This window comes from Octopus sinensis, linkage group LG14 (genome assembly GCF_006345805.1).
Source record: "Octopus sinensis linkage group LG14, ASM634580v1, whole genome shotgun sequence".
In the NCBI taxonomy this organism is placed as follows: Eukaryota; Metazoa; Mollusca; class Cephalopoda; order Octopoda; family Octopodidae; genus Octopus; species Octopus sinensis.
Window position 1 is genome coordinate 25231739 of NC_043010.1, and position 214659 is coordinate 25446397.

Genomic DNA, 214659 nt, shown 5'->3' on the forward strand with positions numbered 1-214659 from the left:
ATTATCATTATTGTTTTTACGTATTTTGTATTCTTATTCGTGTAACATCATCCTTGTTTTGTATACATTCGAGGCTTTCTTCCAAGGAATCAAATCGCTTGGCTTAGATTTTCCTTTGGGGCTGGCCAGGTCGGAGCAATCTCAAGATTAATCAGCCGAAATTGCGAGGATGATCCGGTTCTTGACTGAAGATCGAAGGCTTCGAATGTCCTGTCCGTGTTTTTTGTATCGTCTTCTAAATGTTTTACATTTATCTTTTAGACTCAAACATCAATATATATATATATATATATATAATATATATATATATATAGATATATATATATATTATATATATATATTATATATATTATATATATATATATAATATATATATATATATAGATATATATATATATTATATATATATATAATATGCATAACCATTTTAGACTCAAACATAAAGCCAATTGTATGTCCTTATCTAGCAAGATTTGGGAACTGAAGGAAAGCAGGATCGAATTTAGCCTTAAATGGGATATAATATGCAAAGCACAGCCTTATAGAGATAGTCGATACAGGTGTGAACTGTGATTTATGGAAACATATGAAATTTTTAAGTATAGGGACAAGTACAACCTGATTGATAATAGATTAGACCTAAGGGTATCATGTATGCATAGCATCACTCGTACATTTAAGTATTTTCAAAATTAGCAATTATAGGTGCCATCCTTGAACTTTGATGGTAGAAATTCATTTTTTGGTGTCATATCCATTGTAAACTTACCCTCTAGTTTTATATATAATAAAATCATGGGATATTGAGTTATATGGTGAATTGAATTGCATTGCATATATTAGGGTAGAGGTAGCCTCCTCTTATTTATCATAGACCTCCAGGCAATAACGGACGAATTCAAGACAGGATGCCCCTGGGAGCTCCTCTTTGCCGATGACCTTGCTCTAATTGCTGAGTCACTATCAGAATTAGAGGAGAAGTTTCAAGTATGGAAACAAGGATTAGAATTGAAGGGCCTTAGAGTAAACCTAGCTAAAACCAAAGTCCTAATAAGTAGGAAGGCAGGCAAACCATAAATCCCTTCAGGTAGATGGCCCTGCTCGATCTGTAGAAAAGGCATAGGTAGAAACTCTATACCCAGTGTCAGCTATGGACACATAAGAGGTGCAGCAATATCAAAGAAGGCTAACTGGGAGGATAGTTTTTGTATGTGGCAGATGCTTGGGAGCAATAAATAACACTGAAAATGTGCAGAGAACAACTTCCGCCACATTCCAGGGAAAAAAACTAGAAGTAGTTGATAGTGTTATGGGGCTCAATTCAGGGACAGTGCTTGCGACCGAATTTTGTGAATAAATCCTTTGTCCTGTCAGATTCAGGTGGATTGATGAGTTCTGGGGAGACCTTCGACCCTTTTCAGGTAAAAGAAAGTTCAAGGAAACACCCCTTAAAAAGCAGGAGATATGAATCTGTTGGACAGTTGAGGACAGAGCGAGTTAGTAACAGGTTGTTTCTGCTGTGACAGTGAACGTGAAAGAGGAAGACAGGCAGAGAAGATTAAAGAACTGAGAGAGATTGCGGCGAGAGGGCATGGCGATTACGGTAGTAGTTTTCTGAAATTGTTGCAGACAGGAAAGAACGTTCAGTAAAGTTTTGTTTGTGTTTTGGTTGTTGTATTTTGATGTGCTGAACTAAAAAGAGAATTGATGTGAAAAAAGAAGGAAAGAGGAAAAAGAAAGAACAGTGCTAAAGGGAAAAAGAAATTAGATTATAAAGAACATTGTGAATTGTGTTACAGAGTTGTTGATGCGTGTTGAAAAAGAAAGAGAAAGACTTTAATGTGATTTGAACATTGAACTGTATCGTTAATGTGAACATTATTTGTTTTGATTCGACGTGAACTGTTTAATTGCTTTGATTTGTTGTTTTCTTGTTTTCTTGCATTTTCTTTGATTTCTTTGATGTTGTAATAATTGTATAAACTGTTGTTAAATGTAAGCCAAATTGCCTTCCGCCGTGTCTCTCTGTATCTCTTCCTCCGGTTGTTGTTGTTGTTATTTCTGGTCGCCGGCTGCCAAGTTCGCTGTCGCCTTTCCCCCACCAAATTCTCTCTCTCCCTGGGTCTGTGGCGAGTTCGCCAATCGATAAGGCCGGTAAATTGTCGTCGCTCGACTTGGTAGGGTCCCAGGTTTTCCGAAGAGTTTGAACGACGGCAGGTGGTTAGTAACAATAGCTTCCATTACCTAGGTGACCAAGTCAGTAGCAGGGGAGGGTGCACTGAAAGTGTAGCTGCTAGAATAAGAATAGCCTGGGCTAAGTTGAGAGAGCTCTTACCTCTGCTGGTAACAAAGGACCTCGCGCTCATAGTAAAAGGTAGACTGTACAACACATGTGTATGAACAGCCATGCTACATGGCAGTGAAACATGGGCCGTGACTGCTGAGGACATGCGTTAGCTCACAAGGAATGAAGCCAGCATGCTCCGATGGATGTGTAATGTCAGTGTGCATACTCAACAGTGTTAGTGCCTTGAGTGAAAGATTGAACAGATGTGGTGTGCAAGAGAGACGACTGCGCTGGCATAGTCATGTGGCGAGAATGGATGTGGATAGCCCTGTGAAAAAGTGCCACACACTAGCAGTTGAGGAAACTTGTGGAAGAGGTAGACCCAAGAAGACCTGGGATGAGGTGGTGAAGCGTGACCTTCGAACATTGGGCCTCACTGAGGCAATGACTAGTGACCAGGACCTCTGGAAATATGCTGTGCTTGAGAAGACTCAGCAAGCGCAAGTGAGACCATAACCTTGTGGCCTATGCCAGGGGTGTAACCAGCCCACTTATGCATACCTTTCCTTCATTGGACACTAAACTCTACTTGCGAAGACCTGTTGAGGCAAGTGAAATCAAAATCGAAATCAAATTCGATGACTGGCTAGTGGAGCGCTAAGAGCACCATAAGAGTGAGATCGTTGCCAGAGCAACAAGCTGGCCTCCATGCCAATGGCACATTAAAAACACCATTCAAGCGTGATCGTTACCTGCGTCACCTTACTAGCACTTGTGCTGGTAGCACGTGAAAAAAAAAACATTCAAGCGAGGTTGTTGCCAGTACCACTGGACTGGCTCCTGTGCAGGTGGCACATAAAAAGCACCATTTGAGCATGGACATTGCCAGTACTGCCTGACTAGCCCTCACGCCGGTGGCATGTAAAAGCACCCACTACACTCTCGAAGTGGTTGGCGTTAGGAAGGGCACCCAGCTGTAGAAACTCTGCCAGATCAGATTAGAGTCTGGTGCAGCCATCTGGTTCGCCAGACCTCAGTCAAATCGTCCAACCCATGCTAGCATGGAAAGCAGATGTTAAACAATGATGATGATGTTATGGTATGTGGTGTGCTATATGTAATTACTATTCAACGAAAACTCCTGCCTAGCTAGTCTGACTTCATCATATTTTTTGTGATTAAACTATTTGTTCCTTTCTATGATCGTATTATGTATATTTGTAATGGCTTTTATGTAAGTAAGTCTCCTCATTATTTACTCCCTAGAAACTATAAAATCATACATATAACAGTACCTGTAACATTGCAACTTATAAAATTTCTTTGGTCTGAATATCTCTAACTGCCCTCACTAAGCCCATACCTACTACCTTCTCTTTTCAGGTTACCTTTATCTCTTTCCTACCTCAAATTTTAATACCTTGTCTCTTTAAATGTAGGTTATATATATTTCTTATAATTTTCTATATATTCTTATTATTTTGTTTTCTCATTTTGATATCCTTACCTTAAATAGAGATTTTCAGCTATTTAGGTCTATGCAAGATGGTTATACTATATTCATATAGATGTATAAATATTTGTATATATGTATATATGCATATATGTGCATAACCTATTAACCTCTTATCCCTTATAAATTGTTATCTTTCTTGTTTGTAAATAGATACTTTTTAGTTGAAGTATATGTGAGATGGTTATACTTTATCCATATAAACGTATAAATATTTGTGTATGTGTACATGTGTGCACATAGATAAATATGTGTGTGTATCTGTACACATCATTATTTTTTCTGAGTCTTGGCTTATAGTTAATACATAGATACGAGGGATGTTCAATAAGTAATGCCTCTGACCCACTTGCAGTTGTTTGATCTAGCTGAAATTTTGCATGTACAATCATTTATATCTCTATAGAGTAAGTGGCAAATTACAGCTCTGAATTAATTGCGGTTTCTGATTTACAGGTGTTTGAACCGAATCAAGTGTGAAATGGAGCCTGTTGAGTGTCGAGCAGTGATCCAGTTTTTGTATTTGAAAGGATGCACACCACGGGAGACTTTTGATGAAATGAAAGTAACTTATGGTGATGATGCCCCATCATATGACCTTGTAAAACGCTGGCATCGTGAATTCAAACATGGTCGGAACTCTGTGGAAACAGCTCCCAGATCTGGTCGCCCCTTCTGCCATTGATGAGGCATCTGTCCGTCAAGTTGAGGCTGCCATTTTGGAAGATCGATGCATAATTATTCGCCAAATAGCCCATGAGGTCAAGATTAGTACCGGGTCTGTGGAAACTATCATTCATGACCATTTGCATATGCAAAAGGTGTCTGCCAGATGGATTCCCAAGTTGCTCATGCCTTTCCAGAAGCAAGAACGCGTCGAGTGCTCAAGGGTGAATTTGGAGATGTGCCAAGAAGATGAGTCAAAATTTTTCAAAAGACTGATTACACAGGATGAAACCTGGGTCCATCACGATGATCCAGAGACCAAAGCCCAGTCAATGCAGTGGAAGCACCGTGACTCACCCCCTCCAAAGAAGGCAAGGGTGCAGCCCTCCGCTGGCAAGGTCATGCTCACAGTCTTCTGGGACCAGGACGGAGTAGTGATGACAGATTTCCTGGCAAAGGGTACCACAATTGCAGGAGCCTATTATGCTTCACTTTTGAGGAAATTAAGAGAAGCTATCAAAATCAAGAGGCGGGGCAAGATCAGCAAAGGCATCCTCCTCCTGCAGGACAACGCTCCGGTCCACAACTCGCTTGTCGCCAGATCAGGAGCACAGGCGTATGGCTATGAACTCCTCCCCATCCCCCCTACTTTCCTGACCTTGCACCCTCTGATTTTCACCTCTTCCCAATCATGAAGTTGTTTTTGAAAGGAAAGCGTTTCCCAGATGATGCAGCCTTGATTTCTGAAGTCACGTTGAGGCTGGAGGACCAAGCTGTGTTCTTCTACAAAAACGGTCTCCAGAGCCGCATCAAACGATGGGAGAAATGCGTAACTCTGGGTGGTTCCTATGTAGAAAAAGACTAATAACTGTGCCAAGTTTCATTGCTCTACTGCTATATGAAGTGGGTCAGGGGCATTACTTATTGAACGCCCCTCGTAGCATGTTTATCTTTCCAGTATTCCATAAGTAAATGCCCTGAGCAGTCTTTATAGAAACCACCTAATAAGTAAATAATTAATTAAGTACATGAATGAATATTAAACTGATTCTATGTAATCTTTCCTTTTTAATGTTGAAAATTGATATATACACACATTTTGCCTATTTTGGTTATGATATCACTTTTGATAATCTTAAATTTTATCTCTGTACAACATAACAATATTGTTTATAAACAATCACCCATAGTACCACATAATAAAATTTTCTCTGCATTAATATCATAGGTTTTATTAGCGTCCTGCCCCTTTAACTGGTAATTAACATCTTCCCCTACCCAGCCTCCTTTATAAATAGTTACTTTATACCCAATTTACTACTCCTAATATCTTGACAATATTTATGACCTATCAACTCACTCTTGCCTTTCATTCCAAACAGACAGAGGTCTAGTCTTCTTCCATCTTCTTGCTCTGTTAAAGTATTTGAGAAAAATTATATTAATGTGTCCAACTGATTAAAATTCTATTTATTTGTGCAGCTGATGATAGCCCTGCATTTAAAATGATGTAATGATTGCATTGTTCAATTAAATGGAGCCACTTAAAATGGTCATACTGTATCACTTCTCAATATCCTGTTGCTTATTTTGATTGTATATATATATATATATAGGGAGAATTCACAAAAAAACAAAAGATGAAGACAAGTAGTGTAGACAACAAACAGATATATTAGTTTAACGCTCAGGAAATGAAAAAGTCTTTAACGTTTTGAGCCTACGCTATTCCACAGAAAGAAACAAGGAGAGAAAATAAAGAATGTGTAGTGGCTAGTGATCTCTCATGGCAAATGCCAGACAGAGGGGTCACACAGGAGAGCTAGGAAGAAGGGGAAATAATAAAGTAGTGGTGACCCCAAAATGAAGGTGTGTGTGCATGTGTATAAGAGTATGTATGTGTGTGTGGAAGAGGGCTAGTGACCTTGACATGTGTGTATGTGTAGTGCTAGTGTGTGTGGTGGTGGTGTTGTGTGGTATGGTGGTTATGGTGTAGTGTGTGATGGTGTTGGGAGGTAGGGAAAGCAAGGGTGAGGAGAGAGGTGGGTATGTCGGTAGGCTGAGGGTGGGGTATGTGCAAGTGGGTGTAAAGGATGGGGTGGGGTGGGGTTACGAGGGAGGGGTGAGAATGAAGGGGGAAGGGAGAAGGTGGGTAAGAGAAGAGAGAAGGAGAGTAGGAGTGAAGAGAAGAAATAGGAGTCAGAGCAAGAGAGGAGAGGTGGGTGGGAGGAAGTACGTGTGAGGCGGAAAGAGGAGAGGGGAGGAGGTTAGATGAAGAGTGGAGGAGAGTTGAGCCCATGTGGCACAAAGGAGCGAAGAGAGAAGATTAATCCCTGTTCACAGCGCAAACAGGAGTCCGGATACAAGGACAATCTGAACACAGACAGGTATTGCAAGGAGTGACCGGTAGAGTGGTAATATTGCGAGATCGGGTGTCATTGCCGAGTCGGATGTCTCAAAGCTGTTCCGCGAACCAGTCATCCAAGCAGTGTCCTGTTTGCCTGATGTATAGAGACGGGCAGAGAGAGAGAGAGCAGGAGATGCAGTAGATGACATTGGTAGAAGTGCCGGTGAAGGAGTTGGTGATGTGATATGGTCGATGATGGGTGCTAGTGAGGAGGGTGGTGTTGGAGAGGTAAGGGCAAGTGCGGCAGGAGCAGGGGAAGAAGCTGGGTTGGGAGGTTGGGTTAGGGAAGAAGCTGTAGACCAAGAGGTCTCATAGGTTGTGGGCTTGTTTGAAGGAGGGGAGCGGTCGGTTAGGGAATATGTGCAAAGAGGAGGGGTCAGACTGGAGTCGTCGGAAGGCTTGGAGAATGGTGCATTGGAGAGGTAGGGTGGTGGGGTGGTATTCATATATATATATATATATATATACATGAGTTGAATTGAATTGAACCAGTTTCAGTGCATGAGCTGTGGCCATGCTGGGGCACTGCCATATGGTTTTGGTATATAACTTTTACGTCACTAATTCATTTTGGAACTTGACATTTGGTACATAAGGGAGTTTGATGCCACTGCCCTCATTTGCACTTCCTGCTGTGAAGTTGGTTCATCTGGGACTCTTGAAAGTATGAGATCTAGTTTCGTTTTGAAGATACCTGGTTTCACTCCATGCAGGTATCTCAAGTCCTTCAGGAGGATATTGAAGAGCTGTTGCAGTATCTTGTCCTATATCTTGATGGCAAAGTTGGAATCTTTGGCACTATGCAGTGGTGCCTTGTTCTAGCATTAGTGTAACTCACAATGCCAAAGTTTGGAACAAGTCCCTCCAGGATCTTCCAGATGCATATTACAGTATATCTTTCCCACCTGCACTCCATGGAATAGAGTCTCAATTTCTTGAGTCTTTCCCAGTGGCTTATATGCTGCATAGAGGCCAGCTTCTTCGTGTATCTTTGTTGGATTGCCTCAAGTTCTGCAATTAATTTTACACTGGCTGGTGACCATAGCTGGGAGCAATAGTCAAAGTGGGTTAGGATAAATGCCCTCCAGAAGATTTAAAAGTTCTAAGAATCCAGTCAGCTGTTTGCATTTCATTGCCATCTTAGCAACATGTACATAGAAGGATGCATCATTACTCATGTAAAGTCTCACACTGACTGTGTCTCTGGAATTGCAATCCTTCCAGGTCCAGTGTATTTTATTGGTATTGCATTTAGTTTTGCATGCTGATAGCATAGGGCTTGAAACTTTTCAGCATTAAACTGCATGTTATTCTTCTTAGCCCACTTGTGTGTTTCATCTAACTCACATTGCAGGTGCACAGCATCTTCATGATTTTAGATAGATTGCTGGGAATCCATCAGAGCCAGTAACTGAGTTTGGGTTCATCTCATTTATAACCCTTAATTACATCGTCTGCTATGATATATATATATATATATATATATATATATATTAATATTTTGTATGCATCCTTCAAAGAAAAATGTTAAACTTAGTTCTATAAGCTCATAATGACCTTAAAGAAGTTCTGCCCCATATAGTTAAAAATAGTACCTTTCTTAGCATTTAATCAAATGCTTAGAATTGCATATCAACTAGGGGCTAGAACTGAAACATATATGTAGATTTTTTTCACAGCTCCCATTTTCGTTTTTTCACACTTTCCATTTTTTTTAGCTCTACAACTTATAATTTATTTGTATTGCTGTTTTTAAAAAATTTCAACATCTTTATATCATACAAATAAATTATTCATACATCCATTTTCTCTCTTTCAGTATGTGTGTGTGTGTATATATATATATATTGTCATTTAACATCCGTTTTCCATGCTGGCATGGGTTGGATGGTTTGACTGAGGACTGGTGAGCCAGAAGGCTGCACCAGGCTCAATCTGATCTGGCAAAGTTTCTACAGCTGGATGCCCTTCCTAATGCCAACCATCCAAGAGTGCAATGAGTGCTTTTACATGCCATCAGCACGAGGGTCAATTAGGTGGTTCTGGCAATGACCACACTCAAAAGGTGTATTTTACGTGCTACCTGCACGGGAGCCAGTCTGGCAGCACTGGTAATGACCACACTTGAATCTTGTTTTTCACATGCCACTGGGACTTGTACCGATAAGGCGATGCTGGCAACAATCACACTCGAATGGTGCTTGTTATGTGCCACCGACATGTGAGCCAATCCGTGGCCCTGGCAATGATCACGCTCAGATGTGCTTTTAACATTCATGAGTGCCAATCAGGCAGTACTGTCATCAGCCATGTCAGTGATTTTGATTTGATTTCACTTGCCTCAATAGGTCTTCGCAAGCAAAGTTTATTGTCAAACGAATGAGGGGTTTTCATAAGTGGGCTGGTTACATCCACTGGCATAGGCCACATGCTATGATCTCACTTGGCTTATCAGGTCTCTCAAGCACAGCATATCTCCATATATATATATATATATATCATCATCATTTCACATCTATCTTCCATGCATGTACGCATATATACGTATATGATGATAATGATATACATATAATCTTTGAATTACAAGATTATATAATGTTTCTATAGCTGTTATGTATTTGTGATACCAATTTGATGAAATGTCTGTATGTGTTGAAATAATAAATATCATATGTTTCTGTATTATTATGTATATATATATATATATATATATATATATATATATATATATACACACACACACACACACATACATATATCATCATCATCATCATCTTTTAACATCCAGCTTCCATGCTGGCATGGTGCAAAGCAAGGTGGAAAAAATAGTACTTGAAAACATATGGTAGAATAAAAATATTGTTCGATTAAAAACCCAAAACTCTTCACAAACTATTACTCAGAGTCTCCTGTAACCATTTATCAGACATTTTAAATAATAAAAATTTCTTTATTAGTCTGTATTATCACACAACTGTCTGCTAAAGAGTTACATGAAACTCTGAGTAACAGTTTTTTTCAGCTCTAATAAAATAACATACATACGTATGTACAGACAGATAGATTTATATTCTTAATTTGAGTATATTAGTATGTTGATGCTCATAAACATACGACTGCATATGAACAATTACTTTGGGAATATAAGTGATTGAAATATTTTTGGCATGGTTGATATATATATATATATATGTGTGTGTGGTGTTATGATATATATATTTTTGTTTACTCATAAACATCTTTATTCTAATTTATCAGAATTGTGATAACAAGCTGGAAGTGGAGTTGGAGTGGCCTTTCCATATCTTTCTTTATTTCTGTGTCTTTATATCTTACAATTCAATGTGCACATGCAATGGACAGAATCACCTTTTGCCTGCTTTGTCTCTCTTAAATAATCTACTGGACATTGGTGAGAGTGTTACATCTCTGTAATTAGACCTGTGCTTCTGAAACATATGACTTCAGTGTCACTGAATCTTGTATACTTTTCTATCCTCAAAAACTCAAAGTTGAACAGAAGTAGACAACTTTCTTGGGACAACTTGACCTGTAATATAATTCTATCCTGTAAAATTCTTACAAAACCAATTGAAACAATTTTAACATATTCCAATAGTATTGTTGGAAATAAAGTTATTTTTCTTCACTAATAAACTACCATACTCCTCTGGAACTTACTATTATTTCTGTTTTGTCAATATTTTACAGATTTCTTTCTTCTTGTCTTCCTTCTTTTTCAGTTTTTATTTCAAATTCTCCTTCTGTGCTTCATTCTTTTAGTGGATGTGAGTGGGATTGATATAAGACTGTGTTGCACTTACACTTTCTTTACTGCCTTATACATAGACACATATACTCTCACTCTCTCTCTAATCTATCTATCTATCTATCTATCTATCTATCTATCTATCTATCTATCTATCTATCTATCTATCTATCTATCTATCACACACACACAATAAAATTATAGCCATCACTTACAAGCAGTATGACTTAGGAGCATGTATCATACCTTTACTAATTGTTTTAAGTGCCTATGCAATTATGAGCAACCATAAAAATCTCTCAGCTTTCCCTCCCTTGATCTGGCTGAACATCCAGGATGTAACAGCATGAAGGAGAGAGGGCTGCACCCCTAATCTGCTGGTACTCGTTTTCAGCAGAGTAAACTGGAGATACTTGAAATGAAGCACTTTTCTCAAGAACACAACACACAACTAGTTCCAGGAACTGAACTCACAAATTTGTGATCATGAACCCAGTACCCAAACCAAGTTAGAATACTGGGCTAAGCAAATAATTTTTTATTCTGATGTTTGTGTGTGTGAAGGTATGTGGCCTAATTATTAAGATGTTTGGCTCACAATCATAGTGTTTTCATTAATAAACTGTGGCATTCAATTGGGACTTACTACTCAGTTGGCTCTACAAAAGCAAACGAGTTTTTCTGTTTGTCAGTGCCTGAGCTTAAACCATCTCATCTGAAATAAGTATGCAAATCTCAAAATTTCACTTTTATTCTCTGATCAAGAATGCAGTATTGAATCATATAAGATATCCCTTTAACATTTTTTAGTTGTTGTTGTTGTTTTGAAGCATCTATGGAAAATGTCACAAAGTTTGCCTCAGTCAGACCTTTAACAAACTCATATTAGAGTGACTTTTTAGTTATAGAATGGCAACATAGCACATTGTGAAAATAACCATTATATCCAACACAACTTGAGTGGCCCTCATTTGGCACTTTACAGCATTGTATTGTACATCATGATTTTCAAAGACGATCTTATACAGAATGGGACAATACAGGACAAACAAAAGACAAAAAATGTTATATGAGTTCGAATGAGTTACATGTTAAAAATTTACTTAAAAAATATTTTATATAACGATTAAATTTTCCTTTATATAGAACTTTTTTAAAAAATAAAACGAAAACAAAGAAAGAAAAACGAACAAAAAGATTAAGAGATCGAACCCGGCAGCCTATAAAGCCCAGCAACGATCTTTTCCTTTCATCACTCATCACATCCTTCCATCGTTTCTCGTATTCTCTCGGTGGCAGGGTCTTCCTCTCCAACCCCATCTTGCTCTTCAGATGGTATCTGAAGTAAGACAGCAAACTGGGGCCAGAGATGAAGGACCCTTTCACCGAACCTTCCATTCTCGTTCTCCAAACACACTCTTTCAGTACTACAACCGTACAATAAAAACATATCATCTTTATTATAGATTCAGCTGACAGTTGTACTCGTCCTAGATGTGACAGCACGTGTTCGACGTAACTTATCAAGCTAGATAGCTCACGATATTGTACAATAGCATGCTGGACAGTTTCCTTGTCCACCCCGCATCTTGGACACGTTGGTGACACTGATACTCCATGTCTGGATAACTTATCTCGATCAGGTAAAGCGTTCCTATAACACTGCCATGTCCGGGATTTTTGGAAGTTATCCAAATATCCTGGCCTGAAAGTTTTTTTAAACAGGTTGGCGAGTTGGTTCTCATCGAACCCCAGAGCCCCTCCTAGGATGTCATCGTTTTTTCCTCTACCAGCCCTCTATAGAACACCGAGGTGGTATTCCTGCTGCTGGCTTTGTGCCTGCCTTGTGGATCAGCCAGAGTGCCTGATGGCACTCCTTCTGTCATGAAGTCAGGTTTCATCTTTTAATGAGACCGGGTTTAAATCTCTCCAAGGAGGCCGGTCGCAGCAGAAACTTCTCTGCCAGTGGACTCCACACCCTATCACCCTCCAGGTGGCACTAGAGATGTCTCAGCCTCAACGAATGTCTGCGCATCTTCAGCCAAGGCATCCCCAATCCACCCTTTAACAGTTCCTGGCAGCAAATGGAGCGCTTCACAAATGGCTTTCCTCCCTTCCACAAAAAGCGGAAGAGGATTCGTTCCAACTTGTTTAGCCACAAATCGGGGCAAGGCACCACGGACAGGCGGTAGGTGATTACAGATGCTATAAACACCTGCACCACCTCCGCTCTGCCCTTCAAGGACTATGGCCTCCACCTTGTTCACTACCTCACTCCAATTCTTCTCCGCCTGGGAGCCCGGACCAAACCAAACCAAACTCCGAGCAACTTAACAGGACCATCTATCTAGTGTCTGACGACACTGGACGATTTTGGCTTGTTCCTCCAGGTGCCGAGGCGCAAACCAATGGACTTGTCCTTGTTAACTTTTGCCCCTGCCACTGCTTTGTATCTTTAGAGAGCACCTTCTCTATGAGATAGTTGTGCTTCATTAGACACAATGAGTGACGTCATCCGCAGAGGCAGAAACAGACCTACCGCATCCGATTTCATTTGGGTTGCCTCATAACTTCTCCAACCTCCATAGTAATGGCTCAAGAGCCAAAACGAACAGAAGCGGAGACAAGGGACACCCATGACGAACAGAACGCTTGATCGAAAACGGCTCTGTTAGGTAGCTGTTTATCTGGACTGTGGATTTGATGCCGCTGTACATAGCGGAGATCCACCCGCGAAAGCCAGGGCCCAGCCCAGCCGCTTCAAGGACCGCCCCCAGGTACCGATAGTCTACCCTATTGAATGCTTTACTTTGGTCTAAATGGACCAATGCCCCTCCTTTGCCGGCTAATTTCCCAACCCTATCTAAGGTGTAGCATAGAAGGTGGAGATTATCCTGAATCGACCTGCCTGGGATTGCACATGTCTGTGCCTTCTCGACAAGTTTCTTCACGACAACCGTCAACCTTTTGGCTAGCACCTTGGCCAAAATCTTTAACTCTACATTAAGTAGAGTTATGGGCCTATAATTACTGATACCATCCCCCTTGCTCGGGTCTTTCTGGACCTGTGTCACAACTTCCCGGCTCACAGCACTGGGAATCCTCCCGTTCTGTTGCCAGTTTGCATAGACACCCGCCAGTATCTCCGCGAACAAGTTCGGCATACAACGATAAAACTCATAGGGCAGACCATCCATTCCCGGCGCTCTTGGCCAACACCTCTCTTACCTCCTTGGGAGTGATCGGTCTTTCACAGCATTCAGCCTCACGTGTTGAAAGTCGCGGTCCACTGGCTAGGAAGTCCCTTAAGGGCTCCCCATGCTCAAGCGGACCACTCGCCCCAAACAACTGAGCAAAATGCTGGTGAAAGACTCTGAATCTCCTCCTGTCCATAGATCTTGCGTCCCCGTTTGTCCGTTAAAGACTTTATAGAGGACTTTTTACCTCTCTGACTCTCCACACGACGTGCCCATCCAGCAACATTAATACCTTTTTGCTTCCCTGTGCGTAGCTTGGCTCTGACTCTGCAGCCTTCATGCTTGGCGTTGAGGTAGCAGTACAAGACCGTTCTCGCTGCCAACACTCTAGATGCAGAGCCAGATTCCATTGCCTCGTCTAAGTTCTTCACTAAATCACCCTCTATTCTAGTCCTATCTAAACTTAGCTGCTTGCTAAATCTAATGGACTCTGAACAAATGGCTCTTTTGAGGGCGTTCCACCATCTATTGTTAATTATGGTGCCACATAATGCCCTCTGAACTAACTCCTTAATCCGGGTACGGAAAGCTTCACAAGTCAAAATAGACTTGTTCATTTTCCAGTACCCAGGTCTATGTCTATGACATTTATCTACATGTACCTCACACGTCACAAGTTTGTGATCCGTGTAAGGCACAATACAAAATCGTGGACAACTAACACTATTCTTATCTCCTTCCTTAATAAATACCCTATCTAGGTACGATCTGTGTGAGCCATCGTTGTTACTCCACGTCCACTGTGGAATGTTCGGCTCATCCAGTCGGTAACGGTCTACTAGATTATAGCTCTCTAGTAGACCCTTGAGGCAAGAATTCCCTTTTCTATCAGTTGAGCCCACACTATCGACCCACGCTTCGAGGATTGTGTTGAAGTCCCCTAACAGAACTAACGTTTTAGACATCACTAGAAAGTGCTCAAGGTTCCAGTAAAAACCAGACTGCCTACACTTCCCATGACAGATACCAACCTGAAGGACTGTTTACTCACATGAGTCACATCTAGTACAACCAGCCTGCCTTCTTGGTCCAGAAGGACAGTACTTATCTGTAAATCCAAGTTCTTCCTGATAAGGACTGCCACGCCTGCACCTACTCCTCGGCTAGGAGAAATAAATTTCTCGTAACCATCCAGAAGAGGCGAGAACGCTTGAGGTCCATTCATCTTGGACTCGGTTACAATAACAACATCTATTCTATGTGTCATGAGGTCGTTCAGAAAACAAGCTTGTTTCCATCTCAACCCCATTCCACGTACATTCAAACAACCTAACTTAATCATTGAAGAAAAGAAAATGATTTACTTACTTTTAAAAATTTTATATGGCTATTAGCCCTGATTAAATGAATTACTTTTTCGTTTTTATCATTGAACGATATTATTTTGTCTGTTTTTTAACACAGTGGGGTGGGGGTTGTTAAAAAGCTGACCTACAAATGTAGTGTTAGCTGGGAGGGATTGGGGAATTTTTTGCTGTTGTTCTTGCATGTTTGCGGTTTTTCTTTTTGTTTGGGGAGGGGAGTCCGGGGTGCTTTCTTTTTTACACTTGTATGTCACAGTTGTAAATTCCATTTGGTCGCTTTCCTTTTGTTTTTTCTTTTCTTCTTCTTCTTTCTGTTCTTCATTATGTTTTTCATTTTGTTTTTTTTCCTCTTTTTGTTTTTCATTTTGCTTTTTTTTGTCATTGTCATTTTCTTTTGTTATATTACCGCACTTCTGTCTCACTGCATTTTGGGGAGGGACTTCAACTGTTGTTTTTTTTTCTGAAACCTCTGGGCTTACATCCCTCTACCGACACATGAATTGTATGTCCCTCCCCTACGGAGATCCTATCAGGCAAACTTTCGAGGGTTTGGTTGTCCCCTTGGACAGCCATCTCTAAACTCTGGCCCCTCCAGTTCGTAGCCTCCTTCATTCTCATGTTTAGTATAGCTAACTTTGCCTCCATGTCGTATTCGGCTGCCGTTGCTGCCCACATTACATCATACCCGGCTGGTATGTCTTCTACTGATATTTTTGCTGTTCGCCGGCCTAAGTATGTCGGTAGCAACATAATTTCCTCATTTTTCAAGGTCTGGGTGGTGATCTCTTTTGCTACGTTAGCCGACTCGAAATGTGCTTCCACTGTAGCACTTCGTTAAAGACTTTGTATACAACCGTTCTTTCACGAATTGCCTACACCATTTCCGGTGGTGGTACTAACTTTGTTTCCTCTCCATTTTTTCACTATCAAATTCCTGAACTTGAAGAGCTTGTCCATCGCTACTTCCAGTTCAATTACATTGCCTCCTATGGCTGCCGAAAAACTTGGTTTATCCTTTTCATTTCCTTTATTGCTGTTGTTGTTGCTTGTTCCCATCTCGGGAAAATCTTTTCTCGATGCAAGGTCGCACTCCATGGTAATCCAAAAAAGCACCTTGTCACAAATGACAAGAAATAATTTTTACAAATGCAGAAATTTTCGGCCCCGTAGGGCAAAAATTACTGTATGTCTCAAGACAACAGTTCAAATGACACAAATAACACAAACAGAGACGAACTCACGATAACAAATAAGCAGCAATTGAAATATATGCAAAATGAAAATAAAGCAACCGTGCCAGGTTACTTGATATAGGAATTCTTGCAGGTAGTTCTGGACTGTTAACCTTAGTGAAGTAGTCACAAACAGAGAAATTGGGCGAATATTGTGTACGTATCGTTGAAATCGACCGTAGTGATGGCAACGGTTAATATGATGGTGACAGAGGAGAACGGTCCTAAGTTGCTGCATGTTAGCTGTTGCTGGAACTGGAACTGGTTGAGTCGCTCTGTGGTCAGAGGTTAGTCCTTAGAGTGACTAGAACCTAAGACGAAAAATAGTGATTTGCTGGCACCTTTTATAACCTGCTAGAGGCTCCAGAAGAAAATCCAAAAGACTGTGTCACGTGGTCTTATTGGAAGGTTCTGATTGGTTTGTTCACACGTTGCGCGAAATAAGTCAAGAGAAAGACTATGCCAATGCCAACCAATCAGAGCAGTGGACACAGCAGGGTCCAAATAGCGGCCAAAAGTTAACTTATCTGCTATGACATTATTTCTAATATATCTCTCAGTGAGGATATCACTGAGCCATGCTACATACTCAAACTTTTAAGAATGAAGCTACTACACCTGATTCCAGTGTTTTGTTGCACAGAAGCAGACATACATACACTTTTTAAAGTTAGTTCAAATATCAGTATGACTGAGTTTTGAAAGTGATAATGCACCAGCTACCAGTGCATTACTGTATTTCCAAAAAATCATGGGAAATCCTTGTTCAGCGTGAATATCTTTAATTACTGGTTTTTTAAAGATTCATTCTTTGGTGCATAAAAACCGGGAAAATTTCTTCAAACATTTCAGAACTTTAAAGAAACTCATTATCCAGAATTAGAATTAGCAAGTAAACAACTATTGACTCATTCCTCAAGCCAATTCGTCCCAACCATTCTGCAGATGTTGATGATACTGTGGATATTGATGACACACCAACCGTTGATTTAATCTCTCTTCAGTCACCTGAGATTTGTATGAGTGTGAGACAAGGTACTAGTGTAGCATCATAGCTCTAACAATACAAAATGACAAGTTATACTCCCTGCCATCACCTCTATCACAAAATACTCATCTGTCGTTTACAATGGGTAACAATACTCTTTGATTTTTATACATTTAATGTTAAATAATTTTATAAAATATATTTTTTTAATTTAATATATCTGTACGGTATTTACAGTATTTCCTGTAATTTTGTTACTGTTTCTCATGTTAAAAACACACTGTATGGTTCCAATATTGTATATGTACACAATATTAACCTCTATCGTCGGTTTACTGGTACAGTCGCCTTAACTTCACATTCTTCTTTTCACCTTATAACGGGAAGTTCAGTTTATGTAGTGAAGCTGCAATGAGACTATTGCTTTGTTGACATATAGTGACCTCCCTTAGAAACCACAGGACAACTTGAATGACATGTACAGACCGACAAACGGACATACAAAGAGAAAATGCAAGATTAAAATAGAAGACAAATGTAATGTGTGATAGAGATGTGTGTGTATTTACATAGTTTATGTCTATGTAACATAACACGTGTATACTTTCTCAGCGTCTTATTAGGAATTTTCTGAGTAGCTTTTGTCGTTAACTGCCAGTAATGTGCAAGTTCTAACGACTAAGTTTCCAGCTCTTTACAGGTGGAAAGAAAGACTTGTAATTGTCATCTTTATCCACTTACTTAACTTAGCCACCCACTCTATCTCCATAGAAGTTTATATATTCTTTTGGTGGATTTTTCTGTACCCCATAATGTCAGCAAGTAGGTCGAGATTATATTTTTGTTTTGTTGCTTGTTTATCTTTAATAAGTAGTTCTCTCAGAAGAGAAAGTCAAACCACTGTGATGGTTTACGCTGGTAATTTAGTTCATTTTACAACGTGCATCTTTTCAGAAAAGATCCTCCAAGGTATTTTTTGATCGAACCAATGAAAGAGCCTCTATGGCATCACTAGAAATATCACCTCAATTTCCTAATTATCACCCTCTGAGTCTTAAAAAAAGGTAGAGGAAGTAAACATTCCGTTATCTTTATTTTTTTATCGAAGCACATTCGTTAATGGGTAATCTTGCCGAACGCGTTCGTAATTAGAACGTCCTTGACCTCCGGTACTAATCGAAAGTAACCTAACACATTAATCAAAACTGATACAATGGAAATAACACGTTATAATAGTAATAATCCTTTCTACTATAGGTATAAGGCCTGAAATTTGTGGAGAGGGGGCTAATCATTACATCGATCAGTACTCAACTGGTACTTATTTTATTAACTTGGAAAGTCGACCGCGGCAGTATTTGAACTCTGAACCTCTGAACATAGGAGAACAGAAGAAACGTCACTAAGCATTTTACCTGGCACGATAACAATTCTGCCTGCTCACAGTCCATCAGGTCATAACAGAAGGGTGTAAGGCTGGTTGCCTTTGAGATCTGCTATATGCTGATGATCTCATTAGCTGATTCTATAAAAGAATTGAAAATGAAATTCTATATGTGGAAGCAAAGCCCAGAATTAAAAGGCTTCAAAGTTTAAATTAGCAAAGACGAAAGTTTTAGTAAGTTAGAAAGCAGACAAATTTGTATCCATATAGAAAATGGCCTTGTTCAATATGAAGGAAAAAAGTAAGCAGAAATTCTATACACTGTAGTTAATGTAAACTGTGGACACAAGAGGTGCAGTGGTATCACAGAGAGATTAACAAAGAAAATATACTTTGTATGTGGCAGATGCACAGGAGCAATAAAATTTAAGAGTACAAAGGAAATATATTTTCTCAAATGCCCAGAAAGATTCCTAGACTAGAAGCAGTAACACAAAAAAGTACCCATTACACTTTGTAAACTGGTATCAGCTGTAAAAATGATTCCAAAGCAGAATACAATCCTCCAAACAATCAGATCTTGTCAAATTTCCAACCAGTGCCAACATGGAAGATGCACAATAAAAGATATTGATGATGATCTTCAAATCACACCCTGCTGTCTTTTTTAAAAATGAGTCATTGGATAATGTAGCCTAAGTACACTGATTGATAAAAGATAGAATGATTAGATTGGAGTGATTCTGATTTTAGGTCTGTTCAATCAGAAGCTAAACAACAACAAACTTATTCTCACTAGCTCTATACTTATCAGATAATTATTTTCTTCCTTTGTAGGGTTTTTTGAAGTGTTTTCGGTGTCTATATTTCTTGATCCTTCATACACAGCTTCTGTGGTAGATGGAATATATAGAAGAGTGTGTATTTCTATGGTGCTAAGCACATTTGTTGGCATCCTTTTGTCTCAGGAGACAATGGTAGTTGCACATAAAATAATCCAATAACGAGATTGCCAAAGTGTGTGGCAGCCAACATAGTCTTCCATTTTTTATTGGTTGACATTACTCCTTTTCAAAGTTGACTTCAGTTGATCTTTGAGCTGCTCTTTGGTTCTCCAGTCATGAGTTGACCATGATGTAGTTGATCATAAGGGATTTTCAAGGGAAGACACGAGCTAGATATAAACATTACATATCTGCAAGGGGGTACCCAAAAGTAACCAGAAATGTTCTGTGAGACAAGCCCATTGTAGTTCAGGCTTCCACCACTTGAAGCCACTTGGTGTGATCCTCAGGCATCAGTCTGCCAACCAGTGGCATCATGTGAAGTCGTACTGTCATATTGTGCATCTTTGTTTTGCAGTGCCTCTTCCCTGTTCATCAATTTTTGCAATGGCTGAAACAAAGGAACAGCATGAATTCTGTTTTCTGCTAGGCAAAACAGCAGCTGAAACAGTTGTCATACTTCAAACAGCTTACAAGGATGTGACCATGAGTGAAAAACAAGTTTACAAGTGGTTTTCATGCTTTAGGAATGGTCACTTGTTGCTTGAAGACCAACCTTGTTCATCTCCTGAATGAATGAATGAAAACATCACGAAAATTCATGATGAACTTGTTGATATGACTGGTGTGTTCTGCAGCTCCTGCCAATGAATTTTGAGTGAGGAATTGCAAATGTAAAGAGTTGCAGCAAAATTTGTGCCTTGCTTGTTCAAGGAAGATCAAAAGCAGTCATGACTGAATGTGTGTCGTGAACTGAAAGAACAGTTTGAAAATTGATCTGGACCTTTATTCAAAGGTCATCACTAATGATAAAAGTGATATGGCTGTGACCCGGAAATGAAACAGCAATCAAGTCAATGGAAGCATTTAATGTTACCATATCCCAAGAAAGCATGTCAAGTAAAGTCCAATGTCAAGCCGATGATGATTTGTTTCATCAATGTGAAAGGAATTGTTCACACAGAATTTGTTCCTCCTGGTCAAACTGTTAACCAGACATTTTACTTGACAATTCTGAAGCATTTGCAAAATGCGGTAAGACGAAAATGTCCTGAACTGTGGCAAAGTGGAGAGTCGTGGTTTCATCTGCACATGCTGCCTTGAGTGTGAGACAGTTTTTGGTCAAAAATGGCATGACCTGCTTATCCACCCTCTCTATTCACCTGATCTTGCTCCCTGTGACATTTTTTGTTCCCCCGAACGAAAAATGTCCTTAAAGGAAAACGTTTTGCAGGTATGGAAGAGGTGAAGAAAATATGACAGAGGTATTAAAAAGCATCATTTTGCAAGTGTTCCAGAACTGCTTTGAACAGTGGAAAACATGTCTAGACTTATGCATTGCTTCATATGGAGAATACTTTCAAGGCAATAAAAGGGTAAACATGTAAAACTAAGTGAATAAAATAATATTGCAAAATTCCAGTTTCTTTTGGGTATCCCTTCATAAACACTACAGAAATTGGTGTCCTGCCAAAAGCCTTCACCAGGTGGAAGATTGCTAGCTATGGTAGATAATTCTTAACCAAAAATTTCCATAGGGAGAGGTATCATTGGTATTGCCTTGTTCTGTCACAAAATTGAACTGCATCATCAAAGCTAATTCTCTTCTTGATTATGCAATAACTCCTGTTACTTTCATAGACTGTTCAATCAATTTGATGCCTCTAGAGTTGCTTCTTTTTAAAACATTTTCTTCGCTCTTGTTGCAGTTGATAATGATACTGCTTTGTTGGTCATTAGAAATGACATCTTTTACTACTTGACTGACTGTAAGACTGACTGTGTCGCTATTTCATTGGATATTTTCAACATCTTAATGATGGTCCCTGATGACCCAGCACTTTCCATGTTTTTATATACTTAATCACTCTTGTTATCTCTCAATTGTTGTCAACCTCCCTAGCAAGTTCTTCTGTTGAGTTTTCTTGAGGAAGTCCCTCTCTTTTCTATGCATTCTCTTTATTCAGCAACCTCACATAGTTGTATTTCTATGCCTTTTTCTCCTTTGCATCAATGAGTATATATATATGCATCTTATCTTAAATACAGCTTTACTTTTTTGTTTAGGTTATTTGCAAATGCAAATGTGGATATCGTTACTATAGTCATCATTTCTTTTATCATCATCATAATCATCATTAAGATATGCTTATTTGTCTGATCACTGTATGTGCATGGTTTGGGTGTGTATGTAGATGTGTGTATATCAGAATATATGTGTTTGAGTATACGTGTGCAAGAATATGTTCACACAAATACACACATATATATATAACTTCTCTGGTTATATGTGTGTATTAGTAGATAATTTTGTGTGAGGTCTGTAATTTAGTGAGGATGGATACATGAAAATATTACATGCTGGTCTATATATATAGGAGTAAATATGGGTGCATGTAAGGATAAGCATGTATACACAAACGAATATGTGTGTATGTGCATGTGTGTGTGAATGCACAAGCAAATGAGTGCATGAAAAAAATGTGTATACATGAGGGAATGTTGGTTCATAACTGGTCTGTATCTTGAATTTGTGTGAACACATATATGTGTGTGAACATATTTAATCCACCCCACTGTACTTCTTGAAAACAGAACTGATACATTAATTAATATAGTCCTAGATGTCTGTAAGAAATAGGAAGATTATGGTTAGAATTGTTTTGATAATAGCTCAACTCAATTATCTTTGACTTATGATTAAACATTAACATGTCTTCTTTTTCCTTCATTTTCACATTTTTTTCTATAAGTTGGTTCTTTTTTAACACATGACTCAAATGCTTATATCTCTTCAAATTACATAATTAAATTTCTATCATCTATTTATCAAGTACAACCTCATCCCTGTCTTTTCTACAGATGAGCTACAAAATTGTGTACAAAACCGAAATCTTTCGGAACTTCAGAATCTGATTATTTCTAGGTAAAGAACAAAGTTTTATTTATTTATTGTTTCCACTTTCATTGTTATTACTTTATTGCATAAAGGAAGTGTATGGGATGATTAAAGCAGAAATGCCTTTGATGATGTGGCTAAAGAACACCAACAGCTCCTGAGAATGAAAAAGTCAGGTATCTGGGTTGATGGTAAAAGGTGGTCAGGTAAATTTGAAGTAATTCTTGTGCAGCTCAACTACAAACTCTGCAATTTGAGGTATGATTGTTGTACTGTCATTGTTCTGTATGGTGGTATCTGGATTACAATAATCTTTTCTGAGTGTATTATTTTGTTCATATTATAAGGGAAGCCTTCTATTGTACATACAATTTATTACAGTGGATATAACTTGTTACAGCTACATTGATTTATCACCTAGCAGAGAATGTAAGTAAAATCATTGTTAAATGTTATCCTGCAATTTTGTTAATAATGAAATGAATTCATAATTTTCTTACATTAATGGATCTGAGCAGATGAATGGGCTGTTATACCAGTTTATTAACCCAAAAAACATGTCTGTTGATGAAGCAGATGCACTAGCTGATTGGTCTAAATTGTGATGTTGTAGCCAGGTTTGTTGATACCAGCCTGTCTCATGATAGATGGTTCTTGACAAAAGCAAACTATCAATTTTTGGATCAATATTTGAGCTATTTAGTCATTCTTGTTATTATACCATACGTATACGGCAGTGAAACATGGGCTGTAACTGCTGAGGATATGTGTAAGCTCGCACGGAATGTACCAGTATGATCCGATGGATGTGTAATATCAGTGTGCATACTCAACAGAGTGTAAGTACCTTGAGAGAAAAGTTGGAACTAAGAAGCATTAGATGTGGTGTGCAAGAGAGACGACTGCGTTGGTATGGTCATGTGGTGAGAATGGATGAGGATAGCTGCGTGAAAAAGTGCCTCACCCTAGCCGTTGAGGGAACTTGTGGAAGAGATAGACCCAGGAAGACCTGGGATGAAATGGTGAAGCATGACCTTCGAACATTAGGCCTCACCAAGGAAATGACTAGTGACCGAGACCTTTGGAAATATGCTGTGATCGAGAAGACCCGGCAAGCCAGATGAAACCATAACCCGTGGCCTATGCCAGGAGCATAACCAGCCCACTTATGCGTAGCTTTTCCTTCTTTGGTCACTAAGCTTTGCTTGTGAAGACCTGTTATGGCAAGTGAAATCAAAATCATTTCGATGACTGGCATCTGTGCTAGCGGGGTGCAAAGAGCACCATACGAGTGTGATCGTTGACAGAGAGGCTATTCGAGTATGATCGTTACCAGCGTCGCCTTACTGGCACTTATGCCTGTGCTAGTAGGGTGCCAAGAACACCATCCGATTGTGATCGTTGCCAGAGCAGCCAACTGGCTTCCGTACCCATGGCATGTAAAAGGGCACCATTCGAGCATGATCATTGCTTCACTGGCACCTCTGTCGGTGGCATGTGTAAAAGATTCAAGCAAGGTCATTGCCAGTACCGCCTGACTGGCCCCCGTGCAGGTGGCACGTAAAAAGCACCCACTACACTTTCAGAGTGGTTGGCGTTAGGAAGGGCATCCAGCTGTAGAAACTCTGCCAGATCAAGACTGGAGCCTGGTGCAGCCATCTGGTTGCCAGCATGGAAAACGGACGTTAAACGATGATGATAATGATGATACTAACAAGAGATATTTGTTACAACCAAACTTCCTACCTATTGTCTTTAATATTTGAGACCACATTTTGTTTTTAAGTTCTGAAATCTTATAATTCTTGTAAAATTGACAAAATGCCTTGTCTAGAATGCATGAGAAGTGGGCAGAAGTTTATTACTTTTCCTTTTAACACTGTGAACCTTGAATTAAACACCAGCCTTTAAGAATCATTCTAAGGGGCAATTGGGGAAATATATTTCTATGACTCAAGTTAAAAATCATTGATTCTTTGTAAATGAATGATAAGGATTATGAGGATGTTGAACAGTGATGGTGATGAAGCATCTAACTATTTTCCTGTCAAAACATGGGAAAAATCTTTTGGGTGGAAGCTGTTACCACCCTTCCTGAGCATGCATGAAAATTTCACACCAATAAGCTGTGTCAGTTCCTGGCTGTTGTGCATAGAGTACAGACATGTAATGCTCATTTGTCAGATTTTTGTCTTCACACAAGATGACCAAATGCATTGAGCAGAGATATTGCATCATGTTTTGCCGAAGGCTTGGTGATATTCAAACTCAAACCATCCAGAAGATTCAGCAGGCCTTTGGTAATGATGCTATGGGCAAAATGAAGATCAAGGAGTAGTACAACTGCTTCAAACATGGCCACATCTCAGTGGAGAGTAATGTATGCTCAGGCAGGCCATCCACGAGCTGAAATGAGGAGCTGATTGAGAAGATTTGGCAAATAGTCATTGAAGACCATTGTGTAACAATCCAGTTGGTCACAAAATGGGAATAAGCACAGGATCAGTGCATTCCATTTTAATGAAGGATCTGTGCATGTGGAGAGTATTGGCAAAATTTGTCCCCAAAGTCCTAGCAGAGTAGCAGAAGCAACTCCACATCCTGGAAATCGTTCAGGACATGCTGGACTGTGAAAACCATGACCCAGACTTCATGAAGACCATCATCACTGGTGATGAAACATGTGTTTATGATTTCTGTTCAATGCATTTGATCAACTTGTAGGAATACAAAAATTCAATGAGTTCACACTACATGTCTGTACTCTAGGCATAAAAGCTGGGAACTGATACAACCTATGGGTGTTAAAATTTTCACACATGCATAGAAAGGGTGGCATTACCCTTCCACCCAAAGGATTTTGCTGGTGCAGCATTAGTTTTAGCAGGAAAAAATAAAGCTAGATACTTTTTGAACATACCTCATATAATGATGATCATCATAATGTAGGCAATAATGAATAATGACAATGATAGTGATGATTTAAAAAAAGAGCAATGAAGAATGATGATAATAAATAATAACAATTATCAATCATGAAGTTGTTGGTTATGTACTATAACAATTTTCCATAATGTGTTACAGAAAGGTCTCAGTTGATATACCACTTGATCAAGGTCTAACTGCATTAATGATTGCAACAAAACGGAGTGATATTGAGTAAGTACTCTCTCTCTCTATATATATATATATATGTACACACACACAGTTTTATGATGTGAAGTGATATAACAAAATAGATAAGATACAAAACTACCAGCTCTTAATTTTTTTAGTTTAAACCCACTTCAGAAATTTCTCTCAGTTTACCTAGATGTCAGAAGTAGGAACCAGATCATACACAAATGTTACTAATACCTAAGATAGACTGATGTCATGAAACCAAAAATAAATAGTAGAATTTAAAAGATACTGTAAGCCTTTGAAACATTTACACTTGATAATTATAAAGTTTTGTGGTGTATATAAAATCTTTTGATAATGGATAATGCTTTGTGGTTATGGTGTGTATAATGCATTGCGATTATAGTTAAATGTATACAATGTTATATTTTGTCTATATAAAGTATTTTAGTTATTGCATATTTGCCATTATGAAGTGTAAATATCCTGTAATTATGATGTGTATAATTGCCTTGCAAGTATGGTGTGTATAAGGTATTATGATAAATGTGAATGTGTGGAACATATAATGTATTTATAGTATGTGAAAGGTTTTGTTGTTAAAGGATGCATTTCCTGTCACTAACAGGTAAAGATTAGTGACAATAAATGTATTCAGTTATAAATAGTGCCTTAAGCCTTCATCCAATTCATGTCAGCTTGGAAAAAAAAGACAGAAAACTGATGATGACAACAACAATGGTAATGTAACAATGATGATAGTACAGATGGTATACATGTGTGTGTGTGTGTTTGTGTAATATTGTGGTTATGGTGAATATAATGTATGGTTTATGTTAGGTATTTTAGCTATGGTGTGTATAATAACATCTCATGGCTATGAATGTATAAGTATTGTGGTTATGATGTGTATAATGTTATGTTGTTTTGGTCTGTATAAAGTCTTTTAGTTACAGTGTATGTAAGGTTTTGTGGTTTTGATCTGTGAAATTTATTTTTTTATGAACTGCTTTGGTGTATATGAAGTTGATGAATAAGATGAGGTCATGTAAGGTATATAACAATATCTTAACATGTTAATTCTTATCATAGATATAACTTATATTATGTTGTATATGTGTGTGTGTGTGAGAGCGAGTATGTTTGTGTGTAAATATGTGATTTTTATTAAGTATTAGTACTTTTATTAAGTATTATACACATTCTTATAGTATGTATAAAAATTATATTGTTAATTTTATCTGCTGGTATCCATAAATTCATGTGATGTATTTAAAGTCTGGTGACATGCATAAAATATATACAGTCTTTGTATAATGATTAATGATACACATAATCTTACAATGAATATAAGGTTTTATATTGCATAAAGTTGACTGATAGTTCATAAAATTTTTATAGAGTATTAACTTGAATTTGCCATGTAATTCAGATCTTATTCAATTTGTCATATAGATGAAAACTAGCCTTAAGGAAATCTGGATCGAGTTTTAACAGAATAAATCTTAACATCAGATTTGACAATGAGTGCTCCAGTTGTTCAATTTTTGGAACTATGTCCTTACTGAAAAGATGCAACTATCTGAGTATTTCACAAATGTACTTCAACGAAATTCTGAATCAGTGTGACACTGTAAACAAGACTGGCGCTTTGAGTTTTAGATATAAACTATCCAATGAGTTACCACATGATTTTCCATCTATTCAATTTTATTCACAAGGCTTGAGTTGGCTTGATGCTATAGCAGAAAATACTTTGACCTGAACCTAAGACTTCATGATTACAAAACAAACTTTTGGGCCAGTTAGTCATATATGAGTAGTTATCAAGATGGCACAAAAAAACCTGTTTACTTTTTAAAAAAATTGATTTTAGTTGATGAATACTGTTGCTAGCCATCTTAGAATTTCTTTTTATGGAGAAGAATGGTGGATGACAATAAGTAGAGCAACAAATTAAATACCTGGGTGGCCAGATGGCCAGCTAAAATACTCCATGGCATTCCTCCAATTTTACATTCTGATTTCAAGTGCCCCTGAGGTTGACTTTGCCTTTCTTCCTCTTGCGGTCAATAACGAAACTACCAGTTGAGCACTGGGTTCAATGTAATTGACTAGACCCTCCCCTCAAAGTTGCTGGCTTTGTGCAAAAAATTAAAAAGAATTATTTATTTATGTCCCTTGGTATTGTATTGAAATCCTATTTCAAGACGGATGCCTTTATCATTCATCTGTCCAAGGTAAATATAATTTGTAGTTATTAGAAATTAATATTTAGTCAGATAAAGTAGAGCAGTGCCCATAACCCTTGCTAGTCCTCCTTGACTATGATCTAGAATGTTTGTATGCAATAAATTTAGTCCTATATATATTTGTGAGCAGTACTATAATGTAGAGCATAGCTGAATTTTGTAGAGCCTTAGTATCATAAAGACTGTTCCACTAGCCCTGGTACTTAACAGGTACATATTTTATCTACCCTGGAATACTTGAAAAATGGAATACAGTCTTGCAAGCTTGAACGGAGAGTATAAAAGAATTTCTCTAAATGTAGTACGTATTATTTAATCAGCATCATGTAACGAGTTTGTAATTCACTGTCCTTTGGTATTTTTTTTATGTTGCTACAGCAACTATACATATCTTGAAATATTTCCCTACATATTTCAGGATTATGGAATTACTGTTGTCCTTGAATGCATCTGTCACTGTTAAAGATGAGTCAGGAAAAACAGCGTGAGTATTTAAAATCTAGTTTTATTTATTCAACAATAACAAGGGAAGAAGGACAATGATTGGATGACTGCATTTTGTGTCTTGACTTATTAATAGCTAGCTATTTTCTTTCACTAGATTTTTTCATCTCTGTGGTAAAATGCTAAATCAGAATAAGGCAATATTATTTTCCAAAGGTACAAGGTAGAATAACATAAAACATTTGTTTTCCATGACTCTGTATGTGTGTGTGCGTTTTCATATCACTTATATATATATATATATATATCATCATCATCATCGTTTAATATAAGATTCCAATACGTTGCGAGTAAAATTCAACAGTATCTAAAAATTTTACTTGCAAGGTATTGGAAAGATTTTACTCACAAGGTATTGGAATCTTATATGTATACCATTCTGCCTAAATAATGAATCTACAAATGCAATATCCTTGCAATTCTCACATCTATTTTCATTACTCCACTTCACTCTCTATTTTATATCATATCTAAATTAACTATTGCTTAACCATTTACTCACACCATCTCCGATGAAGGGATATAATAAATATCCTGGAAACAGCTGTAAGACCTTCTATTTATAAATGTTCTAAAATCTTCACAGCCTTGGTTTTTTATCTCTTTCTGAAAAAAAAATATATATATATATATACATACACACACTGGAATATTTTTAAGTACTATAACAGAAACTAATACTTGACTAAAATTTTGTAAAAAAAATTAAACTTGAATTAAAATTTAAAATTAAATGAAATTCAAGTGATTCTATCACTTAGAAAAATTATTTTAAAACTGAAATTCAAACTTAGGGTAAAATTTATTGTGTTTTAAAAAAATCAAATGGAAATGTGAATTTCAAATTGAAATGAAAAAGAGTTTTCATTTTAAATTTTGAATCTTCCTTCTACTCCGTCTTACCCTCTCAGTACAGTTTTCTTTTTAAATATCTCAGCTTTATTAATTTAAAATTATAAATAAAAAATGATAAAAATTTATATGCTAAATAATTTTTTTCCCTATTTTTTTCCCTATTCAGTTTAATGCATGCTTGCATCTGTGACAATCTTCAAGCTGCAAAGGTCCTGCATAGAAATGGTGCACCTTTTGAAGATTTTGATTTCGGTGGATCTAGTCCACTACATCATGCTGTTGACAGTGGCAGCTGCGAGATCATATCGTGGATGATAAGGGTTGGAGCAGATGTGGACATTCGAGACAAAAATGCTGCTTGGACTCCACTGATGCGATGTGGTAAGTTCTAAGTGTAGTTTGATTCCTTTTATTCTTTTCAAAGTATTGTAAAACATGTGAGGATAGGTTGTTCATGTGTGTGCAAGTGAGAGTATACACATGTGCATAACAGTAGAATTTAAGAATTACAGGATTACACCTACTTCATTCAGAATTGCAGAATTACATCTACTTCATTCCATTAGACATTTGTATGCTCATCAAGAACTGTGGTGTATGATCATCAAACGATGCACAAACAAATGTAAAGATGGCCATCTTTGTATTCATTAGAGAATCATAAATAAAACAAGTTCAAAGCTGCTATTACTATCTAGAAAAATTTCTATATTTGATATAACCACAATTGCTTCTATAAATATGGTAATGTTTAGTTGCAGAAACAGAAATTCATGCTAGTAATAATATGTTAAACACATATTTCCCAATATCTTCTATCATCATCTTGATCATTATAGAAGAAAAAAATGAATGTGTAAATAATAATAAGGGTTTTATATTTTGGCACAAGGTCAGCAATTTAAGGGAGGAGGTAAGTCAATACCAACCCCCAAGGTTCAAGTGATACTTGTTTTATAGACCCCAAAAGAATGATAGGTAAAGTCAACCTAAGTGGCATTTGAACTCAGGACAGAAGAAATACTGCTAAGCATTTTGTCCAGCAGGCTAATGATTCTGATAGTCTGCTGCCTTATAAATAATAATAATAATAATAATAATAATGACACTAATATGGTGCTTATTGTAAACAGTGCTCAGTGCACTACGACTCATCAGAAAAGGTTAAATAAGAAGATGGAAAGACAGCAATGGAAGCTAGAAAGACATACAGAGACCATAGAATAAAACAGAAAAAGATAGAAAAGTGAACAGTAAATAGGTGTACAAGGTGCATTCAAAAATTATCTACCTTTTTTTTCCTGCCAAAACTAATGTTGCATGGGCAAAATCCTTTGGGGAGGAGATGACACTACCCTTCCTGCACAAATATGAAAATTTTTGTGCTGGTAGACCATATTGGTCCCTGGCTATTATGCCTGGAGTACAGACATGTAGTGTGCACTCATCAGATTTTGATTTTCACACAAGATGATCAAACACGTCGAGCAGAGACCGTAAACTCATGTCACCTCACCAGTGATGACAGTCTTCATGAAATCTGGGTCATGGTTTGCACAGTCCAACATGTCCTCAGCGATTTCCATGTGGAGTTGCTTCTGTTGCTCCACAGTATCTTGGGAATGAATTACAGCCTACCAGTGTAAAAATTTTCTTGCATCCACAGGAAGGATAGTGTCACCTCCCACCCAAATTATTTGGCTCATGCTACTTTAGTTTTAGCAGGAAAAAATAAAGTGGGATACTTTTTGAATGCATATCATATTGAACTATTGATATTAGAATGCCTAAATCCACTTCATTTCAGTGGTACACTTTATGTATGTATTTGTTTATTAATTAGGGAATGAGGTTCAGAACTCTTGGACATTATAAACCCACTCAGATTAGTGAGGTTGATGTGGTTAATGTTACTTTGAACTTCTGTTGATTTAAGAATCCTTATAAAGTGAACTTCTGCTATCCTGTGGCCAACAAAATTGGAATATCTCACAAAAATATTGATTTTATAAATTGCAAACAGTATTTCTTTCATTGAAAAACTAAAAATACATCAATAGCATTTCTTTATTTCAATGTTTAGCAATTTTATGATGTAAATCTCTGTCGATCATATAGACTATGTTCAATTTAGGTTTGTACTCCATATTTTCACATTTTTCTTAGTTTTAGATAATGGCTTTTATGAATCTCATGTTTTCAAGTGTGAAGTATAATGGAATTTTGGCATCTACACCTCACTATATATACATTAGGCTATATTATATAAGATTCAAGAGTGTAAATTTGGTTGACACAAGAATTCTTTAAGCTATATACTGAACTGCAAAATAAATGCAATTTTATATGGTAAATTCTGAAAATTTATTTCAGGGATGTAAGTGTAAATATTCCAAGACATGGTTTAAGGCAGAGATCCAAATTGCAGGTAACCTTTCAACTTTCCCTGAAACAAGACACCAAAACACATGTGCATCTCGTGGAGGTTATGGGTGTAAAAATCAACTTAAACCGCATTCCTGGTATTCGTAATTTGGACACATCAGGATTGTCAGCAGCACAGAGGGAACAAGCTATCAGCTGATTACAAGCAGGGCTGCATGCTCTGGTTGTTGTGAAAAGCTTACAATGTCCATGTCAGCACCATCTATTGCCTGCAACAGCGATACAACAACAACAACAGCACTGCAGACTGTGCCCCCAGGTGACCATGTTCAGGCAGGACCGCTTCATCCACCTGCAACAACTCCGTGATCACTTCAGACTGGCCAGCGTGACAGTTCACAAGACCATTATCACTGGACAGAGGCCCATCAGCGATGACATGGTACGACATTGACTGGCCACCAACAACCTGCGTTGCTGTCATCCTGCTCGAAGGCCTGCCCTCACCACTCACCACTGTCAGGTATGACTACAGTGGGCTACATAGCACCGACATTGGTGGCATCAACAATGGAGGTCAATAGTCTTCTCTGATGAGAGCCAGTACTGCATTTCCACCGTGAATAGCAGAGTGAGGGTGTGGCGTAGGAGGGGTGAACACTACAGAGATGCATGTCATGGGGAGAGACACGTGGGGTGGCCAAAGCATCATGGTTTGGGGTGCTGTAGGCCTGAATCAGAGAATTGGGCTCCTTGTGTTCCAAATTGTTGGTGCAGGCAGAGGGAGTGGCATCACAGCACAGTGCTACATTGACCAGATCCTAACACCTCTCATCATGCCCTTCTTTGCACATCACCATAGCTACGTGTTCCAGGAGGACAATGCTCCTTCCCACACAGCCAGGGTCATCATGGACTTCCTGCATCAGCACATCAGCCCAGGTTTGAACCCAATTGAACACCTAAGGGATGAAATCAAGAGACGGCTGAACCAGGTTGTCACAAGGCCGATAACTCATGTGTAACTGTAGGCAGCTTTCCTCAGGGTATGGGCACAGGCTTTTGTGAACCACCTCATGCACTCCATGTACCGACGGTGTATGTCCATTTTGAACACACAGGGAACATGGTATTGAATACGTCACGCCCTACAATCTCGATGTACTGGATCCACCCACTACCAGAACACATGACAACGACCCATAGACTGTGGTCAAAGTACATCCAAGAATTTGACTTTATCAGATTTATCAAAATTTATCCCTGACATAATGAAATTAAAACATATTTCAGTTACACGTCTCGCATTTCTTTTGCAGTTCAGTGTAGATATAAAATCTCTACTTAATAAATTGTCAAGCAAACAAAGGAAATAATGATAATTATCACACTCAACTAACTGAATTATTGTGTGTGATTGTGTGAATTAGGGAAGAAAACATCAACACATCAATTGAAAAGTAAAACCTAAATGTGTGGAACCTGTAGTTTTTGAGTTTGCACATGATATTTTAGTATACTGTGATGTCCTCTCTAGTTGTCCACAAATCTACCATTTATTATTATTAGTGTTATTTTTAGAATGGATGATATATGGTAGAATTGATAGAGTACTAGATAAAAATGCCTTACAACAATTTGTTATGTGTCTTTATATTCTGAGTTTAAATCCCACCAAGAATTATTCTGATTTTCATCCTTTCATGAATCAGAAAGCAATCAAGTACTAAAGATAAACTGATCAACAATGACCAACCCAACCCCATTGTCTGCTTTTGATAAAAATCATTTAATCAATGTAGCAATAGACTAATATGTTCTCATATCCCGTCATGCACTGATTTCAGATAGCAATGGGGCAAGCTTTGGCTTTTATCCATTTGGGATTAGAAAGATAAATCAGTCAAATCTGGGTTCAATTTCAACTATACATCTCAAAATGTGGACATGTGCCAATGTTAGATATTATTATTATTGCACAGGTTGGCAGAACCATTCAAGCATTAAACAAAAATCCTTAAAATATTTGTTCAGGTCTTTATATTCTATGTTTAAACCCTGACAGGGACAACTATTCCTTTCATTCTTTCAGGGCTGATAAAATAAAATACTTGTCAATAGCTGGATCGATATAATATGATTAACCTCTCTTCCAGTTTCTGTTCTTTTACCTAAATTAGAAATTATTATTGTTGTTGTTGTTGTTATTTACATTATTGTTGCTTTGTTTTATACAAGCTGTTCTAGGTTTTGCTCAGAGACCTCAAGTAATACCAAGTTGGATGTTTCATTATGGATGTCATTTATTATTAGCAATGACTTGTATATGTGAAAGAGACCAAGAACTAAGATTCTGTTAAATTTGTAATATTTCAGTTAGAGTTTTAAGAGAATCAAATTTCTGGTTTGTACCTATATTAACATCAGTTGTAGTTAGGTTGATTTAATAATTTAACCTCTTACCTCAAATCTCAGGCCTTTTGCATATATAGAATGTTAAAGCAATGAATTGACAGGAGCAGTATATACTACAAACTAAATACATTTTAATATTTCTTGACTTCTGTGTTCCAACCTCACTGAAGATTTAAAGTTTTTACTGAAACATTCCACTAGCATTCCTAATTTTTCAAGAGTGAATGTATTCTATTTCTATTGGACCACTAGTATTTTTGCCCCGGGTAATTTTTCCAAGAAAGGACTTACAGCACATCATTGTATGTGTAGCAGCAGCACCATTCCAAATTCAGGAGTTGTATTCCATTATGAATCTTACTTGTGCTTTGCAGAGAATCAGCAGCTTATCAGAACAAGTATTTTCTGGAACTGAAGAGCAAGTCTTGACTTTAAAATGCAGTTGTAACTATGTTATCTGTTGACAAGAAAGTTCATCAGAGGTTATGAGGCTTTGTATTTGTGGCAACTTTAAGGATTTTAATTACCTGTTGTACAAGACTTGAGAGGGTGACATATAAAATTGTATGCTAGAGATGTGCAGTGATTGTGTCTTAGTGTTGTTGAAAGAGACAAAATTTTTATATCCCTATTGAAATATTTGCACCCACGAACATCTTTTAGTAGGAAAACTGAATACATTAACTGAGTTTCTATTAAGGAATTCATACGTATGGATTGACATGATGTATTCAGTGTTCTGTGTTTTCTTTTTTTTTTTCTCAGCTTCTCTTTCTGGTAACAAATCAGTTGCTAAGACATTGATCTTCGATGGAGCTAATATTGATCTCAGAGACAATGATGGAAAAACCTGTTTAATAATTGCAGTCATGAATGATCATGAACAATTAGTAGAACTTCTCTTGGAGAGCAACGTCAACGTCACAATATTAAATAAGGTTAGCGGATTCCTGTCTCCTCTATTATTCATTGTAGATCATCATCACTGACATTGTTGATCAATTTTACTAGTCAGACAAAGTGAACCAAGAATTTTTATGTGCATTGTTTAAGGTTTAGCAAGGGAAAGTGATGTGGCTATGGCCCTGGTAATATTATAATCTGGTTTCAAACAAGTCGTGATTAAGAGCACCAAGAAATACAAAAACACGGGTTAAAATTGACAGCCAAACTGGTACGATATGAATAATACTGTTAGTAAAAATACATTGGTTCCTCGTGCAGTTTGTACATGATGATGTGCACAGGAAAAGAACAAAGTACGTTAAAGTCTTCTGCTGACAATTCTCTCTTCTCTGAGAGTAGCTTAGAGGAAATTCTTTATTTATAGTGGTAGGGTGACTCAAAACACACAATGCTTTTCTGGTCTGGCAAGTAGTCTAAATGGATAACTTAAAGCATCCAATCGGCACAAATGGGTTTGGTCATGTGACCACTTGCATAAAACAAGTGTAGAAGCTGTTATGAGCCTATTTAAGCTTAAGAAAACCAAATTGTGAATATATACTTGCTACAAAGGGTAAACAAAATGGCTGTTGTAATTTTCAATTAAACTTGTGATCACCAGGATCAGCCCATACTGTTATGATAATAATAGTGATTATGGTTTCCAAGATAGGCACAAGGAGAGTAATAATTTCATTCAACTTCCTTATATGGTAAATAGTTTTCTTCCCCTTTTTTTTTAATGAATAAAAATAATAAAGTCAATCCTGGAAAGAATTGAACTTGAAACCTAAAAGAACATAGCTAAATACTACAAGCCATTTCGTCAGGTATTCTGCCACTCATTGTCTCACTAATAATTAATGCTAGTTCAAACCAGTAAAAAAATAAGTTATTATTAATAGTTTTGTAAAATAGTGTTGTGTTATGAACTGAGTGTATTAGTTTTGATGCCTTCATAGATTTAGTCATGCTCCTTTACTTTCTTATCTCAAATCCCATCAAGGTCAAGTTTGTTTTTATTTTGATAAAAAAAAGTACTAATCAAGTATTGGAGTTGATATAATTGATTGTGCTTTCACTCCTGAAATGTGTGGCCTTATGCTTATATTAGAAATTGTTATTGTGATTGAAGACAGGAGAGGGTGTAAGGGAAGAAATGAATAAACATTTTTCAGTATTTGGTTTTGTCTCTCAATTCTAGACCTCATGGCATTAACTTTCCCAATGATCCTTTGGGTCTTAAAATATATACCAAAATTAAACTGGAACCTAGTGGCTCTATGTTCAATAAAATAAATATATTGGGGTTGATCCAGTTGATACATTCTCCTATCCCCTACCAAAAATAGCTTTGTTACTTAGAAATTAATATCAATGTATGAACAACCATTTACACTGGCTTCATTTTTTTCTTTTTCTCTTTCTATCCTTTTCAGAGTGGTCGAACAGCATATGAAATAGCAGTTGCCCTTAAAAAAACTGTGAGTAGATTTATTGTTCAAGTTAACTTTTGAAAGCAGTATGGTTTATCAGTTTCCTCTTCCTCCTTATTCTTCTTCCCTTTTTCTTTCTTCTTCTGGTTTTAGGTCAGCCCTGATTCAGTATCAAATTTTGAGAGAATAACTGTGTGATCTGTAGATGGAAAATGTTTTGGATGTGTGTTAACTGTTTTCATCATTTAACCTGCATTCCAACCATGATTATACCATCTTTTTCTCAGGAACCATATGAACAAAATAAAATAAAAACGGTATCCATTAATATAACCGTCTTTCTAAAGTCAGAAATGACTGGAATATTCATCTGTAACCACAATGTCTATTACTCAGTGTATCTAGGATTCTATTGTCCAATTATTCATTTTTAAGATTTGAATTGATCCCTAATTTCAGCCATTCCATAGATATTGTTTAACCATAGTCAGCCTGAAACAGCAGGTCCATGGTGAAAAGTATTTTGGTTATAAACCATCCTTTTTTTTTTGTGTTGTAGACTACTATTAGTTTCCTCTAATTATGGTTTATATTATAAGGTTATAAGTTTATTTTTTTGTTGAAGCCATTTTTCTTTTCATTTGTCAGGCAATAATAAAGATCTTGGATAAATATATTAAAAGTAGAAAGAATAATATTCCTAAGGAGGAGACCAGAAATGTTAGTGTTACATAACTTATGGAATTTAGGTATGTGTCTCTTTGCATCTTCTCAGATGTTTACAGTTTATTTTCTTCTTTATATCATCATGACATGCACACACATGCTCCTACATGCACATATATTAAGCAGCTACTTGTTATAGTTAAGCGCAAACTAGAAGTGGCTTTAGTGCGATGCTGATGTACGAAAAGTACCTCCTCCCCACACCATAGAAGAACCAGGAGGAGGAAGATAATCTGGTTTAACCCATCATTCAGCATGAATGTACTTGCTAATAAAACCAAGAACTTACTAACTATTGTAGGACAATATATTTCCTACTGGTAAACAGATGCAACACTCTTGAACATCATCAATAACTTGATAACTTTAACCTTGATCACTCACCAAAACTACTAAAAACATTGACCCAGACAGCCAACTTGTAACTTGAGAAATTCCAATACTACCCACTCAGAGGATAATGTTTTTCCAAAACAGATAATTGAAAGGAATCATACAGTGCTCACATTGAAAACATTCAAAATCTGTTATTACCAGCATTTATGCATTAAAATCAAGAGATATGAAAATTCCATATCCTTGTTCTAATTTATCTGGAAACTTAAGGACCATGAATTGGAATGTATTTCATTAACACAGAGTATCTTTAACAAAACCTCTCCATGCTTCAGTGGATTCTCAAACTGAAGATTGTGCTTATCTGAAATCTTCCTGATATTAAAACAACCAACAATGTAACTTAAATGGAGATCAGAAATATTATCTCACTGTGGCCACCAGAAAAAATTCCCCCTGGATAGCTCCCTACTGATTCAAACTCATCATGGTCAACAAGCTCGAGTCAGTAGGAAGGAATGAGTAAGCATGCAAGCAGGCATGCATAAAAAATTTCATGTATATTTGACAAATATATAAATCAATGTAATATACAAGTATATTTACATTTCAGTTTTGGAAGGAGCACTATAATTTTTGCAGAAAATATCTCATAGACTGGCAAAGTTGTTGTTCAGATTGAAATTGTTTGATTGTTGCATACAAATAAAGTGTGAGTAAAAAGTAAGTTCCAGGAAGTTGTAATTCTATGGACAAAAGTTAGTTTGTACAAAATTTTGTTGATGTACAAGATGGAGAAGAGAACTGTGAAAATATAATCTGTGTGAGTTTGGGTAGTTCACAGAAGTGTGGTGATGATAAACAAAATAAAGGAGAGATAAAGCATGTCAATATTTTAGTGGTTGTTGCGACAAATGACTTTTGGGGGCTACATATTCTAGATTGTTTGCATGCATAGCAAGACTTTAAGAATATATTTATTCATTATTTGATAATAGAGTATAAGTTATCAGCTTACCAATTTCAAACCAACTATATTATATCATTGTGTTTATTCTATGTATATTATCTATTACTTCAGATCACCTAATTATCAAACATAATGTAGCAATAATATTCGCCATAGACAGGCCATCTATTAAGGAAGACAAAAGGAGTCCCCGCAAAAGCTCTTTTAGCTTAACAGATACATAAGTTGTATGTTTGTTTGAGTGTAGTGTGTGTAAAAATGTGTATCCATGTTCATGAATGCATTTAGATATATACATTTACAAATGAATACCTACATAGGTGCTTGGAAAGAGACATATATATCTATACTATGTGCTATATGGAAAATTGATATATACTATGTATGTTTTTGTATGTGGTTTTGTGTATTCTGGGGTGAGCAATTACCTTGAGTTATGTCCCTTTAGGCAAAAATTAAGGTAGAACTTAATCATTGGTAAATAGAAATTGATAAGTACCAGACAAAGTGGTGCCCCAGCATTGCCACAGTCTACTGAATGAAACCAGTGAAATAATAAAAGAATAAAAAAAAAGTTGGGAGGATTCGAATCTCAAGTTATTATTTGGGAGTGGGGTGTCTATCAATATTAGAAAAAATATTAAAATTACTTTTTTGTTTAAATATTTTTTTAAAAATATTTATTAGCAACAGAGACAATATTAATACCAAGAGGTAATATTTATATCTACTTAAATGAGGATGTTCTATTAGAACAAACCATATTGCAGTAGTTACCATGAGAGAAACTCCCATATTGGCTTTGATGCAAAATATTTATTAGTGGTATAAACAAGAGTGCATTTTGCACCAGAATCCAATATGAGAGTTTCTCCACAGTGTAGTTTGTTCTAACAGAACATCTGCATTTACATTGGGATAAATATTACCTTTTGTTATAATTACTCCCACTGTCACTAATGAATATCTTTTAACAAGCTCACTGGCCAATCACAACACCAGTACCTGTTCTGGCACTGTTATTCTATATATTGCTGGTAGGGAGATGAATTGCTGCGATCTCTAGTGGTCAAGTGTCCATCATTGACAAGACCAAGGAAGGTCGAAATCTGGTAGTCTCATCCCTGGAGGTGGCAAGGATTTATCTCCCCACTAGCAATATAAACAAGAGTGCATTTTGCATATCAAGCCAAGATGAGAATTTCTCTCATGGTAACTACTGCAGCATATTTTGTTCTAACAGAACATCCTTATTTAAGTGGAGATAAATATTACTTCTAAATATATTTTGTTAATTCGTAAACCTCTATATTTATCAGAATTGTAATGCTAACTAATTCCAGAATCTGGACATGCATTGGGAAAAGACCTTCAGATAATTCTCTGTCTCCATGATGTCATCATACCTTGCAATTCAATGTGCTGATACAATGAAAAGAATCAGGCTTTTATCTGCTTGCCTGAAGTCATAAAACAATTTATGTTGTAAGACTATTTTTATCTTCTAGGATTTCAACAAAACAAATGAAAACAATTCTGACATTCCAGAAGAATCGTTACAATAAAGTTACTTCCTTCACTCATCAACTGCCATTTTGAACTGGACATTATTGTTGTTGCTGTGATGTCTTAATCTTCTACATTTTTTTCATTTCATTTGTTTCAGTTTTATACCTTCTTTTTCTTCTTCTGTGGTAATTTTTATTTGAGGGTTGGGGAGAGACAAGAGCTTGTGACATTAGTACATAAGCTCTTTTATTATTTCTCCTTCATGTATATAAATAGATACATATGTATGTATATGTGTGTGTGTGTGTATACACAGCTAAGTAAGATATGGGTAAAAACCTTGTAGAATGCTATGCAAAGCTTGTCCATAGTTATTGGCTACCTGATGTCATCATACAGAGGAAATGCTCCTGCTACTGGATAAACATCAGCAATTCCAAAATAATCCTTAGAGTTTATATATAAAACAAAAAAGATGTAAAAATGTATCAAAATAATTGTAGTGATTTTAGATAAAGAATGTTATTAGTTCTATTTTCTATCATTGTGGTAAGTAGCTTGCTTACCAACCACATGGTTTGGATTCAGTCCCATTGCATGGCACTTTGGGCAAGTGTCTTCTACTATAGCCTCGGGCCGACCAAAGCCTTGTGAGTGGATTTGGTAGACGGAAACTGAAAGAAGCCTGTCGTATATATATGTGTGTGTGTCTGTGTTTGTCCTCCCAACATCGCTTGACAACCAATGCTGGTGTGTTCATGTCCCCGTAACTTAGCGGTTCGGCAAAAGAAACCGATAGAATAAGTACTAGGCTTACAAAGAATAAGTCCTGGGGTCGATTTGCTCGACTAAAGGCGGTGCTCCAGCATGGCCACAGTCAAATGACTGAAACAAGTTTAAAGAGTAAAAGAGTACATATATATATATATATATATATATATTATATATATATATATATATATATATATATATATATAATATATATATATATATATATATATATATATATATATATATTTATATATATATATATATATCTATCGGGGTCAATAAATTGAGTACCAGTTTCGCATTGGGGTCGATGTAATCGACTTTATCCCTTTGTCTGTCCTTGTTTGTCCTCTCTATGTTTAGCCCCTTGTGGGTAGTAAAGATATATATATATAGAGAGAGAAAGAGAGAGTATGTGTATGTATATAATAAAGAGGTGGTAAAAGTGTGTCATAAACTCTTGTCTCTTCCCCATGCCACCCAAAAGAATACCACATGAAAAGAAAGGTAGAAGATTGAATAATACCTATGTCAATAAGAGACAAGGCACAAAGAAAAGGTTTCCTATATATGTATATGTGCACATGTGTATATACATATTCATACATTTGTTTATAAATATACATTGTGTGTGTGTGTGTGTGTGTGTGTGTGTGTCAATAAGAAATACCAGAAACATAATTGGTATTTTGAAGCTTTATAATGTTCACTCATTTCCATAAGCCACTGGATCATATTGGTATTTCAACAAAAAATTACAGTATGTTGTTCATTGCATGCCGTTATACATTCTAATCATACATTTTATGCAGAAGGTGGTACACCAGAATAAGGGTGATAGAAGAGGATGAGGATGTAAGGGGGGGGGGCACACATGTACATACATTCATAGATGCCTACATGCATGCACATGTGCTTACACAAAGAATAGAGGAAATTGGAGAAAGTGAGGCAGAAAATCCTGGGGTTTTAATTATAGTAACTACCAGCAGTTAATGTATATTTAACAAATATATATTTAAAAAATTAATATATATGCATATTTACATTTTAATTTTGGGTGAGAGGGTAGTGATTATAAACTTTTGTCCATAATGTCCCAATTTCCCTTATCCTCCCTTAACAACATTGTCATTCCCTGACAAACAACTGGAAATGCTCTGTCTCCTGCCTGTTTGATAGCATCTACCTGAACAGTAGTGAACAAGTCTGGCACATTAGCATAAAGATCCTAGAGTAGACTGTTCAAACCTGACCAGTTTTCCTTCCCACAATCAGGCAGTACCTCCAACATTTCAGCTGCCATTATCAATTTTCTGTAACATTCCACTTCTGGCAATAATTGAGATGGGCACTGAAGTTCACTGTCTCCATTCCACTGCTTCCCACAAATAGTCAGGAAAAGTGTCTCTGAAAAACTACTCAGATCTACCTGGAATTCAATTGCATGCTCTCATTGTGGTCTATCAAAGACAAGATTATGACTTTGTTGCACACTGCATTTCCACCTCAATACTTTGAATGTTTTTTTTCTTTTCATTTTAAGTCTAAGAGTATGGATTCAAACAATGCAATATTTATGTCTCATGTCAAAGAAATGGTCAGTACACATTCTTGATGCTTGTATTTCATATATGATGACTCTACAAATAACTTTTTCCAGTTCACTTCCACCCAGTTCCTTCTCCAATTGTTCTCTAGAACAAATAAATTCTACAACAAATAAATTCTATACCAGTGGTTCCCAGCCTGTGGTCCGCAAAGATAGTACTGGGGGTCTGTCAGCATGTTAAGCTGCCAGACCTTTCAATACCATGGGGTCCATGGGAAAACTCATTTAAATAAAAGGGGTCCTTGGTAGTGAAAAGGTTGGGAACCACTGTTCTATACTAATTTTTTCCTTTCATGGAACACTTCCAATTGTTTATAATTACCTCTATCAATTGTTACTGAATTAATTCACTAATATGGTCTCTGTATGCAAAGAACATGCTCACCTTTCTGTTGCTGGGTACCTGTCTTTATAATCTGTCATTATACCAATCATGGAATTTTGTTTGAGTCACCAATCAACATGAATTGTAGATATCAGAACACAGAGATGGACAAAATGCTGCTAAATATTTTGTCTGGCATGTTAATGATTTAGTGGAGCTGTACAACAGTCACCTCACCACAAAAATCGAGCTTTTGGAAATTTTTTTTTCTCAGTGGATTCCTAGGTTTTCCATGACGGAGATTCCGAATATGCAAAAAATCATGTTTTCAAAATTTTAAATCCTGCCCCCATTTTTTTAATTTTTAACTTTTTTCGAAATTTTTTTTCAGTCTATGTGGAAAAATACAGAAATTAATAATATGGCAAACAAAAAATTAATTAATTTCAAATTTTATATAAAAAAACTCCAAATTTGATCCACACACCCCTTGCCACTCAACAAAAAAGGGTGTGCATGTGCAACAATCTCTACAGCTCACTGAAAATGAATGGTTGAAACAAGTGAAACAAAATGTTTTACATACCCGTTGTATATGTTGGTCTTGTTTTTTTCGCTTTAAAGGTAAACGATTCTCATAGAAGCAAACACAATATAAAATAATTCTGCAAAAAATCAGGTTTTCAAAATTTTAAATCCCCCCCACCACTGGTTTCAGTCATTTATTTTCAGTGAGCTGTAGAGATTGTTGCATACATGCACCCTTTTTTGCTGGGTGGCGAGGAGTGTGTGGATCAAATTTGGAGTTTTTCATATAAAATTTGAAATTAGTTAATTTCTTGGTTGCAATACTGTTAATCTCCGTATTTTTCTACATAGATTGAAAAAAAAAGTTAAAAATTAAAAAATTGGAGGTGGGGGGATTCATTTAAAATTTTGAAAACATGATTTTTTGCATATTCGGAATAACCATCATCGAAAACCTAGGAATCCACTAAGAAAAAAATTTTTCTGAAAGCTTGGTTTTTGTGGGGGGAGGGAGGAGGGGTGACAGTCGTACAGCTCCACCAATGATTCTTCTAGCTCCTTGCCCTCAAATCATTCATTAATATTAATGAGTGAGATGTTCTTATGAAAGTTTGCTGCTGTCTGAAATAACTTGACTGCCTGACCCTTGTTGAGGCATAAACAACCAGAAGACTCAGAATAACAGCTTTAACTGCTGCACACATCTAGGATTCCATACTATCTAATTTCTGAAAGATCAGCTATACCTGGAGTTCCCAAATCCTTCCAGAACAATCATTTATTTATGTGAGGTGTAAACCTTATAGTCATTTAAGTATTTTCTTGCATACAAGTTGAATTTTTCAGATCAAAATTTACAACCCCCCAAAAATAAGTTGACATATACATTAAAATAACTTTGAAGGACTAAAGATTCCTTGTGATATGCTGTGGGATTTAGAAAGAGAATGCTGGTGTTTGAATGTTTACACCACAAACTATACCAGTTTGTATGCCATAAAATGTGATATATGTTTATTTTTAGTGCTGGGGTATTTATAAATAGCCCAGGTCCATTTTTATAGTTCTATATACTCCAAGTATTGTCCTCAGCAGGAGTTTCTCATTTGGTCACTTTTAGGAGGAGTTGGTTCCTCTCACCTTCCTATTTGCTTTATTTTTGTTTGTAATATTATGAATTCTATCATTGCTATGATGTTCTCGTGAACAGCAGTGAAGTTGAGAAGTGTTTGTCCAAGTTCTTGCTATTGCAGCTGTTGTTCTTACTTTTTCATCTTGCAGATCAGTCACACTCCCACCATTCTCCAGGTGACTTTAGACCTACAAAGTTTTCAGGTTTGGAGGATCTTTCTCTTTTTTCAGTCTGATTCTTCAGATTCCGTTTCATGGATAGATGAGGTATCTGAGAAAGGCAGATATGTCAGCAAGAGTTTTATTGTTTGTGTTGTTTAGGAGAGGGCACCTTTCACAGCCTTTGTACATGGTACAAGTGTTTGTCTTGAGCAATTTATTTAGCTGTTTAACCAATTTATTTTGCTTTTTTTTTTTGAGCATTTTAATTTTGTGGCTGTTGATGTCGATTTTGTTATTGTTATTTTTTTTATTGATTTTATTAGGGAAGTTTTGTAGTTGTTACATGACAAGGGAACTGAAAATGCATAAGTTGGTTAGTGACACTGCAATGAAATCCCTCTGCCTTTCTGTCTTTTATTATTATCATGTTTTGTATGTCTCCATTTGGAATTAGAATGAAATTTCTACAAAGTTTTACATGTAAGAACTTCCATCTCCAGGTATTTTTCATGTAAGGAAGATTGAGGATTATTTCCCCAGTTCCTCTATAACTTCCACCAAAATTACTGATTTAAATTTGATGGTACATTATGAATATTCACTTTAGTAGATCAACAAAACATTTTGATAAGAATTAAAAATACTACTCAGGTACACAGGAATTAGAGTGTTTTTCCTATCTCTTCCTAACTTCAGAATAAACTTCCATTAGCAGGTGAAATTTTGAAACAGCTATCACAACCTCACAGGGAAGGAAAAGAAAGAACACAGAATGATGTTCAGGGAGCAAAAATGTAAAGCAAAAAACTTTTTCCAGAATTATAATCTCCATTATAGAAAAGAAAGGAATAGTAAAAAAAGAAACAAAAAAAATTATGGAAACACACTGTTTGTCTTTTGTGGCACCACTTCCATTCTTCAGGTACTATTCACTGCAACAAAAAAAATGGTTTTATCCTCGTCCACATCATTTTTTTATCACACAACTGCGGGTGATTGTTCTGGGATACCAAATGCACCACCTCACTCTCCTGGTACTTTTCTACTCACAATGGAAAATGGCTTTTGCATCCTTGTCATCTTTCTATTCAAACAATTGTAGGTGAATTCACTTCTCAGTCAGCTATTAATTCGACATGTCTGTTGATGTTGCTGTCGCTATTTCGGAGTCACTGTTATTATTACTACACTCTTCTTATTGACGAAGTTGTAGTTATTTAGTTTCATTAGCCTTGCTGACATTGTCATTCCTTTTTACTATTTGTGTTAACGCTATTATTTTTCTTCTTGGTTCTTTAGTTTCTGTTGTGGCCATTGTTGTTGGTGATAAGAGAGATTTTTGTTGCATTTCATACCAGCACTTCTCTCAGTCTCACTATTGTACTGCGCCATATCTGCATGCGTTGTCCAGTGTCTATGGAAGGAGAAAAGCAATTCACTGAGGCAGACGACAGATTTTGCCTAACAGCTACCATGCTTGTCATAGCTGCCTCCCACTGCACCTCCTTCTTCAAAGGTCAAAGGTCAATTAGTTTTAGGCACCGGTGACAAAAATGTATAAATAAAAAGAGGCATACGAGTATTATATAAATTTTTTGATTGAAAAATTGAGTATATTTTGTACATACGAATATACCAGCCTGTGGGCAAGAGTTTCCCCACTTTTGGTTTAAGCATAGATTTAAAAAATTTCTTCCCCTAACACTTTTTTATATTATGTATTAAAGAAGAAAAAACAATCTTCGGATTCCCATCAAAGATTGAGAATCTACCAAAAATTGAATTTTCTCCATTTTTCTTTTCTTTTTTTTTTTTTAAGCAAACTTTTATTTTACAACTATTCCATGAAAATTGAGATTTGAATTTAATAATTACATATATAACACGTATGTGTATGATACAATTATATTACAAAATCATTTATATTACAAATCCAAAATCGGAGAAAATACAGACATGAACGAAGAAAATGCTGTTTTTAAAAAAAGTATAGAATCTCAACTAGATGCTTAATAAATGGAAAAAAAAAAAACCTTTCAATGAGTGCAAATAACAATTAGTGAAAAAGAAAATAACAGCATCCTCATTCCTTCAAATTAAAAATTTATGATGTTATCTTAATCGCTCATGCTTGAATAGACAAACTCAAACGTACATTATTTGCACTAGACGAATATTTGTACTCATCTTGTTTGTTGTTTCGGCTGATACACCCTCCAGCCTTCATCAAGTGTCTAGGGCAAATTTCAAAGCTGGCTTCTCATTCCCAAGGTATTTTTCAATATTATTGTTGTTGTTGTTGTTGTTATTATGCAGATCATAATAATAACATAAAAAAATACCTGCATCTTTTCGGTTTGAACAGCAGTTTTGGGATCTTTTCGGTTCGAACGGCAGTTTTTAACATAATTTCTAGGTAACTAAAAAATTTTAAACTTCGTATGCTGGTAGAATGTATTTATAAAACATCTTTTTCTCTTGGCTTTATTGAGAAAATTCTATAGTTTTTTGTTGTTTTTTTTCTTCAATTTCTAAAATTTCAACCAATCACTGACGTCTATTGAGGTAAAAAAAACATTCTGTGCCGTATGAATATGTCCCTCGTTTAAGAAACAGATTGGGTTTATTTACATTTGTGAAGAAAAAAAAGATACCCTTCCCCCACCCTTAGCCCTAACTCTAACCCTAACCCTAAAAGAGATTGAAATGCAATAGATCGATACTAGGGTCATAATTATGGGTGACAATTTCATATGACACCGCTAGAAAACTGCCGTTCAAACCGAAAAGATCCTAAAATATATTACATTTGTTTCAGTTAAGTTTTGAAATAATGAGGAATTTAGTAAAATAACTTTGTCATTATGAAGCTGGCGTTTGGAGCATTTTTTTTTTCCTTTGAAAAAAACTTGCAGATGCAAGTGCTGCCAGTTGAAAGCTTTGCATACCAGATGCTAGCAAGTATAAAGGGTCACCAGGAGAGAATGCGCACCGTTTGGGGGGCCTTCCTCTCAACAGCAACATTGTGCAATCCCCCCCCCCCCAACAACAACAACATCACCTCCCTGAAATGAGGCTCGCTGGCTAGACTAACTGGTTATTAGGTATCGCTCAATATTCTAGCCATTTTCATCGTCTCTTTTGAACCAAATCCAGTGGCTTGCCTTCTCCACTGTACTCGAGATATCACTTGTGGTGGTATTTGTCAAGTTCATTTCCGTATTGGTCATTGGATTTGATTGATTCTTGACCAAGCATGGGTTCTAACATCTACCAATGTGAATCAGTAGATGTTACAAAACATTACAGAGGCGAGTATTGTAAATCCGTAGCCTCCGCCAGTCTTTCCTGGTGTCAATAGTATTTCCCATTATCAGCTTGTCTTTCCGAGCAGTCCTCTTATCTTTTCTAGATGCCTTACCGTCTTTTTTGGTATGTCAATGGATACCACCATAAGTTCTTGGATCTTTGCAAACAACTTGCTGGCGTTTGGAGCATAAATTAACATGAAGCTTTAATGGAAGATTTTAATTTAGTTCACTTTAAAATAGGAACTTTTTGTCACAGAACAAAGCCTTTTAACCATACAACCATACATATACATGCATACACACACGCACACACACATGTATGCATGCACGCACGCACACACACAACATAACTTGATTGGCGCTCTCAGCGCTATACTATATAGAGAAACGAATTTGGTGAACTATTAAGAGAGATGTAAGCACAAACGAAGGTGATAAACATCGCAAAATGACTGAACAGTTAGAAGTCATGCTGTCAGGCACTTAGATCAGGGCTTGGGGGACTTTTTAACCAGTTACCCCAAAATATATTATTTACTCCAACGTCACCCTCTTGATTTGAAAAGAAGAAAATCATTGATGCTTCGAATTCAAAAGGTTTATTGAAACTATTTATATGGAGAATACAATTATAAATATAAAAAAGTATAGACATGCGATAAAATAAATTATGAAACAAAAGGATTTTTCTTGAAACTTTCTCACTTCAGGTTTTGGAGAAATGATTCCTTTTTGTTACAATTACAACAAAATTGGGACATTTTGATGCCAGAGCAATTTGGATGATTACTCTGCTTTGTTTTTTGTTGCATTTATCTAAATGCGAACGAGAGAAGGTATCGACGTGCGGAGTACTTTTACCCGGAACATGCTTAGTAATGAATTTGTACTGTGATTGGATCAAACCCCACCTAGTTATTTCTGTCGGAATAAGGAACACGTTGTATTATATAATTTTACTTAAGTCTAAGAATTTCATTTTTACCCCACTTGGAGTAATTTACCGTTTGCCGATCCCTCCGACTTAGATAATTAACATGTGTCATTAAAAATGTGAAAGTAAAGTGCACTCGACCTGATGAGTTACGCAGGAAAATGTTTGCTAAATTAAAATCCTAGATTATGCGCGAAATACTTTGGCTCATTATAATTGTGGTGTCGGTGGAGAGGACGACAGATAAGGGAGGGCGGAAGCAGGGCGCATGCGCAGGAGGAAGCGGAAGCGGTGAAGCAGCACGCACGTGTGGGATCAACGAAGCGGGCAGTTCGAGCTGAGACAACGAAGCGACTAGACGCATTGACTTTGCTGAGAGAGATCTGATCTTCGCTGAGGTAAGGCCCATTGTATTTCCTTCTCTTTTTCTGTTGTCCTCTTCATCCGTCACACTACAAGCTATTTTGGCATATAAATAAAAACAAAAACAAAAAAAACGAATGATGCGTGCCCGTATTTCGCACGAAATTATAAAACCGTTTTGCGGCGACACGGATGTAATCGCTTGGCTGAAGAAAGTGAAGTTGGTGGCGAAGCTCCATGGTATAAGTGACCTGGCGAGCTTCATGCCGCTGTACTTGGATGGTCCAGCGTTGGCGCTGTATTTAGAGATGGAGGAGACAGACTAACTCAGCGCAGAGAAAGTGGAAATCCGGTTGATGGAGTCCTTTGCGGAGGGAATGTTTGAGGCATATGGTCGCTTGGGTAGAACAAGATGGACTGGGCAACAGGTGGATGTGTTTGCCAATCAACTTAGGAGATTGGCTAAACTGGTGGGTTACGAGGGAGAGTCGCTGGACCGGACGGTTAGGTTGGTGTTCGTGACTGGCTTTCTTGACAACATGTCGGTCGAGCTACAGCAGCTTCCGAATGTGCATTCGATGCCGTTGGCGGACATCATATCTTGGGCACGCGTATTAGTTTTGTGCAGCAAGACGACGTCGGTAGCAGCGACTGCAACATTGAAAAGTGGCCGAGCTAGGAGCAGCAGAGAGGGGCCAAAGAAAGAACATATGCGACCGTTCAAAGGACAGTGTTTCCGGTGCCAAGGTCCAAACATGGTGCGTGACTGTGTCACCCAAGCCTGAGGTGATTTGCTACCGGTGTCGAGAACCGGGGCATATAGCCAGCGAATGTCTGCGGGGAAACAGACTGCGGGAGACTACTGCGCCGGTAGTTGTCCCTTCGGACCAGTAGAGGCGCGTTTATCGTTGCTACCTGTGGTCGACATTCTGGTGGAGGGGAAGATGTCGCGAGCCCTTGTGGACACGGGCTGTACGACAACCCTGATAACTACAGAAGTGGCAGAGACGTGGAGTGGAGAAAGCAGTGTTAGAGCTGTCGATGGAAGAGAAGTACACTGTGAAGGGGTTACAGATGCATGGATTGTAGTGCAGGGACTACAGCTGACGCTGCGAGCGATTGTGGTTGGTCACTTGGTGGACGAGATCGACGTGGTGATGGGGATGGATGCAATCACCTGCTTGGGAGGTGTCACCGTTAACGAGGCTGGTGTAACATTTGGGTTAGCGGGGAAACCATGCACCGGCGACAACCGTGAGGAAAGGCATGCTGCGCACACCATTGAAGACCAGGATTTTCGGGCTGTCTTTGATGGCAAGAGGTGGACAGTGGAGTGGCACTGGAAGGGAGAGCCCCCGATGTTAAAGAATAAAGTGGGCTGCTATCAGCATACTCTAAAAGGAGAAGCCAGAAGTGAGTTCGAAGGGAGGTGGAGCAGTGGATTAAGGAGGGCCTATTGATCCCTTGGGAAAAAGAAGAGAGCAGAGTCCTGCCACTGATGGCGGTGATACAGCCCACAAAGCATAAGGTCAGGCCAGTGCTTGACTTCCGAGAGCTGAATGACCACGTATCATGTCATACAGGCGGTGAGGCCACGGATGTCTGCGGAGACACCTTGTGAGAGTGGAGGCAGATGACAGGGTCTCCACGATTGTTGATTTGAAGTTGGCATACCTATAGGTGCATGTGGCTGAGAAATTGTGGAAGTACCAGCTCGTCAGGTATAAGGGCTGGACGTACTGTCTGACCAGGTTGGGGTTCGGGCTGAATTCAGCGCCAAAGATTATGGCAACAATTCTCAAGGCCATCCTGGGAAAGGTGGACAGAGTAAAAAGGGCCACCAATTCGTACATTGATGACATTCTGGTGGATGAAACCGTAATACCAGCAATGGAGGTCATAGGCCACCTGAAGAGTTTTGGACTGATCGCCAAGCCACCAGAGGCAATGGAGGGAGGTGCTGCACCGGGCCTCACGCTATGGAGAGACAAGGCCGGTGCATTGGTGTTCTGGCGAGGGAATGAGGTCCCTGAACTGGGCGCTAGCATGAGTAGACAGGAACTGTTCTCTGCGTGTGGGAAGCTGGTGGATTGCAGGTTGGCTCCGGACAGCATGTAGCTTTATCAAGAGACGAGCCGAAGGAGTGAAGTGGAATGATAGAGTGGGGGAGAAGACGATCGACATGATGCAGGAAGTCTTGGTCAGAGTAGGAGCAGAGGACCCAGTGAGGGGCAGCTGGTATGTTCCCAAATCAAAGAGCGGGATTGTATGGTGTGACGCCAGTAGCATCGCAACAGGGGTTGTCTTAGAAGTGGGAGGTGTCATGGTGGAAGATGCGGCCTGGCTCAGGAAGATGGATGACTGCAATCATATCAACGTGGCGGAGTTGGATGCCGTGCTGAAGGGGGTGAACCTAGCTTTGAAGTGGGGGTTGCACACCATAGAAATCAGGACTGATTCGGCCACTGTACTTGGTTGGGTGACAGCAGTCATCACCGATGAGCGGAGGGTGCGGACCAAAGGGGCTGCAGAGATGCTGGTAAAGCGTCGATTAGGAATACTGCGTGAACTAACCACTGAGTTCAATCTGAAGCTGAGTGTGATCTTTGTGCCTTCCGAGAAGAACAGGGCAGACGTCCTGACCAGGGTAAAGCGAGCCTGGTTGCAGGTGCCAGAGGATGTGAAGCAGGATGTAGCTGCAGTATGCCATCTGAGTGACTCGGAGTTGCGGAGACTGCACACCATGCATCACATGGGTGTGGACAGGACATTGTTCCTAGCCAGAAAAGTTGACTCCGATGTAACAAGACAGAGCGTGCAGAGAGTGGTTAGCAGTTGTGACAGGTGCCAGTCCATCGACCCTGCTCCGGGCGTACATGAAGCGGGAAGTATTCCAGTGGACCAGGACTGGAAACAACTGGCGGTGGACATAACACACTACCGGCAGGGGACATACCTCTCAATGGTTGACTGCGGACCGGGGCGGTTGGCCATATGGAGAGAGATGAAGACGGGGACAGCAGAAGAAATTGTGAAAGTATTGAATGAGATATTCCTGGAACGAGGCCTCATGGATGAACTGCTTCTGGATAATGGCACTGCATTTCGCTCGGATGTGCTGAAAGAAATGCTTGATGGGTGGAAGGTCAACTGCTTCTTCAGGGCGGCATACCGGCCAAGTGGAAATGGGGTGGTGGAAAGGCATCATCATACCATCAAGGCCATGGCAGAGAGGGGTCACATTTCACCAATCGAGGCTATATTTTGGTACAATATGTCGCCCAGATCAGGACAGGCTGAGGAGTCGGTGCCACACAGGGCAATATTCAGGTATGAGTGGAGGCATCTGTGTACTGCATCAATGCGACCCGGGGCAGAGGAAGAGCACGCCTTCGTGCAGGTTGGGGAAGAAGTTTGGGTAAAACCCCCAAACGCACGGTGTACATCACAATGGGGAAAGGGGACAATAACCTCTGTAAATTCAAAGAATAACATCTCGGTCGATGGTATGCCACGCCACGTTTTGGATATACAGAGAATTGTCCATGCCTCAGAGGATGGGACCAGCAGCAGTGGGCAAGATGAAAACAACACAGGATGATGAGGCCAGCAGCAACATGCCAGGAACCAGTCCTAGGGTCGCACTGCGACCACAGAGGGAACGGCACCCTCCTCCCTGGTTGGCTGATTATGAAACCAGTTAAGGTGTGAGTTCGGGAGCGGGGAGCGAGTGAGAAAGCCGGTTCAGTGATCTGTAGATCAGGGGGGCATGTGGTGTCGGTGGAGAGGACGACAGAAAAGGGAGGGCGGAAGTAGGGCTTGCACTACAATAATGCAATGGATATTAACAGGGATGTTAGTTTAGGTTATATATCGAGTTGAAAACCATTCTTTAAATTTTGTTGATCCAGTCATGAAAGCATCCATACATAGACTATCGAAGGATAGTAGGCTCCGCTCCAAGAAGAAACTAAGGTGACAATGCAGAACAAATGATGCTTTATTATGTAAAAGTATGGATCCGGAAATGAAAATTCCCCCCAAAAAAAAATATTGGAATGGGTGTAAAACAATGGGTAGGAAACGAATATGAAAAAAAAACGCAATGGGAGGGTGGGAAGTGGACTTCGGAAAATTCACAACATCCGAACTTTTCCCTCCAATGAAATTTTATAGAAATATTTTTCAAGCGTCATACATTACTATTATAAAGAAATTTGTCGAAAAAATCTTTTCCAAGGGGGTGGGGTAAGGACTTCGGAAAATTCACAAAATACCTTTGAAATGGCATACATTAAGACTATAAAGTAATTTGTGGGGAAAATCTTGAGGTGGGTAGAGGACTTTCAGAAAATTCCCAAGATCTGAATTTTTCCTCGTTATATTCCAAAATCACATTCAACTTTCTACAGATACTACTACACTACGCAGTTTTTATTTCTATCCACTTTCAATAATTTTTAATGTTTTGGCTTCCTCGCCACAGTCTTCCATCTTCTCATGAATCTGTCTCGTGACAGGTACCTTTTCTCTAGCCTGATCTTATTACTGAGGTGGTAACTAAAAAAGTTAATCAACCCCTGGCCTGATATAAAGGTACCCGACACTACACCTCTCACACATTTCTTTCAGTATGGCTACTACGCAGAAAAAGCAAGCCTTCCTTTCCCTGTTAAGGGAAGGAGGCGGCACAATCTCGATGATAGATTCGGTTGATAGCTGTACTCTTTCCATCGATGACAACAGTTGCTCTGCGAAAACTATCAGTCCCATTAATTCCGGACACTCCACAAATGCGTGCAAAACGGTTTCCCTGTCCTGCCCACACCTCGGACATGGCGAGACGGCACTTCTGTGCCTTGACAGTTTATCACAAACAGGTAACGCCGCACGGAAGCACTGCCAAGCCAGAGATTTCTGGTAATTGTCCAGATACCCCGGCCCAAAAGTTCTCCGGAACAGGTTGATTAACTGATTTTCATCGTAGCCCAGGGTCTCCCCCAAGGCGTCTTCGGACTTAACCTCCTCTAATCCACAATAGAAATCCGTGGTGGAACTCTTGTTGCCGGCATTGCCAGCCCGAAAGAGTAGCTGAAGTGCCTGGCGGCACTCCAGTCCTCCAGCCTAGGTCTCCGCTTGATCCAATTACCAATGTCCGTTAAGGACGTTAATTGCGGAAGGTAGAACCGAACATGTGGTGACCATACCTGCTCTCCATCCAGGTAAAGCCAGAGGTACCTCAACCTTAACGCGAATTTTCGCATCCTCAGCCAAGGCATCCCTAGCCCACTCTTTAGTGGTTCCTGGCAGCAGACAGAGAGCTTCACGAGTGGCTTTCCTCCCTTCCACAAAAAGTGGAAAAGGATTCTCTCCAACTTGTTCAGCCACAAATCGGGGCAAGGCACCACGGTCAGACAGTAGGTGATAATCGATACTGTAAACATCAGCACCACCCCCGCTTTTCCTAGCAAGGATAACGCCTGCCCAGACCAGGTCTGGGTTAGAGCAGTCACCTTACTGGCCACCGCACTCCAATTTTTCTCTATCTGGAGATCTGGCCTGAACCAGACTCCAAGCAGCTTAACATGACCTTCTGTCCAACGCCCCACGACGTTATTGGACAGCATCGGCTTGCCCCTCCAGGTGCCAAGCTGCAAACCAATTGACTTGTCCTTGTTAACCTTTGCTCCTGCCACCGCCTCGTAACTTTTGATAGCCTCTTCCACCACTGGAAGCTGGCCCGCATCAGCCACGATGATGATGTCATCTGCATACACCGTAGCTCCTCTTCCACACCATAGATCATGCGGTGTGCCCCCTAGTGCCTCCAACTTCCGCAATAACGGCTCGAGAGCCAGTACATACAAAAGCGGGGACAGGGGACACCCCTGATGCACTAAGCGTTCGATCCTGAATGGCTTCAAAAGGAAACCATTTACTTTTACGACAGACTCAATGTCGCTGTACAACGCAGCAATCCAACCGCCTTAGACTGGTCGAAATGTACCAGTGCCCCCCCCCCTGCACCAGAAAGCTTCCCCACCCTCTCTAATTCTGGCCTTATCTAGTCTTAGCTGACTCAAAACGAATGGCTCTCTTCAGGGTGAACCACTATCGGTTATTAACCACCGCACCGGTTAACGCCCTCTGTACTAATTCCTCAATCCGGCTACGGTATGCTTCGCAAGTCAAAATAGACTTGTTCAGCTTCCAGTAGCCAGATCCTCTCTTAACTGTACTATCTATGTCCAGTCTACACTTAACTATTCTATGGTCAGTGTATGCTACTTGGACAAGCTGTGGACAGCTAAAACTAGACTTATTTCCAGTTCTTATCACTATCCTATCTAAATAGGACTTGAACCTTCCATCACCACTCATCCAGGTCTACTCTGGGACGTTCGGATGGTCAAGTCTGTAACGATCTGCCAGCTGAAACCGCTTGAGTAGATCCACGAAATGTGAGTTTACTTTCCTATAGATCGAACCAATGCTATCGATGCGCGCATCAACAATAGCGTTACAGTCACCTAACACCACTAATGTCTTCGACGTCACGAGAAAGTTCTCTAGGCGCCGATAAAAATCAGTTTGAAATCCCGATCAACCTGAAGGCCTTACTGCTGTATGTCACATCAAGGACGACCAGCCCACCTTCTGAGTCTACATAGACTGTACTTGTCTGCAGAGCCAAGCCTTTTCGAACGAGTACTACTACACCCCCTCGCCCTCCGGTCCGGCTAGGAGACATGATTTTCTCATAGTCATTCAGGAGGGGCGAGAAGGCTTGTAGACTGTCCAGCGTGATCTCTGTAGCAACCATCACATGCATATCGTGTGATCTGAGGTCGTCGAGGAAACAAGCTTGCTTCCACTTCGAGCTCAGACCACGCACATTCAAACACCCATGGTTAAGTGCAGTCATTTAAAACAAAAGAAAAGCAAGGGTTCTACTTACTCTTTGTTTTTTTTTCTTTTATTGGTGATGCTGGGGCTGACCCCACCACATGTGGGGCAGTCCTTTCCTCATGCTCATTCAAAATCTCCCTCAAATACCGCAGAAGGTCCAGGATGTTCGTGATGGTTCTCGGATGCCTACCCTTCATTTCTTTATACAGTTTTTCCGATATCTACGCACATCTCTCTTCCGTGCCTTCAGGCTGCTGCAACAGCTCTGCGGTGTGGTGCTTTTTTAAAATGTCCGTAATATATTTATCCCTGGTATCAAACTTTACCAGGGTTTTTGTTTCGTCTTTGTTCTTTTTTATTTTTTCTTCTGGGACAGTGGAGCGGTATCTTTTTTTCTCTGCGGTGTGCTGTTTTTCTTCTTTTTTCTTTGTGGGGGATATGGATGGGGAAGGTGCAAGTGTTCGCTTTTTTCTAGGTGTCTTGAACTCCCCCTCGGTCACGTCCATGGTGTCCTCCAGAGGAGTTGCTACTTCAGAGGGGGTGGGTGTATTTGTTTCTGTCGGGACCGATGTGTGCATGGCCTAGGGTTTTTGAGTGTTTTGTTTGGGAGCGGGTGTCACAGATGGTGGGGTGGGAGTATTTGTTTCTGTGGGGGCTAATTTGTGCGCGGGTTTGAGGTCTTGTTCTGTAGTTGAAGGGCCTGATGTCTGCGCACTTATTTTCTTTTTTTTTTCCATATTTCTCAGTCTACACGAATGTGGCCTTTTTTGCCACATTCAAAACACGTAGGCTTTTTGCCCTCTACTTGAATCTTGAGGGCAATATCTTCCCCCAAGAGTACTCTTTCTGGCAACATCTCGATGTTGACGTGACATCAAGCAGCTGAAAAAAAGACGTCCGTCTACGACAAGTGTAAGCAAGCTACTTACCACACAACCACTCTTACATTTTCATTACATTTTTCACCCTTATAAATTAAAAATGTTCAGAATCGTTAAAGAGAGAATGTCTTGTAGTATTTGTTCCATTTATTTACACTCCAAATTCAAATCCTGCCAAGATCAATTTGCCTTTCATCACTACCGGAGTAGATAAAAATAAATAGATAAATGAATAAAGTACTAGCCGAACAGGATCTTTTCTTTTTGATGGACGGAATGTTCTAGTTAACTAAAAAATTTGAAACTTCGTATACTGGTAGAATGTGTCAAAAGAAAACATTATTGTAAACAAAATTGAAAACAAAATTGTAATTCATAACTTTAACGTAGTTTAATTCTTCGAATTTTAACCAATGAAATCCCAGCATTTGAGCATAAATCATTTGCTGCGTTATCGATATTGATAAACAATCATAGCAGATGCACGACACACACACACACTCTGTCACTCTCTCTCTCTCTCAAACACATGCATATACATTTGCACAAGCACATAGTAATTAATATATAAGCGTACACACACATACAAACGGAGATATACATACACACACATACGCACACAAGCATACATACATGTTCGTGAGTTGCCCCTTGCCGCAACAAATTTGCACAAAAGGTAAATAAACCAAATGGGGACCGATGTGTGCATGGCCTAGGGTTTTTGAGTGTTTTGTTTGGGAGCGGGTGTCACAGATGGTGGGGTGGGAGTATTTGTTTCTGTGGGGGCTAATTTGTGCGCGGGTTTGAGGTCTTGTTCTGTAGTTGAAGGGCCTGATGTCTGCGCACTTATTTTCTTTTTTTTTTCCATATTTCTCAGTCTACACGAAAAACTCGTAAAACAGCAACAATTTCATATAGTAGCAATGAAACTTCTTGCCGACATTTTACTCCGTCGCTGTGCTGACGCGTCAGAACCAGTGTTGCCATATGTTGCGACGTTGTCATACACACAAGATGATTGTTTAACCTTTTTATATATACTATAAAATAAAACTCGTAAACCCGGGGTCTGGTAAAGTAGATCCTCGTAAAGTGAGGTATTGCTGTATATTAATTTTCGAAGTTGTAGAAGTAATATAAAGAAGGCCATGAAAGTTGGTTATGGAGGCAGCAGGTTGCCTCAAGGTGGTTATGGTCAAAAGATGTGGCCCCTGAAAAGTGTTATGCTTCTTGGAGTAATGGTTAAGGGGACACAAGTTGAGGTTTGCTCAACCTCGGCTGGGTCGCCTGGCTGAGGGTGTCTAATTGTTGAAAGACTCGAGATACCCCATGACCCCAGGAAACATCACAATAATGCATAGAAAAATTATACCGTTCTGATTCCTAATTAAGGCACAAGTCCAGCAGTTTTAGGAGAAGGGTTTAGTCGATTCGATCGATCCCAGTGCTCGGCGGATCTGGCGGATCTTGTCCATCAAAAAGAAAAGATCCGATATTCGAGTTCTTTATTAATATACTATTTCTAGCATATGCACAAGACCTGAAATTTTGGAGGCAGCTTGCCGATTATATCAACATAGTAGTTGACTGGTTGGTACTTAATTTTATTGGTCTCCGAAAGGGTAAAAGCAAAGCTGACTTCGGTACGATTTAAAATCAGAACGCAAAGAACTGTAACAAATACATTTTTTCCGACACTAACGAATTTACAGTTCTATATTTAGAGGAATTATGTACATTATTTACATTTGACGGATATTTGTCCTCATCTTGTTTGTTGTTAACACAACTTTTGGATCTTTTCCTTTTGAACGGCACATGTCAACACAATTTCTAGTTAACTAAACACTTTTAAACTTCGTATACTGGTAGAATGTGTTTATAAAACATCATTTTTTCTTGGCTTTATTGAGAAAATTCTATATGTTATAAGATATTTCCACTTTAATTTCAAGCATTTCGGCAATTTTAAAAAGGAAAAGATCCCAACTTTTCGGCTGATATACCCTCCAGCCTTCATGAGGTGTCTTAGGGAAATTTCGAACTTGGGTTCTCATTCCTAAGGTATTTGGACCTTTTCGGTCTCAACGGCACTTTTTTCTAGCGGTGACATATGAAATTGTCACCCATAATTATGACCCTAGTATCGATCTATTGCATTTTAATCTCTTTTTTTGGAGTAGGGGTGTGGGAAGGGTATCTTTTTTTCTTCACAAATGTAAATAAACCTAATCTGTTTCTTAAACGAGGGACATATTCATACGGCACAGAATGTTTTTTACCTCAATAGACGTCAGTGATTGGTTAAAATTGCAGAAATTGAAGAAAAAAACAATAGAATTTTCTCAATAAAGCCAAGAGAAAAAGATGTTTTATAAACACATTCTAGATACTACTAGCGAAGACTGGACCCGGTTCGCGCCCACGCGCAATCGCATGTCCGCGCTAGCTAGTCGTAAGTAGTCGATCCTACAACGACTTGTGCGTATGCAAATGAGTTGAAGACAACCAATGGTTCTAATTAATGATCAACACAAGGGGGGTGGGGGTTTAGTGTCCAGTCTTCGCTAGTAGTACCGAAACAAAATATCCTTAAGATGATAAGGAATGGAAAGTTGATATCGATTGATGGATTTGATAAGTTGAAGATATTTTAGTAACAGTTCATTACACGTGTGTATCCGTGTGTAAGAATGTCTAAGCGAGAGAGGACAGCATATTACAGCATTCCATGAAGGGTTTTGTTTTTTGGGGTTTGTTTTGATGTTTTCTTGTTTGTTTATTTACACTGAACCTGCCACCCCCCTTGTGTTGATCATTAATTAGACCCATTGGTTGTCTTCAACTCATTTGAATACGCACAAGTCGTTGTAGGATCGACTACTTACGACTAGCTAGCGCGGAACGCGACTGTGCGTGGGCGCGCACCGGGTCCAGTCTTCGCTAGTAGTACCCACTTTCTACCAGTATACCAAGATTAACATTTTTTAGTTACCTAGAAATTATGTTAAAAACTGCCGTTCAAACCGAAAAGAAACATGTTAACAAAAGGAAACGTAATACATCAAAATGTATGTTGTGTGTGTATGTATGTGTGTGCGAGTGAGAGAAACAGAGAGAAATGTGCATATTTTTACACACATGTGTGTATCAGTGAGTAAGTATGTGTGTGTAATAAAGCACGTGCGTGTTTTCTCAATTCAAAACAGCGTCTGGTTTAGGATTTTCTGAGTTGATTTTCGTCAACTGTCAGTAGGTGAGAGTGGCGGGTTTTCTTAAAGTCCCCGACCCTACAGGGTGGGGAAAAAGTGATTGTCATCTTCATCACTTCCTCAACTACCATAAGAGTTTATATACTCTGATGGTGATTTCTTACTGTATCCTGTAATGTCAGCAGGTAAGTCGTCTGTGTATGTATGAATGTGTGTGTATTTAGATTCTTTATATTTAATTAGTAGTTCTCTCAAAAGAGAAAATTGTGTAATATGTTTATAATTATTTAGGTTTATTTTCCATTTTTGTGAACGAGGCTGTTATAAAAATAGCAGCAAAATCTCCTTCAAATCGCATCTAATTGTCTTGAAAGGAGGAGGGACATTGTGTAATGCCGTCATGGATAAACTCTTGTAAAACGACGAATATTCACGATTGGATGCTTTTACTCTTTACTATTAGGACACTTTACCATTAGGACATTTGACAGAGAAATCTAAGCGATAAAGCGTTAATGGAACCCCTGGACGTAAAAATCAGGGAAATTAAACCAAAAATTAAATGCACCAAATTTCGTTTACATCAAATAATACAACGTAACAGAAAAAAACATTAATATATCTCTTTATCTTCTCCTTTTTGAACTTCACTATCACCTTATTTTCTTGAATCAGTGTAAAAACTTCTACATAGTTCCTCAACCTGCCTGTTATAGCTGCCAAATCTCACCTTTGATCATAAATCTAAGGTGCAAATCTAGAAATTAAAACAACGTATTTCTTTGGTTTACATAGACACTTGAGGGCATGCCATTTTTCCTCCTGATCTTCAAACACTACCATCATAAACAAGCTGAGTGATCCAGCATGACCATAACTAATTAGCTGAAAAGAAAATTATACAGTATTTTTCAGAAAATACTGCCGCATATTTTCAAAGATTAGGGTAGAGTCGTGTGTAATCGACCCTCGTACATCAGTGCTCCTAACCCAACGTCAGTAAATTAGGTACTTGTGCACCAGTGACATCAACACAAAGTTTATAGTGTCGTTCCATTGTCAGATCATTCTTTAAAAGGCAGCAAGTAGCAGAATTGTTAAAGTGTCAGAAAATACCTTCCAGTATTTCTTCCAGCTTTTCTACATTCTGAGCTGAAGTCTCGCCCAGGTCAACTTTTGCCTTTCATCTTTTTGGTGGCTGGGGTCAATAAAATAAAGTACCAATCAAGTAATGTAGTTGACTGTATTGACTGACTTTCTTAAATTTTCTGGCCTTGTACCTAAATTAGAAACGATATTAGTACAAATTCTGAAGATGCTGACTTTGTCATTTAACCCTTTAGAATTGATAAAACATGTGTCAAGTGAGAAAGATCCATGCTCTAATTTGAATATTTCTTACAACAAGCATTCACGCTGGGTCTCTTGTCTAAGAATAATTTCCACTTATGAGTCTTAGAGGTTCTGAAAACATGGGCATTGTTCTTTCTCTTCTGACCAATACTCCAAAAAACAAAAATGCAATTATCCATACCTTTTTCCTACTAAATAGTGGGACTTCTCTGATAATATAAGAAATCCTAACAACTTTTTTTGTTTTTGTTAATTTCTATTTTTTCTTGTCAGGGAAAACTGAAATCTCAGAGGTCGAAGTGATTGATAAAAGCCATTCTACTGTGCATCTTGACTGGTCTTCTTCTCTACTCCAATACAACTACAGCATTCTAAATTACACTGACAGGGTCTACGCAATCTTACAGCAAACAGTAGGGAGCTGCGAAGATGAGACTAAATGGAATGATGTATATATGTATGTACGCCTACGTCATAATTTGCCTAGTAAAGAAAATAACTATCAAGATTTCATTTCTCTGAAAATGGATTTTGTTGTTTAACTCCTGGTCATCTCTAATCCAGCAGACCTTTGATCAAAGATGCTCCAGCCGCAGCCAATCTCTTTTTTTTTTGTCTTTGTTTTCATTTCCTTTTAAACATATTGTATTTAGGGCCACATTATTCAATGTGCTGCTTTATTCAGCATACACCCACGGGTTATCAAAGCATACACCCACGGGTTATCAAAGCGTTGGCTCCGGTCATCTGCGAGCCCTTAACACGTCTATTCAATATGTCATTGGCGACGGGTGTTATACCTGCAGACTGGAGAACAGCGATAATCTGCCCAATTTTCAAGAAAGGGAGCCGCGAAGACCCGCTTAACTACCGACCGGTTTCCCTTACATCAATAATCAGCAAGATGTTCGAAACCATCCTTAAGAAAAGTATGATGCTCCACCTCCAAAACACAGCCTCTATCTCTGATTCCCAACACGGCTTCGTGCCGAAGAGATCATGCTTGACCAACTTACTGGTAATGGAAGAATTGGTGACGCGCATCCTCGATGATAGTGATGCTGTTGACATCGTTTTATTGGACTTTGCCAAAGCTTTTGACTCGGTAAACCACCGCCTATTACTTGTCAAGCTTCAAGCATATAGTTTCCATCCGGATATTGTACGATGGGTTGGTGCCTTCCTCTCAGATCGCTCCTTCCAAGTCCAAGTTAATGGTTCGCGGTCCGACGTCTCCAGTGCGAGCAGTGGCGTGCCTCAAGGTTCAGTGCTTGGGCCCTTGTTGTTCTTAGTCTTCATAAATGACTTGCCCGACGACCTCACGCAACACACCCTTCTATTTGCCAACGATATCAAACTGGTCGCTCCTCGCGGTGATATAGAGGATCTTCGTCGATGCCTCCACCAAATTTGGAAGTGGTCTAACGAATGGGACCTGTGTCTGAATGTGTCAAAGTGCTGTCATCTGCCTGTTGGCTCTCCTCCTGCAACTCAACTTGATTTCGAGCCGGGTCGTCTGCTGCTGGAGAGGACCGATCAGGTAAAGGACCTGGGTATCTTGGTGGATTCCTCCTTTTCGCCTTCGGCCCAGTGCGTCCATGCTGCCAACAAAGCACGCGGAATTCTGTTCTTGATTCGACGGTCATTCGGAATGCTCACAGCAGCCATATTCCTACCACTCTATGTCACGCTGGTGAGACCCATATTGGAGTACGGGATTCAAGCCTCTTCTCCTTATCTCAAAGACATACAGCATCTCGAAAGAGTCCAGAAGCTGGCTACCCGCATGGTTCATGGTCTCAAAAATTTGTCCTATGAAGAAAGGCTGAGGACGCTCGACCATTATTCTCTTGAAAAACGCTGCCGCCGTGGTGATCTCATTCTCGCCCACAACATCGTAAGCGGAAAGTGTAACCTCTCGAAAGAGCTGTTCTTCACTCCTGCTCCAGAGCGTCGGCTGCGGGGTCATTCCGAAAAGCTCTACCTGCGACGATTTCATCTCAATCGAAGGAGAGGAGCTTTCTCCATCCGGGTTGCGGATCCGTGGAACAAGCTGCCAGATGAGATGGTAAAGATGCCGACGACCGCTTTGTTCAAAGCCTCCCTTGACCTCAAGTGGCCTGAACTCTTTACATGAACACCACCCTGTACTTAACTCCATGTCCCCCTACATGGCCTTGCTATTTGCTTTTGAGCCAAATTAACTAACTAACTAACTAACAGGTCTAGCAACAGCATAGAGATTTTCTCATTGATTCATCTTATGTGTTTTCAGTTGTTTAGCCACATATCAGTCTTTATTAAGCAAACCTATAATCAAAGACATTCCAACCATGATCATCTCTTGCTCATTCAAAAAGAATTCATTGAGGCAGATTTTCTGTGGTTGGATACCCTTCTTGCCACCGACCATCACCAGTTTCCAAGCACAATTATACTTTTCATAGAGAGACTTGTTTTCCTTGTATGACAGTGATGCTTGTTTACAGCAATCACATGATGTCGAGTCAGTGACAACATGTGACATCACACACACACACGCACCTACCCACACATGCTCACACACACACACACGCATGATAGGCTTCTTTCAGTTTCCCTCTACCAAATCCACTCACAAGGCATTGGTTGGCCCATGGCTATAGTAGAAGATACTTATTGAAGATGACATGCGCTGTGCTTGTGGAACAGACTGCTTAACCATACGGCCTTGTTTATGCTTATTTGGTGCACCCTGTTCTCCCCAGAATTGCAAGCCTTTGCAATTATTTCCTATCCTCTGATTTTTTATGAAGACATCAACCTGTAAAAATTCAAACTGAACATCAACCACATCAGTCTCACCTGTATGGGAGGGCATCTGTCCAGAGGCATAGCCAGGTTCAAAAGTTAGGGTGAGTCAGCACATGAAAAAAATGTGCTTGGACACAAACCAAACAATTTTAAACCCATTTCTCTTAAATTACATGAAATATTTGTTCATTAGTTTCATGTTTCAGTAATAATGTCATTATGTATGAAACTTATGACTACTGATATAAGTGATGCATAAAAAAAGATGAAACTCCACAAGATTGTCCGATGTCAAGAGGTAATGATGTCAGGTTCTTCAGATGTCAGCAGCCACCAACACGTCACAGGAGATTGAGCAGATAGTTCAAAAACTTGGGAGGCTGGTCAAATAAAGTCATGACTCCAGAAAGTTCTTTCAAGGCTATGCAATTTAAAAAAAGAAGAGATCCGACTTCTATTGTGCAAGTGAACTAAAGATTTTAAAATAATTTGTTGAAAAGGCACCAATTTTGAATAATGTGCCCAGGGGAAACAGTTACTCCTCCATTGCTATGCTGTTGTTTATGTCATGGGCATAAACTAATTAATTTTAATTTCCAAATATAAAAGAAGAAATTCCTTCAATTGATTCAGAAACTAATTCTGATTACAGATTGTATTTAAAAGCCATCTACCACCAAGTGTATATTTTGAATGTGAAGGGATTCCAGCACAACTACTAAATTATATTATTCTATTTAAGTTAATGTTAATGTATTTAATACAGGAAATAGAAATAGTATGTGTTATAAGTTATAGATAGAATGATAAACAGATATGCAGGTTGGCTGGTTGGTCGGTTGGTTGGTTGGCTGGTTGGCTGGCTGGTTGGTTGGTTGATTGGCTGATTGGTTGATTGGTTGGCTAGCTGGTTGCTTGGTTGGTTGGCTGGTTGGTTAATATAAAATTAATTTTTACGAAGCTATCTAGAATTTTATAAGACTAACTAGAAATAAGTATAGGATGAAAAATAATCAGTTTTGGTCAATGACAAATATTTTCCTTTTTCTGGAAAACTTATGAGAGATAACTGTATATATGTTTCTGTCTAATTCTGACCATTTCAGGAATGTAAAATAATTTAGAAAGTAAGTAATTCAAAGGTATTATCCACATGGAAACACAATAGTCATGCTAGTGCTAACATATTTTATGCAAGCAGCATTTTCTTTGATATTAAATAGAAATGGATGTGTAATTAGACAAACAGAGAGATAAAGAGGTAAGTTGGTGTTAACATAGTCAATAGATAAAAGAATTAAATCCAGCCCCATGACAGCATGGAAAATAGACAGGTGGTGATGACAATGAAGAAGAAAAACAAATACTTTAGTGATGAAACAAATAAACAGACAAATGGATAGGTGAGTGTGTACTAACATATGTATGGACCATTAAAAAGCTAATTAACAATAAATATATATTGATAAAAAAATCAAGAACTAATATTTTCTTTTTATATGTAGTGGATATGGTGAAAGTAAAATTGTCGGAGACCTTGAACCAAAGCAGGAGTACAAATTTAGAATTCGCTTCCACCGAAATGATGACATTTACTCAGCCTGGTCACCAGCAGTACAAGTTATTACCGATAGTGAGTCAACATTTTTGTTTTTTTATTTCTATTTTACTCCTTTTGCTTATACTTTTTTTCTGTTTATCATTTACATTTACAAACTCTTGATTTCTTAACATCTTCAGTTTGAAAGAAGATGACACATAGATTGTGTGTGTGTGTGTGAACGCGCACATGTGTGCATGTGTTTTTAGCCACAGGTGGTCTCCGGTTACGCAGTTCTATGATCAAATGGTAATCCAGCTATGACTGATTTTTTTTTTTTTTCTTCACTGACACTTTATGTAGAAAGTGTGATTTGAGGGAGATGTGGCTTTTGTTTTTAGGTTTAGCAACCATGTAGAGTAATGGTTCACAACCATTTTGACTATGCAGCACACCAGAGACTCACTGAAAAAATTGCTGGCATGATTTGCATGGAAAGTTTTACAAAAAAACTATAAAAATTAAAAAAAGTTTTGTAATATGTAAAAAAACGTCTGTGGTTACCTTGTTTTATTGATATATGAAAGCACTCCGTCGGTTACGACGACGAGGGTTCCAGTTGATCCGAATCAACGGAACAGCCTGCTCGTGAAATTAACGTGTAAGTGGCTGAGCACTCCACAGACACGTTTACCCTTAATGTAGTTCTCGGGGATATTCAGCGTGACACAGAGAGTGACAAGGCCGGCCCCTTTGAAATACAGGTACAAGAGAAACAGGAAGTAAGAGTGAGAGAAAGTTGTGGTGAAAGAGTACAGCAGGGATCACCACCATCCCCTGCCGGAGCATCGTGGAGCTTTAGGTGTTTTCGCTCAATAAACACTCACAACGCCTGGTCTGGGAAGCAAAACCGCGATCCTATGACCGCGAGTCCGCTGCCCTAACCACTGGGCCATTGCGCCTCCACCTTGTTTTATTAACCTTACTTACATATAACTACAATAACAATTTCAATACACAATAGCATAGTTACAAGTTATTTGTACCTGCCTGAGACCATCCCTGGTTCTATGATATAAACTACCTGTTCTAAAGGATCTGGATTAAATTTCTCTCCAAATTTCATGTTAATGTACATTCCAAACACCAGCTTAATAATGACAATGTTATTTTATTAAATTCTTCATTACTTTCAAAATTAACTTAAACAAAGGCAGTGTATTTCAATATAAATATGGTAACAAAGGGGTTAAACATTACTATAGATTTGTTAAGCTATATTAATCAATAACATTATTAATGGCATTTGTTCCTCAGAAGCGTCATCTGCCAGGAGTAATCAGAAATCACCAACAAATGGTAGATGCAGCAACACACTATTACAGCACATACCCCCATATATATATATTTAATTAGAGGTTAAAATAGCCCCATAAAGGGATAATAATATCCAATGAATTACTGGTTCATTGCTTAGTGTTTTTTTGTGAAAAGTAATATTCATAGAATAATAGGTCTAAATATATATCTTGGTTTATAAACATTCAAGAGAAAATTTAGAAAATGGAGATGTAGCATTAATATAATTTATTAACTGCAAAAATCCAACATTCCAACATATGTATGTATATGTATGTATGTATGTATGTATGTATGTATGTATGTATGTATACACACATGCATACATGCATACATACATACATACATTAATATGCTTGATGATATGCCATTAATGTTGAAACCCTAAAAATACTAACAAGCACACATAATTTCCACATAGACTGCCTCTACTTAAAATGAAAACAAAGTGGCAGTGGCGTAACATTGATCCAAAATGCCTTTGAATATCGTATCATATCCTCTCGGCACCATCTTTTAACCACCAAATGTTGAAGTCCATCCCTTGACCAAATTTGCATACATGAGGCTGATAACATCATAAGACTTGGAAGGCAGCTCCTTGAACAACATGCTTTGTCTGATAACCTAGAATACATGCCCAAAGAAGTTGCACAACTCTACTGCATTGTATCATCAGATGAAAGGATGAGCCTATATGAGAAGAAACTATGCATAAATATGATAGTAGAAAGCTCTGAGATGATAGTAACATCAATCATCAAAGCAGTTTATCATGGACCAATAGCCAGATTACTACCTCCCACTTTGAAGGGTATGCAATTGCAATCCAGGAACTGGAAATATCAACCAAGTACCTGATGCACAAAAGGGACAGAAATGCAGGAAAATGAGTAAAATGTGACAACTGAAGCAGACTTTGTGGAATTCACACTGAAGATATCACCCACATCATAAACAGTTGTCCGTAAATGTCATCATGGTGTTATCTACCGATGAGACATGATGTAGCTAGGACACTCTATAATGAAATCTGTCAGAAGGATAATCCTGAAGACAAAGAAATAAGAATCCACAATATGGTAGCAGCCATAGCCTCTCATAATAAAAAGGAATACTGGTAGAATGTCTCAGTGAAGACCTCAATAAAATGTAAGCACAACAGACCTGATTATAATGATTTGGGATAGAGAAGAGAAACTGTGCACAGTTGTGGAAATTAGCTGCCCAGCAGATGTTAACATACAGTGATAAAGAGAACACCTCCATTGAACTATTGAGAAATCTGCAGTTACTCTATCCAGATTACAAGCTCAGGTTTATACCTGTAATTATTGGGGCCCTGGGATATGTGACACAATGTCTAAGTACCAATCTTGAGAAATTAGGCTTCTCAAAACCAGAAAAGAGAAAACTAGTTTGAAGACTACAGATCCAATCCATCACTGGAACTGTAGAAATCTGTAAAACTTTCCAGAGGTTTATCATTTAAATATATATATATAAGCATCTCTAGATATGCAACTATATGCATATATATATATATGCATATATAACATACATAAAACAAAACATACAAATCTGTACATATACATGCATGCATACATACATACATAATACATGCATGCATGCATGCATACATACATACATACATACATACATACATACATACATACATACACACACACACACACCACACACACACACACACACACACATACATACATACGAAGCAAAAATACCCTGTTGTTGATGTTGAAATTCCAATGAAGGAGCCTTGAATCTAGGTTAGAAACCAGCTCTTTCTCTATTGGCAAGAAATATTGGAATAAACCTGAACAATGACATACATACATATGTGTCTTCAAAATTATCTTGTTTATATGTATGTGTTTTACTACAATGGATATCTAAACATTTATTGACATCTCCATCACATGTACAGTCATCTTACTTATCATCATCATCATTCTTCATTATCCTCTTCTCCCTCCTCCTCCTCACCATCATCAATATCATTGTGATATGTGATTGTGTATGATCTTTATATATCATATATGTCTATCTTAGGTCATCTAGATCAGGGCTGAAATGGAGCTAAACAACAGCAATATATTGCTGTTCAAGACAACAGTACTCCTATTGCTAGACTATTAGTTGAAGTGAGTCGATCAGCATATCATTTCTCACTGCCAACTTTGTACTATTTCTTTTCCATATTTTACATTAACATAGCTCTTCTTCAGCCTGTATGTCTGTGAGGAAAGGAGGTACAGGTGGGGACACTGTGCACTTGCTTGACTTGCTAGAAATAGCAGCCTAATCTCCTTCAGATAAGAAGTCCACACTAAATAATGTTGTCCTAGATATTCCTAAAAAAAATGGGATGGTCAGGTTAGAATGCCTTTCATCAATCAGTGTTGATGTGATGTTACAGCAACACACCTCTTCTTTTTATACCAGTTTTCTCTTTTTTTAATAAATGAATTCTTTCCAGTGCAAGAATCCAAAACTAATCTCGCCTGTCTGCTTATTAAGCTCATTTCCAGTGCCAGTGCTACCTGACTGGTCCTGTGCTAGTGGCACATAAAAAGCACCATTCAGCATGGTCATTCCCAGTGCTACGTGACTGGCTCCTGTGTCGGTGGCGTGTAAAAAGCACCATTTGAGCGTGGTTGATGCCAATACCACCTAACTGGCCCTCATGCCAGTGGTACATAAAAAGCACCTACTACACTCTTGGAGTGGTTGGCGTTGGGAAGGACATCCAGCTGTAGAAACTCTGCCAGATCAGATTGGAGCCTGGTGCAGCCTCCTGGCTGCCAGCTCTCAATCAAACCGTCCAACCCATGCCAGCATGGAAAGCGGATGTTAAACAATGATGATGATGATGATGATCACTTTCTCTTTCTTTTATTCAGAAGAACCATACTATGGAGAGAACTTGCATAAAGCTGTGCGAAACCAATCTATGGGTGAAATTAAAACTGTTCTAAGCTCTGGGTAAAGCATAATGTTTATTCATTTAATTTTTTTTGTTTTCTTTTTTACCTTCTTTATTTGTATCTCTACTCATATTTACTGTCTTACCATTTTCATTGATATTGTCATCATCATTGTCATCGTCATCAGCCATCATTATAAACACCATCACCATCATCAGCATCAACAACAGCAGCATTATTATCAATATAATTATCATCGTTACCATCATCATAAAGCCAAGAATGATATATTTAGTCATTCAAATTGCTCAATATTGCTAAAAAAGAAAAAAAAAAACAAATTTCTTTCAACCAACATCCTACCTATTGTCTTTTAGGGAGTACATTTTGTTTTTTGAGTCCCTAAATCTTATACCACTCCCTATAACATTGACAAAATGCTTTAATCTAGAATCCATGAGGGATTTCTTGCTTTTCCTCTTAATGCTACGAACCTGGAGTTAAACATCAGACCTTACAAATAATCCTTATTAGGATTCTTAAGGGTTGGTGATAGGGATGATCACAAGGTTTCTTATGAAGACAATAATTATGTTGAGATTTATGATTTATAAGGATACTAATGTTAAATAATGACTATAACGATGATTATTATGTTGATAGCAATGATGGTATTGGTGTTGTTATTGTTGTTGGTGATAGGAAAGGAGAAAGGATATTGATAACTTGGTTTTTCATACTGTGTTACAGAAATATCGTAGCTGATGTGCGAGATGGTCATGGTTTAAGTGCATTAATGACTACAGCAAAGCTGGGCCAAACAGAGTAAGTATCCATTGTGTATATACAGTTTCAAGTGCCTAGTGCTGAAATGAAACAGCAGAATAAGATAACTACTTGCTCATATGCTTTTGTGTTCAAATCTACTTTAGATATTTTGTTGTATGTTTGGACAATTCTAGTCTCCCTCAGTTTACCTAGATACCAGAAATAAAAGTCAGATCATGTACAAATGCTACTGTTACATAAGATAAACTGACATATATCCTGAGGTGGACATCAACATGCGGTTGTGAAATCAAATATTCTTTTATATGTTCCAGCCCAAAGGCTGTGACCATGTTGGAGCAAGATTTCTTGGTAACACACAACACACTAAATGAGCTTATCTGATTATTGTGTTTTCACAGCATGAAGTTAATAGTAGCTTCAATTTAAATATTGTGTGTGTGTATACAGTTGCGGCTAAAATGTTCAGAACAGCATTGTTTTCATCAGAAAAGTAAGTATAAGTTTTTATCAAAGTAGTTTTATATTCTATAATTTTCACAGAGGATAAATACAATATTAATTGTTATTGTCTGAGATTTTGGTGTAATTTGAGAGGATAATATAAAAGTTATGAATGATTTAGTGATTTACTGCAAAACCCATGGCGGCCAAAATGATCAGAACGATTGAAGAAATAACAAAATAATCAAAAATGACAGAGAATACTGGAATTATTTAATATTTAGTGTGAAGCCCTTTAGCTTCAATCACACACTGACATCTTCGACTGCATGAGGAAATTAAATTTTCAATTTCTTGTTGGGTGATCTTATTCCATTCTTCCTGAAGGGCATTCCATAATTGCTCAGCTGTGTTAGGATTTCTGGCTTTCGAACGTTCTCCTAGAATATTCCATACATTTTCAATAGGATTGAGATCTGGGCTTTGAGCAGGCCAATCCATAACAATAACCTTTTCAGGCTTGAGGAAGTTCATGACCACCTTAGCCTTGTGACATGGGGCATTGTCCTGCATGAATATGGGTGGTCGCTTAGTTGAATTTCTCAGCACAGGCAAGACATGATCTTTTATAAGTTGTTTATAAACTCTTGCATTTACCTTTCCATCTAATCGCACCAAAGGGCCCACACCATCTACAGATATCATCCCCCAAACCATGACACTTCCTCCACTGAATTTAACACTAGTCTTAAGGCATTTAGGCGACAATTTTTCACCTACTTTTGTACAAACGTACCTTTTCCCATCTGAGCCAAATAACATAAACTTAGATTCATCACTGAAATGCACCGTTTGCCATTTTTCTTGAGACCACAACACATGTTCGGTTGCAAAGGTAAGACGACACTTTTTATTCTTGGAGCTGATCAGTGACTTCACTGCAGGTGCTCTTGCTTGTAGGTCATGTTCAACTAAACGACAAGACACAGTTTTTCGAGATAAAGTTTTCTTCAATACAATGCTCATTTTCTGAGAAGCAGCAGCAGCAGTTTTAAATCTGTCCTTTTTAACCAACTTTACCATAGCATGATCTTCTCTCTTGGTCGTTTTTCTTGGCCTACCTGTAAACTTTCTTGCTTCACACGAACCACAACCATCGTAGACCTTAAGAATACCGTGTACAACACTTTTTGACTTGTTAACAATCTTTGCAATAGATCCAATACTTAAATTATCCTTCCTTCAAAGTTTAATAATCTGCTGACGAATTGGTAACGGAGTAAGTGGCATTATATTAACAAAGTACACTGCAAATATTCTTACTAATGTTTAGTAAACGAACCGTCACATAAACAAATTCAAAACATTAGAGTTCACCGGTTAAATATACTAAAACACGGAGTAAAAGCAACCGTTCTGATCATTTTGGCCGCCATGGGTTTTGCAGTAAATCACTAAATTATTCATAACTTTTGTATTATCCTCTCAAATTACACCAAAATCTCAGGCAATAACAAATAATATCGTATTTATTGTCTGTGAAAATTATAGAATATAAAACAACTTTGATAAAAAATCATATCTACTTTTCTGACAAAAACAATGCCGTTCTGAACATTTTGGCTGCCACTGTATATATATATATATCAGAGCAAATCTCTTTAGTACATTCGTGAAAACACGTATTATACTTCGTAAACAGTTCAACTACAGTTTTGTACAACAATTGAAGTGTAATTTTAATTCCGTGAATTTTGGGAGATCTTTTTTCCGAAATTTGTTCCTATTGTGTTTTCAAAATTTGTAATTCTGACAAAAAATGGATACGAATTTCATTATATCAAGCAGCGAGTCAGAATTCGAAGGATTTTCTACTGAAGACCTTCATAAATCTAACTCTATGACTGAAAAAAAAAAGCACGTGGTATTTGATAATGAATCTGATGTTTCATTTTCCGAAAGTGAAAACAGTTAATCCGAGAGCTCCAACAGTGATAAAGAAAATGAATTGGCACCTGAATGGAGTGAAAATTTAAAAACTGTTTCTTTCAGTGATTTTTCTGAAGAAACTGGACCAAGCCACAGACTTTCCCAGGAGAGTAAAGCCTTAGACTATTTCTTTTTACCTTTTCGAATGAAATCATTACGGCGGAAACGAACCGTTACGCTAAATGTAAACAAAGCGAAAGAAAGGATAGTTAGTGGTTTCCCACAACCTTAAATGAAATTAAGACTTTTGCCATAAATATTATTATGGGTATCAGAAAGTTACCCAGAATAACAAATTCTATCGTAAAATTTTGTTGTATACCCAATTGAATATTAGCTAATAACCCATTTTCTATAGCGATGTTTGAACAAAATTTTAATAATTTAATATTTTGTTGAATTTACCTGTATCTACCTGCAATTAGAGTCACTTTGTGACAAAAATTATAGTATAGAATTGGTTGAGAATATTTCATTAAATTATCTTCCAAAAATCAGATTAATATATTGATAAATAAAAAAGTTATAGTTGTTTAATGAAACCAGACTAAATTTATGATTATGTTAGAAATTAATTGAAACACATAAGGGGTGTATTTTGGTCAGAAATATAGTAACGAAAGGGTTAAGATGGTAATGTATAGTTTGAGGAAGATTTGGTTGCTGTTATTAACATGTAAAGCAATTTTCTAGAGGCTCTCTTCGCTCATTTGTAATACAGCTTTAGTTATGTGAAAATGAATTCTTTACAAAGAGACATCCATCTATATTTCCTGGTAAAAATGGTGCGTGAATGGCTTGAGGTTTCTCTTGACAAAAATGAATTTGTTAGCTACTCTACTTTTGTAACGAAACTGTTAAATTGAATTAAAGATTAGTCCTCATATTTGGTTAATTAATTATATTTATTATAGTCTAGCCAGAAATAAGATTCCTGCACATTTACTCTTTTTACAAGAAATAATTCAGTAAAAATAGATCTGTCTATTTAGCTGTCACATTCTTAGGAAAATTAAAATGCTGTTTTATGGAGAACTCATCTGATTTAAGTTTGGTCACTGTGTGTATGTGTATGTGACCTTTTCAATATCATTAAAATATACTTTGAGATTGATTAGGTTCAAAAGATATAAAGAAAAATAAAAGCAAATTTATTTGTAATTATTCAATTAAATTACACAGCAGTCATCATCCATTAGCATTACAAATGCTCCCTACCACCATCATCTATTACCAATCATCAGTACCTCCACTGCTGCCTCCATCTTAACCCACCAACCACCACTACCATCATTATCATCACCACAGCTGCTTATTAATGAAGCAGTGAAACAGCAGAATGTTATTAATTAAACTTGTTTGACATAATAAAACCAATCAAATCACTGAATCTAACCTGGTCTTTAACACTCTATCTCTCTGATATATATATATATATATACTTTATTTTAAGCAGCAGAAAATTCAACAAAATCTGTTACTCTGAGTTTCTCGTTGCCGTTCATCAGACAGTTTTTGCTAGAATGGGACCGATATATCAATTCAATCTATACTCTTACAAACGCTACACCTTTAAAAAGAAATGGACTTGTTTGATTGGCCCTTTAGAAAAAACGGTCAATCTTCGAGCGATAAACAAAAAGGTCAAAAATATATGTATATATATATAAAAAAACTTATAAAAATTATAAAATCCGAGGAAAAAACCTTACATTGAATAAAATACATATTGACGTTAATGAAGAAAGTGCAAATTAATGCATAGAAATTAAACCTGTTATAAATATTACACTGCAATACATATTTATATTAAAATCTACATATATATATCAACATACACAAAAGGATGCGCGCAAACGCCATACATATACAGACGTATGAATATAAATCTAAATATACACATAAAATGCATGTGTACATATATTCACGCAAACCATCTCGCACGCAAGCTAAAAATCATCTATGTAGCGATTCTCATATACTGAGTAATGGGGGGGAACGAAAGAAAGGGAGAGAGAGAAAAAGGAACGAAGGAGGGGTGGGGAAAAAAACGAAATAAGAAAAAATTATGTATACAAGCAGTGTAACGGCATTATTGGCATATATGGAGACAAGTATACATACACAAGTTCGAATGGATACATATACATACAGTCGTGTATATGTGTGCTTAAGCACAAACATACTTTCACTTACACATACACAGATACGCATGCTTACAAATACATATGCTTTGCTATACACATACTTATATCAACATTCTAATTTTGACAACATTGCTTTTTTTAAAAAAACATTGCTTTTTTTTAAAAAAATGGGTGCATTAATAAAAATATATACGAAAGACATATAAAATAAAATATAACATCCTATTTTGGGCCATTTATAAATAATCAAGGTAATATAAATAATCAAGGTAATCCTATACAATACAATAACATGAAAACAAAGTTGGAGGTTTTTCCTAATATATATATAGAAACATAAGACTTTGCTATACGGATTAAGATCCGCATAGCTTGGAAACAAAATCCATTGTAGGGCTCATCGTTCAAGAGTCAAAATCAAAATCAAAAATACAAAATATATACTCTATCCATATGGTATATTTATATTCAACATTTTAAATTTAGCCGCATGCCTACATAAGTTCATTAGCTCACTTCTTTGATTCAAAGAATTATTGTCTTTGAATAAGATGTACATTTTTTTCTAATAGACAAAGCTTGCACTTGAAATTATTTTTGTATGCTCCATACCTGTATGGTGCCGCCCTGTCCAGAATGCTCCATGTCACGTTGAAAGGTGGGGCTTCCTTTTCTTTTAGTTCCCAGACATATTTTGCTAGGCTGGTTTTCTTCCTATTCTCTGGGTATTTAAATGAATTTTTATGAGAATAAAATCTTGTTTTAAATGAATTTTCTGAAGCCCCTGTGTATGTCTTGTATTCCAATGAGCCTTCCACTTGCACCTTGGCTCTATAAACTACTCCTTTCACTAGACATTTCCCTTCTAACGGACAGGAGCTTTCGTTTTTGAAATTACATTTCTTAATGGGCTCGGCACCATGTCTAATCTCAATTAGCTTCCTATTATGTTGGCTAATGTAAGAGGCGAAATTTCTGCAACAAGAATAGCTAACCTTCAGGGTTCTTCTGTTAAATATCCTATAGAATTTATGACCCTGCTTAAAATGCTTAGAGACTAATCTCAAAAATTCCTTACCTATATTAGTCTTTACGGCCTTATTGAAAGCCGGGTTGAACCACAAAACTTTCCTGGTCCTAGTTCTTCGTGCAGCATTATTATCAGCATTAAGCTGGTTGAACTGGATCTTCTCAGAGAATCCACTATCCTTTAATGCGCTATCGTAATAAGGTGCAGCATTATGGAATGCTGCCTCGTCCGAAGAAATTGAAGATATTCTTCTACCTACATTGCTGACTAAGTTCCTAAGGATAACTGGTGGATGGTTCGAATCTTTGCTAATATACGATAGCTTTTCATTGGGCTTACGGAAAGGTTTAAATCTATCCGATCTTACATTAAAATTTACGTCTAAAAAATCTACACTATTCAGGTTAGCATCTATCGTAACCCGTAAAAAAAAATATTGACATTTTTATGCTTTTATATATCCGGGGGAGAGGTAGACCCAAGAAGACATGGGATGAGGTAGTCAAGCATGACCTCAGAGCGTTGGGCCTCACTGAGGCAATGGCTAAGGACCGAGATCTCTGGAGATGTGCTGTGACTACTAAGACCCGGGATGCTTCCGGCACCAGTTCCGCATACCCCCTGCCCATTCAAAGTACCTTGGATCCCGGAACATCTCACTGTGCTTGAGGAGACTTGTTGAGTCAAGTGCATATACATGAACATCGAACCAAATATCAATGGAAACAGTAGCTTTGATACCTGTGCCGGTGACACATAAAAAGCACCATCCGAACGTGGCCGTTGCCAGTGCAGCCTCGACTGGCTTCTGTGCTGGTGGCACACAAAAAGCACCATCCGAACGTGGACCGATGCCAACCCCGCCTCGAATGGCTTCTGTGCCTGTGGCACATAAAAAGCACCATCCGAACGTGGCCGATGCCAGCACCGCCTCGACTGGCTTCTGTGCCGGTGGCACATAAAAAGCACCAACCGATCGTAGGATCCCGGAACATCTCGCTGTTCTTGCACCAACCAATCAATGGAAACAGTAGTTGTGATACCTGTGCTGGTGACACATAAAAAGCACCATCCGAACGTGGCCATTGCCAGTGCAGCCTCGACTGGCTTCTGTGCCGGTGGCACATAAAAGTACCATCCGAACGTGACCGATGCCAACCTTGCCTCGAATGGCTTCTGTGCCGGTGGCACATAAAAAGCACCATCCGAACGTGGCCGATGCCAGCACTGCCCCGACTGGCTTCTGTGCCGGTGGCACATAAAAAGCATCATCCGAACGTGGCCAACGCCAGCACCGCCTCGACTGGCTTCTGTGCCAGTGGCACATAAAAAGCACCAACCGATCGTGGGATCCCGGAACATCTCGCTGTGCTTGAGGAGACCTGTTGAGTCAAGTGCAAGTACATGAACATCGAACCAAATATCAATGGAAACAGTAGCTGTGATACCTGTGCCGGTGACACATAAAAAGCACCATCCGAACGTGGCCGTTGTAAGTGCAGCCTCGACTGGCTTCTGTGCTGGTGGCACACAAAAAGCACCATCCGAACGTGGACCGATGCCAACCCCGCCTCGAATGGCTTCTGTGCCTGTGGCACATAAAAAGCACCATCCGAACGTGGCCGATGCCAGCACCGCCCCGACTGGCTTCTGTGACGATGGCACATAAAAAGCACCATCCGAACGTGGCCGATGCCAGCACCGCCTTGACTGGCTTCTGTGCCGGTGGCACATAAAAAGCACCAACCGATCGTAGGATCCCGGAACATCTCACTGTTCTTGCACCAACCAATCAATGGAAACAGTAGTTGTGATACCTGTGCTGGTGACACATAAAAAGCACCATCCGAACGTGGCCATTGCCAGTGCAGCCTCGACTGGCTTCTGTGCCGGTGGCACATAAAAAGCACCATCCGAACGTGACCGATGCCAACCCTGCCTCGAATGGCTTCTGTGCCGGTGACACATAAAAAGCACCATCCGAACGTGGCCGATGCCAGCACCGCCCCGACTGGCTTCTGTGCCGGTAGCACATAAAAAGCACCATCCGAACGTGGCCAACGCCAGCACCGCCTCGACTGGCTTCTGTGCCGGTGGCACATAAAAAGCACCATCCGAACGTGGGATCCCGGAACATCTCGCAGTGCTTGAGGAGACCTGTTGAGTCAAGTACATGTACATGAACATCGAACCAAATATCAATGGAAACAGTAGTTGTGATACCTGTGCCGGTGACACATAAAAAGCACCATCCGAATGTGGCCGTTGCCAGTGCAGCCTCCACTGGCTTCTGTGCCGGTGGCACATAAAAAGCACCATCCGAACGTGACCGATGCCAACCCCGCCTCGAATGGCTTCTGTGCCGGTGGCACATATAAAGCACCATCCGAACGTGGCCGATGCCAGCACCGCCCCGACTGGCTTCTGTGTCGGTTGCACATAAAAAGCACCATCCAAACGTGGCCGATGCCAGCACCGCCTTGACTGGCTTCTGTGCCGGTGGCATATAAAAAAGCACCAACTGATCGTGGCCGATGCCAGACCCCTCTGGCACCTGTGCAGGTGGCACGTAAAAAGCACCCACTACACTCGCGGAGTGGTTGGAGTTAGGAAGGGCATCCAGCTGTAGAAACACTGCCAGATCAGACTGGAGCCTGGGGCAGCCCCTGGCTCCCCAGACCCCGGTCGAACCGTCCAACCCGTGCTAGCGCGGAAAACGGACGTTAAACGATGATGATGATGATGATATATTAGACAGAATGAGATAACAAATCCAAGGCTGTGAGGAGTTTTCAGGACATTTATAATGAAATTGTCTTACAACTGTTTCGGGGATATCCCAGAAATATTCCTAAAATATATATGTGTGTGTGTAATTGAAAAAATGTTTAGAGATCTATTCAAATCAAATTTATATATATAAAAATGATGGAGGTGGAAATAGCATAGAATTAAGTCTAAGATATTTTCAGTTCAAGAGGGAATTTAATAAAAGGTCATATAAATAAAAATACTAATATTACCAGTTTCGATGTATTTCATCTTATCAAATATTAGTAAAAATTTGAAGTAAAAACAGTCTATCTTCTGTCTGGTTGCCAAGAACATGTCTGTAGATTTTTCGTTGAAGTCTTCTTTAAATATAGTTTGGTGTAGAGTTCAAAGTGTTAGAGAGTGAGAGAAGATAACTACACTACATCCTTTGTATTTCAGTATTATGGAGATGCTGTTATCCTTCAATGCTTCTGTCGATACTAAAGATGAGTCAGGAAAAACAGCGTAAGTATTTAGAATATCTTGTTTTATTTTGTGTTGGGGAGATAGGTCTTGTTACATTAGAGCAGTAGTAGTAACTACTCAAAACTTTGCAGGAGCTAACTTCTGTCACTAGATTTTATTGCCATCTGTAGTAAAATACTAATTTGGAAAAAGAAGTTTAGGGTGATCTTTTTCTAGATACACACATATGATTTGTAATGAATGATTCTTATGCTTTCAGAACAAAAAAAAACAAAAAAACCCTGAGTTTCAGTAGCAGATAATAGCACCTTCAAGACCAGGGGAAGCATATATTTATGCTGATGCTTGCAGGAGTAAATTCAACAGATGTTATGGAATTTTAAGTGAGTAGTAGTGAACATAACACATTTGGGTTTTCAACAGTGAAAATGCCAGCATATCATTCAGAAGTAAGTTCTGCACACTCTTTGTGGCCTGTTTTGAGATTATGAAGGGAACAATCTGGAGAGTGGTGCTTTTGTTCCAAATACACATATTTCCAGAACACTTTATTATCCTGGTTGGTTTTCTTTTTAATCAGTTGCTTGATATGGTTTTATCAGCCCCTCACTATCTATCTATATCAAGCTATATATAGCTATGTTATGGCCAAACTTACAACTTGTTTCTCCAGTCTAGAACTCAAATTCAAATTGAATATGATAAAGAGAAAATAGCATTTAAATTTCAGTTTGAAAAACAAAAATAAATTCAGTACTTTAATAAAATTTTAAATTTCAGTTTCACTTATCTTCTTCAAAACTCATCTCTGGCTTTCCAGTTTAGTGAAATATCTCAGTTTCATTAAAACAAATTTTCAAAATAGAAGCACATATGTAAAAGAAAGCATATATGAAATAACGTTTTTTTTTTTTTTTTTGTGGTGTTATCTCAGTTTAATGCATGCCTGCTTCCATGGCCAGTTACCAGCTGTGAAGATACTGATTGCTCATGGTGCACTCTTTGATGATTATGATTTGGGTGGATCTAGTGCAATTCATTATGCCATTGACAGCTGCAACTGTGAGCTCATCGAGTGGATTTTCAAGTCAGGAGCAGATGTAAACTGTCGAGACAGAAATGCTGGCTGGACTCCATTGATACGGTGTGGTGAGTTTTGTGTTTATAATTTGATCATTTTCTTCTTCCTTTTACAAACTCGTTGGGAAGCACATGCGTGTATGTGTGTGTGTGTGTTTGCATGACTGTAGAGTTTCAGGTTTATGTACAGAGTTATATCTGCTTCATCCAGCCAGACATCTGTATGTCGTATCTGCAGCTAAGGATGCACATCAAGGACTGGGATGTATGATTATGCACAGAGGTGAAGATGACCATTATATTGAGTGGAAAACCATAAATAAAATGAATTCAAATCATCTTTTATTTTCTAGAAAAAATTCTCTATTTGATTTAACTACAATTGCTTATATATATATATATATATATCATCATCATTATATAATGTCTGTTGTCCATAGTGGCATGGGTTGGACAGTTTGACCAGGGCTGGTAAGCCGGAAGGCTGCACCAGACTCCAGTTTGATTTGGCATGGTTTTCTACAGCTGGATGTCCTTCCTAACGCCAACCACTCTGAGAGTGTAGTGGGTGCTTTTACATGCCAACAGCACGAGTGCCATTTGTGTGACACCGGTATCTTCCACAGCAGCAATTTTGCTTGACTTGATGGGTCTTCTGCTCAAGCATGACATAGTGCCAAAGGTCTTTGTCATTGCCTCCATGAGGCCCATTGCTCGGAAGGAATTCAGCCACTTTACCTCCGAGAGGTCCACCACTCGTAAGGAACCCAGCCACTTTGCCTCTGTGAGGACCCAATGCTTGAAAGGAACTCACCCACTTTACCTCCGTGAAACCCAATACTTGTAGGAAACTCAGCCACTCTGCCTCCAGTTGAAAGAAACTCAGCCACTTTGCCTCTGTGAGGCCCAACACTCAAAAGGAACTGTTTGGACAGTGTCCTTTGCATGCCACCGGCAATGGTGCCAGTTATGTGACACCAACATCAGCCATAGAAATTCATGGTGACAGCATATTGCAAGGTCAAGTAATCATTGTATTATATTCTCATTGTATTAAACTTGTACTAAATATTTTTCAGCATGCTCCTTTATCATATTATCCACCATCAACAACTTTGGCCACCTTTTTGAATTCAGTACCTCTATTAACCATGAACATGCTTATAAAAGTCAATAAACAGCACAACACTCATGACTTTCAGGAGCATTTTTTCTCATACTTAAAATTGTCAAAACTTAGAATAAACTGCATCAGTTGTTAGCTATAAAGACAATGCATCCTTAAAAAACTCCATACTTCCTGAAATTCACCTACACTACACTTGACAGGCCAATGTACCTTTTCCTCTTCTTTATGACTCTCTTAATGCTCTCTTTTCTGTCTTTTTGTGTTTTATTCTGTGTTCTATGCATGCACTTCTTGCTTCCATTGCTTTCTTTCTGTACTTGACTTCTACGCCTGCTTTCTGTTCCCATTTTAACTCTTTTCAGACAAGTTTTAGTGCACCTGAGCACTGTATTTGAGGAACAAGCTCATTATTATTGAGTAAGAGTGCAGCACATGCTGTCAAAGTGATATTGGGGTACTAATATATAAAGCCCAATATACCCATCATGACTACCTGTCTGATAAAGGCTCACCAGGTACATATATCACAACCATATGTGCACAACATAGTGATCTCATGCCAAGATAAACAATATATGACCTTGCAGGTGAAACCCAATTAGAATTTTTTTCAGGTTGATTAGCCCATTCTGCTCAAAAGGTCCTTGAATAAGGTTTGTTAAAGGATGATGAATGAAACATCCATTCAAACACTAAAGAATCCTTCTTAACACATGACTATGAAGCTTCTCCACTATTCCTGCTTATGATAAGAGATGCACATATTATCAGCCACTAAGGGACACCTTCAACTGGTTAAGGTTAAGCAATTGACAAGCAAATCTGTGGTATTGAGCAGAATATTTGCTGCAGCCCATCTTTTACACCAAGATAAAACGTACATGATAACACTTCCAATGTAGAAACAAGATAAAGCCAGTGTAACATGTACATAAATTTGCCAAAACAATGGGTTGTCCCCACAAATATTGCGTTTAAATAAAGATCATAGAGAAACCAATTTCCAGCCATAGAAAATGTACATTCTTCACCAGAAAATCCTCGGAATTTTACAGGAAGTCCCCAAATCCTCGGAACTTTCCAGGAAGTGCCCAAATACCCTGCACTTTCCAGGAAATCCTCATATTCAGGGAACTTTCCAGGAAGTCCCCAAATCCTCGGAACTCTCCAGGAAATCATCGGAATTTTCCAGGAAGAACATCCTCAGAACTTTCCTGAAAGTTCCCAAATCATCGGAGGTTTCCAGGAAATCCCCCAAATCCTCGGAATTTTCCAGGAAGTCCCATCCTCGTGACTTTCCAGGAAGCCCCCAGATCCTCGGAATTTTCCAGGGAGTCTCAACACCGGAACTTTCCAGGAAATCTCAAACTCGGAACTTTCAAGGAAGTCCCCAAATTCTTGGAACTTTCCAGATAATTTCATCCCCAACCTAGGAAGTCTTTCTCGGGACTTTCCAGATAATTTCGTTGTCTCTTGGAACTTTCTTGGCAAGTTCGTCCCCACTAGCTGAACTTTCATGGAAGCTATCTCCCTCGGAACTTTCCAGGAAGTCTTCATCCTCGGAACTTTTCAGTTAATTTCGTCGCCATCCTCGGAACTTTCCAGGTAATTTCATCCCCAACCTCGGGACTTTCCGGGAAATCGTCCTCGGGAGTTTCTAAGAAGTCTTCCCCCTACTCGGAACTTTCCAGGAAGTCTCCCCTAATCGGAACTTTCCTGGTAATTTCGGCCCCAGTCTCATAACTGCCCAGGTAATTTCGTCCCCATCCTCGAAGCTTTCTAGGAAGTTCTTGGAACTTTCCAGGGAGTCTTCCACATCCTCGGAACTTTCCAGGTAATTTCGCCCCCAGCCTCATAACTTTCCAGGAAGTCTTCACCTACTTGAACTTTCCCCCGAAATTTCATCCTGAACCTCGAAACTTTCCAGTAAGTCCTCCTCTCTTCAAGATTTTCCAGGAAATCATTTCACTTCCTTGGAAATATTCAGGTAATCTCGTCCCCGTTCTTGAACTTTCCCAGGTAATCTTTCTCCATCCTTGAAACTTTCCAGGAAGCCCTCCCCCTCCTCAGAACTTTCCATCAAGGCCCCTCCTCCACTTCTTTGGAACTTTACAAGACGCCCTTTCCAACCTTGGAACTTTCCAGGGAGTCATTCTCTCCCCTCAAAACTTTCCAGAATGTCCTTCTCTTCTTCGGAACTTTCCGGGATATACTCCCCCTCCTTCCCTTTGTTGGATTTAAGATCAAAAGCCATGAGCGCTACTGCCTGAGGAAGGACTTCCTGGAAAAGTTCATGGAGGTGGCCGCACTACTTCTGGGATGATATACATTTTGGAAAGTAAAGATTTCCTGTAAAGAGGTGCGGAAGGAAGTTCCTGCTAAGTTTTGATGATAGAGAAGGACATGCTGGAAAGTTCCAAGGATGATGATGTGATTACCTTGAAAATCCCAAAGACTTCCTGGAAAGTTCTGAGGGTATTGACTTCCTGGAAATTCCTAGGAGGGGAAGGGTGTTCTTGGAAAGTTCCTATGATAGGGTGGAGACATCCTGGAATGGATGAGGAGGGACTTCCTGGAAATTTCCAAGATGGGGAGGAGGAGTGGGACTTCCTGGAAAGTTCATGTGCCGTTTATCCTGAAATGAGATCATTATGTCGCACACATATGGTTGTGATGAATGTGCCTGATGTACCCTTATGTCATGATGGGTATACTGAGATTCCTATATTTTACTTTAGTGTCACTTTGATGGCATGCACTTCTCTCAGTAATAATAATTATTATTATAATCCTTTCTACTGAAGGCACAAGGCCTTGAAATTTTGGGGAGGGAACCAGTCGATTACTTAATAATAGTAATAATAAAATATTAGTAATGGTTTCAAATTTTGGTACAGAGCTATCAGTTTTTTGAGAGGAGGGGCTAGTTGATTACATTGACTCTAGTACTTCACTGGTACTTATTTCCTCTACCCTGAAAGGATGAAAGACAAAGTCAACCTTGGTGGCATTTGAACTTTAATTGGAAAAAGCAACAATTACTTGCTCAATTTAATACATAATGTGAAAGGAAATCAACCACTGTATGTTGGATGCTACATATAATGGACTTATACCAGGCACCTCAAAAAGTTAGACGTTACATAAAGACCACATTAGTGATCTTTGAATTTCAAAAACCTCAGAGTATATCAGTGAAATGATGCATACATTACATTTTTCCTATCTGTTTTGACAGCCTCTCTTACTGGTAACTCAATAGTTGCTATGGTATTAATTCGCAATGGAGCCGATGTTAATCTCCAGGATAGTGATGGGAAGACCTGTTTAATGATTGCTGTCGTCAATGGTCATCAGCAATTAGTGGAAGTTCTCTTGGAGAACAACGCTGATATCTCAATTTTAAATAAGGTTAGTAGATTGTCATCTTTACTTTTTTATCTTAATATAATCATCATTATTGCTATTATTCGTTGTGAAGATTTACATAAAATGAGATGAGTAGGAAGCAAAAACAATGAGATAAAAGGTATATATACATAGTATACAAGTACATGAATGATACAGTCCTCCAATAATGACAATGGGTTCTGATTTAGGCACGAGGCCAGCAATTTTGAAGGGAGTGCAAGTTACATGGCAACCTTACTAGTACAAGTGGCTTGGAAAAATCACCTGGTATATTATGTAAAGTAATTGACATTAGGACGGGCATCCAGCCATAGAAATCATGCCAAAGATGACATTGGAGCTAGATGCAGCCCTTCAGCTTGCCAGTTTCCTGTCAAATTGTCCAATCCATGCCAGCATGGAAAGCAGGCATTAAATGATGAGGATGGTATAAATCAAAACCATTGCCCCAAGTACTTGCATGATACTTTGTTTTATCAACCCAGAGAGATGAATGTTAAGTTGATTTCAGTGAGATTTGAACTCAGAATGTAAAGAGCCAAAACAAATATCACAAAGCATTTTTTTCCAATACTCTAATGATTCTGCCAGCTCACCACTCTTTCAGTGATAAAAATAATGATGACTTCTCTCTTTAGCATCAGACCACAAATGTTCTTTGGATGTGAAAAAGCAGTGATTTAAATGAACCATCATACTTTAAATGGCAGGGTAGTTTGTTTAATCAACTCTGGAGTGATGAATGATAAAGCTAGATGTGATGGGATTTGAACTCAGAATATGAAGTATTGAAACAAATGTTGCAAAGCATTTTTTTTCTGATGCTCTAACGATTTTGCCAGCTCGCTGCCTTTCCAATAACAATGATAATGGATAATAATAATTATGGTTTCAAATTTTGGCACAAGGCAAGCAATTTCAGGAGAAGGGTTTGAGTTGATTATATCAGCCCCAGTGTTCAACTGATACTTATTTTATTATCCCCAAAAAGATGAAAGGCAAAGTCAACACCAGCAGCATTTAACTCAGAGCATAAAGTCAGATAAAATGCTGCTAAGCACTGTTTCTGACACAGTAACAATTCTGTCAGAAGGCAGTGAGCTGGCAGAAATGTTAGCATGCTGGGCAAAATGCTTAGCAGTATTTTGTCTGTCTTTACGTTCTGAGTTCAAATTCCACCGAGGTTGACTTTGTCTTTCATCCTTTTGGAGTCGATAAATTAAGTACCAGTTGCGCACTGGGGTTGATCTAATCGACTGGCCCACTCCCCCAAAATTTTGGGCCTTGTGCCTAAAGTAGAAAAAAAAAAGTAACAATTCTGCCAGCTTGCTGTCTTAGTGATAATGATAATGGTTTCAAATTTTGCCACAAGGCCTGCAATTTCAGAAGGGATGGGGTAAGTCAGTTACACCTACCCCAGTACTTGACTGGTACTTATTTGATTAACCCCAAAAGGACAAAAGGCAAAGATCACCTCTTCAGCATTGGAACTCAGAGTGTAAAGACATGAAATTCAAGCATTTTGTCATCCTCCTCCGTCTTCTTAATAATAATAATAATAATAATAATAATAATCTTTTCTACTATTGGCACAAGGTACTTAATTTATCAACCCTGAAAGGATGAAAGGCAGTCGACTTCCACAGATGATGATAATGACACTGCCGCCGATAAATAATAATAATAATAAATAATAATATTAATAATAATAATAATAATAATAATAATAATAATAATAACAATAATAACGATAACAATAATAATAAACAACAACAACCCTTTCTACTATAGGCACAAGGCCTGAAATTTTGAGGGATGGGGCTAGTCGATTGCATTGATCCCAGTGTATAACTGGTACTTATTTCATTGACCCTGAAAGGATGAAAGGCAAAGTTGACCTTGATGGCATTTGAACTTAGAACATAGCGATAGACAAAATACCGGTAAGCATTTCACCTGCCATGCTAACCAATCTGTGAGCTCACTAATAATTATAACGAGCAGACTGTTCCGTTGATCAGGTAAACAGGAATCTCATCATTGTAACCAATGGAGTACCATTTTTTAAAAAGAGTGAAAGGAAAGGAAATGTTCCATATTGTAAGGCCAAATGTCATGTGCTTAGTATAAGCAATGAAAGCTAAATCTTTTTAAGAGATGCATAGATTTTAGAACTTACTGCTTTGCTTGTTGCAGTATCAGCAGCTGAATGTTACTTACTCTTCTATATATTGCAAGACAGGGCAAACAACTGCCATCTCTAGCAGACAGGTGTTCAGTACTGCAGGCTAGTCTACTTGTCCTGTCAAATTGCTTGATGGTAGGGGTTCACTCCCCTGCTCACAGTATATCAGACACAGGTTGTGTCGTTAACCAGCTGGAGGTGTTCTCCTGCAGTTAAAAAAGAGTAGTAACATTGTTCTGTACAGAACAGCCATGTTCAAGTGGCAACAAACATTATTTTTCAGTAGAGTTACTACTTGCATCTCTTATAGAGATCTTAGAACTGGCTGCTTTGCTTAATAATAATGATTTCTATCTTTAGCACAAAACCACCTGTTTTTTTAATGTGAAGCAGTATAGTGATTTAAATGAAACCTCATATTTATCTCAAAGAAATGGAAGGTAAATAATCGGTCTGAAATCAGAACATAGATTTATCTGGTACTTTACCATTCACTGCTTGAATAATAATTTATACTGGCTGAAACTAGTAAAAGAATAAGACGAAAATGAAGGAATAAATTATATTTTTTTATTTTGAGAATGGTATGAGCTCAATTCTGCTGAGTTCTTAGCTTTTTGTCCTTTCAGGGTCGACTTTGCCTTTCATCTTTTTGAGGTCAATGAAATAAGTACCATTTGAGTACTGGGGCTGATTTAATCAACGAGATCTTTCCTCAAAATTTTAGGCCTTTACCTATAATAGGACTATGAGAATAGTGGATTAGTAGAATGAGTGGCAAGTTGGACTTAATTACTTCACAGTATTTAGTTATATTCCAAGTTCAAGTCCTCACATTACATTTTATTGCATTTTAGCTTTCCAGGGTTGATAAAATAAATATCAGTCAAGTACTGGGCTAAATATAATTGGCTGTACCCCTTTTCTGAAATGTATGGCCTTGTGCTTATGTTAGAAATTATTGTTATAGAAGGTGGCAGGATATGATGGAAGAAATGAATTGATAAGCTTCCTGACTAATGTCTCTCAGTATTGAGTTCCGTCTCTTAATGTTCTGGTTCTTGATCCCACTCTTTCTGTTTTCTTAATGATCCTTTTAGGGACTAATGAAATGAGGACAAAAAATAAACTATGCTCTAGAGATCAAGGTTCAATAAAATAATTAAATTGGGGTTAATTCAATTGATATATTACTCATTCCTCTTCCAAAGATTGTTTTGACACTTAGGAAGAAATCAACAGCCCTTTATATTTTGAGTTCAAATTCCACTCAACTTTGCTTTTCACTGTTTCAAGGAGTCAATGAAATAAAGCTATAGAAAAGTATAGGGGGCAATTTAATGGACTATAATTGAATAGACTATTCCCCAAATTCAAAGTCTTTATTAAAGAATCACTATTATATATGAACAACTATTTACATTTATTTATTTTTTTTGTTTTTGTTTTTCTTTCTCCCTTTTCAGAGTGGCCGAACAGCATATGAGATGGCTGTTTCCCTTGAAAAAAGAGTGAGTAGCTTCACCATTGAAGTTAATTCTTTATCTCTTCCTCTAACTTTGTCACATCTGTCTTCTTTTACTTCTACTAGCCCTATTCTGATCTAATTAAGCAGCTCCTAAAATATGAATTTTTTGGAACCAGGAAGAATTAAAGGCCAAGTTGACCTCAATGGGATTTGAACTCATAGCATGAAAAACTGGAATATTATTGCCAGGCATTTTGTTAGATGTTTTAATGATCTTATCAATCCACTGTGTGATTAGGTAGGTAGGTACATAGGTAGGTTGGTAGGAAGGTAGGTAGCTAGGTAGGTAGATAAGTAATTAGGTATGTAGACAAGTGGCTAATACATAGACAGATGACGGCCTGGCAGGAACATCACTTTGACAAGACATGGTTCTTCTATCCACAAGCACAAAGATTATTATTGTGACTGATTTTACTGTGCTTTGGGAGGACAGACATTTCTCAGCAACTGAAGAAATTCTAACACCAGGACTTTGTTGATGAAGCAATTGTCAAAGGATGGCATTCAGCCTCAGTCCCCACTGAAGTCAGCTGCCATGGGTTTCCAGCAAGATCAGCGCACTGTTTCATGCAGAAGATTGGTTTGGAACTCAAACGTCAGAAGAAAGCCTCAGAGGAGATAATCTTGGCAGCAGAGATCACCTCAATGTGGTTGAAGTTGAGAAAAGACTGCAGATAGGGCCCTTCTGTAGGTAAAAACTAGTTCAGCCTTCATTACCTCCACTCAGGAGATGTATACAGAATAAGGGGTGAAACATTTGTGACCCTGAGATACCTGCTGAAGGTACAGAAGGGTTTCAAACAATATGATAGCTTTAATCATTGTCAACAAAAGGACTTGCAGCCTCTTTAAGTTGCTCCTGAAATTTCTACTTAGGGAAAATTATCTCTGATCTATATATTCATCATCGTTGTCACCATCATCATTATCAGCATTGCCACCATCATCATCACCACCACCATCCACCACCATCATCATCATCATCATCATCATCATCAATTATTGTTTTAACATTTACTTTTCCATGCTTGCATGGATCAGATAAGAGTACATTGTGGTAGAGTTTTTCTATGAACAGATGCCCTTCCTGTTGCAATTCCCCCTTTGTTTTCAAGCAGGATGAGAATCACTCAGTCCATCAAACAACAGACAGCCCGGACACAATCTCTTGGTGGACTGCAAGCCAATGACACTGTCAGGAAGTCATTGTTTACAAACACGAGGGAAATATGAAGTCACTTATACAAACACAATCACATACACACACACACATGTATAACAAGCTTCTTCAGCTGCCATTTACCAAGATCTATACTCAAGGCTTTAGTCAACCCATGGTCATCTGTAGAAGACACTAGCCAAAGGTTCCATTGCAACTTCTTGACCACACAGTCATACAGGTGTATCGAAAGCAAATACAGCAGGGCCTCATATGTAATGTAGTGTGCTGAAAAACTTTGACTAACTGAGACTATGAAATTAGTAGACAATAGATATGTGAGACCTTACCACATTTATATTTTCACTTAGTGCTCTTCTATTTCTGTCTCACATTCACATTGTACTTGCACCCCACTCTTCTCTCTCTTTCTCTTCTTCACTTCCAGGTCAGCAAGCCATGTATTCACCTCTTTGGCAAGACCCCTGTTACTCTCCCTCTGTCATATGTTATTTCTCCAGTCTAGATCCTGCTCAGTTGAAGGCATTTGGCAATCTCACTGGTGCTGGTGCCATGTAAAAAAGCACCCAGTACACTCTGTTAAGTAGTTGGCATTAGGAAGGGTGTCCAGCCATAGAAAACCATGTCAAAGTTGACATAAAATGTAGCAGAGCTCTCTGGCCCGTCTCTTCTTGTTGAAGTATCCAATTCATGCCAACACGAAAACAGGGAAGTGAATTGAAGATGATGAAGATATGTATAGCATTCTCCTGAGGTTCTTTCTCAGTTATAATGTTTTATATCCAACTAGCAGTATTGCCCGGCATTGCTTGGGTTTGTAAGGGAAATAACTATATAAGCATTTTTAGAAAGTTATAGCCAAAAAATGCATTAAAAATGGAAAAAAAATGATGGTAAATTTTTATAAAAATCGTTGACTCATCGTAGACATTTTTAGAGAGTTACTTCCCTTATATAATAGCGAAAAAATGCATTAAAATGGAAAAAAATTATGGTAAATTTTTGTTTAAATCGTAGACTCATCGTAGACACGCGCTAATACCCAGAAGGGCTCGATATGAATCACGACTATAAGTTTGGTTAAACTGCACCGCAAAATGTGGGAGTAGTTAGGAATCTAAATCGTAGGAGACAGACACACAACTTCACTTTTATATATAAAGATGAGACAAAACTAAATCAGTTAGGTGCCTTGTTCAGAGGGCACAACACAATAGTTGTAGTAATGACCATGACTATGTGGCTAACATTTCAATATTTTAACTTCATAGCCTGATATTGTGCCCAACAGTTAGCAGTGGAAATGTCATTTTATGTCTGCTTTCCATGCTGCCATGGGTCAGAAGATTTTTTACAGTCTGAGTCAATAGTTATTTGAGGTTATTGCTTTCCTAGGCAGGTAAAAGGACTATTGTTGTTGGATTGACAAAATCCTTAGAGCATCCAGACAAAATGCTTTGCAGTATTTAGTTACAGCCCTTCACATTCTAAGTTCAAATCCCACTTAGTAATTACTTTGCTCTCCTTCCTTCCAAGATCAGTAAAATAAAGAATCAGTCAAATACTGTGGTTTATTTAACTGATTGTTCCCTCCTCCAAAATGTGTGATATTAAATCAGTGTTAGAAATCAATACATAAAGATGTTTGGACATGTATTTTAAGGCCTGTGTATATTTGAATGGACAGCAGCAACTGGCTAGTACTCATCACATATATGGTGGTCTTTCATTGCAATATGATTGAATCCCGTTATCCAGCCAATTTCATGATAATTTATTGAAAAATGTTACTAATATCTATAAGACAGCTATTTGAACTTAGCATGGCATGTTAGCAAAATCAAATTGTTGATGTTCAACACTGAATTAGTTCAACACTTAATAACAGCAAAGATGTCTACGTATACATATCTATTTACTTTTAGGTAGGCTGCTGCAGTAAGAACTGAGTGTTTTGAGCATGAACATCAAGCAACTAATTGAGAGGCTGGCAGTTCATATCCTATCACAGGCAAAGTGTTATATTTTCAATCAAGGCACTTAACTTACAAATGATTCGGTCTGTCATTTTTTTTTTCCATCTTTTAATTAGGTGATAATGCAGTACTCATAACTAGTTACAAGGTCATTGAGAAGGAAGGAGAAACACATCTTCAAATTGAAAATCTGGCCTAAAAGCTTTCAAAACCACTAAAGACATTTAAAGTGCCAGGTGGTGCTGTTAAACTGGGCACGTAGGCCATGGTAGGATTTGAACTCAGAATGCAAAGACCTGGAACAAACACTGCAAAGTATCTGGTCCAACATTCTTACTGTTCTACCAATCCACCACTTTGGACTCTAACATTTTTATTGACCCCAAAAGAGTTGGAAAGTGATCTTGCTAACTTCTTAACTAGACAGCAAAGCTTGTCTCTTGTGAGTGAAACTAGATAGACAGAGATTCTGAATTACAGGTGCACACGAAACAGTTAACCTTGTCTGGCTCTGACTTACTGAGTCTGCCTGCAGATTACTGTGTTAAGGAATACTCAACTATTTTCACTATAGAGTTCTATATTTAAGAGATGAGGAATTATGTACATTATTTATATTATTTACATTTGAACCAGTATTAAGGAAGGATAGGAGAATATTAGATTTATAAGCCCTAAAATTCACTCCATAATTGCCCATGAACATATGGCATAGTGGTTAAGAGTACAGGCTACTAACCCCAAGATTCTGAGTTCGATTCCAGGCAGTGACCTGAATAATAATAATGATAACATCAAAAAATACCACGTTTGAAATTTCCCCAAAACACCTGATGAAGGCTGGAGAGTATATTAGCCAAACCATTGTGTTAACAACAAACAAGATGAGGACAAATATCCATCAAATGTAAATAATGTATTTTCACTGTAACTGAGCAAGTAGGTACTTCCATTGAGAAAACAAGTGAAATATTCACCTTGAAAGTGATATAAAATCCATATCATCATCATCTAATGTCTACTTTTCAATGCTTGCATAGGTTGGACAGAGTAGATTTTCTAGAGCTGTGCTCTTCCTGTCACCAACCACTACTTTTTCCAAGAAAGCTAATATTTCCCCATTGTCAGACATATTTTCACAGAATATTGGAAATGAATGACCCTGTGTGTTTGACAGTGAGATTCATCTACAACTATCGAGATATCAAGACAAAGCAACACAAACACACACACATGGGCTTCTTTCAGTTTCAATCTAGCAAATCCATTCACACAAGGCTTTGATTGGCCTTGGGTTGCTCATGGTGTCACACATTGTGACTGAATCTGTGATCTTGTGGTTGGGAAGCAAATTTCTTAATCACACTGCTGTGTCTAATATAAGTTTCCAACGTTGGCACAATGCAGCAGATTATACGAAGAGCACAGTGAGTTGAATTGATCTCTAATAGCATTGCTATTATTTAGTACCAGGTCAGCCCAGATTGAGCAAATGCCCAATGAAAGACATTTCAGTTGTAACTAGCACAACATTCCTAAATTCACATTATCAATATGTCTTTGTCTTTTAAGATGGCAGAGTATGCTTTTAGAAGGAATTTGGCTGGTATTTTTAGCATATTGAGCAACCACTTACAGACTACACCTTATTGATTCAGGAGTCCTCAGAATATGTTGATAAATATTTATGCCCTTTATTAAATGACTTCTTTTCTTACCTTCACAGACTTCTAATAGTTTCCTCTGATTCTAGTTTTATTTCATGTTCATTTGTTAGTATTTGTTTGGTTTAGATGACATGTTTTTCATCTTTATTTGCCAGGCAATACAAAAGATAATGAACCCACATGATTCAGTAGAAGCAAAGAGAGATAGCTTTTCATAACCTACAGAAACTAGGTATGTGTCTGATATTTGTATACCTACTAACACCTTTTATTTCCCTCATCACATCTATGTTTAACATCCAATTTCCATGGCATGGGGTGGACGGTTTGACCGAGGACTGGCAAGCCAGAAGGCTGCACCAGGCTCCAATCTGATTTGGCAAAGTTTCTACAGCTGGATGCCCTTCCTAACGTCAACCACTCTGAGAGTGTAGTGGGTGCTTTTATGTGCCACCCGCACGAGAGCCAGTCAGGCAGTTCTGGCAACAGCTACACTCAAAAGGTGTTTTTTATGTGCTACCTGCACGGGAGCCAATCTGTGGCCCTGGCAACAATCATGCTTGGATGTGCTTTTAACGTTCCACTGGCACGAGTGCCAATCAGGCAGTACTGTCATCAGCCACGTCAGTGATTTTGATTTTGATTTCACTTGCCTCAGTAGGTCTTCGCAAGTAAATTTTATTGTCCAATGAGTGAGGGGTACACATAAGTGGGCTGGTAACACCCCACGCTCAGATGTGCTTTTAACGTTCAACTGGCACAAGTGCCAATTAGGCAGTACTGTCATCGGCCATGTCAGCAAGTTTGATTTTGATTTTGATTTCACTTGCATAGGCCACAGGCTATGGTCTTACCTGGCTTGTCAGGTCTTCTCAAGCACAATATCTCCAAAGGTCTCAGTCACTTGTCATTGCCTCGGTAAGGCCCAAATATTGTAAAATTTAAAATTTTACAATCTTAAGGCAGAAATATATATATGTCACTAAAGTGAGTAAAGGGCACTAGTCAGCACCAGTATTGCTAGAAATAAGAGTCAAAACACCTCAATAGCTACAGAATCATTATCTTAATGAACTAACAAAGGAGACAAACTTCCTATGGTTACAGATACAGCCAGATCATTGATAATTTTGCATTTTGATGCTTAATGCATCTTAATGTTCATCAGTGGCTTTCACTGTGCCTAGGGTTAAATTCATCTGCGACCATAGGGAGCTTGATTAGTGCTTTATATATGTTACTTTGGTGACATATATATTTCTGCCTTTAGGTTGTAAAATTGCAAATTAGCCACCCAGATTATTCATAATTTTCACTTTTGCCCTGTATGAAATCAGAGTGTGATTTCAATGGAAATCTTATAAGCTGATAAGGTGAGATGAGTTTAACCCTAGGTGCAATGAGAGCCACTGATGAGCATTAAGATGTGTTAAACATCAAAATGTGAAATCATCGGTGATCTGGTTATATCTGCAACTGTAGAGAGCGTGTTTCCCTTGTCAATTCATTAAGTTAATGCTTCTGTGGCTATTGAGTTCTTTTGACTCTTATTTCTAGCAATATTGGTGCTGATTAGTACCCTTTGTTCACTTTACTGATGTATATATATGTGTGTGTGTGTGTGTGGTCAGCCTGTAATGATATGCATAAGATCAGGTCATCAAATCTAAGTAGAGACTTCAAACTTAAAATCTTCAAAGCCACAGTCGAACCAATTCTACTATATGGCTCAGAAACCTGGACGTTATCAAAGAAGCTTGAGAGGCGGTTGGATGGAACCTATACTCGCCTCCTTATGAGAGCTCAAAATCTCTTGTGGAAGCGTCATCCAACCAAAATGCAAATATATGGGAAACTACCACCTGTGTCATCTCTTGTGAAAGGTAGGAGAGTCCAGTTTGATGGACATTGTTGTAGAGCTGAAAACGAGCAATTTCTACTCTTCTCCTCTAGAAGCCATCTACTCATGATACCTGAGGGCGCACACTCTCCTACCCTGATGTAATCTCCAGGGATACAGGCATCTAGCAACAGGACCTCCGTAATGCTATGATGGACCGTGAAGTCTGGCGTAGCATGGTAAATTCCATTGTCTCGACCACGGTCGAACAATGATGATGATGATGTGTGTGTGTATGTGTGTGCATGTGTGTAGTTGAAATTTATAGAAAAGCAAAAGACAAAGGCAGGTGTATGAACAAGCAGGTATATTAGTTTGATGCTCGGGAAAGTGAAAAAGTCTTTTACATTTCAAGCCTACACTCTTCAACAGAAAAGAATAAGAGAAAATAAACAGAGAGAATAAAAAAAAACTTTGGGTTGGGAAGAAGGTAATTTCAGTTTTTTTGTGTGAAATAAAAGTCATTTTTTTTCATACAAAGAATGAACTTTAATCAGTTATATATTTTCCATTTTGTTTGATGACCTTTTGCCATCTTTCTGGCAACTTCATGATTACACGCTCATAGAACTTCTGGTCCTTATCAGCCAAAAACTGAAGCAAGTGTGATTTCAGATCATCATAGTTATTGAAAGTTTTACCATTCAAAGAATTTTGCAAACTTTGAAATAAATAATAATCTGATTTTGCAAGGTCAGGGTTATATGGTGGATGTGACATCACTTTCTAACCAAGCTCCAATAATTTTTCATGAGTTAGCAAAGATGTGTGTGGTCAAGCATTGTCATGGTGGAACGTGATTCCTTTATGATTTGCCAATCCTGGCTGTTTTTCTTTGATTGCTTCCTCCAGTTTCATTAGTTGTTGACAGTAAGCATCTGCATTGATCGTTTGGTTCCTTGGAAGCAGCTCAAAATACACAACAGCTTTGAATTCCACCAAATTGACAGCATGACCTTTATTGATGCATTTCAGCTTTCAATATGGTTTGTGTTGGTTCATTATGCTTGGACAATGATTGTTATTGTAGACAATCCATTTTTCATCACCACTGATGATTTGTTTCACAAAAAGTTAGATTTCATCATGTTTGACATGCTTATTGAAAATTTTGATTCATTGTGTTAAGTGAATCTCTTTCAATTTATGTGGAATCCAAATATCGAGCTTCTTAATGAGTCCAAGACATTTTGAGTGATCTTCAATTTAATTTCTCTGCAATCTCTCAGGTGGTTATTTGACAATCAGATTCAATTATGGCTTTGATTTGGTCATCATCAACTCCAGTAGGTCAACCAGAATGTTGGTCATCTTTGAGTTAAAAATTTCCAAAACGGAATTTTTTAAACCATTTCTGACATGTGCGTTCTGTTGAGCAATCAACACCATAAACTTCACATATCTCTTTGTGAGCCTCAGCAGCTTTCTTGCCTTTATGGAGATAAAAAAAAAAATACATGTTTGTTTTTGCACTCCATGTTAAAATTGACACTGAACTAACAGCTTCTAAACTAAACTAAAAGTGACGGTTATCAAATGTCAAAAGGAAAAAAATCATAACATTGACAAAAGGCATTCCCAAAAATCGTAACTCAATCTATTTGTGAAAAACGAAATTACGTTCTTGTTAACCCAATATATATATATATATATATATATATATATATATATATATATATATATATATATATATATATATAATAAAATATTAGGGAATAAATCCAAACTTACAGGGAAAAATCAGATTTAGGATTAAATCCAATTTTATAGTATAAATATATTATATTATATTATAATAAATTAGAGATAAAACCACTATTAGGCAAATAAAACAATGAAAAACATAAGCCAATACATAAAATTAATTTAATTTATATTATTTTTAAAATATATCAAAAATATTAAAAGTTTAATAAAAGATAATGAGTAAAACACTACGATCGTTTCATGGCTGTACAATTCGAATAACAATAATTTGAATTCAATTAATAATTCGAGTTATGGTTACAGTCAATTTTCAGGTTAATTGAAATATCTAAAGAATAATCAGAAATATTTAAACAATATTTTTAAGATATAAATAATATAATAATTTTACTTATAATAAACTCTATTATCAAACTAGAAACATAACTTAACAATTATGATTATATCAAAATCAACTATAATGTTAAATATTAATTTTAATTTATAAGGTAGGAAACCCACCAATAATCTAATATCGGTATTAATCTATATCTAATTACATAAATATTTTAAATGACTATTATATATAAATTATCAATGAAAATATATAAATGTATATAAATATTATAATTAAGATCTAAAATAATCTCTGAATAAATATATATGCACATATAATAAAAACCTAATAAATTAATTTTTCATATTTAAAGATGAAATAGCTAATTTCAAAATACAAATAAACAAATTTAAACGAACTTTCGGAAATCTTATGTAAAATACTTATAGAAATAATCAATTCGTAGTAATATAGTATCAAATAAATACTATAAATACTATGAATATAATTATCAATGGGAATAACTAGCAAATATCAATTTAAAAAAACAATAACTAAGTTATGCTATTAAATTAAACATGGCCTGGACCAATCTTTAGTCGAAACATATCTAAGTTTATCAAAGTTTATCTAATTTAATTATAAGAAATTTAAAACTACAATTAATACTATTAAAACATGTATATACAAAAGCCTAGCTTTATACAACTCGTATACTTGTTATCAAACAACAAATCTATCGCTAAGTAGTATTTTACGAATAAACTTAAATTTAATATCTAATAATATAGAAAATTACGATAATTAGATCATTACATAAACAACGATATTTACATAAGGAAAATATTATTACACCAAAGACTTATACAATATTAAAATTTACAATTTGAAGATCTTAAATATAAATAAATACTTATCTTAGCGAGGTTTAGTAATGAACAATTTTCAGTGATTGCCCTTAACACTTGTATATATATATATATATATATACACTAGCTTAAAAGTCACACTCTGTGCAGACTTTTGAGCTAGTTCCTGCAGAGAGCTAACAGGGCCTACAGCCCCAAACTAAAGAGGGAAATAATAATAAAACATTTATTGGTATCCTGTGATTTCAGATTTATCACACAGGTTATAACATTTGGAAAACTTTGTATCACCATGACATTTGGAGATCACTGTAAAGATAAACCATATTCTTGGTTTTACCATTTTGTGCAAGTATGAAGAGATTGTTGCCATTTCCAACTCTGGAACAACCATCATAGAGCTGACCATGGGAAAAACACTGCTGCATGAGGTGCAATCCAACAATTTTCAGTGATTGCCCTTAACACTTGTTAATTGACATTGCAAAACTAGCTATTACTGGAAACTGAAGTCTCTTGAATTTAAAGGGCATGTTGGCTGGAATCAGTGGAATTCTTGGAATAAACAACATTTCCTCCCTTTCCTTGTCCAGTGAGAATTGTTACTTCCAAAAGATGTGGATGCATATGCCTGACAATTAGTCTTGTTCCATTGCATAGCTTTGGTGGATCCAGATTTCTCAAAGCATGATTGGATCTGCTTCCTTCAATGTCATTCCAGAAAAATCCAAACTCAGTTATTATAATAGAAGATGTATATATATATATATTTATATATATTGTGGTTTTGTGTCTGTTTGTTCCCCACCACTGCTTGATAACTGGTGTTGGTGTGTTTATGTTCATATAACTTAGCAATTCGGTAAAAGAGACCAATAGAAAAAAGTACCAGGCATAAAAAAGAAACAACTGGTGTTGATTTGCTTGATTAAAATTCTTCAAGGCAGTGCTCCAGCATGATCAGTCTGATGACAGAAAAAGATAGAACAAACTCACTCAGATTACATAAATTCAAAGAATTAGACATGGGAAGGTTTGGCATTACAAGGCTGACAACTGTTTCTGGGCACTCGGAATTACTTAATTGTTGTTAGATGTAGTTCATCAATAATTTGTAGGCAGAAGTGGAAGCAAAGAAACATTGGCAAAATCCAGAGCCTCCTTCAGCAGGATGGATAGATAGACTCTTATCTAACCATCCTGTTGAAGGAGGCTGTGACTGCAAGTTGTTAATCCCATTATTCTATAATCTCTTCTTCAAGAATATTATTTTGTAGAATAACTGTAGACTACTTCAGCACAATACAAACAGAACAAGCCAAAGCTGTGACAGCTGCTATTCTTGAAACACTGTGTCTTTTGAGTAACCAACTATGATATACAACTATGGTGTATATCAGGCCACTACAATTGAAAAAAAATCATTTATACTGTGTCTTACATTAGCTTAATTTAAGAGTCAATTGTATCACAACATGCATTCCTTCAAACTCATGTCACAAAGAATGTACCATGTTGTTGGAAGCACATCCATCGTCAAAAGTATGAGGTGAGACTATCAACATCATGTGGTCAATTTTGGACAGATTCATTCCAGTCATTAATAATTCAAAAGAATGCATTAAATGTTTGTCTGAAAAGTATATTGTAAACTATGCAACAGTAATAATATAGATGCACAAAGCTAATGTTGACCTGCAGATGTAGTATGAAAATTTTGTTATCTCTTTTCAGGGCAACACTAAACATTAATGATATTGGACATCATATGTTGCAAACTTGTATTTGTGAGGCCAACATTGATGAAAGTCCAGCAAAGAATTTTTGCCCAAATTCCAGGATACAAGTTAGGAACTATAGCATGGACATTACTAAAGACACTAATGTAAATACATTATATACTCTACTCTAAAAGAATCTATGTAAGTGCATGTTGAGTGTATTTGTTGTTTTGCATAACATCTAACACTACTGTTTGCAACACATATGCATGCACATGAACATGCATACATATGCACACACACACACATATGACTGAAATTAGTTCACAAATTATATCATATATATATATAAATGTATACAAACATCCCCATAATACAGAATGCTCTTGTTCTGCACTTATAGGAATTATAAAGCATGACCACTAACTTTTGGGGTATGGCCTGTGTTATTCCACCCTTACAGAAACTCAGGTAAGCCGTAACAATTTTGAAAACTAAAATCACAATCCATATATATGTATAAAAACAATTTTTTATAGAAACAATGAATATTTAGTGTGACAGTGTAAAGTGTTCAACTACTCTGCTTTTCATTTTTCTGCTGCCATTCGTTGTACATTTTACAGTCTAGTAATGGTAATTCTTTAAATTTATTTGTACAGTTGTTTCCCAGAGACCACTCATAAAGTGAAAATTCATTAAGCAGAGAAATAATTTCCCATAGTAGTAACATAATAAATTGTAATTCATTCCCAGAAAAATATTTTACCTATAAAATTTTTAATACTCATAAGTAAATGGCAATAAAACAACAGTCAAAAGTATTTTATGTAAAGCAAAAAGTATGTTAAGTTCATTTATAATAATAATTTTTTTCGCTGCATTGACATCAGCGCGTGACGCTTCACCATACACTTTGATGGAATGTCACCTATGTTGATAATTAAATCAATCAAACCATACTTTGCTTATAACAAAAGTTTGTTTGTGTCACCTTTCATTTTTGTAAGCATACTGAAAAGAGGTAATGCTTTGCTACAAATCGATGCTTGATTAACATTCATATGCATGCATTGTGTTTTGTCACTTATCCATCCATTTAAAAGTTTTTCCACTTCCAGAATAATGCTTCCAGCATCTCTTTTACAAGCCCAGGTTGATTGTAAAGGCTGCACATTTCTCACTTGAGATAAATATTTTTGTTTTTATTTAAGAATAGTGCAGACAGTTGATGAGTTAAGTGAAAATTTGTCACAAATATTTTTCGCAGTTGTGCTGCCATCAAACATTTTACAATTTCATAATTCATTTTCAAGGTGATGGCTTTTCATTTCTTTTTGTTCCCATTAGTATCTGTGGTACACTTTCGTTTAGACATATTGGGTGAGTTTTAAAAATGCTGAAAATGATAGTGTAGGTAAACATTTACAATATAAAATATGTGGCACAAAGAATTAGCTTATAATAATCTCTCTCAACAAAGTGTTTGTGCAAACTAAGACATTGAAATTTTATGCCGGCATTGTCAGAACCAGTGTTGCCACATGTTGCAACATTGCCACACCAGCAAAATAGCTGTTTAACCTTTTCATATTCATTATAAAATACTGCTAAGCAAAATGCTTAGCACTATTTCGTCCATCTTTATGTTCTGAGTTCAAATTCTGCTGAGGTTGACTTTGCCTTTCATCTGTTCAGCGTCGATAAATTAAATACCATTTAAGTACTGCAGTCGATGTAATTGACTGTCCTCCTCTCTACAACTTTGAAGCCTTGTACCTATAGTTGAAAGGATTATAAAATAAAACTCATAAACCTGGGGTCTCATAAAACGGTCCCCGTACAGTGAGATATTACTTCATTTACTCTTGTAAACTTCTAATTTTTATTCTTACCAACACATATCTGTACCCTCCCCTTCCTCTTCTCCCACACCTTGTTTTTTTATTATTGTTCTCGGCATTCTTCTTTAACAGCTGCTGCTTCCATCTTCACTTCCACCTTGTTTGTGCATACCCCAATGCAACTGACCATTTTTCATTGCTCTTTAATCATGTAGTACTTTCTTCCACTTTTTTGATTTCACTCTTCTGCTCTTTTTCATTTTCTCATCTCCATTCCTTCATCTAAAGTAATTGAACTGTTTTGCTATTTAGTGTGAATTTCTCCTCCATTTTGCAATTGTTGGATTAAACTACAAATCTGTGTAGTATAATGCATTCAAAATGAGCCATTGAGTTGAAATGAATGCAGTGGTGCTAAAAGGTGTTGTAAAAAATTAGGTTGGATATTAAAATTGACGTTTTATAAAGGTCAGTCGATGGATTGGTTTGAAGAATGTATGGGTCTGAAACAAAGCTGCATTTATTTTGTACCTTTTCCAACATTTTCTAGGAATTTGCCTAGGGCAAAGTCAAAAACACACTGGCTAGAAGTTTGCAGTCTACACTTAGAGAACCATTACCTGACAGATGTAGAAATACTTCTGTGAGCAAAGTTCTTCATGTGATGTACATTGTTAGAGAGGTTAATCAGAAAGAAGAGACTGAAGTGGTTCAACTTGTAATAAAGAGGCCACACAATAACTACTTAGTGCAAGTGTTCTGTCTTGACTTCCCAATTTCTATAGATGTTCCTGACTTGCAAAAACTGGTTTACTTCTCACAACAGCAGCAAGCAGTATATCTAACCAAAGAAGGTGGTTCTGATTTGCTGCCAAGTGAGGAAAAGGATCTAGTAAGGACTAAGCAATTAAAACAAAGAAGTTATATTTCTGATCATCAGCATTTTAATGTCCACTTTTCTATGCTTGCATCAATCAGACCAAATTTGTTTCTATCTTGTCCTCTGTGTTTTATCTGCTATCTGTACTTCAATTTTCTTCTATTTGATCATAATACTGAACTACCATTTTGCCAGTATGAATATGTAAATTTCTCAACAACAAGCTTCTCAGTTTCATTTTATCTTTACTCCTTCTCTCTCTCTCCCTCCATTTTCATCTCTTCCTTTTTCCTTATTTTGTTTGCTATCATTTCTCTCTCTCTCTCTCTCTCTCTCTTCACTGAGTCTAACCTTTCCAACAATACCTTTGTCTTCCCATAATTTTGATTCTGCTGCCTTAGCCTGTTACTTTGCTCTCTGCTACTTCTATCTCTTTCCTCTTTGTGTTGAAACACAATCATCTTTGATATGTTGTTTTTTTTACTCTATAAAGAAATTCACTATTAAACATTCTTTGTCACTTTGTCCTGTGTTCTGCTTGTCATAGCCATACAAGCTGATTCTTCAATTGTTGTACTTAATTTTTTCTCATACTTTTGTATTCTTGCAGGTGTCCAGTCATCTACACTATTCCTTGGTTCTCTTAAGTGAGCAACCCCACCTATAATGCACCAAAATTGCTGTGCTCTTCTATCAACAGGTGCTGAGAAAGAATAATTTCCATCTTTGTATTTTCTTGTGTGCATATTACCTGTTCTTTGTATTTAATTTTTCTAATATATATACATGGACACAAAGTGGCTGAGTTCCTTTCGAGTGTTGTGCCTCACAGAGGCAATGACTAAGATCTTTGGCATTATGTCGTGCTTGAGAAGAAGACCCATCAAAATCACAGTCGTGGCAGATACCGGTGTCATGCAAATTGGCACCTGTGTCAGTGATACGTAAAAGCACCCATTACACTCTTGGAGTGGTTGGTGTTATGAATGGCCTCCAGCTGTAGAAAACCATGCCAAAACAGACTGGAGTCTAGTGCAGCCTTCCAGTGTGCCAGCCTGGTCACACTGTCCAACCCATGCCAGCATGGACAACAGATATTAAATGATGATGATGATATATATGACAGCAGAACTACATGCTTTATCATCTTTTTTTCTGATACCAGTTGTCTTTCTCACTAACTGGAATCATTTCACTTGATACCCATCCTTCATTATTTACACTATCCCCTCTCCACCTACATTTTAAACTGATCACCCTTGTGTGCTACTAAATTATCTGTCCAGACATTAGAGCTCAATGCAGTGCTCAGGCCTGTCAGACTGTCTAACTATGCAACCCATGCCAGCATGGAAGATGGACACTAAAAGATGGTGATGTATATGTTGTAAATACACACACACAAATATACATATACATATACAAAAGTATATAGATATATATTTGTGTGTGTGTGTGTGAAGCTGGTGGGAATTAAGAAACAGAATTTGTAGAAATTTTATTTTTTATTTTTTGCAGAATCATAACATCTTTGTTTAAAACATAATTCAGAAAGAGATATTTAATAAAAAGCAAAAAGAAAAATGTCAAGCTTTTGGCCAGCTGCATGCTCCAAAACAAAGAAGGATGAGCAAAAAAATTAAAATAACTAAAATTTAGAAAATACTTTTCTTTTTTTCATCTGGTCTATAGCAGATTTTATATGAACCAGAAATTTTGCAAAAAAAAGTAGGCAGTCCAATTCATTTTGGCTTTAGCATAAATATGAGTTATGCTCATGAGCAGGGCCAGCTCAAGGTACTGACAACTCGGACAGTCCTGGGGCACCAAGGAGGGTGTGACAAAGACAAGGAAATTTCCATGATCATCAGCTTGAACACGCCGATGTTCATCTTGTCCAGAGTGCCAGCAACCCTAGGGCCAGCCTTGCACATGAGCAAAGAAATTTCAAAAGAACTACAGCTTTTCAACTATGACTATCATATATCTTAAAACCTAACCTGAAACCCTAACCCTAAGCCCTAACTGTAAAACTTAGCCCTGCTGCCTAACGCCTAACCCCTAAATCTAAGCCCAACTCCAATTTTAATCTCTAAATACTAACAAACTCTTAACTAGTAATATGTATCATAAATTATACTGAATTTTTGTTTTAAATGCTTTCAAATGAATCAGGCTGTCTACTATATGCTTTAAAAAATTTTCTGTTTCAGACCATAAATCAAGGATGCCCAGTCTTTGTCGTTTAAAACAGAAATGCAAAGAAATTTTTAAATAAAAAAATAAAGCTAAAAGTTACGGGTTTGGTGGAACTTATTCTGAAAATCCTTTGTTGTTGGAATATTTTGTGCTCAATGATGTTCACTTGCCAAAGCCACAAAATTACTTTTGATTTGCTGTAAATAATGTGATGAAGCACTTGTAGAAATTGTCTTTGTTTAACCCTTTTGATTCCAACCTGCCTGAGTCCAACTCTGGTTCTATAATGCAAACTTCTTGATTTTAAGTGATATTAAAAACTTCCATCAAAATTCGATGTTTATGTTCTAAATACCAGTCTAATAATGACAAAGTTATTTTATTAAATTCTTCATTATTTTCGAAATTAATTCACATGAAGAAAGCGTATTTCAATAAAAATATGATATTAAAAAGGTTAAAATCATCTTTGCTAAAGTATTATCTTGCATATTAAAACAGAAAATGTCTGTGTGTGTATTGGTATGTTCTCGTTTTGCGCCAAAATGGCTCGACTGATTATTCTTAAACTTCACACGTACATTGCTTATGTGTCTGGGGAGGTTTTAAGTATAAATAGATTTCGAAAAAAATGTTTGGGTACATGGCGGGAGGAATAACATTTGGGTGTGAGTGAATGGCAGGAGTAATGATTTTTAAGCTTCCAAGGGAATTTTCAGTATGCTTATTTCTTAGTATTTGAACTATTTTAGTTATTTTCTCAATTTATCCAGTAAAACGCTTAAACAAGTAAATAGTATTCTCCTAAACAATAGATTCACTTATTTCGGTTAGTAACTTAATGCATAAAAGCTTTTTTTCATAGTTAATTACTTTGAATTGTTATTATCTCATATCTGATTAGCCTGTTATTACGTAACATGTTTCACAATTTTAGTATACATACCTTATTAGTATTTCCTCCTAAAATCTATATACTCTGGGAATGTATTAAAGCCCTTTTCAGGGCTACTTTATTTGAATTCTTACTATAGGGTAATTAATTTCATGTTATTACATAACTGACTTCACAATTTGGGTATTCATAACTTACTGGGAATTCCTAAAAGCAAAATCCTGTGCAAGACAGTTCAGTATTCTCAATAAATACACTAAAACAGTTTTAAGGGCTACATACTTTGTATTGTTGTTATTGGATTAGCAAAACAATTATGAGAACAGAACCAAGGGATAAGCCCTGCCTTCCCAGGTATTACCAGGTATATCAGCTACTATATATATATATACATATATATGCTTATTATAGCCTCAGGCCAACCAAAACCTTGTGAGTGAATTTCGTACTCAGAAACTGAAAGAAGACTGTTGTATATTTGTGTATGTGTGTCTTGTGTTTGTACCCCCACCATTGCTTGAAAACTGATGTTGCTGTGTTTACATTCCTGTAACTTAGCAGTTTGGTAAAATACACTGACATAATGAGTACTAGGCTTACAAAGAATAAATCCTGTGGTTGATTTCTTTGATCAACGGCGGTGCTCCAGCATGGCTGCAGTCACATGAATGAAACAATAAAAATCTATGCCATTTTAATTCCAAGCAAGGCCAGGTGTCTCGACTAGTTGTTATTATTACTAGGTTTTTACCGTCACTACACTACCAGTAAAAATATTTGTTAATCATGCACATACCTTCTTGTAATAGTAGACTTATAAAGTGAAAGTCTTGTTAGTTACTACGGTAATAACACTACCTTCCTGTCTATCTTTCATGCACAATCTATTTCTCTCACTGTTTTTCTCCCTCAACAACAACCTGTTTTTTCCTTGAAATAAATTTAAACTCTATCTCTCACTCTCACTGAATTCCTCTCTCAACAATAACAACTTGCCGTTATAGTGAAAGTCTTTTTTTAAGGCCTGTGTTGCATTGTCTCTATATTGAAAGACATACATAAGCACACACACACAACCAAAAAATATATTGTTATATAGTGAAAGTTTTTTTCATTTTTATGTCTGTGTTGCATTGTGTTGACAGACTTGCACTTAAAATTCTCACATTTTTAATCAAAACGTGTTAGCTACTATGACAATACTATGTATTGATTTATCTTTCACATAGACTCTCTCTATCTCACTATATTTCTCTCTGAACAACAAGTTTTTCTCCTCCTCTGGACAGACAAAGATCAGCTTCTTTTATAATATAAGATTTATTATTATTGTTGTTGTTGTTAAAGATAGTGACTCTTTTTATGTTCTGAGTTAAAATTCCACAGATGTCAACTTTGTCTTTCATCTTTTTGGGGCTCAATAAACTAGGTAGCGATGTAAGTACTGAGGTTGATGTATCAACAAAGGCCGACACGATCCTAAGTCCAGAGCCATTTAAATGGCTCCAAAGAAGCTATAAGGTATTGCACAAATATTCATCTCTGAATGCAAACTTCTTATAGCAAAAACAGTTGCAAGCTAATGAAAGTGATTCATAACTCCTGTTCTTTTGTCATTCATTAATTGGTACATATATATATGTGTTGACACTGTTTGAATTCTTTAGCAGAAAACAATGTCACTGGCTAGGCAGTGGTGTGATGTGTTTACTATGATCTGCTATATGTTTGAGCATTGAGCTGTTCATTGTGTGAAAGACCAGAACAAATAGTTTTTTTAGAAACAAGGGCTGCTTTTAGGAAGGGCATGCAGTCAAAGAATAATGCCTCAACAAGTCACCTCCAACCCATGGTAAAAGCTGCACAAAAATTATGATGATGATGTTTAAAATCTTAGTGGTTAATTCATAGACATTTAAAATTCTGTAGTTTAATTGACACACATACTAGAGAGGGGGAGAGGATGACATAGAAATTATATATATATTGTTGTCAGTGCAGGTGAAGCTTGCTTTCCAACCACGTGGTCAGGTTCAGTCCCACTGCACAGTGCCTTGAGCAAATGTCTTCTATTGTAGCCCAAGACCAACCAACACCTTGTGAGTAGGTTAATAGATGGAAAGTGAAAAAAGCTCCTTGTATAAACAGGCACGTATGTGTGTTTATGTGCACCCATGTCTTGACAATGTGTGATAGTTGTAAACAGTCATCACTGCCATACAAGTGACGTTAATTTCAAGTCTTTCTTGGTCATGGCGAAATATAACCTTGCTTGGAAACAGGTGACAGGAAGAGCAACCAGCTGTAGAAAATCTACCTCCAGAAATTCCATCTGACCATGCGAGCATGGAAAAGTAGACATTAAATAATGATAATGACATTTGTTCTTGTGGGTGAGGAGCTCATAGGAACATAAGGCCACATAAAATGAAAAACATGAAGTTAGAACTTTGAATGTCAATATGTTTAACCCTTTAGCATTCAGATTACTCTGTCAAATGTGGTGTTTATTTCTTCACATTGTTTTGAAATAATCATGCATTATCTCATAGCATCAAGATTTTAATGATGTGATTGTTTACTTTTTAGAATGGTGTGGAAGGTCAAATGTGGCCAGTTTGAAAATAAGGCAGGTAGAGTTCTTTGGCCTGATATGACCATTTTAACTGCTATAAGGTTAATCCATAACAGTGATTCATTGATAAGAAAATGTGCATAATTGTGAAAAAAATCAGCTGTATTGTGCAAAAATAGTAAGTAGATCATTGAAGCTAGTTGTCCTTAATTTGTTAAATACTCAACAGAATACAGATTATGGATTATTTTCGTCATTCTGTTATATTTTGTAAAAATTAAGTACATATATCAAATAAATATTCAATTAAAAGTATAAAAATATAGCATATATATATTTATGAAAATGGTATCTAATAAAATGTGCATAAATGTATATATTCATTAATATCAAATATTAAATGAAGATCTATATATTTATACATTATATAATAATTACTTCTTTTATTAGCTGCAAGGGTCCAAAATAAAAGGGACTGTATAAAAGTGGAATACAAAGGGAAACAAATAAAATAAACAGTGGACATGGGAAATTTACAATATCCAGAAATAGGGTGAGATCAATGAAACAATAACTCATTAATAAATTATTGATTAATAAATACTAATAACAGTATTGGATAGAAAAATAATAACAAAAGCGGATCATTAAAATTGAGGTGGGAGAGTAACTAGAGAAAGTGAATTTAGGGCACCTCCACATATACAGCTGCAGAACTATATGTATCACATGAATGTGCCATGGCACTGTTGAAACTATCAACAGATCCATGGTTTCAGATATTGTCTATCTCTGCCAAGTTGAGGACCATACTTTACAATCTGGCATGCAGTAGTTAATTGTATGTGATGAAGGGATGCAGTCTGGGCATGTACTATATCCAATGTCTTGTCTGGTTACAATGGTAGTGGTAGTGATGATGCTGGTGATAATGATGATGACAACAATGAGAAAAACATTGAAATAACAATTATAAAATAGTGATGAACCATTAAAGTTCAGCTTGAATACAACAATGTCCTTAGTCAATTTTATAAATGAGCGTAGTTGAATTGGTTGCCAAATTTATCTCGAGCTTTCTTTGCATCCATCATATCTAGAGTAGCATTGACTCTTTTCATGGTTCTTCTGCAAACACAAAGCAAAACAAAACTAAATATAGACAGCAATCATGCAAACGGTGAACAAAGATAAGGATCAAATTAAAAGAACATGTACATTAGGATTACTTAATGTTACAAACAGTTCTGTGCACAAATCTACAATTTATCAGCTAAGATTCTAAGAGACAACAGTCATGATATCATATTAACGCAGAAGTAAAGTGTACTTGTTATGACAGGTAACTGTGTGAGTATACTTTTACCACCCTAGGTGATATCAGGAAATATGGTATACATACAATAATTATAATTTATCTTTTATCAAATTTCTTGGAGCTAATACAAAATGATGAAATGAAGACTAAATTTCAAAAAAAAATTTTTTTATTGAAATAAATTTCTCAGTTGTATATCATTATTTAACTATGTTAACTCTCTCTCTCTCTCTCTCTCTCTCTGCATCTCTCTTTTACTTTCTCTCTCTCTATATTCCTCTTTTATTTTCTCTATGATGTAAAGCATGACTGGAGAAATCAACCAACCAATATTTATATTGGCAATTATTATATGGAGATGAAGGCGGTGAGCTGGCAGAATCATTAACACACTGGACAAAATACTTAGCGGCATTTCTGTCATAATGTTCTGAGTTCAAATTCCACCGAGGTCAACTTTGCCTTTCATCCTTCCAGGGTTGATGAAATAAGTACCAGGTACACACTAGGATCGATGTAATCGAGTAGCCCCCTTCCCCCCAAAATTTTCAAGGCCATGTGCCTAGAGTAGAAATAATTATTATATGGAGATGCAATTATTGAATGTTTAAATGCATTAAAGATTATCCAGATGTGGTTGTATAGATACAGTGTTTACTTTGTTATTTTGTGGTCTCAAGTTCTATCTCACTGTGTGACACCTTACGTAATTGTCTTTTGTTCTAGTTTTGGATCAACAAATACTATGTGAGTGCAACTGGGAAAGGGAAACCAATTGTATGTATGTTAATGTCAATGTTTACATTCTGTATTTTGCATGAAAACATTGAGCTAAAACTCAGTGATGCTTGTTGATAGGGAATGTCAAATTGTCTACAAGCTCTCAGCTTTCTAAGAGCAAAAAATAATCCCTTGCGGCAGGTAAGACACCCAGCTGTAAAAAAATTTCTCAGTGATACGTGTTTGTCTAACTCATGCCGGCATGGAAAAACAGGCATACAAAACAAACAAACAATAAACATGACCGTTGCAAAACCAATGAAAAATCTCATTCTCAAAAGGACTAACATGTGCATGGTTGTTTGGTGCTTAGGCATGAACACCTCTTGACTATCATCAAGCAATTTCATTAACTCTCTTCCTTTCACATATAGATGGACATCAAACAACTCATCCGCAACTGCGAGACACTTTCTTCTTGTCATGGATTAGAATTTATGCTTCACAATATCAATTCTGGTAGGAAGAATGGTAGAGCTAAGTTACATGCAAATAAATGTGTATATTCCTCAAAAGAAAGACAAAATGATAATGGCTTGAACAGCTTTGATCATAGATCTGCTCAGTCAGGGCTGATCTGGGTGTTAAACAACAATGATAATCTTTTCTACTAAAGACACAAGGCCTGAAATTTTGGGGAACTGGGGATAGTCAATTACATTGACCCTAGTGTTTCACTGGTACTTAATTTATCAACCCCAAAAGGAAGAATGGCAAAGCTGACCTTGGGTGAATTTGAACTCAGAACGTGAGGGTGGACAAAATAACACCAACCATTTTGCCCAGCATGCTAACGATTCTGCTAGCTTGCCACCTTGTTAAATAAAAATAATAATGCAAGTTGTAAGGGAAGAGGATCAATTTATAGGTGCAGGCGTGGCTGTATGGTAAGTAGCTTGCTTACCAACCACAAGGTTCTGGGTTCAGTCTCAGTGCGTGACACCTTGGGCAAGTGTCTTCTACTATAGCCTTAGGCCGACCAAAGCCTTGTGAGTGGATTTAGTAGATAGAAACTGGTAGAAGCCCGTTAGCATCAGTTGTGGTGTGCAAGAGAGACGTTTGCGCTGGTATGGTCATGTGGTGAGAATGGATGAAGATAATTGTGTGAAAAAGTGCCACACCATAGCGGCTGAGGGAACCTGTGGAAGAGGCAGACCCAGGAAAACCTGGAACGAGGTGGTGAAGCACAACCTTCAAACTTTAGGTCTCACCGAGGAAATGACTAGAGACCGAGACCTTTGGAAGTATGCTGTGCGTGAGAAGACACGGCAGGACAAGTGAGACCATAACCCGTGGCCTCTACCTGCACTTATGCATACCTTTCCTTCTTGGGACACAAAACTCTACTTGTGAAGACCTGTTGAGGCAAGTGAAAATCAAAATCAAAATCAAAATCGATCAACATCAATGGAAATTGCAGCTGTGATACCAGTGCCAGTGGTACATAAGAGAACCATCCGAACGTGGCCGTTGCCAGCACCACCCCGACTGGCCTCATGCCGGTGGCACGTAAAAAGCACCATCCGATCATGGCCATTGCCAGCCACGCCTGGCCCCCGTGCCGGTGGCATGTAAAACGCACCATCCGATTGTGGCCATTTGCCAGCCTCGTCTGACACCTGTGCCGGTGGCACGTAAAAGCACACTCTACACTCACGGAGTGGTTGGCGTTAGGAAGGACATCCAGCCGTAGAAACATTGCCAGATCAGACTGGGCCTGGTGCAGCTTTCTGGCTTCCCAGACCCCAGTTGAACCGTCCAACCCATGCTAGCATGGAAAGCGGACGCTAAACGATGATGATGATGATGATGTGTGTGTGTATATGTTTGTGTTTGTGCCCCCAACATCACTTGACAACTGACGCTGGTGTGTTAATGTCCCCATAACTTAGCAGTTCGGCAAAAGAGTCTGATAGAATAAGTACTAGGCTTACAAAGAATAAGTTCAGGAGTGAATTTGCTGGACTAAAGGCAGTGCTCCAGTATGGCTGCACTCAAATGACTGAAACAAGTAAAAGAATGTGCTTGAGTATTGCCAGAACATGTCTACAGAACAATGACAGTAGCTAGCTGAATAGGCTAAACTTAGATTTCAGAATTATTAGAAAATACTAGAAACTAGTTTTTGTGGTATGTTGATGGCAAAAGTCCAATGACTGGAATTAGTAAAAAAATAATGGAATCAATAAAATTATTACTTACGCATTAAACAACTTTTTCTTCAACCTGTTCTCGGAAGTATTCTTTGGAAGAGTTAAATCTGTCAAATCTGATTTCTTTTTCGCTTTACCTTTAACTTTTCCCTTTTTTTTCTTATTTCCTTCAACACAAAGGTCACGGTTTGAACCAAGGTCAATCCCTAAAGTAGCTTCAATGTCTTTTTGAAGTTCTTTATCTTGCCAATCTAGTGAAAGAAATATTTTGGGTAAAATGCACTGTCACTTTGGATGTTTGTTTTTATACAATGTAGACAACAGATGTATAAGACACATTATATAAACTAGTTATACTTGTCTCTCATGAGACCATGTTTTGAAATTGAAACCATTTTAATCACCTAAAACATACAAAAACTGTTTGATTCACCACCCTTCAAAAATGAAAATTAAATGTAACTGTTTTTGCGTGATTTTAGACAGCAAAAAGGAACCTTCCACAATGTAATATATGAAAAATATGGTTGGACCCTTTTTAATGCCAATTACTTTTCAGAATTTATTGGATGCTTTTTTCCTGACACCAGCACTAGTAAGGTCATCAAGTGACTCACAAAACGAGGTAAAAGACCCCTTCAAGTGAGTGGGGTTGCAGTAGAGAGGGAGGTGGCTTTATTCTGGGTGTTGAGGGAAAGAATATAGTCAGTTGATGTAGTTCAATGTACATAGCAATCTCACACATAACACTGAACTTAAAATTTCTTCTAAACACAAACAACCCTTACCCTAATGTTCCATTGACAAACTTATCAATGTTTCCCATCCATCTTCCAATAACCAATCTTTCCAAGTTCAAACTAGACTGCATCATTCACATTAGCTCTCTCTTTTACTCACTCTTCCACTTAGATCAGGAAGGCCATCAAAGACAATGGACAGCACCTCTCTCTTTCTTTCTTCCTATCTCTTAGACCAAGGAGGTCATTAAGAGCTATGGACAGGATGTTTCTCATTTTCTCTCTCTCTTAAACCAAGGAGGCCATCATCAAAAGTTATGACCACCACCCTTCTCTTTCTCTCTCTCTCTTTCCATTTCTTTTCCTTTCTCTTAGGCCAAGGAGACCATTAAAAGCTATAGACAGGACCGTTCTTGTGTTCTCTCTCTCTCTTTCTCCTTTAGCCCAAAGAGGCCATCATCAAGAGCTATGAACAGCACCTTTCTCTCTCTTGTTCTGTCTTAATCCTCTTGCATCCTTCAAAGAATAAAGAACTATATCATGGAGGCAATGACCAAGACATTTGGCATTATGTTGTGCTTGAGAAGAAGACTCATCAAGCTGAGCAAAATCACAGTTGTGGCAGATACTTGTGTCATACAAATGGCACCCATGCTGGTGGCATGTAAAAGCACCCATTACACTCTCAGGGCATCCAGCTGTAGAAAACTATGCCAAATCAGACTAGAGTCTCCTACAGCCTTCCAGCTTACTAGCCCTGGTCAAACCATCCAACCCTTGCCAGCATGGATAACAGACATTAAATGATGATGATGATATCTATTTGTATCTTACGGTTCTTTTCAGCTTCCTCTTTCTCAAGTCTTTTTGCATCTCCTGGGTTTGTTGGACGACCCATATTATCTCGACCAATGATTTTGCCATGGAAAGGACACTGAAACACATTAAATAAATAAAAAATATAAAATTAAATTAAATCCAAAATTAAACTCAGTGAATTAGTTTCATTTTAAAACATGTTTAAGGGTGGTAGATTTACAGAATTGTTTGATCATCAGACAAAATACTTTGTGGTATTTAGTTACACATCTTTACATTCTGATTTCAAATCCTGCCAAGGTCAACTTTGCTTCTTATCCTTCTGAAGGTCAATAAACTAAGTACTAGTGAAGTACAAGGTTCAGTATAATCAATTATACCTGTGCTTCTCATAAGAGGGGACTTGTGAGGATTGGAAAGTGGGGCTCACAAAATGCTTTGGGTAATAAAAGTAAGATGCTTCTTTATAGCTGTAATTCTGAAAAAGCAAGGGTCTAGTTTTTAACTATTGAAATAAACATAAACCTGTTATGATATGTGATTCCCCTTGACAAACATTCACTGAGAATGAGTAACTAAACATTAATAGGTGTTATTTCTGTATGTATTTTACTTTCAAATAACTTGCTTATATTGTAACTTCCAACTTTCTAAATATGTCTCATCCCACACCATGATGAAGAAAAAAGAGTTATACACATGCAAAACTCCATTCTTTTCTTCAGTTCTTTCATTAATAATAAGGAAACATGATGATTAAAAATAGTTAATAAAATAGTCACTTACTTTAGCATTCAGATAACTCAGTCAAATGTAATACTTATTTATTCACATGAGATTTCATTGATGTGATTGTATATTTTTAGGATGACATTGTAGGGTAGGTGTGAAAGGCTAGATCTGGCCAGTTTAAACATAAAACAGGTAGAATATTTGGGCTGGATATGGCCAGTATAAATACTAAAGGTTTAATAAAAAGGAAACACAAACAGATATATTTACACCCAGTGGCAGACTGGGTCTAAAAATATTGGTTGCCAGGAGACTAAGGGGGCCCACCCGCAACTACAATGCTATCATTTAATTTTTTTCTTTTTGTTAAAAGTATTCTTTTCAACTGTCTACAAACACAGCCAGGCTGAAATAATTAATACATTCTTCCAGGAGTGAATAAAAAATTATAAAACTTGAGGGGATAGGCCCCCATATAGGGACTCTAATGGTGCAGGGATCCCCCTGCCATCGGGCAAGCTAGCAACCTGGCCAGTCTGCCACTGCTTACACCCACATACATATATAAATGCACACACATATTCTTTCAGTTTCCATTCACAAGGCTTTGGTTAGCTTAAGGCTATAGTCAAAGACACATACTGAAGAAGATAAACAGTAGGACTGAAACCAAAACCATATGATTGAGAGGCAAACTTCTTAACTACACAGCCATGCCTGCACCTGAGAAATAAACCTATTATGATATGTGGCTTGCCTTGACAAACATTCCCCTCAGAATTGATGGGCTTGTCAGAAACAAGCACCAGGTTTTGTTAAGGTGGACAGGTAGGTAGACAAAATGAGATATATTAGTATGCAGACTGATAAAATGAGGTAAAGAATAGTTCCTGACCTTTATGCGATCCATTCGTTTGCAAAGAGTACCATTTGGCATTGGTGCACGACATTGCCATTGCACAGGTTCAAACGTACCAGTAAATGTGAATGATCGATTTTTAATTAAAGCTATTTCTTGCTGCAGAGACAAGAAGAGAAACAGTATATATAGACATATATAATCATACACAGTATAACATATATACATATATATATATATATATATATATATATATATATATATATATGAAAATGATGATGAGGGAAAAGAGAAGAGCAACGATGACTAACAATAATGTTTTCTAATTTCAATAATAATGATTAATCACATCAATAATGATCACAAACATTAATTCTAACTTTGATAATGAGTTATTATTATTACTATCATTATTATTATTATTGAGTGAGAGAGCAGTGCATGCCATCAAAGTGACACTGGGGTAAAATATACAAAGCCCAGTATACCCATCATAAGGGTACACCAGGCACATGCATTACAACCATATGCGCGCGATATGGTGATCTCATATCAAGATAAACAGCACATGACGTTGCAGGTGGGGCCAAGTTAGAATTTTCTTCTGGTCGAGTAGCCCATCCCGCTCAAAGGATTAAGGATGTTTCCAAAGGTGAATTATCCAAACCTCTAAGAATTCCTTTCAACACACGGCTATGATGCTCCCCCACTACTTCTGCTCATGATCAGAGATGCACATATCGTCAGCCACTAAGGGACATGCTCAACTGGTTACGGTCAAATAACTGACAAGCAAATCTGTAGTATTGAGCAGAATATTTGCTGTAGCCCATCTTTTATACCAAGACAAAACAATGTACATAATAACACTTCCAATCAGTTAAGATCAGAAGCCATGAGAGCCGCTGTCTGGTACTGCATCAGGGCATTTATTATTATTATTATTATTATTATTATTATTATTATTATTTTTTTTTTTTTCTTCTTTCAAATTTGCTTCCATTTCTTGCCGAGTGTCTTCCCGACTCCTAGGGCAAAGAAACTCATAGTATACATTGGTAGGCCATTAAACCAAACTCAGTAGTTCGTTCATTTTTTAAAAAATTAAAATACATGAGCAGCAACAGTTCTCACATCGACAATGCTCTTCTCAATACGTGTGATGTACCAGTTAAGACAATCTTTTGCACTTCTTGCAGGGATGGTAAGCCAGGGATCATTCTCATATAATTTTCGGTTCCCTTCTTGATCATTCCTAGTTCTCCTACGATCACTGGTATTGTAACCGCCTTGAGATGCCACATTTTCTCAATTTCAATGAGTAGGTCTTTATATTTTCTGAGCTTGTCAAACTCTTTCGCTGAGATATTATGATCACAGGGGATGCTCATGTCGATCAATAAGCAAACTTTATTGTTTTGGTCTTTCACAACAATATCTGGTTTATTGGCCTTGATGGTTCGGTCTGTATGTACTGGAAAGTCCCACAGAATAGTTACATTTTCTCCTTCAGTTACAGACTCAGGGTGGTGATTATACCACTTGTCGGCAGTTTTGATATTGTAATGCCGACTTATTAGCCAGTGGAGATATTGGCCAACTCTGTCATGTCTTAATTTATATTCCACTGGTGCTAAGACTTTACATCCAGAGATTAGGTGGTCCACTGTTTCAATCATGTCGTTGCAGAATCGGCATTTTGGGTCTGCTCCATTTTTCATCACATTGGCCTGGTAGTTCCGGGTTAATAGGCTTTGATCTTGAGCAGCCAGGATGAAACCTTCGCTCTCTGCTTTTAGCCCTGAGCTCCATAGCCACTGATGGGTTTGCTTCTGGTCAACATCAGCTTGTTTGCTGCGGGTCACATATTTTCCGTGCAGAGGTTTCTCCTCCCACCTATCAGCCAATTGCTCGTGCGCTTTCTTTATTGCCATCATTTTCACCTTCTTTGCAACAATAGTTGCCGTACTTCCCTCGGGTTGTTCAGTTTGGGTATCCTGCACGAGATCAATAGCAAATATTTTGCTTTTCCTTAATGAAGCTTCTTTCCTCTCTCGTGATTTTCCACGAGCTTTAGCATCCAGTCATTCGATATTTCGAGATATTTGGCCAGTCCAATTGTGGTTGTTTTGTAAGCTAGTTCAAATTGGATCAGGCCTCGACCTCCTTGGGCTCTGGGAAGGTAAAGGCAATCTACGTCTGCCTTTGGGTGGTGCATCCTATTACAACTCAGCAGCTTGCGTATTTTTCTATCTATATTCTTTACTTCACTCATATTCCAGTTCAACACATTGTAGATATAAGTAACAACTGGAACTGCTAAGGAATTTATAGCTAACACCTTGTTACGTGCATTTAGTTCAGATTTCAGGACTGCACGAACTCTCCTATAACATTCCTTCCTGATTTTCTCTTTCATGCTAGCATGCTGAATACCAGAGCCTTCATTTATCCCTAAATATTTGTATGTTTGTTCTTGCTCAAGCTCACTTATGACTGTGTCAACATCTAACACGACTGAATTTGTGGTCTTCACTTTCCCTTTCTGGAAAGTGGCCTTAGCACACTTCTCAAGTCCAAACTCCATCCCGATGTCATCACTGAATGCTTTCACGGTGCGCAATAGGCCTTAAAAAAGTTCATTATTGTCTTAACCATAAAGTTTTAAGTCATCCATATAAAATAGATGGCTTATTTTTTTATTGGCAATTTTATACCCATACCCTGTTCTGTTTAATTCACTTGTAAGGGGTATTAGGGCTATGCAGAATATTAAAGGTGAAAGTGAGTCACCTTGAAAAATTCCACAGTTGATGTTTATATTTTCTGAGGCAAGTACTCCATTAGAGTGGTATAATTGGAGATTCGTATTCCACAACGACATATTGTGCTTCAGGAAGTTTGAAATCACAGGGGAAATTTTGAAGATGTCCAGCGATCTCAAGATCCATGGATGCGGTATACTGTCGAAGGCCTTTTTGTAGTCAATCCATGTGGTGCTGAGATTTCTGCGCTTGTTGTGACAGTTCTCAAGGATCATACGATTGATTAGCAGTTGATCTTTGCATCCGTAAGAGCCTCGGCGGCACCCTTTTTGTTCAATGGGGAAAATATTGTTCTTTTCCATGAATGCATATGTTTTCTCCGCCAGGATAGATGTTAGGATTTTATACGTGGTGGATAGACAGGTTATAGGCCGATAGTTTTTTGGAAGGTTGGTTTCATTATTCTTTGGGAGTAGGTAAGTAATGCCACTTGCTAACCATTCAGGCGTTTTCTTTGGGTCTCTCATAATTCCATTGAGCAGCTGAACTAGCTTACCGTGTGCGCATGGGAGCGATGCGAGCCAGAAATTCGGCCCCCTATCTTTACCGGGGGATTTCCAATTATGGGCCTTCGTGAGTGCCTTTCTTAGGTCTGCTATTGTGATGTCTTCCCATGCTTGTTGTTGTAAATTTCGGTAGGATCCTTCAGTTTGTATAATCCAGTCTGCATTTATGTTGTACGTCTTCTTGTCACTCCAAATCCTTTTCCAAAAGTTTTGAACTTCTTCCATGGGAGGGGGTTCTTTAACGGTTACTTTCTCCTTCCCTATTTCTCTGTAGAATTTTTTGGCATTGGATGTGAACAGCTTATTTTGCTTGTAAAACTTGTTTCTCTTCTCAAATCTTCGTATTCTTTGGGCTTTTGCTTGGACTTTTTGTTTCAGCGTTTCTTTTATTGATATCAGTTCTTCTCTTGGTGAGGATCCAAATTTTCTCTTCATCTTTCTTCCTGTTCTGGATCTTACATCATTTCCACATATTAGTTCATTTAATATTGATATTTCCCCTCTCATAATTCAATCTCTTTTTCAATTTTACTTCTCCAGGTTTGATTTCTTCCCAGGTTTTGTTTTCTTTGTCTTTTCGGGGGCATACAGCTGGTTTCAATTGCCCTAGCAGAAGCGTAAATAATTTCATTTAACTCAGTAAAATCAGGTTTTAATTCTCGTATTATTTCATTTGTTACATAGTTGCCAATTTGGATTTGTTTTTTATTTTGGTTTGTATTTGAGAGTTTATGAAGTGGTTCTCTATCATTCATACTTGTATGTCTTACAACTTCAAGCGTATTCAGGATTTTCTGCCTCATTTCTGCCATAGACTCTCTGTGTTCTTCAGCAAATGCGAGATCTTCAGTTACTGTTGTTTTTTCGTTTTCCTGGCTATCTTTAACAGGTACAATAGAATTTCTTGTATCTTCAGGCCTTTGCATACTTTGGTCAGATGGCAGTCTTTCAATTAAGCCTCGTGGCGGGCTATACTGTTCATCTGATTCTTCATTTCCTTTGTGTCTTATATTTATGTCATTTTCCGTTGCGTGCTTGATCGCGCTTATTTCACTGTCTGTGAGTCTGTTATTTCTAAGGATATCCCTCCTCACATTTGCTAATTTGTTCTCGTCCAAATAGGGCCTACTGTCTTGATTCCGTGTTCTCCATATACTGTAAGAGTTTGCGGTGTGTCTCTCTTCAGATGGCCTACCTAATGCATAGTAATAAGCGTATATTACTTCTTTATACTCTTCTCGGGTCCATTTGTTCCGCTTACATTTTTCTTTCTGTGGTGGTTGTGGTGGTGAACTTGGAGGGCTCGAGTTGGGGGATTTCCCGTTCAAGTGACCATCCATGTCCGAATTCGGAGAAGAGTTTGTGCCAGTTGATGACTTTTCGATCCCAGGCTGGCTCTTCCCTGGGGGACGCGCTTCCAGATTAACCATAGGACAAGCGATTTGGTATACTGATTTAGTTTTCCTTTTAGTTTCCAAAAACATTTTGGTGCTACGATAATGTTATCATTTTTTAGCTTTGATTGGCTCGTGGGGAGACGGCCATCATTGCCGTTACAATTATAATCGTACCATTATAGCAGCCGTAGTCGGCTTATTATTGTTATTATCATCACCATTACCATCACTATCATCATTATCACCACCATTATCATTATTATTATTATTATTATTATTTTTATTATTATTATTATTATTATTATTATTTTTATTTTTATAATAATAATAATAATAATAATAATAATAATAATAATAATAATAATAATAATATCATGAAAAATATCACCTTTATTTTACTGGATATGATGGAAAGTGTCAGCTGTCCACAGCCAACAGACTAAGGTGACACTTGTTTTCTGATCATGCTTCAAGAACCCTGCAGAGTACTTTTACAGTTGTTCTATCTTTACATTCATTTCAATCTTTTGGAGCCATGTTGGCAGTTGGGTGCTGATACTTCCAAGTGCACTAACCACTATTGGTATCACATCTACTTTCTTCATTGCCCATAACCTGCATATTTCCCATATTCTTCAATTCATCACAGTTGTTTATTTTTTACTTCTTTCTACTGTAGGCACAAAGTGTTAAATTTGGGGTGAATAGGTGGTTGATGATTACATTGACCTCCAGTACTCAATCATTGCTACATGTACTTCCCCATATCAACATGGACTAGACGGGTCCCTTCCACTTGTTGCATTCCTTTGTCATCTCCTCTATGACATTCAGTATCCTGGGATCAGCTTTCACAATTTCTACACAAGTCTTCTTTGATATTCCTCCACCACAGTTTCCTTCTACAGGCAAGTCCTGGCACTGTCTTAGTTAAATGTCACCATCCATAATGCTTTACATGTCCCTATCATTATAGACATCACACTTGCACACTACCTCTGATTCCTCTTATGCTCAGTTTTTTTTCTTCATCTTATTTCATCTGTGCCTTATCATTTAAAAACATTAATATTACACATCCAATGAATTATCTATACTTTGTTCCCTTCCACACTTTACACAGCCTTTGCATTAATAATGTTGATAATAATGATTTTCAAATTGAATTGTAATGATTGTTGATTTTAATAAAAATAATTTCTTACATTGATAATAACAATTTCTTACATTAGCAAACTTTAAAAGTATGTATTCATATACACCCTAAGATAGGTGCAACAACAATAATAACATGCAAAGAAGATAAAAAATAGGATAAAATATACAAACTTGAGAGGATGAAGTTTCTGCTTGCTGTGGTACCCAAAACCGATGTAGAGAGTCATTCCTACAATAATAAAACCAGGGAAAATGTTTCAAATTAACATCTTGTAGTTATATATACAAAGGCACTCACATGTGCGTGTGTGTGTGAGTGTATGTATCTGTGTATACAACCTTCATGCAAAACTGCATTAGATCATCATCACATCTCCCACTGATCATTTGGTAGCTATAAGAAGTCTGATCAAAAAGTATCAGAACTGTGGTTATGGTAAAGGAGCTAAAGCACGCAGAGTGAAGCCGCTTGGCATCTGTCACACATGCACATCAAGGTATAATACTCTCACTCACTTCTGTTGTTTATAGCAATGCCTGGAAGTAAAGTGTGTAGAGTGTGGTTGTCTGAAAAATAAGATCAGGCTTCAGCTTTACGGGATCTCCATGACTATATCGAGGAAGGTGAAAACATTTTGAAAATGATCATAATAGGCAATGGATTGTGGGTCTATGGCTATGACTCCAAAGCCAAGGCTCAGTCTTCACACTGGAAAACTCCAAGATTTCAAGACATAGAGGAACTCTAAAAGAATGCAGCAAGGCAGCTGCTCACTATCTCAAAAAGAGAGTTCCAGGATTGCTTCCATCGGTGGAAACAACATTGGATAAAATGTGTGGCTTCAGAAGGGGTCCACTTTTAAGTAAATTAAATGCCAAATCGATATGTGTTGTGGTTTACTTTTTTACCACCATAACCACTACTTTTTGATCAGAACTTGTGTTGATGTAATGTATGATTGAGATGTAAACTCCATGAGCCACATAATTTATTACCTGTCCAGGAAGAAATTGAATTAACTGATACAGAGACCCATTATTCCTCCTTACACAAGTAGGCCTCCCCAGCTCTCAGTGCCTGTAGCAATAAAATGCAATACAGTATACTCTGTAACTTAGTTGGTGACAGAAAGGGCATCTAGACACAGAAACTATGCCAAAATTGGAAGTATGAGCAAGATGTGAACACAGCAAACCTCATCACAGGTTATCCATCTAGGAGGAATGCAACTACAAATAAGAACTGACAAGGAATAGAGAGGACTTGTACATATAATTATTTCAAATTTTGGCTTAAGGTCAGTAATTTTAAATTATTTGACAGATTATTTTATAAACGTTGAAGGGATGGAAGACAAAGTTGACTTCGACAGGACTTGAACTGAGAATGTCACAAAAGTTGGAGAAGGTTTTCAATCTTTATCTTTTATCTTTTATTTGTTTTAGAATGCAGTCATACTGGAGCACCACCTTGAAGAGGTTTTAGTTGAATGAGTCAACCCCAGTACTGTTTTTTTTTAAAGCCTGGTACTTATTCTATTGATCTCTGTTGCTGAACTGCTATAGGGACATAAACATACCAATACCAGTTGTCAAGCAATGGTGGGGGACAAAGACACAAAGATACGCACATACACACATGCATGCATACAATACAATGGGCTTCTTTCAGTTTTTGTCAACTAAATCCTCTCACAAGACTTTAGTTGGCCTGAGGCTATAGCAGAAGACACCTACCAAAGGTGCCATGCATTGAGACTGAACCTGGAACCATGTGGTTGGGAAACATACAGCCACACCTGTACCTAAAACATGAAATGTTTCACGAATTTGCATGTCATCCTTTCACAAGGGCCATGCTAATCTCTGTATCATTCCAATTTAAATACTGCCAAAGCAATATATATAAATTTTCGATACAAAAAGAAAGTTTATTCTATCAATGATGATTTGGAGAAAATAGGTATCAGAGAGAAGTTTGTAAAACAACAAACATTTCACATGAAATAGAAATGAAAACTACTTACTTTACAGCAGCAGGAGCTTCTATTTTGTCAGGATTTTCCCAGAATGCTAAGTCTGGACCAAAAGGGATAAATGGTGCTTGCTGGAGCAGACGTTCCTTTCTCTCGTTCAATTGCTTTTCAGCATTGGATTGGGATGGCATGATACTCACAGAGCTTCCAATGTCTGAACTAGTTGATGGCCTAAAAAATTAATTTTATATGCATGTGAATGAATGAATGCATATGTAAGCAATATGTGAATATCTCCGCTTGCACTTTGGGGGTGCAAGTTGGTGCAATCACTTTCCGTTGCTTTTATATCCAGACTCTACCAGTCAAAGAAACACAAAACGCAGACGTAAAAAATAGATATACTTTATTGTTTTATACCGGTGAGAAATCAGTGGTATATCTGATGTCCTTGGTTCTGGGCGCGCAAGGCTGAAAGTTAATCGATTGTAATATTTACAATGTTCAGCCGCCAAAAACAGAACAGGTCAAAAATGGCATCTGGGTGAAGAAGATGATTTGACTGCAACAATTCAGGTTAAAAGTCTTCGGCCAAAAGACTGCTGCTATCAAAACCGGAGAGAGAGCGAATTAAACGTCTGCTTCGATGAAAAGGCTGCCGCTGTCTGTCTGACGCTAATGGTCAACGCTTTACGCTCCCTTGCCTCTTTGTTAAGGCTCACGCTCCCTTGCTAAGGCCACGTCAGCAAGGCCACGTCAGCTAAGGCCACGTCAGCAAAATTCCCTCTTTCGGACTTCATGTATTCGCGAGAGGGCGTTGCACGCGCGCGCTGTTGTATAGGGTGACTACAAAGCTCCCCTCCAGTGCCTAAGCGCGAACAACAATTCCTTGTAGTGACCATAAAACTCAAGGTGGACACCAGATAACCAAAAATAGCACACAATATAATACATTAAACAGCAAAAAAAAAAAAAAATTCACCTTAAAGGTAAAAAGAGAAAAAATACTCAAAATGAGCAAAGTTCAATGAGTACTGAACTGTCACTGGGAAGTCAATTGAAAATGTCAAATATAAATAGTTTTGGAAAGTTTTTTCAGCCAGTGAACAGTTCTGCCTGACCTCGTAACATAAGGTCTGTTCGAGGCAGGCTGCGACGACGAAGGTGGTGTTGTCGATGTTGGTGTTGATAATGGTGCATGTGTAAATAGTGGTGTTGTCAAAGGTTCTTGTGAAGGTTCAACGATGGTTGTGGCAGTGGGGTCATTAAAAGATGTGGACACCTCAAAATATGCCCTTTTAAGACGATCTACAGAGACGGTCTCCGAACGACTGTTAATTTCAAGTTTGAATACCTTCGGCGTGCGAGAAATCACACGAAAAGGTCCTTTATAAGGAGAAACAAGAGGTCCTTTGACAGAATCATCACGAATAAAAACATGCGTCCAAGAATTAAGGTCTGATGGCACACTAGAAGGAGGATTTTGGTGTCGAGGGTCCATAGGAGGAAGGGCAGAAAAATATCTGCGTAATCGAGCAACATAAGACTCTAAATTAAGAGACTGTGACTTGTCTGGCACCAACATCGTACCAGGCAATGCCAGTGTGGTACCATACAAGAGCTCGGCAGATGAAAAACCAAGGTCTGCTTTAATCGCAGTCCGACATCCAAGCAGGACGATCGGTAGAAATTCAGTCCATGTCTGTGGATTCGGCGAGGCACGCAAAGCGGCCTTAAGTTGCCTATGGAAACGCTCCACCATCCCATTAGAAGCGGGGTGGTAACTTGTGGTGCGTATATGATGCATCCCCAGGATTCGTGATAACTCACGAAACAATGCAGACTCGAATTGTCGACCACGATCTGTGGTTAAACTGTACGGTACACCATACCTCGAAATCCAATTAGATACGAAAGCCCTCGCAACAGTTTCAGCTGAAATGTCTGCTATAGGAATAGCTTCCGGCCAGCGTGAAAAACGATCAATACAAGTTAGAATGTATGAGAACCCGCGACTCACAGGCCATGGTCCAACCAAATCAAGGTGGATATGGCAAAAACAGGCTTCAGGAGAGGAAAATTGTCCAAGTGGAGCACGAACGTGTCTATGGACTTTAGCACTCTGGCACCTCAAACAAGAGCGTGCCCAAGAGGTAATTGATCGTCGCATATTGGGCCAGAAGAACCGAGCAGTAACAAGCTTTACTGTGGCAGAGATACCTGGATGTGACAGTGAATGAAGAGCATCAAACACGGAACGTTGATGTTTCTCAGGTACTAATGGTCTAGGTGAACCGGTAGAAACGTCACAAAGAATAGAGCCTTCCGCTGTAGGGAGCGGAAGGTAGTCAAACTTACAGTTAATAAACTTAGGCGAAGTTAAATCCAACTCCTCTAAAGGTGGTTGATCCTGCGAAATAGCAGTTAAATCAATTGCTGCAGGAGAGGAAATGGAATTGACAGGGAGTCTAGAGAGAGCATCTGCAGGGACGTTCTCACTGCCTGGCACATGCCTAATGTCACTTGTAAATTGAGAAATATAGTCCAGGTGACGGAAAGCACGAGGAGAGAGTTTATCCATTTTAGAAGATAAAGCAAAAGTAAGGGGCTTGTGATCAGTATAAATCACAAACTCTCGTCCCTCGAGCTGGTGTTGAAAATGCCGAACTGACAGATAGATCGCTAGTAACTCTCGATCAAAGGTACTATATCTGCGTTCAGCTGGCTTTAGCTGACAAGAAAAGAAAGCTAAAGGTTTAACTTCACCCTCTACGGTGTGCTGCAAAACAGCGCCAATTGCAGACTCTGATGCGTCCACAGATAAAGTAAGTGGAGCATTAGGAGCCGGATGTGCCAAAATAGGGACTGAAGCTAGTTCCTTTTTAACCAACTCAAAGGCAGACAGTGCTTCAGCCGAAAGAGTCAGACGGGCGTCCTTCTTGGAATTGCCCTTTAGCATTTGTGTTAAAGGTAACAACTTGTCCGCACACCGATCTATGAAACGTCTATAGAAATTTACTATGCCTAAAAAATGGCGAAGTTGACGCAAAGAAGAAGGTGGTGCGATGCGCTGAATAGCATCGACTTTGGATGTGAGTGGTTTGATTCCTCTCGAGTCAATATAATGACCGAGAAAATTAAGAGATGGTTGCCCAAAAACACACTTGTCTGGATTAATGCGAACACCATAGTCGCGAAGACGCTGAAAAAGCTGAGACAAGTGCAGGAGATGATTTTCATGCGTATCACTTGCGATTAGAATGTCATCGACATACGCGAACACAAAATCCAGTCCGCGAACAACTTCATCTATAAACCGTTGGAAAGTACTAGTGGCATTCCTCAAACCAAAACTCATAAATAAAAATTCGAAACAGCCAAAAGGAGTAGTAATTGCTGTTTTAGGAATATCGTCTGAGTTGACCGGTATTTGATGGTAGGCACGTATCAGGTCAACCTTAGAAAAAATAGTACATCCATGTAAATTTGCCGAAAAATCGTTTAAAATCCTTATGGAATATTTGTCTGGAATCGTCACCGAATTTAGACGCCGATAATCTCCCACCGGGCGAAAATCTGTATCCCCTTTTCTTACTAAATGAAGGGAGATGCCCATGGACTGGTGGAGGGGCGTATCAGACCGAGCTGGAGCATGTGCTCAAACTCAGCCCTAGCAGTTTTAAGTCGATCAGGTGCAAGACGCCTTGGACGTGAAAAAACAGGAGGTCCAGTTGTTGTTATAAAGTGTCGTGTCGAATGCAATGGCTTAGCCACCCTAAAGGTAACATCATATAGCTCTGGAAAAGAAGCTAAAAGAGAGTGAAAAACATCTCCAGATGTACCGACAAAAAATGTCGGGCTAAGAGCTAAATTGGTAGATTCTCCGGTCGGCGTGGAGAGTGTAGTCGAACTATCGACCAACCTCCGACGTCTGACATCTACCAACAAATCAAATTTATCCAGAAAATCCGCACCTAAAATAGGATGCGGAATGTCGGCAATGACAAAAACCCATCGAAAGTCTCGTCGAAGACCAATATCAAGGCACAACGACATCTGACCGAATGTGGCTATTGGTGACGAGTCAATAGCGTGCAAGATGACGTTAGATCGCTTTGGCCTGTCAGTTGTGCAATGCAGAGGCCAAATACTGCAACAAGAACCAGTATCTACGATGAAGTTTTTCTTCGACACTAGATCTTTAACAAAGAATGCACGATAACCAGAAAATGTTGTGGAGGAAGTTGACGTGCTCAAATTCTCCGAATCTAGTTTAAAGACTTATAAGTGCATGGCTGTGTGCACCTATGTGCATTCTCTCCATACTTGGAGTGGTACCAACACAGTCCAGACTTAGACTGTGTTGATCTCGAGGATGAACGACTGCGACTTCGCGATTTTGAAGATCGCTTACCATCGCGACACATCGCGTCCATCCTTTTAGTGAGGGTTTCTATTAGTTTAGAAAGCCCCTCAATTGAGGCCGAAGAGGTCTGTGAACAGGCACAAGCAGACCGTGACGATGGTTGAACGGCAAATTCAACCATCTTATCAGCCATCGTTGCTATTTGGTCCACTGTATTTGTCTCTAAGCCGGTTGCCAAAACGGTCTGTATATAGGCAGGCAACCTCGAAAAAAAAATCTTCCGAAGGAGGGGGGCATCTGATGCATTACCACTTAACTCCCTCAGTCTTCGTAAAAATTCTGACGGAGTTCTGTCCCCTAGTTGCTCATCTGCCATTAACTCGTTGAAACGACTTTCCTCGCTTCGTGTATTTCTTTTTTCAACCTCTAATTTAACAGACGCATAAGTAGCGCCTGGACTAGGGTCTGTAATAAGGTCCCTTGCTGAAGATGCCAGTTGCGGCGGCATGCAACCATAAAGGATTTGCAACTGCTGCTCGGGAGTAATACTTTGTGCACGAAATTGTGCCTCTAACTGTGAAAACCACAGTGTGGCATCACCTGTAAAAGTAGGTAACGAACCCATAAACATTTTGTAGCCTTTTATTCACTAGATGACTCTGTCAAATGGAAAAAAGAAAAACTGACAACGAACCAACGCTGAACAGTCGCAACAAGGAAAAACAAAGGGAAAAAAGAAAGGAAGAAAGAAAGAAAGACCAACAATTGAACCAATAAATTTTGAATGTGCAATTTACAAAAAAAAAATGTTTTTTTTTTTTTTTTTTGTACTGTGTGCACAGAGAATAGAAAAATAATTCTTTTGTTTTTTTTGTTTTTACCAACCTTCGTCGCGTTTTAATCGAGAAAAAAAATTTCTTCTCTTTTTTTTTTTTCCGTGCGTGAGTGCAGATGAAGAAACAAACTGTTGAAAGGGACTAGAAAACAGGTTGGTCGTGTTTCAGACTTGGCAGAAAAACTGGATTTTTTTCTTTTCGTGAGTGTTCTCTGGAACTTCGGGGTCACTACTGTAAGCAATATGTGAATATCTCCGCTTGCACTTTTGGGGTGCAAGTTGGTGCAATCACTTTCCGTTGCTTTTATATCCAGACTCTACCAGTCAAAGAAACACAAAACGCAGACGTAAAAAATAGATATACTTTATTGTTTTATACCGGTGAGAAATCAGTGGTATATCTGATGTCCTTGGTTCTGGGCGCGCAAGGCTGAAAGTTAATCGATTGTAATATTTACAATGTTCAGCCGCCAAAAACAGAACGGGTCAAAAATGGCGTCCGGGTGAAGAAGATGATTTGACTGCAACAATTCAGGTTAAAAGTCTTCGGCCAAAAGACTGCTGCTATCAAAACCGGAGAGAGAGCGAATTAAACGTCTGCTTCGATGAAAAGGCTGCCGCTGTCTGTCTGACGCTAATGGTCAACGCTTTATGCTCCCTTGCCTCTTTGTTAAGGCTCACGCTCCCTTGCTAAGGCCACGTCAGCAAGGCCACGTCAGCTAAGGCCACGTCAGCAAAATTCCCTCTTTCGGACTTCGTGTATTCACGAGAGGGCGTTGCGCCCGCGCGCTGTTGTATAGGGTGACTACACATACATACATTGCATTACATTGCAATACATTACATTACATACATATGTACATTGTGTATATATGTACATGTGTGTGAAGTGAAGGTGTGTGGATTTGTGGTTAGTGTATTTGGCTCCTGATCATAAGCTCGTGAGTTCAATTTCTGACAGAGTGTTGTATCTTTGAGCAAGGTACTTTATTTCAAGTTGCTCTAGTCCATTCAGCTAGGGAAAGTGAGTAGTACCTGTATTTCAAAGAGACAACACATTCTGTCATATTAGAACCGTATCAATGATCAAGCAATCCTGTATCACACGACAGTTTGTTATAGCTTATTAGTATTTATATTTTTTCTTGTTACAAACACTGAATTTAAGCATGATGGTTCATTATGTTAGACAGTAGTAGGGCAGCTTACCAGCTGGTGGTTAAATTACTACAAAGTTATTTGTGATCTTCCCAGTTGTAGAAGTCATACCTCAGCAGACAGTTGGAGTCTGGACAGCTTCCTGCTAGCCAGCTCCACATCAAACCATCCAACCCATGGCAGCATGGAAGGAGGATGCTAAATGATAATGACGATGATATGACAGGGACACAAGTATAACTGTTAGATCATATTAGTAAACCATTTGTATAGCATTAATCAGATAGAATAAGAAACGAGACTTCTTTGGTTGAATCCATATATGCAAGTGAGTCTGTACACATAAGTGTGTGTGTACTAACTTTTTGGTATAATGTATATGACAATGATGGCTAAAGATATTATTATGATGATGAGAATGCAAAAAGGAAAAACACATTGAATGAACATTTCCAGCTAACCTGTTTTGTTCATCTTGTAACATGATCTGGCCTTTGTTCTTCTGTAGCAGTTCTTTTTTCCATTTGTTCATTGTGGCTGCCATGGAAGCTGGATCTTGTTCATCACCTGGCCGTAATGTGGCATTTATGTCCCATTCTTTAGAAGTTTCATGAAAATTAGGTTGTTTCCTTAGCATAGGGCTGGAAATGTACTTCTTCACCAAAGTTTTGTTAAATGCTTTACTTTGGATTTTTTGTCTTGAGTGTCCTGATGCTTATAGAAGACAAATGAGAGAATAAAATAATGTTAGATATTATAAGCACCAAATAGATACAAAATAAGTGAATCAGGCTTACCAACAGTATTCAAACTAGATAACTATCATTTACTGGGCAATTGTACAAATAATAATAATAATGAAATTATTGTGTACAGAGCTCAGGTGCACTACAACTCATCGAAGGTGCACGTACAGTACATAGAATTATGTACAAAAGTCAGGAAAGTGAACAGTGTAAAATTAACGATATACATGTGTGCATGCGTATGGAGGGGAGGATATCAGGTGTAGCATTGGCAAATTTCAGGAAGCATGGAGGTTTTAAAGAATGCAATGTCTCAGCAACTGACAACTGATGCAGGTAGTTTGTTCCATGCTTCAGCAACTGTGAGTGTGAAAAATTTTTTTAATTAGTATATCCTTAAAATAGAAACAGACATTTTCTACAAAGCCACAGACGCCAAACAATACCTTCTCTTTAATTCATGCCACCCAAGACACACTAAAACAAACATCCCCTTCAACCTTGCAAGAAGGATATGCACAATAGTGTCAGAACAAAATACCAGGAACTTTAGACTGCAAGAACTCAAAAACACCCTAATTGACAGACATTACCCAGCTCAACTCATAGAGGATGGGATCAGACGTGCAACAGAAATCAACATAGAAACTTTAAGAAAAGTTCAACACAACAACACACCTTCCCCGAAAATACTACCTTACATACAACCCCAGAAACAAAGAAGCCTTCACCATCATCACCCAGAATTTACCAATACTTCATAAAAACCCCAAATTAAAGGAAATTCTAAACATACACCAAATCATTAAAAGCTACAAACAGCCCAAATCACTTAAAAAGATTCTCACAAAGGCAAAATTGTCTTCTGAAACTACAGATGCAAAAGTAAAAAAATGTGGTAGATCGAACTGTGCAACATGTCCTAACCTGCTTGAAGGATCAGAATTCCTCTTTAAAGAGGGACAGAAATTCAAGATCAAATCTAACTTTACTTGTGCCTCTGAAAACATAATTTATGTCATAAAATGCTCGGGCTGCCACCAAGACTACGTGGGGTCCACGGGACTATCACTCAGACGTAGATGCACACTGCATCGACAACAGATTGCATTCCCAGAATATAGAATGATACCTTTTAGTGAGCACATTGAGAAATGCGCAAAGCAACTACTACCACAATTTTTAATCTTTCCATTTTACCAATGTGCTTTCGGATCATCAACACAAATTAGACTAAACAAGGAAACATTCTTCATTGAAAAGTACAAGCCCAGACTCAACCATCCGAACATACTGATACAGAGAAATTCACATTAAGGGAAAAGGAAAAAAAATTTTAAACGATTATCTCCCTTACACCGGAAGAAATCACCCACTACCTTCCCTTATTTAGAACTCTCCGGAGCATAAACACAAGGATAACTCTATCCAACATAAACATAACGTCACAAGAAATTTGAAAAGCTAAATGCGAAACCGGTCTTTCTTTAAAAATTGTCATTATAAAGAAAAAAAAAATTTTGTTTTAAAAATTTTCTAATATTCTTCAGACATATTGACGCAAATATATATATTTTTTAACATTTAAGCCTTCTGTCGTTTTTTCACTCTTTACTATTTTTTATATATTCACCCACGTGCTTTCACAAACCAACTTTCTTATCTATATATATATATATATATACATACACACACACACACACATATATATATATCACTATCTGGATGACTGTATTATCAAGTACACTACAGAGGATCTGCTATTCCCTCCTTTTCTCTCCAGTGAGGTACATAAATCTATTTTCCAGTTGCTTTTGCCTTACAACTCTTTATTATTTTCACAAGGTAATTAATTACCTTATCAAGCAGGAGAGTTTATACTCCATGTTGAAATACTATAGAGTACAGACTCTAAAGGACAAAATAACCATTTCCCGCTACAACTTGTCTCAATTCATTCATAAGAAGGGGAGTAGTTACTAGAAAGTTCTGAAAAACTGGAATATATTAGTCACAGTATCATTGTGACATCAATTGTTATTATTGCTGTAATTGTTAGACTTTTTTTTTCTCTCTTTTAGTCAGAAGGGAAAGCTGTACCTAAAGCTCTTTATGCAGTCATTCTGATGGTTAGGAGGAATGGAGGAATGCCTATAGCGGAGTGGACCTAGCTAAAAGCCTCCAAGTTGTCAGGTGTCATTCTTAACCCTTTATCACTCAGATTACTCTTCAAATGAATTGGCCTTTGCCTTTCTCTTGGCTAACATTGGCAGAATAGAGAGGGGAGGCTGGTATGCATGGACGACTGCTGGTCTTCCATAAACCTCACCCAGACTTGTGCTTTGGAGGGTAATTTTCTAGGTACAATCCCATAGTCATGCATGATCAAAGGGAATCTTTACTCTTTTTATACAGAGGCCATACACAAGTTTGCTTGATTAGGACTGACCTGAGGCTACATAACAACACAAAAATAAAAATAAAAAATAGAAATAAATATTTAAGAGCTAAAGCAAAATATATTTTAAAATATGTGAAAAGAGGAAAATAAGATTGAAAAATACTCAAATAAGTCATTTTTAAAAGAAGTGACCTACCAGAGACATTCTTCAAATGTTCAGGTATGTCAGATTCATAACCTTCTTTTTCTTCAACTTCTTCAAAATCATCGTCATCTGTGAAAGTAGAATGTGGAAATTTGACATAAGATTGGATGCCTGTGTTTATGTGAGATACATGCATATGTGTATATATATACACGTGTGTGCATTTGTTTATGTGTGCATGTATGTATATATGTGTGTGTATGTGTATATACATATATATACATATATATTTCTTTACTGCCTACAAGGGGCTAAACATAGAGGGGACAAACAAGGACAGACAAAGGGATTAAGGGATTACATTGACCCCAGTGTGAAACTGGTACCTTATTTATTGACCCTGAAAGGATGAAAGGCAAAGTTGACCTCGGCGGAATTTGAAGGTGCTAGGTACCTTAACCGGAATATATATACATATATATACACCTAACTCCCCAGACTGCAACCCCCTTGATTATCATGTGTGGGGTGCAGTTGAGCAAGAGACCAACAGAACTCCTTGTAATACCAAAGATGAACTGAAGGCAAGGATTATGGCAGCATTCACCAACTTAAAGGAGGAGGCCATTCAGAAGAGTTGCAGGAGATTCTGAAGTCGTCTGGAGGCCATGGTTGAAGCCAAAGGCAATTTTATTGAATAAATTTACTCTTTAGTATTTCAAGATATTTTTACATAATTTTTACGTAATATCTTTTAAAATGAGATGTCTGTGTTATTTTCATTTTTGCGTAATTTAGATGACCATATATTCACAGCACCCTATATATATAGGAGCTGGCATGGCTGTGTGGTAAGATGTTTGCTTCCTAAGCACATGGTTTCAGGTTCAGTCTCTCTGTGCAGCACCTTGGGCAAGTGTCCTCTATTGCAGCTTCAGGCTAAATGATGCCTTGTGAGTGGATTTGGTGGACAGAATCTGAAAGAAGCCTCTATATGTGTGTATTTGTCTCCCACTACTGCTTCACAACTGGTGTTGGTGTGTTTTATGTTTCTGTAACTTAATGGTTTGACAAAAGGGATTGATGGAATAAATACCAAGTTCACAAGGAAATAATAATAAGTACAGGGGTCAATTCGTTTGATGAAAATCATTCAAGGTGGTGCCCCAAATAAGTAAAAGATAAAAGATATATATATGATGAACTTCCACACAGTTTTTGTTTGCCAAATTCCACAACAAGGCATTGGTGTACCCAGGGCAATAGTAAATGACAATAGCCCAACATACCATGCAATTGTACTGAATTCAAACTCATGTTTCAGTGCTCTGCACTTTCACAGATGAGTGGAATAAAACAAAATCTCCTTACTTGAAAAGACAAGTAGAGGTTAACAGCAGGAAAGGTATCAGGCTGCAAAAATAATACATCAGTAATATGTTCTCATCTTATCCATGCTAGCATAGAAAAACTGATGTAAAAACCAGATATACAAAAACGAATAAAGGTATATAAAGGCATCGGTCTGGGCAGCAGCCATCTATGCTAGATCTGGTATTCTCCCGCTATCCAAGATCAGTGTCAGACGTATCTGTGTGCGCCCCTCTTGCCAAGAGTGATCATGTGGTCCTGAAGTTCGTCATGCACACAACTTTTTCCACGCCCACAATTACTTCGCTGCCACGTAGAGTCTTCTCTGCAATTAATCTTGAAATTCTAACCGAGGCTTCCGCGCTTCTGGACTGGCGATCCCTGATGACGTTGTCCTCAGTTGACGAACTATGGTCATCCCTCAAAGCATATGTAATCTGTTTGACTGACCAGGCAGTTCCCGTTGGGCTTCCCAAGAGGAAGAAACACAAACCCTGGGTGACGAAGAAGGTTAAACGAGAACGTCGACTCAGAGATATTGCTTGGGCTGAATTCAAAAATCTGGATTCGACTGCAGCTTTTGAGGTGTACAAAACTCAACGAGACCGAGCCGTGAAAATTGAAAAGAAAGAACGCTTCAGTTATGAATACAAAATCGCGGCAAATGCCAGTAGCAATCCCAAAACCTTTGCCCATGTCCAGCGGAATTCCCGCTTGAACAACCAGATTGCAACGTTGGTAGACTCAACAGGCGTATCGATTGAGGACCCTTATCAACAGAGTCAATTATTTGCCGAGGCTTTTTCAACTATTTTCAAACAAGATGATGGTCGTGAACCCCCTCCATTTGATAGATCGGTACCTCCAATGCTTCGATTGATCATCACGCGGGACGAAGTCAAACGTGTTATTCAAGGCCTCGATGTCAACAAGGGTCACGGCCCTGACGGCATACACCCACGGGTTATCAAAGCGTTGGCTCCGGTCATCTGCGAGCCCTTAACATGACTATTCAATATGTCATTGGCGACGGGTGTTATACCTGCAGACTGGAGAACAGCGATAATCTGCCCAATTTTCAAGAAAGGGAGCCGCGAAGACCCGCTTAACTACCGACCGGTTTCCCTTACATCAATAATCAGCAAGATGTTCGAAACCATCCTTAAGAAAAGTATGATGCTCCACCTCTTAAACACAGCCTCGATCTCCTGATTCCCAACACAGCTTCGTGCCGAAGAGATCATGCTTGACCAACTTACTAGTAATGGAAGAATTGGTGACGCGCATCCTCGATGATAGTGATGCTGTTGACATCGTTTTATTGGACTTTGCCAAAGCTTTTGACTCGGTAAACCACCGCCTACTACTTGTCAAGCTTCAAGCATATAGTTTCCATCCGGATATTGTACGATGGGTTGGTGCCTTCCTCTCAGATCGCTCCTTCCAAGTTCAAGTTAATGGTTCGCGGTCCGACGTCTCCAGTGCGAGCAGTGGCGTGCCTCAAGGTTCAGTGCTTGGGCCCTTGTTGTTCTTAGTCTTCATAAATGACTTGCCCGACGACCTCACGCAACACACCCTTCTATTTGCCGACGATATCAAACTGGTCGCTCCTCGCGGTAGTATAGAAGATCTTCGTCAATGCCTCCACCAAATTTGGAAGTGGTCTAACGATTGGGACCTGTGTCTGAACGTGTCAAAGTGCTGTCATCTGCCTGTCGGCTCTACTCCTGCAACTCAACTTGATTTCGAGCCGGGTCGTCTGCTGCTGGAGAGGACCGATCAGGTAAAGGACCTGGGTATCTTGGTGGATTCCTCCTTTTCGCCTTCAGCCCAGTGCATCCATGCTGCCAACAAAGCGCGCGGAATTCTGTTTTTGATTCGACGGTCATTCGGAATGCTCACAGCAGCCATATTCCTGCCACTCTATGTCACGCTGGTGAGACCCATATTGGAGTATGGGATTCAAGCCTCTTCACCTTATCTCCTCAAAGACATACAGCATCTCGAAAGAGTCCAGAGGCTGGCTACCCGCATGGTTCATGGTCTCAAAAATTTGTCCTACGAAGAAAGGCTGAGGACGCTCGACCTTTATTCTCTTGAAAAACGCCGCCGCCGTGGTGATCTCATTCTCGCCCACAACATCATAAGCGGGAAGTGTAACCTCTCGAAAGAGCTGTTCTTCACTCCTGCTCCGGAGCGTGGGCTGCGGGGTCATTCCGAAAAGCTCTACCTGCGATGATTTCATCTCAATCGAAGGAGAGGAGCTTTCTCCGTCCGGGTTGCAGATCCGTGGAACAAGCTGCCAGACGAGATGGTGAAGATGCCGACGACCGCTTTGTTCAAAGCCTCCCTGGACCTCAAGTGGCCTGAACTCTTTACATGAACACCACCCTGTACTTAACTCCATGTCCCCCTACATGGCCTTGCTATTTGCTTTTGAGCCAAATTAACTAACTAACTAACTAACTAACTAACTAAATACCATACAAGATAAATTTGTGATTAATTGAAATTGTACTTCCTTTTGGAAAAGAATAAACAGGCACAAACACAGTAAATAAAATGAAATGAAATTACCTGTTTCATCATCAGTCATGCTTTTAACTCCTTCCAGGTTCAGCTCATCCAGCTGAGATTTTGTTTTGTCTAACTTTGTCATGGCATCAGTAAGTTTCTTCACTGTTTCATTGTCTGGACCTGTCTTGGATAGTTCCTGCAATCAACAACCAAACATACGGAGACTAGAACGTTGTACATATTAGGCTACAATTTATTCAATCAAATACATATATATACATATATTCATATACATACATACACATACATATATATACATACATATAGACAAATGTGAAGGCACAATGGCCCAGTGGTTAGGGGAGCGGACTCGAAGTCATAGGATTGTGGTTTCGATACCCAGACCGGGTGTTGTAAGTGTTTATTGAGCAAAAACACCTAAAGCTCCACGTGGCTCCAGCAGGGGGTGGTGGCGATCCCTACTGTACTCTTTCGCCACAACTTTCTCTCACTCTTTGTTCTGTTGGCCTGCTCACTTAGCCAGTGGGGTGGCGTCATTTGAAGCACATTGTGACCAGCGATGTGTAGCAACATCTGATAGCCTGGTCGATCACAGTGATCACAGTGATATAGACACATACATATATATACATCCACAAGCACATGTATAAATAATGCACTAAATAATAAAAACAATAATAATAAAGAACAATGATCTTACATTGAACATAATATTTTACATTGTACATAAAAGAAAAAAGTAAAATAAAAAGAGACGGAGAGAACCAAGGAAAGAATGGGTCAATAATTTTGAGACATGGACTGGAATGAAAACATTGGAATGCATTCAGAGAACCCCAGACAATAAGAGGACTGGAAAAAATTGGGAAAAAAATTTAAGTGCTACATTGGCAGAAATGTTATGGAAACAACTTACATTGGTATAATACCAGAAATTTGAAGAAAGTGGTATAGTCAAGTAAATTGACCCAAGTACTTGATTGGTACTTTATTTTATTGACCCCCAAAAGGATGAGAGACAAAATTGATCTGGATGAGATTTGAACTCATATATTCATATACATACATACACATACATATATATACATACATATAGACAAATGTGAAGGCGCAATGGCCCAGTGGTTAGGGGAACGGACGTGCAGTCGTAGGATTGTGGTTTCGATTCCCAGACCGGGCATTGTGAGTGTTTATTGAGCAAAAACACCTAAAGCTCCAGGTGGCTCCAGCAGGGGGGGGGGGGGCGATCCCTACTGTACTCTTTTTGATATACCTTTATTCGTTTTTGTATATCTGGTTTTTACATCAGTTTTTCTATGCTAGCATGGATAAAATGAGAACATATTACTGATGTATTATTTTTGCAGCCTGATACCATTCCTGCTGTTAACCTCTATTTATCTTTTCAAGTAAGGGAATTTTGTTTTATTCCACTCATCTGTGAATAAAAGGGTCTGGTATATAACAATAACAATAATAATGATTTCAAATTTTGGCACAAGACTAGCAATTATGGGAGTGGGGGTAAGTTGATTATATTGATCCCAGTATTCAACTGGTACTTTATTTTTTTTATCAACCCTGAAAGGGATGAACAGCAAAGTCAACCTCAGTGAACTCAGGATGTAAAGACAGATGAAATACCACTAAGCATTTTGCCCAGTGTGCTAACGGTTCTGCCAGTTTGATGCCCTAACAATAGCAATAATAAAAAGAGCACTCAGAAAGCTCAACCCTCTGCCAGGGCAACACCAACATTCTTCTCAACGATTAGCCAGAGATGATTTTTAAAATGAGAATATCTGAAATAAACTCCACTGCTCTCACAAATGAGAATACTAAAAATGAACCCTACTGCTCTCAAAAATTAGGTAAAAATAAAACAGGAAAAATAATCCAGAATCCTTGTCTGGTACTGGATTGATCCCCAAATCTAATCAGTTCCTGCCAGTCATGAGGCCAAACATCTCTGAAAGTTTCATCCAAATCCATCCAGCAGTTCTTGAGATATTTTGTCCATGGACAAACAAACATACAAATATGACTGAAAAGAATACCTCTGCCTTTGGTAATAATGGTAAATTTGTACATTGGTAAAAGGCCAAAAATTTGTAGATGCCATCACATAATGGTTTTGATCAAACATTTCAATGTTTGCCCCCCCTCCTCCTACACAAAAACAAAAAATAGGGACAATAATAACAATAACAAGAACATTCAAAGCTGACATAAGAGGTTCTATGTTGTTGCTCAACCTGCTAGGAATAGCAGTTAAATTTCCTAATTATCAAACAGTGATATCTCAAAAAAGGGAAGTATTTATTAGACAATGTAGTCTTAATTATCAGACGTGGAGGCGCAATGGCCCAGTGGTTAGGGCAGCGGACTCGCGGTCATAGGATCGCGGTTTCGATTCCCAGACCGGGCGTTGTGAGTGTTTATTGAGCGAAAACACCCAAAGCTCCACGAGGCTCCAGCAGAGGATGGTGGTGATCCCTGCTGTACTCTTTCACCACAACTTTCTCTCACTCTTACCTCCTGTTTCTGTTGTACCTGTATTTCAAAGGGCCGGCCTTGTCACTCTCTGTGTCACGCTGAATATCCCCGAGAACTACGTTAAGGGTACACGTGTCTGTGGAGTGCTCAGCCACTTACATATTAATTTCACGAGCAGGCTGTTCCGTTGATTCGGATCAACCGGAACCCTAGTCGTCGTAACTGACGAAGTGCTTCCAGATATCAGACAATGAAAAAAAAAAGGATGGGATGGTCACAACTGGAATGTCTTTTATCACATATCCTTGATCAGAGTTGGCCATGGGCTAAACAACAATGATGTCATCAACGTGACATAGTCAAGCAGAGATGAAAGGAGTTACACAACATCATCATCATCATCATCATTATCATCATTGGCATGACCAACCAAATCCTCCACCACCTTTACTGCTGTCATCCATCCATCATCATCACCATCATCATGTGAAATATATCTTTACTAAACTACAGGAGAAATAGCGGGAATAATTCATAAACAACAATAACCTCAACATGATACTCTTCCCCCTCCTCCTCCTCCTCCACCTCATCACCATCATTACCACCACCATTGCTGCTATCATTACCATCTTCATCATCACAACGACCATTGCCGCCACCATCACTACCACTATCCTCATTATTGTCACTATACCAGCTAGCTCCTTATCATACCATAGGTCTACTTGAGCAGGAATGGCTGCAATTCCTCAAAAGCAGTAATAAATAACAATGCTGCCTGCACCACCATTTTTTTTTACCATCAACACCATCACCACCATCATTTTTATCATCATCATCACCATCATCATCATGATACATTGTTAACACCCAAGCACTTATTCTAATTGTATCTCTACTGGGAAAGTGTTACTGCCAGAGCAGTTTAGGATTTCTGCTGGAGCCATTCTGTATTAACACCTTTGCATCATGTTTCATATCTCATGATTGTTTCCTAAACTACAATGCAATCTGTGAATTAGTTTAGCATAAACAAGGTCAAACACTGAAACAAGAATGACAAGGTTAATTAATTAATGAGTGCAAAATAAAATCAGTGGTGTGTCAACAGTGTGCCATTTCATTGCTGACATGTGCCACTGAATATATCTATAGATTTGTTAGCCAACAATGTGTGTTATGACAAAAATATAAGCATTACATCTGTGGTCTTGGGTTCAGTCGCACTGTATGGTACTTTGGGCAAATGTCCTTCTACTATAGCCCCTAACCAGCCAAAGCCTTGTAAGTGGATTTAGTAGATGGAAACTGAAAGAAGGCCGTCATATACATGTGTGTGTGTGTGTGTGTGTGTCTGTTTGTCTGTGTGTGTATGTGTGAATTTCAACATCAGTAACAGGGTATTTTTGTATGTATGTCATTGATCAGTTTTATTCCAAGATTTCTAGCCAATAGAGAAAGAGCCGGTTTCTAACCTAGATCCAAGGCTCCTTCATTGGAATTTCAACATCAACAACAGGGTATTTTTGCTTTGTTTGTTTGTATGTATGAATGTATGTATGCATGTATTATGTATGTATGTATGCATGCATGTATATGTGCAGATTTGTATGTTTTGTTTTATGTATGTTATATATGCATATATATATATGCAGGGTGTGCGTGTATGTATGTATGTATGTATGTATGTATGTATGTATGTATGTATGTATGTATGCATGCATGCATGTATGTATGTTGTTGATCAGTTTTATTTCAAGATTTCTTGCCAATAGAGAAAGAGCTGGTTGGTAACTTAGATCCAAGGCTTCTTCATTGGAATTTTAACATCAACAACAATGGTATGTATGTGTGTGTGTGTGTGTGTGTGTATGTATGTATGTATGTATGTGTGTATGTATGTATATATGTGTGTATGTGTGTGTGTATGTATGTATGTATGTGTGTGAGTGTAAGTATGTATTCTCCAAAAGAGACCACCAGAATAAGTATCAGGCTTAAAAGAATAAGTACTGAGGTTAATTCATTTGACTAAAAGTTCTTGAAGGTGGTGCCCCAGCATGGCCGCAGTCAAATGACTGAAACAAGTAAAAGATATATCCATACGATGGGCTTCTCTCAGTTCTCATCCACCAAATCCACTCACAAGGCTTTGGTTGGTCTGAGACTATAGTAGAAGACACTTGCCCAAGGTACCATGCAGTGGGATTGAACCTGAAACCATGTGGTCAGGAAGCAAACTGCTTACCAAACAGCCATGCCAATGTGTAGAATAGTTAAAAAAATATCATCATCATCATCGTTTAACATCTGCTTTCCATACTGGCATGGGTTGGACAGTTTGATTGAGGACTGGCAATCCAGGAGGCTGCACCAGGCTCCAATCTGATCTGGCAAGTTTTCTACAGCTGGATGCCCTTCCTAACACCAACCACTCCAAGAGTGTAATGGGTGCTTTTTACATGCCACATACACATATATTTATACATACATATATATATGTGTGTGTATGTGTGTCTGTGTATATATATATATATATATATATATATATGAAAAAACAAGTCAAAAATAGAAAATGCTAAAATAATTTTATAGTGAACATTTCAGTACCGGTTTCGGTCATTTTGAGACCTTTTCAACTGTAACGATTAAATAATTAAATTTAGAAAAATTAGAAGAAAAGTTTTTTTAAAGGAATATTTCTATAGTAGTGTTCAGATATAAGTGGCATTCTGCCTTTCTCTGACTCCCTTGTTTGCACTTGTGTGTTGGAGGTCGTTGTGAGTTCTTGGTAGGGTAGAGGAAGAAGAAGGCTGATGAGGAGAGGGGGTGGGAGAATCTGGGAGTGCCCTGATGGTCGTATTTTGAATGGTCAGTGGCAGCTAGCAGTCGCAGTTCAATTCAGGAGAATATTTCTATTGAAAGGCTTGTTTATGGAATTTGCGTAGGTGTTATACTAAAAAACATTAGTGACAAGGTTAAGGGGTAGAAGGTGGAGAAGTAGAAGAAGAAGAAGAAGAAGAAGATGACGACGATGTTGATGATGATGATGAAGAAGAAGAAGAAGGAGAAGGAGAAGATGATGATGATGATGATGGTGGTGATGATGATGACGACGATGATGATGATAATGATGATGATGAAGAAGAAGAGGAAGTATATATATATATATATACACACTCATACACATACACATATATAATTGCAAATGTGTCTCACTATTATTCATTTCTTAAAAGAACAACAAGAAAATAATATTAATAACAAGTGAAAAATTACCTTTAGCCATCTTTTCACATTTGGTAAATATTGATGGGAAATAAGGTTGTAAATATCTTTCAAGGTGATTAAAATGTCTTTATTATCTTCAGTTTCTTTGATCAACATCTTGTTAGGCACATTGATTGTGAGGCAATAATTCATTGACCCAAGACCATGACTTCGTATCAAGTCAGATGAAGACGCACCCTTATCATCTTTTTCATCATCATCATCATCATCATCATCATCATATTCATCATCTTCTTCTTTGTTTTCTTCTTCTCTTTCTTCTCTTTCTCTACTATCACCGCCACCACAATCATTATTAACATTATCATCACACTCATTACCATCATTACCGCTCACATCTTCATCCTTAACATCATTCTCTTTTTCATTTTTGTCTTTTTTGCTTTTATTTTCTGATGTCTCCTTTGAACCTGATAAAAGAAAAAAAACGTTTCACCACCACCACCACCACCACCATCATCATCATCATCATCATCATCATTTAACGTCTGTTGTCCATGTTGGGATGGGTCAGATGGTTTGACCAGAGTTGGCAAGCTGGAGAGCTGCACCAGACCCCAGTCTGATTTGTTATGGTTTCTACAGCTGGATGCCCTTCCTAATGCCAACCACTTCACAGAGTGTACTGGGTGCTTTTATGTGGCACCACACAGGTGTTTTTTATATATAAATGTGTGTGTGTGTGTATGTGTGTGTGTCCACCTAGTCACCTACCGATTGGGCTGACATACTAGCCAAATCGACTACATCCTTGCCAGAAAAAGGGAAAGATGGCTGCTTATAAATGCCAAAACTTTCCCAGGCAAAGAATGTACCCCACAACATAGACTGGTAGTTAGTGACTTTAGGATCAGGACTAAGAGGACGACCAACATGGAGAAGAAGGGTCTGGAAGCTTAAAGATCCTGTGAATGGACAGAGATTTAGAGACATATTACTTGAAGCCTTTGACGAAATAGAAGGGGATATAGCTTCACATGGGGTAGAAGACAACTGGAGGTTTCTAAGGGACAACCTGCTGAGAGCCACTGACCAGATCTGTGGTTGGTGCAAAGTCCCCTCAAGACCCAAAATAACGTGGTGGTGGAACAATGTTGTTGACAGGGCTATTAGACAAAAGAAACAGGCTTGGAAGGACTGGAAGTACGGTGGTTGCAAGGAAGTGTATCAGACTGCCAGAAGGGAAGCTAGGAGGCAGGTGTATTTAGCCAGAGGGGAAGCAGATAAGAAAAAATTTGCCAATGTTCTGCGCCGTGAGGATGAAAGACTTGAGGTATTTTGTGTTGCAAGACAGTGTGTGAGAGAGAATCGTGATGTGGTAGGAAAGAAATGTGTTCACATGGATGATGGTTCACTTGCGCTAAATGAGGATGCAAAGAGAGTGGTTTGGAGACGCCACTATGAAAGGTTGCTGAATAAAGAAAATGCATCGAATAAAGAGAGTCTGCCGAATGTCGACCCAACAGAGGGACTAGCTATCTGAGTTGACAGTTCCTTGGTAGTTAAGGCAATTAGAAGCATGAAGACAGGGAAAGCCCCAGGCCCATCAGGAATTACTGCAGAGATGCTCAAAATATCTGGTAGTGTCGGCTATAGCCTAGTCACCCGTATAGTTAACCAGGTGATACACGAAGGAGTCATTCCCAATGACTGGTGTAGCAGCATAATAGTCAACTGCTACAAAGGTAAAGGTGATGCCCTAGATACAAATAACTACAGGGGTATCAAGCTGCTGGATCAGGTAATGAAGGTTACGGAGCGGGTCATAGCCCAACTAATTAGAGAGAGAGTTAGTTTAGATGAGATGCAGTTTGGGTTCGTGCCAGGAAAAAGTACCACTGATGCTATATTCCTGGTAAGACAGCTGCAGGAGAAATACCTAGCCAAAGATAAGCCCCTGTACCTGGCTTTCGTTGACATGGAGAAAGCCTTCAACAGGGTCCCCCGATCCCTTATCTAGTGGTCAATGAGGAAACTAGGGATAGATGAATGGTTAGTGAGAGCTGTGCGAGCCATGTACAGGGACGCTGCTAGTAAGGTGAGGGTTGGCAACGAGTACAGTGAAGACTTCCAGGTAGAGGTAGGGGTCCACCAAGGTTCAGTCCTCAGCCCCCTCCTATTTATCATAGTCCTCCAGGCAATAATGGAGGAATTCAAGTCAGGATGCCCCTGGGAGCTCCTCTATGCTGATGACCTTGCTCTAATTGCTGAGTCACTATCAGAACTGGAGGAGAAGTTTAAGGTGTGGAAGCAAGGATTAAAATCGAAGGGCCTTAGAGTCAACCTAGCTAAAACCAAAGTCCTAATAAGTAGGAAGGTAGACAAATCACAAACGCCTTCAGGTAGATGGCCCTGCTCAATCTGTAGTAGAGGTGTAGGTAGAAACTCTATAAGATGCACCAAGTGTAAGCTATGGACACATAAGAGGTGCAGCAATGCCAAAGGAAGGCTAACTAGGAAAATAGTTTTTGTATGTGGCAGATGCTCAGGAGCAATAAACACTGAAAAAGCGCGCAGAGACCAACTTCCGCCACATTCCAGGGAGAAAAACTAGAAATAGCTGATAGCTTCCATTACCTAGGTAACCAAGTCAGTAGCAGGGGTGGGTGTGCTGAAAGTGTAGCTGCTAGAGTAAGAATAGCCTGGGCAAAGTTCAGAGAGCTCTTACCTCTGCTGGTGACAAAAGGCCTCTCGCTCAGAGTAAAAGGCAGACTGTATGACGCATGTGTACGAACAGCCATGCTACATGGCAGTGAAACATGGGCTGTGACTGCTGAGGATATGCGTAAGCTTGCAAGAAATGAAGCCAGTATGCTCCGAAGGATGTATAATGTCAGTGTTCATACTCGACAGAGTGTAAGTACCTTGAGAGAAAAGCTGGACCTAAGAAGCATCAGTTGTGGTGTGCATGAGAGACGTTTGTGCTGGTATAGTCATGTGGCAAGAATGGATGAAGATAGTTGTGTGAAAAAGTTCCACACCCTAGCGGTTGAGGGAACCTGTGGAAGAGGTAGACCCAGGAAAACCTGGGATGAGGTGGTGAAGCACAACCTTCGAACTTTAGGTCTCACCAAGGAAATGACTAGAGACCGAGACCTTTGGAAGTATGCTGTGCGTAAGAAGACCCGGCAGGACAAGTGAGACCATAACCCATGGCCTCTACCTGGGATGTAGCCAGTCCACTTATGCATACCTTTCCTTCTTGGGACACAAAACTCTACTTGTGAAGACCTGTTGAGGCAAGTGAGAATCAACATCAAAATTGAAATCGATCAACATCAATGGAAATTGTAGCTGTGATACCAGCGCTGGTGGCACGTAAAAAGCACCATCCGATTGTGGCCGTCGCCAGCCCTGACTGGCCCCCGTGCCGGTGGCACGTAAAAAGCACCATCTGATGCCAGCCTTGTGTGGCACGTAAAAAGCACCCACTACACTCACGGAGTGGTTGGCATTAGGAAGGGCATCCAGCCATAGAAACATTGCCAGCTCAGACTGGGCCTGGTGCAGCCTCTTGGCTTCCCAGACCCCAGTTGAACCGTCCAACCCATGCTAGCATGGAAAGTGGACACTAAATGATGATGATGATGATGATGATATATATATATATATATAAATTATTATTATTAATAACAATACTATATTATAGTTTCATAATAGATAAATTACCAGTCTTGGCTGACAGAAATAAATGACTATTCCTTTTAGCCATTTTCTGATGTCTGCTGGAGCTTGTATGAAACCAATTTGTAATTTGGCCAGAATAAGACCAGTATGAGGGACTTCACTGCAGGGCAAATGCAGGAGAAATAATCATCAGAAGAACTCCCATCAAACAAATGTTTTGACCCCTTAGTTTCTCACTCAAAGGGAGCAGAGCCTAGTTAGATAAGAACTCCCCACTCTATTGCAAAATATATGAGTTCCTTTATTTTTATCTGACTCATGGATTTTAGACGTGCGCGTGCGTGTAAGTCTAAGCAATACAAACTAGTGGCATTGTTAGCACCAAGTTCAGTAAGAAATTTAAGATGCAGGTAGAGGTCCATCTGGAGTAAGTTTTCAACTCTCTCCTGTTTGTCATAGTGCTTCAGGCTATAACAGAAGAGTTCAAGACTGGCTGTCCTCTGTGGGCCAATGATTTAGTTCTGATACTGAATCAGTCAGTTAGAGGATGAGTTCCAAATGTAGAAGCAGATGATTATAATGTCTAGCTTCTCTAGTTAAAGAGTAGAAGAAAAATGATTTGGAACAAAGGGATGGGTAGACACCACTTAGTTTCAGTCAGAGATTGGCAAACTTCCTATATTATTGAACCCTTCATGGAATTCTTGATAATTTATTGACCCCTATCATGTAAATTTCTAAAATAAAATTAAAAGTATTAATTAATGAAAAAATGTTTGGGTTTAGAAACAATAATACCTTCATTCTTTTTTGTCATTAATGCCTTTTAATAAGAAATATTAAAAGAAATTTAATGCAAATACTTTATAAAATTTATCAGGAACTTTAAAGTTTCAGTCATATTATAGATAAAATCAGAATATTCAATGTGAAATATGTGTTCAGTGAATACTGGTTACTGTATTGATATTTGGCTGTAAAGTAGTGAGTTTAAGCCTTCAATTACTGCACTCTTACAGATTCAGTTTTGGTTATAAATTAGCACTCTTGATGCTCAGAATTATTTCAGATGTTTATTGACCCTTTGGATAGCAACACTCAGAGGTCAACTTTGCTGACCCCTGGCTTTAGTGAAAATTTGGTCACCAGGCAAATGATAATAGAAGAGAGGTTTGATTTCTCTGGCTGGACCTTTTGCTATTTTATTTCAAATTAACTGCTTAAAACAAGCCTTTTTATATCTAAAATATCAGTAGTTAATTCCTCCATGTTTGTAAACAATGATTTAAAAATCTAAGTCAAAGTTATCTTCCTTGAAATCATTTTTATAGCTGGGGACTGTAAGAGATCTCTTGCATGACAGCAATAAATCTGTTTGTTTAGAAAGAAACTAACCCTTGAAGAAAAAAGGCTAAGAAAATATTTTACCTTTCCCTGTTTCACTGAGACTTGATGATGCTGTATTTCCATCAGTTTTCTGTGATGAGCTATGATTGGAATCATCACAGTTAGTGCTGTGGTCACTTGCAATTGTATTAGGTAAAGAATTACAAGATAAAGAAATGTCTGTGTCACTGTCCTTTTCCTTGCTTGTTATGTCATTCTTTTTCTTCTCAGTGTTTTTATTATGATCACCAACATTATTATTATTGTCATCATCATCCTTGAAAAATTCATCTGTTTGTATTAACAGCTGGTAACAGTTTTCACTTTGGGTTAAACAGCTTTCAAGATGAGGGAAAGTTTCTGAAATAATTTGGTGCATATATATATTTTTTATGGTAAACTCTTACACATGTAATATAATGAGTGAACAGCTTGATTAACTGATATTAAATGCACTATTAGACAAAAGCTCGCTCAAAGAAGGCTTAAAGTCTAAAAACTAAACAAGTCAACTGAAATGTCTGAAAAACAAAGACAATATGGTGAGGAATGGGCCCTGTCTTTAAAGCTAACCAATGAAAGCATTGAACATGTTTCAATCTTATTAGATCTCCTCAGCCAAGCATACTCTGCTCAGTGACCAAGACTTAAAAGTGATCAATATATGAAGAGAAATGCAGGGAATCTAGTAAAACAGTAATTGCAAATAACAACAATGGAACTGAAGACTGAAGGGAAAATACATCAAGGGAATGGTCTGCACACTAAATTCATTTAAGGTTAAGTATAATATATATATAGGGTAATGTTATTGTGATGTGTGAGTGTGTGTGTTCTTTATTTAATTTTAGCTGTCATGGCAGCTAAGGTCATCTTTTGTGTGTGTGCATGTATGTGTGTGTGTGTGTGTGATCATGATAATTTAATATCCACTTTTCTACAGATCAGACAGAATTTGTTGAAACAAATTTTCTTGGCCAGATTCCCTTTCTGTCATTAACCCTCACCTGACTCCACAAAAATGACATAAAGGGAACAGTGAAAGAGCTATAAAGAGGAAAGGGCGCACAGATACATCAGTAATGTTGGTAAATTTCTGAAAGCTTGGAATTTTTGAAGGATACACTGTCCTTACAGCTAAAAACTGACACGAGAAGTTTATTACATGCTTCAATGTTAATTCTGTGAGTGAAAAAAATACTTCCAAAAGTCATGGGTGTTGTACTTTGTTTTGATTATGTTACTAATAATCATTTCTTTATTGGCTACAAAGGTAGAAGGCCAGAAAGTTGGTTATATTAACCCTAGAACTTGACTGGTACCTTTATTTCATCAATCTGAGGTAGGTGTAAAACAAAGCTGACTTCAGCAGGATTTGAACTCAAACTGTAAATATCCAGAACAAATACTGCAAGGCAATAATTATATTCACTTCCGCAAATTTTTGGAATGAATAGAATCTATTTACTTGATTCAAGTCCTGACACTTTATTTTATTGACCCCTTGAGGATGAAAAGCAATGTTATGTACACAGGACTTAAAGTGATATAACTAAATAGAAAAATTATAAAAGAAAAACCTACCTTCTATTTCTTTAAGTATCTTTTCTTTCTTTCGTTGCAAAAGTACCTGTTTTTTCCTCTCAGCTTCTGCTTCTCTTTGTCGTTCTACAATTGTCCTGGCATGGATATCATTAAAATCAACCTGATGGGTGACAAAATGAAGATTCTACAGTAATCCTGATTGACAAAGTACCGTCAAGTTTAGGCCGTACACTCTTAGTATAATGGGGTTATGACTTGATTCCAATGTTCAGTTGTAAGCATTATCCTTCATTCACATTTCTGATGTCCTTTCCCAAAAATCTGCACACACACCACATCCAGGGCTACCAAACATACTCAACTCTCCTTCCTTCATCACTATAACTGTGCCACAATCCACATTTGACTTCACTAAATATTTTCCTCAATCATTCCTTCTCAAAACTGCATTACTCTTGAATTTCCTTTCTTCCCACATTTTTGTTTGTTAGTTTTTGTAACTAAATTGGTCTAGATTGAACACTGCTATGGTCAAAAGTATTCTATCCATGACCATATCCTCTTGTTTTCAAGCATAATTTTTCTGTGTAGGACAACATTAACCATTGTGTACCACCCATATTGGTCAGTGAACCAGAGAATGCTTTAAAGTTGATGGTGAGAAATAAAGTCCCAAGTAAAAGATGATATAACATTCAGTCTATATGCATGGAAATGTATAATTAAGATTGAGCCAATGATCAGTCATCCTGTTGGAAATAACAGCCAAATCTACTTCAAACTACTGTTTTAGAAGAGGAAAATGTTAGATAAGGTGATACTGGCAACCAAAACATAAGAAAAAATGTGTGAAGTCATGGTTGAAATGCTTTTGATCTTAGATTTGACCAATCAAAATGTAAAACCAAAAGTCTTAAGTTTTGATTGGATTTAAACAACAGCAACAACAACAATAACATTGCTACCACTGAAACATGACAAGGGTATGGACATTAAGTTATTGCCCTTGTATAGGAATAATTATTTTACCATTTTACAATTCTTCAGGAAATTATAGCCTAGAGCAAGTTTTTTATAAGCGTTTCCAAATTTCTCATTCCATTGTTGGATAGCTTTCAGAGCTTCAAACCTCAGTCGTTTGGCCACAACTTTAGGCGGTGGTAAAGGTTCTTCAGGGTCAATGCCTTAAAATAAATAAAAAAAAAAAAAAGCATTAAAAATAATGGTTTCAAATCATGGCGCAGAGCCAGCAGTTTTTGAGGGAGAGGGAAGTCGATTACATTGGCTCCAGTACTTGACAAAAGGAGGACAAGCAAAGTCAACCTTGGTGGAATTTGAACACGGAACATATATACAAAGGAAAAGCTACTAAGCAATCTGTTCAACATGCTAAAACATTAAAAAATTATAAAAATAGATATTAAATAAAAGTGTTTAATTACCTCCACCTTAGCGATGGTAGAGGTATTGTTTTCAACCATATTTGTTTGTTTGCTTGTTTGTCTGTGGACAAGGTATCTCAAAAACTGCTGGATGGATTTGGATGAAACTTCCAGGGATGTTTGGCATCGTGACTGGCACAAACTGATTAGATTTTTGGGATCGATCTGGTACTGGACAAGGATTCTGGATTATTTTTCCTGTTTTTTTACTTAATTTTTGCGAGTGGTTGGATTCATTTTTAGTTTTTTGTTCGTGAGGGCAGTTGAGTTTATTTCATATATTCTCATTTTAAAAATCATCTCCGGCTAATCGTTGAGAGGACGTTAGTGTTGTCTTGGCAGTGGTTTGCGCTCTCTGAGTGCTCGTTTCAGATCTTCTCGTTTTAAAAATCATCTCTGGCTAATCATTGAGAGGACATTGGTACTGCCTTGGTGGAGGTTTGCACTTTCTGAGTGCTCTTGTTGGTAATTGATTTTCTAACTATTCCACTAAGTGAAACTAAACAACAAAAACAACATGTCAGTAATGATACCATAATGGATGTCTACAACCTGTACCTGCAAGAATTGCAACCTGTACCTGCAGGTTTGCAAGACAAGGATGTCTCAGCTGAGAGAGGGAGAGGAACTGAGAGGAGCAGTTGTGTGCCAGGCAAAAGGAGGGAGCATGATAGAGGACCAGGGATAGATGTTTTACCATAAAAGAGATACTTCTACTCTTGTAGGACAAGAAAATGGAGGAAGGTAGAAGAAAGAGAGTGAAATATAAGAACAGTCAGAATGAGAGAGAGCTGTCTTAGGGTGTCTCATAATGATGATGGAGCACAGTTTATTTGCAATACTTCTAATTTATTTGTAATAGATGTGTTTGTTCCAGTCCAAGTTACCAGTGTTTAAAATGTGCCCCATCATTATAAGACACTCTGTACATCATATTACCTCAGTTTTAACAAAAGGCTACAGTGGAGTTTAACTATCTGTCAGTTATCATAAATAGATCACAAAGTGATTTGGTGGAGTATGGCTGTGGTTAAGAATCCGTGAGGTTCTGAGTTCAATCCTATTGCATAACATCTTACATAAATGTCATTTTGGGGCACAGGCATGGCTGTGTGCTTAAGAAGGTTGCTTTCCAATCATATTGTTTCAGGTTTCAATCCCACTGCATGTCTCCTTATGCAAGTACCTTCTACTATAGTCTCAGACCAACCAATGCCTTGTGAGTGGATTTGGTTGACAGAAACTGTGTAGAAACAGTAAGGCAGTAAGCTGACAGAAACGTTAGCATGCCGGTGAAATGCGTAGCCGTATTTCGTCTGCCGATACGTTCTGAGTTCAAGTTCCACCGATGCCAACTTTGCCTTTCATCCTTTCGGGGTCGATAAATTAAGTACCAGTTACGCACTGGGTTCAATGTAATCGACTTAATCCCGTTGTCTGTCCTTGTTTGTCCCCTCTATGTTTAGCCCCTTGTGGGCAATAAAGAAATAAAAAACTGTGTGGAAACCTGTCATGTGTGTGTGTGTGCATGTTTGTGTGTGTGTGTGTGTGTGTGTGTGGTGTGTGTGTGTGTGTGTGTGTGTGTGTGTGCGCGCGCGCGTATGTGTCTCTCTCTTTGTGTTTGTCCTCCTATCATTTGTTTCCACCCCCCAGTAAAAATGTTTGATAGATATACCAGCTATAAAAAAATAAAGTACTGCTTGACTAAGCCCTTGAAGACAATGGCCCAACATGGCTGCAGTCCAATAATTGAGAAAGATATAAGAGTAGAATTAGCTTTTATAAAATATACTTACCGACAGCCAGTGTAAAGAAAGGTTGAAGCTCTGACACCAATTTTTCTCGGAAGCAATGAGATCTTTGAAAAAGTTCATTGATTATCATAAAAGTTGACCACCTGACTTCAGCATGTTCCTTGCAGAGATGCACCATCAACAGATCATATGCACGGAGAACATAAATATTGGAAACTCTGGTAAGGGAAAAAAAAGAATCATTGGATGGCAAATATGATACAGGGTTTTGTAGTCTTAAACTGACTAGGGATAACTTATATCTGGATATTAAAAGTTCTTAACCATACAGTCATGCCTGTGTGTGTGTATATGTATATATATATATATTATATATATATATATATATAATATATATATATATATATATATATATATACATATATATATGAATAAATAAATAAATGGAGTTGAACGAAGATGTTAACAAAATTCCTTTACATATGTTTCGAAGACAACATGGTTTTATTCCAAAGGAATAAACGGTGTAAAATGCAATCTTCTCATCAGGAAAGAAAGAGAGCCTCTCATGATGACTGCCTACATGATAAACAGAACGTTATTAAGTATTTAAAAAGACCGTTAGTAGATTTGATGTCAAACGCAGATAGTAGGAAGAGAAGGGTTAAAGGAATAAGTAGAGAACAAATAGAGAGGGATACGTTGATTAAAAAAATATTCAAAGGCTTAGAAATAGACTTCTCTATTGAAGTAAAGTGCAAGTTAAACTAACTGTTCAAACTATAAAGACTGGTGAAATCACTTATATGAGTAAAAAGTATGTTTCTGCCAGTGTTTACATTTGTACGATCACTCTATAACGAAAAGGCAGACTTCTATAACGCCGCCTTGATAAAAGCTGGCTATAAAGAGAAAGTGTCATACATTGATTCTGCTCAATCTAGTCCTATTATCTACTTCTTAAGACAAAATATCTAGTTGTAATAGTAAGAGTGATTTTAATTCAAATAGCGTAAGCAGCGCAATCTCTTATGATAAAAGGCAGATTTTCTCTGCCTGTTCCCATGTTCCTTTTTAATACAATTCTACAATATAGAATTTCTTCAATTGGAATTTACCTATGATTTTTCGAAGTAGATTCGATTGGGTCATGGCATGTAAAATTTTTTCAATTTGACCCCCAATTAAGCAAAAATTCGAGAAAACTCAATATTTTACGATTTGCCTCTCTCATTTCAAGTGGTTTACTCCTGCTATTATCACCACACTTTCTCCTACTTTCTCTTTGCAAGTGTGAAACTATTAAAGTGAAAGTATTATATAACAGGGATGAGCCATTAATAGTGGTCATCCTTTTTTCCAGAGGAAGATCCGCTATGGTCTTATATGCTACACCACTGGTTTTCAATTCATATTAATCAAATTAATATTCAATTTTTCACCCTTATTGTGTGTGTGTGTGTGTATTAGCAATTCGTATAAAATTGCATCAATGACTTGAACTTGAATAAGTGGTTTCACATAAATGGGGATGAATTAAAAAGGTTTCTTATTATTATTACTGTTTGACTATTGTAATCACATTTGTTGGTTCCTCGTCAGGGAAACGTTGTTGTGTTGCATTTGTTAAATAACTGTAAAGCGTAACCCTCTCCCTTTCGGAGAAGGGGCTTTGGTTATTGTTTAAAAATTGAATTGTGTCCCTGTTTGGGGAAACTGACAATATTTTCACTGTCTTTACGGAAGCATTTTTGTTAAAATGCCTTCGATAGAAGAAAGTCCAAAAATGAATTTCGCTGCAGCCATACACTTCTATACAAGAGGGAGGACAAGATCCAATTGATCGAAATTGCAAGAGAAGGGCCTACAATTCCAGTCTGTTATATATTTTGAGTATTGTTATCACTAGCGATATCAAGATATAACTTTGTATTTTGTATTTTATGTGTAGATGTATATATATAGATGTACATGTAATATGTACACATATATACATGCATAATATATCTACCCATACACACATACACACACACTCACATACATAGGGGCAGGTGTGGCTGTGTGGTAACAAACTACGTTCCAAACACATGGTCCTGGGTTCAGTCCCACTGTGTGGTGACTTGGCATGTGTCTTCTGCTGTAGCTTCAGACCAACAAAAGCCTTAGTGGATTTTGTACATACATATATATACATGCATACATACATATTCGGCATAAACACTCTACCACTACAACTAATAACTGTTGGGAACACTTTCAAACCTGCCTTACATTCGAACCGGAATCTCAAAAACATTGTCCCTTTCAGCGCCAAGCTCAACTGCTCTATCCTGACAGGGAGGGTATCAGCAATGAAATTTATAACAAAACACTCATTGACGTTGAAGACAGAATTGCTAAACTGGGTGGAAATGAATTGTCGACGTATGGCCTGCCACAAGAATTCAGGTCAGGGTCAAATAGCCTTCCCACTGCTGTCATTCGTGAAACAACCTACGACACTCAAGCGCTTTCAAAGTACATTGTTGAAAATGAGCCTAAACTACTTCCGGATAGGTAGCATCAGGATGTTGCAGTAGCTGTAGCCTCCTCTGGCATTGCAGCTACTTTGTTACCCGGTGGCAGAACAGCACACTCAACTTTTAAACTCCCTCTCAATTTAGCAGCATCCGAAATGCCTTCATGCAACATCAACAAAAGCTCAGATCAGGGACAAGTACTTAAAATGTGTTATGTAATTGTCTGGGATGAGTGCACTATGGCTCACAAGGGAGCTTTGGAAGCATTAGATAGAGCCCTGAAAGACATTCGAGACTGTCAGCCTCCAATGGGAGGTGTAACGCTTCTGTTGTCAGGTGATTTCAGGCAAACTCTTCCTGTCATTCTGAAAGGCACTAGAGCTGATGAAGTTCAAGCATGCCTAAAGTCCTCTACCTGTGGCATCATGTTACAATCTTTAGTCTCACCACGGCGACAAAATGTCCACAAAGTTTGCACAGGACATTTTGACACTTGGTGAAGGCAAGATGCCTCTCGATGCTGCAGGACAAATGGAAGTGTGGTCATTTTCCTCTGTTGTTAATTCTGTAGATGACCTCAAAAACAAAGTCTTTCCCAACTTCACACAAAACTACCAAAATCACAATTGGCTGTGTGAAAGAGCAATATTAGCTCCAAAAAACGTCGCTGTTAACAAAATTAATCAACAGCTAATGCATTCTCTTCCCGGCACTATACACACTTACAATTCTGTTGATACAATTCCAGATATAAATGAAGTTGTGAACTATCCTCCTGAATTTCTCAATTCACTGGAGCCCTCCTCGACTACCTCCACACATATTACCACTTAAAGTTGGAACTCCTGTAATGCTACTCTGCAATCTGGAACCACCAAGGCTTTGCAATGGAAGACGACTGGTGATAAAGAAAATGATATTACATGTTATTGAGGCGATCATTCTTTCTGGATGTGGAAAAGGTGATGACGTCTTTATTCCAAGATTTCCTCTTACTCCATCAGGAGCAGAAATTCCATTTACATTCAGAAGACTGCAATTCCCCCTTTATGTCAGCTTTGCCATGTCCATTAACAAATCTCAGGGTCAAACCCTCTCTGTAGCTGGTCTTCTCTTGGAAGAGCCCTGCTTCTCGCATAGGCAACTGTATGTTGGCTGCTCAAGAGTAGGAACCAAAAGAAACCTTTTTGTATATGCTCCACAAGGAAAAACAAGGAACATTGTTTACAACGAGGTGTTATAATCTCAACAGCCAGGAGGTATATACATGATCCCCTATTTTTAAACAAACTTCATGTACTTTCATGTATTTATATTAATATACATATATTTGTGTGTGTGTGTGTGTGTGTATCCATATATAACAGAAAAGTCTAATTCTTCTATTGAATGTAACCGGGCAACGCTGGGTATCTCTGCTAGTACATAATACAAATTCTTTACAGACTAGGGGAGGTAAGCATTATTTAACCTCAAATTTCCACCCAAGAAATTTTTCCTCTACCTTTATAGATAATACCACTTACAATTTAAATGTCACTAGGAAAAGTATCTGGTTTGTAATTCCATTTGGAAAACAAATTAAATCGAACCTTCCATTGCAGCTCCGTGAAGCGGTTGCTAGGAACTTTCTAAAAAATTCTAGATATTATTCGATTATTAACTCTCACAAAGTTAGAGTCGCTTTCTCCAACACTAAGAATCTTTCACAAATTATATCTTCTCACAATACCAATCTGCTAAATAAAGGTTCTTTATCTGGGAGTTCCAACATTAATCTCGTTAATTCCAACCCCTCATATTATAATAATAATAATAATAATAATCATTGCAATAAAAACTTGGTTTCAATCTTTGAGGACAACCCCAACAGAATTAAATTTTTGTCTAATAATTCTAAGATCAAGAATTCTATATACCAGTGTAAAATTTCTTCCAGTACCGATGTCTACTTCTACATAGGCGCATCCACTTCCCAGTTAACCAAGAGAATTTCAAATCATTATTCATCATTTAGGGATGGCAAAAAATGCCATAGTACAGGGCTAAGTAAATTGGTTTGGCACCTTAAAGACAACAATAAAGATTTTAAGTTAGATTGGTTCATACTGTCCGTATCATTTCCTTTTGATAAGGGCAAGAGATTTTGTAACATTTGCAACTCTGAACTCTTCCATATTCTCTTCTCTAAGAATCACCTTGTTAACAAACTTATAGAGTGATCGTACAAATGTAAACACTGGCAGAAACATACTTTTTACTCATATAAGTGATTTCGCCGGTCTTTATAGTTTGAACAGTTAGTTTAACTTGCACTTTACTTCAATAGAGAAGTCTATTTCTAAGCCTTTGAACATTTTTTTAATCAACGTATCCCTCTCTATTTGTTCTCTACTTATTATTCCTTTAACCCTTCTCTTCCTACTATCTGCGTTTAACGTCAAATCTACTAACAGTTTTTTTTAAATACTCAATAACGTTCTGTTTATCATGTAGGCAGTCATCGTAATTGTTATAATGTCTTGTTGTTGAGAGAGGCTCTCTTTCTTTCCTGATGAGAAGATTGCATTTTACACCATTTATTCCTTTGGAATAAAACCATGTTGTCTTCGAAACATATGTCGAAAGTAAAAGAATTTTATTAACATCTTCGTTCAACTCCATTTATTTATTCATTTATAACACACAAATTACTGCACATTAACCCGGAGTTTCTACCTTTGGATAGGTCGCTTCAACCGTGTTTCTGACGTGAATTTTGCTACCCTGGTAACGGTTTATTGAATTTTCCATGTTAACGGTAAACATAGGATAATTCATTCATCCATTGATATATATATATATATATATATATAAAGCTAAAAACATCTCCTTCAGTCATGAATGACCATGGGATTGCACTTATAAAGTTCCCCTCCAAGGCACAAGTCCTGGTAAGGCTGGTTTTGGAAGACCAGCAGTCGACCATGTATACCAGCCTCCCCTCTCCATGCCACCGATGTTATCCAAGAGAAAGGCAAAGGCCAATACATCTTGGCACCAGTGACATCACTGCTCATTTCTACAGCTGAGTGAAATAAAGTTTCTTGCTCAAGAATACAACACACTGCCCAGTCCAGGAATCAAACTCACTGCCTCATGATTATGAGCCAATGCCCTAACACACACACACACAATCATCATCATTTAACATCAGTCTTCCACATTGTTGGACAGAATCTGAGGATTGTATCATGTTCCAGTGTCAGCTTGACAGGATTTCTATGCCTGGATGCCCTTCCTAATATCAAACACTTTACAGAGTGTATTGGGTACATTTTCCATGTTACCATCACTAGTAAAGATTGCCTTCTACTAAGGACTAAATGTGGCCCCTATAATTAAGGAAATCTAAAAGATAGATAGATAGATAGATAGATAGATAGATAGATAGATAGATAGATAGATAGATAGATAGATAGATAGATAGATAGACTGATAGGTAGGTAGGTAGGAAGGTAGGTAGGTAGTGAGACTATAGGGGTGAGATAATGAGGGAGGGTAAGTAAGATGAGAGGAACAGATTTATAGTTGTGGTAGGGTGGTAGTGGAGAGAGTAGTAGACACTAACAGGGGAAGTAAGATAGGTAACAGCAAGAAAAAGAAAGGATTAGTGTTAAGAGGTTATTGGGAAAACATGCAGGGGATAGAGTAGAAAGGTGACAGGGAGATTTTGTAGGTAGTGTTCCAAGGCTATCCAACATTATAAAAGCAAGTGTAATTGTAAGAGATATCCCACCAGTCTTGACATTTGTATTCTTAATATAATCTTTGGGTAGATTCAACAATATACTATATGGGAAAAGGTTTGGCTGGCCTACTGAATAACAAGTACAGTCTTTCTGTCATGACTCTATGTAATCCATGCCATTTCTGTCTATTCAGATTCATTCACAAGTTTGTGGTGGATTCAAGGCTAGTAAAAGATATATGTCTACATATGCATGCACACACACATGTACTCTAAAAAAAACGTTTTCATATGTCAAAAGAGAAGGGTTTGTAAAGCTTTGGGTGTAGTATTTAGTAAATGAGAGGTAACTCTGCCACTGGATAGGACACCAGCTTTTTAAAAGTGATATTCCCCCAAAATTTTGGAAGTCAAGCATATATAGAATTTTTAATTTAATTTTATTTATTTATTTATTTGCTGCTTAACAATGAAAGAAAACACCTGCAAGAGATATGAACACAAGGCCTACAAAGTTTTAATCCAATATTTTATCCACTCAGCTATGAATATGTAGATAGTGTTCAATCCCAGATTCAGTTGTCTAACAGTTCACATCATACCCACATCTGCTGCACTGCATCCTTGGGTAAAAGAGTTTGTATATTCGTGCACAGACATCATTGCTAAAAGTAACAGCCACCCAGGAAATGATATTAAATTTACCCATTCAAATTGCCTTTATCCTTTTGATATCAATCTGCCTCAAAAGCATTTGATGATGAGCAGAAATCAAGTGAAATGCAGTCTCATTGAAAATATAAGCTCTAGATATAAGACCAACAGACTATAACACTTAGTGATATATCAATCAAAATGTAAATGTGTAAATATTGAAATATATTCCATCACAAAAGATGTGTAAATATTCTTTACTACTCTAGGCACAGGGCCCGAAATTTTGGGGGATGGTGGGGGGCAGTTGATTAGATCAACCCCAGTACACAATTGGTACTTACTTTATCGACCCCAAAAGGATGAAAGGCAAAGTTGACCTCGGTGGAATTTCAACTCAGAATATAAAGACAGATGAAATATTGTTAAGCATTTCGCCCGGCATGCTAATGATTCTGCCAGCTCGCCACCTTAAAAGATGTGTAAATATTGAAATATGTTCCATCACAAAACAAAAGTTTAACCTGTTTGTTACTCTGTTTCTGTTGATATACTCTTTGTTTCAATTGATTTTGAAAATAACGAAGAATTTAGCAAAATAACTTCGTTATAACAATAATTATTAAGCTGATGTTTGGAACATAAATTGGTTTCAAATTTAGGTACAAGGCCAACAATTGTGAGGGAGAGAGTAAGTTGGTTACACTGACCTCATTGTTCAACAGGTACTTATTTTATTGGCATAAAAAAGCTGAAAGGTGGAGTTGGCCTTCGAGACATTTGAACTCAAAATGTAAAGAGTCAGAAGAAATGCCACTGACATTTTGTCCAATGTGCCAACAATTCTGCCAGCTCATGGCCTTTTGTTTCGAACATGAATTACGATGAAATTTAGAAGGAAGATTTTAATTAGATCTCATTAAAAGCAAGAAGCATATATCATAAAACTGGGGTAGGTCCCAGGCATGTTGGTATCAAAAGGTTCAGACAGGAACAAAACACTCAGTGATCACTGAGGGTCGACCAATCAAAAGAATATTGAAATTTTCCTTCTCAAAAGTCAGAAAAATTGCAAAATTATTATTTTATCAACAACAAAACAATTAAATTTGGACATTTAAATGTTTAATAAAAAAAAAATGAAAAAAACAAATCATACTTGCAAATTTTTTTGAATTTTTTCATGATCTCCTCATCAAGAGTTTGTTTGCCAGAATTGGTCAGTTTTTCCAAATGTTCTGACATTTGATTACATAGGTCAGTATCCAGAACCTCATCCATTTTTCAGCCACTTGAAAATGTTTGGAATTACACAACTTTAAGAAGCTCCTGAAATTAAAAATACACTCCTATATTCCACAAAATCAAAAATCCATAATTTTAAATAAATAAATGAATATGAAGAAAAATGATGTTAAGCATTGATCTCTCACCTTCTTTCAACCACTGCCCAATTTCCAACCTTACCCATAAACAGGTGAAGTTTATCAACAGGAAGGGTATTCAGCTGTGGAATATCTGCCTCAACAAATTCTATCTAACCCATGCAAGCATGGAAAAGAGGATCTCAAAACGATGTTGATATTGTTTCCAAATATCTTCTACTATAGCCCTGGGCCAACCGAAGCTTTGTGAGTGGATTTGATAGATAGAAACTGAAAGAAGCCCACCAGTTCTATATATGTGGCAGTGGGGTGTATCAAGTGTGAATGTGTTTGTGTCTTCTTATCTTGACACCACACAACAGTTGGAAATGAGTGCCACCATAACAGAAGCCATGACCTTTGTCCATAGTCTTCTATGAAAACATATCTGGTCATAGGGAAATATTACCTAGCTTGGAAACAGGTATGGTATATGGCTGTAGAAAAACTGCCTTAACCAATTTCTTCTGACCATACAGGTATGGAAAAAGGCATGTTAAAACAATGATGGTGACGAGGAGGAGGAGGAGAAGGGTAATTGTGGTGGTGTTGGTGGCATAGAAATATTATATCTGAATAGTTAATGTTGTTGTTTAGTCCCGACTCAGTCCTGTTTGGAGAAATACCTGATCACAGCTGTTTCAGTCACAGCTATTGTGTCTCTTTGAACATTGCTTAACTTGGACTACATAACTCAAAATGTCTCACACATTTTCAAGAGAGGTGGAGGGGAGAGGTATATGAGAGAGAGAAAGAGAGAGAGCTTGCTGCTATTTCTAGGTTATTTAAAACCACATCAAGCTACCTTACTCACTCATATTAGTTAATATACAAGTGATGGTGGTATTGAATTCCATAATCCAATGGGACTTATTTTTAAAGTTATATTTAAGGGTAGGATTTGAATTCTATTCTTTAAATGTCAACGGACACACTTCTCAATTTCTGCAGTGCTCACTCACCTGGTTTACTTCGAACTAGAGTTTATTTACTACTACATGAATTGCTCTTACCATGGACACAATACAACCCTGGTGATGGGTTACAAATTATGAATCATTCTGTAAGTGGGGTCACGGTCAACTGACTGACATGGCCAGCTGTAACTACCCGTCTAATTCTTGATATTGTGCATTCACTAATGCAAGGGACATAACTTTACTTGCCTAAGTGTTTAACTGAACAAAGACAAAAAAATGATTCTCCAGCACGGTCACAGTCAAATGACTGAAACAAGAGAGTAAGAGAGTACTCCTTCTATTCACAACAATGCTACTAATAATTTCTATAATGACTCAAGGAGAAGAATACTGAAGTTCATTAGATCAGCCATGGAAGGGTACATGTTTTATTGATGTCTTGGGGACATTTGAACTCAGATAGTGCTGATAATAGCAATAACTGTTTCTGATACAGATGTAATGCCACAAATTTAGATGATAGATGTTAGTCAATTAAATCAATGCTAGTAATTGGCAATACTTCATTTTATTGATCCAGGAAAGATGAAAGACAAAGTTGATGTTGTGGGATTTAAACACAGAATGCAAAGGACTGTAACTAAATGCTGCAAGGTATATTGTCCAATATTGTAAAGATGCTTACAATTCCCAGTCCTTCTTCTTGATAATGATGATGATCAAGAACAAGCAACTAACCATACTCTGGGATATGCCATCACATACAGATGGATTGATGAAGACTAATTAGCCAGATATGATTAGTGTAGTCGATCTCAGCAGGATTTGAACTTAGATGTAAAGGAGTTGAAATTAAATGCCAGAAAGCACTTTGTCTGACATTCAAACAACTCTGCTAGACTTTAGGATTTTGTGGAACAGGATTCTTTAATTAAATTAAGAGAAAAAGTTGTTCATGTATTTCTCTAAATACATAGAACAAGCCAATCCATGTAAGGTGGTCATGGGGTGGGGGGGAGAATATAAAATTTCTTCAGAAATCTACTTGATAAAAACAACAAAAAAATTTTGAAGAGGGCGCAGGAGTGGCTGTGTGGTTAGCAGCTTGCTTACCAACCACATGGTTCCGGGTTCAGCTCCACTGCATGGTACCTTGGGCAAGTGTCTTCTGCTATAGTTTTGGGCTAACCAAAGCCTTGAGTGGAAACTGAAAGAAGCCTGTCATATATATGTATATATATATATATATATATATGTATGTATGTGTTTGTCCTCCCAACATCGCTTGACAACCGATGCTGGTGTGTTCACATCCCCGTAACTTAGCGGTTCAGCAAAAGAGACCAATAGAATAAGTACTGAGGTCGATTTGCTTGACTAAAGGCGGTGCTCCAGCATGGCCACAGTCAAATGACTGAAACAAGTAAAAAAAAGTGAAAATCAAACTTGTAGATCAAGCTTAATTAAACCTGATCAACAAGTTTAATTTAGACAAGTCAGGTCATCATAACTGAGGTGAACAAAGATATTTTTAAATATTAATTTGTCTTTATTTCTTTATTTATTCTTTTTTTTTTGGATGTAAGTTTTAGTTACCTAGAGGAAGGACAATGTCTTGTGCAAGTGGCCCCACCTTAACTACTACAACATACTAGTGAGATCAATGTGATTGAAAGGGGATGCCTGGGAGGTGAGGTGTAGCAATTTGCTATAAGGAGTTGTAAGATCTGTGAGATATATAACCAAATATGATGCAAGAAAGAACATATGTCCATCTAAATAGACACGATGACATACAAAAAATAGCAGAGGAGCAGGTATGGTTGCAACCACATGGTTTCAGGTTCAGTCCCTGAACAGAATCTTGAGCAAGCGTCTTCTACTATAGCCCTAGGTTGACCAATGCCTTGTCAGTAAATTTGGTCAATAGAAATAGTGTGGAAGCTGAAGGTGGTGAACTGGCAGAAACGTTAGAACGCTGGGCGAAATGCTTAGCGGTATTTTGTCTGCCGTTACGTTCTGAGTTCAACTTTGCCTTTCATCCTTTTGGGGCCAATAAATTAAGTACCAGTTACACACTGGGGTTAATGTAATTGACTTAATCTCTTTGTCTGTCCCCTCTGTGTTTAGCCCTTTGTGGGTAATAAAGAAATAAGAAATAGTGTGGAAGCTTATCACATATGTGTGTGTCTTTGCATGTGTTTGTCTCAACCCTACGGCTTGACAGTTGGTGTTGGTTTGTTTACATCCCTGTCAGCAAAAGAGATGGATAAGTACCTGACTTAAAAATAAATACTGGAGTTGAGTGTGTTGGACTAAAACTTTACAAAACAGTGCACTAGAATGGTTGCAGTCCAATGAGTGAAATAAGTGAAAGCAAAGTGGTAAGTAGCTTGCTTACCAACAACATGGTTCCAGGTTCAGTCCCACGGCGTGGCATCTTGGACAAGTGTCTTCTACTATAGCCTTAAGCCAACCAAATCCTTATGAGTGGATCTGGCAGACAGAAATTGAAAGAAGCCCGTTGTATATATATATGTGTATGTGTGTGTTTGTCCCCTCATCATTGCTTAACAACTAATGTTGGTGTGTTTACATCCCTGTAATTTAGCAGTTCGGCAAAAGAGACCAATAAAACAAGTACTAGGCTTACAAAGAATAAGTCCTGGGGTCAACTTGTTTGACTAAATAGGCAGTGCTGCAGCATGGCCACAGTCAGATGACTGAAACAAATATAAGAACAAACAATTCATTTCTTAGGCACAAGGCCATGATTTTTACTTTTTCAATTTCATTTTGTGAAGGGAAATAGTTGATTATATTGACCCTGGTACTTAACTGGTCCCTATTCTATTAACCTTAAAAGGATGAAAGGCAAAGAGAGTAAAAATATTAATATTCAAAGTCGAAGTCAATTCCTTAAACCAAAGAGGTTATTCTTAAGAAGTCTAGCATTGCCAAAGCCCAATCAATAGAGCCTACAAAGACCAGTGCTTTGCTCAAGGTACAGGGCATTAAATGGGAACTGAACTTGTGACCATGAACCAAGAACCTCAAACCTTATAAACATAGCCATGAGAAATTTTACTTGACAAGGTAACCACAACATATAGCACAAGTAGATCACCGCAAACTTCACACAGCTGCCAGTAACATGTTGTGGCAGTTAATATGTTAAACATAAAAACAATTATGGTTTTGGTTGTGATGATGAATAGTTCAGTATTCATAAAGTAATACAGGTAGAAAGATATATTTTTCAACATGTAAGCACTGATGCTGCTGAGACCCCCTTCGGTCATGACTGACCATAGGATTGCATCTAGAAAGTTACCCTCCTAGGCACAAGTCCGGGCAAGGTTGTTTATGGAAGACCAGCAGTCACCCATGTATACCGGCCTCCTCTCTCCACACCACCAGTGTTATCCAAGGGAAAGGCAAAGGGGCTGATACAGTTTGGCACCTGTGACATTGCAACTCATTTCTACAACTGAGTGAACTGGAGCAACATGAAATAAAGTGTCTTACTCAAGAACACAATACGCAGCCCAGTCCGCAATTTGAACTCACAACCTCACGATCGTAAGCTTGACGCTCTAACCACTGAGCCATGCGCCTTCACTGATAGAACAGCATATATAGGATAAAATCCTTACCAGAGCTCTGTAAGGATTTTATCCTGTATATGCTGTTCTATCCGTACTTACGCGTTGAAAAATATATCTTTCTACTTGTACTACAATATATTTCAGTGCTTCAAAAACAAAATTATGTTTGTTTACATATGGCGTAATTCATAAAGTAATTATGATAGAACAAATTCACCATGCAACACCCTGGGCCAATGTCTTGTAGTATAGCCCTGAGCTGATCAAAGCTTAGGGAGTGGATTTGGTAGACGTCCATCATATATATGTGTGTGTGTGTGTTTATTTATATCTGCTACTCGTTTATTCAAAGGTAATGGTGTTCGTGTTGCATTCTGTTGGCATTTCTCTTATTGATAAATCATTTGCTTTGTGCCTTCAAAGCCATGTAGAGGAAGAAATCTCTTTTCTCTTACTTAAAAAATAGTAAAGGGTTGGCATCTGGATAGGCATCCAGCTGTAAAACAAAATCCCAATTTTTTTTAACCCATGCTAGCATGGAAAAAAAAGGGGAATGTAAAACAATTAAGCAAAATTATAAAACTGCATCAACCCTCCAAGTTTTCATCTCTCCTCCGAGAAACCTTATCAGTTCAAGAATCTAATGAATTACCAGCATTAACAATTCAAAATAAAAAAAATATAACAACTTACCAAGATTATCATCTGATTTACTTACACCATACAGCATTTGGTAAACTGTAGTCCAAATGAATGCAAGTATATTATAGTAAAGTGGACATATGAGACTCAAGACTTGTGTTAAAGCACAAATAACAACTACTTTATTACATTTTCATCAACAATCTGTCACATAGATCTAGTAATAAAGTAATACAGTTGTTGTTTAACCCCAGGTTAGCAATGATCAAGCAGACCTATTTTCAAAATCCAGAGATTACATAACTAAATGCATATCTTTCTTTCTTTATACACACTATGGGGATTAATTGTATAAAGGCTCCCATTTGCTCTTAGTATTTTTTTTTTAATATGTACGATTTGTGTGTGTGAATAAAAAATTCTTGTTTAGGATAAAAAGGAGTAAAAACATCAAAGTCAGCTCAAAGCACCCTCTATTGAATACAGATGGATCTGTATTTCAAATTAATTTTGTTCTTATCAGCACCAAATATTTTACAGTTTGGAAGATGAAAACTGAAAGAATCCCATTGTGTGTGTATGTGTGTCTCATTTCTTGACATCATGTGATGGCTGTAAATTAGTGTTACCATCATACAAATGATACCCTTTTCTAATCTTCTATGACAACATGCCTGGACAGGGGGAAAAAATCACGCGACTTGGAAATAAGTGAAGGATGACAACAGGAAGGGCATCTGACTACAGAAAATCTGCCTTAATGAATTCTATGCAACCTTTGCAAGCCTGGGTATCATGTATGTTAAAACAATGATAATGAAATACAGCTACGAAAATAGCTGCCAAGTGGCTCATCATCATCATCATCGTTTAACGTCCATTTTCCGCGCTAGCATGGGTTGGACGGTTCGACCGGGGTCTGGGAAACCAGGGGCTGCTCCAGGCTCCAGTCTGATCTGGCAGAGTTTCTACGGCTGGATGCCCTTCCTAACGCCAACCACTCCGTGAGTGTAGTGGGTGCTTTTTACGTGCCACCTGCACAGGTGCCAGGGGGGGTCCAGCATCAGCCAAGATCGGTTGGAGCTTTTAATGTGCCAGTGGCACGGAAGCCAGCCAGGCCGGCGCTGGCAACGTTCGGATGGTGCTTTTTATGTGCCACCGGCACAGAAGCCAGTCAGGGCGGCGCTGGCATCGGCCACGTTCAGATGGTGCTTTTTATGTGCCACCGGCACAGAAGCCAGTCGAGTCGGCGATGGCTACAGCCACGTTCGGATGGTGCTTTTTATGTGCCACCAGTACAGGCATCACAACTACTATTTCCATTGATATTTATTTTGACGTTCATGTTCGTGTTCATGTACTTGACTCAACAGGTCTCCTCAAGCACAGCGGGACGTTCTGGGATCCAGGGTACTTTGAATGGGCAGGGGCTATGCAGAACTGATGCAGGAAGCAGCCCGGGTCTTTGCAGTCACAGCATATCTCCAGAGATCTCGGTCCTTCGCCATTGCCTCAGTGAGGCCCAACGCTCTGAGGTCATGTTTGACTACCTCATCCCATGTCTTCCTGGGTCTACCTCTCCCCCTGATACCTTCAACTGTTTGGGAGTGGCACTTCTTCATACATCTCTCCTCATCCATCTGCAGTACATGACCATACCATCGCAAGCCTCGCTCTTGCACACCACATCTGATGCTTCTTATATCCAGCATTTCTCTCAGGGTGCTTACACTCTGTCGTGCATGCACACTGACATTACACATCCAGCAGATCATGCTAGCTTCATTTCTTTCAAGTCTACGCATGTCCTCTGCAGTCACAGCCCATGTTTCACTACCGTGAAGCATGGCAGTTCGCACACATGCATCATACAATCTACCTTTCACTCTGAGCGAGAGACCCTTTGTCGCCAGTAGGGGTAGGAGCTTTCTGAACTTTGCCCAGGCTATTCGTATTCTAGTGGTGATACTCTCTGTGCATCCACCTCCACTACTAACTTGGTCACCCAGGTCGCGGAAACTATCAACTACTTCTAGTTTCTCTCCTTGGAGTGTGATGGAATCTGTTTTCTGAGTGTCTGTGGTGTCTATTGTCCCTGTGCATCTGCCGCACATGAAAGCTATCTTATCAGTCAATTTCCCTTTAATGTTGCTGCACCTCTTATGCGTCCATAGCTTACATTGAGTGCATCTTATGGAGTTTCTACCTACACCTTTCCTACAGATCGAGCAGGGCCACCTGCCCGAGGGGGTGTGTGTTGAGTTTGCCTTTCTGCTTACTATAACTTTGGTCTTTGCTACATTTACTCTAAGGCCCTTTGATTCTAACCCTTGCTTCCACACCCAAAATTTCTTTTCTAGTTCCGGTAGTAATTCTGCTATGAGAGCCAGGTCATCAGCATAGAGGAGCTCCCAGGGGCATCCTGTTTTGAATTCCTCTGTTATTGCCTGGAGGACTATGATGAATAAAAGGGGACTGAGGGCTGAGCCTTGGTGCACACCTACTACTACCCAGAATTCTTCACAATATTCTTTGCCAATCCTAACCTTGCTGACAGCCTCTCTGTATAGAGCCTGTACAGCCCTTATTAGCCATTCGTCAATCTCCAGTTTCCGCATCGACCACCAGATAAGGGAACGGGGAACCCTGTCAAAGGCTTTCTCCAAGTCCACAAAAGCTATGTAGAGGGGTTTATCTTTAGCTAGGTACTTCTCCTGCAGTTGTCGGACCAGAAATATAGCATCAGTGGTGCTTCTACCTGGCACAAAACCGAACTGCATCTCATCTAAGCAAATTCTCACTATTAAAAGGCAAGTTAGATAAGTCATCTTGTAATGGTGATCCGTATCATATAATATGGAATATCAAAACATTTCAATCACTAACCATCATCATCATCATCTTCATTTAGCATCTGTTGTCCATGCTGGCATGGGTTGGACGGTTTGACCAGGGCTGGTAAGCTGGAAGGCTGCACTAGACTCCAGTCTGATTTGGCATGATTTTCTATGGATGGATACCCTTCCTAATGCCAACCACTCCAAGAGTGTAATGGGTGATTTTACATCATATCTTCCACGACTGCAATTTTACTTGACTTGATGGGGCTTCTCAAACACAGCATAATGCCATGAGGCTCAACACTCAAAAGGAGCTTTTCATGTGCCACCAGCATCAGTCACTTTGCCTCTACGACGACCAACACTTGAAAGATACTTTTTACATGCCACCAGCATCAGCCACGACTATGATTTCACTTGGCTTGACAGGTCTCAGGCACAGATGTTCAAGACTTTTAACTCTACCAACAGGTTGGCAAAGCTAATCCATTACCAGATGGATGAAACCAATTAGTCTTAGATCATATCCTAACCAAGAAAAATGAATGGTTCAGGAACTGACTGAAAAAGTGGTGCATATTGACAGTGGAGGGTATGAGTGTCAATGAAAAATTAAGAAGCAATGACAGATGACAGAAGAATTAAGAAAAAGGAGATTGAGTTTTACTGAAACTGAACAAACCACATGATGATGATGATGATGATTTTTGTGTCATTTAGTCAGGAGGAGAGGGTAGTGCTCATGATCCTTTAAAGGATGAAAATGGTGGAAGGGAGGGAGGAAGATGCGCTCAAACTGAAGAACTTGTTGAAATGTTTGCAAACAGAGTGGACTCCCTAAAGGTACTCAAGGACTGTTATGAAAGGTTTGGGCCCTATGAATACAAAAAGATATTTTTAAGTAGATTAGTAACTTCCTTATGAAGGAGAATACAAAAATGTTTGTGTTGTGCTAAAGACAGATAATGTTGAACTGATATAAGGAGTGACATCACAGTTTTCATTCATGATATTCATAAATGTGATAATTAAAATTATATTCAAACATTTCACAGAATACTCTTCAAGATATTCAGAAATCTTCTTTCAGAGAACACACATTCTTTGTAATCAATTACATAGAGGGGTTTGCCAACTTAAACACAACCAGTTAATTCAAATATAGAATTATTAAATATTAGGAGGGTATCACTATTTGGACACCCTTCTGCTGAACTGCATTTATGGGATATACTGTTAAGTTTTAAAATTAAAAGTGGTTGGGGGAATTCAGTTACTAACTTTTAAAATTGAAATTGATAAGACTGATGTATTTATCTGATCTTAGAATTAATTAAAATTTTATTTCAAGTCACAATTCAATTTGTTCTAACAAAAATGAAATTTGATTTTTGTAATATTTCCCAATATAATTTCAACTCAAGTTAAAAATTTCAGGCCATGACACCCTGCTATGTGTTGGTTTATGAAAGCTCTCTCTCTCTCTCACACACACACACATTGATCAAAATTCTCCAACAACAAACGAAGTAAATTAATTTCTGCAAGCCAATCTTAAATAGACACTACCTTGACAAGGGTAAAGAAATGCAACTATATGGATATGCTAAGAACGGTAAAATTTACCAAAAGGTTCATTAATTACAAACAAAAATAAATACATAACGGACACATCAAACTAGAATGAGATTTTGGCAGTATAGTGTTTGTTGAGAATTACTTAAATAATTCCATACAATATTTTCAAATAAATGTTAGAGTTTATAAAATAATAAATAGTTTGTTTTGTCATAAATATCAGTTGCTTTTAAGAATGATCCACTTTCATGCCACAACCAGAGTGAATCGGTAAATTATTTCATAGGCTTTGAAGAGACCAAAGGCACTTCCATATCTACCAGTTTTCTAACACCTGTCCGATCTTCAAAACAAGTTTTCCTCGAGTCCCACGAAACAAATTACTTTTCATGGAGCACGATCTTAGTTTACGAATATTATAAATAACTGGCTTTTGCCAATGTGGGCCTATTACCATTTCTTCGGAATCGTGAGGCCCCCAACACCGCACTGTTAAAAGTGTTTCCGTATCTTTTTTTTTTTTTTTTCACCTGTCTCGTTTTAAATTAGTAGATTTTTATTGTTCACAGATTAATGGCGAGACGGAGAATTACATAATCACCAGGTTGTAAGGACTTGGCTAAAACTTAAGCTGTGCCTCTATAGCAACTCAAAATGACGGAGTTGACCCATCTCCAAGAGGCGTTTCGAGATAAAGAAACACAAATTATTTTTGTTTCCTAAGTGAAATATTCTGTGTAATGCAGAAGTACAGCTGGGCGAGCTAAACTCCTGAAAGTCAATTGTATATGTCGCAGATAAACTCAGTCCTAAGCTCTCTGTAACCCAGACAGTTCATCGATTCAATCACTTGTGAATATAATCCAATTAGTTAAGAATATTGCAAACACAGAATATTTCCAGCCACTGCGAAAAAAATCTCATTATTACCCAATCTATTCAACATCAACAGAATAAAAAACAAAGAAAGAAAACATGTATGCGAATGGATAATTATTAAAATAAATTTTAATATTCCTGATGGATTAAATTTTTCAACAAATGTTAATACAGTTAAGAAAAAAAAAGTTCTTCACGCAGAAATTAAATTTATGCCCAACCGAATGCGATTAATGTCTTTTATATAAATGAAAGAAGCTGTAGAAATTATATGGGTGAATACTTTTTTCTATTTAGTCTTTCTACTATAGGCACAAGGCCTGATTTGCTAGGAGAATATTAATTCTTGAAATAAGCCAACCCGCAAGTGACATTTTCAAGAACGACAATTGAAATGTGCTATTCTTCATGAGCCTGATTAGGCCTCAACACAGAGTGGTGCAATGGGACACGTCCTTCAAAGCGTCCACCCAAGAAATGTTCGTTTTGTTTCGTTGTTTTTTGTTTTTTAATCAACTGTTACTCAATAAGTTAACCAAAAATCTATTCATGTCTTAGCATAGGTTAATCATGACCCAGCAAATCTATGATAAGACATTCACGCCGTGACCATCTAGTCTGTTTTTTTTTTGTTTTTGCTTATATATTTTAAGACTTATAAATAAAGGACAAAATTATGTGATTTGTCCTTCGTTTTTTAAAGACAGTTGGGTGAGACGTGGCTGCTATTTCAAGGATATTGAGCGACCATATATAAAGACTCCCTCCTTAACTCGACGCAGTTTCTCTTGTTATTGGCGAGAGATAGTTAATCATCCGCTGACTCCGTAAATATTATTGTAATTAAACATTACAAATTTAATGAGAAAAAAGTAAACAAAAGACAATTACCGCAGAAAGCTGGATACTATTTAAAATAAAACATCAGAATATTAATTGAAAATCATAGTTGTAAAAAAATATCATCCAAGAAAATATAAACATAAAAATGCTTCCAAATTCTTGAATTCTGCAGAACGGAAGTTTCAAAATGCTTCACGTTGACCAGAAATAATATCGACTGTCGTAATTGACTGATTGATAATTATTTTCCATTTTTTAACTCTTCACATTTTGTTGAATTCTAGGACCATAAAAATAAAATAAAGAATTTATACAAAGTGTTTAAAGCAGGTATACAATATATATCTTGGTTGGTAAATGTTGAGGAAAAGAACGAAACTAAGTCTCTCTCTCTCTCTCTCATACACACAGTTTCTTTCTCTCATTATTTCTCTCTCTATCTATCTATCTATTTATCTATCTATTACTTATATAAAATGACAAAAGGGCGCAACTAAAAGTTTTTATATATTCATATATATTTGAAAGTAGTTGTGAAAGAACGAAACTAAATCGAAACGTTGTTGCCATATATAATATATATTGTAGGAAGATTGCAGTGATGTCAGTGATAGCTCGCTATGGCGTCTGCTAATTGGAATCAGGAAACAAAATCTCGGTTAAATGATAAAATTTCAGGAAACATGAATGACCTCGGTTCTCTTGCGAGACAGATCGTGCGTGGTTCTCATTCCAGTGAGGTAAATATCTCTGTAAAAAAAAAATACTCCTTTTGTTGTTGTTGTTACCGTATACCATTGTTTTACCAGAAATGTTGTCATGATAGGATTTGATATGAAAGAAATTTCGCTTCTATTTCTAGCAGCTCGAAAGACCACGCAGAGGCTTTCACGTTGGCTCATTCATATTTTTATTTTATTTTGTTATTTATGAACGTTAAAAAATTATCTAACAAAGCATTTAAAAATAGTAATATTATACATTTAATTGCTAGTCCATTTACGTAAATATTTTCAGCTGTTGAATTAATTTATCATCTACGAAAAGTCTATTGAGAATTAATGCCTTCAGCAGCTTCCTTATATTTTACGAAATCTATTTGGTTGCCGAACAGACAAAACGTGAAGACACAGATCTTTCATATTACTAACCGGTGATCATTAACCGGTTATAAACAATTGTAGATATGATTGCTTGTCGTTTAGTGTGTGTGTGCACAAGCTTACTATATCTGTTAGGTAGCATTTTATCTGATTGAGAAGATGGCTATGTAGATTTTATTAAATCTAGTGGACTTTGGTTGGTTGATTAGCATCAGAATGATCATCTCGAGCAGATCTCTGACATACAGGTTGTCGGACAAACGATCGTGACCCGCATCTCTATTTTTCCAGAAATACACCATGCGCTCAAGATACATGTATTACAGTAATTCCTCGACTATCGCAGATGTTACGCTCCAAAACCTCCCACAGAAAAAAAAAAAAAAATGAATACCTATTGGCCGCAGAAACCCGCGATATAAATTTATACATATTAGCCAGAAAAATCCGCGATGTACTGAGTGCGCGATATGGCAAGAGATTACTGTATACGGATGCAGTGTGACGGTCCGGGAGTCAACGACGGAACCCATACATTGTCGCTCGACTTGCTACAATTAGCAATCAAATCTCTTTCTAAAATGTATCCCACTGTCTTAATAATCGATTTATATATTTTGTTTAGTCGTAGTACTACAAACTGACCGTTTGTCGTGAGGTCCTACCCGGATAGCAATGCGTTGTGACATGCCTCTCATTAGCATACAAGAAATAATTTGAACAACCATTCATTAACTTTGTAGAGCGTTAAAAAAATATTTAGCATTCAAGGTGCAGGCGTGGAAGTGTGGTAAGAAGTTTGCTTTCCAACCACATGGTTTCCAGTTCAGTCCCACTGCGTGGCACTTTGAGCAAGCGTCTTCTACTATAGCCTCGGGCCGACCAAAGTCTCTTGTGAGTGGATTTGATACAAAGAAACTGAAACGCATATATATATATATATATATATATATATGTGTGTGTGTGTGTGTGTGTGTGTGTGTGTCTCTGTCAATCCACGGCTTGTGTTTATGTCCCCTAAACTTAACTGTTCGGTAAAACAGACTGATAGGATAAAAACCAGGCTTTAAAAGAAACAAGCACTGGGGGCGATTCATTCAACTAAAACTTTTTCAAGCCGTTGCCCCAGCATGGCCTCAGTTTAATGACTGAAACAAGTAAAAGATAAAACATTCTATAATCAGTGAAATAAATGCTTCTATCAATCGTCTTAACCCTCCCCCCATCCACACACACACGAATTTAAAGCTTTGCACAACTATCAGAAATCAAAGGGATGGTCTGTAACAAATCTGGTGGGATTCTGATCAGTTTGGAGCAATCAAAAACTTTTGTTGACTTTGGCAACAGTCCTTAAACCAGCAGCTGCTTTTGGTCCTGTTTTCCAAGATTAGATCACTTCAACACATTGACATCTGTTCAGTAATCAGAATATATGGCTACATATCACAACTGTTTTGATTTGCATGCTCTGTCTTTCAAGGATATCCCCTCTCATTCCTTCTGTATGTACTGACTCTCAGGCCACTATTACAGAAATTGGAGGTGTTGAAGGCATCTGGTTCAAACTGGAATGCAGGTGAGCCATGTTGACACTGTGCAGACTTTAACAGTGTCACTTCAACAGTGTCAGACACCATAGATGATGAGTTGGTTGGCATCATTTTAAAGCAGTAAGAAATAGGGATAAAGCACTGATTAACAATGGGCTTGCAACTTGGTTAATTAGAAAGACAAGTCCATGTTGTTAGACAGTGTTGTGAGGCATAGGATGGATGGACCAGTAAGTTGCCCTGGGTCTGGTTTCGTCTAGATTTCCATGTGGTTAGGAAGTGAAATGAGGCTTCAAGCAGAGTAGTCAGTTCACCTAGAAATAGGTTGAGAGAAAACTGTTCTGTAAGGTTAGTGACCAACAGATATATAGACTTTGTTATATATTGTTGCCCGTCTTGTTATATACTGTTGCATGGCAATGCACACCCTCATATGGCCACCCACACTGTTGAAACCATTGAAAAATTGTTTCAAGCAGCTGGAACACCCTCCATACAGTGCAAATGTCCCTTTGAAGTATCACTTCTTTGGACCACTCAAACATCCTTTACAAGATTGTTGATTTGCAATAAAGGAAGAAGTGCATGAATAGTTGCGTGACTAGCCAAAAATCTTCTCCAATGGAACTAGCAAGCTTGTGGACTGCTGGAAGAAGTACGTCGAAAGAAAAGAGACTGTGTCAAAAAAAATTGTGTAATTGTTCAAACCCAGCTTTTGTTTTAATAAATTGCAGAAACAAGAATGCATATAATTTTTGACCTAAACTTGAACATAGGTACAAGGTACTGGCATGGCTGTGTGGTTAAAAGGCTTGCATTCAAACTATGTGGCTTTGTGTTCAGTCCTACTGCACAGGATGTTGTGAAAGTGACATCTACCAAAGCCCAGTGAGTAGATTTGGTCGATAGAAACTGAAAGAAACCTATTTGTGTGTGTGTGCGAGCATGACCTTGTTTTGAAACCATGTGATGGTTGTAAATGAGCATCAGCATCAAACGGGTGTTGTTTGTTTCCAGTCTTCTGTGAAAAGCATGTCTGGCCATGAGGAAATATTACCTTGCTTGGAAAAGGTGAGGGTTGGTGGCTGAAAAGGCATCTAGCTGTAGAAAATCTGCCTAAACAATTTCCACCTGACCCATGTAAGCATGGAAAACTTGATGGTGGTGGTGGTGATGGTGACACTACTGCGGCTGCTGCACAAAGCTTGATTTTTTTCATTTTTCATGATGAGAGAAAAAGGTTAATTGATCAAACTGACATCAGTATTTGACTGGTACTTTAATTTATCAGTCCCAGATGTGAGAAAGGCAAAGCTGGCCTCAGCAGAATTTGAACTCAGATTGTAAAGGTAATTATGCTAACTTTTTGCCCATTTTTAATAATAATTGTTTCTAATTTTGGTACAATGTCAGCAATAATGAGATCTGGGGGTGCTAATCAATAGCATTACATCTTTATTAGTTTATTTTATCAGCCCCTCCTCCCCACCACTGCCAAAAAAAGATGAACCTCAACAAGATTTGAACTAAGAAATACTGCAAGGCATTCTGTCCCAATTCTCAACAATTCAGCCAATTAATCCACTGCCTTTTTTAAAAATAGAAATATATAGCAAGATTATTGAAGTATTCACCTATAAATAAATATAACAGCTATAATTTTGTTTTGGCTAATATTGATTCTAAATTTGTGCTTATTTTCAGTTCTCCCATTTTAAAAATAGAGATAACTATAAAAGTATTATTTTATTTTATTTGACGGAAATGTAATGCTTTTTTTTTTTATATAACATTCTAGGGTTTTGGTGGGGTTTATTTAAAAATTATTTTTTTCCAATAGAGAGAGCAGTTTAAACTGAGGATCATGTTAACACATTTTCTATTTTAGATTATCATCATAAAATACTTTTTTGGAGTTTATTTTTATCAAATTTTATTCATTGGCTAGGTGGGTAGACCTCTGTGTGTGTGATATCTTCATCATCATTTTATATTTATTTTTCTTTAGTGGCACAAGCTGAAAGATTTGTTCCATCATCACAGGAAATGATAAAGAATCACAACAAGTGATTCTTTGTCATTTCCTTTGAGAGTCATCAGTCTAAAATCAACCTTCACCCGCTCTACATGCAGAATTCCAGATTGAATTTGGATTAAACTTTCACTTTATCAACAGCATAGCTGTACATGGCTTGCAACACTCACACAAGCCATTCATCTACTTACTGTTCTCCCAACAACCAATGAATTACACAGTGTGGTGCTTTGTTAAAAGCATTTTCCAAGTCGACAAATGCTTGTTAAAGTGGTTTGCTTGTAGCTAAGCACTTCTGTAACTTTGCCTCGTTAAAAATAGAACAATGGCTGGTGATATTCATGTGCAGTGGCGGACTGGCCAGGTTGCCAGCTTACCTGATGGCAAGTGGGTCCCTGCACCATTAAAATCCGTATATGGAGGCCCATCCCCTCAAATTTGAGAATTTTTTATTCACTCCTGGAAGAATGCATTAATTATTTCAGCCTGGTCATATTTGTAGACAGTTGAAAAGAATACTTTTAACAAAAAAAAAAAAAATTGAATGATAGCATTGTAGTTGCGGGTGGGCCCCCTTAGTCTCCTGGCAACCAATATTTTTAGACCCAGTCCCCCACTGCTCATATGTTGCACAAACTTCAGACAACATCTCAGCTAAACTAATTTTCTTCCTAATTAGCTGTGCTATAACTCCTTGCTTCTTTCATAAATTAATTTCCATCAAGCTAACACCTCTGTTGTTGCTGCTTTCTCAATCAGTTTTGTCTTTAGCAGTTGTTGTTGATGATACTCTGCTAGTCCTTGGGAACAATGCCTCTCTGTCCTACTTGATTGATAATATGAATAACTAGTGTGTGTCTTTATCAAATATTTTCAATATCTTGACAATTAGCCTCAGGATTCTGCTGTTTTCTCTACCTCTCAAATCCTTAATGTATTTTTTTCTATTGTTGTAATCCACCTTAATAGACAGTTCTTCTTTTGAATCTCCTTCAGGGTTGTCTGTCTCTCTCTCTCTCTTCTATATATTCTCTTCATAGCAGTATTTCTATGCCTCTTTCTTCTCACCAGCAGTGGGAATGAGTGTACCACTATCATATACATGTATATGGACCTACAAATTGATATACATGTGCATATGTCTATACACACATGCACACATACAAACACACAATTATATAAAGACATGGATTTTTTTTTAATTTCAGCTCCTTGCTCAAGCAGCAAAAAATTTTGCATTCCAAGAAAACACCATCAACAATTCTTTAGAGGTAAGTTGTAGATGTAATACTTCTACATAGTACAACATTATTTGTTGCTGTATACATTATATATTTACATATTTAGCTGATTAAAAGTTATTATTAATTAGAATATAGTTCTTTGGACTATTAACCTCTCTTGCCTTTAGAGATGAACATTGTTACAATCAGTTTGACATCTTATCTTTATCAAGTTTCTTACTCCTGAATGTGTACATGGTACAAGACTGGATTCAAACTAGTATCCTTTATTTTTTATGGTACTACAGCCTTAAACAAAACTTTATTTGGTCTAAAGGGAAAGAAAAGCTTTTGTTAACAACATTTATAAACTCTCCAAAACTAGTGAGATTGGCTTGGTGAATGTTCCTTTCAAAATATTGCAAGTGAATAGCTGCAGAGAATTCCAAATTGCCTACATCCTGATGCTCATAGTGGGTAGTGTTAAATGAATATTGAGGATGAGAGGAGGAAAGAACAAAGATCAAACCAATTGAATTGTGTAGATGTAAATATGAAAAAAATTTTCCTTTCCATCTTTAAAGAAAAAGATAGTAATCTTAAAAATTATAATCGTATATTCAATGATTCCTTCTCTTCCGCATTTCTTAGTGACAGCATGGATGACTGACTTTATAGGATACCAGACAACCAACCAGAAATTGATAGTTCATACCATATCACAAGTGATTCAGTGCATGAATAACCAAGACATTTAGTGCCCAACAGCCCAGCCATCTCATTTTAAATAGGTACCATAGCAGGGTGAAATCAGCAACAGTAAGGAAACATTAATGAGGGATATTTGAAGAATTTATTAAAATAACATTGTCATTATTAATCTGGTGCTTGAAATATATTTTTTCATGAAATTTGGATCACTACAAAATAAAGAATTTGTATCATAGATCAGGGGCTGTCTCAAGGTAGTTCTTATCAAAAGGAGTTAATTATGATGATGATGATAACAACACTTTTTATAGGGCCTCCATTAGTTACAGTTGACCATGCATCTGCATCTATATGTGCTGGCCTAGGCAAGGATTTTTCGTGAAGGACTTGAAGTTGTTCATACAGGCAAATCTTCACTCTCCTTGCCTCCAGTGTTATCCAAGGAAGAGGATATTCTAATTGGCCAATAAAGCTTGGCACCATCGTTGTTGAAGGCATTTCCTTCAGAATGCAAAGAGGTAGTACACTTACTGCAAGACATCTTGTCTGATGTTTTAACAGTTCCACCAATCCCTGGTTTGATACTATTTTTTTTATCTATGAAATGATGGAAATTGACCTTGCAGGAATTTGAACTCAGAACATAGAAAGTTAGAATAAACACCAATATATTTCTAGTATTTATTGATTCTATAAACTCAGTGGGACTAATCTAAATACTATAACAAACCTGATGCTTCTAAATATCACAGAACAGTAGGGTCTATCATAGAAATATATCACATAGTAATATTCTAATGCCTCTTCCAATTTGCCATCTAATGACAACAGTACTGATGATTAAGTAGGACTGACTAAATTCGTTATTGCATGTAGTTTATTATTGCAGTTTTCTGACTCCAAATTCTGGTTGATTAAAGGTAAGCTATACTACTTGTCCTTATCATCCTTATTATTTTATAATAGTCATTTTCCATGCTCTCTTATCATGGAAATGTTTATAATACCTCGAATACCTTTTGAACAGCTTTAATTTTGGGGTGTGAAATATATGAGAGAAATTTCCATTCCTGGACAATCTTAGTTACTTTCTCAACAGGTAAATCAAGGTCTGTAAAAGTAAGTGATGATTAATAAATGTGGAATATAGCTGACAAATTATAGAGGGATAAGACTAAATGCAGTCAGGGACATAGTCCAGTCCTTTTGCCATTTTTTATTAAATTCCACTGCCATTTTCTAACAAGGCTGTATAAACCACTGCACCTTCCAGTTGAGATAACACAAGCAACTAATGAACACAACTGGGATTACAAATATACACGATTTTAACATTATCAATAACTTCTTAGTGTGTGAATTATTTAGGAAGTGTTTTACTTTCTAAAGAATTCATAAATTTTTTAACGTTCTTGTGCAGTAGACTACAATTTTTTATATTTGATTAGCAGTTTTAGGATGTTATATTATTACTTAGCAATTCACTTGCAACTTCAGCAAGCATTATGACAGCTATTCTTTACTGATGAGAAAAGAATAAGACTAAATTGTGTCCAGAGTTGTCTTCCATGCTTACTTGAACAATGAAAATACAATTAGTCACTGACTAACATTGTTTATTCAGTATTAATTATTTATTTCTAGTAAACTTTTTGATACGTCATAAATTAATCATTAACTTAACTCTTTTTCATCAGTAATCTTGCTAAGTAAAGAGAGTAAATACTGTTCCTTCAGTGTGGTATTTTATCAGAACCTAAATGCTATTGATTCCTTTTTTTTTTTTCTCACTCAACATGTTTTGATTCTCCTTGCAGACATTAAAGAAAATGGACATGATAAAATCTCAGCTTGAATTTCAGTAAGTCTTTGTTAACATCTCCTCATTCAACAACAGTGACAACACCCATAGCCTCTGATGGTTAGCTGGTAAGGGAGAGAGTGCATGCGATGGTTAATCATAGAAATGGCTGATGACAAGAGTGTGATGGCTGTGCCTAGGAAAAGGAGTGATGGATAGCTATAGAGTAGGGTGAGATCCCAGTAAAAGAGAGTTTAGATTCAATAATCCAGATGGCAATAGATGTCAATAAAAGAGTGATCTGTAAAAGAAGGAATGTTGGCTTACAGTACAAGATGGTAAATGAAGTGGTGGATCAGACAACTATAGATCCACTGTAATACCTCTTTATTCAAGCATAGTGATTGGAGTATGACACAGAATATAACAAGGCTGGCCCTTTGAGATACAGATACTACCCATGTTTGCCAAGTGAGTGAACTCAATCTCCCTGAGAACTAAATTACGACTACGCATGTCTGTGGAGTGCTCAGCCACTTGCACATTAATTTCATGAGCAGGCTGTTCCATTGATCAGATCAACTGGAACACTCATTGTCATAACTGATAGAGTGCCAGTGTGTGTGATTGGAGTCTATGTGTGTATGTAATAAAGCACAATCAGTTCAGCTTGTTAACATTGGAAAATATGACTTTCTCAAAATATAACTTATAAAGAATGCATTAGGGTGAACTCATATCCACAACATTTAACATTTTAAAATTTCACACACACACACACACACTCACTCACAATCATGCAATTTTCAACCTTCATCCAGCTCCCAACATTTTTTTCAAACAGTAAAATTTTGCATGCATACATATATATATATAAACCTCATAAATACAGTCACATAATTAAATATTTTAATTTTGATGCATCATCTATAATTTATCTAACTCCTGCAGATAATCTATATAGTGAATCTGATGTAAACATGAATATGTTGATGTAAAACCAAACCAGAATGTTCACCATTTCAAAATTTTGCTGAAAAGCATCTGGCCAAAGTGAATAGGTACATTTGACCATGCAATCTGCAACTACTGTTATTATTATAATCCACCCTCAGTGGATTATAATGATAAGAGTGGTGGCAATGTCAGCTAAAACAAACAATGATGACACTTAGACTTTGCAATGTAATTTTGGCAAAGCTTTGCAAGTGAGATCATGCTGTATAAATAAGTCCATCAGTGAGATGTGTATGAGTGAGGAGGGAGGGCTACCATTTGGAAGAATTTTGAAATTTTAAGATTTTGTTGGTTCATACTCGGGGATGGAGTAGTTTAAGATTATTCCTTTGATATGTATAGCAGCACACACACATACACATATACACACATGTGCTCACGTGCGCGCACACACACACACACACACACATTGCTTTCTTTGACGATAGTGTATTAACCTGAATCTGTTTGCTTTTCCTTTCAGGTTTGCAGCTGTAGAACGTAGGTAAGTTTAGTGCCAAAGAATTTTCTGTTTCAATAAAACTAACATTATATTCTATTTTGGTTGGGAAAGAGGAGGTGGTTTTATATAAAAGAAATTTATTGATCTATAACCTATTTCAATTAAAATTTTAATTATTAATAGATCTGCAGTAAAAATTACTGAAGATCTATCTCTGTGATGTGTTCTTTACCTTAAATAAAATATTTCAAATATTCATGAGTATGAAACCTATCAGCTTTATCTATTTGTAATTTATTCATATCATGCTTAGGATCAGGGAATTATTCTTCTTGTCATCACTATAGTGCCTCTCTCTCTCTCTCTCTCTCGAATGGTACAAAAAGAAAACATATGTGAGTGTTGTAATGAATGTATATATGTATGTGTCATCCCACCATGTTGGACAGCTGAACTCTACACAGTTTTTCTCTTTCTGTTTTTTTTGTTATTCTCTCTTCATTTTTTCCTCTTATTCTTTTCTGTCGAAGAGCGAGGGCTTGAAATGTAAAAGACTTTTCCATTTTTCCTGAGCAGTAAACTAATACACCTGCTTGTTGTTCCTACACCTGTCTTCATATTTCGTTTTTTTTTTTTATTTTGTAAATTTGAACTATATATATATATATATATATATATATATATATATACTTGTTTATTTTTGACTAATTCATTTTGAATTACCCTGTATATACTGGAGGGAAGGTAGAGAACAGGTGACAACTGCAGAGATTGAGCAGGGTTGACAAGTAGATGTAGTGAATGGTGGATAAGGACTGGTGGGGAGTGATAAATGATACACATGAGTTGCAGGAAGAGCAGAAGATAGACTGACCATGCAGAAAAGGGTGGGTGGGTGAAGAGCAGTAACATAGTAAGGAGAAGGATGAGAAAGAGTGAAAGAGAGAGAGAAAGTGTGTGTGTAGTTTAGTAGGGTGCAAGAGTCTGAGTAGAGACAGGCAAGTGTAGCATGTGGAAAAAGTGAGAGATGCATGGTGGTAACAAAGGATAATTTGATTGCATAGAAGGGTGATCACTGAAAAATGTGTGTGGAGAGGGAGATCATTAAGAATGAAGGAAGGATTGCCTTTTATCTTGTTACACAATCAATAAAATAAGTACAGGTTGTGTAATACATTAAGGATAATCCAATCAGTTCTATTCCTTCCTCTATAAATTTGATGTGTTCTTACCAAATATTGAAAATCCTTCGTGTTGCATTTCCTTTTTATTTTTTATTCTTTGTCCAGCACTGTGACATTGGATGACATTCAAGACCAGCTAAAAACTATTCAAAGATGACACAGCTTATCCTATAGTCAAATCTTCTTTAGAAAAACAACCAGATTCCACAAAAGAAAAGGAATAAAAAGAAAGAGAAAAAAAAACAAAATCTTTTTTCAGCTCTGCTAATTTCCAAGAAAATATTTCAACTGTTTACTAATTGCCTTGCATTGATTGTCTTTAAATGAAATAAAGTATAAAATATAAATTATGAAAAAGCATTCCTTTTAATAAAGATTTGTTTCTGTATGTATGTGTGTGTGTGTGAGTAATATTGAGATTATTAAAATTATTTTAAACTTTGAAATTGTGTTTGTTGTTCTTTGAAATTTGTATGACATTGTTTTTTTACAGAGAAACTGACAAACGTTTCCCTTGTCTACACATGTGTCTGTTCACTAATTACACTGTGTAACATGATTTTTGTCCTTGGGCAGCAACTGTTATTTCCTATTTGTTTACCCCTAGAAAGTATGAAAAATGGCTAATATTTCCCTCAAATTTTGCCTTTGTTACATTTATTCAAACCTCAAAAAATCCCTCTCAACACATGACTATGATGCTCCCCCACTACACCTGCTCATGATCAAAGATGCACATATTGTCAGCTACTAAGGGACATGTTCAAGTGGTTAACGTTGAGCAAAATATTTGCTATAACGATATTTCTTCTTCAGCTCAGCACTGAATCTGTCTGAAATGTAATGGAAAATTGGTCAGTTTCAAAACATTAACATCCAGGTCACAAAAACAAAGTCTGAAGGGAATAGTAATTTTCTTTTGATTTCTAGATAGAAACAACTAGGAAATAACACTTACTGACCAAAGACAAAAAAAAAAAATTAAAATTTTGTTACACAATATTATTAACAATTGCTTTGCTAATAGTGTCATTCACTTCCAGTCCATTATGAAAATAAGTCCAAGCCTCTTGATGTGTTGCACAACTTTATAAAGAAAAATCTCATTCGTACAGTGTCATTTGTTTTCAATTCTTCACGCAAGCTTGCCTAGAATTGGAAAGTGGAGAGGGGCATCAAGCCGTAGAAAATTCCAACTCAAAATACTCTCATCTGACCCATGCAAGCTTGGAGAAGTTGATGATGATAATGATGGTGGTGGTCCAGAATGACGATTAAGCATGTGTATAGACATGAGGTGAGCACAACACAGCAGATATAATTCTATATTCTAAACAAGAGTAGCTCAGTGTGAAAGGATGGTAGGAACGGGAGGTTTTCATTACAGTGATCACCTTAAAGCTGTTACTGGCCAGTGAACTTGTATGATGACAGAATACATTCTGTTGAACCATACTAAGGAGACTCAAAAGTCATCAATGGTTTCTACAATCCAGCAAAATTTAAAGAACTAAACAATGGCACCACTAATCACTGCTGCTGCTTCTGCAATAGTCTGCTGTTAACTCACTAATGAGGAATCCACTATGTGGCCTCTTAGTCTGCTAGAAATCATTCCTATCATCTTAGATATACTCAGTCACAGACGAACTGGGAATTACATACCACTGGTGACAACAGCTAATCTGTAACTCTTTCCTCCAACTGAAAATGGGGTTTTGAAGCAAATTTCTTAACCATACATCTATCAGAGTCTGCGCCCATCATCATCATCCTTTAACATCCGTTTTCCATGCTGGCATGGGCTAGACAGTTTGACAGGTATGGAGAGCCAGCAGCTGCACTAGGTTCCAATCTGATCTGGCAATGTTTCTACAGTTGGATGCCCTTCCTAATGCCAACCACTCATACAAGTTCACTGGCCAGTAACAGCTTTAAGGTGATCACTGTATGCTAATGAAAACCTCCCATTCCTACCATCCATTCACACTGAGCTACTTTTGTAGTGGGTGCTGTTTACATGCCACCAGCACAGGAGCCAGTCAGGCAGGCCTGGTATCAATCACATATATATATCAACAACAATAATTCTTTCAAATTTTTGCACAAGGCCAGCAATTTCAGGGGAGTGGATAAAGCGATTACATCACCCCCCACCTCCGTGTTCAACTGGTTCTTATCTTAAATACCTTGAAAGAAAAAACGTTAACGATTCTGCTAGTTCACTGCCTTTAATAATCGTTTCTACAATAAGCACAAGGCCTGAAATTTGAGTGCTTGTTGATTACATCAACCACAAGCTCAACTTATTCCATTGACCCTGAAAGGATAAAAGGCAAAGTCAATCTCAGTAGCATTTGAACTCAGGATGTAAAGCTTGAAGAAATGCTGCTCGGCAATGATACCAGCCTTGTGCCAAAATTTGAAGCCAATAATTATAACAAGAACACTCAGAGAGCACAAACCTCTACCAAGGCAACACCAACATCTTCTCAATGACTAGCTGGTGATGATTTTTAAAATGAGAATATCTGAAATAAACTCGACTGTTCTCACAAACGAGAATATTAAAAGTTAACCTGACTGCTCTCAAAATTAAGTAAAAAGATAGGAAAAATAATCCAGAATCCTTTTCCAGTACCAGATTGATCCCAAAATCTAATCAGTTCATGCCAGTCATAAGGCCAAACATTCCTGAAATTTTCATCTGAATCCATCCATCAGTTCTTGAGATATCTTGTCCATAGTCAAACAAACAAACACAACTGAAACAATACCTGTTTCTTTACTACCCACAAGGGGCTAAACACAGAGAGGACAAACAAGGACAAACAAACAGATTAAGTCGATTACATCGACCCCAGTGCGTAACTGGTACTTAATTTATCGACCCTGAAAGGATGAAACAATACCTCCGCCTTCGCTAAGGCAGAGGTAATAATGGTAATAAAGCAGTTTGGGGGGAGGGGTTAAGTTGATGACATTGATCCCAGTGTCCAACTAATAATCATTTCGTCAAACCCAAAAGGATAAAAAGCAAAGTTGACCTCAACAAAATTTGAACTCAGTACATAAAGATGGACAAAATGCCGATAAGCATTTTGCCCAGCATGCTAATGATTCTGCCAGCTCACCTCCTTAATAATAATAATAATAATAATAATATTTCATTTTTGTATTTGGTTTGCAAGATTCTTTATGTGAATTCCTGTGTTGAAGCATATTTTATTGTGTCTGGGGAGATTCATTCTGTTTTAATGCCTTATTAATGAACACACTCACTAGTTCGATTTCCACTCATTTATTTTTTTTTTCTAAAATTTTTGTTGCTTCTTGCAACCTCTTCAATAGTTGTTGACTCTGTCTGTAACTGGAATGCAGATCTCTTAACAAACAGAGTTTGCAAGAAGCAATGAAAATTTTAGAAAAAAATAAATAAGTAAATGAGTGGCACATGGCTCAGTGGTTAGAGTGTCGAGCTTACGGTCGTGAGATTGTGAGTTCAAATTCCGGACCGGGCTGTGTGTTGTGTTCTTGAGCAAGACACTTTATTTCACGTTGCTCCAGTTCACTCAGCTGTAGAAATGAGTTGCGATGTCACAAGTGCTAAGCTGTATCACCCTTTGCCTTTCCCTTGGAAACACTGGTAGCATAGAGAGGGGAGGTTGGTATGCATGGGCAACTGCTGGTCTTCCATAAACAACGTTGCCTGGACTTGTGCCTAGGTGCAATCTCATGGTCATTCATGACCGAAGGGGGTCTCAAGAATAATAGTAATAACATTTTACATAGGTACTTGGTCTTAAGTATTTGTGGAGAGGGATATAGTCAATTATATCTGACACTAACATTTGTGTCAATCCTCTGCCTTTATAAGACTGATGTAGCCAATTTTATCTAACTGGGAACTTATTTTATCACTTCTCAAGGAATGAATGGCAAAGACAACACTGGTGGGATTTCAAGTCTGAATAATGAAAGACAACCCATTTGGCAACCCATTGTTTCTGCTACCACTCCACTACATTCTTTCGATATAATAATTATAATGATTTCTCAAACAACACATTCGTGAAAGGAAGGATAGTGTCAATTTAATCTCTTAATTGATCTGTCCCACATACACCCTTGATTTTTTTTCTATAATATACACAAGAAGATGAAGTTTACAATGGAACCCCACTGATGATTCACCTCACTAATGTTCTACTAATGACTGCTTTTTGTCCAGGAACATGGCCATTTATTTGTTTGTTTGTTTATATATTTATTTATTTCATAGGCTGCTGTAGTTTAATAGGAGTTGTTTTACTAAATCAGAACGGAGGATGGACAAATTCAGATTTTTAACTCAGAACAAGGAGAGAATGAGAGAGGAAGGAGAGGGGGAATGGAAAAGAGGGAGGGAGAAACAGAGACAGACAGACAGAAGTGGCCGGAGAGAGTAAATAAATCTACTGATAAATTTTGTGAGATATGCTAGGGTTTATTTCCATGGGCCCCTTGATATCTATCCGAACCCTTCTGTTTTTTGGCAGAATTATTTTAACGCAAATTTAATTATTAAACGATATCTGTTTAATTAGTTGTTAGAGGATATCTATCTATCTATCTATATATATATATATATATATATATATATATGTGTGTGTGTGTGTGTGTATGTATTTATTTATATATATATATATATATACATACACACTCACACACATATATGTGCATGTGTATAGAGGAATATATATGTATGTGTGGAATATATATGTATGTGTACACACACACGCACACACACATCCATATAAATACTCATATATATATATATATATTTATGTATACTGATAATAAAACAGAGTAAAACTGAATATAACTAAATACAAATAACTGATGAGTAAGTCCAGAGAATTACCCGCTAACATTGACTTCTACATTGAATAACAAAAGACAAATTAAAAATAAGAAAAGTGGTGTGGCTACCTTTAGTAACCATGTATTTCAGCAGACTTTGAGTACAATAAACGTGTCATTAGTGTTGTTAATGCCAAGCAGAAGTGTTCCTCCTCCTACACAGAGTGGAGAAAGGAAAAAAAATGTTAAAGATCAAAGCATAAATACATAAAACAAATTATAAATAGGCATAGAACCCAATAAAAAAATGAATAATATTAATAGTATTGTACAAACACACACATACACACACACATTTATATATGGGAATGTATGTATGTATTTGTGTATATATATATATATATATATATATAGATAGATAGATAGATAGATAGATAGATAGATAGATAGATAGATAGATGATAGATAGATATACACACACACACATAAAGATATAGATATATATGTAAGTGTGTGTGTGCATATGTGAGTGTGTGTATATATATATATATATATATATATTATATATATATATATATATATATATATATATATATATATATATATATGTATATATATTGAATTGTCAGTAGCTCATATATCTGAGAAAGAAGCACACACTCTAAAGCATGGGAACAGTAATATATTTTTTAGGAAGATGAAAGTTCGCACCTATAAAGCACTTAGTAGTAATATAGACTGAAATGGCTGAAGGCCTTCAAGCCATTTCAGTCTGATGAGTCACCTATACTGCTAAGCACTTTATAGGTATGAAACCAATGGTCACTCTATGACTGGCTATAACTTTATATATTTATATATGTCATTTGTTGAAAACATAAATCCAAAAGAAGCTGCAGACTCCAAGATGTAGAGCCATATATATTAAAAATGGGGAAAGCCACTTTATGGGATTACCTTAGGTTTCCTGTCCATAAAGGGTTTAGCTTTGTGGTGTATTGTCAGATCCCAAAAACATGTTGGCGCATGACTTCTTAAAAAAATTTCCTCTTCCATAATTTTTAAGATGATAGGCCATAAAGCTAAACCCTTTATGGACAGGAAACCTAAGGTAATCCCATAAACTGGCCTTTCCCATTTTTAATATGCACACCCACACACACACACATGATGGACTTTCCTGTTGGTTTCAACATATGAGGATCTGACAATCTACTCTTTCTTTGTCAGTCATAATACTTATATTGAATGTGACAATCATTTGTAAAAAGTCCACAGATACTGCAAGCATGAGAATTACAGGTCAGTGCAGGTTGTATATTTGCAGCCACTTTTCTCCTTTGCTTTACACCCTGAAGCCTATTAATGCTGGTTGCAACAAAGTTTCTAATAACATTTTGACACAACGATCTCCATTTTGTTCGCTCCAAGGCCGTTCGCTCAAAGCTGTTGTGAGCTGTCTTCATTTCTGAGAGGTTACTCGTCAGCTTGACTTTATACCTGAGCCATGGTCGACCAGCATTCCTGTCTATATCTTAGGAGAAAGATGGGGCTCCTTAACCGTGGTGAAGGTATCCCATCTAGGAGAAGAGGAACTCTGATATAAAAGCAGGTCTTTGATTGCGGAGGGTCTCTTTAACAGGGCTGTACTCTCAGCAAATTCTGACTCATAGGGTAGACTAGGCTCTCCAGCTTGTTTATAGTGGCTTGTTTAGAAGATGGAAACCTCTGAAAAAAAATCCTGAAGTGTGTTGTTCTTGGTGTTGTGGCACATATGTGTACCATACTCTTGCTATCATCACTTCCAAAAAGTGTGGCTTTTTCAAAAAATTGACTTCAACACTTAAATAAAATCATATGTGTGCGTTTTCTGACAACTTACATTTATTCATTCAACACAGCACAGCTTCAGCTTGCAAAAATCAAAAAGTCCTCTGGTGAGAGAGTGAAAGTGGCAGGGACAGGTAAAGGATATTACTGAAGTGTCTTGCTGGATCTTTACACAGTCAGCGACCATTGGGTGATGGCTGTTCCAGCACAGAACTTGTAACTGTGTTGTCCATGTCCTCCAGTGGTGACAAAGCAGGTCTACTAAGACACAGCAGTGCTTTCCACAACAGGGGAGGGGGCGAGAAAAGGATCCCTAAACATTACCTACTCAATTTAAGCTTGGTAGCCTGCTGCAGCTCTCTGGTTATTCAGTAACTCATTCTAAGCATGAAGAAATCTAAGAATATTAACCTTGGTTCTTGGAATGTGCACACTCTCCAAGACAGTCACTCAGCACCAGAATGAGAAACAGCACCAGTTGCCCTTGAACTAAAGAAATACAACATTGACAAAGCTGCACTCAGTGAAACTCATCTTGCAGGATCATCACAATTAGAAGAAAGTAAAGGTGGATACATATTTTTCTGGTGTGGAAGAAATAAGGACAAACCACACCACTTTGGTGTTGATTTTGGCATCAAGACAGAAATAGCTAGATCCCTTCTTTCTTTAACCAAAGGTATCTTTGATCACATCATGACACTAATGTTGGAACTTGATCACAACACTTGTGCTATGCTTGTCAGTTGTTATGCCCCAACCATGACCAGCAGTGAGCAGGAAAAGGGTTTTACAACCAACTCCATGTTGTCATCTCCATAGGGATAAACTTATCCTAAAGGGCAACTTTAACGCTCATATTGGTACTGACTATCAGGCATGGGAGGGTGTACTTGGTCATCATGGTGTAGGTTGAATGAACTCCAGCGGTCTGTGTGTGCTCTCCATCTGCAGGGAATTCAGTCTAAGCATCACAAAAACCTTTTTTCAACAGCAAAATTGTTGCAAGATAACCTGAATTCATCCTAGATCTAAGGATTGGCATCTCATAGACTATGTTGTCACTAAGAAACAAGATATTAGGGACTTTAACATTACAAAATCCTTTCATAACACCTGCTATCTCTCTGACCATTCTCTTTTCCATAGTATGACTACGTTCCATCAGAAACACACAAGACTACAAAAGTCATCAGTGCCTAAGCGCATTAATGTTCTGCCTTTGAAAACTGCTGAAAAGCAGGCTGAGCTTTCTATCAAGTTGGACATTGATATATATATATATATATATATATATATATATATATATAGAGAGAGAGAGAGAGAGAGAGGTTATGAGAGGTAATGGTGTCATTGAGACACAAAGGTGTCAGGTAATGCTGAATAAGCGCTATAGATGGACCACAGTTATGTTCCAGGTTTGGTAATTATGTGAATAAGAGGTTCAACGTTGGTCATATGTCAGCGTGTGTATATAAAAATTTTATTTCGTAATGAGATAAAAAAACCAAGGCTGTGTAGATTTTAGAACATTTATAGATAGAAGGTCTTACAGCTATTTCCAGGATATTTATTATATCCCTTCATAGGAGACAGTGTGAGAGGATGGTTAAGAAATAATTAATTTATATAAGATATAAAATAGAGAATGAGGTGGAGAATATAAAAGAGACTAGATGTGAGATATGTAGGGATATTGCATTTTTAGATCCTTTTTTTTTCAGGCAGAAAGGTATACATATAATATTCCAATATCTTATGAGTAAAATCCAATATACCAGGGGTGTAACCAGCCACTTATGTGTACCTTTCCTTCATTGAACATTAAACTCTGCTTGCGAAAACCTGTTGAGGCAAGTAAAATCAAAATCAAATTCGATGACTGGCATCTGTGCTAGTGGAGCGCTAAGAGTACTATACGAGCATGATCATTGCCAAAGCAACAAGCTGGCCTCCATGCTAGTTGCACATGAAAAAACATTCGAGCAAGGTCATTGCCAGTGCTGCTGGACTGGCTCCTGTGCAGGTGACACATAAAAAGCACTATCTGAGTATGGCCGTTGCCAGTATCGCCTGACTGGCCCTCATGTCGGTGGCACATGAAAGCACCCACTACGCTCTTGGAGTGGTTGGCATTAGGAAGGGCATCCAGCTGTAGAAACTCTACCAGATCAGATTGGAGTCTGGTGCATCCTAGTGGCTTTCCAGACCCCACTATTATGCAATTCAAACAATGATAGACATAAACCAAATCATCATCATCATCATTTAGCATCCGCTTTCCATGCTAGCATGGGTTGGACAGTTCGACTGGGGTCTGTGAAGCCAGAAGGCTGCATCAGGCCCAGTCTGATCTGGCAGTGTTTCTATGGCTGGATGCCCTTCCTAACGCCAACCACTCCGTGAGTGTAGTGGGTGCTTTTTACGTGCCACCCGCACAGGTGCCAGACGGAGCTGGCAAACGGCCACGGATGGATGGTGCTTTTTACGTGTCACCGGCACGGGGGCCAGCCGAGGCTGGCAATGGCCACGAACGGATGGTGCTACGTGCCACCAGCACGTGGGCCAAGCGAGGCTGGCAACGGCCATGAACGGATGGTGCTTTTTACGTGCCACCGGTACGGAGGCCAGTCAGGGCGGCACTGGCAACGGCCACGATCGGATGGTTTGCTTACTTGTCACCGGCACTGGTATCACAGCTGCAATTTCCATTGATGTTGATCGACTTTGATTTTGGTTCTGCTTTCTGATATCTGATTTGATTTGGTTTGATTTTGATTTTGATTTTGATTTTCACTTGCCTCAATGGTTCTTCACAAGTGGAGTTTCGTGTCCCAAGAAGGAAAGGTATGTATAAGTCGACTGGCTACATACCAGGTAGAGGCCACGGGTTATGGTCTCACTAGTCTTGCTGGGTCTTCTCACGCACAGCATACTTCCATAGGTCTCGGTCTCTAGTCATTTCCTTGGTGAAACCTGAAGTTCGAAGGTCGTGCTTCACCACCTCGTCCCAGGTTTTCCTGGGTCTACCTCTTCCACAGGTTTCCTCAACTGCTAGGGTGAGGCACTTTTGCGCACAACTATCTTCAGCCATTCTCGTCACATGACCATACCAGTGCAAACGTCTCTCTTGCACACCACAACTGATGCTTCTTAGGTCCAACTTTTCTCTCAAGGTACTTACACTCTGTCGATTATGAACACTGACATTACACATCCATCGGAGCATACTGGCTTCATTTCTTGCGAGCTTACGCATATCCTCAGCAGTCACAGCCCATGTTTCACTACCATGTAGCATGGCTGTTCGTACACATGCATCATACAGTCTGCCTTTTACTCTGAGCGAGAGGCCTTTTGTCACCAGCAGGAGTAAGAGCTCTCTAAACTTTGTCCAGGCTATTCTTACTCTTGCAGTTACACTTTCAGCATACCCACCCCCGTTACTGACTTGGTCACCTAGGTAGCAGAAGCTATCAACTACTTCTAGTTTTTCTCCCTGGAACGTGGTAGAAGTTGGTCTCTGCACATTTTCAGTGTTTATTGCTCCTGAGCATCTGCCACAGACAAAAACTATTTTCCTAGTTAGCCTTCCTTTGACATTGCTGCACCTCTTATGTGTCCATAGCTTACACTTGGTGCACCTTATAGAGTTTCTACCTACACCTTTTTTACAGATCGAGCAGGGCCATCTACCTGAAGGCGTTTGTGATTGGTCTACCTTCCTACTTATTAGGACTTTGGTTTTAGCTAGGTTGATTCTAAGGCCCTTCGATTCTAAACCTTGCTTCCACACCTGAAACTTCTCCTCCAGTTCTGATAGTGACTCAGCAATTAGAGCAAGGTCATCAGCATAGAGGAGCTCCCAGGGGCATCCTGTCTTGAATTCCTCCGTTATTGCCTGGAGGACTATGATAAATAGGAGGGGACTGAGGACTGAACCTTGGTGGACCCCAACCTCTACCTTGAATTCTTCACTGTACTCATTGCCAACCCTCACCTTAGTAGCACCGTCTCTGTACATGGCTCGCACAGCTCTCACTAACCATTCATCTATCCCTAGTTTCCTTATTGACCACCAGATAAGGGATCGGGGGACCCTGTCGAAGGCTTTCTCCATGTCAACAAAAGCCAGGTACAGGGGCTTATCTTTGGCTAGGTATTTCTCTTGCAGCTGTCTTACCAGGAATATAGCATCAGTAGTACTTTTCCCTGGCACGAAACCAAACTGCATCTCATCTAAGCTAACTCTCTCTCAAATTAGTTGGGCTATAACCCTCTCCGTAACCTTCATTACCTGATCCAGCAGCTTGATACCCCTGTAGTTATTTGTATCTAGGGCGTCACCTTTACCTTTGTAGCAGTTGACTATTATGCTGCTACACCAGTCATTGGGTATGACTCCTTCGTGTATCACCTGGTTAACTATACCAGTGACTAGGCTATAGCCGACACTACCAGATATTTTGAGCATCTCTGCAGTAATTCCTGATGGGCCTGGGGCTTTCCCTGTTTTCATGCTTGTAATTGCCTTAACTACTAAGGAACTGTCAACTCGGATTGCTGGTCCCTCTGTTGGGTCGACATTCGGCAGACTCTCTTTATCCCATTCATTTTCCTCATTCAGCAACCGTTCATAGTGGCGTCTCCAAACCTCTCTCTTTGCATCCTCATTTAGCACAAGTGAACCGTCATCCTTGCGAACACATTTCTCTCCTACCACGTCACGATTCTCTCTCACACACTGTCTTGCAACACGAAATGCCTCAAATCTTTCATCCTCACGGCGCAGAACATTGGCAAATTTTTTCTTATCTGCTTCCCCTCTGGCTAAATACACCTGCCTCCTAGCTTCCCTTCTGGCAGTCTGATACAATCATAAATAAAAAATGAAATATGATTTTTAAAACATATAACTCGATTACAAAAAGTACAAAAATGAATAATCTCTATATTATAATTCTGAAATGCGAAAAGTTTGTTTCTTTGTTTGTCTGGTTTTGGCATTGAGAATGGATTAAAGGCCACTAGATCCCATCGGATTGACTCCAAAATTTACAGGGACGTGAAAAATGAGGTGAGGATGCGAGTGGGCTAGGTTAGAAATCACTATCTTAAAAGGTGTCGTTGCTAGGGCCAAAAACGTACTTTGACAAGTCTACTCTCATTCTTTTATGTATCTGTCTTCCTCCATCAATCACTCTCTTTCCTCCCTTCCCATCACTTTCTATCTATAACGTTGTTTCACAGCGTCTACTTCCCCTTCACTTTCTCTTTATAACGTCGTTTCACAGCGTTCTATATCTCCCCCTCCCCGCCTTCGACAGCGCTTTCACACTCTCTCTCTCTCTCTACGTCTCTCTGCATTCATAGAGAGAATTACCATCGCCACCACCACCACCACACAATCATGAGAACAAATATTATGAATGAGATATTTATTGGGTTAATTTATATATGTGTGTGTGTTCTATATATAAATATGTATATATAATGTATATATACAAAGTGTAGTATATATCTGTATTTATGTATATTAAACTTTTTAATACTTTTTGATAGTTATATATATTTTTAAAAAAATATAAATTAATTTTAATTTTAAATTTAAATAATTTAAATTTTTAAATTTTATATTTTATATATTTTGTATATTATATTTTTATTTTTATGTTTTGGTTTATGTTTTTCACTGTTTGATTTGCCTAATAGTGAAAAGGGGTCTAAATGGGGCTGGAAGGGGATTAAAATTTACAGGAGCGGGTGTTTAGGAATTCTCTGTTACATCAAGCTAAAAAATTTGCGCCAGCCTTTTAATCCTCAATGTGTTGCCGTCCATGATGAAGAAGTTTTGAATGCTTGCCATGGTGAGTCTACTGTCGTGAGAAAGAATCACTTCAAAACTTGGTGTTTAGGAATTTTCTTTTACATCAAGTTCAAAATTTTACGCCAGCTGTTAAACTGCCACTACGTTGCTGTCCGTCGTTAAGAAATGCCAGCCATGGTGAGTCTACTATCCTCAGATTCTATCCCTTCAAACTTTGCTTTCCAATATTTTTTTATTTTTATTCAGCTCGCAAGTTCGTCTTTCCCTTTTAAATGTTAGTGTTTTGCTGTCTGCCTTGAAGCAGACCTTTCCGTTGTCATTGCCTGATATTTATGAGTGATCTTTGAAAATATGTTTCTTTCTCAACTTACTCAAGATCTTTTGTTGTTTATAAATGGGAGAGAGATAGATAAAGATAGAGTAAGAGAAAGCGAGGGAGAGTCCGAGAGAATGGGATAGTGAGAGAGAAACAAAGAGGGAGAATCATCATCATCATCATCATCATCGTTTAACATCCGTTTTCCATGCTAGCACAGGTTGGATGGTTTGACCGGGTTCTGGGAAGCCAGGAAGCTGCACCAGGTTCCAGTCTGATCTGGTAGTGCTTCTACAGCTGGATGTGTGTGTAGTGGGTGTAGTGGGTGTTTTTTCGTGCCACCGACACAGGTGCCATTGGCCATGTTCGGATGGTGCTTTTTACGTGCCGAAAGGAAGCAACAGAAAGTAACAACCATACTCTTACCCGTGCATAGAGCAGGTCACCTTAAGCTAGTCAATATATATATATTAATTATTCATTTTTGTACTTTTTTTGATCTAGTTATATGTTTTAAAAATCATATTTTATTTTTTATTTATGATTTGGTTTATGTCTACCATTGTTTGAATTGCATAAATAGTGGTTTTTCTCTAATTTATATATTATATATTTATATTGTGAAATTTGATTTAATACTAAATCAAATTTTTCCCTGTAAGTTTGGAGTTCTCCTCCCTAATATATATATATATATAGAGAGAGAGAGAGAGAAATACATACACATATAAATATTGTCATCATTTAACGTCCACTTTCCATGCTGGCATGTGTTGCATGGTTTGACTAAGAACTAGCAGGCTGGGAGGCTGCACCAGGCTCCAATCTGATTTGGCAAGGTTTCTACAGCTGGATGCCCTTCCTAATGCCACTCTGAGAGTGTAGAAGGGGCTTTCTATGTACCACTGGCATGGGAGCCAGTCAGGCCACACTTGAATGGTACTTTTTATGTGCCACCAGCATGGGTACCAATCAGGCAGCACTGGCATCGGCCATGCTCGAATGGTGCTTTTTATGTGCCACCGCTACGAGAGTCAGTGAGGTGGTACTGGAATTGGCCACTCTCAGATGGCACGTTTTATGTGCCAATCAAGTGGCACTGGCATCAGCCATGCTTGAGTGGTGTTTTTTTACATGCCACCAGCATGAGTGCCAGTCAGGTGTCACTGGCATCAGCCAAGACTACAATTTCACTCAGTTCAACAGGTCTCCACGGGCACGGCATACTGGCCAATGACTGAAGGGTGTTTTTAAATGGGCCAGTTATGCAGCACTGGCATCAGCCACGACTACAATCTCACTTGGCTTGCCAGGTCTTCTCAAGCACAGCATATCTCCAAAGGTCTTGGTCGCTTGTCATTACCTCTGTGAGGCCCAATGTTTGACGGTCGTGCTTCAGCACCTCATCCTATGTCTTCCTGAGTCTACCTCCTTCACAGGTTCCCTCCACTGTTAGGGTGTGACACTTCTTCACACAGCTGTCCTCATCCATATGCATCACATGACCATACCAATACAGTCGTCTCTCTTGCACACCACATCTAATGTTTCTTATGTCCAACTTTTTTCTCAGGTTGCTTATACTCTGTTGTGTGTGCACACTGACATTACAATTCCTGTGAAGCATATTAGATTAATTTCTTTCAAGCCTATGCATATCCTCAGCAGTCACAGCCCATGTTTCGCTGCCGTGTAGCATGGCTGTTCGCACACAGGCATCATACAGTCTATCTTTCACTCTGAATGAGAGGCTCTTTGTTACTAGCAGAGGTAGGAGCTCTCTGAACTTTGTCCAACCTATTCTTATTCTAGCAGCTATGCTCTCAGAGCATCCACCCCCACTACTGACTTGGTCACCTAGGTAATGGAAGCTATCAACTACTTCTAGTTTTTCCCCTGGCATGTGATGGAATCTGTTTTCTGTATATTTTTGGTGTTTATGACACTTGTGCATATTCTACACACAAAAACTATCTTCCCAGTTAACCTTCCTTTGATATTGTGGCACCTCTTATGTGTCCATAACTTACACTGGAGTTTCTACCTATGCCTTTTCTAGATTGAGCAGGCCCATGTACCTAAAATGATTTGTGATTTCTCCACCTTCCTACTTACTAAGACTTTGGTTTTTGCTAGGTTAATTCTAAAGCCCTTCGATTCTAGACCTTGCTTTCATACATGAAACTTCTCTAGTTCTGGTAGTAACCCAGCTATTAGTGCAAGGTCAATATATATATATACACTTGTGTGTGTGTGTGAGAGTGTGTGTGTGTGAGTGTGAGTCTAATAATATAGTAATAATTTAATATTCAGGTATATGCCTTGTAGTATGTTGTTTAAAGCCTGTTCACAGTATTCTGCTACCTGTTTTCAACAACAGTGTGGAGGTGTATGCCACTAGATTTAATGCATGACAATTTATAGTACAGTATCTCCCGCGCGCACACAAACACACACACACACTCTAGGTAAAACTTCTTTACGAATTATATTATTTCTTACAATGTGAACGCGTAAAATTACAGCTCAAATCCAATTGAAATGGCCTTTTTCTATTCTGAAAATTGTGTTTGTGACAAACGTATTTAAAAACCCAATCTTCAGCATAAACTTAAAAGGAACTTTTCCCAGAAATCCTGTCTTCTACCTGTTGTTTCTAGCATGTCTGAGGTGACATTTGCACCTCCCACTTATTTTTCTCCTAAATTTCTTCCGATTCCTATGTTTTTGATACAGGAGATTAGGATTTTGCCCAAACAGCACGTTCTCAATATTTTAATTTTCTCCCTCCCTATCCCAATTACTTCATTTTTTAAACTGTTTTCCAAATTTTCTTCTTGATTATTCACAGAGAAAAAACAGAGAGTACGAATCTTTAAAGATATATGTACATATATATAATTTAAACAAAAAAAAAAACAAGAAACAAAACTGACCTAAGAGAAGGAACTCAAATTGAATTCATACATCATACTCATACACACACACACGAAGATATACACAATACACACGAATGTATACTCACACATGCATACACATATAATATTGACTATTGATATTAATTATTAAACATATGAAATAAATACTTTGTAGTTCATGATAAAAATGATAATTTATTGCATGAAATCTAAAAGTTAAAATAGAATTCAGTGTCTGACTAACATTCTGATATTTTGATGCTAGATATGTAGTTTCCTTGTGTCTTTCAGCATCAATGTACACACACACACATGCATGCACGCATGCACATGCATACACACACACAAAGGCAGAGGTAAAGAACCTCTCTTTAACATTGGAAAGCTGCATTGAAGCTAATTGCCAAATGAAAAGGCTGCATTCCAAAAAAGTTTTTTGTGTTAAATCCATTATTTTAACGAATATAAATGTGTTCATAAAAGCTCCAGAAAATGTTTAAAAAAGACATATTTTTGGAATAAACAGCACCACCTTTAATGAAAAAAAAATTTTTTTCTCAAATATTTCTTCAGATTTCAATGTTTTAAACACATTTGTAATCATTTTACACAATCAATTTACAAGTATAGTTGACGAAATATAAACAGGATTTGTAAAATTTGCAGTTTGCTGAAAAGATAAGCTTTAAATAAAATTCCCAGTATCACAGTATCAACCAGGCCATCCGATGCTGTTGTACACTGCTGATCACTATGTGCTTCCAGTTCTGTCTTGATTTTTTTGTTTCTTTACTACCCACAAGGGGCAAAACACAGAGGGGACAAACAAACGGATTAAGTCGATTATATCGACCCCAGTGCGTAACTGGTACTTAATTTATCGACCCCAAAAGGATGAAAGGCAAAGTCGACCTCAGCGGAATTTGAACTCAGAAAGTAACGGCAGACGAAATACGGCTACGCATTTCGCCCGGCGTGCTAACGTTTCTGCCAGCTCGCCGCCCTAGTTCTGTCTTGATTGTGCCATTCTTCACCATTCTTCACCATTTTGGTCCAATTGCATGAGCAAATTTTCTTCCCATTATTGTGGAAGCCTTCCAAGAGGCATTTTCTAATTTCTTGGATACAGCTCTGCAACTACACAGGTCCATCTTTTGTCTGAACCTTGCAACATGTCTGGCTCAGCGGAACTTGTACTTTCGTTACTCTGTGATCCTTGTTCACTCTACTTCATTACTGAATAAGTCAACAGAAATATATTTCAGGATAATGATTTTGATTTTTGCCCCTTAATGCTGAGTATCTTTCAGAAAGCTGTACTTAACTTTTTGGAAGATCATATGGAGCCTTAAAGCCGCAGGTTCACCATCTTTGTACTAAAGCATAAGAATTTTAAAGTATATGTCATCTACTAAGCTTTTAAATATATTAAATATTGTGCCAAAAAGACCAAATAATTTCACTTTTAGTCATCTTGTGCCATGAACGTCCACACTGACCCACCATCATCATCGTCCTTTAACATCTGTTTTCCATTCTGGCATGGGTTGTTCATAAAACAGTTTGGCCAGAGCCTGCAAGCTGAAATGCTGCATCAGGTTCCAGTCTGATTTGGCTTAGTTTCTATGACTGGATGCTCTTCCTAATACCAACCACTTTACTGTGTGTGCTGTGTGCTTTTAACATTGCACTTCACAAGTGCTTTTATGTGACACCAACTCTTGTTGGCCAATTCTCTTCACCAGGAGATGTGGCCTTAATGCTTCTGCTGTGAAGGATGGGTCTTCTTGAGAACCAAGTCTTCTTGAAGCCTGTTCAGCTCTGACCTCTTCTCCCAGATTTTAACCCCTCGTCTCATAACATAAAGTTACCTTCCTCTCTACTGTAACCCCACTCAGTCAAAGGAGATCATCTTGCCAGCTGTATGGTGCCATGAAAAAAAACACTCAATACACACAATAAAGTAGTTGACATTAGGAAAGACATCCAGTCAAGAAACCTTAGCAAAACAGATATTGGGGCCTGATACAGTCCTTGGACCCTTCAGATCTTGCCAAATCATCCAACCCATGCCAGCATGGAAGACAGACATTAAAAGACAATGATGATGAGTATCTTGCTAGTCATTACAGTATAGGAAGTAAGCAATTTTGTTTACCTCTGGCGATTGTGCTAATTTTTAAAGACATCACCAAAGAATTTGCTGATACAGGTTTATGTATTCTGCTGTTCTTCTACCTTCCTGTTCTGCCACTTATCATTTCCTCCCTTCCTCAGCCACTTCTATTCTTTTACCCTCCCACTGCCATAATGAAATTTATTAAACCCCACCTCTACCCCTCTTTCATTCACTATATTCACCTCTACACCCACTCTAACCATCTGTCACTCTCCCCTCACACTCCAATGAACTTATTCACCCATTCTTCCTGATTCTTTGTCCATATTCTCTCTTATACTTAACCTCTTGTATTTTGAGAATACACCCTGACACCTTATCATCTCCATCATGGTCTTCTTTCCAGCTACTCCTATACTATATTTCCTCTATAGTAAGACACTTGTGCCTATTCTTCTATCATACTTTAGCATCTTAACATCTGTCATAAAGTCACCTTACTCTCAACTACAAGCTCACTTAATCAAGGCTCTTCTCTTTGTCTTGTGAGTTACTTGGCGACCTCACAAGTGTCAGTGTCATGAAAAAAAAATTATCACTCAGTATTTGCTGTAAAGTGGTTGGCATTAGAAAGAGCATCCAGCCATAGAAACCATCCCAAAGCAGGTACTAGAGTTTGAGGCAGTCCTTTGTTTCATTGGATATCAAAACTGTCTTAACTGCCAGCATGGAAGATAAATATTAAATGTAGATGAGGATTACATACATACACTCATGCACACACACATACACACGACATGTATGCATGTGAGTTGTTGAATTTTAAAAGAGTTATGCTTCTCTCTATTTACACTTCAATGACTGAGAAAGATATGAAAACCACAAACCATATTTCCTGCTCTTGATGAATAACTCAGGTCTCAAAAATATAAAACTATTGGCACTTGTTCAAATGCTCTGAGCATATCATCATCACTATCATAATTTTTAAGACCACTTTTCATGGGCTAGATAGTTACAGAGGATTCAACGGGTCAAGGGATCAGGTCTTGTCCCAGTCTCTCAGTTTGGGCATGGTTTCTCTGGGTGGATTCCTGCCCTAGTACAAACCAGCACAACTTTGAGATTATCTTGTAACTTGTGCACGCGCACGTGTGTGTATTGTCTCTGTTCTTTTTCTGTCTTGTAACTTACATGGCAACTTCATTAGTGCTGTTGGCATGCAAAAAGCACCCAGCACACTCTGGAAAGTGGTTGGCATTATGAAGCGAATCCAGCTGAAGAAACCATGCCAAAGCTGACATCAGGACTTGGTGCAGCCCTGCAATTCACCAGATCCAGTCAAACTGTCCAGCATGGAAAATAGGCGTTAAATAATGATGATGAGGACGACGTCGACAATGGTATTTACATGTATGTATCTATCTACCTACCTAGTTACCCATCTATCTATCTATCTTTCTATGTATGTATGTATGTGTGTGTGTGTGTGTGTGTGTGTGTGTGTGTATGTGTGTATGTATGTATGTATGTATGTATGTATGTATGTATGTATGTATCTATCTATCTATCTATCTATCTATCTACCTACCTACCTACCTACCTACCTACTTACCAATCTATCTATAAATATCTTCTGAAAAATTAACAGGTATGTTAAATTTTTGATATTGACAAAACTCATTAACCTGTAACTACAGAATGCTGCTTATCTTAACTTTGCTTGTATTATGCGTCATTCACATTTAAGAAGCTCAATAAGAACATAAACCGATCCAGTACCGATGCGACATCAGACCAAGAAAGATAAAGGAAGTCGACCGCCATGGGATTCGAACTCAGCGCGTAAAGAGCCGTATCTAAATGTTGGACATTGTTATAAAAGCACAAGGCCTAAGGATCTTCTTGGCCGAGAGAGGGAGAGGGGGGATAAGATTATGTGACGTTCATGCTTCTCTAAAAAACATAAGCAAAATGAACAAAACAGTTACAATCAGAAATCGAAGCCAAAGAAACCAGTCTCAAAATCAGGCTTGCGCGCGCACACTCACTCATATACACACAAACACTACACCCATTATGTGCATCTACACACACGCACACACACATAAATATATATTTACATATACACACAGTTGTACATGTGCATGTGTAGACACACTTCTAGATTCACATGAAAACAAATAAAAAATAAACAAATTAATAAATAAACAATTATATTGACGTCATAGATTTTGAGGTTTATATTTTCGCAGAGAATGATGACGTAAAGACAGCAATAAACAGAACCACAACAACTCTCGGCATTAAGGTAGGCATCGCTGATGTCTTGATAGTTTTCTCTCGTCTTTAATCATGGACCAGCCTGAAGTATTGACCTGACTAATTAATACCAATTAATTAAACGGAGTAAAATTACAATCACCATACGCCTGTAGACCGATTAAGTTTTTTTTTTGGTTCGGTATATTTTAATACTCTGTTGCTGTCTCTCCAAACTCGACAGGTACGTTTCAATATTTTTACTTAATTCTATCTTACAGGTAACACACACACATATACATACATACATATATATACATATATATATAATATATATACATATATATATATATATATCTATATATATATATTATATATATATATATATATCTATATATATATATATATATATAACATGTAATACGGACGGATAATGCAAACCGGGTATTGCTATAACATTGAGTATAAGTAGAAATAGTAAACAGTAATACGAGTCTTTATTGGTAGACGATTGAATTCAGTTCGAACGTAATTAAAGTAGTTAAAAATTGATTTCTTGAATTAACGTGAATTGTTTACTGTTGAGTATACATAGTCGTCGTTGTATCTATTGAGCCTCTGATGAAAGGCGTTCAAATCGTTCGATTTCATCTATATATATTTTTTCTCATACATTGTAATTAGGATGATATTATTCACTGAGTCCTTTCCTTTTTGAGACACTAGGGTATGGTTTGAGGGAAATTTGTTTTCTATCTCTAGAAAGCTGAGTGATTATGTAGAGGTTCAAATATTTGTGTGGACGTATTTGGACTGCAAAAACTGAAAAATAATTATTTCTTTACATAAACACAATGCCAGAATTTATCGTTGAGGAAGGTTATTGATCGATTATATCGACTCCTACTTCCACATCCAGCACTTGACTGGTTCTTATTTTATTGATTCTGGAAGGAAGAAAAGCAAAGTAAATAAACCTCAGCGGGATTTGAACTCTAAACGTGAAGGAACAAAATGAAATACTGCTGCAATTCATCTCGTTCAGCGAGCGCTTAACGGTCTCAGTAAACGAATTCACACTGCCAAATTTGACAAAAAGCAATCTCCAGAATTCATATGACTTGATTAGTGACAGTCGAGTGTGTGTGTGTGTGTGTGTGTGTGTATATATATATATATATTATATATATATATATATTATATATATATATATATATATATAACATGTAATACGGACGGATAATGCAAACCGGGTATTGCTATAACATTGAGTATAAGTAGAAATAGTAAACAGTAATACGAGTCTTTATTGGTAGACGATTGAATTCAGTTCGAACGTAATTAAAGTAGTTAAAAATTGATTTCTTGAATTAACGTGAATTGTTTACTGTTGAGTATACATAGTCGTCGTTGTATCTATTGAGCCTCTGATGAAAGGCGTTCAAATCGTTCGATTTCATCTATATATATTTTTTCTCATACATTGTAATTAGGATGATATTATTCACTGAGTCCTTTCCTTTTTGAGACACTAGGGTATGGTTTGAGGGAAATTTGTTTTCTATCTCTAGAAAGCTGAGTGATTATGTAGAGGTTCAAATATTTGTGTGGACGTATTTGGACTGCAAAAACTGAAAAATAATTATTTCTTTACATAAACACAATGCCAGAATTTATCGTTGAGGAAGGTTATTGATCGATTATATCGACTCCTACTTCCACATCCAGCACTTGACTGGTTCTTATTTTATTGATTCTGGAAGGAAGAAAAGCAAAGTAAATAAACCTCAGCGGGATTTGAACTCTAAACGTGAAGGAACAAAATGAAATACTGCTGCAATTCATCTCGTTCAGCGAGCGCTTAACGGTCTCAGTAAACGAATTCACACTGCCAAATTTGACAAAAAGCAATCTCCAGAATTCATATGACTTGATTAGTGACAGTCGAGTGTGTGTGTGTGTGTGTGTGTGTGTATATATATATATATATATATATATAGAGAGAGAGAGAGAGAGAGGTTGCTAATTTGTAATTAGACTGTTATTATCTGCGTGTATATATTTATTTGCTATCGTTGTCTGATTTGCACCTTTAGTTAAAATTACAACATAACCAACCAACATCGTTTTTCGAACACTTTTACTAATATTGCTGTTGTATATAGATTTTAAATGTGATCGAAATTCTTGCCTTTTCTTAACATGAATTATAACTGACAAATATGTTTGTCTTCATAAACACCTCAATCGTTTATTCTGACTGACTAGCTATAAATTTTTATGCCATCAACTTAAGAATAGTTAAACGAGGGAGCTTCTACATAATCGTTCAACCTACTAGAAATAGCACTCAAATTACTTCTACTACCTTAAGCTAAAAAGGGCTACCTTGGATAATGTAGTCTTAGATACGCAATATCCAAGAGAAAGACGGGATGATCATAACCGAAACGCCTAGGTCAGTTAGTCTCCTTTTATAATTGACTTCACATCTAGAATACATTATAGATATAAAAATCGACATAGTAATTGCCTGGTGTTATAATTTATCAGTTCTGGAAGGATAAAGAGAGGAAATTGCCTTCAGTGGAATTTGAACTCGGAGCTGACCTGGAGCTAAACAATAACTATGTTACGAATATAGCGGAAAGGAAGAGCAAAATAAACGTAGCAAAATAAACCATATATTTTGTAGATACATTGTCAAACTGTATGTGTGCACAGATTAGCACTCATATTCAATCGTTATCAGACTTCGCCCTCTTTTATAGATTGAACATCTTGTATCTCATGATCGGGCTTTGCTGTGTTGAAATTTTGTGGTTTAGCTCAGCATCAGCCTTCACCGACCAGGCCTACGTTTAAAGTTGTTCCAGTTACGACCATTCATTATATCTTATAACTATATTATCAAATGCATATATATATATATATATATATATATATATATATATATATATATATATATATAAATGAGACACACATTGTGGGCTTATCTCATTTTTTAGTTGATAGGTTGGAATTAAGTCTCAGGTTAACCTTGATGGAGCAAAACTAAATGAAAAGTATTATCAATATACATACCTCATCTTTTTATGGTTATTTAGAAATATGCTATTTCTAGCGAGGTGGACGACGACGTTCGGACTCCCTTGTTGATCTGTAGAAATCGTCAATTGTGGGTGATTATATATATATAAAGAAAAGGACAAAATAATTGGAAACAGGAACTGAATTCACATCAGACTTTAGGAAGTTGGTACGCCTTTCAATAAACCACACAAAAAAACAATTGATGATTGTGTTTGTGTATTAAGTTTTTTTCTTTATCTATTCTTTTTTTCTAAGGTTATCAACAAACATTGGATTATCATGATAGTAACAATAATAATAACAAACTGGTATATCGGTATTTCAACTGCGGTTATTCAAACGGTGTCAATAAGGGCGTGCACGTTATAAATATACATACGTAAATGGATAAAAAAACTTTAATCATCTTTATTACTAATTAGTAGGAGAAGCGAAATTCTTTTAAAGTAAATTATTTTCTAATTCATTAATCAGAAAATAAGAAAAGAAAAATAGATATTTTAGTTGAATGAACTTAGACGATTATGAAAAGAAGACAAAAGTTATTTCAACCACTTAGTCTAATAACAGGACGACGGTAGTGTTTGTAAGTAGCAAGAGGCCAGCGAAGGAAGTCAATTAATGACCGGATTTAGTTTGTCAATGCAGACAACTTATACATAGTTGAGACAAGAGAAACTCTACGAGAGGGTCACTCGACCTGCTAGAAATATTAACCTCATCTACCTTAAATTACACCACACTCTTTGAAAAAAAAAGTGCGCGCGAGGAGCACAGACAATTTTAGTACTAGGTATAATGTCCCAAATAAGAGAGATCGAACACCTTTGAACATGGGTTTGATCCGAGTTTTTAGATCATCATAGTTACTTTAAAGTTTCTTGTCTGGAGATATTCGTCTTTATTTACTTCAACTTTTCTAGAATTAAATTTATTTTGGTGGGTGTGGTGGTGGTTGGACATTTCCATTTTTGTTGGATGGTAGATGATAAATGAATTAAAAATAGAAAAGTAAAAGAGAAATTCATGAAAGAAGAGCAAAGAATTTTTTAAATAAATACATAAAAAATAAAATATAGCTGAGAAGAAAAGGAAGAGAAAGAAATTGGAGGTATGCAATCTTCTAGGATTATACATTTTTGGGGTATTTAGCAAGAAATTGATTGCATTAGATGGTAGCCTTTAAAGACCTGATGAGTTGACTACATCTTAAAGTAGAAGCAGACGTACATTAACGAGGGATATAATACATGTAGCCACTGTAACTAATAACTGCAGTATTTACTTGATGTTACCTTAAATTTATATTCTAACTTATATAAAATCTTTAGGAAACTTAATGAAAATTGCACTTACATGTAAAAATAGGATCATGTAAAAATTTCATTGAATTAAATTCTTTGATAAGGCAGTCCCTTACTCCAGTAAAACCTTACTAATGAGTGGATTCAAGAACAAAATTACTTGCTCACATAATTTCTGTCTTCACTTAAAGTTAAATTTGATATTGCAAAACTTTTGTAGCCTTAATAGATTAATATATAAAGCTGATTAACAAACCTACTAGTTAACTAAGCTGAAATTGTACTACAAACATGAAAAATGTATCACAAGCTCAATCCCAATAATGCTAAGGCCATATATGCAGGCAAAACACAATACTTGTCCGCTGAATGTGTCTTGCAAAGCAGAAGCTATCCTTTCTTGGCTAGATGCTACCATCATAAAACGAAACATTAATGTAGCATCTAAAAGTACATAAGAATGACTGAAGAGAGTTCAAAGGACGATTCAACAACCATTCTGCCTCTCTCAAACACATTAATATGAGAAATACAATAAAATAAGCTGAGTACACCCAGCAATTAAAAGAAAAATTCTGATTAAAACATCAAATAGAAGTATTTTGAAAGATCAAAGTCTTAGAAGTTTGGAAATGAAAGATGCAATCTTTGAACAGCAGAGAAATGCCTCATCATAATATAATCTGCTTAATCATGATCGTCATTTGATTGTTACATTTACATATATACATACATGCATGCGCACACACAAACATACATGTATATGTGTGTGTATATAATCATTTTAACCCTGCTTGCATAAGCAAAAGCAGGGTGTTGTAATCACTCATCATTGTCTGTCTGTGTGTTTGCAAAATTAATGGAAAATGGCTGAATGGATTTTCTCCAAATTTGGTAGAAAATACTCATTGAGTGAGTGACTTGAAGTGATGAAAATTTGGTTTGATTATCTTCAACCATACATAAATACATACATAGATTTGTGGCTCTGTGTGTGTGTACAGTGATGGATTGAGGGTTTCGTTTATTTACAAGTTGATTTCTTAATTTCACCAGTGTATAAATACCTATAATGGTGATTCTTAAAAAAATAAAAGAAATTTTAAAAAACTGAGCTCATAAATTTCCCTATATTATTTATATCCTACAACGAACTACAGTACGTTTGATTCGCCTGCCATCATCGAAAAACGTTGAAAACACTTATTCTATACAATATTTTCTACAAGTATTTCGTTTTGTTGACTTTCTTTTTCATATGAATTGACCTTTGTCTGCGTGTGTACAGATCATGGTGTACCTGTGTGTAGATACGTGTGGGTACATACATAAATACATACATAGATATGTGACTCTGTGTGTGTGTATGTGCATATACAGTGATGATTTGAGGGTTTCATTTATTTGTGGGTTGATTTCTTAATTTCACTGGTATATAAATACCTATAATGGTGATATTTTAAAAAAATATAATAATAAATCAGTTTAATTAAAAAGCATGGGTAAGCAACGCATTGTAAGCCACACTATAATTTACAAAACATTTAGCTGCATGCAAGGTATGCATCACCCCTCTGATGCCTCTGTTTTTCATTATGTCTGTTTTTCCCTGCAAACGTGGGTTGGACAAGTTTTCAGTCTTAATCAGTTCTTATTTGAAGTCACTATCCTCCCAGATAGATTGCAAGGTCATGTCTCACTCCCATGTCCCAGTTTTGAGCATTGTTTCTCCTTCTTGATACTAACCATTTTACAAGGTGTACACAGTGCATTTTGTTATGGCACTAGCATGTGAGTTGGTCATGTCCTTGGAAAACTAGAGCGGTCTACATTGTCTCAGCTCACTTGTTCAGCCACTTTATGTAATGTAACTGAGTGTGTTTTGTAAGTAGTTTTGTCACGTACATCACAAAACTAAAGTGTTTGCACTACTCTAAAAGGGAAACCAGATGAGAGGGCAATGACAGAAGCTGAGCGGTGGTGAGAGATGTGAAAGTGCAATAGGGGAAATAAGTGGTGAGAGATGTGAAAGTGCAATAGGGGAAATAGATTTATGTGGGTGAAAGTAACAGAAGAGCCAGTGCTAGTGGTGACAAAGTAATGAATGAGAGACAGCAATGCCAGGAGTTAGTGGGGAAAGGCAGCAATGATGGAAAAACTACTTATTTGACAGTGAGAAGGCAAGAAGTTGATGAATGGTTAGGAAGATCAGTAAGAAACGAGTGAGGTATGTTAATCATAATAACCTGCAGGGGAGAAAACAAGGGCTTGCAGAAGGATGACAGGCGGAGGGAAAGATCCTTCATTTTACAGGTATTGTGATAGGAGTAAGAGAAATGTTAGTCAGGTGATGGGGCTTGAATGGGGAGAGATTCAGTTCTATACTGTCGTATATGGTACAATGAATAGGAGAGGATCAGTGATAGAGAGATGAAAGCATGTTAAAGAAGTAGATGGAGAGTAGGGAGAGTGAGAGAAATGAAAGATGTCAAGGCGATGGAGGGTTGTAGGGAGAGGGTGAATGAAAGAGAGGTAGAAGGATATTACAGAGGCGGGTGGCAGATGGTTGGTTGGGAAAGGGCATCCTAACCCTTATCTCTACCTTGTTTAAGTGTTCTCTTTGCCATGCTTATACAGAAGAAGAGTATATTTTTCCTCTGCCTTGTATATTCTCAATTGTTGTGGTCTCATAACATCTCTTTCATGAAGCTCTGCATCTGCAAACCAATTCTCACATCATCCCATGTCATCCTAGGTCTCTCTCTTCCACAAGTTTCATCTATTTTGTACATTCATCACATTCTTCTAGAGCTGTCATCATTCAAACGCATCACATTCCCTTACCTGTGCAGTCTTATCTCTTGCATGCTACATCAGATTCTTCTCATACCTAGTTTTTCACTCAGCTCATCAATGTTACACATGAGCATGTTCATTTCATTTCTTTCCAATTTTGTAAAATCCCAAACACTTTTCTAGCCCCATGTTTCACTACCATGCAGCATTCTACTTCATGCACAAGCATCGTTTAATCTCCACAGAGTGAACAGGCTCATTGTCGTTTGTATTTTCTTCACCTGCTTTTACTTTGGCAACCATACTTTCAGTATGCCCACCTCTCCTACTAACTAGGTCACCTTTATAACAAAAGCTATCAATTACATCAAGGGAGCTATCCTGGTATTAATTGTCTACAGAAACATTACTTATAAACCTACTATTATTAACAGCTTAAGTGTTTCAGATACAATGAATGTATATAAAGACATGGTGTTTCCATCTGTCTATTACATACAGTCTTGGCTAAAATCTATTGATGAATTCCATAGTAGAAAGCATCTATTTTACCAGGGCTGTTAGTGCTTACTGCGTTTGTACATCTGTCATGTATAAAGTCTACCTTTTTCATTGGCCTGCTTGTGATCCCACTAATACTTTGGTGCATCCACAGGCTGCAGTGTATGAAATTTCTACCTACTCTCTTTTTCTGCATATTGAGTACCACCACTTCCCTGATGGTACTAGAATCCTGTCTTCTTTTCTACTTACTAAAATCATGGTCTGAAGTTTACTTTGAGGCCTTCCAATTCTAGATTCTGCTTCCAGGTCTGGAATTTCTTCTCTCACTCCTCTTACAGAATTAGCTGTACAAACTAAATCATCACCATACTGAAGTTCCTATGAACAGCTGCTTTTGAAATACTTTGATATGGTCTAGTGGACTATAATAATCTTGAAGAGCTAAGGACTGAGCTCTGATGAACCCTTACTTACATGCTAAATTCATCACTGGACTCATATCTGACCCTCATCTTGTTGACTGCACCTCTGTGCATAACTTGAATGATACAAGCTTCTCATTTACCTTTAGTTTCCTAAGTGATTACTAGATTACAAAGTATGGAATCAATCCAGTCAGAGGTGTTCTGCAGCTCAACAAACACCAGATACTCCTTGCTAATTACTCTTGAAAAAGTTTCACTTGAAAGAAAACATTAGTAGTAACACTTCCTCACCCAAAGCTGAACTGCAGCTCATCTGGGCTAATTTACTTCCTAATCAATTCAGTTACAACAGTTTCTATAACTTTCATAACCTAGTCCAAAAATTGTGATGCCTCATTAATTGCCTCTAATGCATTACTCTTCTTCCACTCATTGGATGTGACTCCTTTCTGTACAACCTGATTGCATATGCAAGTGTTTAGCCTGTGCCCTACTCTGCCAGATATTTTAGCATCTCAGGACTGACTGATGATCAACTTCCTTTAGTGCCTTCAAATCTTTAATTGTTTTAGCTACCATACTGCTGTCAATTCAAAATGCTGGTCCCTTTCTGAGTCAGCTTTAGGGAAACCCTTCTTTCTTCTATACACATTCCTCCTTCAACTTCATGCTTCTGTGCATCTTTCTTTTCCCTGTTAGCAAGAGCAAGTGTGTTGTTATCATTTCCTGCACATGTCTAATGACTGTGATTCTCTCTAGTACACATCCTTGCAAACTGTAATATCTAACATCTCAGATACTCTTAGACATAAAGCATTGAGTAAAACTCTTATTTTCTGCATCTTTCCTGACTAATTATACCTGATGTCAAGCTTCTTGTTTAGCATAGTTCTCTGCTGTCCAATTTCTTCCAATGATTCCAGACTTATCTGCCAACTTTTATGGCTCTGTCTAGGATACTATTCCATCTTCTTGTCATCTTTGATCTTATTAAAATCATACTCCAGCCTGAGATGTGGTTTGTAAACCTCAACAGGTGTCTTGTAAGAACTACCATGTGCTCAAATGTAAATGTAGTTATAAATATTAGCTTATGATATATAGGGTAAAATAAGCAGGCAAGCTGGCAGAATCATTAGCATGCCAGGCAAAATGCTTTGCAGTGTTTTCTCTGTCTTTATGTTCTGAGTTCAAATTCTGCCAAGGTTAACTTTGTCTTTCATCCTTTTGGGGATGATAAATACTATTGGACACTGGGGTCGGTGTAAATACTCCAAAGAAGGAGGAAAAATTGCTAAAAATACAGCTTTTTAATCCTTTTGTTACTATATTTCAATTTAAATACACTGCTTTGTTTTAATTAATTTTTTAAATAATAAAGAATTTATAAAATAGTATTGTTATTGTAAAGCTGTTTTTTTTAAACAAATTAACAATAAACTTTGATAAGTTTTAATTTCAGTCACTTTAAGACAGGAAGTTTGTATAGAAGCAAGGAAGCAGCCAGTCTCAGGCAGGGTGCTATCAAAAGTGTTAAAAATGACATATTTTCCATTTTTTCGAAACAAACATTTTTCTGCACTTTTATGTATAGAGACACTGCATCTGAGTGGATGCTTGAAAATTGTCATCCATGCATGCGTGTGTGTGTGTGTGTGTGTATTTTGACATAGGAGTGGCTGTGTGGTAAGTAGTTTGCTTACCAACTACATGGTTCCAGGTTCAGGCCCACTGTGTGGCACCTTGGGCGTCTGCTACAGTAGCCTCGGGCTGACCAAAGCCTTGTGAGTGGATTTGGTAGATGGAAACTGAAAGAAGCCCATTGTGTGTGTGTATATATATATATATATATATATATATATATATATTATATTATATTATGTTTGTGTGTCTGTGTTTGTCCCCCAACATCGTTTGACAACCGATGCTGGTGTGTTTACGTCCCCGTAACTTAGCGGTTCGGCAAAAGAGACTGATATAAATACTAGGCTTACAAACAATAAATCCTGGGGTTCATTTGCTCTACTAAAGGCGGTGCTCCAACATGGCCGCAGTCAAATGACTGAAAACAAATAAAAGAAATATATGTGTGCGTGTGTGTTTATTTATATATATTTGTATATGTATGTATACACACACACACACATATGCATTTGTATATGTATGGTTGAGACTTATCCCTGTTGTCGTATTGCAGCTGTCCAGTAATTAACAGGCATGTATTTTGATTCCCAACGTCCAGTCTGCATTTTGTTGTTTAAAATGTATTTCACTCCTGACATACCATTATTACTGTTACTCTTTATAAACTCTTCCCTGTTATTTATAGATTCATTTGCACTTGAAAAGCT

At 37.7% G+C, this 214659-nt stretch overlaps 5 protein-coding genes, 1 long non-coding RNA gene and 1 pseudogene across 14 annotated transcripts in view; 4 read left to right on the forward strand and 3 right to left on the reverse strand.

The window, feature by feature from the left end:
* The window catches only part of LOC115219284 (fibronectin type 3 and ankyrin repeat domains protein 1-like), a 45511-nt gene extending 34962 nt beyond the window's left edge, over nucleotides 1-10549 (forward strand). Inside the window, exon 11 of one of the 2 annotated variants that reach the window (XM_036508735.1) lies at nucleotides 10132-10549. The gene's annotated coding sequence lies outside the window, so the exon portion shown is untranslated. Of the gene's footprint in view, nucleotides 1-5948; nucleotides 5987-10131 lie in introns of those variants that run through there. The other variant, XM_036508736.1, reaches the window with a different exon arrangement.
* Nucleotides 10550-18019: 7470 nt separating this feature from the next.
* Nucleotides 18020-45464, forward strand: LOC115219285 (fibronectin type 3 and ankyrin repeat domains 1 protein-like). 5 transcript variants are annotated; one of them, XM_036508742.1, is made up of 10 exons: nucleotides 18780-18893; nucleotides 19025-19041; nucleotides 22674-22737; nucleotides 25795-25869; nucleotides 28504-28569; nucleotides 29611-29825; nucleotides 35010-35182; nucleotides 36629-36673; nucleotides 37274-37374; nucleotides 40001-40257. In XM_036508742.1, exons 4-9 carry the CDS (start codon nucleotides 25841-25843, stop codon nucleotides 37358-37360), a joined length of 615 nt encoding a protein of 204 aa, XP_036364635.1. In that variant the 5' UTR covers nucleotides 18780-18893; nucleotides 19025-19041; nucleotides 22674-22737; nucleotides 25795-25840; the 3' UTR covers nucleotides 37361-37374; nucleotides 40001-40257. The 5 variants fall into 5 exon arrangements, with proteins under 5 accessions (XP_036364632.1, XP_036364633.1, XP_036364631.1 ...); XM_036508739.1 differs by lacking the exons at nucleotides 18780-18893; nucleotides 19025-19041; nucleotides 40001-40257 and adding exons at nucleotides 18020-18245; nucleotides 45392-45464; XM_036508740.1 differs by lacking the exons at nucleotides 18780-18893; nucleotides 19025-19041; nucleotides 40001-40257 and adding exons at nucleotides 18020-18245; nucleotides 38301-38365.
* Nucleotides 21082-46598, reverse strand: LOC118765919. Its single transcript, XR_005001832.1, has 3 exons — nucleotides 46582-46598; nucleotides 37161-37164; nucleotides 21082-21250 (listed from the first exon to the last, which is right to left on the reverse strand). It is a non-coding gene; the product is annotated as an uncharacterized LOC118765919 (long non-coding RNA).
* Nucleotides 46599-60196: 13598 nt separating this feature from the next.
* Nucleotides 60197-105624, forward strand: LOC115219286 (fibronectin type 3 and ankyrin repeat domains 1 protein). Of its 2 annotated transcripts, XM_036508737.1 has the most exons (14): nucleotides 60197-60490; nucleotides 61932-62115; nucleotides 65957-66084; nucleotides 70272-70353; nucleotides 71046-71120; nucleotides 79908-79973; nucleotides 80869-81083; nucleotides 85382-85554; nucleotides 89206-89250; nucleotides 94249-94325; nucleotides 100620-100770; nucleotides 101010-101077; nucleotides 103941-104030; nucleotides 105544-105624. In XM_036508737.1, exons 1-10 carry the CDS (start codon nucleotides 60481-60483, stop codon nucleotides 94309-94311), a joined length of 1041 nt encoding a protein of 346 aa, XP_036364630.1. In that variant the 5' UTR covers nucleotides 60197-60480; the 3' UTR covers nucleotides 94312-94325; nucleotides 100620-100770; nucleotides 101010-101077; nucleotides 103941-104030; nucleotides 105544-105624. The 2 variants fall into 2 exon arrangements, with proteins under 2 accessions (XP_036364630.1, XP_029645307.2); XM_029789447.2 differs by lacking the exons at nucleotides 60197-60490; nucleotides 61932-62115 and adding an exon at nucleotides 65820-65854.
* A 1773-nt stretch (nucleotides 105625-107397) lies between these two features.
* On the reverse strand, nucleotides 107398-173487 carry LOC115218860 (UV-stimulated scaffold protein A). Of its 3 annotated transcripts, none has more exons than XM_029788811.2 (16): nucleotides 173052-173487; nucleotides 161429-161598; nucleotides 153409-153584; nucleotides 151200-151354; nucleotides 150210-150330; nucleotides 148668-148985; nucleotides 143601-144022; nucleotides 137862-137997; nucleotides 133965-134042; nucleotides 131083-131335; nucleotides 124314-124493; nucleotides 122458-122515; nucleotides 116437-116559; nucleotides 114825-114924; nucleotides 113300-113501; nucleotides 107398-110127 (listed from the first exon to the last, which is right to left on the reverse strand). In XM_029788811.2, the coding sequence occupies exons 2-16, from the start codon at nucleotides 161548-161550 to the stop codon at nucleotides 110031-110033; spliced, it is 2541 nt and encodes an 846-aa protein (XP_029644671.1). In that variant the 5' UTR covers nucleotides 161551-161598; nucleotides 173052-173487; the 3' UTR covers nucleotides 107398-110030. The 3 variants fall into 3 exon arrangements, with proteins under 3 accessions (XP_029644671.1, XP_036364643.1, XP_036364642.1); XM_036508750.1 differs by lacking the exon at nucleotides 173052-173487 and adding an exon at nucleotides 166915-166934; XM_036508749.1 differs by lacking the exon at nucleotides 173052-173487 and adding an exon at nucleotides 165015-165033.
* On the reverse strand, nucleotides 124093-124187 carry LOC115219555 (annotated as a pseudogene).
* On the forward strand, nucleotides 172621-184432 carry LOC115218861 (BLOC-1-related complex subunit 7). Its single transcript, XM_029788813.2, has 6 exons — nucleotides 172621-172639; nucleotides 173592-173743; nucleotides 178903-178965; nucleotides 181446-181489; nucleotides 182910-182930; nucleotides 184178-184432. The coding sequence occupies exons 2-6, from the start codon at nucleotides 173624-173626 to the stop codon at nucleotides 184227-184229; spliced, it is 300 nt and encodes a 99-aa protein (XP_029644673.1). The 5' UTR covers nucleotides 172621-172639; nucleotides 173592-173623; the 3' UTR covers nucleotides 184230-184432.
* The last annotated feature ends 30227 nt before the right edge of the window (nucleotides 184433-214659 follow it).

Coding starts and splice junctions, on each gene's coding strand:
- LOC115219285 (XM_036508739.1), top strand. Junction 22,738..25,794: donor CAGAATCTGATTATTTCTAG/GTAAAGAACAAA, acceptor AATGTGTTACAG/AAAGGTCTCAGTTGATATAC. Junction 35,183..36,628: donor ACGTCACAATATTAAATAAG/GTTAGCGGATTC, acceptor TATCCTTTTCAG/AGTGGTCGAACAGCATATGA.
- LOC115219286 (XM_036508737.1), top strand. Junction 71,121..79,907: donor GCAAAGCTGGGCCAAACAGA/GTAAGTATCCAT, acceptor TTTGTATTTCAG/TATTATGGAGATGCTGTTAT. Junction 85,555..89,205: donor ATATCTCAATTTTAAATAAG/GTTAGTAGATTG, acceptor CTCCCTTTTCAG/AGTGGCCGAACAGCATATGA.
- LOC115218860 (XM_029788811.2), bottom strand. CDS start 161,550: ATGGATGAGGTTCTGGATACTGACCTATGTAATCAAATGTCAGAACAT. Junction 151,355..153,408: donor TTTCTTTACACTGGCTGTCG/GTAAGTATATTT, acceptor ATTTATTTTAAG/GCATTGACCCTGAAGAACCT. Junction 150,331..151,199: donor TCCTGAAGAATTGTAAAATG/GTAAAATAATTA, acceptor GTCACCCATCAG/GTTGATTTTAATGATATCCA.
- LOC115218861 (XM_029788813.2), top strand. CDS start 173,624: ATGGCGTCTGCTAATTGGAATCAGGAAACAAAATCTCGGTTAAATGAT. Junction 173,744..178,902: donor GTGGTTCTCATTCCAGTGAG/GTAAATATCTCT, acceptor TTTTAATTTCAG/CTCCTTGCTCAAGCAGCAAA. Junction 178,966..181,445: donor CCATCAACAATTCTTTAGAG/GTAAGTTGTAGA, acceptor TTCTCCTTGCAG/ACATTAAAGAAAATGGACAT.